Consider the following 288,358-nt stretch of genomic DNA (forward strand, 5'->3'; position numbering starts at 1 on the left):
CAACTTGGGGTATTACATACAGGCCTGATGGCCAAAGAGAGGTGGGAGAATTAAATGGCACCAGATATGCAAGGGCCCTTGAGTTGCTCTTTGGATTCTGTGCAATGAGTCTGAAATTCAACAGAGTCCCCTTTCTGAAATATTGAGAGCTGATTTAAAGCCACACTGATAGAGTGAGACTTCAGGCATATGCTGGCTGAAATCTCTTATGACTCAGTATAATTAAGACCTGATTGCCAGGAAGTTATCTGGAGACCAACTCGATATAGATATTTGCACGTTTTTGTACACATTTGAAACAGGAAGAAAGGTCAGCTTATACAAAATAACACAGTGATACCCTTTTTTATTACAAAAATTATAGATTAAAACAATGTTCATTGTCTTTGGTGGCTCATGCCTTTGGCATTTCTTATAATAAATACGATAAGCCTGCTGCCAGTTGGCAGGGCTACAAAAATTTATGTGCCCATTAATTGTAGATATCTAAAGACAATAATGACCGTTCCCCATATAAAAGGGGTGCGCATAGGTAGGATTTGGAGTCAAACTTTGCCTGTGCTAAATGTAAATAAAGGCTGATATAGTGACAAAGGGTTCACAGCTGCAGCAGTGGCGTGACTCCACTCTTTGACCAAGACATAATCAACTCTGCTAAGGCAGCGACACCAGCCCTCTTTGGGCATTCTGCCCTACATGTGAGCAGGGACGAGCATGCCAAACTCTGCCCTCCATGTCACCATCCTTATTGCCTTTCAATTCATGGAGGGCTGAAGTGGGGAGTTTCACCACACAGGGGCGTAGGAAGAGGGGGGCGATGGGAGTGCGCCACTCCCAGCAGCGCAATCCCGGTAGGGTGCCATCACTGCTGTCCACGCTCCCAGAACCATAGCTGCCAAGTTTTCCCTTTTCTCGCGAGGAAGCCTATTCAGCATAATGGAAAATCCCTTTAAAAAAGGGATAACTTGGCAGCTATGCAGAACACGTGCCACGCCCCTGCAGGCAGTGCACCACGCCCCCAGAACGCATGCCACGCCCATGCGGCGGCGCGCTCTGCCCCTGTGATGCGTGCCAGCCCTGCCCCCGCCTGCTCTCCGCCCCCAGTGCCGGAGCATGAAGTTCCGCCACTGTCACCACATGATTTGGAACCTTTATGATGCATGGTTCTATATCACTGAGGGGAGTTTCTATGAGCAGAGGAAGCTGCCTGCTGTACATACGCAGTCACTCTTTATGAATCAGATGAGGATACTCTCATCAACATTCAACCTGCTTATACATAGAGGTTTGTTTGTTTGCTTGCTTGCTTGCTTGCTTACAAAATGCTAGAATAGGGTACAATGTCTAGATCTTAACACAGGTTTTGGTATCAAAGAGGTCATCATTGAGAACTCATATAACCTGGCCAACCCTTTAGTACATAGATACCTAGCCCACCAGAGATGCAGGGACAGTCAAGACCAGGCATCCCCAAACTGTGGCCCTCCAGATGTTTTGGCCTACAACTCCCATGATCCCTACCTAACAGGACCAGTGGTCAGGGAAGATGGGAATTGTAGTCCAAAACATCTGGAGGGCCAAAGTTTGGGGGTGCCTGGTCAAGACGTTGTCTCTTGCTAAGGAAACTCCAAATACTCATGTGAACTGTCCCAGATAAGAATAGAAATATATTTTCACTTACCAAATATTGTGGGATTATATCACTGCAGTCAGTGTTTGATGGTTAAAATGAGTGTATAACTGGCATATATATGAATAAATCCATTTCACAAGCTTGATGCTGTATGAGAAAGATAATGTGTTTTTTACTGAAATAATTGCAGATCTGCTTATAGAAAAGAGATTACTCTATGTAGCATTTAAATAACTCTCTCTAAATTAAGTTATAAATGTTACAATCTGTTGGTTAACTACTACTGTGTCAGACAACTATTCCATTCCAAGTCAGTACTTTGGCGATTTATAAAGTTTAGAGTTGGTCTCAGTTTAATTTAGCAATTTTTCGTCTACAAAATGAGTTGCGGTGCATGGCTGTCCTTAAATGTTGTTGGTAAGGCATACAATCCAGCCTAGGAAACACTTGTCTCACGGATTTCCTTGGGAGATAATAAAGCCCATGCTTAACCCTTTTATTGACATCAATGGGAATTAAAGATCCTTAACTTTGGCTGCCTAGAGCCCTTACCATTTTTGCAGCCTGATCCTAATCACAGTCCCATCACTTTCAGCAAAATTTGCTCTAAGCTAGTGCCCTATGGGTATAACACAGGCTACCCAGTTTTACTGTGCTGAAGCACACACAGCCTTCCATGGGAAAGAAAACTGAATTGTAAAGAATGACTGATTGTTAGTGTGGAAATATCTGTCAGGGAAGGTGATAAATGCTTCTTTGTAGTATCTGTTGTGCTGCTGCCTCCTTCATTCCTATCACATAATATTGAATCAATGAAGAAAATAATCATTGGGGAGGAAATCGATAAGTTGTTCAGATTCTGGTTAGTTTAAGCCATATTCAGGTATTCTGCTCTATGTGATCACAATTGCATGGAGGAACATGATGCATGGTGGCCTCAGCCCTGCTTACAGAGCCCTCAGTCTTATTGCTTCCCATTGATCCCAACTTGCAAGGTGGGTGGGTGGGAAGCTAGAGTAATTTCTCTTTGAATAACCTCTCTATGAATTGCCCCATGTCAGTTTCTTTCATTACTGATTTTCTCTCACACAAACACATATCTATAGATACATTCTTCTTTTAACTGTAAAGTAGAGCTATTTTAAAAGGGTGAGGATGTAAGAAAATAAGTGATTCAATATGTTCCCATGAGAAAAAGAATCCTACATGGAGCAATTCACACAGGCTATTTAAGAGGAAATGGTTATCCACATGATTGTCCCAGCCAGGATCAATAGGAATCATTAAATCCAGCTGAACATGCTTGTGCTCAATTTAAAGGCTCTGGAGGCTTTCCTTTGGCTCAGGCACCCCCAAACTTCGGCCCTCCAGATGTTTTGGACTACAATTCCCACCTTCCCTGACCACTGGTCCTGTTAGCTAGGGATCATAGGAGTTGTAGTCCCAAAACATCTGGAGGGCCACAGTTTGGGGGTGCCTGCTTTGGCTCCTCCTCCCTTCAGTTCCATGTCTCTATGACCCATTTTTAGATCACTACTTTTCAGCCAACTGTCCTACTTCGTCAGTCCTTCACCAGACTCTCTAGGACAGCCTACCCTAACCTGGTGCTCCCCAGCTCCTTCGGACTACAGGTCCCATCAGCCTCAGCCAACATGATCAATGGCCACAGATGATGGGAGTTGCAGTCCAAATATCTGGGAGGCACAAGGTTGGAGAAGGCTACTTAGTAGTAATGCAGTGCCTTCTGGTGAACAGAGCACATTCTGATAGCTCTGTTCTACAAGAAGGCTGTAGTCTGCAAGAACATTCTGACCTTCCATGACACGTAAGAGGCTTCACTGCCATATAGTAAATTGTACATTGACATGCACATAACAGACAGCTGTTAAGAGGTGATATGCAATCTTCTCACTAGGGGTATCTACCAGTGAAAATTTGTTATTACTTGGATCCTATGTGTCATTCCAGCCCCTTGATTAGAAATCACATCTCTGCACCTTCATTGTCACATTCTGTCACCAACAAGGTAGGCAACAGGAAGTCCCTTGGACTTCCTGTCCCTTGGGCAAGGAGCCATTATCTGTATGTTTAAAAAAACCTAAAAACTAAAATTGAGCACAAAAAGTGGAAATGTCAATGCAATCTGAGTTCATTCGCAAATACATTTAAAAATCCACTGTTGCACCCCAATAGTAATAGTGTTTACTTGTCTCCATGCTTTTAACCACACCATGGTCACACTTAAATTAATATGTACAGGGCTTCTTTTTCCCTTTTCCAGGTGAAATAAAGTGGCATATGATCAAGTTGTTCCTGGATATTCCAAGCTGTTTCAAAAATATAGAAATGTTTTTATATTTAAAAACCTAGAATAGCTGTAGATGAAAAAGCTGCATTTACAGTGTGCTGGAAAAGTAAGGTTTAGTTATAGAGATACAGTAGTACCTTGGGTTAAGAACTTAATTCGTTCTGGAGGTCCATTCTTAACCTGAAACTGTCCTTAACTTGAGGTACCACTTTAGCTAATGGGACCTCCTGCTGCTGCCGCCACACAGCCGCCGCACGATTTCTGTTCTCATCCTGAAGCAAAGTTCTTAACCCGAGGTACTATTTCTGGGTTAGCGGAGTCTGTAACCCGAAGCGTCTGTAACCTGAAGCGTCTGTAACTCAAGGTACCACTGTATAAGAAAATATGCAGTTAAGTGACATCAGTTGCCGTCTCCACTGATGTCCTAAATCTGGGTGAATCGCAATGATGTGAGTAGGATTCTGTGTTGCATGGATAGTAGCCTTAATTTGCAGCTACAATCCAAGTATATTCCTGTTTCTGTGCAAATGATGCAGGCAGCCATGTGAAGAAAAGTTGTCATGCAGGATAATTTGTCCTCCATAAAACAACCTTTATAGTCCGGTGGGAATTTTGCTCAGCCTGCATATGAGCACTGTTGGGTCCACTGAATTTGCCTGGAACTTGCAGTGTCGTTCACTATGACTGATGCAAACAACAGACTTGGTAGATGCTGATGAATGGGATTAGCAGCAGTAGTTCATTAAAATGACTCTTGTCTCTAAATTAGAGGCTTCCAGCTCAAAATCCAACTTATATCTGCCAAACATGAAACTGGGTATGGAAAAACTGCTACTCTACTTAAGTATCACCTTACAGAGAAAGATAAGATGGACCATTGATCAGGTAAATATTTGCCCATCCAGGTAGGCTTGGGAGGTACACTGGAGTGAACACGGACCTGGCAGGACTACTTCTTGCTAAAACAGAGGACTGCAACAGAGGGTGCTAATAAATAAGAATAATACATCAGATAAGCACTGTTCATGCCTCACTTCTTTTTTTCTGCTTCTTTGAATGAGGATGCTTTTATTCTGAGGCTATAGTTCGGTAGAGTGGTCTACCTTAGAAGACAGATGAGGCATTTTTTTTTGTTATATTACTAGCATTAAGTGATACATAGGAAAAAGAAATCTGTTTTCAAAACAAAGCTGTTATATGCGAGATTAGGAGATTAATCAACCACATCAGTTTTGCTGCAGGAAAGAGCCAATTTCTTTTGAAATTAATGATCTAGAACACTTTCTAGTAGATAAAAATAAACCATGGTGAATTGACCAGGCAAATGGGGTTCTGCAAGGCAAGGGAAAACATCTGCAGCCAAATCCTAGGGATATTTACCCATGAATAAGTCTCTGTGAGCTCCCCTGGAACTTATGTCTGAGGAAACATACACAGGATTATAGTCTTCAATAAGCAGCAAGGCCAGCTTAAGTGATTTTGTGGCCTGAAGAAAAGGGTAAGAAGTTGCCCCTTCCTAGTCTCATTTCATGTACAAAAGCTCAATGGTCCATTGTGTCTTATTTCAGCATCCCCCACTGCATGCCAAGGGCAGTGGTTTGGTTTACTTGGTGCAGGACTGGCTTCATAGCACACCCAGAGAGCTTTCTCCACTCACTGTTCCTAAATATTTGCTGCCTAAGGCAGCTGCCTCACTCTGCATCATGTTAGAGCTGGCCCTCATAAGCAACACTTTTGCACAACTGCACTCTTTATTCCAATGATTGGTGAATTCCCACAGGCCTAAATGAGATTGGAACTGGCAGTTCTCTGTGGAACTGAAGTCTGCTTGGTGAAAAGTTCATTGTAATTTTCAACCACGATATGTGAGCACCTAACCTCCTCACCCCTTGAGCTCTATGTGACTTCCTTCTCCTCTGTCTGTTTCCACATATTCTTCTCTTCCCCTTTGCCTTGCTCTTTGTTGGCATTGGTAGCTGTTGTGTAAACATCCCCAGGACTCTTAAAAATGAGAACTGGGCTCAGATTATGCTGCAAGAAGTGAGGTCACAGGGAACCAGGCAGACGGCCTTCTCGGTGGTGGCACCCACCCTGCAAAATTCCCTCCCACCAGATGTCAAGGAAATAAACTACCTGACTTTTGGAAGACATCTGAAGGTAGCCCTGTTTAGGGAAGTTTTTAATGTTTGATGTTTTATTGTGTTTTTAATATTCTGTTGGGAGCTGCCCAGAGTGGCTGAGGAAACCCAGCCAGATGGGTGGGATATAAATTTTATTATTATTATTATTATTAAGAAAAAACCTTTGGCTTTTGCTGAGTGATCAGATGCTATATTTTTATTGCTCCACACACAATAGATAGATACTGTAGATAGATGATAGATAGATATAGATAGATACTTTATTGTCATTGTACATAGTACAACAAAATTGAATGCCATCCCATAAAAACAAAAACAAAAACACAATTACAGCCACACATACACATACATGCACACACATAACCGGCAAAAGCAGTTATGCCTTATCTGTTTGTTTTCTTGAGGAAATCTTCCATGTTTGTTTTCTGTATTGACTTCAGTGACATAAGTAATTCACATGCATCCCATTATGAAACCTAATAATCATTCTTTTTACACGTAATGACGTAATGAATTCAAGAGATTATGGTTATTCGGTAATTATAAGTGCACCTAAGGCTTGAGTGTGCCCAGTGGAATTTCTGACTTTTCTGCATGCACACAAATACAACAAGCAACATCACAATCTGCTTTGAAACTTCCCCATTTTTAAAATGAGGCTTATGCAGCCGGAGGGGCAAGGGGATGCTTGTGTTTGTGAAGCCCAAGTTCAGAGCTCAAACCTTTGCCTTGCGAAACTAGACACACAGTTCTTCAGATATGGGCTTTAATATTTAGCAGTTCACAATATTACTGGAAGATGGCTTTCCTAATCACAGCTGCTGATTCGACACATCACCCTGTCTCTAGAATTCCAAGTAGTTCTTTACACAATGGGTGAGAAGCAATGTTGTTGCTCCACTTGTGGGTGGCATTTGATCTAGCAGTGGTGTCTCCCATGCTGCTGCAACTACTTGCTCCACCTTCCATGCTGCTCTACTGGGTCTAGTGGAGACTGGTCCATTAGGGTGAATGAGGTGCTGCCCCACCAACATCAGTCTTCCCCCAGGTCGTCCCCATCTGCTTGCCTTCTTTCGGGGGTTGGCTCTGGCCTATCATTGACTCTGACTTCGCCTATGCTTGGTCTCCCTGTCTTCTACTCCACCAGTTCCAATAGGCACCAACTCCCGCAAAGGACAAATGTGTCCTTCGGAACACTTTTTTTTTTTGCAATGTGAGGGCTGCAGTGAGAAGAGGAAATTGGGGGAGGGGGCATCATCTCCCTTTGTTTTTCATTAGCAATTGCCTCTGCTGCATACAGAGGTGCCATCTTCTGCCCAAGATTGGGGGGGGGGCGTTGCACGTCACATGTGTGTGACATAATGCGCCTGGCATGTGTCACACACCGGCATCATCAGGAGGAGGCCAAGTGCAGAGCCCAGCATGGGACATCTTCAATGATCTGTAGCTCCTCCTCTCATGTGCTCAAGAGGAGCCTGTGCCATGCTCGGCTCTGTGCTTGGCGTCCTCCACCCCCTCAACATTGAGGGGGCCCAGCCCCCTGCCAACAGATATTGAGGGACCTGAAGACACCTTGGCCCTATAGAGTTGGTGTGCCTAGCTGGATAAAAAGCTGTTTCCTACAAGAGACTGCAGCATTGAATTTTGCCCTTTAGCTCTGTTGATTCCCCATTTCAGTTCAAATTCCGTCTGCTACATCATGCAGCACAATTGCCTGAAACCTTTAAAATCAGCCTTTGGAGGCTTTTGCATAGTGCGTTTTTGTCTGAGCATTGATAAGTGTCCAATGCTTGGGGAGAGTGGAAAATCTGAAGGGCAGCTGAAAAGCTACTGGAAAAGAAAAGGTGCCTTTGCAATAGCAACACTGAAAGCAAAACTAAGACGACTCTACTGTTATTGTGAAGGAGTGCACTCTCAAAGAACTGGAAAGCTTTTTCAAAGAGTTCTTCAATGGAGCTAATAAATATCAAGTTGATTCAGAATCATGGGGCTTTGGCCATCACTAGGTCTCTAGTGTTTCGGCTCAGATACCAGAATAAAAAAATATAAGCACCTCTTATAAATAAAATTTAAATGCACGCACAATGCAAAAGACCTAGAAATGGTGCCTCTATCCTTTCACAAATGCTGGCTTTGAGTATCTGAAAGAGGCATGCACCAAATATTGCACTTGTTTGTACTTCACATTTGATGAAGGCTTGTATATTTTTGTGGTAAAAGTAGCCATATGATACCTGAGTACAACATGCAATGCAATAATTTGTGCTCTTCAGCTGCAATCTCATATACTCTTAACATGGAGTAAAACCCATTTAACTCAAGGGGACTTATATTTCTGAGCAGACATTTATAGAATTCTGCTGTAAGGCTTAATCCTATACCCCTTATCTAGGAATAAACCAAATTGAACTTAATGGGCCTTAGATTTCTGATGAGGCACATAATAGGTTTGCAAATGCCTCTTCTTCCTTTCTAGAAGGTTTTCTTTAAAAAGTGTTGTATAGACGCATACACACATGACCTTGGATATCTACAAACGGAATTTTCTTTGCATGCTTCCTGAGGCATGGCTGCATCTCATGTTCAAAGAGACATGTGCACAAGCAAGGCATATGTGATAAGCAAATTTCCAAGTCTCTTCATGTTGTCTTCTGCTTTGAAAGCTGTTTACTAATTCTGGAAGAAATGCATTTGAGATGCCTCAACCTGGAGGGACACTCAGCTACTCACTTTGGTTTCTCTGTTCCAAAGGATGAGATTGTGGAGGAAATGATTATGGAGAATGCAGGAGATAGAATGTGCGAGCAGAATCCTGTCACCCGGAGTCTGATGTAGGGAGAAGTGACAGCAAATAGTTTTGTTCTCTCACAGCTGGCACAAATCAGCAAGATTGTTGCACCTTTGTTCAAACGGTGTGGTAAGGAAGCCATCTCAGCTCTTGTCCCTGTGTGTTGCTCTCTGAGGAAGGATATAGGTGTCCTTCAGACCGTAAGACATTGGGGTGAGATCTGATGGGGTGCTGGTTACTGCCTAGGAACACCATCACTGTTTTTTTTGTTATGTTTTTGCCATGCTGGGGAAACACCACGACAAAGTGCTGGCCGTGGTGTTAGGGACGTGGGGATTTGCCTTATACCGAACCAGATCACTGGTCCATTCTAGCTCAATATTGTCTACACTGACTGGCAACTGCTGTCCAGAGTTTTAGGCTGAAATACTTTCTCAGCCCTAACTGGAGATGCTGGGGATTGAACCAGGGACCTTCTGCATGCAAAGCAGATGCTCTCACTAAGCTACAGACCTTCCCTAGGCAGTTTGGTAGTGCTCTTGGGCAGTGGGAAGGAAGTGCCTGAAGCCAGAGGGGGTCGTGGTAGGAACAAGGTGAGCAAAGCTGTAGGTAGTTGTGGTAGCAGTGGGAGACTGAAGTGGCTGAATCACAAGGTAGTAGAAGCAGCAGATGTAGCGGTTGTGGGCATCCCTGAGTGCATGTGTCAAGAGAGAGGGAAAGGCTGGGGGCACCAAACCACCCTCAAAATAGTCTCAACCTGGTTATCTGTGATATTTTGGTCCTGGGTATCTGTTTCTTCAGAGTCACACAAGGACCAGTTTCAGACTCTCGAAGATGATGTTTTTGAAACAAAAACAACATAGTGGTCCAGTGATGTGAAAGGATTCCAGACCCTAGAGGCAAGGGCCTCACCAGGCTTTCCCTTGAATCCAGGAGAGATTTTTGGGCTCTGATGATCCTTGGGACGTTAATAGGGAAATCTGGTAGTGATTTACAAAATAAACCAGCACAATTAAATAGCAAACATGTAAGCGGTTTTCCAGAGTTCTGCAGAGCTGGTACTAAGAATCATTGCCTGGGGATACCTGTGTGAACAGGTAGGTTTTTGCCACTAGGCTAAATGCTTGCACTACATTTGTCAAAATAATAATAATAATAATAATAATAATAATAATAATATAATAATAATAATAATTAATAATAATAAATATACTCCACCCATCATCTGGCTGGGTTTGCCCACCCACTCTGGGCGGCTCCCAACAGAATGTTAAAAACACAATAAAACATCAAACATAAAAATTTCTCTGCCTTCAGGTGTCCTCTAAAAGTTAGGTAGTTGTTTATTTCCTTGACATCTGGTGGGTGGGCGTTCCACAGGGCAGGTGCCACCACCGAGAAGGCCCTCTGCCTGGTTCTCTGTAACCTCACTTCTCACTGTAAGGAAACCACCAGAAGACCCTCAGAGCTGGACCTCAGTGTCCAGGCAGAACGATGGGGGTGGAGACACTCCTTCAGGTATACTGGGCCAAGGCAAACATTGTTCCACAGTGGGATGGGGGTGTCTCCTTTGGGTTACTGTGAGCTGAATATGGCATAACTAGAACACCTTAGGTGGTTTTGCTAACACCACATATAAACTCTGAGCTGTGGCTTTAATTCTGAAAATAAAATCCAATGCTACATTTGGGTTTATTCTCTCTCTCCCCCCTTCCTTTTTAATGCCTTGATTCTTTCCCTTCAATTCATAACTGGCATTAATACAACTGTTCCATGTGTGTACTAAGAGGAAGCTGGCTTCCAAAAGATATTTTGGGGGTAAGCATATGTAAATTCAGAAGAATTTGAATGTATGAGGTTTAGAAGAATGCCCCAGGAACTCTCCTGGTTGGCACATGAAGATGTGGGCACTTATCTACTGAGAACCAAAGTGATTTTACTTTAATCTTGTGAAGTCTTATTCATTTCTCAGGAAAATATTCACATTCTATGAAATATGAGAGCCGTTGAGACCCACAAACATACTTGCATGCTGAAGAGCTGCGCAAAATTGATTTTCAAGGTACTGTGGGACATTCTTCCCTTGCTCACCCTCCAGTCTCTGTTCCTTAGAAATATTGAGGCTGGAAACAACGTAACTGTCCAGCTGGTGCTAGCTGTTGATAAACTTAAAACACAGCAACTGCTGTGATGACAGGAACATGGCCACTTCAACTAGGGAGTCATCTGGCTAAGGTGGCATGGCAGCTATGACATACTTGGGAAGCAGGAGTGAGTTGGGAACAAATGGAGAGTGAGGGAGCTGCCGCAAAGGGGTGGAATTCAGTTAGGGGAAGGACTGAGGTTGGGGAAGGCTGTCTATTCTTGCAGTGGTTTAGAGTAACTATGGGGTATCTCCAATGCTTTTTTCCCTAAAAAATATTTAGGGGTACTCTCATTTGGACTCAAGAAAATCAATTCAAATCAGGAAAAATAAATACAGTAAATGGACAAAAGTACAGAGATTCACAAAATGCTTAGGGGTATGTGTACCCCTGTGTCTTCATCGTCCCCCCAAAAAAGCACTGGGTATCTTTCCTCTGAGGCCTCTTCTGCTGCTGTGGCTGATTGTTCCAGTATTTTCCCACAGCACTCCATCACCATCACAGATGCCTTTGTAATTCACACGTCTGAACTTTGCAATGCAGCTCTGCTGCCGAGGAATGTATACGAAAAATAAATATAGTACAGGGTGCACAAAAATGCATATATTACTAAAAGTAAAATGCATTATAATTAGGGGGGAAATGCATTGCAAAATGTGTGTATTAGGCAAAATTGCATTCAAACATGTTAATTAGAAGGCTTTTCCTGATGAATTTCCATGAGGACTTTATTTATTTATTTATGCATTTATATTTTAACCTTACATGCAATAAAGAAATGAAAAAAGCATATTTGCCATACAATTTGTCTTCCGGATCATCATTTACCATGCGCCTTTTATAGGGCAGCACTTTCCTCAACCATTCTACAATAGCAGAAGAGTTTTTTGTTGTTGTTGTTTTTCCACTCTTCAGATATGCAAACTTTAGCAATTCTCCAAAGGCTTGGGAATATTTCTAAATTTCCCATTCATGCAAAAATACCACGGTGCTGTACAATGCAAGCATTAAAACATAACATCATAGAATACAGAACAAATGACCAACACTGGATCAAATTAATTCTCTAATAGCACTCGGTGAAACAGAAATGTTTTCAGTGGGTGGGAAAATATCAGAATTGTGGGTGCCTGCCTGATTTCAATGGGAACATTGTTCTAAAATACTAGTTCCACTGTGTAAATATACTACTTTGCAAAGAAGCTAAACAGATATGAAGTAACTCGGTAATAGTCCATATGATCAAAATGATCTGGCTGGTGTAAAAGGGACAAAGCGGTCATTGGATTATGACCCTTCTCAGTTGTAGCCTCCATGTCTTAGACCATAAAAGGGTTGTATTGCATTTACAGTAAATTACAAAGTAATAGTCCAGTGGGTGGCATCTCCAACGCCGCCTTGTGGCCTCAAAATCTGTGAGCATACAACTGGATTTGGAATCAATTTTTCAGTACACATAAATATGTGTGTGTAGGGGGATGTAATATGGGATTTGGCAAAGCTCCTTACAGAGTGATTTTTCACTGGGATAGGAAAAATACTTCTTTAAGAAGCATGAACTCACAAGATGCTTTCATTGTGTTCACCTCCTAACGCTGGCTAACATGAGGAGCTTTGCTTCCTTCAATACCTGACAGCTGACATTAGCCTTTAAAATCGATTCTTCTGTGAAAGAAGCAAACTGGAGAAGGTTCCTGATGTCAGTTAATAGCCTGTAGGAAAGCTCATTAAGAGCCAAGCTGCTTCACAAGCGCCTTTGAAAGCAGAATGGTTCGCACATTATTAGAATTGTTGTGATGATTTTACAAGAGCCCGTCATGGCAGCAAAATTGTAAATCAGGTTGGTAAGTTATTGGAGAAGCAAGATCAAACAGAAATGTAGTCCAAACAAGCAGTTGTTGGGCCTCGATTGGAACATGGGTGAAAGCACCCAAAATTGGGGGAAAGGAGGATTGAAGACAACAGCCATTTTTGCCCTGGTTTTTTTTTTTTGCTCCCTCTTGCTTCCCTGGTAGGCTGAAGAATCCCCCAAGCAGGGTAGGTGAGTGGCTCTATAAGCAGAGGAAGCTGCTGTACACTAGGTCAGACCAGGACAAATTTAGTCATTTCACCCAGGAGTAGGGAATATTTTTTAGCATCAGAGTCATGTTCCCTTTAAGACAACTTACCAGGGACCACATGGTGGGCAGGGCCAGAGGCAGAAGCAGGCAGAACGGTACCTGTGCATTTGACCTTTGTGCAGTAGGATAGTTCCTTCAAACTCACATATCCCTCTGAATTCCCCACCTGGGCAAAGTAAAAGCATTATCTGAGTTCACAGATACATTCTAGGCAGGTATAAATACTCCAGGATGGTGCAAAGCAGAGTGGGTGCTGAGTATGGCTTGGGAGGGTGTGTGACCTGGAAAGATTTCTAAGGGCCAGATGGAGAGGACTGGAGGGCCACACATGGCCCCCAGGCCTGAGGTTCCCCATCACTGATTCAGTCGTTCGGCTCCCGATTCTGAGACAGAGTTCATTCCCATCTTACCCTTTTTGAAGATGTCAGTGGTTTGAAGCATCCACTTTCAAATCATGTGCTCTGGAGCTGAGACATAGTCCGCCCTTCATTTCATCGGGTTCTCCACCTATAGGTATGAGATTAATACATGTATCCGGCTCTCAAACCATAAGACGTGGGAAGGACATGTAGAGTGCAGTGTTTCTAGACCAACACAAGCTTCTGGATCTTTCTTTTGAGAAAGTTACTACACTCACTCAGCACCATGCATAGCACCATAGCTCATAAGGATCCAGTCCTATTCAAAATCTTGCAAAGCACACCGTAAAATTGGCTGTTAAACTGTGAGTTCAAGTAGTGAATCTTTGAATTTAGCGCACACTGTTCCATTGGCCACAAATTATGGACCCACCAATAAGTTGGTCACTTTGGGACCAGGAAGAGGGCCTTAACTATCATGGCACCCCAGTTATGGAACTTCTTGCCCTTGGAAGCACAAATAACTTAATGAGCTTTCACCCTTTGGTAGGAACACATTTGTTTTCTAAATTCATCTCTAAATCAGGAGGAAAGGGGAAGAGATTGAATCTTTTTGAAGCACTACCGTTGTTTTCATTGTACTTTGTTTTTATTTGATACATCCTTTCACGGAAAGCACATTGAGATCAGTATGACAAAAAGGCAACATATAAAAAACTTCAGATAGATAGATGGATATTTGGATTTCAAGCCCTTCTAATATAATTGTAAAAAGAACACATTATCCCAGTTATCTTTCAACTTCAATTTTGAGAAGTCATGATATTTATTGTTATTTATTGCAATCAAAAAAGGTCCTGTAATATAATAATAATAATAATAATTTATTATTTATACCCCGCCCATCTGGCCGGGTTCCCCCAGCCACTCTGGGCGGCTTCCAAAAAAAACAGAAATTCTAAAATACAGAAATCCATCAAACATTAAAAGCTTCCCTAAACAGGGCTGCCTTGAGATGCCTTCTAAAGGTCTGGTAATTGTTCTCTTTGACCTCTAGTGGGAGGGCATTCCACAGGGTGGGTGCCACTACCGAGAAGGCCCTCTGCCTGGTTCCCTGTAACTTGGCTTCTCGTAATGAGGGAACCGCCAGAAGGCCCTCGGAGCTGGACCTCAGTGTCCGGGCAGAACGATGGGGGTGGAGACGCTCCTTCAGGTATACCGGACCGAGGCCGTTTAGGGCTTTAAAGGTCAACACCAACACTTTGAATTGTGCTCGGAAACGTACTGGGAGCCAATGTAGGTCTTTTAGGACCGGTGTTATGTGATCTCGGCGGCCGCTCCCAGTCACCAGTCTAGCTGCCGCATTCTGGATTAGTTGTAGTTTCCGGGTCACCTTCAAAGGTAGCCCCACGTAGAGCGCATTGCAGTAGTCCAAGCGAGAGATAACTAGAGCATGCACCACTCTGGAGAGACAGTCAGTGGGCAGGTAGGGACTCAGCCTGCGTACCAGATGGAGCTGATAAACAGCTGCCCTGGACACGGAGTTGACCTGTGCCTCCATGGACAGCTGTGAGTCTAAAATGACTCCCAGGCTGCGCACCTGGTCTTTCAGGGGCACAGTTACCCCATTCAGGACCAGGGAGTCCTCCACACCCGCCCGCCTCCTGTCCCCCACAAACAGTACTTCTGTCTTGTCAGGATTCAATCTCAATCTGTTAGCCGCCATCCATCCTCCAACCGCCTCCAAGCACTCACACAGGACCTTCACCGCCTTCACTGGTTCTGATTTAAAAGAGAGGTAGAGCTGGGTATCATCAGCATACTGATGGACACCCAGCCCAAACCCCCTGATGATCTCTCCCAGTGGCTGCATATAGATGTTAAAAAGCATGGGGGAGAGGACAGAACCCTGAGGCACCCCACAAGTGAGCGCCCAGGGGTCTGAACACTCATCCCCCACCACCACTTTCTGAACACGGCCCAGGAGGAAGGAGCGGAACCACTGCATGACAGTGCCCCCAGCTCCCAAGCCCTCTAGACGGTCCAGAAGGATGTTATGGTCGATGGTGTCAAAAGCCGCTGAGAGATCCAGCAGAACAAGGAAACAGCTCTTACCTTTGTCCCTAGCCCGCCGGAGATCATCGACCAGTGCGACCAAGGCAGTTTCAGTCCCATGATGAGGCCTGAATCCTGACTGGAAGGGATCCAAATGGTCCGCTTCTTCCAGGCGTGCCTGGAGTTGTTCTGCAACCACTCGCTCAATCACCTTGCCCAAGAATGGAAGATTTGAGACTGGGCGATAGTTGGCCGTATTGGCCGGATCTAAAGATGGTTTTTTAAGAAGCGGTTTAATAACCGCCTCTTTCAGCGGGTCTGGGAAGGCTCCCTCATGGAGAGAAGCATTTACCAACCCGCGAAGCCCATCGCCCAGCCCTTCCTGGCTAGCTTTTATAAGCCAGGATGGGCAAGGATCAAGGAGACAGGTGGTTGGTTTCATTCGTCTAAGCAGCCTGTCCACATCCTCGGAGGTAACAGATTGAAATTGATCCCACAAAACTTGACTAGACAGGACTCTAGCACTCCCCCGTTCTCACAACCAAAACATTAAAATATGAAAACTTTAAGTCATCAGAAGCCAATCATTCTTATTTCATACCTTAAAAACAGTCACAGGCAGCATAAAAGCATTTAAAGTTCAGCAGAACTAAACTGTTCCCAGGGCAAAATCAACAAAACATAACAAACCCTTATCAGTTTTTTTTATCTGCCAGAACAGTTACAAATAAAATTTCTTTGAAATACTGAATAGGTCTGAATTTTCAAAAGAGAGGATGTTCATCCACCAGATAGCCTTTTCTGTAGGCTTCTCAGTGATTTTCTAGCAACAGTTTCCATGAAGTTCACAACTAGTGCAGTTCCTTGCAATGATCAATTAATCTCTCTCTTTCCCTTTCTTCCCTTCAAACTCTAAAATTGCATTAGCAAGGACTAATGAATAGATCTTGAGGATGATATGTCAATATTATTAAGAGCAGTAACTTTAAGTAATGGCTGCAATATTAACAACTCAGTAATCTGCCCTTCCCTTAGAGCACAGAAACCAAGGACAACGTTTATTGGTAATTCAAAATGAAACCCAACATAACTGAGGTTGGTTAATTTGAAAGGTATGGACGTATTTAATTTGTAAAGTCATAACTGTTCCCATTACAAAAGTCCTACACCCTGTTGTCAGAATTGTCCTGGCATCTAATCAAATGGAGATATGAATGAGGATTATTCTGCATCAGAATTTGCACTGGTTTAAGCTAAATGGTATTCAGTGGGCTGTGATAAGACAAGCATTGCTGTGCAAGTTATTGCTCAGTTTGATTCATGCCCACTGTCATTTAAGATTTTCTATGGTCATGTCCAGCACTATGAGCTGTGCATCTGAGATGTCCCTGGGTTCTGAAATGTGAAAGAGCTCCACCCCCCTATTGAAGCAGGAGACTCCTGCTTCACACAGTTACTTTTCATCAATGGACAATTATGGGGAAGATGGGGAAGCCACATAGCTAACAATCTTATTCCTGCTTTCCCTTTCACATGTTTCTTTATACTTTATGGTAAGGCTTGCTAAGAATCATAGTAATGTAAGAACCTGTGGTATTGTCAAGGACTGGACTGAGGGGGAATGGTGGAGACCGCCCCCCTCCTCCTGAACTTCCCAGAAAAGAGGAAGGCAGTCTTGAGTTACAGCAGTGGTTTGAGGAAGGTCACAGCTCAGAGACAGGTAAGCAGAAGAGTTGGGAGGTGTTGGCAGAAGAGAAGGGGAGACAGAGACAGAGCAGCCAGCTGACACATCGTCACTGGAGAGCATTTCTGACCCCCCCCCCCTTCTCCCAGAACTCGGCATGTATTGAAAGTTGAAGAGCGAAGGACTCAGAGACTATTAGCCCCTGGTGGCCACCGTAAGGGGAAGTGTTGTTGCTAGGAAGGAAGGGGGAAAGAGCTCAGTTGGAGCATCTCCACTTTTAGGAAGGCTGCATTCCTTCATCATACTCTGTGATTTATTGAATAAATGGCTTGGCAAGAACTATTATCATTTCTCTGCTTCTGGGCTGCCCCGTGGGAGGGAGCTGATTTCCCCGAAGTCTGACAGGTATGGTAGAGATGGGGGAGAAATTTGATTCAGTTCTCACTTTAATGCACTCTTTAATCTACACTCTTGCCCCACTATTTCCAGGCACAGGACGCTGCTTTAAAGCTCTTTTTCTGAGCTATTTTATTTTATTTTATATTTTATTTTATTTTTTCCTGGTGCTTTCCCTGTTTTGTTGTTTTTAACACTCTTTAGCACTCAATTGGAGCAAACATCAATTCAGATTGATGTTTCCTCCTATTGAGTGTTAAAGAGCAGGTTTTCATGGGGAAAGCTCTGGGGGAAGACAAAGGGTGCTATGACTTAGAGTTTTAAAGCATGAATCAGGTCTGGAAAGAGTGGAGGAAAGGTAAGTGTGGATGAGCCCTTACCCAATTCACATTTTCTGAAACAATGCATGAACTAAAGCACAGACATTCTTTGAAATCCACACTTCAATGAATTTTTAGGTACAGTTCTTCAGCCATGGGCTTTGTATAAAAATGTATATATCAAGGTAAAGAGTGCCTTGAAAGAGTGAATGAGCCCCACCCACCTACTGAAGCAGGAGCAGCATGACATGGTGTTATGGTTGCTTTGCAAAAAAAAAGTGTACATTAGGAAAATGGCATAGAAAGATGTGTATATGGATAGAAATTCACACTAAAATGATGGTGAATTTTCATGAGGACTAAAAAAACTGCATACTGATATGGAAATGTGGAAAACTGAACTTAAGAGGAAAAAATTAGAAACTGGGGAAAACCAAAAATGACAGCTTCATTCATTCATAAATATATTCGTATGTCACTTTTCCACAGTTAAAGCCATGCTCAAGCTGCTTGCAATGTGGGAAAAATACATATTTTTAAACATAACAGAAATAGTCATAAACAATAAATAAAACATCAAAAAATGAAAAACCAAAGTGAACAATTTCCACATAAATTATAATCAAATCTAAAAATATTAATATCAATAATGTCACCCTTCCCTACCCTGTGGCACTTCACCCTATCCACTTTGCTGTGCAAAGAGACAACAGGAATGTCTGGTTCAGAACTCATTTGCTCTGGAAACAATGTTTCTGCTCAGTGTAAAGCTCTATAGACCTGTGCAGTGAAACATGTGATGCTTGACTACTTTGAAACACAAGCCTTCCTAAAACTTTTATTGAAAGGACTTTTAAATGTACTTTTAAAAAAGCTGTTATTTGTATAGAAATGAAAAATTAATAATGTAACTACAATTAATAACCCACTGCACATAATGTTAAAGTTTAAAGACGAAAGCTGTTATAGTACTTTTATTACTTTGGAAGCTAGCTTCTAAATTTTGAATGTTGGTGATGCAGAGAGGTTCAGTGGGAAAATCCATTTATTTTGAGGGGAAAGGACTATATAAATATTTTAAATTAAACACTAGAAAGGTTGTATTGGACTAACGGCACAGGTCTACTCAGAAGTAAGTTGGATAAGTGGGGTTAGATTTGCAGCCTAAGTCATGCTTGGAGTAGAACCATTGAAACCAATGGCTTTGTACTTAAGGTTCCATTTAGAGCGGAGTTTATTGTATTAGCTTTACTGGTTATAATGCTAGGGCTTCTGTCCTGATTTCTAATGTTCCTTTTATGCTATGATATCTGTTGGGTTATGGAACTGTAGATCTTTGATTTATATACCATGTCATGATGAATTTTAAATGGCAGAAAATACCTGCATTTTATTTTATTTTATTTTGTATACTGCCCTACACCCATAGGTCTCAGGGTGGTTCATAGGATAAAATGTAATATAAAACCACAAAATACATACCGTAATCAAAATTAGAACAAAAACAACCCAATAACACACCCACACCCCACATTTTAAAAGAGCATTGCTGTTTAGTTGTCTTAGTCATGTTCAGCTCTCCATGACCCCATGAACCAGAGCATGCCTTGGAAACTCTCACTTCCTTCTCAAAGCTTCTCCTTTTTTATGTCCATGGAGTTTTCATGGCAAAATACTGGAGTGGGTTGCCAGTTCCTTCTCCATTAAAAGAGCATAAGATCAGCCAAAGGCCTGGTTAAAGAGGAACTTTTTGCCTGGCACCTAAGGATGTATAATGAAGGAGGCAGACGAACCTGCCTGGGGAGAGCATTCCACAGATGGGGAGCCACTGCAGAGAAGGCCCATTTTCATGTTGCCACCTTCCTGACCTCTCGAGGAGGAGGCACACGAATAAGGGCCTCAGAAGAAGATCTCAGGGTCCGGGTAGATTCATATAGAAAGAGGTGGTCCTCAAGGTATTGCAGTCCTGAGCCGTTTAAAACTTTATAGGTTAAAACCAGCACTTTGAATTGGTTCTGGAAACTAATTGGTAGCCAGTGCAGTCAGACAAGGAGCGGTGTAAACTGTATGCTGGGATACGGCCCCAAATTTTGTCACATGAAATTATAAAACAAAACTCCTGCAGTTTTCTGAGTAAATGGGGTTGTAAAATGAATTTGGGGGGGGGGGAAACAACACAGAAATTTCTCCTAGATTTTCAGGAGTGGCTTTTGCATGATGTGAAAAATCACAGAAATCAGCAGGGAAGAAAACATCATGAAAATGAAATAAAGCACTATGAATGCAACTTAGATGTGGGGATTATTGTTCATTTCTGGTTATAAGGTTAGTATTCCTGCTGTATCAGTCTGCCGAGTTATGATAGTTTCACTTTTTCCATACACCACTTCTCATGTCAAAATCCCACCCTGTCCAGTGAAAGAAAGAGTAGTGCCAAAGGCATCTATGCCTTTGGGGAATTTGTTCTTCTTATCTTACATTCTTCTGAATGCAGACCAGAGCTGGCCCTAACATGAGCAGCATTGAGGCAAGTGGTTCAGGTGGCAGATTGAAGGGACGGCAGATCATGCATCCCTTATCTACCACCCAAAGGCCTGCCCACTACAATCCCTGCTGGCTGCATTGTCACCTGACCACTTCTTCTACTGATGCCTCCATTACCCACTAACCGAGTGGCCATTATTGATGCTGAGGCTGTTGCTAGCCACCCCTCAGTATGCTCTTCCATTCCATTCCCATGCCTCACTTTGTGGGAAGGGGTCCTTACTCAGACTGAGGCACGGGGGGTGGGTGGGGCCCCGAAAACACTTGCACCACTGTCGCTTTGCCACAACAACTGGGAAATGTTGTTCAAAGTCAGCTTAAAGTTTAACCATACTAGCACTCTCACACACATATTTGTTTCCCTTTTGCAAAGTAGCAATGCTTAACTCACTTCAGTGTTTAACAAGCATAGTAGTACAAGAAAAGAGGACAAGGCAGCCTCCTTCCATCCATCTCCCCCTAATGTATTCCAAAGTTTGGCATGCCAGCTTGTCTCCGATAGCACTGTCGGTTTTTGAAACCAGAGCTTCTAAGCAATTTGTTAAATAAACAAAAACAAAGTCATGTGGGCTGAGGGTAGATAAAATGCCTTAGGAAACGTCTGTCATTAACGTGAAATATTGCTGTCTGCATGTCAACAGATGCAGCTTGGGTTTCTGCATTACAGCAATATTATGAGTTTGTAAGGAGGACATCAAGGAAATAACTCCCCCCCCCCCAACTGTTTGTCCCAAGCAAGAAGAATTGGGAGGCATATCACCTCCATTTTAGTAATCATGGCTGTTAGCACTGCAATCCTATGTGTGTCTACTCAGAAATAAGTGCCATTTGACAACACACCCCATGGGTAACAGGTTATATTTATTAAAATATAACAACCTTGCTGTCAGGGATTATTGCAGCTACTCCTGAGTAATGACCTTCCACATACTTGTCTTTCAAAAGTCTTTATTAGTGCACATTATTTACAGTGTAGTGAGCTGTCTGTTTCATGTCTTCTCATTCCGAATCAGAATCTGGCACTGTCCCCTTCCGTGATTTGGACCAGCATAAAAGCCTCGGGACAGCGAATCTCCTCCCCTTTCTCCTCCTCCTCCTCAATTCAGGAGACGGGAGGAAGGGTCTACATTCTGCCTGTGTCCTCTCCTCTCTTTCCCTCTCCCTCTCTTCCTGCCTGTGGACCAGGGGCTCCTGGATGTTGCCAGAGGTCTGGCACTCCCTCTCTGTCTCCTGACTTTCCTCATCCGTCCCTTCGCTTTCATGACTGCTTGGAGATGGGCTGCTTCTGATGAGAGGGGGCTGTTCTCTATAAGCCCTTCCCCTTACAATTGCCAACAAAGGTCTGTATAGTTAAAGCTATGGTTTTCCCAGTAGTGATGTGTGGAAGTGAGAGCTGGACCATAAAGAAGGCTGATCGCCGAAGAATTGATGCTTTTGAATTTTGGTGCTGGAGGAGACTCTTGAGAGTTCCATGGACTGCAAGAAGATCAAACCTATCCATTCTGAAGGAAATCAGCCCTGAGTGCTCACTGGAAGGACAGATCCTGAAGCTGAGGCTCCAATACTTTGGCCACCTCATGAGAAGAGAAGACTCACTGGAAAAGACCCTGATGTTGGGAAAGATGGAGGGCACAAGGAGAAGGGGACGACACAGGACGAGATGGTTGGACAGTGTTCTCGAAGCCACCAACATGAGTCTGACCAAACTGCAGGAGGCAATAGAAGACAGGAGTGCCTGGTGTGCTATGGTCCATGGGGTCACGAAGAGTCGGACACGACTAAACGACTAAATAACAACAAAATCAGGCCCAGGTGGATTGATGAGACGATTTCAACTATCCTATCTCATGAAACTCTTCCTTCCTTACTGTGTGCTCCTTGACAGGCCCAAATACCACTCTGGCTCTGATATTAGTCACATATTTTCCAAAATCCACTCACCTACATGGACCAAATGCCAATTAGCCAAATTTAAACAAAGCACCACTCTAGTCACGCAGACAATATGCAACAGTGTGAAAAAACAGTAGGTGAAAAAAGACATGGCATGGGTGAATTCCTGCTTAGAGCCCACACTGGAAAACAGGTGGGAGGGTGGGTATCTCATTGAGAAAAGGGGAGCATGTAATATGCAGGGGGGCTTAAATAGCCCGATCTCCACTTCTCTCCTATAGGGCAGATCACCCTATGTGCTTGCCCACATCACCCCTGTGGGTGATTCCATCTCTCATCTCCTTGCAGAGGAAGAGGTTATGGCAAATGCACCCCCTCCTTCAATATGGGGACAAAATAGAATTAATTCAATGTATGTATAATGTTGAAGCCATATAAGCCACAAAACTATCTGATTTTGAAGCCGTATTATGTGGCCATTATCCATTCCATGTCATGCCATAACTACGCCTAAGTACATTTAAGTGAAACAAACTTCCTCCATCTACCCTTGCCACTGTTTCTCTCCCCTTCCTCTGTTGTTTTTCCTGACTCAAATTTTAGATTGCAAATTCTTTAGGACAGTGAATCTGCCAGCTCGTTTCTATAAACTTCTCTGTGTGCGTTGAAAGCACTGTATGACTAAATAAATAACTAATCTTGTGGCATGGTTTTTTGAAAATATTAATCACGCTTGTGTGAAGAACTACAGGACTGTAATCTCCTGGTTCACTCTTGGATCATTTTCTTAAGAACTCATGTTAGATTGGCTGCCTCTGGTGAGTCCTCTAATAGGGAGGCCAAGTTTAGTGACAAGTTGCATATATTTTGTTAGAAGATCAACTGTGTCACATCTGACTTCTTTGAGAGTTCTCAGGTGTGTGTCACTCAGGTGTGGTGGCCTGTTCATTTTTAATTTGTCAATTAACCCTGGAACTTCATCTTTCCTGTCACCTCAATTTGATTTAGCTTTCCAGATGTCCTTCCTGTAAAAAGAAAGATTCATGTGCATGTATCTGTCCAACTTCTTACAGTGAAAACTGACAAATTCATTCACCACCTTTGCCACTTCTTCTGCCTTCCCATTTCTATATCCCTATCCCACATATCTCCCTGCCATTCCATATCTCGGCTACTTCATCCCTGCTCATCCCATGATTCTTCTGCACCCCAATATTGCACCCTCTGTACCCTGTGACATGCACACTATTTGCACCCTAATCCCACTGTTCTTCCATTCCATTCCATCCACCAGAAACCGGAAAGACTCACAAACCAGGAATTCTCCAATTCTGCTTCTGATCTTCTTCACTGACCCATGCAAAGTGGGACAGAAGCAATGTTAGGGTGAATGCCCAAAGCTTGCCACCCTCTGAATCATAAATTGGAAACTGCAATAAGGATGCAATCCTTGGTCTGCTTCCTTGAAATCAATCAGATGTACTTAGGAGAAAATAGGTTGGGTGTGATAATGTGAAATGTCCCTCTTTTACCAATCCAGTTGAAAAGTGGGGCAAAACACTGTGAGCTTTCTGTGTGTCCCAGCACCACATACCCACATCCCATTTCCCCCTCCCCTAGTGCATCCATTGTCAGTACAACTTTGACCCAACTAGCTGTCCATCAGTGGCATAATAAGCTTCCTGTTTTTCTGCCTGCTGAAGACTGCACATGGAAGTTGTCAAGAACCTAACTCAATTTACCTCTGATGGGCTGTGTTTGGCTTGGTGGGTCACAGAGTGTATTTGCCTGCTCTAGAATTAGCACCAGAGCTTCTTTCTCTGTGTCCATAAAACACTTTAGCATCTTTGTTTCATGATACTTGTGAAGCAGTAGCTGTCATCTTAATTTGTAATCTCCTGCATTCAAACCGGCTGGTTTTGTTTTGTTTTTTAAAGCAGGAGACCTTTTATGTGTTTTGCTCAGTAAGAATGCAGCTTCATCTATTTTATATATATATATATATATATATATTCCTGAAACATACAGTAGAGATGGGTAAAATGTGAACTGAGCAGTCTTCCCTGACTCCTGAGCCGAAGAAGAAGAAGAAGAAGAAGAAGAAGAAGAAGAAGAAGAAGAAGAAGAAGAAGAAGAAGAAGAGGATTTTGGATTTGATATCCTGCTTTATCACTACCCGAAGGAGTCTCAAAGCGGCTAACAATCTCCTTTCCCCTCCTCCCCCACAACAGACACCCTGTGAGGTGAGTGGGGCTGAGAGACTTCAGAGAAGTGTGACTAGCCCAAGGTCCCCCAGCAGTTGCATGTGGAGGAGCGGAGACACGAACCCAGTTCCCCAGATTACGAGTCTACTGCTCTTAACCACTACACCACACTGGCTCCCAAGGAAATATTTCTGTATGTTACACAGGTGGGAAATCTCAGGGCCTAAGCCCTCCCTATCCAGTCCTTGAAACTCTCTCTACAGGCCACACCCTCTCTTCCCAGGTGACATTGCAGGTCTTGCTCCACATCCTCCTCAGGTGTTTTAGTCTGGCTGGAACATGCCTTTGAACTCTGATAATGACTTTTGTTTATCTGTATGGAGGCTAGAGGGAGGGTTGTGAGCATGTATAGAAATGAACCTACTGTACAAAAGTAACATTTACATCCCTTGCTCTGCCCATTTTTGCCTACCGCCCTGCTGATGCCTGAGACTGAAAATGGTTACCAACCCCTGATTTATTTATATATATTTATTCCTGATGCCTCACCCACTCCACTAATGGCTCAAATGCGAGACCTGATTGAAATATTCATGTTCCAGCATGGATGGTTGCTGTCCAAAACATTGCTTCTCCTAACCAGGGCTCCATAAAGCTGGGGAGAATATTTGATCTAGCATCTTACAGAGACTAGCCCTGTGCTGAAAAGTTGCCCTGCAGACAAACGTCTCATCAGTTAATGAGAAAAGCAATTGTATTAGAAAACTGTCAGTGGGGAGGGAGGAAATGGTGAAACACTCATGAGTCTGATGCAGTATATTTTGTTTGGCTTATCTTGAATTTATTTTTTACAAAATTGCATACCACTTGGTGGCACCCATATTAATCAGCAAGCTTCTTTGTGAAATCTATGTGTGTTCCTCTTTGTTGATATTTCAGAGAAGTGTGTGTGTGTGTGTGTGTGTATGTGTGTGTGTGTGTGTGTGTGTGTGTGTGTGTGTATATATATATATATATATATATATATATATATATATATATATATATAATTTCTATTCTGTAAAAAAAATGCACCCCATGTTCCATACAGTAGAACTGACCTTCCATACAGTGGAACTGACCTCATGATGCGATACTAAGTACACCTAGTACTGCTTAAAATATGCTCTTTCTTTTTTAAAAGAAGCAATGTCTCCTTTAAAAATACCTTTTGGTATGCATTTCTATGCATATTTTGCCCTAGAATATGCATCTCTGTGTGCATGACATGGCTGGGGAGCTGCCTCGCAAGCTTTAGAGAACTACAATTTGTATCTTGTTTTGGAACAGCCAAATTGGGAAAGTTTGCATTTAAATGCAGACAGAATCTAATCCCCCCCCCCAGTTCCTAGTCCCATCACACTCCTAGGCACACTCCACAGTGGGAAGGTAGCAGCAGTGGGGAGTTTCCTATAAATATGGCTGGCCCAAGACATTTTGGCACCTCAGGCGAACCACAAAATGGCTCCCTGCTCCATGTCAGAGAAGGGGCGAGTGAAGAGATGCATCAGGAACCAGAGGAGAATAAAGATCTCCACCAGGATCTGCTGCTCTTGTGGATCATAGAATCATAGAATTTTTGGAGTTGGAAAGGACCCTGAGCATCATTTAGTCCAACCCCCTGTAATGCAGGAATCTCAAGTAAAACGTCCAGGACAGGTGGCCATCGAACCTCTGGTTTAAAACTTCCAATGAAGGATAGTCCACAACCACCCAAGGGAGTCTGTTCCACTGTTGAACAGATCTTACCGTCAGAAAGTTCTTCCTGATGTTTAGTTGAAATCTCCTTTCTTGTGACTTGAAGTCATTGGTTCAGGCCCTATCCTCCAGAGCAGGAGGAAACAAGTTTGCTCCAACTTCCATGTGACTGCCCTTGAGTTATTTGAAGATGGCTATCATATCTCCTCTCAGTCTCCTCTTTTCCAGGCTAAACATACCCAGCTCCCTCAACCATTCTTCACAAGACTTTTGTTCCCAGACCCTTAATCACTTTGGTTGCCTGTTGCCTGAGGCAGTTTCTTCACTTTGCCTCATGGTTGGGCCAGCGCTGCCTATAATCATGGCGACTCTCTACATGATGTACATTATCCAGGCATCTGCATCGTGTGTGATACTTGAGTGAGTAGAATCCCTGAAGGAGGCTCCAGAGATGTTCATTAACTTGGATTACCTACCCTTTCTATTTGTACAACCAGCATAGTTCAAGTGAGGAAAGGGGAGAGTGCTAATTTTAATCTGCATATGTGATTAGGATATAGCACTTTATGTTAATTACTTCAGAGAAGAGAGCTCTATTAACATAGAACCGAGAGACAGTGCTCCCATTTACAACCCTGTTTGTTTTCGGCAACAACAACAACAAAAACCCCACTGCAATGTAGTGCAATAAAAATAAGGTAATACTTCCCCCCAAAAAACTTTTCAGGCCTAGGAGAGATGCATTGTAACCCCAAAATGTAACATGGGGCTTTTCTAATTTTAATTTTTCTGAGAAATACAGCCCTCCCCCCGCCCTCCCACATCCCCATAGAGGAAAACTTCCCCAAAGTGCTTGACAATATCTTTAAACATTCAATGTATTTTAAGGCCTTACAGTTCCTCAGGGAACTGTTTTAAAAATATATACAAATCTGTTTTACACCCGTGTAAAGTCCAATCCCATTATTTATTCATTATTCTAAAATGCTATGTGGAAACACTCACATTTAATATTTCAGTTAAAAATGGTGCAGTCATTTGTCAATGGATATCAGTAGAATAAAAAGAGAGGTTTAATCTACCGCATTACAGGGTCAAATGACAAGAGAAGTGCGACCAGATTTCCCAAGGTGTTCTTTTTTTAAAAAAAACCAAACCAACCCGAAAACAAACAAAAACACCTTGCTGTTTCTCCTTCTTTTATCAGTTGGGAGACACTGAATTGCAGCATTAATGCTACCGGTAGTTGTTTCTGAGAGCCTTAATTCTTTCCCTCATACCAAATCTGAATCATCATAGAATCATAGAGTTGGAAGAGACCACAAGGGCCATCCAGTCCAACCCCCTGCCGAGCAGGAAACACCATCAAAGCATTCCTGACAGATGGCTGTCAAGCCTCCGCTTAAAGACCTCCAAAGAAGGAGACTCCACCACACTCCTTGGCAGAAAATTCCACTGTCGAACAGCTCTTACTGTCAGGAAGTTCTTCCTTTATGTTTAGGTGGAATCTTCCTTCTTGTAGGAATATTCTTCTTTCTTCTTCTTTCTTCTTTCCTCCCCCAGGTCCAGTCAGCCCTATGGAGGGATGGGTGTGTGTGTGCAAATATAGGGTTTTTTTTTTTAAGACTTTCCTGTCATTAGTAGTGAGGAGAAGGAGACTCTTTCTTGATGCTTTTTCAAACAAGAGCAGTGATGTGTGCATATCCGTGTGGAGTTCTCAATCCTACCCCTGTGCCATTTGACTTACTGATTACCTCTCCCTTTCCACCAAACCCCCCCCCCCAAAAAAAGCCCTGAAAGAAGGGAACGTAACATTCACCTCAGACACTTGCTTTAGGCAAAAAAAACTGGTGACAACTGTCAATATTAATGTGCACACACAAAGGCCTAGGGATCCTTGAGAAATTCATAATCCTTGTGAACGCCCATACAAGTAGTCTTGATCTGCATCCTTGGGACTAATGTGTACATCTGAACTTAGCTAGCCACTGAATTTTACACTTTTCTGAAGGTGGAAATTCTCACTAGTTTCCATGCACCAGAAATATTTATTTTTGTGGGAAAGGATCACATTTCAAAAACATTTTGAGAGGAAATATATGTTTAAATATGTATCAGGATGTATGGTTAAAGATGCACCTCGGAAAGATCTTTTCAAAAATTACAGAGTAATGCAGAAAGGGAAACAATTATGTGAAAGTGCCACGGACGGAAATTAGAAAGATCCTCGCTAGCTCTTTGTGTGCCTCATATTATGTCATACGTGTGAAAGGCGGAGTTAATGAGTCCCCTGCTACTCTATTCTATGCAGGGCATTTCAAACTGTGCAGGCACCATCCTTAACAAATGCTAAAGGCTGCAATCCTAAGGAAGGGAGGGGAAAATGAATAATAGAAGACTAACAAACTCTCGCCTTCAGAACCCTGCTAGGCTGGTTCCATCAGAGCAGAATTCAGGGCAGAGGAACACGAATGCTCTCCTCCATCCATTTATGGAATTTTGAAAAGTGATCTTGACAAAGGGAGGGAAATGATCTATACCAGCTCCTGGGCTGGTGTTGTTTTCTTCTTGTTTGGGAGATATGTCAGAGACATAGAAAGGCACTTGATACTTGGGATTTAAGCCTTTCCCTTGTCCAGTCCATTGTGCCTCCAGATTTTACCCCTGGCGCATAGGACTGTAAAGCCCAAGAGGTATTTAGCTGGATATTTTATTTTTAAACAATCTTTTTCCTCCCCCCCCCCCCGGCAGCAGCAATGTTTATGCCTAGCTGATTCCCCCACCTCTCTGTTTTCCCAATGAATAATAAATATTTGAGTTCTTTTTACCTCTGAGTCCTATTAGGGCCCCCCACCCTGTTAATACTGGAGCTCTGCTGTTCTGTAAATGCATCTGTAAAACATTCTGTTAATACATATGTATGTTTTCCATTTTAATAATTTAAGAGTTTTACCCTCTTGTTTCTATGCCCCTTGCCATTTCTTTCTTTAACTACCTTAATTTGAATAACTCAATCTAACAGGACTTCTTACATGCAAAACAGTGTGGTGCTCTGTTCTAGACTGCATATGTAATTGAGGGGAGGCTGGGGGGGGGAGCCTCCTTGAAACAGAACAAGCGCACTTGACTCCTCAATTCAATATGATTAGCCTGAACTATGGATTTTAATAAACAGACTTGGTAGTCGGTCTAACAGGGAGAGTTAATGGCTGTTTGCTTCCCTCCTCTATTTCCCCTCATTAGGATTACAAAGAAATTGAAATGTAGTAATAGCCAGATTTTCTTTCCCATGCTTAAATTATCGGTGTGATCTTGCATACATTGTGCATTTGCTCTCATAATGGCGCACGGTGGCGGGCACATTTTGAAGGTCTTGTTATTCTATAAATCACTTGGCAAAATAGCTGGCAGACATGCTAACTATCCCTAAAAATCTTTGGAAATTTCCAATAAGAACTGGCACATGGTTCTGCTCCCCCCCCCACTTCCCTTGGGCTCACTCAGAGCTACAATACAGAAGTTTGTACAAAAATATGTACTAAACCAAACCCTCTTTTTAAGATACACTGAAGTTGCAAGGCATCCTCTGGGAGTTCTACCCCCATCCGCAGGTCTTACAGACCCCCCTTCACCTGACAATATTGCACTTCTGTAGCTACTCTGCCACTGGGTCCATATACTTTAGCGGGCACACCTTCCGTTTAAGCTAACCCTGGCCGTTCAGTTCTAAATAGAGAACACCACGGTTGAGAGGACTTGGGATGCTGAACACACACGTGTGTGAAAAACCATCAAAGGAATGCTGGCATTATTATAAGATTCACTTAAGAGGAATATCTCTTCTAAAAACTAAAGTTAAAAGGTAATACATTGTCTTCAGGAATTTTTTTCTTTGCAAATCTGATACAAGCTGACCTGATCCAAACCTCCTGTACTAATGGGTACATTGGAATAATGCTATTCTTCAGATTTCACACTTTCCCACATTTTGTGGTGCAGTGCCTGGCTGAAAACATCATACCAACTTGTGTTTCAGAATGCATTTTTCCCAACTGTCGTCCTCTCTTTTCCTCCCAACCACGTATCTAGAATGATAGTATGACATACAAAACGTAAATGAACTGTGAAAAGGACTATAAATTAAGAAGGGAGATGCTATATGTACTTTCTCCCCTGTTTACTAGTTGGTTTTGTAACACAAGAAAATCTCTAATAAAAATTGTTGTTGTTTTTTTTATTAAAAAAGCATATTTTGGGATAACGTGCATTTTAGAATGCTCACATACTCTGTGAGCAAATGCACCTTGAAATATGTTGTGCATATTTTAAAATTATTGTACACAGATTTATGCAGAAAATGAAGAAAATTGACTTATGAATGAATGCAGAACTGTTACAGACTAGGAATAGACTGGTCCATCCCAAATTTCATTCTTGTTGGTGCACACTAATGATTAGATCTCATAATCTAACAGGATTGGAAACATTTAACTATCAGCTAGTATCAGAACACTTATGGGTCCCCCTGCCCCCAGAGCTGTAGCTCTACACAATTAGGATGTTGCTGGTTTCTTTTCTACTCATTTATGAAGCAGCTTGTGCCGGCCATTGTGGGAAACAAATTACTGTAATACAGAAGACTAGACTAATTGTCTCTTTCCTTGTGGTGATTCCCAAACCCTTACTAGAAAAGTGACAAAACATTTGAACAATAGCTGCTTGTTGAGCTTGCTGAACGCTACTGACACATTTTAAAAGGGAGGGGGGAAGCAGGTATACTGGGATATGCTAACAGTACAGATGGGTGGTGATGGGGGAAGATGTTGGTATTTAAAAATGTGTCTTTTCAGGCCATGTTAATAGTCAAACCATTGGTCCCTGCTGCTTAGAATTGTCTACGGTGGCTGGATTCCAGGATTCCAGATAGGGGTCTCTTCCAGTCCTACGGAAAGATGCCAAGATTTGAACCAGGGACATTTTGCATGCAAATGAGATCCACTGAACTACAACCCTAAAAATAAATAAATCATTTTCTATGTTGGGGCTTAATTTTGTTGAAAGATTGTGTAAAAGTGTCATTATTGTTTCACTGTACCTTTAAGAGTCAGGAAAGATTTAATGACTGGGGCTCTGCAGCTGTGGAGCAGCTCTACAGGTGTTGCTGTGAAGCTGATGATGCAGGGTATATCAGGGGTGTTGTGTGTTGCCTCTGTGCTGGGCGTTTTCCCAGTGTGCTCTTGGTGGGTGGTTTGGTTGTGTGGGTATTTTGTATAAGCCTGATTTAATTTTTGTTAAATTTACTTTCTCCATTAAACCAAGCATTTGTTTAAGTCTTGGTCTCTATGTGTAAGTTCCTCAACCAGTTTCTGCTGATTTTGCTTTTAACCCCAACATCTTGGTTATGGGCCCAGTGGTTGAGCGTGGAACTGCACATGTTAGTTTTTGGAGAAAGGTTTAGAAAGGTTTTTTCCTTCTTTTTGCTGCAACGGTTTTGTGGGCTGGTGGTTGAAAAGTTCCAGCATGGCAGACCGTGTTGCTGAGGCTGAGAAGGCTTTAACATTCCCGCAACTAACGGCCGAGAACTACAGTCTATGGTCCTTTCGCATGGAAGCACTTCTAACTTCCCGTGATGTGTGGAAGTACGTGACCGAGGACCCTCCTGCTCCTATGACCGATGCCTGGTCGAAAGGTGATGCTAAAGCAAGGGCATTAATTAACTTGTTAGTTAGTGATCAGCAAGTTGTGTATATAAGAAATAAGAAGACTGCCAAAGAAATGTGGGACAGTCTTGCGGCAGTGCACGTTAGAAAGGAGTCAGTGTCTGCCATAGCTAGCCAGATATCTGCTGTACCTCCAGCACAATTAACTGTGGAAGGGGTAACAGCAAGATTGATGGGCGAGCTGGACAGAAGGGAGGCTTGTGGGATTAGCACTCCTATTTCTAAAAATAATGAGGAACGCCGTATGCAAGTCTGTGGTGATTCATCTGCTTTCAAAACTTCCAAGCATTGCTGGTTTTGTAAAAAGCAGGGGCACCTTGCGAGGGACTGCAGATTTAAAAAGCAAAATGCTTCAGGGTCCGTTCCAGTTTGTAAATCACAGACAGCAACCCAGCAGTCGGCAGCACATCGTAAAGATGGACGTGAGCCGCGAGCGTTCCATGCTCGTGAATTAGGTCGTAAAGTAATTAAAGATGACACGTGGAAATCGTTTGTAGTAGATTCCGGGGCGTCAATTCATCTTTGTAACGACCGAAGTCTGTTTGTTTCTTTCGAAGAGGAAATTGGCACCATTCATCTGGCCAACTCCGACGTTCTACAGTCGCTTGGCAGAGGTACTGTGAAACTTGACTCCTTGAACATCACAATAGCAAATTGCACTTACTGCCCATCAGTGGACAATTTATTATCAGTAAGTTGCTTTGCACGCCAAGGAGTAACTGTGTGCTTCACAAAATCACTATGTGAGTTCTACAAAGGGGGAAAGCGTGTATTGTATGCCAGAGAGTCTGAAGGTTTATATAGACTATATTTTAAAAAGCATTCACAGCCACCTGTGAACTGTAGAGTAACCCAGCCAAGTCAAGGGTTGAGAAAAAGTCAGGGGCTGAGAAATGTAAAACCTCACTCCGGATGTATTCATGAGGCGCATAGACTTTTGGGACATTTAAATTTCACAGATGTGATAAAGACAGAGAAGATTGTTGATGGACTAAACTTGAAGCCATGTAAATACTATATGCAATGTGTATCTTGTTGTAAGAATAAGATAAAAGTTGCAAGAAAGGGTAAATGCTCAGGCAGGAAAGTAACAGAGCCATTTGAACGCGTGCATTGTGATTTAGTAGGGCCACTCCCTCCTTCCTTAGGAAATTCAAAATATTGGCTTACTCTTATTGATCAGTACAGCAGATATTGTTTTGTTTACACCATTGCTGAAAAGTCACAAGCACTTGAGAAGTACAAGATTTTTTGCAACTGGGTAAAAACCCACTTTAACAAACCTATAAAGCATTTGTTTTCTGACAGGGGGGGAGAATTTGTTTCTGAGGAATTTTCACATTTCCTGGAAGCGCAGGGGACTGTTCACGAGTTGTCCTGCCCTAGAAGTCCTTGGCAGAATGGGATTGTAGAAGTAGTGCAACGTGATTTGCAGGCAGGTGTTAAAACTTACTTGCATGATGCTAATTTGGGGAAAGAATATTGGGCGGAATCTCTTCATGCCTATCTTTTTGTTAAAAACAGATCCTATCATTCTAGTTTAAATGTTACACCCTATGAAATGTTGTTTAAAAAACGCCCTAATTTAAAATACCTGCGAATTTGGGGTTCAGACGTTATTATTCACTACCCTGCTAGACACAAGTTGGATGAGCGTAGTGTTCAAGGAAAGTTTATGGGCTACCAGCAGGGGGCGTACAGAGTTTATGTACCAGCAACTGGCAAATTTCATATTACCAGAAGCATGATTGAAACTGTAAATTGGAATAGAGTTGCTATTTTTCAAGATAGTGATGGTTTAGATAATGCTGATGAGGAGGAAGTAGAAGTAGAAGAGGAAGAAGCTGGAGCAGGGGATACTAGTGAATCTGAAGACGAAAAACCTGTTGTGTCTGGTGATTTGTTTGAAAATTTAAAGACACAGACACCTAAAGAAAGGTTAAGTTCTTCTGAGTTTTCTGAAAGTAAGAAAAGCCCACAAGAGTCTCATCAGTCTGATGATAGCAATTTACAGTCTGAAGCTAGAAGTCCAAATAGTTCTACTGATTCTGAAGGGCCTAGCTCTTCTTCAGGACTAAGACGTTCAGACAGAAAGAGACAGGAACCAAGACGGTTTTCAAAAGAGCAGTTATATACTGTGTATGCCAATAAAGCAGTTTTTGAGCCAAAATGCTACAACGATGTTCAAAAATTACCTTTGCATGAAGCTGTAAATTGGTACAAAGCTATGGATGATGAAATAGCTTCTTTAAAAGAGCATAACACTTGGTCTCTTGTACCACAAACTCCAGACATGAGAGTTATTGATTCAAAATGGGTTTATAAAGTGAAAATGAATGATAAAAACGAAGTTGTAAGGTACAAGGCTAGGTTAGTAGCCAGAGGTTTCCAGCAAATCCCAGGTGAAGACTATGATTTGTGTTACTCACCGAGCGTAAGGTATGAATCTGTTAAGCTTTTGTTAAAAGATGCATCCCAGCGTGGACATTCTGTCTATCATGTAGATATAAAAACTGCCTATTTGTTTGCAGATTTAGAAGAACAAATTTTTATGCGTGTCCCTGATGGCGTAACCGCCACTAAAGGACTAGTGTGCAAACTAAATAAATCTCTTTATGGTTTGCATCAGAGTGGTAAAAACTGGCATCAGACTTTAGTGAAGGAATTGCTGAATTTTGGTTTTACACAAGGCAAGGCAGATAACTGTGTATTTACAAAAGAAAATGGAAATTCTGTGACCAAATTATGTGTGTTTGTAGATGATATACTAATTTCTACAAGAACTAAACATGAATATACACAGATAGTGTCACTGTTACAAGAAAAATTTGATGTGGTAGAATTAGGCAAAGCTAAAAACTATATATCCATGCAAATTGAAGAAGGCAAAAATGGTTCTTATCTGATTCATCAAACTGCAAAAATAGAAGATCTTGTTGAAATGTTATGTTTAAAGAATGCAAATGGGAAAGAAACGCCTATGGTATGTGGTTTCACTTTTACAGATGGCAATAACACGTTCTCTGACAAAACTTTGTATCGCTCTGCCATAGGCAAGCTCAATTTTATTCAAAGAGTTTCAAGGCCAGATGTGACTTATGCTTTTCATTTTCTGGCAAAATTTGTAGAAAAACCCACTACCCAATGCTTCAAAGCTCTTAAGAGAGTGGTGATGTACCTCAAACACACAAAACATTATAGGTTGGAATTTACACCATCTATTGACAAAGGTTTTGAAATATATTGTGATGCATCTCATGCTGTAGAGCAAAATAATTACAAAGGTACATCTGGTATGGTTTATTTTTATAATGGGTGTCCTTTTGAATGGAAAGCACAGAATCAAAGGATTAATTGTCTTTCTTCAACTGAAAGTGAGTTATATGCCTGTACTCAGGCCATCCGTGATATAGAGTGGTATTTACAAATATTTGAAGACTTAAAGATGCCAGTATCACTCCCAGTAAAAGTTTATCTCGATTCCCAGAGTGGACTTGCTATCCTGTGCTCAGAAACCAACACACAGCGCACTAGAGTGTTGAGATTACGTTTACAATTTGTAAAGAATTTGATTGCTGACAAAACAATTGTTTTTGAATATGTCCCCGGTGACAGACAAGTTGCAGACATCTTTACTAAAGCACTTCCAAAAGTTGCGCATGAAAGACATGTACAAAGTTTGTCTCTGTTTCACAATAATGAACTGCAGGGGATATGTTGAAAGATTGTGTAAAAGTGTCATTATTGTTTCACTGTACCTTTAAGAGTCAGGAAAGATTTAATGACTGGGGCTCTGCAGCTGTGGAGCAGCTCTACAGGTGTTGCTGTGAAGCTGATGATGCAGGGTATATCAGGGGTGTTGTGTGTTGCCTCTGTGCTGGGCGTTTTCCCAGTGTGCTCTTGGTGGGTGGTTTGGTTGTGTGGGTATTTTGTATAAGCCTGATTTAATTTTTGTTAAATTTACTTTCTCCATTAAACCAAGCATTTGTTTAAGTCTTGGTCTCTATGTGTAAGTTCCTCAACCAGTTTCTGCTGATTTTGCTTTTAACCCCAACAAATTTGACACTGAATGACAGGAGTACAGATTGCCCTCTGGTGCAGCTTCATCCACCCTGCACACTTAGGGCATGTTTATTTGGGAAATCCAGTATTTTTGTGTAAGTCTCGAGTTGAGTTCAGTGTGTCGATAAGGTACTCCAGTTGATCCCATTCAGCCGTAGGACTCTCTACTGCTTTGGGAAAACTGAAAGGGAAAGTTCACCTTCTGTCATCCGTAAGTAGTTCCATTTCATCGCACTAAATTGCAGGATATCTACAACCTCTCAGCTTCTTCTGGTTAAAGGCCCCCAGTGATTTCCCTTTTTGCTAAATAGCGAGGAAGAAAAGCAGGTGGTAACATTTAGCTCTTAAATTCCCTGGAAGAAGGAAGGCTACACAAAATGATAGAATAAATGAGAGACAAGTCCCATTCTATCCCTCCATTATTTTGTAGGTCTTGCTGTGTCATACTGTTCTTGAATTCTACTTTAACTAGAAGGAAAATGGCTAAAATTAATTAGACAATTGGAGCATGTGCAGTTGTGATTCCTTATGTTCATTTCTTGTAGCAGGGATGGCTAACCTCTTTGGGACTGTGAGCCACATTCTCCCTTGGTCAACCCTCTGGGGCTCACATGCTCCAGTATACCTGAAGAAGCGTCTCCACCTCCATCGTTCAACCTGGACACTGAGGTCCAGCTCGGAGGGCCTTCTGGCAGTTCCCTCACTGTGAGGTTACAGGGAACCAGGCAGAGGGCCTTCTTGGAAGTGGTGCCCGTCCTGTGGAACACCGTCCCATCAGATGTCAAAGAAATTAACAACTATCTGACATTTAGAAGACATCTGAAGGCAGCCCTGTTTAGGGAAGTTTTTAATGATTGATGTTTTAATGTATTTTTACTCTTGTTGGAAGCCACCCAGAGTGGTTGGGGAAACCCAGCCAGATGGGCAGGGTATAAATTATTTATTTATTTATTTATTTATTTATTTATTATTATTATGCCAGCTGCAGGTGTGGCCAAAAGTGGGTGTGGCCACCTCACATTCTTTCACACAGACTGTTACATGAACACACATGCATACTATACTAGTGGTTCCCATTTGGTAGTCCATGAACCCCATCTGTGGCACTATTCACATAACAAAAGCCACCATAAAGGTAAAGGGGCCCCTGACCATCAGGTCCAGTCGTGTCCGACTCTGGGGTTGTGGCGCTCATCTCTCTCTATAGGCCGAGGGAGCCAGCGTTTGTCCGCAGACAGCTTCCGGGTCATGTGGCCAGCATGACAAAGCTGCTTCTGGCGAACCAGAGCAGCACACGGAAACGCTGTTTACCTTCCCGCCAGAGCGGCCCCTATTTATCTACTTGCACTTTGATGTGCTTTCGAACTGCTAGGTGGGCAAGAGCTGGGACCAAGCAACGGGAGCTCACCCCGTTGCAGGGATTCGAACCGCCGACCTTCTGATCAGCCACCATAGAGCTATCTAAAATTTTCAAAAGTTTCAGCCGAATAGCTTGGCTTTTGAAAAACAGGGGGTCCTCAGTGCTTAGCTAATTGGGAACCACTTCAGTATAAAGAACATGTGCCCCCCCAACACAAAGAACCTTCCAACATCAGCTGATCCATGAAGATCGGATGAAGAAGTGGATATCATCATTTGTTCCCTGCTCACCAAATGATGAATCCATTGAGCAGGTGGGAGCTGATTTATATCCCCATCAGTGTAATGATCTCTGGCAGGTAATCAAGCCCCGATAAGAAGTAATGACTCTCCGGCAGTTTTATGTACGTTTATTTACAAAAAGACACATCCAGAGCACAGCTTCTCACCTGCTCGCATTTACGATAGTTGGTCAAACTGAATTTTCACCCCTCCCACAGCAGGAAGGACGCCAAATTCCCACTTTTCCTCTCTTGCCCTTTTGTTGCCATCTGATCTTATCCAGATGCCTAGATTGGGGACTGAGAGGCTGGCCTGCCCCCTCCCCACTCCCACTCCCACTCGACACAGACTCAGACCTCGGTTTATCTGCTGATTGCCTAGTATCACTCTGGCTGCCTTCCCTCTTCCTCTTCTTGAGAGCTACTGTAACAGTTTCTTCCCCGGGAAGCGGGGTTGAACTGCTCGTTCTCAACTCTTACAGCCAGCTCTCATCTGCAGAGTCAGTCCCTCGTTCACTTCATTCGATTTCTGAGTCTAACTCTTCCACTGTGATCTGGGGGGGGGGGACGTTCCTGACAATCAGGGTGCTTGGCTGGGCAGAGAGGTTTCAACTGTGTCTATGCTTCTGTTTTTTGTTACTGTCTCTAAATTTGATGGGTGACGGGGGGGGGTGCTCAGAAAAAAAATGCATGTGGGCAGGATAGACTGACCACTGAATCAAGAGTTAGTCACCCCATTAGTCTGTACCATTTTAGGTATTGTATTTTTGCAGATATTTATATTGTTTATCATTTAATGATTTAGTGTGACTGATGGAGATGGTTTTTATAGACATTTGGTGATATTTCGTTGATATTATTTTGTAATATTAGTTGTGAAGTGAGTTCTTCAGTTTTGTTAATTGTTTATTTTTAGATACTTTTGAACTGTTGCAGGATGACAACTGTTGAATATTTGAACATTTCTGTGGGTAGTAAGCCATCTTGAGTACAGTAATATAGAAAGGCAGCACGTGAGTTAAAAATGAAAAGGATGAATGAGTTTCTTGCAAATATTTGTGCCAGAAACTGCTTTGTCACTGTTCACTGGGTTCCCCCATATATTTTGTTCACGCCTGAGGTTTATTTAGTTCCACCCTTCCCTGATAATTTATATACAGCTTCACATTGTAAAAAGAAAAATAGAGGTTCACAAAAATTATAAAACAGAAAAAAGCACCATAAATACAATACAATGTTAGAGATAAAAATCAACAACAATAAACACATTAGAGAAATTTCATCGTTTAAAATAATGTAGTTAGTAACAGAAAAGGGCAAGCTTTAGAAAGTCTATTGCTGAGGTCCTCCTGGTGTTGTTGGACTACAACTCCCATCATTCCAGACCGTGGTGTCTGGGGCTAATGGCAACTGGAGTCCAACAGCATCTGGGGAGCCTCAAGTTCTCCATCCATGATGTAGACTTTGGAATTGTCCATGGTGCTGTAATACTGTAAACTGTAAATACCTCATTGGTAATGCCAACAATAGATTTATTTTTTATTTACAAGCTGAACCAATATCTAGGAAGCGGATAACAATGTAACAACAAAGTGAAGAACTTCTAATCACAACATAAGGCAATCTAGGTTCAAGGAATGACTATAAAAAGCTTCTCCATTATGAGTTTACCCTATATTAGAAAACAAAGAAAAGCACACACAGTGGCACCAGGGAATCCCTAATTATGTCTTCCCAGCTGTTTAAAGAACAAGCCAACACTATAGCCCAGTCATATGGCAGCAGCTGGCATATGAAAAACACCTAATTGGAAACCCTATTTTCCCTTGATAGTGAATACCTTGGACCTACAGGGACCCGGGCACTATTATTGATCCATCAATGGCTCACAGACTGCTTCAGATTATAGACTTTAATAACACCAAAAAACATATTGTGTTCACGGGTGGCAGTAGTGTTCCATTAGATTATAATGTGCAAGGAATGTTAGGAAGGTATATGCTAGGAAAGTATATATTCATTTTGGAAAATGAGACAGTAGATTGTGTCCTACCCACCCCATCCATTGTGTCCTACCCACCCCATCTGACGCTAAGCCAGAAATTTTATATCTCACTTAATAGCTGTACAAATCAGTTAGGAAAGCTAATTCTCTGTTCAATTTGGCAGCTTTACATTTCTTAAAAGTAATTAAGAGATACTGTTTCTCTGTGCAGGACTTTTCTGTGCCTTCATTCCAGCCTCTGGAAGGGGGCTTCCTCCCAGTTCTGTTTCATGAGCCTGGAATAGCTTCTCCAAGCAATCTCTCTCTCTCTTCAAGTTTCTTTCTTTCTTTTTTTTCAAAAACCCACCTCTTTGACCCACTGTGGTGGGTTCTGTTTCTTGTCCCTTAACACCTGGCTGCACTCAGACCTGAAGCTGGTTTAACACTTTAACACAAATAATATTGCTGCACGCTACCACAGTCTCTGAGTGGCGCAAGCTTCCAGGGGGTTCCAAGCACTCACCCTGGGTTTGTGTCTCCTTTTGGAAATGAGGCACAGTGGAGAATGTGGTGTCTTTAGGTTATTTGGTTTATTTATACATATCTACAACCTGAGGGGTTCACAACATTGACACCCCAAGAGGTTATTGTTTCTTCCATAGTCACAGCCTTGGATTCAAACAGAAATAAGTCATGACTCTCTGACCCTCTGTTTGCTGCTCCCCCCCCCCAGCTTCTAGCTTTCATCCCACTGAACTCTAAAAACACTGGACTTTCTAATTAAGAGCTGGAGGAGGGGCCCCTCCCATTTTTCCTGTGGCATATAGCCCTCTTCTTAGCTTTCCTAAAGGTTCATCACCTTTATTTTGTTCTCCTGGTCGCCCATCACTCCAGGTGATTACCTCATCAGGAAACTTGCCTGGCTTATATTTTAACATTTGCTAAATCCAAGGGTTAAGTGTCTGGTCTGGCACCCAGAAATTCACAACACAGGAGAGTCTGGTACCCACAAGCTCATCACAATATAAGCACATTTGTGTTTTTACCAATTAATGAATTAATAATGTTATGATGTTAATATTACCCAAGTGAATTGCTTATTTAGATTGCCATATTATGCTTTGAAATGAGCTGGTATTGGAATTAATTTTAATGATGCATTAGTATGGATATTTTTGCTCATTTATGGGCTTTCAGATGACTCCTTTTAGCCATCCCCCTTGTCTCCTGTCATTATATAATGTGCACAACACAGATCCCAACCCTGAAACATTGTGCTGCCTCTAGAGCACTATCGGCAGTAGGTGCTCTAGAAATTTGATTCCATTTAACGCACATACCAAACACAAGGGTAAAGATCATTTTACACATAAATGTGCTACCTCACACGAGCTAAAACTAGTGCTGTGCCAAAATCTGTCCTCCAATTTCTGCAAAGTTTTGATTCCTGTAAAAGAGCCATCTGACTCATTCTCAGGGCACTTCAGAATTTCTTTAGAATGCTAGTTTCTGTGGGGTTTTGAAGTTATCTTATCATTGTGAGGTGGCTGAAAAGTTGTGTTTGTGTTTTTCCTTTAAGCAAACATTTCCCTAGCACTCTGCAACCATGGACAAGGACAAAATATGGTGCCCCCCCCATATTTTCTTTTATTTTCACAATACCTTTTTTTTTGTACAGTTGCTTTTTTAGTGGAGCTTCTCAGTTAGGCACCCATATAAATATAGGGGTTGTTGCTGCTATTTTTGCACCCCTTTCACTAGATGCCCTGTTGGGGGGGGGACTCTCCACACTGCCCTAAATCTTGGCTGCTCAGGAATCCTGATCTGAAAATGTCCCCTGGGAACAGTTGCCGCATGATGCCTTTTCCTGGATTTTAATTGAAAAGTAAGCACCTGGGAAGGCGGCAGAGTGAAGAACACTAGTAAGATGATCTGTAAAAGGGAAGAAATGACACTCACAAACACCCCTGAACCACCTGGGATACACTGCAAAATAGTCCCAGGATAGCTCCAGTATTGAGAGTACAACACAAGGTTTAAGGCATGTTACCAACACCTTTCATATTGTTATACACCACCCCAATCTTCAAGCAGTGAGAGACTCGAGGGGTTTGAAGTGCTTTCCCAGTGCTCTATTTCCTTAGAATGAAGTGATACCCTATACTTTAGGGTGTAAGGTTTTATTTACACACACATATACAACCTGAGTGTATGGAGGGGCTCAGAGCATTAACTGATTTTGCTTCCCATTATGTTTCCAGGGGAGACCTAGAGCCCAGCACAGAGCCAGCATGTCTCTGTGTCAGCATCTTCCCTATGTCATTATCTTAATAAAAGAACTAGTCTGGCAAGCTTGCTCTTATACACTTTCCCTCCACAAATGCAGGATCCCAAAAATTATAAGGAACTCATGGCATCATTCACATTGAGTACCTCAAACTCATAACCATATGTGTCAAGCAGGATCAAGTTGAGCCCCATGTTGAGGAAGCAACCTCATAAAACTGATCTTTCTTGGGTGGGGGCAGGAATAGGCATCCTCTGGTTGCTTGAACAACAGGTTTTATTTTGTGGTAATGATTATCATTAGGTTGCAGAAATCAGCTTCTCCCCCCCCCTCCGCTTCCTTCTGCCTCTTTTCCCCTCCTGCCATCAAGCCATGAGTTAATTTTCTAAAGAAGAACAGGGATCTATCAGATAAAATAAACCCAAACACACACAATTTATCAGTCTTAGAGCACCCTTCACAAATAGAGTGGGGAGGGTGGGAAAACGGTAATTCTCTGAAGTAAAAACATCTCCCTTGGGTATACAAGAGGTGGGGGAAATATGTTCAAAGACAGCTATGGTTCTTTTGTCATAGTTCTTTTACTTTTTTTGCTTGTAATTTTTTTTTTTAAATTTGAGTACAGTCAACAATTCTGCTTGGCTTTAATAAAGAATCAAAATGAAACAACAACAAAAACAACTTGAGGGCCTTGCAATTATCTCATCCTAATTCACCAAGAACAAGTTGGGAAAGACCAAGATGTGAACAGAAAAGTGTGGGGGTATGTGGAGGACACTACATAGGTCCAAATTACTTTCTGAATTTTGTGTATCAACCCCAGTTACTGTGAGAATAAATGGGATTCAATTCAAGCCTTCTAGGCTGGTTGATCCCACAAGGAGCCATAGATTATGGTTGTTGCTTTTCCTGGGTCCTCCTAGGAAGGCCAATTAGTCTGACTTGAACATTCCAGAACCAGGCCTAGGGGCAGGTGCCTATATGATGAGTGCAATCAAATTATTTTGGAGCATTTATACTGAAATACTCAAGGATTGTCTGCCCTAGGACTGTGCTGGCCTTTGTTTTACCCATATAGTTTAACTTGCTTTTTTTCCACGCGGAAAATAAAACCCACTTTTTCTTTTTCCTCTCTCTCTTTTTATTGTGTGCAGTGGTTTTTACCATGTTTAGGATTTCTTTTTAAAATGTTTAGAAAACGTGAAAAATAATTAAGAAGGAAAGAAAAAAGAGATGGGAGCCAAAAGGCAGTGGAGGTGAATAAATGGGGAAATGGTAAGAAATCTGAGAACTCTGGGTCTTGGGGGCAAGTCTCTGCAGCCCTGGAATTTCCATGAGCAAATAAGAGTCTGTTAATCTTTTTGAATTAAAGAATTGCATTCCCTAGGATGGGAGGATGGCTGTAAAGCACATAGCAGCAGTGGATGGAGCCAAATCACACATAAGACCCCACCCACCCACATCCATACATGCACTCACACACAAACATGTACCCCATTCATGCATCAGCAATTCTCTCTCTCTCTCTCTCTCTCTCTCTCTCTCTCTCTCTCTCTCTCTCTCTCTGACACACCATTCATTCATTCCTTTATCCATCATTCATTTTGTTCTCTTCCTTGCATACAGACACATCTGCTCCCTATTCACATACCATCTCTCACACACATCAATTCACTTTTCACATAAACACACACATACAAGCACCATTTCCCTCTTTTGCTGGAAGGGGTGCCGGGATACTGGGACCTGCCACTGTCAGTGGTGGGACTTGCCCCAAGGTAAAAGGATTCTGGACAAAAGTATTTTATGGGATCTCATTGAAAACCAGACAAACAATTCACTTCTCCCCTTTTCTGGCTCCTTAGATTTTGATTCTGATCAAGACCTGAATGACAAGGAACTGTCATCAGAAGCAGCTTGGGCCACAATTGCCAGGTTCTGGAATACTGCTTGTCTCAATAATCCAGATTATAGGATTTGGCAGATCACCTTTTAAAAAAATAAATAAATCGCTTTATATGCATTACTTACCTGTAGCTCAGCACTGGGACATCTGTTTTGTAGGCAGAAGGGCCAGGTTGAAATTTGTGGCATCAGGTAGGGCTGGGAAATGCTCTGGTCTGGAATCTTGGAGAGCCTCCATTGGTTAGTGTGTGCCAAGGATGGACAATTTAGTGCCTTTCATAATCTGTGACCATTGGCTATGTTGGATGTGGCTGATGTTGAAGCCCCAAAGCATTTGCAAGGCACCAAGTTGGCTATCCCTGGTGTAAAACAAACAAACACTGAGGTAGTTGGACTAACGGTCTGCTCAATATGAGGCAGATTCCAATATGCCTATGTAAATAAATAAATGACACAACACATCAGAATAAATGTCACTCAGAGAGCCCATTTAGCTTCAGTTCCTAATTGCTTATTTGGCTACAAAGGACAAATAGTTCTTCTCTCTGTGTGTATATGTTGGGCACCATGGGATGATTTCATAGGCATATAGGAGGGTGATGAGCATTTCTGGCCATTCCCTCCACATTCCCAGAATGAGTCATACAGTGAGGTACTGCAGGAAAGACCCTGCCTATAAGGATCTCATAGCTCTGTCTAACATCAAAAAATATTAACCAATGCAGGTGAGCTGGGTAGGTTGTGCTTTAAAAGAGTGGTCCCAGCATGCACAGAGCTTGTTTTCGTTGCATTCAGCCAGTGCAGCTCAGAACTCCCAAGGTTTCTACAGGTTCAGAACTGGCGTGGGTACTCTTATTCATGACACTGACATTTTTATTTTAGCTTATGAAACTCTGCAATGCACCATGTTTACTTAATAATTCCTTTGCACTGTTTTATAGAAAGCGATCTTAGTCGGGCTCTGGTTGACATCCAGGCCAGACGTCGATTGGCAGGATGCTGCCATATTCCCTTTCTGAAACAGAACAGTTGTGTGGCAATGCCCCAAGCCCTCCCCGGAATAAAATAAAGACACAGGACACATTGGTTAATGGGCGTAAAAGGCCATAACTTTATTGATTACGGATGTAGAGAGGTATTGGCATAGGCATTGGATTTAACCGTCTATATCCAACTCCAGCCCGCTCTGCTGGCAGTCTGTGAAGGGTAAACCACCGTTGGGTGAGCCCTGCGATGCAGATCAACTAGGAACTCACCCTGGGGCCACTGTTAGGGTCGTGCCTTAGGCCCTCACCTACCATGGCTTCGGACATGGCCACGCCCCGGACTCCTTAAGGGAGTACCCCTCAGCATTTTGGGGGGAGGTGATGGCAGAAACCTCCCCCCACACCTGTAACCTTCCATAGATAATCCAATGCCTACTGCCCAAACCCAAGTTGTGACGAGTGGACCGGACAAGAGAGGCTGTTTCCCGGCCGCGGGCTTGCTTAAATCTGCAAGCCGCGCCCCCTTGGAACATCCCGATTGGATGCGCCAAGGGAGCGCCGCCTCCGGGAGCCAGCCAATGGGCAGGGGGGAATGGCATCCATTCCCCCATCACGAGGAGTGCACGTGGCGCCCCACAACCTCCCCTACGGCGGAAGGGACTTTTTCAGCCATAAGCATTCTAGCTGGATTTGTGTCCCTTTTCCTTTGGTCTATCTTATCCACAGTTACAGTACCTAAGCCAATCTGCCTGTGGCTCCTCCTTGCCTTTTGGATGGGCTTCTTGCTTACCATTGGAAGCTGGATGAATCCTACAAGGTGTGATATCACTTAGATATTTAATGACCCACCTAAGTTGCACTAATCAGAGGGAATGCAGGCAGTCATAGATAGCTAGGGCAGTATTTCCAGGTGATTATCACTCCTGGAAATCAGGTGGCACAAGAAATCCAATCTTTATACCATTGTCCACTCTAAGACCTCTTCTTGTCTTGGCAACATGTTACTGCGGGAAGCCTACAGGCTCTCTCCCTCCAGACTGCCTGTCTGCTTGTCTGTTCCAGGTACTTAACAGCCTTTGTATCTGAGCACCTGACAGACATGCATATTTAACATGTACAGAAAATGACAAGGGAACTGGTAGTCGGACCCAACACCACCTTCACGTCCCCCATTTTATAGTTTGTCCCAAGATCAGTCAGAGGTGCAGACTGTTCTAATGCCATGATCTCCCTTAGTTGAACAAACTTGAAAGCAGGAAGTTTGAAGATGTTTATCCAGAACTGAATTCATTAACAATTTGGGTGAAATGAGGGAAGGGGGCACAAGTATTAAGAAGCACAATTTTAAAGAAGTTCAAAGCAGAATGTAAAGTGGAACATCTGAGGTCGTAAATCCAGTGTGATGGAAAATATAATCCCAACCTTCAGTGCAGTGTTCTGAATTAGATATTGTAACTGAGAAGGGGGGAAGTCGTTAGCTAAGTGTCAGGTTAGAGGGTTATGACCTTTCTGAGCTGCCTGCCCACGCTGCTGCTGGAGAAGGCGGGGGAGCGTCACATTGCAATTCCCTGATATGCTGCTGAAAGTCCGAGTGGAGCCCACAGATATGAGTTTAACTGGCAATTAAGTGCATTACTGGATAAAATGCTGCATTTTATGTTCTTACAGCAGAGGAGAGGAGGTGGGCCAGGCATGCTTTCTGTGGGAAGGTGAACTACAGGGGACTGAAAGCATTCACACACGTTGTGATAACTACTGTTCTTGGGCATTGATTAGAGATCAATGAAGAAAGGACTGGGAACAATGCTATGTGAGCCCCACAGAAACGAATGGGAGCACAGAAGTGCTCTTGCCCTCCTCCCACTCATGGCAAGGAGGCTTTTGCTGATTGTCCCTGTAGATTACACATCTAAGCAGACTTATGTGGAAGTAAGTCATGTTAAAATGAATGGTAATTACTTCTACATGAACAGGTTTAAAACGGGATGTCAGGACAGATTGTTTCTCAGCTATAGTGTCTAATTTAGAAAACTACACTGAATCATAGAATTGTGGAGTTGGAAGGAACCTGAAGGACCATCTCTTCCAACCCCCTGTAATGCAGGAATCTCAACTAGACCAGACATGACAGATGACCATTCAAGCTCTGCTTACCACCACCTCCCAAGGGAGAGCAGTCCGCTCTCGAATAGCTCTTACTATCAGAAAGTTATTTCTGATGTTTAGTCAGAATCTCCATTCCAGTAACTTGATGCCATTTGTTTATGTTCTAGCCTCTGGTGCACGAGAAAATAAGCTTGCTCCCTCTTCCATGTGACGGCTGTTTCCTCTGTCTCTTCATTTCCAGGCTAAACATACCCAACTCCATCAACCATTCCTCATAAAGCTTGGTTTCCAGACCTATGATCATCTTGGATGCCCTCCTCTGCACACATCAGCATATTTCTTAAATTGTGGTGCCTAGAACTGGACACAGTACTGCAAGTGTGGTCTGGCCAAAGCTGCATGGGGTACTATTTCCCATCTTATCTTTTCCCTTTGGGAGAACATGCAACTGAATGCAATGTAACAGCATGTGTGATACCATATGTGAAGCACCATTTCTTTTGTCACAAGCATGAGGAAGGGCTACAGCTCAGTGGTAGAGCACATGCTTTCCATACCAAAGGTTCAGTCCTTGGTATCTCCAGGTAAGGCTAGAAAGCTCCCTTATCTGTTACCCTGTAATGCCACTGTCTGTCTAGTGTAGACCAGAGATGGCACACTTGCATCCCTTTAGGTGTTGCTCCCATAACTCCTGGTCATTCTGACTGGTGCTGATCAGACTTGGAGTCCAACACCTCCTGGTGTGTGCACACACATAGATTCTGCATTCTAGGTGCCAACAAAATTGGGGTGGATGTAATTAGCACTGAAATACAAAGTCAGTGTTGGATTTTAAGGAGCAGCAACAAAGGGTTTCATACTTCTAGTGCAACACCTGAAGAGGAATTTATTCATTTTCACCACAAGGAGATGTATAGTATATGAGAGCAATCATCATTAAAATCACTATTGTATTTGTATTGGTTTATTGGTATGTAACATGTCACATTTTGACAACAAAAGTTCTCAAAGTCTGAGAAGGGCACAGCACATGGATTTCAACAGGGGAGTGGTGGGGGTGCTTCCAGAGGTACAATACTCTGGCAGGATTCAAGCTCCCATCTTTAGCTTCAGAAGCTGCTCCAAGACATGCTACTACAACCTCCTCCAAACTCCACTAAGACCCTCTCTTTTCTTCCCATTTGAACTTCCCTCCCTTTCTCACATCTCCTCTTTCAGACCCTCCACAGCTACTCTTTGCCATTCTCACCTCTTTCCCCTTCCCCTTTCTTCATTCCTCCTCTCCCGCCCCCGCAAGACCCCCTTTGAAAAACGCAACACTTCTTAAAAGCGAGAGATGCCAAAGTCTGAATCTCCTGGGAAGCCTTTCCTTAACTCCCGGAAGTGTGCAAGGGCTAGAGGTAGTAGACAGGAGAAATGCACTCTGCATGTGCTCAGAGGCCCCTCAAAACCCTGGTGAGTTCTTCCTGGAGCTCAGATCCCTTCTGCCCTTATGTTTCTCTTACCCCCTTGGCTCTTCTTTCTCTGGCTTCATCCCCCTCTCTCGCCCGCCTCCCGTCTTCGCGTTGCTTCCATCTTCCTTCCCCCTAGTCGTCCTCCTTCCTTTGCTCTTGGATTCCCCCTCCCTTCGTCGCTGCCTACCCCCGCGTCTCTTTGATCTTATCTCCCCTCGCCCATAGCACTCCTCTTTTCTCTGCGGCGCGCCCCGTCTGGTTTGCTGGAGGAGAGAAGTTGGAGGGCACCCGCCCTGTCCAGTCAATTGCAGCAAGGGCTGCGTGCGGCTCTGCCTCCTCATCTTCCTTGTCCCGGGCTCCCTGCAACCTCAGCAGCAGCAGCAGCAGCAGCAGCAGCGAGAGCAGCCGCGGGGGGCGTGGTCAGGCGGGAGGGGCTGCGAAGGGGCGGAGCTCCCGGCAGCGCCACAGAACGAAGTGGAGCCCCAACCGGCTCAGGACTGAGGTGCCGCTGCTGCGACCGCTGCCTCCGCTCTCAGCCTCCACCCAGAGCCGGGGCACTGATGGGCATCCCTCGCCCCCCTGCCCCAGGCGCCGCGGATCTGAACCCCCAGCCGGGATCCCGCTGCCGCTGCTGCTCGCCTTCGCCGGTGGAATCGTACTGTAAGATGTAGAATGCTCCCGGTGTCGAGAGCCAAGCGGCAGCAGCCTCTCCTGTGGCCCGGGAATGCGGAGCCCCCAGCGCCTCCCTGGATTTGGATGGTCCCAAGCGCGGCGGGGCTCTTTCGGGTCGGGGGCGCCGCTGGGGTGGTGCCCCCTCCTCTGCTGCTCTCTTCGCCGCCGCCTCCTCCGCCGCCTGCGCCGCTGATCCAGGGGGTTTCAGGCTGGCAAGTTCCCTGCGATCCTTTCTTGCCTTTGATGGCACCGGAGCATCATTCCGCGGTCCATCAGCTTCCCTTTCTGAACGGGCAGGTAAGGAAGGAAGGAACCTTTGCCTCTTTGCCTGCCTCCCTTCACCACCATCTATCTCCCTCCCCCCGCTCTCTTTATTCGTGCTTCTTTTTCTGGTTGCTTTGACGGAGGGTCCTGTTGGAAGCGCACTTCGCTTTTCCTCACTCCCATCGCGCCGGTTCTTTTCCGTGGTGGGTTCAAAAGCGCCCAGGTGAATGAAAAAGGGGACATTGGGAAACTCGTCACGAGCCTTGGGAAACGGGTAACCTGGCAGTGAAAGAGATGGGAAGCAACTTCTGTCGCTGTCCGACGCGTCGTGGTGCTGAAGTTCGCTCGTAAATTTCCTCGCTGTTGCAGACGTGTGTCCGCGCCTTGCTGTTGAACCGCACTGTGTCTCCACCAGACTTTAAAGACAAGACGAGAGGGAAAGAGAGGGAGAGAGGCCACATTAACTATTAATACGAAGCTATTGCTAATTCTGAGCTCGTTCCTTTTCACTCTCAAACCACACGCTCTGCACATTTCTGAGCTTCATACGTTTGTAAATAACACCCAAAATAGTATGCCTTCCTTACAAGACTGCAGTCCTCTGACATTCAGGGCTCATTCATTGCTCGTTTTTTTTAATAATAATAATAATAATAATAATAATGTCGCTCTCACGATTGCACTGAAACGACACTACCATAAGGTCTATGCCCTTCTACCCTCTTAATACTCATTCCTATTGATACCCTAATAAATCCATAAATAACAGGGCTGTGTATTTTATAGCAGTCATTCAGAATGTAGAATTGTTTACTATGGAAAACTCGATAAAAAGAATGGAGTTACATGAGCCTATTGCAGATGCATCCCAGTCACAAACTGGGCAGTGATTTGAAGGCTGGTTTTGAGCATTTCTTTTCCATAACAAATCATCTACCATACAATCTGGATCATTGCATAAAGCTCATCTAAATAAAAACTACAGAAAGCTTATTCTAATATTGCAAGCAATGTTTCCTAACCATCTTAAACCAAAGTTATCACACTCCTTTAAAAATACCAGCATATTGGACCAGCTGGTGTATTCATTCAATGCACTATGCTGTTTTTACAATATTTGTGCCTGCTCCAGAAGGCTTTCTCAAGGTGTAGAACAGGACTGATTTAAGAGAGGATGTGTTGCAACCCCCACCCCCCCACCCCTGTTGCTATGCCAGGATGCTACCACTAGAGGTATTTAATGTCTAAGAACTTGTGCTTCCCTTCATGTTTAGAAATCTTAAAAATATTTATTTTAATAAAAGAAGAAAGTGGGTGGCTGCTCATGAATCTGCTCATTAGGACTAACCCTCTCATCATCACTTTGAGTTTACTGTGACAGCATAAGCTGGACATATAAAGAAAATGTTAACATAAGCAATTGCTTTCGGTGTCTTCTGCTCTGATGTTCTTTGATGTTATATGGCAGGCATTAGCTGGTCTTGATCACATATTAATTCGAGCAATAAATCTCATCATCACTGCTGGCTGTACACACACACACACACACACGTGTGTGTGTGTGTGTGTGTGTGTGTGTGTGTGTTTGGATTGTAAGGCACATTTGAAAGTAGTGGTGGATGATCAGCTTGGAGATTATCCTTAAGTATTTTTTAATACATGCATTAGATTTCATTGACTATGTTAATTATGGAATTAGTTATATGTGGTGTTTAATGCCTCTGACATAAAATTGATGCTGTTTCACTTAGATGTTTGAACTCCAAATTCTTTGGATAAATTCCAGTTTCCTAATAAAATGTCTAAGCTAGGAATCTGTCCTGGCACTTGATGGTAGTATAGTGGTTGGTGAAAGACACACTCTAGGACCGAATGAAAATTTATGAACTTGGAGAATCATGGAATTGGATTGAAAGCAATAACATTCCTCTAGCTTGGATATATCAAATCCAGGAAGGCCCTGTAGTTGCCTTTGATTTGCTATTGCCTGTGTAAAAGCTGAATGATCACTAATTTTAGCGAGATTTTCTTTTAACATAACAGTTAAATTATGCTGTTTGTCATCCACCTGGCTATGGTTTTAAAACATTTGCTTGATGTCCAACAGCCTTGTCATATGAGCCACTGCTTATAAAAACAGAAGTTTAGGATGTGAAACAACCACTGCTCTACCTGGGCAGGGACATGACTTGTAGCATCATTCTAGCACTGAGAACTGTCTCAAGACACCACACAGGTGCCGTGCTGTGGTTTGTCGTGGCTATATTCACAACAACCCATACCATCAGATGTACTGCAGCATCAAGCAAAGGTGTTGTGCAGCACAGATTGGGGTGGAAATGGGCTATGGAAGAGAGGTCTGCTTGGGCAGTGAATTGGGATGACTCATCTATGAGTAGGATTCCTGCTAGATTGCATCTAAAACAGAATTCAGGGTGAAATGTGGTACTCCATTGAGATAGAATTGTTTCCTGAAATCATACTCATATCTATATAGCTTTAGTCAGATTCCAGCTGGTCTCCACTAATTCTTTACCCTTGCCATATTTAATATTAGATGTGTACTATGATCACAGTCACTCTTCACCATGGTATTGTAGTTCTGAGTTGCTGCATAAGCCCTTAGTAGTACAATGTATAGCTGAACTCAGTACATTTCGATTTGTTTCCCCACCCCAGTGAATTTTTTTCATGTTTTGGAGGAAGCAAAAGCATACATAAGAATCATATAATTTGTGCTAAAAAATACATATGAAATAGAAATGAAAACGTGAATAATTAACAAACAAAAGCTGTATGGACTAATATGTGTATTCTTACCTTTTAAAAACTTTATTTTAGTGGATGTTTGGAGCTCATTCTCCAGTGATTGGATTTTCACCTTCTTCAAGTGTGGAGTTTGTTCCTCTTTTTCCTCAAGTATACACAACTGCTGCCCCACACCATTCTGGGAAAAGTTGGGTAGAAAAGAGGCTTCCAAATTGCAAGGTAAGTTAAAATTTGCCTTCTTCTTCACTTAACAGGCATTGAGATTTTGGAGGTAGAATTACATTACTGTACCAATATATGGGGTACTATTCATTCATTTAAAATATTGATCAGAGTATTAAATTTCCAATGTGGCTTACAAATATTACAATTAAATATATGAATAATAGTGAATTAATAAGGCTGTTTCTAACCATCCTGAATTTCAACCCAAAACTATATTTTCCTCCCTGAGCCACAAACCTGACCAGAACCTGAGTTATTATTTTAAAGTTTCTGATGGACCTCAATTGGAAGACTCCTGAAATAAAATGAAATTGGCAATCACCATTGTTGGTCATACTTAGAGTAGAGCCATTGAAATCAGTGGACAAGTAGTAAGTCTGTTGACTTCAGTTGATGAACTCTTAGTTTGACTTAGTTCATGATGACCCAACAGAGCCAGGTTACCTGTTCATAATAAGGCCTTATGTGGAAATGGTTAAGTTTGGTTTTGTATCTTTAATGTTTCATTTATTGTTTATGAGAACTTTAGTTATGCCCTAGTTATGTATTTTTTTCATGCTGCAAGCCACTGTGAGCACTGTTTGAACTTTGGAAAGGTGGTATACAAATAAAATGTATGCATGCATGTAAATGAAGACACTTGATGTGGTTCATTCACTGGCTCACCAGCCGCAGAATGAGCACATAAACCCTCCCTGATGTTAGTTTTATTTTATACATTTTGGAGTGTGTCCTGGCTTCTGCACCCCACCCACTTCAAGAGGGCTGGGTCTAAAGACCATCAGCAGGGGTTGGACTGGAAGCATTCTTCAAGCTTCAGACAGAAACCACTGATGAAAAGCATCCTGTTGTAGTAAATAAAAGAGGATAGGGTCCCATTGTGTTCATTGCCTCCCTCAGGTTCCAGTGTTGAGCCAGATTGGAGACTAAAGATTCTAAGCTGTTGCTGATTTGATTTGAAACCTAGTCTTTCTAACCTAGATACAAAAAGAATCAAAAAACATACAGGCAGTGTATGTTTGATCAAAATATTGATAGGGGAATCCCAGCCTCGTGATGTGTACTGATGTTAGACAGACCGTGTGAGAGAGGTATTTGTGATTTTATTTATTTAATTTCTATACCACCTTTTAAAAGGGACCCAGGTGGTGCTGTGGGCTAAACCACTGAGCCTAGGGCTTGCTGATCAGAAGGTCGGCGGTTCGAATCCTTGTGACGGGGTGAGCTCCCGTTGCTTGGTCCCAGCTCCTGCCAACCTAGCAGTTCGAAAGCACGTCAAAATGCAAGTAGATAAATAGGAACCGCTACAGCGGGAAGGTAAACGGCGTTTCCATGTGCTGCTCTGGTTTGCCAGAAGCGGCTTTGTCATACTGGCTACATGACCTGGAAGCTACACGCCGGCTCCCTCGGCCAATAATGCGAGATGAGCGTGCAACCCCAGAGTCGGTCACGACTGGACCTAATGGTCAGGGATCCCTTTACCTTTTACCTTATACCACCTTTTATCAAAGTATCACAGGCTGGTTTACAATATAAAAACTCAAAAATATATAACATAGCAACAAACAAAAACAATAACCCCTCCCACACGCACAGTTTAGGTGGTCATAGATTGTTTAATTAGCCAAAGGCCTGGCAGAAGATTAATGTGTTTGCCTGGTGCCTAAAGATACATAACGAAGGCAGCAGGTTAGCCTCTCTGCGGAGAGCATTCTACAAGCTGAGAACCACCACAGAAAAGGCCAGCTCTCATGTTGCCACCCTCTGGACATCTTGTGGAGGAGGCACACAAAGAAGGGCCTCCGATGATGATTGCAGTGCCCAGGTCGGCTCATAAGAAGAAAACGTAAGGTTCAGCCTCACATTCCATTTCCAACATGGTAGGGAACAACATGTGCATTACCCAGATAACTAAATTATGTGGCAATTAATGAATATAATAAAAAATGAAAGAATATAAGAAGATTTTTCAAGTTTGATTCCACACATAAAAAAATCAGTATGTCAACTTGAAGGTCTCATAAAACTTTCCCGGTTACTGATACTTGGTTGTAACTGTCTTAGATTAATGGGCTTGCTCCACCTCACTGTGCAAATGGCCATTACTACGAGCTTCATATTTGTGAACTGAACCAGTTCCTGAGCTTTTATTAGAACCTGAACTTTAACAATCTGGAACAGTATCAGTTTCAGCAGAAATTGAATTGGAGCCAACCAAACAAACAAACAAACAGAATTGTTTGACATAGATTTTCCCAACAAAAACCAATAGCATTGATGACATTTCAGATATTGATAAGAGATCCCAGTCTCGTTAAGCTGTTTGAATCAATCCATATGTATTTGCAAAGTGCTCACACCAGACATCATGGAGTGCCTGTGGGGAATTATTATTTTGAAAAATTCCCAGTCCAAAGCTTATGGAAAGCTCTCATTTGAGGAGAAAGCTTCTTGCCTACCAGTTTAATGATATTACATTTCCATGATATAGGGATGCTTTCAAGGAAGCAACCCACTGTGTACATTCTACGCGTGGCAAAGTTTTAGGAAATTAGTGCCATGAGTCTGCCTGCACATTTGGATTAACTCTTAGGCTTACCAAGATATACTAAGAAAATTAATAATGATTTATATTTATTGTATGTCTGTACCAAGATTCAGATATATGCACAACCCTGTTCTTAAGAAAGAATGTTATGGAGGAAGTGATATACATGCGTCATCTATATCATTTGATATCGTGTGATTTATGCATTGTGGCCAGGGTCAAAAGGACTTGAGCATGCTGAGTGGGATTTATTTATTTAGTTTTTAAATGCTTTTCTTTTTTGAATGTCAGATTCCATGTTATATAATAAACACAAAGCAATTTGCTTTGTGGCCACAAGGTTTGTCATTTGATAAACAGAATCCCAGAGGCTCCTCGGAGACATGTAATTTGGATAGTCTTTTAGGGCTCTGGCATTTATATATGAATCAATAGTCTCAAAAGTGGAAATGCATTCACATTGGTATAGTATTTCTCCTAATGAAATCAATAAGAAACTTCCAATTTTAATGGAGCAGGTTTGAAGCTTATGTAGCTTAAATACTATCTTGCATTAAACAAGGTAAGTACCATGCCTGCCCCAATTAATCACTCTATCAGCTGAATTGTTTAAAACACTTTTGATCCACTAAAAGGTATCCCTGATTAACTGGGAAGCAGATATATAGAGAGATGAGAGAGAGAGAGATGGTTCAAGCCAGAGGAGGTTATATATGCTTTAGCCCATTGAAACCATTGGAACTTGAGTGACAGTTATTAAGTGGGTGGGTGGGTGAAGTGGTCGATTATCTGCAATTTCTAAAGTCCTACCAGCTTGCAGCAGTCAAGGTAGAAGGCAGCGGGATGGACTTACCTTATATTTGTTCATATATGTATCTTTTTTAAATAATAAAAAAAATCCCCCTATTGGTTCCAGTGGAACAAAATTATTTACCTCGGTTCTTGGGTGCATGGGGAGCCAAACCTTGAGACTTTCCAGAGTCTCTGTCCCAGCTTCTCACTGCATTAAAAGGCCTGTTCCAAGGCCTAATGCCAACTGCCATGGATAGAAGTACCTCCAGTGGTAGATCTATGGCTATGGAGATTTTTGTGGGTGTAGCCTCCCCACATCTCCATGACTGGAGAGGAACCTCAACCATATCCTAACCCTCTCTAGCCAGTGGATCTGGGCATTAGGATTGCTCTCTCTCCTACAGGGCTAAATTGTGACTAAGTTATTTTGCATCAAATCCATTATTTTTTATTATAAGTAGATGAAACAGGAGTTTTCTTTGTACTTGAGGGAAGAAATATACCTGTAGTCCAATGATGTTAACTGGCTGCCTCTCATTCTCACACACAAGTCTTATTCATTGATCAGTTGGATTTATCAATGAATAGTGAATGGCACAACTGCACCCACAGCTTTATTTTCCATTCCTCTGCTGGTACAATTATTTTCTATTCCAAATTTGTAAGCTATATATTTGTTCTGGCACTGCTGTTTACAAAGGTTTGACATCAGATCAGTTGGGTAGATACAGAGAATTCAAATAATTAGAAGCTTTTCAGAAAGCCAAGGTTAATCTGATAATGGAGAGTTCCAATGACTGTTAAAGAACCCCAAAGCCATAGAAGTCAATTGAATTATATCATGAGTAATGTTTTTCTCTTTTTCTTTCTCCTCTTCTGGGCAGATTTATTTAAACAATGCGTTTGCTCTGGATTCATCATGGATACATCCTGAGGAGCTACGAATCTACCAGGGACACGATAAACCTCTTGTTATGACAAATCAAGTAGCTGTAGCTTTATCTAGGCCAGCTACTGCCCCTAGGCCTCTTCCTGCAGTGGTGTTAACACCCCAGCCTATTCCAGGTTAGTTAAAAATAAATAACTATGTTCTTGAGCTCCATATTTTCCTTCCTGTTGATCTGTGATTTGCAGCAATGTTCCACTCTGAATTCAAATCTGTTTCTTTTGATGAGGCTGTAATCATTTGGATTGAAGCAGGATGCAGATATATGCAAACTCACTTGAATGCCATCCTAGAGATTATTCAGCAATTGAGATAAATCAGGGAGGACATGAAGGGCAATATAGTGGCTATCATGTTATGCAGTTTAGCCCAGTCATTTGCTCTGCTGATAAACGCTCTGGAAACCAAACCAGAAGCTGATTTGACATCAAGTTATGTCTTTTCCAAACTCATTGAGGAGCATCATAGGAGAAATGAATGTCTTGATGGTGAATGTAGCACAGACCCTTGTCAAGGTCAATCTCTTAAGGCTACCAGAAAGCACAAAGCGCAAATAAAATGTTTTCACTGTGCAAAAATAGGACATCTAAGGAAATATTGCCAGAAGTGGAAGTCTGAGCAGTGCAAGTAAACTCAAAAGAGAATCAATCCCCAAGCAAAGGTTGCAAATGTTGCTTCTGCAGAAATCTGGGACACAAGCCTCAAAGCTATCCACAACAGAATGCCTCATCACTGGTATGTTGTTTCTGGCACAAGCAGTCACATGTCAAATGCCAAATCCTTCATTGCATCACTCAATCCAAACGACCAGATTTACTTTGCTGATGGGAACAGCATCACTGCTGAAGGGAAGGGCCAAGGCTTTCTCAAGTGTGTCCAGCCAAGGGACAAGTTGAAGCTCATTCCCATACTCAACAAGTTGTATGTTCTTGATCTCTGTGGAAGTTTGTTCTCCATGAAGCATGCAACCAATAAGGGTCATCCTGTACCATTTAACAGGAACAACGGCTTCATTAATAAGGGAAAAGATGTACTAACCACTGCAAAGATAGATGATAATCTTTACAAGCTTGTTCTTTCAACAGAAGATGCAAAGGCAAACAAGGAAGAAGTACATGGCGCCTGCTTGTACAAATGGAATTGCAGAATGGGGCACAGATACCCAGATGCAACCAAGGAACTTTTGAAGAAGCAATTGACAAGATGCTTGGAATTGTCAACCTGCAGTACTCAGCAGTACAGCATGCTGCAATACAATTAAGGCAAAAGCAACTCACAAGCTGTCTTCAAAGATCAGTGAGAACAGAACATCTGCTGCTCTGGAGCTTGTGCACAGTGACATGTGCAAACCAATGCCAACTCCCACAGCCAGAGGGAACAAATACTTTCTCACATTCATTGATGATTTCAGTCATTTCTCCATGGCGTACCTTCTTAAGAGTGAAGCAGAATTATTTGAAAAACTGAAGAATTATGTAACATTCACCAGCAAAAAAAAATCCAGAGGAAAGTGCAAGTGCTTCGCACGGACAAAAGTGAATTTACTAGTCATAATATCAAGCAGTTTGTTAAGGAGAATGGCATACAGCATCAAATCACTGCTCTGTACATGCCCTCTCAAAATGGCAACACTGAGAGAAAGCATCACTCTCTAATGGAAATGCCAATAAGCATGCTGATTGATGCTGCTGTCTCAAGGAAGTTCTGGGGTGAAGCCATGAATGCAACCAACCACAGAAGAGAAAGCAATATACACTACACCCTTTGAAAAATGACATGGAAAGAAACCCTGAGTATACTATCTCAGAGTTTTGGGGCTGTAATGCCTATGCCTTAATTCTGCCTGAAAAATGCAACAAACTGCAAAATGTGCCAAACTGTAGCAGGCTTGTTGACAGGTTACAGCAATTCCTGCAAAAGCTACAAAATTCTGGATCCTAGTACAAAGTTGCTGTCTTCAACACAGTCTCCTTTGATGGGACACTATAACCTGATGTATTGAAAGAGCCAAGTGATTATTTCAATTTAAATCACCAAGGTGCAAGGTCTGCTAACAGAACCTTCCACACCACCACTTTACCACTTTATCAGAGGTGAGGCGGCAGTGGAAGTCTCTAGTATACATAGGTTCTGGACACCTCCACACATGTTTGCCTCAGCACGCTGAGATGGGGAATAGCATTCCAATAGTCTGCTCAGAAGGGGGGGGGGAGCATGTATTGAGTTAATCTAACCTTCATGTGGCTGTTTTACCACATGCCCAACTCAGCAAGAGTCTGCCGGAATAGCTTAGTTTGCTGTCAAACAACAAAATTAGCTTTTTAAGAAGCTGAGCCAACTTTCTGTAGAATATTAATTCCAAATGTGTATTTTTAGCACTCAAATTATCCCATGTAGATGGTTATTAACATGGATGGTTAATTGATCCATCAGTTCATTAAAACCAACTTACATACCACAATATGCATGAAATCAATTCCATAAATTTGCATATCTCAGGTACGCTACACAGCTAAGCAAGCTGAAATTGGTTGATTTGTTTGCTGTTTTTGAGTATATGGCTAGAAAGGGCCAGAAGATATATCGTTCAAAAGATAAATCTGAACTTGTATTTTATTGATTCTTCCAAAAGCATACTAATTGGCAGCAATTCTGATTTTTTGTTAAAGCCTCTGAATAATGATAATTAGAGAATGCAATGCATAGCAAACCACTTGAATTTTAAAATATTGTACTGGTCCTTTCTCCATTTGCTAAGATAAAAAAATGTATTTCAAACAATAACCAGATGGTAATTGCCCTGTCTTATTTTTACAGCTTTTCTTCTTAATGGGAAACAGTAAGCTTTAATGCAATTTTCTTCTTTCTTGTATTTTCCCAGAATAGTGCTACACAATGAGAAGAGATAATTTTCTCATACAGCACAGAGTTTCTTTGTTGGCGGAAAAATGTGATTCTTTGCCAGCTAGCAAGACTTATTTATTCCAATTAGCTTAGATTTTTATTTTGCATTGATACATGTCAGACAAGTTAGATAATTCTTGAACTTCAATGGCTTTTCAGATGCTTTACACAAAGCTGCCTTATCTTCTTGCTGCCCTTCACTATTGATCCGCTATTGTGCCTTCCACTGAAGATTATCCAAACCATAAAATACTCTGCGGATGGACAAAATAACAGGGTTGTGTATTTATCTATATCTGGATGAGAAAGTTGTGGTCTATGTCCCAGCAAGGGATCCATTATTAGTAGTCATTCCAGCTAATGGCCAGATATTACAAGAACACCAAACTGAAATCCATTGTTGCATTTGTTGCATTTTGATCTCTCTGTTCATTGGAAGAATAAGAGCAATTGACTTACTGTGAGTTTTTCACATTCTACTCTTTTTAAAAAGGGGGTATAATGTGGAAAATGTAGCTCCTTAGGATAGGCCATTATTTTGGTACTAGCTAGTTTGTTGGTGAACTCTATTCATATAACCAACAGTCCACTTAATTGGGGACTATATTGTAACCTTTCAGAAAGATGGAAGATGCCTTGGAGGATAAGCTCCTTTTGTTGATGAAACTGACATAAGTAGTGAACTGCTGGACTCACATGAACTGCTGGAATACTAGTTGCTGGAAACCACAGAGTGGGAAAGTGCTCTTGTACTTGAATCTAGCTTGCAAGTTTCCCATAGGCATCTGGCTGGCCACAGTGAGAACAGGATGCTGGACTAGATAGGCCATGGGCATGATCCAGCACGCTCTTCTTATGTTCCCATGGAAGGCAAATGGGGAGAGGGAAGGGCCAAGTGAAATATCTGATTGGGAGTAGAGGGTGGGGGTAGTTAAAGCAAAATTTCCACTAGGAAACTACAGTAATCCCTTCCTCCAGGATTCTGCTAACTTTTAATGCTTTGGCGCAGCAGCAGATTTCACCTTTTTCAGATGATTTACCTTCTGTGTAGCAGCTTTAGTTCAGGGAGCTTCTTTTTCATTAAATGATCGTGCTAGTATGCTATATTGGACTTAATTTGATTTCCAGTGGCAGCCATATTACTTTGTTGCAGCAATAAAGTAAAATATAAAGAAATGAATGCCATAATAATGGACTGCAGTCCACTTCATCTGATGCAAGTGGTTTTGAGTGACCTGTGTTAAAGTCAATTTAAAGTTTATAGGAAAGGGTCCCAGAAACTTTCCTGATCATGCATTGGAGATTACACAAACTGGACACTGTACTACTGTTGTTTTTATCAAACTCCTGTTGCTCTGTTACTTTTGCAAGTCTCCCAACTAAACTTATTCCATTAAAGATCAATCCTGTGGGAAAGGTGGAGTTCTGTGAAAGACAACTGTGGGAACAGATGAGTGAGGCATAGAGGCTCATGAAGACTGTACTCCTGTATCACAGAGGGCATTTGTTAGTGGTCCCTTCTGGTGAATGATAACTTGATGCTAGTAATGCAGTACAGAAGATTTCCGTCAACCTGGTGCCAACTAGATGTTGATGGACTGCGAGTCCCATCATGACTGAGCACTGGCTCTGCTGGCTGGGCCTGATGGGAGACGTAGTCTAAAACACTTGAAGCACACTAGGTTGTGGGATGTTATGCAGTGACCAAAAGGAAATAGATTACTAAACTCTGGTTTGCATAGCTTCCTTGGAATACTGAAACATAAAGGCAATCCAGTACACGGAGAACTGTTGATATCTAAAATTATTTCAATTGTTCTTCTGTGGAAGTTGTGATGGGAAGATTGCATTTATGAGATACTTATTTGTCAAATAATGTGTGGGAAGGAATGTAATTTCTTTTAGAACACTTTTAATGTGATTGTCATGGCTGAATATATATAGGGATTCATGGTGAGAAACAGAATATTCATGTAAGGAATTCCACTGTCCATAATTATTAGCATTCCCTCTCTCTCAAGTGGAGTGGCAGCGGAATAAATAAAAACAGACTGCTCATTCATTATGAAATATTGAAGGTTGGCAAGGCTCACATGTCTGATCTGGCAATTGCAAATACCTGGAAGCTGATTTTTTTTCTGTAGGAAAGAGAAATGGGTCAATATACTATGGCAGATAAAATCTGATTTCAGAAACCTGCATAATCTTTTTGTTGACCCAAAGATAGAAAAAATGACACATCATTTTATCACCTAGGAAGTAGAGGTTATTTCCTTGTTCTTCCCCAACTCTGGTCAATATTTGTTGTTTAAACAGTTTGTGAAGGGTCAAAGGACTCAAGTCATTTAATGATAACTTAGCAATGTTCTTATTTTATCTGATGTGCCACCTAAAAAGCAGATGTACCTAATCAACCATTTATTAGATACTACTTCATTTGTCAAGGTCAGCTTGACCTTCAGCCAAGTGACACACAGCCTTTTGATACCCTTGAAGTAGCTTTGATTTCCAATGAAAGCTACTGCATTGAACTTAATATTTCAAGATGTGCAACAAGAGTTAGCATATTTCTTTTATTCCCTGAAAGCCGTACACATTTATTGCGTGGACAGGCGCAGTCCCCCCAGCCCCAGGCGACCCCCGAGCGGAATAATGACTCAAGTTAACGTGCTATGGGATTAAAATTGTCCACAACTTTATTAAGGTTCAGATGTAGGGAGACCTTGGCTCAGGCATTGAGCGTTTATCCTTCCCAGACCCCAGACGGGGACCTGGGTGACTTCATGGTTATCTAGAATGTGTGGCGTTGGGCTAGCACTGGAGAACATATGTTCAAGCAGAGAGCCCGCCCCCCTGTTACGCCGCTGTTGGAGGGGAGAGCAATGACAACCTCTCAGCGTATGGCCAATGCCGCCCCCAAGACCCCTTTAACGGGGAACCCTGGTATCACCGCCACAAAGGGGGCATGGGCCATTGCTTCACGCTCCCCCCTCCCATTTAGGAAGATAGACTAAAGGATTCTGCCCAAGGCCTGTAACCGCCAAAGTTGTGATGTATTGCTACGGGAAAGGCAAAACCTGCCAATGCAGGAAAATTCGTTTCCGGCCCTTCAACAGCGGCCCTGACATAGCAGCGCCTGCATACTTGTGGAAAAGAGGTTAACCTGCAAAAGAGGACTTAATTGAGGGAGGGAAGGTTGGGAGAAGCTCTGGAGCCGACTGCTGCTTCACAGGTAAGCTTCACCTTCAGTTGTGTGGGCTGGGTGGTCCCTGCCCTTACCTAGCCAATCCCCTGGCAATGCCTCCCCAGGTGGGCAGATGACTGGGGTAGGTGGATAGCCTGGGGAGGATGAAGCCAGCCCGAACTACCAAGAGCCACACTAGGGTCCAAGGGGCTGCGTGCGACCATGCAAATATTGCCCCATCCCCACATTTGATGTGGGGAGCGGTCATTATGCTTTCTGCAGTTCTCAGGGGTAAGTAGTAGCATGGCAGAAAGTCAAGGGAAATTGGAAAGCTCAGGGGAAGCTGGAAGTATTTTAAAGGAATGGATTGAAGTTATTGGCTTGTTCAGTAGCCTGATTGCAACCTCTGCATAGTTTCTGTGGGATTTGGAGTCCATGCACTGTACTATTGTGATCTACTGACTGGTGCAGAGCCAGTGTTTTTTAATGGCCAGAGTAGGTGCAGCAGGTCATTCTATCAACTGTTTCCCTATTTGTGCCCTGAGAATAATGATATCTATAAGTTTTTGCCAGCCTGGACTCCATTGTCAGCCAGAGCTTGAGCAGCTAAAAGGAGCTAGCTTCCTCCCCCATTCCCTGCAGAAGTAGCACATGTTTTGCTTGCAAAATGTCCTAGGTTTAGTCCCTGTCATTTCCAGTTAAGACTAGGAACAGCTTATTTTTGAAACCCTGGGGAGTCAGTGTAGGCAATACTGAACAAGATGGAGCATTAGCCAGACTTGGTATTCAGTGGATTCTTGTGCCTGGGAGATCTTTTGATCAAAAGGCAAGGTATTCATTGAAACACAGGCATGCACACCCACATATATGACAAACATGCATATATGTGTTGGCATATATAGGTAAGTGCTACAAACAGTAAACACATCTTTTAATATCCTTTGGTACTAATTAAGACAACAGACTGCCACAGTGTTTTCACACGTTGTAACAGCTGTGGAAATCTTTGGCCTGAAGATCTAATTGAGCTTCCTATATCTCCCCATTTGGCTTGTGAGACTGTTTTGGCCAATCCACATCCACCTGCCCCACATCTTATGTTATATATGGGGCAGGTAAAAATGTGACATCCTATCAGAAACAGAGAATGGTATTCAACTAAGTTTTCCTCAGAACAGACCCTTTTAAATCAATGAACGTGACCGAGTTAGGCCCATTAAGTCCCACATGTCTAGTCTAAGTAACAGTTAGTTGACTACCGCCCAACATTCTCAGGTCCTGTGCCTCTGCAGGCATCTGTGTTTGCAAAGACAACAATCAGCTGATTTTTGGCATTTCAAAGTAATGTGCTTTGTCTGCAGAGTTTAAAATCAAACCGTGCAGGCAAAGGTAAACAAACCACCTGTTTGTGGCATAAGATGACTGAGAGATGGGCAGCCTCACCCACCTGTCAATATTGGCTCAAGGTGGAAGGAGATAGGAATCCAGCCCATTAGCTGGATCCATTCCCTCAACCCTGTTGTCACATGAGCCATGGGGAATGGGAGTACAAGACTAATCTCCAAATACGTTTGGAATGGTCAACAGAAATGTGAGCCTTGGAACATTTGGTAGACACTATCTAGTTGCTATAGATTTTCATAGTTTATGTCATTGCAAATGAAGCAAATCATAATGTTATAAGTGCCAGTAGCTTTAGTGTTTCACTGTGCACCTAGAATAAGAACTTCATGGTCTCTGTCTAGGTCTAGGACAGGCACCCCCAAACTACGGCCCTGCAGATGTTTTGGCCTACAACTCCCATGATTCCTAGCTAGCAGGACCAGTGGTCAGGGAAGATGGGAATTGTAGTCCAAAACATCTGGAGGGCCAAAGTTTGGGGGTGCCTGGTCTAGGACCATGAAACTGTGTGTTCAGGTCTCTGTCACCTTCAGGGATGTGCAACATCAGCCCATATGATTTGCAGGCTGCATGAAACACCTGAATTGGCAATGCCTAATCATGCAAATTTCTGCCAACAGAGTCCTTTCAGCTCTAGTCTCCCCAGTTGAAGCTCTTGGCCTCAGGAATGGCACCTTCCAATTAAGAATATTGATGCAGTCAAATGTACCAGGCAGTCACAGCAGCATTTGCTGTCTTGCAGGGATTTTTCAATGGGTTTATGTGTGGGTTGTGAAGCAGCTATTGAAGACAAGTGGAGAGTCTCGAATCTGGAGCTGAGTCAGGGAACAAGCAGGAACTGAAACTGAGAAGTGCTCCAGAGGTCAAAGCCCATGGTAAAGGGAGTACAAACCAAAGACCAAGCCTGAAGTCGGGACTAAATATTTAGCCAAAGAACACATAGGAATGCTCAGGAGCCAGAAAGACCTGCTGCTCATATATTTTATAGTCCTTAAAGGTAAAGGGACCCCTGGCCATTAGGTCCAGTCGCAGACAACTCTGGGGTTGTGGCGCTCATCTCGCTTTATTGGCCAAGGGAGCCAGCGTACAGCTTCTGGGTCATGTGGCCAGCATGACTAAGCCGCTTCTGGCGAACCAGAGCAGCGCACGGAAACGCTGTTTACCTTCCTGCCAGAGCGGAACCTATTTATCTACTTGCACTTTGACGTGCTTTCTAACTGTTGGCAGGAGCTGGGACCGAGCAATGGGAGTTCACCCCGTTGCGAGGATTCAAACCACCTACCTTCTGATTGGCAAGCCCTAGGCTCTGTGATTTAGACCACAGTGCCACCCGCATCCCTTTTATAGCCCTTAAGAATGTTTTAATTCTCAGAGTGTGTGCAGGCCACAGTCTCTCATTGGTGAGAGAAATAAACTCTTCATAAGCTCAGAGGCACTCACTATTATTACTTCATTGATATTTGTGCCTAGGAATTCTGTGTCATGGATTTACTGAGCTTTTTTATTAATATGAATCAATGTTTCTCCCGTGTATGTGATTGGTGTGCTATGGTCCATGGGGTCACAAAGAGTTGGACACGACTAAACAACAACAACATGTGATTGGTAACCCAGTACATGTGAGCACCAAGGTGTCCACACAGGATTTCCTTGGTGCCTATGGGCACCAGGTTGACAATTCTCTGTTTTTATCTTATTTCTTGATGTGGCAGATCAGTTGCTAGAGCTGGAAGGTCCTGTGCCCTTGCAATCAAACTGGGTTTGAAGGATGTGGAAGGTAGGTGGGAGTACTCTCTCCCCCGCTATCCAGAAGCCCATCCTGTGTACTTGCTTGTGGCATGCTGGCAATGTGAAGTTGGCTGCGGATGCTTGTTTCACCCCATGAAAGGCCTGAGAGTACTTGGACAGACAGAGAGATAGAGATCTGTATATAGCAGGCATAGGCAAACTCGACCCTCCAGGTGTTTTGGGACTACAACTCCCATCATCCCTAGCTAGCAGGACCAGTTGTCAGGGATGATGGGAGTTGTAGTCCCAAAACATCTGGAGGGCTGAGTTTGCCTATGCCTGAGATATAGTGTGCATGTGTGTGTGTGTAGTGTTACTTTTATCTATAGCTGACCAAATTATACATATTTGTCTAGCTGTTGTTGTTTTTAAGTTCTTTATCTGTATTATGAGTATTTTACATTGTTTTATATAAGCTGCTTAGAGGGATTTTTCTGAATAAGCAGTGTGTATACATCTTGCTAAATAAACAAAAATAAACCAGATTGCGGTATGAGTGCTGGCCAACACGAGAGAAGAAGCAAGCAACAGGAGTTTGTGCTAGTGAGATGGGAGCAGCTGTCACTTGCTGCAATCAATGTGAGTCCCTTTGTAAAGGAGGTGACATTACTATGAGGAGTTGGGTTATTTAAGGGACAGAAAATAACCTGATTTATACTACATGCCACTTCTGCTGCAAGAAAACAACAGCAGCAGCAAAAGGCTATTGTTTGGTCCATAGTAGCCTTTTAATTCACCAGGCTCGGCAACAAAGGTCCCCAAAGCCTTGAAGCCAATGTATGCCTGACAACTGGCCTTAACAAATTCAGAGTCAATCACAGTTATGATTAGATGGTGGACTTAGGAGGGAATCTAGCCTAACCCGAAACTTTGTGCAATGTTGAAGCCTGAGTGCCCTTCATTTGAGAGTGGGGATGTGCTAGCTGTTGTTGTTGTTGTTTAGTCGTTTAGTCGTGTCCGACTCTTTGTGACCCCATGGATCAGAGAAGGCAGGCACTCCTGTCTTCCACTGCCTCCCGCAGTTTGGTCAGACTTGCCCCACCTTTAATTACATCCCTATTGTCCTCCACACATTAGAGGGCAAAGTATGTAGTACTCATAGAGACTCCCTGTAAGATAGAGGTCACATTTACACCATACATTGCACATGTCTCCCCGAGAATCCTGGGGATTGTAGTTTATTAAGGGTTCCTGGAATTGTAGCTACAGTTCCTAGGATTTAAAGTCACAACACTTTGGCATGGTTGGAATACAGCATGTGGTAAATTAATATATCTGGTAACACTATGATTTCCAACATAATACAAACAGGTAATAAAAATCAGTATGGTTAAAAACTGAAGGAATGTTTATATCTTGTGAGTCCCTTTAGCATTATAAAAGACTTTACAAGCTTGCATTTATGGATTTGTGAATTTTTAATTGATTATTACTTTGCATATCTCAGGATTACAATATTGTATTCAAAGTGACACACTACTGATTGCCATTTTATAAGTTTCTAATTTAGTGCATCCTAATGTAGCTTTGCCAGGAAACAAGTGAGCAGAGATGCAAAGACATACATCCTATTTGGGTGGTATCACTCATAAGATTATAATTGTTTATAGCCAGAGAGAATAACCATGCCTGCTGGCTCCGAAGCCAGGGAGCAATATTGCTCTTTTTAAACACAGGTGACAAGCGAGTCATTGTTTGCAACCGTAGCATGAAGGATGCTTTTAAATTCATGGTTCTATAAATATTTTTTTCTTAATGCAAAGGTCTAGCTTTCAGTAAACTCCATTGTTACGTGACATTCTCATACTGAACCTTAAAATCATTAAACCACTTTATCAAAATGTGCACACCGTACAGGCCAAGGAAATCATGTGTTTAAAATCCCCTTGACCTTTATGTACAATATTGAAAGCACAGTGAATAATCGTGATAACTTCTGAATGATGTGCCTGTTCCCGTCTGCCCATTTTTAAGGCTAAGCAAACGACTTGATCTAAGCATCTTCCCCCAGATACACCTCACTTCTTTCTCCAAGTCTTTCCTATTCCCCATTGTCGGCCTGGATTTTGCATTCAATCCAAGTATATGCTAGTAAAAGTTCAATGCTCAAATTCTAGGCATGATGCATTCTAGCTTCTTATGGATTGAGAGCATAGTGCCAGTTCCTCTATTCTCTACATTGTTGTTTAGTCGATTAGTTGTGTCTGACTCTTCGTGACCCCATGGACCATAGCACGCCAGGCACTCCTGTCTTCCACTGCTCCTGCAGTTTGGTCAGACTCATGTTCGTAGCTTCAAGAACACTGTCCAACCATCTCGTCCTCTGTCGTCCCCTTCTCCTTGTGCCCTCCATCTTTCCCAACATCAGGGTCTTTTCCAGTGAGTCTTCTCTTCTCATGAGGTGGCCAAAGTATTGGAGCCTCAGCTTCAGGATCTGTCCTTCTAGTGGGCACTCACGGCTGATTTCCTTCAGAGTGGATGATTTGATCTTCTTGCATGCCATGGGACTCTCAAGAGTCTCCTCCAGCACCATAATTCAAAAGCATCAATTATTTGGTGATCAGCCTTCTTTATGGTCCAGCTCTCACTTCCACACATCACTACTGGGAAAACCATAGTTTTAACTATATGGACCTTTGTCGGCAAGGTGATGTCTCTGCTTGAGACAGATGTCTTGCAGACAGATGTGTTGCAAGGTGATGTCTTGCAGAGAAAATACAAACAGCGGAGTTCTATTAAAGCCCTTTCCTTAAAAAACACAGTCAGTTCCCAAAGGTCTTCTGCTAGCAGGACAACAAGATGGAGTCAATCTTCCTTCTCTAGGAGGAGGCCCTCTCCCATGTCCCCACCAAGCATGCCTGTGGGAGTGGTGGAACTGAAAGAAGGGCTTCAGAGCCCAGGCTGCCTCATATGGGAGACCAGATTGTCTGGGCATAAGCCGTATATGGCTTTATAAGTTCAGGTGACACACTTACAAATCCACCTTCAGGACCATCCTGCTCAGAGGGGCAGGGCAAGGGTAGAGGGGTTGGCGTCCCACACATAAGCTAGCACCCCCTCCATGGAAACAATTTAAGAATGCTTAACAGGGCTATACAGTTTCTGCTTAACGCAGAGATGTTCAAGTGCTCTGCGTATGTTGCCTACCCCGAGCTCGGTTTCGTAGGTTTCCCTCAAGCAGTCTCCCAAATGCGTTACAGTACCAACAAGGTTGCCCATGTGATCATTCATGACATGCATATCAGAACATATCCTTGACACAGTGGGAATTTGCCAGCGTTGCTCCAGAAAAGTACTTGGTAGAGTTCTCTCAAGGTTAATGGAAGTTCTTTTAAAAGAAAGTGCAGAGGTGGGGGTGCGTGGTTGTCGCTTCTAACGAAAGATCTCTCTCTCTCTCTCTCTCTCTCTCTCTCTCTCTCTCTCTCTCTCTCTCTCTCATTACTCACTGAAGTTTCTTAGGCTCATTGGTTTCCCAAATATTTCGTTTTTCACATTTGTGAGAGCCTTCTAGCATGTTGGCAGCCAACAACTAGTTGAACTGACAGAGAAACAGCAACAACAATCAATATCCATATGGCAGAAGCCGGCAATAGCGGCAGCAACAATTAAGAAACATGCAGCCAGACTTGTTGTAGCAAAACAAGAAAACATATAATCCTAACAACCATTAACTTCAAATACAGATCTAGCCGGGACTGGCAGCTCTCACTCTATTTTTGCAATCCATCAAATTTTCTGAGCAAGTGGCATGTTTTCTGAGGAATCTGAGACAGAAGAACCTAATCAACACATAGCCATCAGTAATCATGGGAGCTGCCGAATCATTTTTTTGGGGAAAAAACAGGAACAAACTCTATGCTAAATGTCTACCTTTCTGCTTCTCTTTGGTTAGACAGGCTTCCCCCTTTCTCCCCCGAGGCCTTTAATTCACAAACTCCATTTATTCTGTCTTTGATTTCAAGTGCCGGCCATATTTCACTGAAACATAGGAAGCTGCCTTGTACTGACTCAGAACATCAGGCCACCAAGCTCAGTATTATAACACAAAGCAGCAGCTAAGATTTTCAGACAGGAATCTTTCCAAGCCATACCTGTAGATGTCACATCAGGAATGCAATTTGGGATCTTTCACCATTGGGTTGTGCGCTCTACTGCTGAGCAATGTCCTTTCTTCTATGCTATTGTAATTGTGTAGTGTGTGAGTGTGTGAATGTGTGCCCAAAGTAGCAAGATCGCTATTACAGAAACCAGGATAATCCACTGAAATTGGCCTTCCTAATAAAAGAAGAACCTAACAGTCAAATTAGTTACTTTCTGTCACAAGTGCTTCTTCCTAGACCACTCCTGATAAGCTTGGTAGGGTTTTAAGACAACATAGTTATAGCCAGAGATGGTGACTTACATGATATAGTTTTAGGTCCATTGTCCAAGGTAAGAACTTCTAAGAAGAAAAACTATGCCTAGGAGTTCCAACGGTTTCCCCCCAATACAAGCCAGTTCCCCCAGGTAGCTATACAATGTGCCTTATGAAGAAAGTCAACTGAATACCAAATTTCAATAGGTTCATAATCACATGAAGGGTGGTCTTAACTTTTGGCAGTTGCATCACTTCCAGTATGCTAGGTTCAGGTAGGTAGCCGCATTGGTCTGACACAGTTGAAATAAAAATAATAAAAACAATTAAAAAATTGTCGAGTAACACCTTATAGACCAACTAAGTTTGTTCTGGGTATAAGATTTCGTGTGCATGCACACTTCTTCAGATACACTGAAGCAGAAGTTACCAGACCCTTATAGTGGGAGGGTGGGGTGGGGTATTCCTCAGAAGGGTAGTGGGAGATGGGTGGTTGGCTCAATGGGTATGGTAAACCTGTTGATGACTCCCCCCCCTTGACTTTGCAGCCAGTCCTTTGATCTTTGGTTTTTGACCATTTCGGAAGCCGAACGGTCTTCCGGAACGGATTATGTTTGAAAACCGAGGTTCCACTGTATTTCCATCTCTGCAACATCCGGTATGATGACAAGCACTTCTCTAGTTCAATAAAACAACCAACCAATTCTAAAATCCCAAATCGGCATCCAGCAGGGGAATCAGCCTGATTTTGATTAAAACATTTTTATTTATAAAGTGAAATATGCAGAAAGCCACCTGTCCACCTTAGTCCCAAGAGAAAGATGAACAAAGTTCTGAAAGCAGAATAAGGCTGCTTAAAATTAGATTTGGAATGCACTCGAGGAATGGTAGCAAGTCAGGTGGTTGTTTTATTTCTCTTGCATCTTTTCTGGACATATACCCTCTTTTTTTCTTTCTACATTTTATTTGGGGTTTTAAAAGAAAAAGTAGATCAAATGCAGCCTGTGACATCTAGGCCAGTTCATTATTAAACTTTTCACCTCCTTGAGCAGATGGACTATATATTCCCAGCAATCATGTAGGTAATGGCATCAAAAGAAAATCTGTCATATATATATATGTTGCTAGGAAATACCTAAAGTCATGACTCAGATCAAACAGGGCTTTTTCAGAATTACTACTCGCCTTCTATTGCCGGGAGGATTTCCGCCTGAACTGAAAACATTTGCTAAATGATGTAATAAGCTAATGATTGCTTAATTTTTGAATGCAGAGCTCAGTGTAGAGAGGGTAACAGCTGTTGTTTGTCAAATTAACTTTCCTTAAGTTTTTTTACTATCCATTTTCCTGTTGATTTAGCATACTTAGCAGTGATTAAGAACCAAAGGTCTCCTCCTAAACCTGTTTTGTAGAGGTAGAAGTTATGCAGGAAAAGGTTAATTCTTCGTTGTCACAGTACTTCCCAGTCCTTAATGGAATCAACTAGCACATCTCTTCTGCTCTTAGTTAGAAAGTTAGAAACCCCCTGTATTCTTTTGCTTCATTTGAGGAGCAAATATAAGGGTCATTTCACATGCTAAGGCTGTGAACACACCATAAAGCACGCACCCTCTAAATCCTGGGAACTGTAGATTGCTAAGAGTGCTGGGAATTGTAGATCCATGATGGGTACAGTTCCCAAGATTCTTGGATAGGGAAAATATAGTGTATATGTAGCTACACAGAACCAGGAGGTAAAGACCAGACCATTAGGCCAAGCGGGACACTGCCTCACTAACTGCAGTCTGCCCTCTGCCAACCTCCACCTGCCACCAGTTTCCTCCTTAGCCTTAGTGCTGCCCCTTGTACGACTCAGCCAGGAGGAGGATGGGGACAAAACTTGAATTAGTTGGTTCTGCCTGTGATTAGCTCTGGCTCTACTTAATATTGGTCCCCCTGCCCTGCCAGTCTCAATGGACACCGACCACTATGGTGAGTAGGCAATTGTTAGAGTGTGGTCTGGGGGTCTGAGCCCCATGTTTTGTGCAGCAGCCCTCATAAGTGCTGCCTCTTTCCCCATTTTAAAATTGGTCCCCCTTTTAGTTTTAGGGTGCCTTCATATTAATTTCTCAGAGGCAAATATATGCATGCATTAGCATATGCATTTTTATGCAAATGTGTACCATGAGCTTGTGTCCAAGCTCTTTCAGTGCCTAGCAGCAGCAGCCCCTGCACAGAGGCTAGCTTTGGCTTGCTACTGATCATACACTGAAGAGGAGCTGCACCCCATTATAGTTTCTTGGCAAGTGGACCACCGGAATCTAATGTGTGTTTGGAAATGCATTTTATCACTTTAATCGTTTATATTTTCAGATGTACACCTAAATTTGTAACGTCTGGGGAAAAAATCATTGTTGTCAGCTGTTCAGTTGTTCTACTGGATGGTGAATTATTCTGACTTGTTTTTAGGGTTTTTTGTTAATTTTAATTGTTGTTGTTGTTGTTGTTGTTTAGTCGTTTAGTCGTGTCCGACTCTTCGTGACCCCATGGACCATAGCACGCCAGGCACTCCTGTCTTGCACTGCCTCCCGCAGTTTGGTCAAACTCATGTTCGTAGCTTCGAGAACACTTTCCAACCATCTTGTCCTCTGACGTCCCCTTCTCCTAGTGCCCTCCATCTTTCCCAACATCAGGGTCTTTTCCAAGGATTCTTCTCTTCTCATGAGGTGGCCAAAGTATTGGAGCCTCAGCTTCACGATCTGTCCTTCCAGGGAGCACTCAGGGCTGATTTCCTTAAGAATGGATAGGTTTGATCTTCTAGCAGTCCATGGGACTCTCAAGAGTCTCCTCCAGCACCATAATTCAAAAGCATCAATTCTTCGGCGATCAGCCTTCTTTATGGTCCAGCTCTCACTTCCATACATCACTACTGAGAAAACCATAGCTTTAACTATACGGACCTTTGTCGGCAAGGTGATGTCTCTGCTTTTTAAGATGCTGTCTAGGTTTGTCATTGCTTTTCTCCCAAGAAGCAGGCGTCTTTTAATTTCGTGACTGCTGTCACCATCTGCAGTAATCAAGGAGCCCAAGAAAGTAAAATCTCTCACTGCCTCCATTTCTTCCCCTTCTATTTGCCAGGAGGTGATGGGACCAGTGGCCATGATCTTTTTTGATGTTGAGCTTCAAAAAAACCAAGATCATGGCCACTGGTCCCATCTTCCCCTTCTATTTGCCAGGAGGTGAATTTTAATTGTAAACTTCCTCAAAGTCTTCTGATAAGCAATATTTTAATTTTTTTTAATAACCGATCATTTATTATAACAGATTTCTTTATATTTTGTAGAAAGCAAGGTGCAAAGATGTTGCATGCAGTTCCTTTTCTTCCAACTTGTTTCATAGATGAGCAGTGCTTTCAATCTATGTCTTCTATATTCAAACCCAACCCTCTATCCACTCTTCAGCATCTGGTTATTGAACCACATCTCTGATACATTGTGATGAAGATGTGGAAAACATGGTATTTAGGTTGTAAAGGTGTTCCATGAACTACAAAAACGGGAATATCTTAACCATGTCAAAGAGATGGAGAAAGGAATAGCTTTGATAGAATTTTTCCTTTGACTCCTCTGGGATTTTTGCAGGATTAGGTTGCTGAGTGCATGATTTTATGTGAATGTCAAAAAATTTCAATGTTCAATGAATATAATGCAAATCATACTTGGTTATCTCCTAGGTGGGTGCCTTAAACAAGCTGGCAGCAACCAGACCATTGCATTTGCAGCAGCCATGGTATCAGTAGATGCAGATGCCCCTCAGGGACCATCGACAAGTATCCAGCCATGCCGTGTGCTGACTTTGTCACCAATCAGAATACCAGTTTTGACATCACCTTTCCCAGGTATGATCCATTTCCCTTATTTATCATTGTTAAACATTAAAAACAACAACTGTGGTTTGCAAATTGGTAGACCAAGACATACTACTACATTGTAAAGTTCCTGGTGTAGGTTTCCAAAGTAATTGTGGTGGAAGTTGGATACTGTAAACAACATCGGAGCATTTCAACTTTGACGTAGATCCTGACAGAATTTTATTCTTCCTGGTCCAACCTAGAAGCCAATATTGTTCCTGTGCAATTGATTTAGCTTTGTCTTTCCATTTCTCCTATTCCCAATAATGGCCCCACATTTTGAACTCATTTTGGGGGCATCCGTTTTGATATTTCCATTTGTGCCCATTGGTTGCTTGAACTGTATGATCCTTCAGTGATTTCTAGAAAGTTGGTGGTGTTTTGCGCGGTCAGGCGGAGTCCCCTAAAACCCCAGACAGCCCCTGAGCGGAATAATGACACCAGACAATTTTCTATGGGATTAAAATTGGCCACAACTTTATTAAGATTCGGATGTAGGGGGCTCAGGTAAGGGGCCAGAGCAATCTGCTCTGCATGTAGACAGTCCCAGGTTCAGCCTCTGGCATCTCCAGGTAGGGGTGGGACAGAACACCTGCCTGAAACCCCAGAGAGCAGATGCCACACTGTGTTGACAATACTAGACTAGATGGACCAGGGTCTGACTCAGCAAGAGGCAGCCTCTGATTGAAAGCTATAAAATGCCCATCAGCCTTGCAATCTGAATGACAGACACACTCTCCCTCTCCCTCTCCCTCTCCCTCTCCCTCTCCCTCTCCCTCTCCCTCTCCCTCTCCCTCTCCCTCTCCCTCTCATGTATTTATTACTTGAAATAAGCTCTCAGAATGACTTACAACAGTCAATACAAAATATCCTTATTTGGCCTATCACCCTCATTCCGTGTTAACTAATAAACATTTTCTGAGGACTTTCCAAGGGCAAATGAGCTGTTCTTTAATCAGTGCAGGAAAAACAGCAGCCTCAAATCCTATCACGATTTCTGCCTCCATTCTTTTATGCAAGAGGCTCCTTCCATATCAATGGAGAAGCATTCCAGTGAGAAGCAGTTGTCATACTAGATGCATTTTTAATGTACAGCTATTATAGCATGTACTCCATGTGAACTACCTAAGGCTTGATAGAAGATTATCACAGCAGAAGAGCTCTTCCATTTAGATAACTGGCTTGGCTTTGCAATGATAAACATGTCAGGTTTCGACAGCAGTTGTTTTCCTCAGGAAAATAAGGCAGATAGGATATCAAATGGCATGTTAGGAGTGCCTAAGCAATAAAACCATTATCAATCATGCACAAGAAATTGCATTATTCATAGATATCCTCTTCTGCAGAATGCACAATAGGACTTTTAAAAAAAATGAAAACAGATATAGCTTGGATTGTGTAAACACCTCTGACTTCAAGCACCTTGTTTCTTCCTGTCTTCTGGTTCACACTACATTATTGGTGATCTTCTGTAAGAGATAGAAAACTACAGATGTGGGTCGAGGCCAGCTGTCTTGACTACCTGGAGCATGGTGGACCATTGAAAACTTACCTGAAGCCCAGATCCTGTAATACTAAGAGCTAATGGTCTAGGTTGGGGGGTCCCTAAACTGTGGTCTGAGCTTTGTTCAGGTGGTCTAGGATGTGTGTGTCAAAATACAATTAAAAATCATATAGCATCTAGCCTAGTGCATTAGAGTAACTACAACATGCAAAATAATAATAATTAAGTAGTCTGCCAAGACTCTCATCAATTTTCACATGGTCCATGGGGGAAATAATTGGGGAACCACTTTTGGAGGCCATTGGACCCTTGGCAGGAGCTTGAAATGACTGTACATGTGGACTCTCTGCCATTGACCAATTATTTAGTTAGGAGATCTGATCACTACAGTCCATATGGCTTTGGTTAATGACCCAGATTGGCACCCTATCTTACCACATCTCTTGGAACTGCAAAAAGTCCACAATGCAGCCCTGAAAAAGATATACCTGTCCCCATTCCCCTCCCCCTGCCCCCGAGTTTGCTTCCCACAATTCCTATTTGGTGCTACAGGAAGGAACATGGATTATGGGAAGCTTCCTAGTGGGTATTCCTTCTGTCGCTAATTAGGTGACAACGGTTTCATAGAGCAGGAGCGAAATGCTAATTACTTAAGCTTGTAAATAAATCTTCCATAGCAAAGCAAGCATGGGATACAACGATAGCTGTCTAATTGAAAATCATGTTTCCAGGATGCATGATGGCAGTAAATAATTGTAAACTGAGGGTGAGTACATATGACTATTTACCAAGTGGTAATTTACCAAGATATGCTACTTGGTGAAGTGCTCACCTCCGTTGTAGCCACCTTCCTGGCAGGGAAGAGAATTTCAATATTATTATTATTATTATTATTTAATTAAATTTGTATACACCCCTAAACCCACAAGTCTCAGGGTGGTTCACAGGATAAAATCACAATATAAAAACACAAAATACATATGTCTCTTGTACATGATCAGAGATTTGGGTGGGGTGGGGAGCAACACCAGTGTTGGAAAGGCAGCTCAACCTCACTGCATACATGCATTCACATTCACCACAGCCATCTAGGCATGGTGAACTTAATGGTTGGATTATTGCAGTGTGTTTTTTGCATACCTGCCAAGTTGCTGTCAGAGAAATAAGGGACCGGGCCGGAAATAGCAGACCAGAAGTAGCGCTGCCACCATTTTGGAACTGGGCAGAGCAGCATCAAAAGTCGCTCCTGAGCATGCTCCGCCCAGTTCCAAAATGGCTGCCGCACCAGAATAAACCAGGGGAAAACAAAAAAAATCTGTTTTTTTCAGCTAGGAACAGCTGGAAAAATGGAGATTTCCCGGGGAAAACGGGAGACTTGGCAGCTATGGTTTTTTGTGGGGCTGCCCATGTTGATCTGGAGGCTGCAGCTGGTACAGAGCATGGCACCTAGGTTGCTTGTGGGGGCAAACTAGCACCAGCATATGACACCTGCCAATTTGCTACCCGGCCCAAGTTCCAAGGTGTTGGTGTTAAGATATAAGTTCCGCTATACCTCAGGACCAGGTTACTTGAGAGGCTGTTTTATTTCTTATGGTCTGTGGGAGTTCTTCTGTGAGTTTCACTATGGTCTGTGGGAGTTCTTCTGTGAGTTCCAAAGATCTCAGAAGTCCATTCTGCAGTAACCTATAGCAGGGCTTTTAGTGTGACTGTGGAACAGCATTCTTTTTGAAAGATGACAGTCATCTTTGAGAGATGATCAGCACTTTCTGTAAACAGCTGAAGGCATATTTGTTTCAACAAACTTTCCCAAGGGGGGCAAATAGGTCTTCACTATGAGTGTCCAATTCAATTCAATTCAAAGTTTATTGCTGCTATAAGCCCAGATAAATATAAAAACATAAAGCATAAAATCACAGAGCATAAAGCATAAAAGCACAAAATTCACAAGGAACGCAACAGCAGAAGACCGTACCATGGCCATCAAAAATAACCATAAACACAGGAATATTAAGGCAACAGTCGGAAGGATAACAGAAGCCTTTAATAGTCGTGTAATTGACCAATTTGCCTCTTTGGGGACAGAACAAATTTTAAAAACCTTGCCACCTGCAAGTTTGTATGAGGATCATTGTCTTGCAAGATTGTATGAGGATCATTGTGACTCTACTGGTGAACCAACCAATTTCTGAATTATTGATCTTAGTAGGTTTGCCCGAGCATCTCTGTGCAACAGACATGTAAAAATTATATGATGGAGGGATTCCATCAACTTATTGTCACAAGTGCATAAAGCAGGAACTAGACCCTTGGAGAATCTATGTCTCAAAACATTGGAAGGAAACACATTAAACCTCGCTTTAATAAACGCAAATCGGTGGGAAGCAGTGGAAAGGGAGGATAGATATGTTGGAATATGGTGTATTGGAGTAATGCCTATGTTCCGAGGTAAACAGACCCCCCCCCCACCCAGCGTGGAATTACGTTGTAACTCAATGTCGTCCAGTCTTTGGTTGATAAGTCATATGAGTGTCCATTTGCTAGGGTTTTAGTTTTGTTTTAAATGCTGTTTGTTGTTTAACTGTTTTTAATTATTTTATGTTTAAATCGCCTCAAGACGGTAGTTTAGAAGGCAATTAATAAATTAATTGTAATAACACTAACACTGAGAATAATAATAATTCACCAGAACCTTTAGAGTATGTGCAAATAGATTGAAATTTGAGGGAATCCTGAGTTTAAATGGATTAAGCAAGAGCAATACCTGGTAATAATTAATATGTATGCATAATTTTGGCCCTGAAACAAATGTCTAATTGGGACTTAATCCAACTTCAGAGGAAACTCTTCTTATAGTAAAATATGTGGAGTACCCATTTTCTCCTGAAAAACACCTTAGTCATGATATTTCCCCATTGAACTGCGCGGTTGACAAGATATTGAAGTTAAATTAAAGTTCCTTCCCCGAAAGGTAAAAAAAAAAAATGGTCAATTGGTCAAAAAGTAGTACTCTGCTGTCAAGAACAAAATTACATTTCTGTTTCTCTGCAGAACTTAATGATTGGGAAAACATCAAGGAAGCAAATAATCTAATATAGAGCTAATCCCATGTGGAAATTATATTTTACAGCCAGTCTGCCTTTCAGTTAAAAAGATCAGTATGTCGACATTTATAAAGCATGACTTATTGCCCTCAACTCCTACCAAAATAAATCTTTGGAAGAAGAATGCCATCTGTGAACCCCAGAGATTATTGTATTTTCATTATCCAGTTTGCAGAATAATATGATAATGAGCTCTCTTTTCATATTTGCCATCCATAAACTTCAGAGAGGGCAATCTAACCATAATAGAAACAAACAAAATGGAATAATATAAGAACATTTCATTTAACACTACCACGTCCTGTCTTTGCATAGCAGGTTAGATTCTGAGGGAATAGTGTTACAGGAGTATATTGAACAGTGAGAGTTTTGCTCTCCCGTAGTGCCTTAAAAGAAAACAATATTTGTAACATATATATCTGCTTGTAAGTTAATGGCACGACTCCATTGCACATCAAGGTGGCAATGATGATTATAGCATTCCAGTTGCAGTTGTTGGCAGCTAGACATGTATTAATTGTTTTTGGATGTGGATGTGAACTCTCATTTGTATCACAGAGTATATCCAGTCAGTTTAATTGGGCTTGGGTGAGCATTGCAACATCAATTTCATGGAAACAGATGCACATCTGTGTCAACAACTGGCACGAGGGGCTTCCTGCCTGCCTCTCTCTTGCTTAAATGGAGCATGTCATAACAGTTGATAATAATGTTATGCGGAGACCTCTGGCAAAGGCTTTTGGGTCGAGGGGAGGAGGGAGGGTTACAAGGTAGTGAGTCCCCCAACCCTCTAGAGCTAACCCGGGGGGGGGAGCTGCAGGGGACACCATTCTGTTGGAAACTGCTCAGATTGGCTGGACCAACCCAGTCAGATGGGCGGGGTATAAGTAATACATCATTTGCTTGTGATGTTCTGCTAGTGCAGGCATCCCCAAACTGCGGCCCTCCAGATGTTTTGGCCTACAACTCCCATGATCCCTAGCTAACAGGACCAGTGGTCGGGGAAGATGGGAACTGTAGTCTAAAAAAAAAAGGAGGGCCGAAGTTTGGGGATGCCTGTGCTAGTGCAAGTCTCTTGCTCTAATAGAATGGGAACATTAGATACCACCACCACTAATAATAATGTTGTTAGTAACAATTTTTGATTATTACTTAATGATGATGATACACCATCTCCACCCATCAAGAGGAATGTCTGTGTTGAGGTCTGCAGGCAACCTGAATGAGGACGTTTGCAGTGCTGTTCAGACTGGGAGAGGGAGGAAGAGATAAAGGATGCTTTTATCTCCCTCCAGCTTTCTCTACCATACCATATCGTGTTAGAGAAGCACCAGCCCTGCAACAGAACATTTTATAGCTGCGTAAGCATGGAACTCACAGTTCTTGAGAGTGAGAAAGGTATTCTTTACCCAAAGTTTTCCCATTGTTATTAACTTCACAGAATTCTACTCCCTCCCGGCAAATTTAAACCTCTCGTCCAGCTATATAAGCCATCAAAGGCAAGTTTCCACATCTCCATTTTCTATTGGGGGGCTTGTTTTCAGCAGACACCCCTGTGTCTCAGCTGCTCTCATTCATTGTCCACCATAAGGGCTTTGTGGATGGGCAGATGGTCTATTTCTGTTATTGGCTGTTAGCCCTGATGACTGTGTTCTACCTCCAGCTGTTGGATGTCTCTGAATCACAGGCTGGGAATCACAAACAGGGAGGGTGTTGTTGCACTCAGGTGCTTGCAGATTTCCTACAGGGATCTAGTTGGCTACTGTGAGAACAGAATGCTGGATTAGATGGGCCTTTGGCCTGGTCCAGGAAGGTCATTAATATATCAACTCATGCAGTTGGCCTGGTTTCTTTGGGAGCTGGGCCAGTACTTTTGTTCTAATTCCTTTTGGACACTGACAGAGAGTGGGAAGAGCAAGTGAAAAGAAATTGCTTCCCAAAATTCATAGAATCATAGGGTTGGAAGAGACCACAAGGGCCATCCAGTCCAACCCCCTGCCAAGCAGGAAACACCATCAAAGCATTCCTGACAGATGGCTGTCAACCCTCCGCTTAAAGACCCCCAAAGAAGGAGACTCCACCACACTCATTGGCAGCAAATTCCACTGTCGAACAGCTCTTACTGTCAGGAAGTTCTTCCTGATGTTTAGGTGGAATCTTCTTTCTTGTAATTTGAATCCATTGCTCCGTGTCCGCTTCTCTGGCGCAGCAGAAAACAACCTTTCTCCCTCCTCTATATGACATCCTTTTATATATTTGAACATGGCTATCATATCACCCCTTAACCTTCTCTTCTCCAGGCTAAACATGCCCAGCTCCCTAAGCCGTTCCGCATCATTTCCAGGCCTTTGACCATTTTGGTTGCCCTCTTCTGGACATGTTCCAGCTTGTCAGTATCCTTCTTGAACTGTGGTGCCCAGAACTGGACACAGTACTCCAGGTGAGGTCTGACCAGAGCAGAATACAGTGGTACTATTACTTCCCTTGATCTAGATACTATACTCCTATTGATGCAGCCCAGAATTGCATTGGCTTTTTTAGCTGCTGCATCACACTGTTGACTCATGTCAAGTTTGTGGTCTACCAAGACTCCTAGATCCTTTTCACATGTACTGCTCTCAAGCCAAGTGTCTCCCATCCTGTATTTGTGTCTTTCATTTTTTTTGCCCAAGTGTAGTCCTTTACATTTCTCCTTGTTAAAATTCATCTTGTTTGCTTTGGCCCAGTTGTCTAATCTGTTAAGGTCATTTTGAAGTGTGATCCTGTCCTCTGGGGTATTAGCCATCCCTCCCAATTTGGTGTCATCTGCAAACTTGCTCAGGATGGGAAGGAACAGAAGAAAATGCTCAGATACACTTAAATAACAAGATCCAGATTTTAGAAATCAGCCAAAGAAGTAAGTTTTCTTCCATAAACTCTCCCTTATAGAACCAATATAATTACTGATGTAGTATAACAGGAGAGTTTTCACCTTCAACAAGTTTCCCTCTCGAAATACATTAAAAGTTAGTCTTCGCCTTTCATGATAGCCAAAGGCTGCTCCTCCATGGAATCATGTGCTTAACTGGGCTTATGCATGCTTAACATGGAATCACTGGGCTTAGGCATGCTTTGGATTGTGGCCAATATCAATACAAATAGCCCAGAATCAATCACACATGCAAAAACCTCATCCAGTATTGGCTGCTTAAGGTTTGTTCTCTTTCTCCTGTTCCTCCCAGTAGTGAGATGCAGAACAGGCTCCCTAGGACCTATGGTTTGCAAATTAGAAGGCCAGTTTGGGGGACATACATTCTGTTCCCTGTAACATCTCAAGAGAGCAGGCTGAATTGTTCTGGAAGTGGAAAGCTACAATTAATTTGGAAAGGGAAAGAGGGAAAAGGGAAATTGGTCGAAGGGAAAATTTGCATGCACTTCCAAGGCTTTGTGTAGTATCTGTGATTTGAAAATTGCTTTGTCCATGAAACCCTTGGGAAGAATCTGTTGATGCTCCCAGGGTGATTAACGGAGATAATAAATAAAGCAAGCAGGAGGGCTGGGGTGGTGCTGCATGTGAATCAATACAGAGGCAGCTTATTGTAAGGTGTTTTTTTTTTTTTTTGGTCTAGCAAGGAAGCTTGAATTCTTCATCACTTTGACAGCAGTGTAGCTCTATAGATTTCAAATTTTAGTTAGTGCTGAACTCAAAGGAATTGATGTGTGTATGTGTGTGCATTTGGTGAACATTACATAAGTGTGCTTTTATTGCTTTATTTAATGAATATTTTATACCATTTTAAGTAGACCTCTTAAACAAAATATAAATATAAGGCTCTCTCCCCCTTCCACAAATTTTCTCACTAAGGTACACACTTCTTGAAAATGTACAATGCCATCCAAGTATGACCTGAACCACCACAAACTGGTTCCACCCACACCTCAGACAGCCGCTGTAGAAGGAAACCATGGCTGATGGTACTGAAAGCTGCTGAGAAGTCAGGGAGAATTAACATTTTCCCTGTCTCTCTCCCAACATAGGCCATCATACAGGGTGAGCAAAGCAGTTTCTGTGCCAAAACAAGGCCTAAACCCCAACTGAAATGGATCTAGAAATCAGTTTCCACCTAGAGCGCCTGGATCTGCAGTGCAACTGCCCACTCAGGAATCTTGCACAAGAAGGGGTGAATGGCAACTGGCTGGTAATTACTTAAATATTCCGAATCCAGGGAGGGTTTCTTGAGAAATGGTTTTGCCACTGCCTCTTTCAAGCAGCAGGAACCACCCCTTCTCACAAGGAGGAAATTATAGGGCTGCCATATCTTGAAGAGCAAAACAGAGGACAGCCCGAGTCACTGCCAGACCAAGCTGGGGAGAGAGGCATGCAGGCATGCGGGGCTGCTGCCACTGCAGCATCATGCCTTTTTTCCTGGCTCGGGCTGGCAGCAGCCATGGCATGCAGAACAGCCCAAATGAGAGCCAGAGCTGGAGCTGCCCGAGTCCCCCAAAACTGGACATTTCCTTCAAAATGTAAAAATCCAGCCAGATGGGCATGCTGCCCACCCCCAAAGAGGATATGTTTGAGTTTTCCCAGATGTATGGCAACCCTAGGCATTAATCACCTCCCTGGCCCAGCCGACTGTCCCCTCCCTGCCACTTTTTATCAACCAAGAAGGCCAAGGACCAGAGCCCTGGCAGATCCAAGCACCTTGTCAACATCCGCAAGCTTTACTAACTGAAATTCATTCAACATAATAGGACTAGACAGTGCTCTAGACACCTCTTGAGTTTCATCTTCTGTAACAATGGTGTTGAGGTCCCAGCAGATGTAAATAATTTTATCCTCAAAATGCTTTGCAAACAAGTCATAGTGAGCTACCCTTGGCTCCATCACCTCCAGGCTAGACTATAAATGTCCATTCCTACTTCCTTTTTATTTTAGTTAATTATATCCATATTTCTAGGTCACTTTTCTGCCCAAGGGCCTCTACAATGGAATCAAAACAAGCCACACCCAAAGGATACAACACAACACCGCATCCGTGCTGAACAGCACAAGTATTGCAGCATTCCTGCTCTTGCCATTAAGGGTTTGCTCTTCTTAATAATTATATGTTATGTAGCTCAGTGCTCTGCATGCAAAAGGACCTGGGTTCAATCTATGGTGTCTCTTAAATCTTGGAAAGCTGCTGCCTGATGAAAGTATAGACCAGGGATAGCCAATGCGACTACACCTTACCATTGGCCATTCTGGTTGGGGGCAGATGAACAATGCAATTGTCTAACAACATCTGGAACACATCACTTTGGTTTCCCTTGGTGTAGATAATACTGAGCCAGTGTTTCAGGTACAGTACTTTATAAATAATAATTATTATGTAGCACATATTAATGCATAGGTGTTTAATTCAACATGATAGCCTTAGGCAGCAATACCACCATAGCAAGCAGAAGTGGAACTGGGGCAATGAGCTGATATGAGCTCCAGAGAATGCTTCAGAAACAGGTTGGGTTGTTAGATCCAAGTCTCAAAGCGGTTGGGTCTTGGCCAGTACAGATCTTTTCAAAATACTGCCTATACACCTGCGCTGTACTTTACATGTTATAGGTACTGCGCTCATAAGATTATGTGATGCCATGCTTTATAAAACAATTGTTATCCTTATTTATCTTGCATTGTGGATTTAGCAGGTGATGATTTTGCACATCAGATGGTATTTACAATGCCATGATCGTTCCCATTTTAATTTAGAAGGATTGATGTTGCATGGCTTGTTTGCCACAATTCTCTCTGTGTCTCTTTTTAGCTGCTCTGGATTTTGTACTTATTCCTTTGTCTACCTATTCATAAACCAGGCAAAAGGGTGAAATGTGCCATGGAAGCAGGGTTTTCCCATAGAGATCTGACTGGAATTACAATAATAAGAAAGAGGCAACTCTTCAGTGCATCTGCCTATTATAAAATATGCTCTCTTCTAGAAAGCAAAAAAAGAAGGGGATTTATTTGCTTATTATTGACCTACATGGAACTTTCAGAGTTTTTTAAACATAAATTTCAGCTGCATTCCTAGCCCCGCTTACCTGAGAATAAGCCACCTTAAATTCAGCACGATGTAGTTAGGATGGTGTGAAACTGAAATGAGTTTAAGGGTCTAAAATACACAAGCTTTAGAATTTGATTTGCATTTTGGGAACAAAGGACACCTGGAATAGAAATCCATTGTTATACATTTTACATTTGCTTCATCATGCTAGCCAAAGGATAACTTTACCTGTTACAAAGAAGAATTGTGGTATTTATTGCCCTACACCCTCCTACAATTCACCCATTTCTGGAATAAGAAAGGTAAAATACGGCGTGGTTGTTATGGACTCTTGTATTGTAAATTAGCAGTCAGTACAAATATTAAAAAGGCGCCATCTGCCATATAAACCATTTGCCACCTGTTCTCTTGCTTTCAGACTTATTTAATGGTTTACATTTTATGTTGTAGCTTGCCACCGAACAGCTGGGAAGTGACTAAGTATTTTTCCTATCCGTAACTTAACGGCCAAACAACACTACATGTTCAAAAATGCTTCTTAATACCAGGGATGTTTCCACATGGACTTTCGTGCACTTGTCAGCTTGCCTCATTAGCAAATTCTGCTGACAGCAAAACAGGATTTTAATAGCAACCATTATCCAAGTATTATCGGTGGCTGTGTTCTGGGAGAAATGTTCCTCCTCTGCAATAAACAAAGCCAAAGACCCTTTCAAATTGGTCATAATACTTATGACCGTCTCGATAAGTGGCAGGTACAAAATGGTGTCACTAGTTTTATTGCCAGTCTATAAGATAGCTGGAAATTCTCTTTTCTCCATGTTTAATCCACCTGTTGCTGACCACTAGGAGAACTGCTATTCAAGCATGGACAATAGGCTTGTCATTTGAGAGCCAGCATGGTGTAGTAGTTTGAGTACCAGACTTGGACCTGGGAAACCGAGGTTCAAATTCCCACTTGGCCATCCCCACCAGGGAAGATGGGGTGAGTGAAGATATACATTTGGAACAGGGGGGGGGTAGAGAATAATGATTTGTTTTCATTACAAGCAGGGGAATCAAATGAACCTTACCCTATGGTTGAAGTGGGAGTCAAAGGCCATTGTGATGGGGAATGGGGCCCACTCTGAATCACACCAGGCAGGTGCAGGGGCCCTAGAGGGCAGCCTACACCATTTCCTCCCAAGGGGTAGGAGGAGAATAGCAGTGCCTCCTATTTTCTGAGAGGCTGCTGTGAATCCTGCTGCCTGAGGCGGTCTCCTCACCTTGTCCCAAGTGCTTGGCTCTTGATCTGAAAATAGATTCACCACCTTAGCCCCAGGAGTAAGTTTCACGGGATTTAAGAGGACATGCTTTAGGATAGACATGCATATGTTTCAACTCATAAGTCTTCCCCTCAAATATTTCTAATAATTCAATAACGGCAAATGTCGATCATTTGTGGCTAATTTGCTAATAGATGAAGAGGAAAAATCCAGCAGTTCATTTATTCATGGCAGGTTATTTGCCCAGCATTAATGCAATGTAATGGAGCAAGCAAATGAATGTTTATAGTTATTGAGTGATAATTTCCGTCTCAAAATAAAACTGGAACAAGTGTCTTTCAAATTAATATCTGTTATAATATTAAATTGGCATTCCTTTAGACTGCTTGTACACTTCTGTCACAAAACTAGCTTTTGTCTGTGAATAAAAAAAGAACACATTCAAAACTTCCAGCATACAACTGGTTTAGGAATGCAGCCTTTATCCTTTTGAAGTTGAAAAGGATTTCAGCTTCAGCCTTCCCTTTGGTGAAAAGCACTGGAAGAGCTTGCTCAAAGTCTTTTTTCATCTATATTATACGAAGTGACTTCAATCCAAGTTCTTTGGCTTAACTGGACAGTGGATCAAGCTCTTTGAGGGCTTAGAGAGCTGCCATACACCAAATCTGACCAGAAGTCTAACTAGCTCATCATTGGTAGGCTAGCTTTTCATGGAAAGTTCCACAGTAGTCCTAACAACTTTCAAAAGCAGCATGGTAAGGCAACTGAGTAAAATAATGTGAATTCCTCACTTTGACCAATGGATCCCCATTAATCATCAAGTGCTATGGCACCATAGTGGAATAGCTCTTAACAGAGTCGATAGCAGAAACAGTGCTACACAGAGCAGACTTCAGGGGACCGTATTTCATTGATATGACTATCCTTGAAGCAAAATACCTATATTTATTTTATGTATTTATTATAAATGTTTATAGCCCACCCTACATCATATAGTCCCAGAGCAGGGTGTAGAAAGAGGTAATTTGACAATTTTAAAGCATAGTGTAAAAATATCTATTAAAACTGCACTTGAAAAATCCTTTGAATTGCAACATTAAAAAGAAGAAGAAAAAGAAACAGCTGCAGATGGTGGAGAGCTACTCCTTTCATACCCCCCCCTCCTATCAAAGGTCTGAGCAACCTATAGAAGAAGGAAAACTCTGGTCCTAAACCTCCAATGCTTTTCAGGGTATCTTTGGGAGAAGGAAAAGCTAACGAGTGAACCCCACACAAATCCAGAGTGGAGTTCCTAAGATGTTTGGATGGCACCTTCTATGCTGACAACTCCTGCAGCCAAGCTGGTGCGAAACAGATTACTCTGCTTTCCTTTGGACCACATCAGTGGGGCAAAGAGGAGGGTCTTATCATCTGGGCAGCCTAGGACCTCCATACACACTGCCCAGGCTTCCACCCAGGAAGGTCACTTTGGTGCCGCTAATGCAGCAATTTGACTTTACCCCTAGAGGTGCACTCCATTGTCTCTCAAGACAGATGCCAACCAACCAATAAGACTTATTGAACTCAATGGAGTTTAGTTCTGAGTAGGCACAAATAGGCATGCTCCTGTTAATAATCTGCTGGGCCATTTGTCCACCTAGCTCAGGCAATGGTTTTTGTCTGAGACCACCGTTTTTGTCTGAGACCACCGTGGTCTCAGGCAAAGGTTTTTGTCAGTTCTGAAAACCTTTCATTAAAGTTGTTGGGACTGAATCTAGAACTTTATTTGTACAAAGCATAAAATATACTCTACTTTATGAGATGGGCAGAGCCAGGTGTGCCAACGTGGCTCCACAACTATGGGTGCCTGACCCCTTCATGGGGAATTTTGTGGGTGCTTGGGCACCCAGGGCCCCAGGGAGTTGGCAACTATGGGCAGAGCAATCCTAAGTCACCAGCTTCTTGTGTCAGGGCAGAAACAGTTGTTGTTTTTTCGAGGGACCCATATCAGGTCTCTCTCTGAAAGCAGGAGTAGCAGAGGATCCAGTGGTTTATGGCCAGTTCAACTCCTTTTTGGGCAACCTCCCTCCATCAATGATGCTTCTTTCAGCTGTGAGAGGCTGTCAGAGAAGGATGTATGCTTCATTCTAAGCCCATCCCTGCCATCATGTGGAGCGTGGAGTAGAATCACATCTTTTGTTTTACTTGTAACGTGAAGCAAGGCTAAGTGGAGGCTTAAGGTCTCTTAATGGTAGGCAGATCTGCTGCAGTTTACCTTGTATCAACAGCAGGTCATTTCAGATGTTATTCTTTTCAAGAAAAAAATGGGGAGGTTGCCACACAACCTCTGTTTTATACAATCTCCAGGTACAAAATCTGGTTGTATTTCCCCCTCTGAAAATGAGCTTCACATGTCTCAGGAGCTACAGAATGTATTGTTTATTTCCAGAGTCTCAGCATAGTTTACTCTTTGCAGATTGATGACCTTAGGCTGCGGCTATAGCAATCTTAGGGGACTGGGACATGATCGGAGATGCACTCTTCGACTCACTCCATCTCTTTCCAGTGGTGCTTATTGTTGATAAAGTGTTGGTTTCTGCACATGAAATATAATGGCCCAAAACACCCATGTCAGCAAATAGTAGACGTTAAGCCCATTTTCTACAATAAAAAGAGGAACAAATGTCCTGTGAAATGGCTGATATGAAATGCTTTTTGTCCACAGGTCATTGAGACAGTTAAAATCACAAAGGCTAACACAAATGAAATGACAATGGGGAAAATATTTTCTGGGGAAAGATTGACAAAGAGCACAAAAATTGAAGTCTGTTCAAGGTGGTGCCACAGTTAATGGAGGTTTGATCGGCAAGCCTTTTCTGTAGTGGTGTCATTTATGTGGAAACACCACAACCTGCTTCTGAACTTAGGCAGACACTGACAGTATTCTGGTGACGGATTGATTGATTGAGTGCATTTGGATCTCTAAGGAGCTCAAGGTGGTATACATAGTTCTTTCCCTTCCCGTTTTATCCTTACAACAACCTTGTGAGGTAGGTTAGGCTGAGAGTGAATGACTGGCCCAAGGTCACCCAGTGAGCTTCTTGATGAAGAAGTGGGGATGGGGACCCTGGTCTACCTCTGTATCACACTGGCTCTCTTATTGATCAGTTTACTAAGCAGTAGTATCTAAAAGAGAAGTAATCAAGTTGGTGGTGGTGGAGAAAAGTCTGTTTTTGAAACAAAACAATTAAACCTGCACATACAGGACTTTTCTTTTTCCTTTCACATAGAGTGAGAGGCGGTTTTTTTTTTTTTTAGCACTTTGAGATTTTATTATATTATTCTTAAGAAATTGATTTCTGCAGGGTGGCGGATGATCAAATTCCTTGTTAAATATTCAGCTTTGGATAAAAAAAGATGCTGACGTTTTCATTTTTATGGGTTTTGAGTTTTTATAGGTTTTGCTTGTGAAACCTAAGCCTGTGGTTAGCACGAAGCCTCATTGTTTTCACTTTGGCTTATTCCCAGGTAAATGTGTACAGGATTGCAGCCTTCATGATTTTCAGCATCATTTAAATACCCCCATTTACTTCGTCAGTTTCCTATATTGCTTTTTTGAAGGGTTAGAGAAGCAGAAATAATATATGATTACTGAGTGTGGTCTCCACCAACATTATCACATTTGCCAGGAATTAAGAGCTCCCACTTTGAATTACTGTCTCCTGGATCTATTTCCAGGCGGCAATTTTCACAATTATTCCCCATTAATTTGGAATTACTGTGTTTTCCCCTAACAAATGCCACTGCATTTAATTATTTCAACTGCTTTTCCCTATACATTACTAACTCAATGACCCATTGCCCTCGTTGCTGAGTGAAGACAACAAACAATAATTGGAATTAACTTGGACACATTTTATTCAGAATCTGCATGGGGTATTCAACTTAACCTGTTAGTGCCTGAACTCCCAACACACTGCTGTAACATGAAGCTGGCCTATACTTAGTCAGACCACGGGCCTGTCTACGTCAGTACTGTCTGCACTGATCTTGCAGTAGCAGTACAGGATTTTAGGCAAAGGACATTCCCCGACCTACCAGGAGATGCTGAGAATTGAACCTGGGACCTTCTGACAAAGAAGATTGTTGTCACTAGGCTACAGACTTGTTACATGCTGCTGCAGGAAAGGTTGCCTGTCTACAAGCACTATGACAGAGATGAGGGTGGGGCAGGATAGCAGCACAGTGGCAGTGCCTGAAGTCCCAGAGAGCCACTGTCATTCAGTGGACAATACTGAGCTAAGTGTAACAATTTATAGGATTGTGTACATGTACAAGGTAACGCCATATGTTTCTATCATGGTGGACCTCCAGACATTTTTGGTCTGAAGATCCTCATGTGTCCCATCTTTGTTCTATTGGTAACTCCACTCTGACTTGGAGCTGCATAGTGAATGTTACCTCCTAGTCACACCACTGCAGGGGAGGTTCTCAAGACACCCCACTTCTGAGGTGTCTTGAGGACACCCTGCCACCTGTGAAGAAAATAGCCCAGGGTTCTTAGAAGTCATCCATTTCTTCTTCCCCAGTTTGCACTGGTTTTCCCAGTGGTCGAAATGATTCATACAATAAACAAAATATACAAATGCTCTTTCTGTTGCATTGGAATATCAAAGGAGGATTTCCACTCAGTTTCAAGTGTGAGTGTCCAAATCCAATCCATTGCCCCATTTAAAAAAGTATGTAGTCTGGTCTGCTGGTGCGGGGTGTGTGTGTGTGTGTGTGACCCAAAACCATTTATGCCAGCAAGCACATCACCATGACTTTCAAAGGGGTGGAAGTAACAGTAGATGGTCTTTAGTGGTAATAATTTGCTTGGAGTCTGAATTCACCATCTGAACTGGAACTGCCTTCTTCCTTCAATTCTTCCTCCGTTACAGAGATGAGAGTCCTACAGTGCCTGGTCTGTGTCACGTGGATTTATTCACTCCACAGAATTAATATTGTGGCTTCACGCTAGCATTGCCTCCTAGGAATAACATCACAGCAAGTGGGATGGCAAAACTGGTCCTATCCAACAACTATAAAAGCAGCACCTACAGAGTGACTTCCCCCCCCCTTTTTAATGAAAGATGGGTATATATCCCTTAAATAAATAAATAAATGTGCAATTAGCAAAAACACTGTCCTCTATATCGAGGGGGTGGGTCTTAACTAGATTTGTCCTGAGGACCAACCCCCACATGGTCCACATGCACACACACAGGACACCCCAGAACCCCACTCCTCGGATGATCAACTGGGGGGAAGGGAATTATAATCTTTCCCCTCATCAAATCATCTTCTCTCCCCTCATCAGTCTGATTATTGTGAAGCAGAACTGTGCATTCCCATCAGGGTTCTGGGCTTCATCCACCTCAGTGCTGTATTTGGTCCCCCCCCTTTTTTTGCTCTGCTACTGCCCAACTTTGAGAGGTAGGTGTGTGTGTGTGTGTGTGTGTGTGTGTGTGTGTGTGTGTGTGTGAAGTTTGCTGGTTGGGCAGTTCAGGCTCCTAAACTGGTTCTCCCCCCCCCCAGTAAATTGTAAAACTGTGCACTTATGACCTATTTGTGGACAGAGAATTGGGGAGACCCCCTTCATCACACTTCTCTAGGGGAAGGAGACATTCCCTAATGGTTTCTCAGGAGTGGAGCTCACAGTAAATGTTGCATATAAAATGTTGCATACAATGTATTAATATTAGTGGAGCCACTAGAGAAGATTGTGTGATAAAAATAGATATTAGAGATGAGAACAAGATTTAAGTTCCCCTTCTTCCAGCTAACAAAAAGAAAGAGCTCATGCTAGCAACTTATTGGCACTGTCAGAAAGTTAATTAAATGTTTTATATGGTAGTGACTGAATTGACAACTATTTGAATTATCTCATTCAAGCTAAGTACCATTTACGTTAGGGACGCGGGTGGCGATGTGGCCCCCCAGCTGAGCCTAGGGGAGCAGTTAGAGTTCCTGCCCTGTTGATTCCTTCCAAGTGCAGAGAAACAAATAAGCAGAGAAGTAAAATTAAGCTCCCAGACATTATTATTTTTCCATTTCACAGAATTTTTAAATTTGTGTATCCAGGGTTTTGAAGGGGTGGCTGAAGTTTTTAAGATTTGTGGATTCCTATTTCAGATATAGCACCACACCTCCATCATTATATGCAAATTATATTAATGAGTTGCAAATGTGATATGCAAACCAGATGTGGATTTCTATGGCAAGGTGTATTCCTGCTGTGTTTGTGATGTACTAAGTGAGAAATTCAAAATTCATTCTTTTTCATTAAGCACCATGCTTCCTCCTGTTATTAAATCCCCAGTGCAAAAAGTTCAAATGGGTTAAACGTTGACTTGGAAAAACAGGTGAAATGATATCTGGGTTGTTTTTGTTGTTGTTGTTCCCCTCATAAAAATAATGCATTAGAAGCAGCAGTGCTTACAAGCAAATTCCACAGAGCTTTGACACTGGAAATATGTATGAATCACTGAGAGAGAAACACATTTCTGGCCATCGTTCTGCCTTTTTAGATCGATCAGACACAACTCATTTCCTTTTAACCGAGGGGTAACAGATAGTAATGCCCTGATGATGCAATGCATAAAAGAGAATTAAAAGTATATCACCTGGAAAACATTATCTTCCAAGGCATTCCTTCTGGAAATATAAAAATATTCACAGCAGGCCATTCTACTTCAGCATTTGTGAAATGCAAGAAGACAGGGCAGACCAGAATATGTGTTGAATGCTTTGGTGCAGATGTGCTGTGGGGCATCTGTAGCTTGACAGAATGTGCTTTATCAAGCATAGGAAAAACAGGTTCATAGCACATGGTGTAGAAGGACATGTGCATGTATTCATGGTAATTACACTCAAACATGCTTCATTTGCAGAAAGGCTCTTCACAGCATTAACAAACAATATTCAGCTTACTTTCTATCCATAAATTTATTCCTACGCTCAGAATATAATTCGTCAGCACATACACCCCACACATATACCGAGCAGAAGGAGTTTGAAATAATAACTGCATAAGTAGGTTATGTGTTGTTTTTCAATCATAGGAACAAAAAGCAGGCCGACATCTTTCTCTCTAAAATAATGCAGTACTTCTGAAAAGCTGTGAGTGCAAAGTGCACGGCACCAGATTTATATCCTTTTTGCAGACTGGCAAAATAAACCAGAGTTAGTGATGTGCTGGTTAAACACACAGGTCACGAACCAGTGTTCCATGCACATAGCTTCACAATAAGCAAGTGTAGGACTGTTTGCGTTCATCTGGGTGGGTCCAATTGAGTTTTGCTATTTATGTCTTGTGCACATAAATGTATGCTTGGCCTTTTCTATATCTGGAGGCTCGCTTCCTACATCTTGCAAAAGTTTATTTGGGGGTTGTGGGAGTAATTCCAGTGCAAAATCTTCATGCACACATGAATACACATGGAGGAATACAGGATAAAATGTCCCCTTGGCACAAAATGTCATTCTTAAAAAATGTGTTCAGTATTGGAGGAGGGAGCAGGAATTGGCTCATGGATTGTATTGATGAAATGCACACTGGCATTGCATTCTGCCATAATGGTTTTGCACAGATTCTCTGACTCTTCTTCCTGTATCGTTAACTTGAAAAATGTCCATTGATATAAGGAAAAGTAGGCATGTTTGTAGACATTGTAGTCATGGTCTGTATTTTGCAGGGACTTCTGGAAGGATGGGTGACATCCAAATAAGTCATACTCAGGGTAGACCAATTAAAATCAATTCACATTGGTCCACAGATTTAAATGGATCTACTCTTATGACCAATGTTGCATACCACCCAATGATGAACCATGTTGCCAGATCACAACTCCCATCAGCCCTGCCACTTTCAAAGGAAGGGGGGTAGTGCTTGGATGACCTGGAATTGGACAACTGAGGCGTTTTTGGATTAGCTTGTAATGAGAGGTAGTTCAATAAACAGGCCAGAGGTGCTTGCAGAGACAAATACCTCTGCTTGACTTCTGTGGGAAGAATTAGGGCAGACACCACAACCAGCCTTAAGTGGGACACCATCCCTGATTTGCTTATCTTCGAGGCCAGGATGAGGAAGTGGTTGGCCCCAGTGTGGCACTGGGACCATAGAGCTGAACTTCACTGCCCGCCATCTCTGGCCTGTCCATTTCCACCAGGAATGATGGAAGCTGTATGATGGTGCTGGAGCAGCATCTGTTTTCAAAGAAGGATGGGGAAAGGGGAAAGATGGGGAAAGGTGCCATGCTGGACTCACTGCTCGAGCTATCTTGCTGCTGTGTCCTGACCCCCAATGCAAGCTTCTCCCATTGAAGCCTCGGATTGACTGGTGAGTATGTGGGTAACAGGAATCAGGCACCGATTTGACCACTTTGACCTTTGACCACTGAAATGCCCCTCGATGTGTTTGGGTCTCCACAGGGCCACCTTCATTTTTGAGGCAAGCAGATTTCTGCCTGCCTATTCTTCTTGTTCAGGACTCAGGCATCTTGAACTGGGGGACTTGGAGCTGCAACCCTTCCTCCCATTTTGAAATTCATCATTGTCGCTATTCAGAACTCTGGTAACTGGCTTTCGTATCTATGGACGATTATGTGTGGTTTTTGTAAACACTGAGAGCTCGTGTCAAGGAGATATGCCAGTATAGTATGGCAAAGGCTCTGCAGTGCTTGTGAATATTTATTACACATACTGAGCTTGATTCAAGTGCCTTTTCATGTTGGAATGAATCTGCTCCAGTGACCTGAGGGTCTGGAAGGGCTCTGAACCCCATTCCCCAGAGTGTAAGTCATCAAGTCTCTCTAACTAGAAAGATTCATTTTTGCCTTTATAAGACGACATCATATCTCAAAAGTTAAATCAGAAATGATAACTACATGCCAGCTTCTTCTGCCTGCTGAAATTCATTTTTAGCGGTGTTAAAATGTAGCAGAAAGCTAGGCACCTTTTGGATACTGCATTCCCTAAATTCTCCAGCTTTCTTTCACTGGTTGCTGAAATCATTGTTATTGTGGCAGGTTTTTGTCTACTGAGTATTTGGTCATTTATGTAAAGGTTAGGTTTTATCTGATGTTATTTATATTTCGATAAAATTTTATGCCTACTTTTAACATTTGCTTTTATTCATATGTTTTGTTGAAGATTTCAGTGTTCTCTGTAAACCGCTAAGTGGTTTTCTTTCCAGTAGTAAGCGGTATATACACTTTATTAAATAACATAACTCTTAAATTGTTGTAAGCTGTCTTGAGTTAGCAGAGGCAGTAGAAAGGTGGGACTTAAAAACTCTATATCATACAAATAAAGGCCTACAGCTTCAGTTCTTTAGGAAATACTTTACAATGCCTTTTTATTCTGATGGTTGTTGGAGAATGTGCTTTATAAGGGTAACCAAACTGTTGCCCCCCAGCTAGAATGGCCACTGTTTATTGGAATTCTATGGCAGCAACATCTGGAAGGCACCATGTTTACTAGCCTTGGAGTTATTAATTAATACAGAGTACATTCAACCTGTTTTATTAATTTTAATTGACCTTTATGCAAACTGTGCCGCCTTGCTACTGTGTCCTGACTCATAATACTGAAGATGGATGAATACATAGGTGAAGTGTGATTATGTGCATGTTTACTTGGAAAAAAATGTCACTGTGCTCAGTGGGGCTTGCTCCCTGGAAGATGTGTATAGGATTGTGGCCTTAGTTTGAATAAAAATATTGTAAAATCCATTTTAATTCAACAGCAGCCTGATCCTGCCAGCTGCTCTGATGGAAGGTAAGGCTGCAATTGTTCACAGAGTTGGCTTTCATAAATCCCACTTGAAGCAAATGGGAGTTAGTCAATCTAAGTGTGCACGATTGTAACCAATTTTTCTTTTCTTTTCCAGAAGTATGTACCAATAATTTCAGTGGATCCTAAAGTGGGTTTAAGATGTCAGGTTTATTCAGGTTTGGGGGTCTGGATGAGTCGGTAACTGTGTTTGTGTTAAATTTGTGTTAAGATGGCTTTGGATATCATGGTAGTGCAGTACAGTGGTACCTCGGTTTCAGAACTTAATCCATTCCGGAAGTCCGTTCTTAAACCGAAACCATTCTTAAACCGGGGCGTACTTTCCCTAATGAGGCCTCCTGCCACCGGTGCCCTTCTACCGTTCGGATTCCATTCTCAAACCGGGACACTATTCCTGGTTTTGCGGAGTTTGTAAACCGAATCGTTCTTAAACAGGAGTGTTCTTAAACCAAGGTATCACTGTACTGTGGATTGGGTATGGGGTCATGATGGGGATATGATGCAGTATCCAGCAAAAGGTATCTAGCTACCACAGAGTTAGTTATGTCAGTGAAAATCTGAGCACTAAAGATACAGCGAAATGCATTTTCAATGAGACCGAAAGTGATGCACAGTCTATTAGGATAATTTCACCCTAGCTGCAAGGTGTGGTTATGCTGTTGTCATCGTCATTATCATTGGATTGCATTTGCAGGCCCAGCTCTAGGTGTAGTCCCGGTGGCGCAGGGCACCGGGCCGGTGGGGGGGGGCGCTCGCGCCAAAGCCGTGCTGTGCGTTGCGAGGGCGGGGCGCCAGAGCGATCTCTGCGCCTCAGCGCCAGGGCGCCTGACCTGCTTGAGATGGCCCTGTGCATTTGGTTGGTTCCTTCTGCAAACAGAAGAGCTTTTGACCTAGCAGCAGCTTCCACTAATGGAAGAGAAGTGGAGGTGATTTCCCCTGGAGCCCCCACACCATTTTCCACGCTGTTCTGGAAGGTCATCCAACTCTCTGGAGCAAATTTTCATCAGATGCCAAAAGCATTCTTCTCATTTCAGTAAATGTCCGTGTAACACTATAAGAAGGAGGTGAGAATGTTTGCCACACCAACCCCTGCCCTAGCCAATTAACTAGTGCTCTAAAAAGGGAGACGGAAGACTCACACTGTGCATCATGCTGACTTTGTTCTGTCAATCACCTCCTTTAAGCTGGCGAAGCACTTGAAAACTGTGGCTCATGAAGGCGACACAGAACTATATCCAACATGAGCCCTCCTCGTCTCTTGTCAATTTGCAAGTGTTTGCAAATTGGATCACTCATGAGACCTGTCCAGGAAGCACCCTAGTTCTGGTTGTTTGAGCCCTCCATGTCCGCTACCTGCAATCTCCATGCAGAGTAGATGCATGAAAAGGGCTTCTTTGTGCACATGGCTGTATGCACGTAGGTTCTTTCACACATTCGGAAATCCTGTACATGTGTAAGGCCCCTTTCACATGTTCACTGAACACTTGAAGTTTGGGCTCAGGGCCAGCAGGCCTGAACTTGGTCCACCTCCACTCATTCACCATATGCATGGAGTGAAACAGTGACCCAAACTTCAGTTGTCACCACTTTCCCTCAGTGACTTCACCACACGGACTATGGAGCCTCTGACTGGCTGACAACACTCCAACAGAGAGAAGTCAGAGAGAGGAAAAGGCCCTGAAACAACAATATGTCAGCGAAACATCTGTGAACAGGGCTGAAACCAGGGGTTTTCTATTTCTGCACCCATGAAAACATACTATTTGCTTTCCTAAATGTTTGCAGGTGAACATTCAGCACAGCACAGCTCTACTATTTTCATAATTATATCATTTTCCAGATTACATGAATATTGTACCCAGGCATTATTATGTCTATTTCGTCGCCTTAAGTTTTAATACATAGGTGGTTTGGCTCCTGATAGGATAATATCTGCAGGAGGCCCCCACCTACAGATGACAGTGAGCGATTAGGTATATAACAGGTTAGACAATATTTCAGATATCCCACTCCCAAGCTGTATAGGGCTTTGTATACCAGTCCCAACACCTTGATGTTATCTTGTTAGCCAGTGAGTTCTTTCAGCAGTGGTGTAACATGGCAGCTTTATCCTCCCCCAGTGAAGGCTCAGGCAATACACACAGGAGGGAATCGAGCAGGGTCTCACATGCTTACTCTGCCACCACATGGCTCCTCCCCAATACTGTCCATGAGGAGTGGCATATCTGCATCAGGGCAGCCAGCCACGTTTGTGCAGACTACCTCAATGAGATGGAAAGCCTGAGTGCTCAGGGTTCCAGTTAACAAGGACTGACAGTCAGCTTTTAGCAGCCCGTTACTCTGCAGACAGGACTGGAACCTGTTGGCAGTGCTGGGTCAGGATGGTGGCAAAGGATGATGACAGAGGCAGGCTGAGCGAGCGCAGCCTGGCTCTCCTCTTTCACACAATTATCTTTGCTTCTTTTGGAAATGCCTGACTAGTGTTATAGTGTCCTTTCATTTATCATATTCAGCAGTTGCGCTATGTTGACAGTGTGCAAAAAGATTATTTTGCAAGAGAACTGTTGTTGATTTTTCCTCCCAATGAATTTGCATACTGTTTGCTTTCCAGAGGATTGTATTTTCCCGCTTGCTTAGCCTGAGCAGGCGGCAATTCATTATTATTTTTTTGCAAAGGATAAAGATAACAGTCCCATTGAATTGTTATGTAGTGAAAAGCAATAATATTGTGTACTTTAGTTCAGTAAACATTTATTACTGCCGACTGCTCATAGCCGGAGTATTGTGTGAATTAATTTAAATGGCCCTTATGAGCTTGCAGATGTATACAATATTTTAGCATTGGAAATGGACATAATTCCTAAAGCTCCTTAGTTAAAATGAATTGGAGACAGTGCAGCTGAAAAGACAAACGAACCAAATCCTCATTTCTTATCATTAAAGCTAATGAACTTTCACTGATGTATCTTTGCTGAAAAATGTTTGTCGTCTCTTATATTTAAGAAAACACACACACACACACACACACACACACACACACACACACACACACAAGAAACATTAGTTGGATGGCTCCAACACTGCCACAAAGCAATGTTTCTTGTTAAACTCATACACACCAGTTTCTCTGCCCCATTCATTCATAGGTAGCAAAAGCTATAGCAGCCATTGTGTTGTAGTGGCTAGAGTGATTGACTAGAACCTGGGAGACCAGGGTTCAAATCCCTCCTCAGACATGATGCTTGCAGGGTGACCTCTTAGCCTAACTTACTTCACAAGGTTGTGGTGAGGACAGTATGGAGAGTGGGACAACCATGTGCACCACATTGGGCTTTAGGGAAAAATGGGGTATTAAAAAATAGTAATAAAATAGATGAGGGGGGAACTTAGCTGATTTTTATGGGAAGGGAGCAATGGGGGGAAGTGAGGGAGACTCATCTCCCCCCCCTACCAGCATTCCTCTGAAGGACCCCCCAGCTCCTGTGGAATTCGCAGAGAAAAAATGGTGGCCATGAACCTGCAGCTGGTAGGATAAGCTCGGGATAAGAGCAGTAATCTCCCTAAACTTCACTTTTGCGCTTTGAAATTTACTGGGTGTATTTGGTCTCAATTATGCCTCCCAAATGCCCATTTCAAAACTACCCATCTTGTTACAAAATGAATTTGCCATTTTTGAGTTTGAGAATGTTAGGGATGTCTGATTATCTCAATTTAAACTTCATAGGTGTCAGAGGGTCGTTGTGGCTACTCTAGAGTAACTCCACTTGAGTCCAGTTTGTCTTTAAAGACTTTTATTGTGCAAAGTATTTACAGTGCAGAGACAACTTAAAACATGGCCTCTCATTCCGAATCAGAATCCGGCAATGGCGTATGTCTGTTCTTACGCCAGCAAAGTAGTTGGGGCACCCCAAAACGCCTCCCCCTTGACCTGCATCGTGGTGCTCTCCTTAACTCTTGCGCCGGAAGGAGCAATGCCCTCTCAGCCTCCTCCCTCTCAAGGCAGTGGAAGGGCTCTCCAGCATCCTTGAGCCCTTGCCTACATCTCTCCTCCCCTGAGCTTTCCCATCGTTCCGCACGCTGGCTTCTCTCTCCCTCTGAGTCTCTCCCCTCCCCCCAGGCTGCTTCAGACCCACTGCTCCTCCCTGTGCTTGGTAAGGTGGACGTTAGGATGATGGGGGCTGGCTCCCTGTAGGGAGTCACCCTTACAATAGGGTATCCTTCATATACCCAAGATTTCGTACCTTTTCCAGAAGATGTACAATTCTGACTTTCACTCTACCATAGCCTCACTATTTAAGCTTTAGTTCATTGTCAACTAAATCAATTCACTGTTCTTGTATTGCCCAGCTCAGGCTTTCACTTGTCATTGAAAAGCACAGTTGAAAGATGCTGAGCAGCCGTGTTGAGCCTCCATCTTGCCCCTCACCCATGTTTTAATGGGTGCAAAAAAAACAAACAAACAAAAACCCTGTGGGAAGGTTGACACTTCTCAAAAGTGAAAATGCATTGCTTTGCTCAGCTACTTCTAGAGCTCATTGCAAAATGCTGGAAAGCCCCGAGGAAAAACTTTTGGAAGGAAGTCACATGTAACACCACTTGCCTCAATTTAAAGAGTTATGAGAAACTGGATTAGGCCAGGGATTGTTTAGTAATCTGATGGATGGCAGCTTTCTGAAACAGGCTGAGCTCATCCCCTTTAAAAAAAAGTGGTTTATTAACAACTTTATATTAATTTAATGTTATTGTGTAGGCTTGCTAGTGACAGAATCGCCTCAATAATATATTTTAAGACGCTTAATGTAGGCCATTGTGAAACAGATGTATAGCAATAATGAGAGCAGGGCAGGGAACAGCTGAGGCTTCGTTTTTATATACATTTAAATGCTCCACAGATTTCCAGCAAAAAGAGTTGGAGTTCTCTAACAGCCGACATGACAAAAAATGTGGCAGGGCAAACCTGAGACTTATCTCTCAAAGAAAGAAGAGCTAATTGTCTCCATGCCTCATGGTGGGAAAGTAAACGAAATGCATGGCTTTGCATTTTATGCTGTAATGGGATTAATGGGATTTCTGATGTTTGCAGCAGAACAAGTGATCTGTTCTCAGAGGGAGCATCAGGATTTATTTTCATAAATCATAGAACCAGAAATAGAAAGATGTGATTGTCAACTTTCTTTCCCATTTACCATTCTCTAGTGCAGCCTTCACTAAATTGGAGACCCTCAGATGTTGCTGGACTACATCTCCCATAATCCCTGGCCATTGACCAAGCATGGTGCTTATGGGAGTTGTAGTCCAATGTACCTGAAGAACACAAGTTTGGGGGAACGTTGCTCCAGTAAAATTTAGAGCAGGGAAATATCTGCTTTAGATCCATCATTAGCAAAGAATTTACTGTTGTAATATGTGTTAAGTTTTTTTGTTTGGTTGACTCTGGATGCTTAGTTTACAAAGCATTAAGGGGTGTGTGGTTTTTCAGTATGTTGTGCTTTTTTTGGTCCTAAAATGGATGAGCTGCAATTCAAACCGGGTTACAAATGAAGTAATTACAAAATGAAATCAAACTATTTTAAAATCTAGACAAGTATTTGTGAGAAATAGACATGTAACTCATTGCTTGTGTCAATGAAAAGTTAATGAGCAGAACTATTTGCCAAGTGCCTTCAACAGTTATCCTCTACGGATAAGCAAAAAGAGAAAATAAATAAATAGCTGTCTTCCTATGAATGCCCCATGAATCACATTGCTTTCCCCTGTACTAATGTGCAGACTGGCAATTAGAATAGAGCACTTAATCAAGCAATTATAGCACTTTGTATTTGAAACACGTATAATTTGGCTGATTTCTATAAAACAGTAATTTATTTTAAAAATTACGTCTTTTATGTAAGTTTCAGGAGTTGTTTTAATTTGAGTGAATCCAAAGGGCTGCGCAGTGAGCTAGTCTGTACTAAAAGTCTATTCAGGCCCTCCATATGGCCTATGTGGCTCTTTTTATCATGTCCCTAAAGAGTCAACAGACATCATGCTACCTTGATTTAGAATGAAAGAGATGTGCACATTAAGCACATTATTTAAAGCACACCATACAGACACTGGCAGCAGGGCTTTAGGTTGGGGTGGAATTGAATTTCTCAGCATCAGTTTACAGCCAATCAGATCTTCCTCAAAGCTGGTCACATTGGCCAAATGGACACCTCTTGGGGAGGTACCATACGGTCTGAGTTCAGTTCTGAAGATTCAGAGCTGGTACGAAGACCTGACAAAATTCCTTTGGTGCTTTTAGCTCATTAGTGCCATGCCAAAAGCATTCTCTTCCATTTCTTTCCACCATTCTCCAGAAAACAGAGGAGAAATTGTGGTTGGAAATGATCAAAAGAAAAAGACAATTTTGCTGAAATTTGCATTGGTGCAGTACTTGGGAGATGTTTCTGAGTCTCCTTTCATTCATTCAAAAGCTGGCTGTACTCAACAGCCCTCCATGTTCCCCAAGCTTCAATCAAAGACCCAGGGAAGATATTCATTTATTATTTTATTCATTTGTTGGCTTTATACCCCACCTTTTTCTCTAAGGAGTTCATGGTGGCATACATGGTTCTCTCCCTCCTCCTTAATCCCCACAATAACCCCTCTGAGGTAGGCTAAGAGGCAGTGACTGTCTTAGGTCACCCAGTTAAGCAAGGATTCATAGTTAAGCAAGGATTTGAACCCTGGGCTCCAAGGTCTAACACTCTAACCATTACACCATGCTGGCTCTGTGGTAACTCCACCCATGGAGCTTTTTCAGGTCAGGAAGGGCAGGCAACTTCCCACCAGGGCCAACTTGCAGCAACAAAGCAAGTCTGCACTAACTGAAATTTGAAAGACACTCTGCAATCAACTATTTAAGTATCTCATTCTGCCAGTGCAATGACTTTTGGATGCACAACATAACATCTCATTTCTTCTCCTCCTGAGCCCATGCAGACCCCCTAAATATGTTCTGGGATTTCCCCCAAAACCTCCAGAGCAGATTTGGGGAGGGCGCAGGGTGCACAGAGGGAGGTGAGGAACTAAAGCAGGCACCCCCAAACTGCGGCCCTCCAGATGTTTTGGCCTACAACTCCCATGATCCCTAGCTAACAGGACCAGTGGTCAGGCATGATGGGAACTCTAGTCCAAAACATCTGGAGGGCCGAAGTTTGGGGATGCCTGAGCTAAAGGAACAAGTGTATTGGATACTGCCCATTCTGGATAAATTATCAAATTCAGGAGGAATGAGGCACATATCTTTCCCCAGAGGAATAAAACTTTCAGGAAATTGGGGGGGGGGTCTATTTCTGCACAACACTATTCAGTACATTCGTTTGAATGGTTGATTTTTGCCTATATTTATTTAACTCTTCTCGGCAACAGCTCTAACTAGCCATAAACCAAAAGAAAGGTTAAACCTCTACTTCTAGATAGGAAGGTAGTATTGACCCTTTCGTTATTCTGACTCCCTGTTCTTGGCACAAAATCTTTCAACCGGCCATTGTGAACATATGCAGGGTGGCCTTATAACAAATCAGTTCCATAACCTAGCTCTGTTGCTTGAATAACAGTGCATGGAATTAAGAGGCTAGTTTGGGTGTGTTTTTAATCCCACTCTCTGGGTTTGTTATGCTTCTCTTTCCCCCGCCTTTTAAAAACCATTGTAATTACATATAGCCTTGGAGGCTTCTGTGGGCTGAAAGGAGATTCATAAATACGTGTAATAAATGAATAAATAACCACGTGCATGGTTTGGCTAATAAAGGACATGGTCCATTATTAGGGGCTAGTATCTTCTGCGGTGGCTGAAGCTGCTCAGAGGCATGAACATGGCACCTGAATATGTTATCTAATAAGACTCATATCTCTGCCTTTCCCAGCCCCAGTATCATATTTCAACCAAAGCCCAAGAATCCTCAGCAGGAGCAACCAGTATGGTGGGATGATATTATGCTCTCCTTCCAACAGTTCATTGCTTCAAGGGCAGAGAAGGATGGCGGTGAGGTTGGAACTGCATGGGGGTATCAGTAGGAGCCCAAGATTGACTCTGATGCTGTATCTGCACAACATCTATGTCACTACTGTCCTGACCCCACATTTTCCGAGTACGCTGCAGCTGACTGCTCTGCCGCATAGGCTGTTCTTGGTAATTGGACATTTGTTATTCAATTCATGGCCAACCTATGAAGTACCTGGCATTATTCCTTGGGGACTAATATATATCCTAAACTGTGGCCTTTGCTATCTGTGTAGCTTTATGTGGTTGGGTCTGAACAATAAAGCACAAATAACATTTCTGCAGCTCTGATGCAGGTTAGGCAACCTTTCTGAAATTCATACAGGGGCTATTGGACTTTAATACCATTTGAATCAATAACATGTCAGGATTAAATTAGTCTGTGCTGCCTAAGATGGATGTGGGAAGAATGTAGCATTGTTGCACGTGCAATTTACCATGGACGGGCTGCATGACTGCGTGTCTAATCTTCAAAGGTCCTCTGCTAACTTGAGCACCAGCGAAACAAATAGAGTTTGAACCAGCTGAATGCTTAAAGGATTAGAACCAAGAACCTAGTTGCAATTCATCATTAATGACCTTCCTATGGAGTCGGAATGTGTGAGACAAAAACAAGTTGAACTTCTAGGTTCTTTAATCTTTTAACAATTCACAACACATATCACACAACACAAATCTATGGTGCCAATCCTTTGTTTTGAAGTTCATTATTAAAACAGTTCATTTTCTATCTGGAGTATGGGTTTTTTGTGTGTGTTTTTTACAGCAAAGAGCCCTTGAATTGGAATGTTGTAACAAGAACATTGCTCAAACAACTGGAGCAAAAGGGCCTATGCAGTGGTGTCTATCTCCTGATGAAAGGCGCTTTAAGACAATCAAGGATTCTCCCAGCAAAATGGGGAGGGAACCAAGTGTGCCTATTTCCCATTCCTCTGGAGTTCCTCTGTGTTCCCCAAATCCACACCAGAGAATCTGAGAAGCAATAAAATATGGTGTGTTGGCTGGAGGCGGCAAGGAGGGCATCTAAAAAAAAAATCACACTCTCCCTGTTCTGCTGAAAGAAACTTCCACTGGACCAGAATATTCTGTCTGTGAAGGAATACCGCTAGATACAACCCAAATGATAAAAGTGTGAGTTTCAACTTAAGCAAATAAATAAAAAACCCTTACATTTTTAGTTTTTTGGATGAGATGAAATATACTTGAGGAGGTCACAGTTTTTTGAGAAATTGTATTGTATCATGGTTGGACAGAAATTATTTGACTAAATCAGAGTAGTGGAGTTCCCATTTGCCTTTCAGCCTCTTCAGACATCCTTTGTTATTGCACATCCATGAATATTTGTGCTCATGATGCTGCTAGAGTATCTGTGCACAATTCTACTTTCAGCATTATTTGCACCCACAAAATTTGAAGGACACTTACACTTTCATTTCCATTCGGTGAATATCCTGTTGATTCTTTCTGAAATTTCAATACTTCGAAAAAAAATCAGGAAATCCCAAAACCTTTTACAGTGGGACCTTGGGTTACAAATGCTTCAGGTTACAAACACTTCAGGTTACAGACTCTGCTATCCCAGAAATAGTACCTTGGGTTAAGAACTTTACCTCAGGATGAGAACAGAAATTGCACAGCGCGGCGGCAGCAGAAGGCCCTATTAGCTAAAGTGGTGCCTCAGGTTAAGAACAGTTTCAGGTTAAGAAAGGACCTCTGGAACGAATTAATTGTATACTGCAAATGTTCTGGCTTATTTTTGTACCACTTTTCTTTTTTTATAGCACTTCTGGACAGCAATAATTTGATAGCATTGGTGAAACATTGCAGAATGCATTATTATATTGTATCTAGAACATGTTGCGGAATACACCCACAATAGAACACCCATCTGGAAGGGGTTTTAGTCCAGTAAAAAATAAGAAATGAGCATTGGTGTCAAGGTCATCCCTAGCTAAGAAGTTTCTTCAGCACCCTTCCCACTTTTAGTTCTTAGGAATGACACAAGTATGCTTTTCACATGATATGTTTGGCTAATAAAGAACAATGCTGAGAGCTTTGGGGAAAATGTAATTTTAACATTCTGGAAGGTTCTACAAAATTCTACAAAGTTCCAGAACACTCTAAATTAATGAAAACTGAATCCACATTTGGAACACTTGAAATATTACACTTAAAGCATTCTGTTTTTACTTTATGGTAAAATGAGAGTGCTTACTAATCTCATGACTTTTAAAGTACCTCATGGTAACATGGTGCCTGATTTTGCCTATGATATTGCAATCACTTCATTGCATATGGTGTGTTGAATGGGTGTTAGAAGTGATATGAACTATATGTTCTGCTGGTTTCAAGGCATTGAAAAGATGAGCCTGTGTCAGGTGCCCCCAAGTGTGGCACACTGGACCCTAAATTCATCAGTGTTTGAAAATGGGAATTGGATATGCTCATGTCTCATCAGCCCATAGTCACTTGTTGTTGTTGTTGTTGTTGCAAAGCTGCATTTTGCTTTGGTAATATGGCCCTGCTAGTCACAGAATCTGAGTCATCAGGACTCAATCCCACTTTTCAAGATTGTGTTGCCTCAGGCACTTTGATTCAGGGTGGAATGAAGCCTAATTGGATAAATGGTTCGCTGAGTATAGTAACAGATATTTGGGCAGAATGCCTCACTGAGAGCCAGTGTGGTGTAGTGGTTAAGAGCGGTAGACTTGTAATCTGGGGAACTGGGTTCGCATCTCCGCTCCTCCACATGCAGCTGCTGGGTGACCTTGGGCTAGTCACACTTCTCTGAAGTCTCTCAGCCCCACCCACTTCACAGGGTGTCTGTTGTGGGGGAGGAGGGGAAAGGAGATTGTTAGCCGCTTTGAGACTGCTTCGGGTAGTGATAAAGCGGGATATCAAATCCAAACTCTTCTTCTTCTTCAGATGGAGAAGGGCAATAGCTCATTGGTAGAGCATTTCCTTTGATTGTCAAAGGTCCCGGGCTCAATCCCTGGCATCTCCTTGTAGGTTTGAAAGCCAGTTTTGACAGTACTGAGCTACATGGACCAATGGCCTGACTTGTTATAAGGCAAATTCCATTGCAGGCACTGTGAGTTTTGTTTGTATGTGATATTCCAGTTGCCACAAATCCATTAAAGCTTTAAGTGTTGTGTGCCCTCCATACATATTGGAGGCAGTTCCCACACTACAGAGAACAGGAAGCCATAGACTCCAAAGATTGTGGCACATGATAATAAAAGGTGGAGGGGAGGAACTATTGCTTTATCGGACTTCATAACAAATTGTAACCTGACACAGTTCTAATGGCTATGTTTAGTTTCAAGGATTTCATCCAAGTGAAAATTGAGCAATTGGAAGGAAAGTGGGAGAAACTCAAGCCTGACAAAACTTGCGGGAGGGATATTACTTGAAGGCAGCACCGTGCCCTTTATTACGGAACAACAATACTTCAAAAGAAAGAAAGCATAACAATCTTCTGGAAGGAAACTCTTAAAAGCATCTTTGAAATAATGTCTTTCAGCTTTACAAAATATAACATCTAAGCTGTTTTTCCAAAAGCATCGAGACTTTATAACTGTCAGCAAATATTTTTGACTGTCTTTAAAGTGGAAGCAAATCTTCAGGACACTTATTGACCAAACACTTAGCTTTGTAAATACTCTGCTATGGTTCATCCTCCCCAAAATAGACAAGAATAACAAATCAACTTATCACTTCCCACAGTATTTAGTTAATGCCTTGGACCCAACATACTTAAGAAAATGTCTCAATCAGGCCAGACGTCCCTATCAACTATATCAGGCAAAAAGGACATGTGAAGAGGCATTCCAGTGCCTTTTCTCCCTGGATTGGCTTTTGGATACATTTTTAGGTCTATCTGTAGAGCAGGAGTAGCTAACCCTTTCTGGGTGGAAGGCCCCACTGGCCCATGGTCAACTCTCAGGGCACACGCAGCGAGTGTGACCAAAGTGCCAATGTCCGTGTGGTGAGAATTGCACTTCTCAAGGCTGACTCAAGGCTTTTCCATCAGCCATCCTAGACTATTCTAAGTCATTGTTTTAAGTGACCCATTGTTCATTAAAAAAGAAAATATGGGTAAGATATTGGGGCCTGCAGAAAACACCTTTTGGCATCACAGTGAGGGGCCTATGGAAACATTAATTAAAAACAAAATAAAAATATACAGTCAGCCCCATCCCTGGTGGGTAGAATGGGGAACTTTAAGTCTGTGATGCCGGCATTATTACATTGCAGGCTGGCAGGGCCAGGCAGAGGGATAATGCCACCAAATCAAAACCATCCCCCAGCCCAGTGCAAAGGATTGCTCTGTAAATACTGATAAAGTGTAGCTCTCATTTACACCAGTGTCTCAGTTCCCATCAGTGACATGCCTTTGGGCATGAATTTACTCTTCCCCATAGCTTTTATTTTAAAAGAGGGGAATTTAAGTTAAAAATAATAATAATACAAAATGATGGGGGTTATCTTTTTTTGTGTAACACCATCATTTTGAAGCCATGCACCACACCAGTTCCTTGTTCTGAACTTAATGCCCTCTCATTATTTTTTATCTGCAGTATTTAATGAGACAGGTAATAAGAGTACTCCCTATAACATGAAAAATTCAGTGGGAGAGTTAAACATTTAAAGGCTTACTATTTTGTTTCAGCCTGCTTGTCCACACCTTTTCTTTTCTCCTAGAGTGTCTGCCAACATCTGCAGAAAGCTTTGTTAGATAATGAAGAAACACAGATAACAGGGTTTTTTTTATTATCCAATATCTATTCATACGCAGCTGATTAGATAGGCATTGACATTTTATTTTTAGTGTGTACATTTACAGATAATGGTTGCCAGAAGAAGTTTCTTTTTGCTCCTTCTGTGTGTCTTCAGTGAGCAATTTTGATGTCTTGTGTGTTTGGACCTATGCTCTAGCAGAAAGGAACATTTAAGTGAAAATTTAAAACAATATTTCAGAAATCCAGGTTCTGATACACATAAACACACAAAATGAGTGGCATACTTTAGAATGAGGGGGGGGCACCTGAAGAAAAGGCCCAATGGGATATTTAACAGCACGGATAGGTATATAAGTAGGGTCTAAGGCCTATGCGGGTAGTAGGTAGTAGGTAGCAGGGTATAAGGCCAATGCAGGGATACAGGTGGTGCTGTGGGTTAAACTACAGAGCCTAGGGCTTGCTGATCAGAAGGCTGGCGGTTTGAATCCCTGCGATGGGGTGAGCTCCCGTTGCTCAGTCCCAGCTCCTGCCAGCCTATTAGTTCAAAAGCACGTCAAAGTGCAAGTAGATAAATAGGTACCACTCCAGCAGGAAAGTAAACGGTGTTTCCGTGTGCTGCTCTGGTTCACCAGGAGCGGCTTTGTCATGCTGGCCACATGACCCAGAAGGTGTACACTGGCTCCTTCAGCCAATAACGCAAGATGAGCGCAACCCCAGAGTCGTTCACGACTTGACCTAATGGTCAGGGGTCCCTTTACCTTTACAGCAATGTCGTGAGGGGAATGAAGTATTTGTTTGTTTATTATATTCAGTTGAGATAAGGAATAGCAAAGTTAGGTTTAATTATTAAGTGAAGTGATATACAAATGGTTGGAAGTCATTTTAAAATTTTCTTTCTCATTTTTCTTTTCTTTTCTTTTCTCCCCCCCCCCCATGGGTATTTATGATTTGTATTTGTATTTGTATAAGAATTATAATATTTGTTTTATATGTTTTTTATGTTTGTATTTTACAAAATCTTAATCAAGTTTATTTTAAATAATAAAATTATATAAAAGGGTACAATAAAATCACAGCCCAATTAATTGAAAATCACATGACATACACATAGCCAGAAGAAATGATGTAGCATCAGCATCCAAAATAATCATCCATGCTCTCCCCAACGCCTTGCGTGGACAGGCGTGTCTTCTGTTTTTGACCTGTGACAATGCTTCTTGCACAAAGGTAGGAGTTATGCTATTGCTCCATCCACTTTTTGCCACATCCCTTGGGATTCTGCTGCATCCCAACCCCTGTAGTATAGAGTCAAGAAGAAAGAAAGAAACCATTAAAGTTGCTTATTTTGTCACATATTTAAGAATGTTTCTTATTATCTTTCTTTTCCCCTACTCTTGAAAATAATTGCCATTTATTGTTGTTTCTTTCAGCAATAAATTACCCAAGATCTCTAGCTTCTTCTTCTTGTTTTAATGAATAAGGAGCAAAGCCAGTCAGCAACACGATTAATGTATTGGTTTGAAGCCTATGCAAGCCCTACAAATGTAAAGCCTTGAGCTACACTTTTGGCATCTGACGCAATTCACTTCACACATGCTTTTAACACTGAAGTTAATTATCCAGCAATGGGAGGCAAAGCCTTTGTAATATTGGATAAAAGCTCTACTAATCTTTCAACTATTATACTTTGCTGTAAGCTTCCATTTTTCGCATTTCATTGAAGAGTTTTTTTTTTAACATGCACTTTAAGATGTAAAGCAAAATCTTAATGGGGGACTCATGCTACCATGGGGAGATGACACACTGACAATGACTATGATGATTATGTTGTCTCACATTGGCTGTGCTCTGTACAACACAAAGTAGAATAATTTAAACACACACACACACACTGCAGCCTTACCACTTGCCAACGGTTTGAAATTGCAGTTTGCTTTTGATTCAGCCTTACCTGACAATGAGATAACGGTCCACAAAGTAAAAAGCAGGAACTCACTATTCTCTCTGTGTGTTTTCTATCTAGCTTCCAATTGATTCCCTTCCCTTTCTTTTTTCATGTGCTTTTTTATCGAAGTTACCAACTGTGATACAGATTAGTTTTTAAGCCAGTGTTTCTTAGGCAGCAAAGTGTGGCAGGGAAATATAAGAAAGCTCCAAGGGTTTTTTAATATATATATATTGAACGTGTATAATAGGTGTGCCAGAGTTTTCCTTTATACATTATTAGACACAAGATAGGCTTAAAATCATTATGCTACTCCTCTCATAATGAAAGTTAAAGTCCTGTCTCCTCAGATGCTGATTAGTATTAATTGGACCGGTTGCAGAATGTTTTATTACTCAGGATCATATCCAAACCACTATCCAACTTATCCCATCCCATCACTTCTAGTTCATAGTAACAGTTCATGTTTACTTTACATTCTAGGTCTTTGGGGAAAACAAAAAACAAAAAACAAAAACAAAAACGAATCTACAGTACAGTACTATATATTTTGGAAAGTTGTCTATCCCAGGCATCCCCAACCTTTGGCCCTCCAGATGTTTTGGACTACAGTTCCCATCATCCCTGACCACTGGTCATGTTAGCTAGGGATCATGGGAGTTGTAGGCCAAAACATCTGGAGGGCTGCAGGTTGGGGGTGCCTGGTCTATCCCCTATGCCAGGCATCCCCAAACTGCGGCCCTCCAGATGTTTTGGCCTACAACTCCCATGATCCCTAGCTAACAGGACCAGTGGTCGGGGAAGATGGGAATTGTACTCCAAAACATCTGGAGGGCCGAAGTCTGGGGATGCCTGCCCTATGCATTTGGACACTGAAGTTTGCAAGATGGTTTCTTAGATCAAAGAGCAGTTTTTGTCTGTGCTTGGATATGATTTGACACCACCATGAAGAATTTAGATGGTAGACCAAATCATTCAAAATGGCACTGATTTTAACCAAATTGTGTATGATTATTCCTGAGATCAAGGAGCCTGTTTCCAACTATGTTTGGAGACAATTGGATGCAATTTTGAATCAAGATGGCAGACTGGAAATTTCAAAACTGCACTAATCTAACCACGGATTTTAACCACTGATTTCAAAACAGAACTTTTTAAAAAAGAATTCCTGATTAGTGCCATTATAAGGCTGTTAGTTTAATATACTTTAAAAACATGATTTCATAACTGAAAGATCAGAGTAGCAGTCTGCAGGAAGTAGACATATGGTTCTTACCCTTGGGGCATTCAGTTGACAAAGATCAGTATCTTTCAGGGAGTTGTTGATATAGAATACAGCAGGCATACTCTTTGGGCCTTGGGAATTAAAGTAAGAGCAAAATAAGGGCAAGTATTATAGCTAAGAATGAAAAATTTAACAGAACGTGTACAATTTTATATGATTTTAATGCTGACAATGCCATTAGGCATTCAACAGTTGCTAGAGAAATTAATTGTATAACAGATTGATCTTGGTGATTCAGATTGGTTCTGGTGTGAGTTTTGAAGATGTATGCAATATGGTATTTAAATTTATAGATTTTAATTAATCTTAATGATAAGGAAAGTGAGAAGGAATGTTTTGCATAAAGCATACTCCCAATTACGGAAAAGGTGATGCTTGCTTATTAATATGTTTAAAATATTTGTATAAGGCCCTTCACTGAAATGCATTTACAGGATGATTTACAATGAAATATAAAAAGAGCACATAATTAAAATAAATCCACAACAAAAATAGCATGTACAACCATTTTTAAAAGCAGGTAAAAGCCAAAAGAACAGCACCTAAAATGCCTCAGTGATCAGTCCTGTCCCTGGGAGGGCATTTAAGAGTCCATCAGATTTTGTGGATCTCCTATGTGGAGAAGGAGGTCCACCTCTGGAAAGGATGAACTAACCTGAGACACCTCACCCCATCTCCTGAGGAAAGATCTGCTACTGTTGTCCCACTCCTTTTCTCTGTCATTAACTGGCAGGACACCAAGGAAGGGAAATAGAACCCCTGCGAGTACCTTGATACACACGGGGGCAAGATAAAGATGAGGAAGGGGAGGTTGGGGACTTAGGTTGGGGACATCAGAGGACATCAATGGCAAAGCCGTCGGTTCATGGGAGCCAGGGGAAGTGGACACCAGAACCAGAGATTCCCCAGTCTCTGTGGTAGACTCTGAAGCATTAGGAACAACGGAAAGTACACTTTAAGAGATTGAGGCAGGCAAGATAACACAGCCCAACTTACTAGTTGATCAAGTGAAGATCATGGGACTTTCTAGGGCTGGGAGGAGGTGATTAAGCTCAGGGCAGGTGAGAATCACATACCTCATTAAGAGGAGAGCCACAGCTACTCAGCTAGAGCAAGCTCAGGTGCATCAAGTATGTTTGGGAGGAATAAAATAGAAGCAAGGCAGTGACATGTCTGTTCAGCTTTCACCATTGATGGACCATGGCTTGGCTGTCTTGGGAACTCTGCTGGGCCATGCTTTTGGAACTGGCTGTAGGATTACAATCCTGGATCTTCTTCGGAGGTAGGAACCTGGATTTATTGTTTTACTTTGAAGCTTTCTCGCTGCATTGGACCTGAAACCGTATTTGACCATTGGACTGTTTGATTCCCCTCTAGCATTACTTTGGGGGCTGTGTGCCCTTTGGGGACTTACACCAGGGTTCGGGACATTCTGTGTTGGTGGAGTGAACCAAAAAAGGAGCATGATGATGGGATGGATTGAGATTAAGAGATTTTTTGATCCACTGGATCCAAAGCCCTTCCATTTCCTCAACATATTCCCAGAATTGGGGTGGGGTGGGGTGGAATATGCTGATCCTGGGACCAATGGGAGGAATTTTTTTAAAGGAAGGTGGAAATGGCACATGCAACCCATATTGTCTCTGTTGCTGCTGTGAGCCCAGCAGGACTTTGGGTTTGCAGTACATGCCACCACAACTACTTGCTCCTGTAGGATTGCTCTACCTATAAATAAAGTTTATTTTGCCTGGTGCCAAAAAGATAGCAATATGGGTGGCAGATGAGATGAGTATCCTTGGGAAGGGTTATTATGTAACTGGGCCACCAAAGCTGAAACCGCTCTTTCCTTGCTTGATCCGATTCATTCTTGATGCTGGAGACACTTCCAGAATAACACAAGCAGGTGGAAAGGTAAGAAAGGATGTAGGTAATTAGGGTCTCAAGCCACTTGGGGCTTAGAAAATAAGATCCAGCTCTTTTAAACAACCCAATTTTCATTTTCTAAAGAGACATTGTCACACAGTCAAAATGATTTGTTGAGATGCTCCAAGGTACAAACAATGATCTCATGTTCAGAGATCACTTCCACCTGGCATCTCCTTCAGAAGTAGTGGCGTAGTAATGGGGGTGGCAAGGACGTGCCGCCCTGGGCAGCAGGCTGGACGGGGGTGACCCCCTCCGACAGCCGGGGTGCGCTGCGGATAGAGCTCCGGCAGCTTCCGAGCCCAGTTCCTCCACAGTGTCTCCTCCCTGCCGGAGGAGCCACTCTCCGCCGGGAGCACAGCCCTTGCCCGCCTCCACGATGGCCCTGAAGAAAGCCAGGCAGCAGGCGAGCAGGACCAGCCCCTGTGGAGCCAGCACAAACTGGCCTTGAGTGTGGTAAAGATGGGCGGAGGGAGGGCCAGAGGGGGAGGCCTGCCGGACGCCGTCCACTGCTGCCTGCTGTTTCACCACGCACTACAGCGCATCTCTCCTGTGCATGCATGCGTTGCGACAGACACCCCGTCCCCCTGGCCTTTAGGTTTGGCACCGTGGACAGCCAGGCGGCTACCTATGCCGCTGTTCAGAATAGGTTGTTTGCTAAATGGCAGTCAAAAGCATAGCTTTCAGAGCCAATGACATACTAGAAGGAAAGCGCTCCTCGAGTGTTCCGAAAATTATCAACACAGGTATCAAATTCTGACTACCCTATAAAAGAAAAAATGTAATTAATATCAGCAGGATAGAGAATTCTTCACAAAGAAGTTTCCAGTGGCCTAAAATTATAGTTACAGTAGGATCCCTACCAATAGCTGAGTGATACAGTCACTTTCAGATGATGGATGTTAGTCGGTGGGAAATAAGCAGCAAGGTGTTGGAGGATAGAGCTGGATGTGCCCTACAGGTTATCCTGTACCTGTAAGGTAGCCTGTTCACTTAGGAACTTTGGTACTTTGGACAATGCTCTAGTAAGAGTTAACCATCAGTCTAGTTGACTTTTGTACATGGACTGGGTGTAGGGACACTTTGCTTTTGTCCAGGTTAAGAAATATATTGGCACACTGGTTTTGGTCTGTCACAGGATAGATCTGTTCATAGTGCACATCTCTGTAGCGTGTGCGATCTCTACTTCTGGCAAATTGCATTGTGGATTATAGAGGGTGGATGGATGGTTTTGTCATTTGGGCAAGGTGTTGGAATAACAACTATTTGGCCCCTCTAGAACCATAGCATTCTTATTGACGCATACATCCCCATTTGACTACAATGATCTCCCTGAGGATCCCTATTCAATCACCATTTGTTTGAATTTACTTCACATATTACCTGAGCCAGAAGGAGACTAAAAACTATTTTTCCTAACAGAATCTCATTTTGACATGCCTTTTCTGATTTTGGAAGCAAATAAAGATTTATGGATGAACTTGCTTTCAAATAACAGCCTGCAGGAAAATGGTGGGTTTTTTTAAAAGAATTACGGTACTGCTGGTTTATTTTTAAAATGAAATTAATATAAAATGCCCGGTCAATTAGAATCAATGTGAGTTTTGCCCTTGACTTCAGTAGGATATGGGCTGCACCCAGACGGAATAATTTCCTATACACATAAATGGCTAATTCACCCTGAATATATTGTTCATGAATTTAAGTTCCATCGATCCTTTTTTCCCTTCCTATGGTTGTTTGCTTAATAAGACTATGGGTCTGTGCTTCAGTCGCAGAGCAGAAAATCTGTTTTTTTTCCCTCCTTGTAATACTGATCTTTATGGCTATAATTCCAATTTTTATGGTTCTGCAAGAAAGCCTGAAAAGCTTAGCTGTGCCCAGATTCACAATTGCCCTTGGAACAGAAATTGTCAGGCTTTGGAAGCTCCTTTGTTGTCTTTAAGGGCACAAATTCATAAGTATTTTGTCCCACTAAGCAGAATGAGAGTCAACATGATTTGGCCTCTTTTTCCTATTGTAATTAGCATTTCATAATTACATTCCCTCCCTGCATAATTTCATTGATACTGAATTAAAATGCTCATCTTACAACAATTGTATATGTGTTCTTATGCTTAAAATCAGCATGCTGACAATAAGCAACCTTCCATCTCCCCCCAAATCCCAATTTGGCATTATGCAAAAGATGGGAAGGCAAAACTGTCCTGGACTAAGAGGTAACATTACAGCTGCACATCCTGTCCCAAGCCTCATATGTAGGGGCAGACAGACAGACATACTGACCAAGGCACCATTTGAATTGTTCACCAGAACTTCCAGACCCATTCTGAAATTGGTGTTTGATTACAGGAGTCCTAGTCAGTGGTGGTCAGTGTTCATTGGGACTCTTAAAAGCAGGGAGCCCCAACTTTAGGTGAAGCCAGAGCCAGCTAATTCTGGTTTCTTCCATATTCTTCTCCCTGCTGAATTCTGCATGGGCAACACTGAGTCTGAGGAGGAAGCTGACAGCCAGAGACTGGTGCTAAGTATAAAGACAGGCAGGAGGGGACTAGTTGAGGGAAACCTGAGGTTGGTGGGGCAATGCCTTTGAACTGCCTGCAGTGCCTGCGAAAGACTTATGGTCACAGTAGTTATCACTGCACATTGCTCAGAGAAGCCTCCTGGTCTGTTTCTCCTGTGTAGGGAACCTTAAGTTCATTGCTTAAAATTTGTATAATGCACATCGCATAATCCAGCAGCAACTCATCAAGCTGTTATCCTTACCCCATCCCCACCCCTGATATTATAATCTAATTTTCTTTGCTCCCACCTTTCTAAACTGCTGAGGACAATTAACTGGAGAGAGAGAACAGGAGGAGAAGAAAGCAGAGCCATGGTTCTTCCTTCCCATTGTTACAACGTCACCCCCTCCTGTTTGCCAGGAAGAGAGCCTTCAAAGTTCTGAATCGGCAGGCCCAGACTGGTTTTCATGTAAGATTAGTGTCCGGTTTATCTCTCAGTAATAAATTCTCCCAGTAGCCTTAGGCAAGTTACTGTTTTCTCAGACTCATAGCCTCATCTCCAGTACTGGAATTTAAATGCTCACCTACCCTGGAGCGACAGACAGAGGGTTTGTAAGGATTACTACAGGCTTCTTCACACATGCGTATACATCCCTTGTTGACAGTAGCATCAACTGATGACCTATATGTGTGATTAAGCCATCACAGATCACTCACCACAGAGTCAGACAGAGGTTTTTTTCCATGCCAATCAAACGCATTTCCCCCCACAGGAGCCACATCACACAATCAGATAACTGCTGCACATTCATGTGTGAATCTGTGTGATGGGGGGATTGTTTCTCAGTCCCACGTGGTAACAACATGACCAATTATCAACATGTATTGGAATTCTTGTTCCCTCCCCACTTCAACCTTGGACCACTTTTTTCATCCTTCATCCTCACAACTTGGATGCACACCGGCCTTATCTGTAGCCACAGATTTGGCCTCCATGGTACTAATAGCATCACACATACAAAAGTGTATGCAAAATGTAGGGATCCAGGTAACTTACAGGGACATGCTGAAAAATAACATGTCTTTCTATTTTTGTGGCATGTTACTTTTCACAAGACTATTTGAAGTATCGAGATGCATGTGTCCTGCTATGGTGCCAAAGCAGTTCACTGTGTTAAGAATCCTAATATGTTTCTAATGAATCATTAGGAGGACAATTTTAAACATATGCTTTGCATAATTTAATAATGAGCAATCTTCAGCTCATATGCACATCAGTCAGCTCTTTCACATCTGGTAGCAAGTAAATAACTATTCAAAGCTCAGCTTTTTTCTTTTCTTCCCACACTGCCATTGATTTATGACTAGTGTTTTTCAACCTTGGTCCCCCAGATCTTGTTGGACTTCGACTCCCATCATCCATAACCAACTTAGCCAATGGTCAGAGATGGTGGGAGTTGTAGTCCAACAATGTCAGGGAACCTGAAGTTGAAGAACACTGGTTTTTGGGGATAACTGGACCGCAATCCTCTATCCCAAGGGAAAGAGGGATTGATGATGAAGGAATTCCATAACTGTAGCAGCAGATATCTAGTCAGGCCTCTTTTCTGATAGATATTGATTGCAAGGAACTCAAACTTCCCTCAGCTTCTTGTGAACGCAGACAGGGTAGTCTCTACATGGAAATGTTTTCCTCTGCATGCACCAGCCATTGCTGGATTAGGACCATCGCATGGAAGCCACCGAAAACATGACTTGAATAAAAACTACAAGCTACAAGTGAAGCCTGAAAAATGGATTCCATCATTAAACATTCATTGCACTGGTGATTTTCCATAAACTTACATGACAAGCTGTTGTGGAATAAGCTTCATTGTGATGTAAAATGCATGGACTTCCCTACACTGTTTGTCAGCACATCCATCGCACATATATGAGTATATATTGCTCCATCTAATATGCCTTCTAAGATTCTGCAAGCCAGAAAATGTTCACTTTTTGAAGTAAGAGAACAGAGACTGAAGCTGCAACTCTATACTTATCTGGAAATAAGCCTTATTGAACTTAATGGGGCTTGCTTCTTTATAGATACCCATATGATTGCACTGTAAATGTTACTGTTATTGACTGAATTATTTCACATGAATATATGGATTCAACTAAAAGTTTTAGTGGCAAATTTTTATTTCAAAATCAGCTAGCAAATTATCCAGATCAATCAACTTAATTATTATCGTCAATTGTGGTTAATTAAATATTTTGTGCTAATCTACCCACAGAATGCTTATTGACAGGTGGCTATACAGTTCCAATAAATGAGTAAGCAAATAAGGAGCAGTAAAAAATCATTACCGCTGACCCATTTATACGAATGTGTAGGGAGAATCCAAAGATGTAGCTTTGATCAAAGTGGTGGCTTCTGTCTGCTACATAATGATCAGCAGAGCAATGCTACTCAGAAATAATTCTCATTCTGTTCATTGGAGCTTTCTCCCAAGTTAATGATCTTAAGACTGTGACCAAGGGTTGTTTCAGCAAGAACCTCTTAACAACCCTACCACATTTTACAGATTGAGAACAGTTCCAGTTTCCTGTTCTGGGTTGTCTCTATTCCATTTATGAATCACTTCCCAGGGTGCATCTCAAAACAATTTACAATATAATGGTGTATATTAAAGTTACATATAAGAAGACAGTTAAATATAAAAACAATTTTAAAAACAACAGCTTTAAATATAAAAACAGTTTAAAATAACATAAACTCAATCCAGATCCAGGACAGACACCAACTGGTATAAAGATGTTAGAAGGCTGGTTGGTTGAAGGAGGAGCATTAGAATTGGAGATTTGGCAGTTACCCCGAGAGTCATCTCATCCAAACTCTTGCAGTGCAGGAAGAAGAGCCTATTGGAGCAGGCCAATTGCCCATCTAGTCCAGCACCCTGTTCTCCCAGTGGCCAGCCAGATGCCTATTGGAAGCCTACAAACAGGACCCAAGCACTCCCCTCCTGCAGTTACCAACAACTGATTTTCAAGCTTTGGAGCCAAAATATAGCCATCATGGCTAGAAGTGTTCTATTGCTCTCTCCTCCATGAATTTGAATCATGTTTAGCAGCTATCGAAACAATGGGACGAAGTTCCAAAGGCCCAATTCTGATAAGGAACAGATTCATGATGGGATGGGATGCAGGATGCCATCTCCTGCAAAAATTCAGTGATTGATGTATGGGATGGGACGATCCTTTAGGTATTCTGGTCCTAAGCTGTATAGAGCTTTGTACACCAGTACCAATTAGGTGTTAGAAAATACATTTTTAAAATCACATTTCCATGGTCATCGTCTTCTTATTTTATTTTATTTTATTTTATACTCCACCCATCTGGCTGGGTTTTCCCAGCCACTCTGAGTGTCTCCCAACAGAATATTAAAAATGTGATAAAAACATCAAACATTAAAAACTTCTAAAAGTCAGATAGTTGTCTGTTTCCTTGACATCTGATGGGAGGGTGTCGTACAGGATGGGTGCCACTATCAAGAAGGCCCTCTGCCTGGTTATTTGTTTTTAAATTTTATTTTTATTTTTTATACTAACCAGAAATACAACAAATCAAACAGTTGTAAACTGCATCAGGAAAGCAATGTAGACTTCATATTTTCAATATTAGATGAATCAGAGGTACAAAGTGAATGTACCACAAAGAAAACAAGAACCAGGGATTCACAGAGGTGTAAATCAGGGGGAGTAAAGGAGATAAGACGCTTAAGGAGCCCTCAAAGGGGAACATAGTAAATAAGTAACTAATAAATGTCTCTGAATAAAATCATGTTTGGCAGGCACGAGATCCCCAAAGTTAGATAATCCCACCAAATAGCAGTGAAATCTTCTGAATCTGCATCTCTATGCAAAATCTTGAAATGATGAGTTAATTTCTGTAATATAGCTATGTTGTTTAGTCGTTTAGTCGTGTCCGACTCTTCGTGACCCCATGGACCATAGCACGCCAGGCACTCCTGTCTTGCACTGCCTCCCGCAGTTTGGTCAAACTCATGTTGGTAGCTTCGAGAACACTGTCCAACCATCTTGTCCTCTGACGTCCCCTTCTCCTAGTGCCCTCAATCTTTCCCAACATCAGGGTCTTTTCCAAGGATTCTTCTCTTCTCATGAGGTGGCCAAAGTATTGGAGCCTCAGCTTCACGATCTGTCCTTCCAGGGAGCACTCAGGGCTGATTTCCTTAAGAATGGATAGGTTTGATCTTCTTGCAGTCCATGGGACTCTCAAAAGTCTCCTCCAGCACCATAATTCAAATATAGCTATATATAGCACTTTAAAAAACCATTTGTCTAGGTGGTAGCGGCATCTTTCTATCCCTGGGCAATTACCAAATGAGCTGCAGCTAATAAATGACAAGGAGTTTCAGGGCAATATCAGTGTTATTTTCCTTGAAGGGGGTGAGGCGCAGAGTGCTCCTATTTCTGTAAGTACCTCCATTCAAAAGGAATTAATGACTGGGCAGGACCACCCAAGAAGACAATGCGTTCCTATTGCTCCAGAATGCCACCAACATAGCGTATTTCCACTTTCCTTTGCTCTTCCTTATCTCATCATATACCTTTCCCTGTGGCTGTTCTTTTTTCTTCTTCTTCTTCTTCAAATAATTTTCATTAGTTTTTCATACATAAATATTTATACAAAATTATACACTATTATTCATAATATACAATACAACAAAATACAACCCCTCACCCCTTAATTATCTTAACATCTCTTTTTGTCTTCTACTTCTGTTAGTTCTGCTGAACCCGACTTCCTCCTCCTTTCACATTTGGTTCTCTATCCTCTTTTCCTCTCATCTGCTCTTTTTCCTTTATTTCCATATATATCCTCTTTTGTCTATATCTCCATTACTTTCTGTTATTACAATTGTAGGTATTATATTCAAGCCAGTTAGTGTTATTGTTGGTTTACAATATGTTTTCAGATATTCTGTAAATTTATTTCATTCTTTATAGGATTTCTGATCTTTTTGCTCTCTTGCTTTTCCAGTCAATTTCGCCAACTCCATGTACTCTACCATTTTTACCCTCCATTCCTCTCCCCGTGGCTATTCATTGAATATGACCAGGTCAAACTATACAGTGGTACCTCGGGTTACAGACTCCGCTAACCCGGAAGTAGTACCTCGGGTTAAGAACTTTACCTCAGGATGAGAACAGAAATCGCGCACTGGTGGTGCGGCAGCAGCAGGAGGCCCCATTAGCTAAAGTGGTACTTTAGTCAGACGACTTGGGGCTTACACTTTTCTTCACTCACCGATAAGAGGTGTAAGCAAAAGCTCTAATTCAACGGAAAAGGCTTGAGTGAATCTTGAAATAATCTTTATTGGATTAACTATTGCATAAACTATTTATGGGCAGCAAGTAAAGAGTGGACTGTCCGGCGAGTCACTTGTTGCTTCCTGGTGGAAGAGGTAGTTAATTGTTCCTTCTGTACAAACACACACAAAATAATAATGATGGTGATGATGTCTCACTAATAAATCTTGACATGATTTGTCCAGAAGCCACTGGGTTGGCTTGCTTTGGCAGTCAGGCCAACAATAGTAGATTAAATTTAATTAAAAGTTGTGTTGTTGTTGCTGCTGCTGTTGTTTTTAAAAAATATAGACTTCAGAACTTTTGTTGGATGGAATCAGAAGCTGTTCATCCAAAATATTCAGACACACTGTTCAAACATCTGGATGAGTCATTTTAAAACTTGTTTTTGAACTCCTGGAGCTCCGAGCACAGCTTTATTCCTGCAAGGAATTATTATTCCTGCAGAAATCTTTATGAGCTGATTTCATATTCATGGTGGAAATGGAGGATCTGAAGGGGTGGTAAGGACCCCTCCCCTCCCAACAGCTAGTACATATGGTGAGCATGAAAAATATATATTTAGCTGTGGGTTTCCACATTCTTTTTTATTTAGTTTCCAGGGTATGCCCTGGAGAAACTGGCTCAGAATCTGCACACTTAATTCCTTGGAGGCTAAATGTACTATAAAGGCATTCAGTATGGCTGAGAAAAGGCAACAAGTGATTTGCAACCCACCCAGCCACAGAAAGTTGCACAGTCCTGGAGGACAAAAAATACATCTGTCACCAGATGGCATGATAGCAGGATATTTATTTCCAATGTAGCTAAAACATTCCAATCACCACTCTCATAATTAGATATGTGTATTCTGAAAAGAGAAAAGCAATGACAAACCTAGACAGCATCTTAAAAAGCAGAGACATCACCTTGCCGACAAAGGTCCGTATTGTTAACGCTATGGTTTTCCCAGTAGTGATGTATGGAAGTGAGAGCTGGACCATAAAGAAGGCTGATCGCCGAAGAATTGATGCTTTTGAATTATGGTGCTGGAGGAGACTCTTGAGAGTCCCATGGACTGCAAGAAGATCAAACCTATCCATTCTGAAGGAAATCAGCCCTGAGTGCTCCCTGGAAGGACAGATCGTGAAGCTGAGGCTCCAATACTTTGGCCACCTCATGAGAAGAGAAGAATCCTTGGAAAAGACCCTGATGTTGGGAAAGATTGAGGGCACTAGGAGAAGGGGACGTCAGAGGACAAGATGGTTGGACAGTGTTCTCGAAGCTACGAACATGAGTTTGACCAAACTGCGGGAGGCAGTGCAAGACAGGAGTGCCTGGCGTGCTATGGTCCATGGGGTCACGAAGAGTCGGACACGACTAAACGACTAAACAACAACAATTCTGAAAAGAGAGGAAACTTCCAGATTTTCTCAGAGTTGAGCAACAGAATTTGACTAATATTTAGCCATTGATTAGTAACTTTCAAGTATAAATAAAAAGGCAGATATTTGGCAGTGGTGGGGCATGGAGTGGAAGGGCAGGGCTCACCTGGCCAGTTGCCCTACTACTGTTTACTTGGAAGTAGAGGGGAAGGAGAGGTAATGATAAGGTCAGTGCAGGGCAAATGCACCAGGGGAATATTAATTTGACTCTACTAGTGTGTTTGCCCTGTACCAACCTTGCTGCTACCCTTCTCTAAGCAGCAGCAACATGTCAGGATATCAGGTGAGTGTCACTACTGAGCAACACTACCTGCTACTGATATTCAGGACTGAACCTGGGTCCTTCTGTGTACAAAACATATGTTCTGCTACTGAGCTATCACCCCTTTCCAGGGTTCAGAGCATACGAACTTAAGCTCTTCCTGGATGAGGCCAGTGGCCCATCTAGTCCAGTCTTCTGTTCTCACAGTGGCCACCTGGATGCCTGGGGAAAACTCTCAAGAAGGGTCTGAGTGCAAGAGCACTCTCCCTCCTGTGGTAGCATGTATTCAGAAGCATTGCTGCCTCCAGCTGTCTATACAATGGCTGGAACATATGATAGTTATTTTCTGCTTGGTACTACTTTCTGCTGAGAATTTCTTTTCATCTGAATCTCCACATTTTATCACAGGCCTTAACCCGCTTTTGCGATGGCTGCCTGTATTCTCATAGCAGCAATCCCAGTTTGTTTTTTCAGAGGTTTGTCCCCAGAGGGCCTTGACAGAAAGAGCAAGAGAGGAGGGGAATGGAGAGGGAAGAGGGCAGTGGAGGGAAGGAGAAAAGAGACGATCTGTAAGAAACGAGGTGAACGAGCAAACAAACATTTGTTTGCATCTGGGCAACATCTGCTGTGTCCTCCTTACAAAGCAAGCAAGAAAGAAAAACCGATACAAAACTGCTGTTTTAGCTTTATATTAGAGGGGAGAAAATGATGATTTGTAGAATCCTTGAGAGATTTATTCTCTCATTGAACTTTTGTATTTACAGTGCGTAGCTGTTTGCTTTGTACTCAGCTATGGTCGATTAAAATACCTTTTGCGCGTGTGAAAGATACACACACCTACACACTGAGAGACTAGTTCTGTAGTGATTGGCAGTCAATCAAAGACGAGTCCTCAAAAGTGCTGAAAATACTCAATAATCAGACTGATTCACATGCTACCGTTCTTCTGAATGGTGCAGAAAAATGATTGGGGCATAAGAAGCTCCTTTCAGACTTCTTTTTTATGTGCAGATATATTTAAATTTGCAACCTTGAATTCAGAGCAGTTCCTTCTTGGCTGTTGTTATCTACTATAGTAGTAATCATACTTGGAGGTCACCCATTGAAACCAACAGACTTAAGTTATGCAGGTTCATTGAGTTCAGTAGGTGTGCCCTAAGTATGACTAAAATTGCACCTTATGTTTTGATATTATATTACTCCAAAGAGTGATTTGCTCACTGTGCTTTTGGGATTTTGTTTTGTTTTGCTTGCTTCTTTGTTTTGATTTTGTTCCCCACTGTTCCTAAAATGAAGCTTTCTCTGAGCTGTTAGCAGCAAAACTAATGAAAAGCACATGTAAGCCTGTGCAATCTTCATTTAATGAATTTCCTTTACAGCAGTCTTTTGTAACCTAACTTTATGATCCTCTCGAGCGAAGACTGCTAATAATAAAAAAATTGCACTAAATTGCAGTACTTTATAAGACACAAAACATATCTTCCAAGAATTGGATTGATGGATCAGATTTAATTTTTTACAAGAAAAATCTTTTTAATACGATTCAAAGCTGAAGTTGAGTTCTGATGGGGTGACAAGCAACGTCAGTTTTAAGCTTTTTATTGCTGCTGAATGGTAAAGAATTCATTTCTTCTTGGGGAAGTGGAGGAACAGCACCCTGAAATATGATTGAAACGATGTAAGAGGTGTTGGTTTTAGCTCTGCACATCATTCATCTAGCTCTCTCCTCCCCTAACCCACAACAGGATTTTATTAGACTGGTACTCCACCATCTATTAATTCCTAACCTTGTTGATGAAACTCTCGATGAGAAAGCGCCATAGCTTCATGATAGGCCATCTGCTTCTCATGCCGAAGGTCCCAGGTTCATCCCCCCAGTATCTCCAAGGCTGGGTATGACCTCTCTCTAAAATCATGGAGAGCTGCTGCTTGTCAGTATTGACCATACTAGAGGGACCAGTGGTCCGACTCGGTATAATAAAGCAGCTTCCCAAGTTTCTATGTAAAGCAGGCATACCCAAACTGCGGCCCTCCAGATGTTTTGGCCTACAACTCCCATGATCCCTAGCTAACAGGACCAGTGGTCAGGGAAGATGGGAATTGTAGTCCAAAACATCTGGAGGGCTGACAGGGGCGTAGCCAGGATCAAAACTAGGGGGGGCAAGCCATGGTCGTTCAGGGGCGGGGCCAAGGCATGGAAGGGGAGGGGCCACGAAGTGGGCGGGGCTAAAGGGCCAGCGGGCCTGATGACATCGTGGCGGTGGCAGCAGCGGCCACCTTGTGCTTCTGGGGCTGGTAGCGTTGGCGGCTACCCTGCTTGGCTGGAGAGGACGGGAGGGTCGGGCAGGCGAGAGGGGGTGGCAGGGCGGGCAAGGGCGAGGCAAGACACGGCTGCAGCCACGATGGCTCCGAGGCGTTGCTGCATATCAGCATAATATTTCAACCATGGTTCAAGCCCCACCTTAGGAAAAAAATCCTGCATTGCAGGGGGTTGGACTAGATGACCCTTGTGGTCCCTTCCAACTACAATTCTATGATTCTATTGATATATTACCATAGCATATGCATCATTCTGCTTTCTTGAATTGTCCTACTCCTAGGCATAGCATCCAACTCCTAGAGGCCTAGGTGCCCCCCCCCCAATTACTGGTAAATACCGTATTTGAAAGAGTCATCCCCCCATGTTGATGGGCTTTCTATGTGGGGCTTATCTGCCTCCCCCCGTATTTTATTAAGGATGGAAGAGGGAGGGAAGGAAGGAAGGAAGAAATAGAGAGAGAGATAACTCATATTTGTGGGTGTCTCTGGATGACGCTGTGATGCTGGAACTCTGCAGCAAGAGGACGGGAGGGTCGGGCAGGCGAGAGGGGGTGGCAGGGCGGGCGAGGGCGAGGCAAGGCATGGCCGCAGCCACGACGGCTCCGAGGCGTTGCTGCATATCAGCATAATATTTCAACCATGGTTCAAGCCCCACCTTAGGAAAAAAATCCTGCATTGCAGCGGGTTGGACTAGATGACCCTCGTGGTCCCTTCCGACTACAATTCTACGATTCTATTGATATATTACCATACCATATGCATCGTTCTGCTTTCTTGAATTCTCCTACTCCTAGGCATAGCAGCCAACTCCTAGAGGCCTAGGTGCCTCTCCCCCCCCCCAATTACTGGTAAATACCGTATTTGAAAGAGTCATCCCCCCATGTTGATGGGCTTTCTATGTGGGGCTTATCTGCCCCCCCCCCGTATAGAGAGAGGGATAACTCATATTTGTGGGTGCCTCTGGGTGACGCTGTGATGCTGGAACTCTGCATGTACAGGAGCCTTGTAAGCAGCTTTCTCTCTGCTTGATTTACAGCAGGCACGTCCAACAGGTAGATCGTGATCTACCAGTAGATCACTGGATGTCTGTGGTAGATCACTGGTAGGTCACTGGCACCCCTAAAAAAAGCTCACCCAAAATTTTCCTCCTCCCTCAAAAAAGTTGAACTATGACCTGAAGCCCTAAACAAAAATGGGCCTCCCTCCTTCCTAAAAGAAGCTCAACAAGTTTGACCTAAACCCCAAAAAACAGGGCTTCCCTTCCTTTAAAAAAACTCAACAGCTTTGACCTGAACCCCCCAAAAGGGGGTAGATCACCCCCAGTTTTAAACTCTGAGTAGATCAGAGTCTCTTGGGAGGTGGCCACCCCTGATTTACAGTATACAGATGCAGGAGGAGGGGCAGACTGGAACACCAATGCTTTTTATAAACATCACTGTGTCTGTCAAAGCTACAGCACCCCCTTTCTTATTCACTTCCTTTTAGCCTTGCAGAGGCACCTAAGTCAAATTGAATCCTCTGAGTCTGCACCCTCATTAAATCGCCAATAGAACTCTTAATGCTCCTGAATGCTCATTAACAACTCCCACTTAAGAACAATAGGGTGAAATGGTCAGCTATCGAATCTTGCCTGGGGATATATGCTCCATTGTCTTAACTGCTTAACTACTGGTAGCCACTTTGCTTTATTTATTTGATGTGTTTTTGTTACTGCTGTGTCCCCCCCCCCCCAGCAAGCGGAGACTTAGCTGCTCTTGCTAAAGCAAAGCCCTTTCCACTTCAGTTTTTGGAGGGGAAAAGTGCTGGTTATGGTCTGTAAAATACATTATTATTTTTGCTTCTAGGGGGGGGCAGCTGCCCCCTCCTGCCTACACCCATGAGGGCTGAAGTTTGGGGATGCCTCATGTAAAGGATAATCCCCTAATATGAAATATCAATGTATTATTTCCCTGCAACAGTGGTCTTCAGCCAGTCCAGGTCTGTGACACACCTTTGATCCCCAAGCTGAAACATGGTGGGACCTACTTTCTGATATATACTTTAAAATGCTAATAAAGCATGTTATTCATCCAAAAAAATTGTCAATTCACAGAACAATATGCATAACATTACTTCAGCATGAAAAATGAAAGCCAGTCCTGCAATATGGCTAGAGAAAGGAATGAGCATCTAGTTGGACAGAAATATGTATCGTATTAAAAAATGGCTTATTTATGCCTTTCTCCTGCGTTCATGGAAATTGATGAAATGAGCATCTCAGAAGAAGTCCTAGTCCAGGCACGCATGGAGTGCTCCTTTGGTCTGGCCAGCCTAAGCTGCAGTCGGACAAGGCAGCAACAGCTTTGCTGCAACCATCTGGTTAAGGACCTATGCCTCACAGCTTGCCAGGTTCTCTAGGGAATGCTTTGACTCCGAACTAGTTTAAAACAACACATATTTCATCTGAGGCTTTCCAAAATCTGGAAATTACAATCCTGTAGAAAGACTCATTGGATGTATTATTACATAGATCTGGGGAGGTCCTGAACTTATCCAACTTTTGCCTGATGCAGTGCAGCATCAGTCAAGGTTGGAGGGACAGGGAGGGGGCATGGTATTGGGGTGCACTGGCAATGGGAGGGTGTGGTGGAGGTGGGGTTTGCCTCAAATGGCAAAGCATACCAGGCCAGCCCTGATTGGTCGCCCTGATTGATGACCTTGATCAGGAGAGAGACAAGGGTAACACAACCTGTCGGGTTCTCCTTGATCTGCCAGTGTCCGTTGGCATCATTGCCTGTGGTGTTCTTGAGTAGCACTCAAGGAGCTGGGAGCTGGAAGTACAGTGTCAGTGGTTCAACTCCTACCTTCACTGTTGTTACAGGAAAGTATTACTAAGAGATTGTTTATTGGCTTTTCAGCAGTCAAGGTCCACAAGGGTCCATTCTGTCTCCTATGCTATTTAACATCTACAGTGGTACCTTGGTTCTCAAACTTAATCCATTCCAGAAGTCCGTTCCAAAACCAAGGCACACTTTCCCATAGAAAGTAATACAAAATGGATTAATCCGTTCCAGACTTTAAAAAACAACCCCTAAAACAGCAAGCAACATGAATTTTACTATCTAACAAGACCATGGATCCATAAAATGAAAGCAATAAACAATGTACTACAGCCACACAATCAATCAATCAATCAATCAGTAGCTGAACTGGGTTCCACACAGTCACAAGAACAAAACAAAGAAGAGCCTCAAAAACAAACACAAAATAAATAGCAAAAACAGACAGACCTCAGCATAACACTCAAAACGGAAGTGTGGCACTCAAATCGGAAGCATAACACTCAAAATGGAGCATGTTTGGCTTCCAAAAAATGTTCGCAAACCGGAACACTTACTTCTGGGTTTGCAGTTTTTGGGTTCCAAGTTGTTTGAGTACCAAGGCGTTTGAGAACCAAGGTACTACTGTATATGAAACTGTTGGGAACATTCAGGGATTTGGAGCACTGTGACATGGCGTGCTCTGGTCCATGGGGTCATGAAGAGTCGGACACGACTAAACAACAACAACATCAGCATACTGGTGACATGCCTCCATAGCTGTCAACCCTCCCTTTTTTTGCGGGAAACTTCCTTATTCCAAGCCACAGCTATCAACCTTCCCCTTTTTTGCTGGAAATTCCCTTATTCCAGCACCGTTTCCCACTGCTATCCTGCATTGTTAGATATACCGTAGACTGTCCCCGGGAAGGTGAGGCTGCTGATCCCTTATTTTCAAATCTGAAGTTGACAGCTATGTGTGCCTCCCCCCCTCCTCTCTCTCCCCCCCCTCTCCCTCTCCCTCTCCCCCCCCCATTCCATCAGAATACATAGAGGGTGTGAAGGGGTTGGACAGATGTCTGGAAGCAGCTGGCTGGCAGCTGTAGTCCAAAGCATCTGGAGTATGGCAGGTTGGAAATGGCTAGTATACTCAGTGGGGTTATGAAAGCGTGCTTTATTTTGATGGGTAATGAAAGTATGTTGAGAGTAACAGAGAGGGGTTTGGGAGTCTCTGCATTCATTTCAAGCTGTGCTGCGCTGCACTGGGTTGACCAATATTGTTACCCAGGATTTTAAAGAACTCTGGAGCTTCACGTCCTCCTAATTTTCCCTGCCCATTCTGAACAAGTAGCTTTGTATAAATTTTCCCTACTGTCACTGCAACTTTTTTGAAGATTTTCTATTAAAAATGAAAAGGATATTAATATGTGCCAGGCCAATAAACACGGCAAAATATTGCAGAGCTATATGCCATACATCATTGTTATTTTTTATGTAATTGCTTTCATAATAGACATAAAATGTAATTAGAAAAAATAATTGCCAAGATTTAATTCAGCCTAGGAGTTGTTCGAATGAGTTGGAGTCTTATATAGGGCTTCTAGAAATTCTATCCTGCTCCCCACCCCCACCGCAAAAGGAGATATCCTGATTTAACAACTAGAAAAGTTTGTATAACCTACTTTTTGAAGTATTTTTCATATTACTGATCTAAGATACTGCAGTAAGAAGAATGCCCCTAAAACATATATCAGTGTTAGGCTTGAGTACAGCTTCCACATTCTAGTACACAACTGTACTACAGAATCAGGTCAGAGCAAATTTCCAACCTATACAAATCCTATCATAAGAACATAGAGATACAAAAGTAATATGAAGGTAGAATGCAATTCTAACCCCCAGAGGAACTTCACCGGAAGAAGGGACATGCCTGCTGTAGGGGGCCCCAGTACTCCTTTGGAAAATTCCATTGGTAGATCTACCATCGGTGTGGTGTTTCTAGCAGTGATAATTGGTGTTAGGATGACAAGTGCGGCATTTCAGAGTCAGGTCAATATAGCCTTGATTTTGTTGAATCCAAAGCTTCTTCATCTTCCTGAGGAGCACTTACCACCCTTTCCAACCTGCAGGAAAGATAGAGGTGGTTAGGGAGCTCTGCCTGCCAGGTTCTGTTTCCGAGGAGTATCTCAGTCCTTGGAGATTGGGGTGCATGCAAAAATATGATATTACCTTAACATTTTGTCTACTTATTTTCCAACATCTGGACACAAATTGCTAAGGATAATACTAGTGGTGGCCTGCAGTGATTTAAAATACTGATTTGGAAAGATTGTAAAGCAGGCCAATATTCTGAGTTAAAAAGTCCTACCCCACTCCAGTAGTGCTTATGTAGCTCAGATTTTAAATCAAGCCAAAGAACTCTTCCCTTCTTCCATCTGCTCACTGGCTGTGAAACAGCAAGAATTGAGGTCTTCCTGCCTCCTCTTTCCTTCCCTCCATTGCAGACAGAGCACTGTTACATCTGCTTCACATGTGCCAATAATTCTGTGGGATGTCATTTTCCATGTGGAGAAATCTACATTTCCCATCATTCCTGAAGCTGCCACAACAGCTTGGATAGATGAAGTTGGCAATATACAGATATAGAAGTCCAATCAAAATGTACGGGGAAAGGCAAGAATGGCATTTGCGGCACTATGTGACATCTCACACAATTCATCATTATGTGATTGCACATTCAATTCTATCAAGCAAGTAGCTCGTGGGTGGCAGACAAGTGACTTGGAAGTAGTTTTATCACTTTGCTGCAATAATGACCTTAGTTAATAAACTGGAAATGAATTCTAGCCTGCCATTTAAATGTTCTAATAAAAATAATGTAAAGGTACTTTGGAATTTCATGCCAACACATTTCACGTCCAATGATGGGTGAACACGCTCGTCTTCATTTTGATTTGGAACTGGGCTCAGCACACTAAAGAATGCCAAAATAAGATAAAAATAACTTAGTTCTGAGCCCTATTTGAACCCTGTTGCATTACTAATGAAAAAATCAGGAGCACACACTCTGACTCCTCTCCAATTGGATTTAAAAAGCCCTCTTACCTGGCTCATGTAAATGGGGGAATTGATCGTGTCTGCCACATTTCTTTTTCCTCCTTTCACCTTTTCCTTCCTAACTCACCTCCTCCTCTGGTGCTTGGCATGCTACCAAGGCAGTATCCCGGGTACCTAGACCATTGGATTTTTTTCTGAAGGCATAGCATTCAACAGGGATGCCAACATGAATAAAATATTGTGGCGGCCCACCCTGCAAAATCAATCACACGATGCAGTGCACACAGACACCATTTGCATGTGAATGCCCATCAACTTTGTGGGGGCCTGGCCCCCTAAAATATTATATCGTGGGGCCAAAGCCCCCACAGCCCCTAGGGATTGGATCCTATGGGATTAAATTACTAAACACCAGAGAGGAAGAGAGTAAACTCTGTCCTTAAGTAAGGGGAGGCAGTTCTTTTCCAGTTCAGTTTATATAATCCAAACCAGAGAAGAATTAATCTAGTACTGAATGCTGACATTTATATTTATATTACTATACTGACTTTTTTGTTGCATCAGTGACAGGTGTCATAAATTGTGAACCAAACTTTGTATTTCTGAGAAGTTCCTCTCAGACGTAGGAGGAGTTAGTGCCTTCATTTTCATACATGCTACAGCAATGAGTAGATATCTTGTAAAAAATGAAACAAACAACTAATTAGATTAATGCATGGACATTTTGAACTGTTGATTTCAATGGCATACTGTGTTGAGCCCTACATACAAAGTTCATTATTTATGACAAGTTTAGTATGCATGTATGGTGATCTCAACAAAAGTTAATTAGCCAGGAATGCTAGAACAATTTCAGATGACTTCTGAACTTCTTGTTTATTTAAGGCTAAACTATAAGAGCAGTTGTAGCTGTACTGTGTGTTCAACGCCTGCATATGAGAAGCTCGTTTTCCCCCCTTGATGCATGAACACATAGCACAGCAGATCATCATGAAGCCTGGGAAATAATGTGTGCTATCACATACTCCCACCCAGCATTCTGAAGTTAACATTTTGACACTGCATTTTCTTGCAGGTCTGTTGCTACGCTTGTCCAGAAAACTATGCTTACTTGGCAGTAGCTATTCTGGCAAAAGTGCCAGGGAAATGCAGCATCTGACAGCACATTCAGTACTTTACTGATGTTCTTTAAAGTCACACACCTGTTTGTAGACTTCTTTACATTTCCATTCTATGCACTAGTTTCTTTAAACTTATTTCAAAGATAATATAAAGGCAAATCAAAACCGAGTTTGCAATCCAAAGCTAACATACTGCTAGGGAATAAACCTTGCTGAACTCAGTGTGATTTGCTTCCAAGTAAACCTTTTTAGGATTACACGGTTTATAATATATGGAACAAGACAGCCAAGGGCACGTATCCCAAGTTCCCTCCTGCCAATGATGGCTTAGGCATTCAATCTATATTTGCTTTTTGTGAAGGGACAATATAATCAATTCCACTGGCAATTACCTGGTATCTCTGGACAAGCCTTTTATTTTATTTATTTAAAAAAATCCTTGCTTCATTGCTTTTGGAAAAATAGCGTGCACACACAGTGGAGTTTTTCAAAGTTCAGAAACATGTGACTTCTGTAAGTCAGCTTTGGAATAAATGCATCATTAGAGTTGTGGACATCAAGTTCTTTTTCCTTCTGCCTTGTGTACACAGAGACTTAGTTCTGCCGTAATTATGAGATTTGCTCGTTCGCTCTGTTTCAGTAGAGACAACTACAAAGAAGCCATTTATGGTTTTTCATGCAATCTAGACAGTGTGTTCCTATTAAATATGAATGAAAGTAATTTTTGAATTTGTTATGCTTTGCCATTTCTTTCTTTCAAACTTATGAACTAATTAAAATAGGCATTTTTAAATATAATAAAAGCAAACAAACTTTGTGGCCTGCTTCAACTCCATTGTAGTTGTTGTATTAGAGAACACACAGTGAAAGTAGTCCATAGATGTTACCTTCCTCCATAGTCTTCCAGCAGTAAATGAGTCCGGTGTGTTGGAGAGACTGTGGAGAAACTGGGTCATATATACATGTGCTGGATATGTAGGGCTATACAGGTGTTCTGGAGAGAGAGATTCAAAACTGTGAGAGGCAGCAAACTAATAAATAGTGATCTAAAATTGCTTTACTATCAATCTTTGAAGAACATGCTAGGGATTCCATGATTTACTCTGCAAGTTGATATGACCACAGTGGTGAGGATAAATGTGGCAAAACCCAAAAGAGTCTGAGCAAGCAAATGATTGTGGCCTGAATTGATCAACTATGGCAAATTGGTCTCATGTAAAATATTACAGCTCAACTAAAAGCACTAAGGGGCTAAAAAAAAAGATACATTTCATGAACAATGGTACTGTTTTCTCACTTTGCAAACAAGTGAAACTCGGTTGTTGCTACCAGATACTCTATGGAGAGAATTTGAGGGACAGCACTGGGGGGGGGGGAGACGACCCAAGGATCTCATTCCTGCACTTGCCCCCATTTCTGAACTCCAGTTTTGCACACCACGCAGGGACCGATCCTTCAGTTTACAAAGGCAGGAAAATGAGATCCCACCATGGAGAGGGCCCTGTCCCTGGTAGCCACTAGACTTACCTAAAGTGAGTTTCAGAGGTGAATTTGGAGTTTCCTGCTTATGAGGAATACCTGAGGAACATTGAGAAGAAAGGCTCAATGACAGTAGGTAAGGAGACAGGTCTTACACATCCCAAATAGAAATCTGTTCACTGATGTTGACTGATGATTTTATTGAATGTTTATTTCCTGAAGATGAGACAGGGCTGGACTACCTGCACAGCCCCAAATTATGTTTCATATGTCTTTGTCGGATTATAGCATATCTTGTGTTTAGTCAAAGACAAAGGAAAACTTTCTACTTCAGTACTGATAAAGTAGATAAAGGGGGCCATGTTGATGCATTACTAGTGAATCAAAGTCCTTCATACCATAATTATTTTACTTTCCACTTCCCACCTTTTCCCTAAATACACTTCTTGGTTGAATGCAATTAATCCATAATGACTTTCTTGCAGCACACCATAATTAGCTCCTGCTCTTTGATTTTTCTTCCAATTGTATATTTCACATTTAATCAACATTTATTTATGTTTAAAGGCACCTAACTAAATCTCCAGGGTGCTAATGTATTTGAATTAAAAATATACTTATTTGATTATTTATATTTGTTTCCATTTTACCATGCAGCTGCTTCTGTGAGATATGTAGGGTCGGGGTAATGAATTTAGGAGTGGAACGGTATTGTATTCGCTTGTTATGCTGACTGTTGCAAACAACAAGCAAAATGACCCTCACTATTGGATTAATTGCTCTGCAATGACATTCTGTCACATTGGATATGGCAAACGGGGTCTACTGTTTTTCTTCTGCATTTACAAACTCATTCACCCTAGGAAGATATATTGTTACTTCCTTTAGTACCAGTATAAGATAAGAAATGGTCAAAGTGGCTTGGGGAATTATCCTAGATTTGAGACAGTTTAATATTCTACTATTATGTTCTCTTCAGCCTGGGCAAGCAAAAGTTCACATTTGCTTGCTACTTGGGATCCTCTGGACATAAGGTCTAATAAAGCGGGGGGGGAGGTCCCCTAGTTTGGCATATGAAGCTGTTTTCTGTTGACCCTGATGACCTGCCAATCAGATGGTGCTATTAGATGTCACATGTCAATCATTTGTATCACGGAATTGTAAAGTTGGAAGGGACATCAGGGTCATCTAGTCAAACTCTAGATCTTACTCTGGCTTCCCCAATGTCTGCTAACATGTTATATTTAAGCTGCATCTGGATGAGTGATGGTCTTGAGTCAAGCTTGGTTTGTTTAGCAATTTCCTCCGGACCAGAAAAAAACTCAATCACTTCACAATCATGCTCCAAATCTCTTTCCATTTTAATGACTCTGGAGGCCTTGAAAATGGTTTGCCAGGTTTATGGGATGCAGGGCTGCCTGTAGGCATCCAAAAATCACAATTCCTGGGAGGTACAGATTTCCTCGAGCATCTTCAAATTCAATGACTTCATGCTTTTCCAACATTTACATGCAACATTTACTTCAGAAGAAGAAGAAGAAGAAGAAGAAGAAGCCTTTTGCAACAGCCAAACACCTGACATTTTCTTTTTTTTCCTCTTTGCTGTCCATCTATTCATCATAACTTTGTTTTCTTTACAGAGCGGGGTGGGGTGGGGGTGGAACTGGTTTCAAATTCACAAGCATTGTCTTGGAAGAAGTGGACATAAGCATTGTGCCTTGCACCCTGCCTGTGAAAAATCAATAGTGTTTAGGTTCCTTTTATGAAATAAATGGCACTCTCCAGAAGAGTAGCAGCAAGCTCTTCAAGAGTAGAACCACTTTAAAGACAAGCACATTTCGCACAACCTAGACATTTAAAGACGGTTGCTATAGCTGCAAGTATATGAGTTCATCTTCCCCCTTCCCATAATAAAAACCATTAGGGATGTTGCTCAGGAACTACAATTTCCCCTGAAATACTTCCACATGTGGCTTCTCACACAGCTCTTCCCAAATCATCTACTTTTGGAGAAGGCTTTCAATTTTAGACTGCCTGCTCAGGAAGTATTAGCCTAGGAACCTCTGTGCTTGGGAGAGAATTTTGGGTTATATTTTGGTCTGTGCGCTCCATGGACAAGTTCATTTCTGCCCCATGTGAACTGAAGGTACAGGTACTATATCCAGTGCCAAATATAAGAAGTTTTAAAACTAATTTGAATGGGTTCAGAAGAGGGCAATAAAGAGCAATATGGAAAAGAAGCTGGAGAAGGTGGAGCTGGTGGTGGTCTTGATAATGCTCTTCAAGTACCTGATGGGCTGTCACATAGAAGAGGGGACAAATTTCTCTGTTGGTGCCCCAGAGAAAAGGACTAGATTCTAGCATGCTTCAGTTACAGGAGGGATTGTTTCAGTTCAACATCAGCAGAAACTTAAAGGTTAAAGCAATTGGACAGTGGAACCAATGAGGTGGTAGGATCTTCTTCACTAGTGGTCTAGAGCATATGTTGGACAGAAATAGGTTAGTTCTTGATTGAGCAGGAGGTTGGACTAGATACCTAGAAGTACCCATCCAATGCTATGATTATATGATTATATGACACTCAACAGTCCATTCATTGAAAAACATTGATTATGGTGAACTGGCTGCCATATCTCATATTCTTACTAAGTAATCCAAGGAACCTCAGGATTCCCAGAATGCATTTAGAAAACCAGTTCACTGTTTTATCTCAGAGGAATGAAGGGATAGTGTATATAATAACTGGCATTAGGGTAATGTTCAGGTAGGTAGCCGTGTTGGTCTGACGCAGTCAGAATAATAATAATAATAATAATAATAATTAATAATAATAATTAATTGTCCAGTAGCACCTTATAGACCAACTAAGTTTGTTCTGGTATAAGCTTTCGTGTGTACCTGAAGAAGTGTGCATGCACACGAAAGCTTATACCAGAACAAACTTGAATAGTGCTACTGAAGGAAGTAGAGTTATTCCAGTTTGAGAATTGTGGTCTCTGTATGTCCTGGTTAAAGGGGGGGGGGCGGACAGAATGGGCCTTTACTACAATGGCATCAAACTCATTATACGTTTCATGTGTCATCTAAATGAGCTGTGAAAATAACTTGTGTCCTGGGTTATCAGAACCCCAAACGAGAAGCATCAGTAAGATATTAAAAGTAATGAAAGGAGACTTCCACCCACACATTCTCCAGCAAATTTACTTCATTTAACTCAGACAGATGTAAAGATAGTAAAGAACCCACCATTACAACGCAAAGTACTCCAAAGCAAGATGACAATGTTTTCTTTCCCCTTTTCTTTTCTTAATTAACATATTTATTGGTTTGGTGGTAGGGCTGTGCTAAAATTTGAAGTCTGCTCATTTCCCAGAAAGTTAAATGACAGTGAGCCTTAATGAGTGTTCACAAACACTACGCTTCATAAAGACAGTCAGGATGCAGAAAGACAGTTGTTCATGCTGCCACGTGTGAAGAGAACTTTAGAAGACTCGTACTTCATTTCGTCAGGGGGGACGTGGAATCGATAGATAAAATTTTTATAAGCTGCAACTAGCACATAGAACTAGCACATGCTGAGATAACAAAATTCCAGAATCTTGGGACCCTGAGGGCCATCTAGTCCAACCCCTTGCAATGCAGGAATCTCAACTAAAGCATCCATGACAGATGGCCAGCCAACCTCTGCTTAAAAGCCTCCAAGGAAGGAGAGTCCACAACCTCATGAGGGACTCTCTTCCACTGTCAAACATCTCTTACTGTCAGAAAACTCCTCTTGATGTTTAGTCAGAATCTCCTTTCTTGTCCATTGGTTAGGGTCCTACTCTCTGGAGCAGGAGGAGAAAAAGCTTGCTCCATCTTCCATGTGAGCACACTTTAGATGTTTGAATATGGTTATCATAGCTCTTCTCAGTCTCCACTTATCCAGGTCACACATACCCAACTGCCTCAACCATTCCTCATAAGGCTTGGTTTCCAGACCCTTGATCATCTTGGTCTCTCTCCTTTGCACAAGGTGTTACTGTGGGTACATACATGTGCAATTGTGCATGTATACCTGACTGACTGGGAACTTAAACTAAGAGTCATAGTGCACGATAGGGAATTTCATTCTTACATGGGGATGGGATAGCAATGATGGGATGAGCAACAAGATGGCGCTTAAGCTAAAACAATAGGCAGTTTGTTCCAAAATAACAAAATAAAAAATAGGAACATTAATTAGATGAGCTGGGGGGGGCATAGGTCCTTTGTCTACATGTTTCAGGGGTGCAAATTTGACAACTAAACTATATTTAATTTAAAAGAGTATTATTTCATTCTTCCAATCAAGAGTTGTATTCTTATAACCAAGCCTTGCTTCTCAGTTGCACTATGTCCATTTTGCATGCTTATTGCAGTCCTGGTTCACATGTAATGTCCAACTATGGTTTAAAATTATGAGGAAGTTGACTTTTCACTAACCATAGTTATGACTAATGGCAGTTTTTCTGGGAATGAAGATCACAGCAAGCTATGGCTGCTCTAGAATAGAAACAAAAGCCTCCAAATTCTTCCTCATTGAAGGAGCAAGTGGGATGGGATGGTCAGGAAGTCTGAGACTTGTTGCAGCTCAACCTTGCAATGCCAAACCATGGTTTACCTATACATCAATATGCAGCCATAAACTTGTCTACTACTACTAGAAATTTCCAGATAAGCCTTAAGGAAGGACAGAACTCAGTATCCTCATACAAATTCATATACGAAGGGTATATTTGAATGTGCAAGGAACAATAGAACTGTATTCAGATTGTTGAGCTTTAGCTTATGTTGTGTTTCTCCCTCTAACCCAAAATAATAAGTGGTTCATTTATACCCTGAAGCATAAGATCATTTCTACTAGAAGAAAAGATGAATGAGAATATTCTTGAGCACAGCAAGAGGGGATTTATGCTCTTGGTTTCATTTAAAAGTGGTGGGAGTTTTGTGAATAACTCACTACATGTGTCTTGTTAAATTCTCTTCTCTGTCTCATAACAGTAGAAAATCATTTTAAGTTATTAATCTGCTTGTTACAGATAAATGTAACAATCTAATAAGCACTAAGAAGGAGTTTGTCCTGTTATAATAAAGGGCAAATATGTAGACAATCAGATAAAAATGTCCCCGTTTTTCTGAAATTGCATTTTCAGATTTGTGTGCAGGATGATAAACCTATGCACTGAAACAAAAATAGTTCCTATCTGAGATCCACTGCTGCTATTTGAAGCCAGTATTCCTACAAAGGGTCTTTAAACCTGTATCATTTTCAGCCATCAATCTGTAGCATTTCCTCTCTAACACATTATTTTGTTTTTCTTTTTTAGAAAAGATACACACACACCCCAAGACAAAAAAGACGTAGTTCTAAGGAACTATACATAGTACATGCATATTAACTAAATATAGGAAATACTTAAAAGGTGGTTATTAAAGCTGTGGAGAATTATAAATTTTAAAAGCAGGGAATATTTTATTTGAACTGTTTTAAGTGTGGCGTAGCTGGATTTGTCATACTAACTTCATAGAGTTTCCAATGAGTTTCTAAAGGTTCCTATACTCTGGCTTCATTTTAAAATGGTTACCTTAACTAATACTTTACCAAGCAATATACTCATATAAACCAAGGTGCTTTTCAGAGCTGGATGATTGATTGGTAACATAGGAAGGAGATGCAGGTCCTGGTCCAGTTCTCGAATCCAAGTTCAGCCATTCATTCATTAGCTTTGGGCAAATTACTAGTATTCTACCATTGCTGTAATGACCAGAAATGGAAGCTTCCAAACAAGGGTTCAATCCAACATGGAATTAAGGGTGCTTAAGTCTCTTGATTTCAGTAGGCTTCATTAAGCATGATCTGTGTTTATAAGTAGCCAAAATCATTATTTGTTGTTTGCTTAGTCGTTTAGTCATGTCCGACTCTTCGTGACCCCATGGACCATAGCACGCCAGGCACTCCTGTCTTGCACTGCCTCCCGCAGTTTGGTCAAACTCATGTCCGTAGCTTCGAGAACACTGTCCAACTATCTCATCCTCTGTCATCCCCTTCTCCCAGTGCCCTCAATCTTTCCCAAAACTCCATGGACAAAGACAACAGGCATACAAAATCATTATGCAGTTGATTAAAAAAAAATAAAGATCGCAGATCACTCATGATTTGTGCATATTTTGTGAGGCTGATATTGTGCTTTTCTGGGAAACAGGGAGATCTCTAATCTGTGGTATCTATGACTTCTTTCCAGCATGCTGCTTCATTTTGTTTTGTGAAATGCCATTTTACTATGAGATATGAAATATCCCGGGAGCTTCAAATGTCTTCATGCATATAGGTTCTTCCAGTCAAGAAAAGGAGAAAAAATGTGTCCCTTTATATTTCAATATTCCCTTGCACTGGTATTGCATTTAAGGGCCAAACTATGTTAAGCACAATAGTTAAAAATAGGAGAGGCTAACCTTTGGCCTTCTAGATGTTGCTGGGCTACAAGTCCTGCCACCACTGACTGTTAGCCATGTTGACTGATGGGAGCTAGAGGTCAACAACATCATGCATACTTTTGAAAAACAAGAAATCTTTAATAAAAATATGTTTAATGGGGGGGGCAAAATCTATAGGGCCATAGGTCTGCGACTCCACCCCTGTGTTGTTGTTTTTTTTAATGACTAGAACCTGCTCTATCTCTTTCATGACAAAGAGCTGTTTTTGGATTGTGCTCACGGTGTAAAGAGAAAGGGTTTAGCTCTATACCCTTTTCTCACTTAGCTCCAGAATCTCTATTTGCAGCAGATAGTATCTTTTGGGGACAAAACAGCAGCTTTCAAGATGGGGAAATTGAATGGGGCTCTGCTCAAGTTCCAATCTCCCTATGGATTATACCCCCATCACTGCTTTACGATAAAAACAAAAGCAATACTTGGATTCACCTGGGTAGATTAAATAACTCAGTGATTACTTGTCACTCTGTATTACTGTGTGCATGACCAAATTAGAATATAAGGTTGAATATATATTCATATTGATTGCCTTGTTGTGTGCAACTATTATAGGATACATATGAGCACGGGTATATTGTTAATTCATACGGCAAATACATAAAATTGTTGTTGGTGTTTTTCTTTTTAAAAACCCTTTGTTCTGCATCGTATTTCTAACTTTCCAACGTTTTTGAGCATGTTGTATTCCCAACATCCACACAAATGCCATGGTAGGTTGTGCATAACAGTAATAATTTATGCCACAATCTCAATAATAGCCTTAATTTTGCATATTGTGTAATGGGCAGAAATGATGCAGTTGAATACTCAACATCTTGCACACTTGGAGAGTTATGAGCAAGTTTTTTTTTAACAAGCAGAGGCAACACTGACAATCTTTCTCCTCACCTCTGCAAGGTCTACTGTTGATGTGAAATTGACAATAAGAAAGTATGATCACTTTTGAGTACCTATGGCGGGGGGGGGGCATAGATGCTTAAAAGAATAAACTAATAAATGCTGAGAGGACATATAGATACTAATCCCCAACCCCCATGAATCAGATTATAATAGTCTCAGACCTGGTTTACCCTTGCAGGGCCCTTATAGCAAAGATGTGGTTTTTGCTTCTGCAGTAGAAAATCACAGGTATTTGCAGCAATCTCAATCTAGTCTGTGTACTCTTGAATCACAATTGATTAGTTGGAGCTTTGTCCTTTTATCTAGCTTCGTGGTAGCACCATCATTCTGATAAAAACGGATGCTTGTACAAGGCTGGGGTAAGCCAGCGGTTCTGGTAGGTGAGTTGACAGATTGATGCTGGATTTGGAAAGGTGGGGACATAAACTTTACAAAATGAAGTGTGTAATCCAGCTGTGAGAGTACAGAACAGGTGCTAAATAATAATGATGAAAAATAAATAAATGTCCTAGCTTTGTATTTTACAGTGGGAAGTTGGGCGGTGGAGTGTGGGGAGGAGGGGTGCCTGATTCCTTTTTTTGTGTGTGTGTGCTGCAAGGCAGCTGATTTTATTTAAAAGACTGTGGTGGCTAGAACACTATCTCATTTTTATTTGCTTTTAAATTGCCTGATTTGAAAACCAATTACTCCACTTTTGACAGAATAATTGGAAATAGAGAACTCTTGACTCTTTCCTTAGGTAGGTAAACAAAGCAACAAAATATAAGCTAATTGGTTGAGAGGAAGCTCTATCTTTTATCCTCTTTTGAAATTTGAAAGTTGCCTCTGATGTGTTTTTGAACAAGGGGCTCCTATATAAGTAGTCACCCCCCCCCCCAATGTTCCATTGTTTGGGCAGCACTTTAATCCTATACCATCCCAGCTTCTGAAACGGAGCATCAATGAAACTAAAACATAAATAAAAGCACCAATTAGCCATTACTACCATAAAACACTCTCCATCTTCTTGTCACACAGGGTGTAAAAAGTACCTCTAATTGCAACCGAAGAATGGGGGGGGGATCTATTGTGCTCTTCAAGGAGGGGACAAATGGAGGAAGCTCCAGGTCGGTGTTTTGAGTGGTTTATTCCTCATGATACTGCTCCAAAAGTAGTACATTAATTCTTATTTCTATTTAAATTAAAAGTTATCTTAGGTGAGCTGAGGTTCTTGTGGGTAGTAATGATATAATTCATTACGAGGTCTTCTTCTTCTTCTTCCTTGGCGATTACTCGTAGCCGAGTAAGATTGTCTTCCGTAAACACGGTTTTAACAATGAGTCCGTAAGTGACTGTGGAGGCTAATTCTGGATCCGCACAGCCTTCCACAGTGGGGACATTGATTTCCGGGTGGGAGTTGATCACAGTGTGGATTTGTGAAGTGTGCCTTCCTCTTAGAATGTTTCTCCCTTGCGTCCTGAGTTCAAGTGTCTTCAAAGCCCATGATACCTTTGGTAAAGGCTGTTCTCCAACTGGAGTGCTCGCAGGCAGTGTTTCCCAGTTGTCGGTGTTTATACTACATTTTTTTAGATTTGCCTTGAGACAGTCTTTAAACCTCTTTTGTTGACCACCAGCATTACACTTTCCATTTTTAAGTTCAGAGTAGAATAGTTGCTTTGGAAGGCGATCATCAGGCATCCGCACAACATGGCCAGTCCAACAAAGTTGAAGAATAATTGCTTCAACACTGGTGATCTTTGCTTCTTCCAGGACACTGATATTAGTTCACCTGTCTTCCCAAGCGATGTGTAAAATTCCGCAAAAACAAGTTACAGATGAGCTTGCGGTATCTCCAAATCTCGGAGAGTTGTGTACCAACTTTTTCATTAACCAAATGAAAAACAACAAAGCCAGTGGACCTGATGGGATACCTGCTGAAATCTTCAAAGTGGGCGGAATTGAACTTACACAACAACTTCAGAAGCTCTGGGAAAGAGAAGAAATCCCAGCAGACTTTAGGGATGCCAAAATCTCTTTTAAAAAGGTGACAGAACTAATTGTGGAAACTATCAAGGCATCTCTTTATTAGCTGCGGCTGGCAAAATTCTTGGAAGGATCATACAAACCGTCTCGTAACAATATCCGAGGTGACCCTTCCTGAATCCCAAAATGGTTTTTGGCCCTCTAGGGGGACAGTGGACATGATTTTCACCACTCGACAGCTTCAAGAAAAATGCAGAGAGCAAAACCAACCCCTGTATATGGCATTTATTGACCTGACTAAGGCTTTCGACACTGTAAATCGTAATGCCCTGTGAACTGTCCTTCTGAAAATTGGCTGCCCAGATAACAATATGACAGCAACAATTACGAGGTATGCACAAAGCCACAAAGGAGTACTGCGATGGGCTGGGTCCAAGACTACACTCTGCAGGGAACACAAGGTTGCATAATTGTACGACACCACTAGCTGTCGCATTTGTGAAGGCCAATGGCAAAACAACTACCTACATAAAAACAACTTGGATGCTAAACCCAAAAGGGCAAGCATTAAGGCAGAAGGAGGAATCAGATCTTCTGATCGTTCCCTTGGCTCAAGCATTTCTGCTGGCCAGACAGAAAGATCCGGCCCCCCCTCGTGCAATGTTCAGGGGGGGGGGGTTTCCTGACACTCCAAGTGGATTTGGGAGATTAGAGGGGGGGAAAGCTTCTTTGCGCCAGCAGGAGTCCTGCCACTAGCATGCCAGATTCACTGAATTTGTGCCTAATAATATTACTATATGGGTCATCATCTGTGAAAAAAGCATTAATGTGCAATTACATATCATCTATGAAAAAAGCAATGCACAATTACACAGTCATTTATATAGGGTATCAGGCTTTTATATTATAAGGCAAAGGTAAAGGGACCCCTGACCATTAGGTCCAGTTGTGACCGACTCTGGGGTTGCGGCGCTCATCTCGCGTTATTGGCCAAGGGAGCCGGCGTACAGCTTCCAGGTCACGTGGACAGCATGACTAAGCCACTTTCTGGCAAACCAGAGCAGGACACGGAAACACCATTTACCTTCCTGCTGTAGCGGTACCTATTTATCTACTTGCACTTTGACATGCTTTCGAACTGCTAGGTTTGCAGTTATTATATTATTATAGTATATGCTAAAATCTCACTTGCCCAAATAATGCCACTGAAAGCAGAAGAACAGGAAGACAATTGAAGGTTCAGGGTTGAAATTCATCCCTCAAAAGTTTGCCATCTGGAACATATGAACATATAAAACTAGTAGGGCCAGATCATTGATCTGCCAGCCTGGTGTCTGAGTGGCAGCAGCTCTCCAGAGTCTTACACAGAGGACCACATCACCTGGTTCCTTCTACCTTTTACTGGAGACACCAACTAATAGATCCAGAGAACTTCTGAATGCAAAGCGTGTGCTTCACCACTGAGCTAAATATAACTTCTAGTCCCAAAGTCCCCCACCCAATACACTAGGGCACAGCTCAAGACACTGTTCCCCCTAGCTGTGACATATAAGCAAAAGGCTCTTTCAATGCCTGTCCTGAGTTGTGAATGGCTGAAACATAGCTGTCAAGTTTTCCCTTTTCTCGTGAGGAAGCCTATTCAGCATAAGGGAATTTCCCTTAAAAAAAGAGAGAGAGAAGAAGAACTTGACAGCTATGGGCAGAAACCAACACTGACAGAGCCATCCTGCGATTATTAAGTGGATTTTGAAAACACACCTGTTTACACAGGCAAACCCCCTGGTCTTTTGACCCTGAGTCTCCTGCTTTAATTGTTTTGCTTTTCTGTTTGAATGGAATTGTTTCCTTGGGTATTTTAATTACGGTTTATATTTTAATGTCTGTGGTAATTGGTTTTTGTATCTGTAAACTGCTTTAGAAGCCTATTTAGGCACTAAACCGTACACAAATGGAATAATAATAAAGAATAACAGTTACTATGCTGGGGTGAGGAAAGTTATATGTTGTGGGGGGTAAAGACAGTAGCAGCGAATGTGATGGGCAGAGATGGTGCTTCTCTGACCCTCCTGATTGCTGAGTTCCTGCTACTTGCCAGGAGGGTCAGTGGTGAGATGGAGGGGAGGATGGCACAGTGGAGATGCCCCAGTGGAGACGATCCATTGTTCATGCTGATGCACTTGCAACCTCTCCACTGCCTCCTCACTCAGCTGTCAGAAGCTCAAGGAAGTGACACTGCCCGCCCCTGCTGGGTAAAGAAGTCCATTGCCCATGTCTTCTCTGCTGCTAGAAAGAAGCCCTGGTTAGAACCAACATAGCCTCAGCCAGCGCTCAGTTGAAAAGGTGGTTGCTGTTAAATCTTAGTTTTATAAAAGAGAACATACAATGCTGGTTACATTTTAGCACAGACTGCAACTCATGTAACAAAGCACATATTGAAATATTGTCAAAGGAGATGGGAGTTAGTTCTTAAAAGGCTATGCTGTAGTTATCAAGCAGTCTCCTTTTACATTCAACAATACGAAATGGCAGGGAAGTAATCACAACAAGAAAATTGGCCTAAAGTTTATAATAATAAAAAAGCACCCTGATTGCTTGGTTTATAGTTAGGACTTTTATGGATTATGCTTAGATATAATTTCAGCCCTCCGGGTTATATTCACTTCATTCTGAATGCTTCTCTTACATTATGACATTAAGCCAAATCCTTAGTGCTTATTTAGCATTTGAATTCTGAAGCAATCTATTGTAGAGATTGCTTTTTTATGTTTGTGTAGTGCTAAAGTGTGCAAATATTTATTCCTGGAAGGTTATGATTGCTCTAAATCAAGCAAGCATATTGGGTGAGCATAAGGTATACTTAAATCATGCAGTTGGACTTTATCCATACATGGAAAATTTCAAAATATATACTTAAATGGGCTGTAGATGCAAAACTGTAAGTTAATTTTCACACACAATGAGAATGGCAAGGCTTATGATAATATATCCAGCTGTAAAAAAGAAGAAAAGAAAAGAACAGAAGGCTTTACAGAAATGAAGCAAGATGTGGCAGAGTTTGTCTGAATAAGAGAAACTGTTTGACATAACTTGAAAAGACAGTGTAACTCTTTCAGAAGCATAAAGTAGTGCTATAAAATTTCCAGTATGTTATCTGCTCCTAAGCTCAGAACAGTACATTAGTATAATGAATAGGGAGAGTGCCCTTTCAACCCATATAAACAATGGGTGGCGCCATTACCTTCCAGCCCACCCTCTCACAGAAGAACTGAAAACCATTTACCGTAGTCATTTACCTATTCAAAAGCATCCCTGAAATTCTCTATAAAAACAATATCCATTAAAACAAAAATCCAAAACCTATAACTGATGAAACAACAGTATAAAAACATAAAAGCAAATAAAACAAAAATTTGGATCATGTTTTATGTGTGTGAATTTTGCAATCTTGTATGTGTTTATAAGGTGTCTGAAGCAACTGCTGGTTGTAGCCTTGCATTTGGCTCTTGCCTCCCTCCCCAGGGGATGGCAGTTCTCTGACTGCCAGTTGCTGGAAACCAAAGGAAGGGAGAGGAGTCTTTTGATTGGATCCTGCTTGCAGGTTTCCCATAGGCATCCGGTTGGCCAATGTGAGACCCTGATGCTGGACTAGATGGGCCATTGACCTGATCCAGCAGACTGTCTTCATCTTACATGTTTCTGGATTTGGGATAGTGCAAGCCGATTCATCCAATGGTTTCCATTATCCTTTTGGGGTCAGTTCAAGCTACTGGTGCTTCTCTGTAAAGCCCTTCTCTGCCTTGGGTCCTACATATTGTTCCTTCAACTGTCTCCCATGCCACCGTTGTCCTTCTCAGGCCCTGCTCTGAATTCTAACATCACATGAAGTAAAAACTGCTGCAGTGAGAGGCAGGATCATTATATTAATCACCCTGAGACTGTGGGATCAAGTTCCTGACATTTCCAGCCTAGGTTTCATGCTGTTTTGATGAGTGGTGAATAAAGCATGAACTCTCCTTGCCTCCAGTGTCCCAGTCAGTGTTACATGTGCACCTCTGTGACTCTCCATTGCTAACACTACTAAGAGGCAGCCTCCTCTTTGGGGCAAATCGTTTTTCCTTCCATGGATTTGTCTTCTACAACCTTTTATCCATGCCACGGGCATGGATTTGTCCGCTCAAAATGAGTTTTGAAAACCTTTGGCTTAGATCGTCTACAGGCAATAATTAAAACTCTTCTGGGGAACACAATGTTATTAAGGAGTGAGCAAGAAATCGTCATTTAGGCCTATCTGTAATATCATTGGTGGTGCTTATGAAATTATCTTATTAGTGTTTTTTGTAGCAAGTGGAAATATACACCTTGCTTGTTAATACCAAGGCTTGTAGACACATTACCAGCTTTAAACGCAACTAGGTTGTTCTTTCCTTCAATTTGAATTAAAGTTGGCTTGAGGGAAATGTACCATAAGAAATGACCATATAGATACAAGGTAGATGAACTGTGGATAATGACATGTCTACATTGTTTCCCAAACAAGTGGTAGGATACTTGGTGCAGAGCTGGAATGTGTCCAGAGGAGGGCAGCCAAAATGGTCAAAGGCCTGGAAACAATGCCTTATGAGGTACAGTTTAGGGAGCTGGGTATGTTTAGCCTGGAGAAGAGAAGCTTAAGGGGTGATATGATAGCCATGTTCAAATATATAAAAGGATGTCATATAGAAGAGGGTGAAAGGTTGTTTTCTGCTGCTCCAGAGAAGTGGACACGGAGCAATGGATTCAAGCTACAAGAAAGAAGATTCCACCTAAACATTAGGAAGAACTTCCTGACAGTAAGAGCTGTTCGACAGTGGAATTTGCTGCCAATGAGTGTGGTGGAGTCTCCTTCTTTGGACGTCTTTAAGTGGATGCTTGGCAGCCATCTGTCAGGAATGCTTTGATGGTGTTTCCTGCTTGGCAGGGGGTTGGACTGGATGGCCCTTGTGGTCTCTTCCAACTCTATGATTCTATGTACGCAAACTAACCATAGTTGTGACTAAGAGCATTAGTATTCACCTGTGCCACAACCCACTAGGGCAGGGGTCAGCAAACTTTTTCAGCAGGGGGCTGGTCCACTGTCCCTCAGACCTTGTGAGGGGCTGGACTATATTTTGAGGAAAAAAATATGAACGAATTCCTATGCCCCACAAATAACCCAGAGATGCATTTTAAATAAAAGGACACATTCTACTCATGTAAAAACATGCTGATTCCTAGACTGTCCGCAGGCCGGATTTAGAAGGTGATTGGGCCGCATCCAGCCCCTGGGCCTTAGTTTGGGGACCCCTGCACTAGTGTTGGAGGGGGGGGGGGTTGCTACTTCTCATCAAATGATGCTCATGGTATCCATAGAACAAAGGCAGATTCAGGGAGCACAACTGGCTCGGTCGCACATAACAGCCACTTAGATTAGTCTACAGTTCTCTGTCCCTTTATCTGTTATTTCTGGTTAGCCCTATGCATCTTTCTTGCATTTGTTGCATTTCTGGGCTTTACATATGCTTTCCCATTTCTACTGCCCTAAATGATGGAGCCTTAACAAAAAATCCTAAGCAGTAGTAAAATTATTTATGATATATATCCCTCCCCTTTCTAAACCTGCCTTCATCTCATAAGAGGCTAGGTGCAGTGCTGGTTTATAGCCTGAATTCCAGGCTTGTGCTGTGAAAACGTAATTGATCCTATAAGAAGCAATGCATTTAAAAGGCATGATAAAAACATACAAAAATGGGGAAAGCAGTGAATACTGGACTGTTGGTGCCAGGTATGTGTGTGTTTTAAAGCTGACCAGTGCTCAAATTAATGGGGTGGAAATTGGGGAGAAGGAAGCAGATTGATTTATTTTTATTCCAAAATGCCCAAGAAGAGATGGGAGAGTGAGTTTTCCCTCCTCCAATTTCCCCTCATTCAGAACTGATTTGGAAGTTGCTCACTTCCAGTGGAGGCTGGAAAAAAATGTTTCTGTGTGCCAGCTAGGATTGCTAGCTCCCTATCCCTGGTTGCTGTTCCTGACACTCAGTAATTGAGATGAAATTCTCCCCCCTGCCTCCTGTAGCAGGATAAGCTTCACCTGTTTTATTTCTTCATGTGGATGTCCTTGAGAAATAGGAGTAAACTTCCACTCCCCTCAATCCTTAGCAAGGTAGCAGTCCTCACAGCAGACCATAATATCTGGATTGGATTTACCATCTAAAATACTGTAGCCCAATTGCATGAAATGTTTTTTCTCCAGTAGCAGCTGCCGGTATGTTTGAAGTGATCCTTAGAAGACTGTGGTGTATTGGTGCATGTTATTAGAAACCATCAAAAGCCCCGTGAAATTCATTCAGGTCTGCACTGCTTTCTCCCCCATCCCTCCTCTCTGCCTCTAAAACTGGCTTCTAGATTTGGGGGGAAGAGAAAGGGAATAAGAAACTTATTGCTCTCATCACCGCAACACTGAAGTTGCTGACAGGAAGAGGAAGAAGGCACTGCGCTCTCCCCCCCCCCTTTTGGGGTATCTGTTGGTGGAAAACTGTGCAATCCAATGCCAGAGAATGTGGGCAGGTTTTTAACCAATGCAATGCTGGTCTCTAGCTAGAACACTAACCTAGAGCAGCAACATGGGAGGGGGGTTTCCAGCTGCCCTACCCTTTCCTTTTGGAAGCCTGATAAAAAGCTTTTGCAGAAGGACGGCGAGCAACATCATGGGAGGGGTGTTTCTAGGACTAAAGTGAAACTGTGAAGTTGCCTTGTTATTTTTGCTATTGGATGCTGTGTGTTGTTATATGTATAGTACTGAACAGTGGTTTTTATGTTACTCAATTTTTTTTAAGGAAATTGTTACTGCATTGTGGATTTGCTATGTTATTAGGAAATTGTTTTTGTAGTATTGGTTTGAAATGCTGTATGCAACTTTTGACATGATTTTTGTGTGTGGAAAAGTGGCATACAAACAGAATGAATGAACGAACCCGTCCCCCCACCCCACTGTCCATGAAAATTAATGCAGCCATTCACCCATAAAAGGATAGTGGGTAATCTGCCACTATAATATACAGCGGCTTGCACAACTACTTTTTTAATTGATTAAAAACAAGAAATTTAGAGCATTTAGAGCAGTTGATTTACACAGGCCAAGATACGTGAAACCCTGCAATGAATTTCAATAGATAGCTAAGATAAGGGGCTATTTTGTTGATTTTTGGTCTTTAATTGTGTTTTTATACATTTATCTTTGTTTTGTTTTGAATTGAATTATGATGGTTCTAGGGTATTTTAGTGGAATGCGGATTTCAGCTTTGTTTTATTTTCAATTGTATTTGTACATTGGTTGATTTTTTTTTAATCGAGCATTTTATCCTTGTTCTAAATGAATGAATGAATGTTTGAATGAATGACTATTTTGTGCACCCATGGGTGTGCAAAGATAAAGAAAGAGGATTCATATACTAAATGGCAACATTGGTTTGAGGGTTCAACTAGTTCCTTGCCTGTTGCTATGCTACCCACTGAATATCAAGCCTTCCCAGTCTGGATCCTGGATCTTCATTCTTTGCCACACTGGAAAGAGTGTTAGAAATGGATTTATTTGCACAGATAGGATTCTATATTCTGGCATGTGGATTATTCTGGAGGGTATGCCATTTTCAATCTGCCTTCAAGCACAAAAGAAAAACAGCTGCTGAGGGTGGAGTAAGCACACATCTATAACCAAGCTGAGTCATGAAATGCCTGTATTAAAAACTTGAGCAGCATTGACGATGATTGGACATGAAGATTGGTCCTGTCTTTTGGCCCCATTGGTGGTGACTGTGATGGCGTTGGTAAGAGCAAAACTGACAAAGATGAGAGGGCTGGTGCCAAACCATTATTAGCTAAACGGCCTCAGCCCAGTATACCTGAAAGAGCGTCTCCACCCCCATTGTTCAGCCCGGACACTGAGGTCCAGCTCTGAGGGCCTTCTGGAAAGTTCCTTCACTGCGAGAAGTGAGGTTACAGGGAGCCAGACAGAGGGCCTCCTCGGTAGTGGCGCCCACCTTGTAGAACACCCTCCCATCAGATGTCAAGGAAATAAACAACTTTCTGACTCTTAGAAGACATCTGAAGGCAGCCCTGTTTAGGAAAGTTTTTAAAGTTTGAAGTTTTATTCTGTTTTTAATGTTCTGTTGAAAGCCACCCAAGAGTGGCTGAGGAAACCCAGTCAGATGGGCGGGATAGAAATAATAATAAATTATTGTTCTTGTTCTTGTTACTAAGATGAAATTCAAAGGTGGGCTAGATTTGGGAGTTCTAAACTGGAGAATGTCCCTTCTAAACCCCCTCATCTATTTCTGAAACTTTTCTGCATCCCTTCCACTGGCTCCTTTTTCTGCTCTTCAGTAAGGACTCCTCAGATTGGATGTATATATATTTTTATAGCAAGATGGGAGTAAAATGAAGTGGGTTTATTTATTTTTCTAGAAATGTATTCATGTAAAAATTATAATTGTGTTGTAAAATATTTGCCAAGAAATAGTCATTGCTAACAGCATCTGATGATGCCCAAAGTTAAAAAAAAAATAGAAAAAGAAAAGGTTTAGTAATGTGCTCATTATGGGTTTGCATGCAGGTGCTGCTTCTAGGATGGATACGCGAATGACTCCTCTGATGCCAACTCAAGTCACCAGGGTAGCGGCTATCTCTTCACCAGCTGTGACATTCATGGCAACCAATTTGGTGGATCAGACATTAACAGGTGTGTTTCTGTTTCGCTCTCCTGGTTATACTGCTACAGCATATGTTGCATATTTGCATATTTTTCAACCAGATACTTTCCCACAGCAATAAATGCCACAGTCATGAATTGAAAAGCCCTTTTAACAGAAATATTTGGAAATGTTACTGAATCTATCATGGTTAAACACAACAAGGGATCCAAAATATATACATTTTTACAGATACATTTTTACATATTCTGTTCCAGACCATTGCATCAGGGGGTGATATTGCCTTATGAAACACTAAAGGTAAAGGTAAAGGGACCCCTGACCATTAGGTCCAGTCGTGACCGACTCTGGGGTTGCGCGCTCATCTCGCATTATTGGCCGAGGGAGCCGGCGTATAGCTTCCAGGTCATGTGGCCAGCATGACAAAGCTGCTTCTGGCAAACCAGGGCAGCACATGGAAATGCCGTTTACCTTCCCGCTGTAGCGGTTCCTATTTATCTACTTGCATTTTGACGTGCTTTCGAACACTAGCATATTTTTATTTATTTATTTGGCAAGATTTCTATACCACTTCATTAAAAAAAACAATAAGTGGTTTTCAATGTAGTGATTTGTTGTTGTTTAGTCGTGTCTGACTCTTCGTGACCCCATGGACCAAAGCATGCCAGACACTCCTGTCTTCATGTGCGATAGAGTACCTTAATTCAATAGTCCTCTTCAGGCATCTATCGCAACCCATGGGGGTTAAATTTTGGTGCTCCTCAATTGGCTGCAGCGCCGCCCCTAAGGCAAGGCTGGGTGGCGCAGTGCGCCAGGGTGCCAGGCCGCTGTGGGCGCCTCACTGTGCCCGCCGTGCTGGGAAACGGGGGGGGGGCGCTGGAGGGATCTTTGCACCACGGCGCCAGGGCACCAGGTATGCTTAAGACGGCCCTGATTGGTTGTTGTTGTTGTTGTTGTTGTTGTTACCCTGCCCATCTGGCTGGGTTTCCCCAGGTTGATGTAACTGACTTTTGGGTTAGCATGTTTGTAGGAAGGGTCAGTGTTTGAGCTTTTATTTTTTTCTACAGGTTAGTAGGTGGGAACATAATTTGATTTGATTTGTGTTCTGGTGCTGCCAATGTTGTCAGTATATTGTTTGATTACATATTGAGTTGTATTTAAGCGACGTATTGTTTCATTGCGATTCAATGTTGTTCCTTGAGCTGGGATTGTGTGAACAATGAAGAGTGGGCTACTAGTAATTTAAATGAATAAAGGGGTGGAGACATTCACATTAATTAAGTTCCTGTGGGAAAAAGTGGTTAGTGTAGGGTTGCCATATTTCAAAAAGTGAAAATTCGGACACAAAAGTTGTTGACGAAATTTGCACTTCCAACATGGGCTGCCATATGTCCACATTTTCCCAGAAAGTTCAGAGATTTCCACCCAAATGATTTTTTTATGAGAGCCAAATACAGGCTATGTCTGGGAAATTCCGGATGTTTGGCAACCTTGTTTGGCTCCTCAACAGTAGTTTTTTTCAATTCCACAGGTTTATTGCTGGAATTTGTTGGTATGGAATTAGCCATATTTCTTATTGCTGCAGTGTTCATTGGTACTACAAGCATCTAGGTTTCATTATATATCAGCTGGTTCATACACGGAATACAGTTGCAGCGGTATTGGCCACTTCTCCCAGTTTGGTGTCATCCACAAATTGGATGAGCCCTCAATACCTTCATCCAAGTCAATTATAAACATGTTGAACAACAACAGGCCCAGGACAGAACCCTGCATCCCTTCCTCTTGTTAAAGAGAGGCAACTGTTTCAGGCATTGCATTATGACTGCAAAGGATGTCGAGAAAGTAGAAGTGTATGTGTGGACAGCTGACTGCTTACAATACTCTCTAGCTGCACCAATTTAACACATGCAGTGTCTGTCTTCTCCTTGCATATGTTTTGATCGATATTTAGTCTTTCCCCAGTTGCTGGAGATTACCCATCAGTTGGACTGCCACTCTGTCACAATAGTGTGTATTTCACTGGAGAAATTAATGCCACAACATCGTCAATGTGTTCTGAATTTTGAAATGCTAAAAACATTCGTCTTTTAGGAGTGGTGTTATTTGCAGCAATGAAATGGAGCAAATTTAAGGAAGTTATATTCAAAAGGTTATTTTGAATATTTTGAAGAGAGGCTTTTTTTGATGACTTCACACAAGCGTTTCTTTTATTGGACATCCTTCCATTGCAGTGTTCTTAAACCATTGTTTATTTTCTCTGCCATTGTTCAGAGGGCATGGCTTTGGATTTCAGTACATTCCGTAGAGCCTGTGATGGACATCTTTAAATAATTTCCTGGATCCATGTAGAGCAAGGCATTTCTTGGTCACATATAACTTAAATTTTACATTAAATGAATGCTACCAAGAAATGTATCAAGATGGATGGCATCATGCCTAGGAGACAGTATATATTATTTGAGTTTCGGGGTCCAGATATCAGTTATTCAAGTCTGAAAGGTGGCATTGTTATCAGGAAGCAATTGAAACAGAGATGTAATCTGGACAGATTTCAGAGCATCTTGCCAAGAACAGACACATGTTAGCATTTCTCCCACTCCTGTTTTTCCTTATCTGTCACATAGGTCATATCCTCTATTCCTTCCCACACAGACCCAACACATCCCACTCTGATGTCATTTTCCTAACTGCCTCTAGCTATTCTGTCTTCTCTTTGCTTGGGGTGGGGGAGACCTTTGGTTCAGTTCACATTTTGTTTGAACTTTTGTAATTCATTCTTCAATACACACATGGAAATCCAGCTCTCCTTCAAAATTTGCACTTCTCCAAATGTTGTGATTTATTTCTCCAACCAAAAAACTGGCCTAAAAATATATGTGATGGGGGAAATGTCATAAAAATGCATATATTGCTGAAAATAAAAACTCATTATATTGAGGGAAATGGCAAAAAAGTATTTTTTGGGGGGGAAGTATTTTAGGCAACATTGGGGGGGAAACGTTGGAGAAATGTGTGTTAAAATGCTGGCAAATGTTTGTGATTTTTTTTAAGTTCCAGCCTATTGCAAAAACATGAAAAACCAAAACAGATAGATTCCTACCTTTTGTTTTCCCCTATCATGTTGAGTTTTCCATCTTAATGTCTTCTTCCATATTGGTCTGATTATTATTATTATTATTTTAAAAAAATGCTTTATAAAGCAATATTTGTATCAAAGAAAAGAAAGAACTCTGCAGATCCTGAATCAAGGGGCAGGAACTGCCAATGCAGCTCACCAGCCACGTATTACAACCTGGTTTTCTGTGTGTTTGGCCTCAAATTTAAAAAACAGGGGGTTGTCAATCACCTGACTGATGAACTGTATCAGACATGATGGATCATAAGATGTACAAACCTGCTGTAAATCAAGAAAATGATTGTTTGAGCCCCACTCCTTGAAACAGCAGTTTCCCAGCACCGTGGCTGTTCATTGTAGTAGCTATGAATCAGGGGTGAGGAACATTTTTTAGCCCAAGGCCTACATCTTCTTGTGGGCATCCTTCTGCTAGTACAAAAAGTGGACACAGCAACAGATGTGGTTCTAATCTTTGTGTAGTAAGCTACATTTCAGCAACACAAAAAATAAAGTGCGCTCTTTCTCCCTCTCTGAGACACACTCTTCTCCATCCTCCATCTAGGCAAGTGAAAGGCAAGGACACATTCCAAATAGCCAAAAACACTCAAGGAAGATGCAGAGCAGGGCTAGTAAGGTGTGTCATCTAGGAAGAGGGCATGTGGTCTAGGCAGACTCCCAAGTGTCAGCTAGGCCTGGAAAGCCACTTTTGCCCTTCTGGACCTGACATTCCTGTTATAAAATATAGCTGCAATAGCTAACAATAGCTATTAATTGTGTGGCAATGCCCCGATCACACACCCCACCCCCCGGGAATAAATAAAGACACATGACACATTGCATATGGTTAATGGGCGTAGAAGGCCACAACTTTATTGATTACGGATGTAGAGAGGTCTTGGCTTAGGCATTGGATCTAACAGTCTATATCCGACTCCAGCCCACTCTGCTGACAGTCTGTGAAGGGTTAACCACCGTTGGGTGAGCCCTGCGATGCAGATCAACTAGGAACTCACCTGGGGCCACCACCAAGGGGCGTGCCTTAGACCCTCACCTACCACGGCTTTGGACATGGCCATGCCCCAGACTCCTTAAGGGAGTACCCTTCAGCATTTTGGGGGAGGTGATGGCAGCAACCTCCTAACGGTCAGGAGAAGAGAGGCTGTTTCCTGGCCGTGGGCTTGCTTAAATCAGCAAGCCGTGCCCCCTTGGAACGTCCTGATTGGACGTACCAAGGGAGCGCCATGACCGGGAGCCGGCCAATGGGCTGGGGGAAATGGCATCCATTCCCCCATCACATGGAGTGCTCATAGCGCCCACAATCTCCCATCCTCCTCTGGCGGAAGGGACTTTGCTCCAATTTCCTCTGTTGGGCTCACCACTTGGATTCCAGATCCTCTTTCTCCCTCTTGGCTCAGAGGGCAGATAAACAAGCCTGTTGAGCCCTGTTCCTGTGTGTAATGTGCAGGGCATTCACAATTTGAATCAAGCTGAACTACTGCCCCCACTTCTGAGATTGCATCTGTAGGCTAATCCTGCTCCTGACTTCCATGCCTTGCATGCAGTGCAAATGGGATCCTATGTGTGAGCCACTGCTTCTATGCAGTGGCTCCACGTAACTGGGTCAACTGGTTGCACAAGTGCCATAATCACATGGCACCTCTATGCGCACATAGAATTGTTCACATATTGAGGGTCCTTTGACAGATGATGCTGGAGGACAGTGCTAACCCAGCGATGTGACATCAGGGCTAGGACACTGGTCATGCTTCAAACTGTGAGTATCTCATGAATAGGTGGTTGGGGGAGGAGGATTCACCATCACATGCAGTTATCTAACCAGCCAGCTACCAACATCTGTGAATGTCCAGTGGTGGGAGGTGGTTCCACTGAGGTTCAATTGACCAAGACCCACTAAAACCAATAGGCAGCTGCATCACTAAGACACAGCTGTTCTCCAGTAGTGGATTATTGTGATCTGGAATCTATCGGCTGCATATTATGGAATGGATTGTGCTCCATTTTGTCCCAGGAGGATTGTAATGGCTTGGAGAACATTATTTGCACTCAGTGGATAATTACTGTGTGTACACATTGTGGCATGGTGTACACATTGTGTACACCACTCCAAAGTGTCTCTATTTTTGGAGGAGATGTTTATGTCGTAAATGATGCCTAAACAGAGCTAGCAAATGAAATGTCTCCACTGCTTTGCCAGAATGAAGATGAACAGCAAGGACTAAAAACGTAGTGCAGTTTCAATAGCATTGTGTTGTCATGCAGAAATCCATTAATGGATATATGGGCATCCCTGGTTTCTCTGTATGTGGCATCTCTTCAAAAGTAGGCTCTTTTGATTTATTGTTTGTAATCTGTATATCATTGTCTCTTGCACACATGATTGCTCCCTGCATTCTGCCATTAATCACACTGTTTTTTAGCAGAGGCATCAACAGAAATGCTTGCAGTGATGTGCTTCACTTTTCAAGAGGAAGGAAGCTTTTCAATCATTAGCTATTCATTTCTCAGACATTTGGCTATGTTTGTCACCTGAGAAGTTATGTGCTTTGGGGTTCTACAAATCTATCCCCATGAATAACTAAAATGTACATTTGCTTGTTTCCTCAGTGGAAAGAGCTTCTTTTTGAAAACATTACAAAAACATGACCATCAGCATACAAAAGCTTCATAAAGATCATCGGTGTGATAAAGAGCAAGCTATCAACTCTATTACTCGTTCTGTTAATTCACATTATGATGACTTTCAGTTGATGGATTACCGATATTTTATTCATCATGGCATGGAATACTTTGGCTGCATTAAGCCTTTTGGTCAGAATCATTTCTTGTAAATACTGCCATGAAGTTTGATCAATAGTTCCCTTAAATCAAACCAGCAGCTTTGTAACAAGCTGTTTGGAAATCATCATTGTTCAATACAATGTATGTTTGCTTGTTAGATTTTATTTAGTGCCTAACTTCCCTAATATGCCTTCCTTAAGATTTATGGTTATGTCTGGTAATGACACCAAACTTGGCAAAGTCCTGAATACTTGGAGTCTAAATTGGCACATTCACAAAACTCGGCAAACTGCCATGAAGCACCTCCATGGCTGGTAGTTCTTGTCTGGCTTAGATCTCAGTCTGAGCCACAGATGAAATCGTTGCTTCTGTCCAAACAAAATGCAGGGAACCAGACTGGAATGGATTCAAATAACCATCACACAACTTGAGTTGAGAAGCCATTGTGTACTATATAAAAGTTAAAAAAGCAGGCAAGGGAAATCTCAGGCCCAGGAGCCAAATGTTGTCCTTTTGGTCTCTTTATCTGGCTCCAAGACTTTTTGCAAGCCACACATCCTCATAAGCCACACCCTTCACTGCCATTGCTTTGAACTCTTCTTGAGTGTTTTGGTCTGGCCGGAATGTGTCCCTGATCTCCGATAATGCTTCTTGGCTGTCTGTATGGAAGATAGAGAGAGACTAGCTTTCACTACAAAGGAAAATTTGTACATTTGTTGCTCCGCCCACTTTTGCATCTAATCCCTCACATCACTGGCACGTGACACCCACCCCCAGAAAATAGCCCTGAAGGGAATGTGGCTCTTGAACTGAAAAAAGGTTCTCCATCCCAGAGCTACAGTTTTACCTGTTGCTGAAGCATTGGTTTGGTTTGAAATGGAATGTTTTATGCTACTGTTTTAGTCATTTCTGCTTTATTTTTATGGCTTTGTTCATGTGGAATCTTTACCTTCAAATGTGGCATTCAAATATTATAAACAAATAATGTTTTGTGGTTATTATCCACATCTGTCCAGCACAAGGTACCATGTTAAGACATATATGCTTGTATAAGCAGATAATAGATTAAGAAATGATTGCTTTGAATTACTCTCAGTTGAATTTGAGAATTGTTTCCACTGAAGAGCATTGTGTTGGAACTATTAGGAAAGTTTGGGTGGAGTGTCTGATACCTGGATAACCCTGCCAAGTGAAATGAAGGAAGGAGAGGGCCTTTTAAATGTTGGCACCCTGCCTATAGAATATTGTTCCCAGATATGTGCACCCAGAGCCTTTTGTAGAGCCAGGTGAAGACCTTTCTAATTCAGCCAGGATTTTAATTGCATTGTAAATCAGCCTTGGACTTGTTGCAGTTTAATGTGGTTCTTAATCTGTTCTGCTAATTGTTTATGCTGTCTCAGAAGAAAGGATTTATTCATTAATTTATTCATTCATTTACTGTATCTTTTTAATACTGTTTTGTAAGCTTTCCCAATGGGCGGCCATATACATTGAATAACTGAACTCATAAGCCACCACTTGATGCTATAGTGATAAAAGCTCTAACAATAGTAGCTGTTGCTCATTGCAACAGGTGAGGCGGAAGACAGGGAGCCCAACTGTAGGTGAAGGAAGAGCCAACTGATTTGACCCCATCTTTTTCCTTGCTGAGTTCTAGAAGGGCAGCACTGCGTAGGATTGGCCATGTTTTGTAGAATAAAATCCCTAAACATCCACAGCACATGTTTGAAAGGCATGGGTTCTTGAAAAAGATTACATTTGTTGATCTATTCTACTAGTAAATTGCTGCCTGTCCACCTTCACTCCAGCTGCACAGACCAGCTATGAATATAATAAGCTACAAGCCATATCTGCCATATCAAGCCATATCTGCACAGTGGAAACTAAAGTGATAAATGATCATAAAAATACTCACCTCAGTCCATGCAACTGTGCAAAGGTCTGTGGGGAGCATTTAGCCTTTCCTACTGTACTACTGACAGTAAACCAAACCTGGAGTTCTGCCACTCATTGCTGAAGAACAAGTCATTGTGTTGAAAACATGGGATGGCACCATGCTCATCTTGGTGTGGAACATCTACCATGCTAGAAACTTAAAATCTAATGGCTTGTCTGCCAGAAGCAGAGTAAATAAATATGCCAGACAAAATGAGTGCACTTTTTTCCACTATGTTTTCTTCTACCGGCAGGTGTAAATATTCTTCTAGGGGAAAGCTCCCTTCCCTGCTGCAAGCAATGGGGTTTTTTAAAATAAAAAACAACCCACCAACAACCTATTTTCCTGTCTAGTAGCATGGCTGCATTGTTAGATTTCAGCTTCCCTTTGTTTCTGCTACACTGTAGTTAGACAATCATTTTTCCATAAGATAACAGCTGAATTTCTTTTCATCTTCAGCAAAAGATTATGACATAATATAAAATACACCTTTTTTCAGTTTCAAAACCAGACAATGGTTGAGAATAGCTTGATAGGTGGGAAGACATCATTGAAACTTCCACATGGCAAGAATCCAGCTAGGAGGCAGAGTTTGAATACTGTTACCCAGTTAAATAGAAGTCTTTTTTTAAAATGTCAAAGTCTTCATATGTAACCAAATAGGATGAATTGAGTTGCTGGGAGGCAGTTTCTGCTTATGTAATAGAGCTTTAGAAGTCCACTTCAAACAGAACAAGTTAGGCCATTTGGCCAGAGATGCTTGAGGAATTCAGTCTTCGTAAATTTCAGTACAAAATGACCTGATTCGCACCTCTTGGATGAATGTGCAAATTGGAATGTAGCTACCCACTGGATTTCAAATTTATCCAATGTTGTGATGCAGTTCTTGGAACTTTTTTAACATTTCCTGTGCAGAGCACAGGAAACAGCCTTTCACTATGTTAGAACATTAGTCCAAATACCTCCAGGTTTTCAGGCAGGAGTTTTTCCAAGCTCTACCTGGAGAATTTAATATCTTCTGTATGTGAAACAATATGCTCTCTTTCTGAGGGGGAGAGAAAGAGAATACACATTTAAATAAGCATTAAACATAAGATATGCATTAAAATACATTTTCAGATTATTTTTAAAAAGGAACCCACAGATTAATTGTAGGTTCATACTTGGCACTGACTAGACATAGACAAATTTCCCTGCACTTATATTTGGCAAGCTTCTCCTTTAACATCAGATATTGACACAGTAGTTAGAAGTAGAGTCAGAAGTGAAATAATGGCCATTTACACCACAAAGACCTCACAACCCACCTACTTTTAGCAGCTAGAAACATCATAACCAGACACTGGAGAGACCTGTCAGGAGTAAGCATGGGCCAATGGTACCAAATAGTACGGGAAACAGACTTACTAGAAGAATTAGCCAATAAACTGAAACTGACACGGGGACAAATAGAAGATGCCTTCACCCCATTCTGGCACCCCTTTATCACAGCCCAACAAGACAACAACAAAGTCCACCAACAGCATACAAATCAATATGACTAACCTGATCCAAACACCCACCCACCCCCCACACACATGAAAACAAAGCTCACCACAGCCAATCACAAATGAACAACCACACCATAGGCCAACCCCAACCTCTCTCACCCCAAAGGAACACAAGTGAATAGCAGAGAACCTGCACAGGCTGACACAAAACCCCACATATAGAAACATCACCACCCAACCCCACCTGCACTCATCTCCCCCCCTCCACCTCTTTCCCCCTTTTCTTTCTAATGTCTCAACAAATGAAATTGATCTGTTAAAAAATGTTACTTGGAAAAAAAGAGACATTGCACATACTTTTGTAAACAAAGAAAATGTATAATAAAAATACACTAAAAAAGAAGTGAAATCTGAGAAGCCCAGTGCACACATAGAAGCCATTGTACGTCTCCACAAATGTCTTTTGGTTGAATCTTGTTGTTTGATCATGCAAATCAATACTTCTTCAGATAGCGTTAGGGCTTGATGCTCTGTGTTTCTCTTGCTGAGCTTGACATCACAGCACAGTTATGGTAGAGACACATATTTCTTTTGGTTTTGGTTTTTTTTAAAAAAAAATGGTAATAGGACTGAACTGGAAAAGTTTCTCTCCTTTTGCGGATTCTTTAGCAGCACTGCAAAAGGAGGAGAAAATACCTCTTCCTTTGTGAACACTTTGCAAGTTTAAAGGAGGCAGTTGCAGAGCAATCCCTCTCTCATGTGACTAATCTTCAAATGCTTTGCTGAAAGGTGGGGGGGGGGTCATGCCACTCCTTTAAACTTACGGAAGTTTTGCAAACTGGTAATTTGAAGCAGACAATCCACAGTGCAGTGGACTGCATGATTCTTCCCCCTCTCTAAGCATGAACTGCTATGTGGCTGGTCCAAGACACTTTTCTCACTTCACAGTTACTTCCAGTCAGTAACATCATTGTGCTTCCTTGGTGGTCCGAGAAGGTGATATTCTTGGAGAAGGTGATGGAGAGAGTTGTGGTGGAGTACCTGAAAGTATTCTTGGATGACACAGATTCATTTGTTGTTGTTGTTGTTGCTGCTGCTATCATCATCATCATCATCATCATCATCTCCATCTCACTCAGGTTGAGGACTCAAGTTGGCTTACACAAATTAAAGCAACATAGATAAAACACAAAAAGGTAAAAATATGTAAAGGATAATCATTATAAAGCAACTAAACTCTAATAAGATTAAATCAATATGAAAACAAATTTCTTAAAATGTGGCAGCTACAGCCATACCTTGGCCTGGAGAGCTTCTCCACAGTAGTTCAGGCACTGATGACTTGAAGTCTGGACTACTGTAATGCACTTGATGTGGGGCTTCCCTTGGGCTTGATCCAGAAGCTGCAGTTAATGCAGAATGCTACTGCATGGCTGATGACAGGAGTGGGACCCTGTTAGCATAGAACATCTCTGCTCAGAGAGTTCTCCTCTCAGCAAAGGTATTGTAGAGCTGGGAAAGGTTCAGAAAAGGGGATGGAGAAACTCCCCTCTGAGGAAAGATTTTCTAGTTTAGAGGGAAAAAAGCAAGAGGGAACATGGTAGAGGTTTATAAAATTGTGCATGGTGTGAAGAAAAGCTTTCCTTCCTATCTCTCAATACCAGAAGTTGGGGCTTCAAATGAAGCTGAACGTTGGAAGACTCATGTCAGGCAAAAGGCAGTGCTCCTTCACACTGCATATAGTTAATGGAATTTGGCTCCCACAAGAAGTAGTGACGGGCACCAATTTGGGTGGTTTTAAGAAAAGCTTAGACAAACTCATGGAAGTTACTAGTGATGATGGCTAATTCTGCCTCCACTGTTGGAGGCAATTGCTGGGAAAAGCAGGTGGGGGAAGGGCTGTTATGCTTAGGTTCTGTTTATTGGCTTTCCATGGGCATGTGGTTGGCCACTGTGAGAACAGAGTGTTGTCACTTGCACCAAATGGGCCTTTTGGCCTAATCCTGCAGGTTCTTCATGGATTCTTATGGGAATAAAATGGAGAGGGAGGAGAACTGTGCATGTCACTTTGAGCTCCTCAAAGGAAAGGTGGAATATAAATGTAAGAATAAATACAGAACAAAATATGTGAAAAATCTATTCTGTGTATGTTGTATTATTCCTATTCAATTAATCTGGACTTTATAAATACTCAAGTGTTGCAAAATTCTAGCTGCTTGTATTACCACGATATACAGCTTTCGAGCTGGAGATTATTTGTGGAAGAGCACAAAGCAAGGAATACTGAGACGTGTCATAGAGCTTTGCAGTTTGAGCACTCCGAGAGCAAATTGAGTAGGCTCAGCTCAGCTAGAACAGGCAAAGCACCAGAGCCAATTATGTGTATAAAAAGCCTTGGGTATGCAGGTTTATTTGCACATCTCTGTAGCCGTTGCCGAATCAATGACTGTTAAAGGAGTATTTCTTTCAAATGAAAGCGGCTCCAGCTTTCCTATCCTCTCGCATACTATCTTTCCAGCAGGCACATTAGGCACATATTGTTCCAAAAAAATTCATCAATCGCCTTGCAGTCTGTAAACAACACGTTGATTTGTTAGCTGCTCCTGCATTTTTGGAGAAGAAAAGGAATGGATATCAGAGGCTTTAACCAAGCTGAAAATGCATACCTTGCTGTGTATAAGCAAACCAGGAACGGTTCATTTGCAGTGCACATAACCATGGTTGTGAAGCTGACAATACCAAGTATTTGACATCATAACCTAAATCAGGGGTGGGGAGTACCTTTTTCATTCTAAGACAGATTACTGGCAGGGACATTCCATCAGTGAGTGGAGCCAGAACCCCAAAGGGCGTGGTGCCATACCAGCACAAACACAAATGCAAAGATGCACACATGTAGCGTCAAAAATATCTTTCTGACCACCTCTCATCGGCTAGTATTTTGCTGTAAGCATCAGAAATACTGCAAATAAAGTAAAGAGGCTGCTTTGTGGCTCTCTCGACCTGATCTGGGGGGGGGGGAGTATTTAAGAAAAACCTGCTAGATCCGGTCCATGGCCCATCTAGTTGAGCATCCTGTTCTCACAGTAGCCAACCAGAAGCCCCACAGCAGGACCTGAATGTGACACCAACTCTTTCCACTTGCCACCATGCCTAGTAGCCATTGATAGCCGTATCCTCCATGAATTTGGAATCCCTTCCCTTTGAACATGAGGTAGGTGGTGCCTCTGTTAAATTTTTGGCACCTACCTTCCTCTTTCAATGTGCCTTTTCAAGCTTTCCCTGTCTGGAAGTGTTTTGGAGATGGTTTTAGTGTTTGTTTTGCTGCCTTGGGCTGCTTTCAGAGAAAAGGCAGGGTAGGAATTGAATTAATGATTTATAATAATAATTTTTCTAAACCTCTTTTAAAGCTATCCATGCTGGTGGCCATTATTATGTCCTGTGGGAGTCTATTCCATAGTTTAACGATGTGTGCAATATATATATGTACATAAGCAGCCATTCTTGTCATAAGATGCATATACAGTGAATTGAGCCCAGGAAATCCTGGGCATCCCTGTGTGTGTGTGTGTGTGTGTGTGTGTTGCTTTTCTGCTGAAGCAAGAAAGGGGGGCAGATTCGGTCCCTTGCCAGCAAATGCACTGGCTTAGGATCCAGTGGATCATCAGATGACTCTCCTACTTCCCAACCCAATAATCCAATTTAAAGCTACTGTTGATAGCAGCACTACTGGTGGTGGTTCCAAAACAGGCCACATCTTTTGTTGCTGCAGGCTTTTTGCCGTGATGGAGCTTCCCTCACCCTCTTCTGAATCCAACCTTAGTCAGACAGATCAGTAGGATTGCTCCCTAGGTGCCCCTTTTTGATGTCAGCCTCAACCTGCTATGTATCCAGGTTTGAAGGTAGCGGGCTTTTCTGCATATCAATCAGTAAGAGAGGCCTGTTGCTTTCAAGTCTTGCTTGAAGCTTTCCCAGACGTATCTGGTTAGCCACTGTTGGAAACAGGGTGACGGATTATGTGGCCCCTTAGATCCACAAGACTGCTTTTACATTCTTATTATAGGAAGCTGCGGAAGAGACGAGCACTACTCTTTCTGTTCCAGAGTCAGATCTAATCCGAAAGTCAGTGCTGGTGAAAGCATGATTTCCTCGTTCTCACTGCATTTATGCCGTGATGAATTTTGAGTGCTGATTAGCAGCTGTCTCTTGTCAAAATATGAATGGGAATATTTGGATGACTGATTGTGTCTGCCCTCACTTGCCAGCTTTATGGATTGTGAGATTTTTCTTCTTTTACCCATTTGGACCATGGTCAGAGGTTCAAAATCAGAAGTAAAGACTTCACATTTCAGTCACATAGGAATGTACAGTGGTACCTCAGGTTATAGATGCCTCAGGTTACAGATGCTTCAGGTTACAGACTCCACTAACTCAGGAATAGTACCTCAGGTTAAGAACTTTGCTTCAGGATGAGAACAGAAATCGCGCGACAGCAGCGATAATGGAGGCCCTATTAGCTAAAGTGGTACCTCAGGTTAAGAATGGTTTCAAGTTAAGAACGGACCTCCAGAACAAATTAAGTTCTTAACCCGAGGTACCACTGTATCACTTTTTAGACATGAACAGGACCAGCTCACACATGAGGCAAGGTGAGGTGATCACCTCAGGTGGCAGGATCTACAGGGGCAGTGAATCCCAATGTAGAACTTTATTCCTTCCTTGTTCCCAGTGTACTCACTTGTTCTTCCCTGGCAGGGAGTGAAGCACTTTTTTTGTGGTTCACCTCAGGTGCCAAAATGTCTCAGGGTGGTCCTGCTTCAGCCCTTCATATCCTCACAGCTCTTTAAAGTCCCACAATATCCTCACAGTTCCTTCAAGCTCCCCCCGCTCCATATTAGCAGCTCGTTCAAGCTCTCCCCCATCTCCTCTGTGTCCTATCACCCCTACTTTATTCAAATCACTGCCACTGTTTAAAACCACCATTTTAAAATCTGTATACCATTTTGCTCCTGCCTCCCTCCCTCCCTGACTTCATACAAATCAAGGATTGCCATTCAGCACTGCAAATCCTTGAAGTTTTATGTATATAAAAATGTATTTGGTGGGATAAATGTTTAAAACTGACGATGACCCTTAATTCCCTGGCTGATTCACTTATTTTTGGAAAGTTTAGGGAGAAAGGCAACTCTATTGTTTTCTACTACCAAGGGAAACGGCCATAGTTCTGTAAAACAGTGAGCCTGCCAACATCCTGTCAGTAGTTCTGTTTTGTCCCAGCACTAATCTCAATTTGCAGAGTTAAAGTAAGATTAAGTAGCCTAAAAGCCCATCTCTGGTACCCTGTTTCTCATATTTTAAGGCATACCCATAAAATAAGCCATAGCAGGATTTTTAAGCATTCAAGGAATATAAGCCATACCCCGAAAATAAGACATAGTGATAGGCACAGCAGCAATGCCGGCCGCGGCAGGAGGAGGAGGAAAAAAATAAGACATCCCTTGAAAATAAGACATAGTGTGTTTTTTTGAGGAAAAAATAAATATAAGACGTGTCTTATAATATGAGAAACACGGTATCTCTTTATCTTTGCACCAGCAGTTTCCAAATTGTGAATGAGATTTCTATGTTGTGTGCACAGCTGATGCACCACACTAGCAGCAATGCCCACAGCCCTTCTCTCTGTGAAATGAGAATCTGCCAGCAGGCCACTGGTGAGGAAGAGAGATGGGATTTAATTTGCTGGCTTCTTTTGAAGCAGACCACCAAAGTCAAGTTGTTTTAGAGATGCCTTGATAAGTCGAGTTGTCAGAGATATGGTTTCAATTGGGACTCAACTCAGAGCATAAGAGCTGTCTCTTTCATGCCTTTATTTTCTATTACTTACTTATTTACCCCCAGATTTTGTGTAATATTCCAGCCATTTCTATACAATAGGTACCAATAAGGCAGGCACCTGCTACTGTTTTGTTTTCAGCATCTACTAAAGCCCCCCCTTTTGCTTTTTTATCCAGATTTTGACCATGTTTATGCCTGTCTGTCTTTTATTGGTGTTTTATTTTGAATACTTTTATATTGTACTATGTAAACTGCTTAGAGGTTTTTGTTAATTAATTGGTGCATAATATTGTTAAATAAATAAAAATAAAGGAAATAATAAGCAACTATATTTTATTCTGTAAGCATGAAAGCTGTAGTTGCATGTTCAGACCCAGAGACCTCCCCCCTAAATAAATTCACACTTGATTCAAATTTTAGTTTGGTTTTTGGCAGAATTTAGGCCACAACTTTATTTTTCTTTTTATTAAAAAAAAATTTCTTGAAACAAATTTACCAAAACAATTTAGCAATCAATGTACCCAATTCGCATTTCCCCCCCTTTATTCCCTCCCCCCTCCCTATCCCACCCTTCATGGACTTCCCTCAGCTCCCCTTTCTGGTTTGTTTATACATATTGTTCTCTGCATGTTGTAAATTTGTACATATCATCACCTTATCTATCATCTGTTTTAGGCCTACTAATAAAGTTGTGAATGTTTATTCAAAACCTGCCAATGAGTCTAAATCTTTCTGTTCTCTTTTTAAATAATTTGTATAAAGTTCCCATTCTTCCTTGAAGTCACAGTTGTCCTTCTTCCATTGTTTGTATGTTAACTTTGCCAGTTCCACATAACTCATCAGTCTTGCTTGCCATTGTTCTCTCATTGGGACTTCCTCATTCTTCCATCCTTGTGCTAACAAGACTCTTGCCACTGTTGTAGCATACATAAATAAGTTCTTTGCTTTCCTTGGCAGGTCTTGTACTAAAATCCCTAATGAAAATGCTTCTGTTTTTTGTTTTTTGTTTTTTAACAAATGTAGCTTTAAACATATTTTCAATACATTGTAGATCATCTCCCAAAACGTTTTGACTTCTCTACATTCCCATAGTAGGGACCCAGGTGGCGCTGTGGGATAATCCACAGAGTCTAGGACTTGCTGATCAGAAGGTCGGCGGTTCGAATCCCTGCAACGGGGTGAGCTCCCGTTGCTCGGTCCCAGCTCCTGCCAACCTAGCAGTTCGAAAGCACATCAAAGTGCAAGTAGATAAATAGGGACCGCTCTGGCAGGAAGGTAAACAGCGTTTCCGTGCGCTGCTCTGGTTCGCCAGAAGCAGCTTTGTCATGCTGGCCACATGACCCGGAAGCTGTCTGCGGACAAACGCCGGCTCCCTCGGCCTATAGAGCGAGATGAGCGCCGCAACCCCAGAGTCGGACACGACTGGACCTGATGGTCAGGGGCCCCTTTACCTTTACCTTTACATTCCCATCACATATTATACAAAGTCCCTTCTTTTTCCTTGCATTTCCAACGTATATTTGACCCAGTTTTGTACATTTTCGCCATTTTTACTGGTGTAATGTACCATCTGTACATCATTTCCTTTCTTATAGAATTTTGAGAAGTATTTCACAAATGCTTCTCTTATTTCCTTCATCTTATCTGTAATTTTCCCATTTATATTGATTTTATTTATAAAATTTCTTTCACTTTTTTTTGATTGGCAAGCTAGCAATTTTCCTGATTTATTGGCATGTTCAAAATATCTCTGCTTCATTCTTTTTACTTTCCAACTAATTTCTTGATTGACTATCATAGAGTATTGGGTTTGTAATATTCTAATTGCCTGCTTTACTGACTCTTTATTAACTTTTTTTTGCAATTCCTTCTCCTTTTTCATAATTTCATCTAAAATTTCCTTTTTCCTTTTTCCTTTCAATTTCTTTTTAATAGAATTTTGTAGTATAAACAGTCCCCTCATTACTGCCTTACTTGCATCCCAGACCATTTGTATTTTAATCTGGCCCTGGAGGTTTATTTCAAAATAATCCCCTAAAGTCTTCTTTGCTTTTTCCAAAAAAAAAAATGTCTTCTAATAAATCTTCAATCAATCTCCATCTAAATGTAGTTTGGTTTACCTTTCGTATTTCCATTATCATGGAATTGTGATCTGACAATGTTCTGGGATTATATTTCATTTTTTCCGCTTTGGGTTCCAACTCTTTGGAAATCCATAAAGCATCTATCCTTGAACTGCTATCATGAACATGAGAATAAAAAGTGAACTGTTTATCAAACAAATGTTTTACTCTCCAGATGTCTATCAAATTTAACATTTGAGCCAGGTCAAAAAAATGTCTTTGGTAATCTGCCTTCTTTTGTATCTTTTTCCCTAGCTGATCTATCTTTTTCTAATGATGGAACTCCATTTAAATCTCCCATTAAGATGATTTTTTGATCTGCATATTCAAGTAATTCTGTTTCCAATTTTTTTAAAGAAAGCTGCATTTTTCTCATTTGGGGCATATATTCCAACCAAAATTATCTTCTCTCCTTGAATTTTTATTTGTACTATTAAAATTCTGCCTTTCTCATCTTTTTGAATCAATTTGGGTTCTAGTGCAGGATTGATATAAAAGACGACTCTCTTTTTTGCATTATCTGCTGAGATAAAATCCATTCCTAATCTTTTGTTAATTAAAACTCTTTTATTATTTTTTCAATATGTGTTTCCTGAAGACAAATTATAATTTTTGTTTTACAATTACATGTTGAATTCGGTTGCGTTTAGCTTTGTCGTTCAAACATTCACAATCCAACTTAATATTTTAAGATTGGCCATTTTCAAAGTCACTTACAGTATCCATTTTTCCACCTACTGCTCCTTCCAAAGACAGCCACTCCAAAGCATCTCTTTGTTCTGCTAGTGAGTTGTCATGTCCAGTTTCTAAGTCTCTTCTGTGTTTTTCAAAAATTTCCCTGGCCTGATTTTCTGTTGTCAACCTGTGTCTCTTTTTCATAAATGTAAATGAGATCCCTTCTGCATATTCCCATTTGTATTTTATGTCTGCTCTTCTCAGAGCTATTGTCAAAAACTTGTATTTCTGTCTTCTAATTCTGAGTTTAAAAGGGATTTCCCTAAAAATGTCCACCTTCCTGTCCAGCAACCAGAAGATTGTCCTCAAAGGTGTTTTTTTTTGGGGGGGGGGAATTGTATCCCTTACTTTCTTTGTAAGATGACATCTCCTGGTTGCTTTCTCTGTCTCATTTCCCTCGTGCGAACTCTAAAACAGCTTTCAGTCATTTCTGCCACCCATTCTTGACTCTCCCCCATCCAATCTGCAATTGTCTTTGCAACGTATGTTTCTAAATTCTGTTCTTCCTCTGAAATTGGTAATCCTCTTATTCTCAATGTTTCCCCCCCTCTCTCTTAACTGCAAAAGAAGGATTTGATCTTCCAGATCATTTTGTCTTTCTTGGAGGCCTCCCACAGTTCCCACAATAGCTTTCTGCTCCTCTTTGAGATGGCCCAGTTCCTCACTGGTTTTTCCCCCCAACTTTTCCGCTTTAGTTTCTAAATTATTAACTTTTTCACCTGACTTCCCAAACTGTTCCATCAACAAGTTAGTAGATTTTTCCAAGTCTGAGTGCACTTGTTGTGCCAGGCTTTTCATTGACTGGGCCATCTCCTTAAATTCAACAAATTGCTGTGTGAGAAAGTCAGTGTAATCTGCCTTCCCTGCTTTTTCCATTGTTGTCTCTCCCTGTACACTCGCACACCTTCTCTCAATAATGGAGGCCTTCCTGGTAACAGCTCCTTTTCCCATCTCTGCGCTAGAGGACCTTCCCGCAGTTGACATCTTTGATATGATCTGTTCAAGGCCACACCTGTGTTCCCTTGTTCTGTCCAGAAGTGAAAATATTCTCTCACTCCCAAGGTGAACCGTAATATCTTCCCTTTACACTTTTGCCCCCCCCCCAAAACAAATCCTTATAAAAGAACAAAAAGGAAGAAAAGAAAAAGGAAGACCACCATAATAAAAATAAAAATAAAAAAGTGTGAATGATATCAATCTGTTTCAATACCTCTGTCACCCAGAAATTAGTTAGCACAGCCAAACCCTACTTGTCAAAATTGAGAGGCCCAATATCCAACAGGACAATTCAGACATAGAAATAACCAAAAAATTAGCAAAACCTGTAAAAACAATCAATACGAAATAGTATACTTCTCTTCAGCAGTTCTTTTCCTTTTCCAGAAAGTGGCAATGAATGGAGAGTAGACAACTTTTAATTTAACTTAATTATAATCCAAAATGTTATAATCCAGTTCTTTATTTGTAATCCAATGTATTATGGTCCAAATCTTGAAATTTCCAGCTTTAAGCGATATGCTTCCAAAGATGTTAAAGGTGTTAAAAGTTGCTTGCTGGCAGGTAGTGTTGCACTAAAGTTCCCTGGTCTCAGTGAGCACTTATATTCTAATCCAACTCCAGCTGTTCCAGGTTCTCTTTTCTTTCTGGGGGATTTCTCCCCCAGTGCAAATAGAGAGCTTTCCTGCTTAGCCTCGGTTGGTGCCTCCAAGTTCCAGCCTGCATATCCAGTCTCTTCATGTAAAGGTCTTTTTGCCTTCTACTCTGCCAAATATCAGTCTGTCAAATTGTATCTCCACCAGCTGTCAACTTATATCCAAAAGTTACCCTCTAAGAGGTAACCTGACATTACTGTAACCAATATGTATCCAAAAGAAAGATAGTGTCTTAAAACATCCAGTTGCTAAAAGAAAGTTTCCATTAGCTGCTACTTATACTCCTCTCCTCTCTACTTCTGCTTCATTGACTATGCAAAAGCCTTTGACTGTGTCGACCACAGCAAACTATGGCAAGTTCTTGAAGAAATGGGAGTGCCTGATCACCTCATCTGTCTCCTGAGAAATCTCTATGTGGGACAAGAAGCTACAGTTAGAACTGGATATGGAACAACTGATTGGTTCAAAATTGGGAAAGGAGTACGACAAGGTTGTATATTGTCTCCCTGCTTATTTAACTTATATGCAGAATTCATCATGCGAAAGGCTGGACTAGATGAATCCCAAGCCGGAATTAAGATTGCTGGAAGAAATATCAACAACCTCAGATATGCAGATGACACAACCTTGATGGCAGAAAGCGAGGAGGAATTAAAGAACCTTTTAATGAGGGTGAAAGAGGAGAGCGCAAAATATGGTCTGAAGCTCAACATCAAAAAAACCAAGATCATGGCCACTGGTCCCATCACCTCCTGGCAAATAGAAGGGGAAGAAATGGAGGCAGTGAGAGATTTTACTTTCTTGGGCTCCTTGATCACTGCAGATGGTGACAGCAGTCACGAAATTAAAAGACGCCTGCTTCTTGGGAGAAAAGCAATGACAAACCTAGACAGCATCTTAAAAAGCAGAGACATCACCTTGCCGACAAAGGTCCGTATAGTTAAAGCTATGGTTTTCCCAGTAGTGATGTATGGAAGTGAGAGTTGGACCATAAAGAAGGCTGATCGCCGAAGAATTGATGCTTTTGAATTATGGTGCTGGAGGAGACTCTTGAGAGTCCCATGGACTGCAAGAAAATCAAACCTATCCATTCTTAAGGAAATCAGCCCTGAGTGCTCCCTGGAAGGACAGATCGTGAAGCTGAGGCTCCAATACTTTGGCCACCTCATGAGAAGAGAAGAATCCTTGGAAAAGACCCTGATGTTGGGAAAGATTGAGGGCACTAGGAGAAGGGGACGACAGAGGACAAGATGGTTGGACAGTGTTCTCGAAGCTACGAACATGAGTTTGACCACACTGCGGGAGGCAGTGCGAGACAGGAGTGCCTGGCGTGCTATGGTCCATGGGGTCACGAAGAGTCGGACACGACTAAACGACTAAACAACAACAACAACATACTCCTCTCCCATTCACTAAAAGCTCCTTGCAGAGCCACTCCACAGAAATCAGGAGCTGACTTCCTTTTTAGCTTCCGTTTTTGTCAAATCAATTAATTTATGCCTAATTTCTTGTTTTTTATATTTTTGCTTTTACCTCTAATCGGAAGATCCACTGCTTTTGGTGACGGTATGTGGCTTTGGCTGTAGGGTGCGATGGAGCCGTGAGCGGACTCAAGCCCCTTCCTCTCCCCCCTTGCAGCACTCATGACGGGAAGATTGGGGTTAGGGTGAGATCCCACGCTCTGCTGGACCCCTGGAGTCCCCACTAATCTGTGGGGGTTTTTTCAGGGGGGGGCACCTAGCCCTGGCGCTCATCCCCGGTGCCCTATTAACCAGGACAGTGTCGTCTTTAATCGGACGACAGTGAGCGCAATGCCATTCCGCTCTGCATCAGACCAGAATTCCTACCACAACTTACAGAAAGTGAGTGGTTTCATAGGCTCTGGTTCGACTAGCTCCCTGCACCCTTGCAGGTAGCGCAGACCCAGGGCACCAGCATAGGTCAGCCAAGGGTGAACACCTGGATAGGTGGAAAGTCGGGAACAGGCTATGTCCACCACCCAGATGTCCCCCTGGACTCAGGCACAGGCACAAGGGGTTTGCCAAGCCATTTGAGTCCCTGGATTCCTTTAATGGAATACCTTTCACATAAGGATGACAAGAGCATTCTCCCATCCCTATCACCTGAACCAGTGCCTATCCGCAACCTTACAAGTTGTGACGATTTGCTACGCGGCAGGCGAAACCCAAATGGCAACAGCCAATCAGCCAAGTGGGGGAAATTCCTGCCATGCCCCTGTCCCAACGACTGACGACACACAACGGCATAGCAAGGTCGAGCGCAACAAAGCCCAAAAAGTAGGGAGAGGTGGGCAGGTGTTCCGAATGCACGCACCGAAAGAGGAAGCTCTGGGTCACGGATATATAGGTCCCTCAATCTGTTTGGACTGCACCCCATTGGCCAGATTGAACCCAACATCGAGCGACTTACCAATCGGGTGTTGTGGCTAACCAATCTTACCCACCCACAATATGTGCCCTCTTTGAGGGAGGCCCCGATTACACACACACATGCACTAGTTCCATTGAAATCAACAAGGCAAATTGGTTATGGTTTCAACTTAATGTGTATGAAAACCATTATGTGCTACAGTAGAGGAGCAAAGCTCAAATCATGCACCTTCTCACTGTGCTTGCGGAAATAAATTTATATGGTTAGGAAAAAAATGGATATCATTTATGTAACATCTGAATAAGCAAACCTGCTCAATATTGACAACTCTACATGCAATATGGGCAAGTGCATGAGCCTAAGGTCTGCCCTGACACCTCACCATGACTGTGAGGTTTGGGTAGGACACACGAGCCACAAATTTCCTTCTTTGACTTGGAATATGTAACACCTGATGACCTAAGAACCATGCTAGACATATCTGGATTAGCTCTACAGAGACACATTATTCAAGTGCTATGTGAATGTTATGAGGTTCCAATCCATTATAACTCAAGTTTTCTTGATTGTATAGTTTTACTTCAGCAATTTCAATAAGCAATGGCTAATGTTCTGTGGCACATTTTATTATGACTGGTTTTGTACCTCCAAGAGGAAAACCCTATTTTGACAACAAAGCACTGGGTATTGCAGAGATGCACATTTTCTAACTGCAACATAATTTACTCATGGGTGGGTGGGTGGGTGAGTGGGGGCAACTTTTTTGTATGACTGCCTAACAAGCCTTTTCAGTTAAACCGCAAAACCCCAAAATAATGGGGGAAATATATGTCGTTGACAGCTCAGTGGGATATAGTCACTTATTGGATCCAATTACAGTACTTTTGTGTTTCAGTTTCGGATAAAGGCAAAGAATCAAATAGGACCTCCTGCCCGCCAACCCTGATTCTACATACTGAAATGAAAAATAAGCCAACAGAGAGTGAAGATGAGAAGGTTTGTTTCACATTATATTATTCATATTGGGGGTAGATATTGATCTGCAGAAATCAAACAGTTAGCAAGGGTTTGTTCCATAGATTTCACTTTTCAATGTACCAAATTCCTTTGTGTAAGTTTCAAGAATGCATTGTACCATTCATCTGTTTCAGAAGCCCTGGTCATACATGGGAAGCAGGGGGAAGATTCAGATAGATCACATGCTTCAAAATTCACGAGAATATACCATTTAAAACTACACATTGGTGACTGAATATTTACTGAAGCCTAAACTGTTCTGCTCATGAATAGCTACCAGATCAGGAAGAGTTTTCTAGCTTATATTCCTGCCTGACATACTGCTCTTCTCCATGCAAGGAGTTTCTAAATGTTTGCTTCTTTTTGTTTTACTTAAAACACACACACACACACACAATTTAATTATTTATTCGTGGTTTATAAATTAAAAGTAAAAACAATATGAACAAAACAACGAGTGGATAAGAACACAATTAAAAGTTAGATAGTTTTCACTACTTCAGATCTAATAATTTAAATATTTTAAATGCCTGCGTGACTTTTTTTAAAAAAAAGTCTCTAAAAGATAGCAAAGTTGGTCCCAGGCATACCTCCTTGAGGAAGGCAATTGATAGATGGAACTTAAAAGTCCTCTTATTGTAACAAACCTCACTTCTGATCCAGTTGGTATTTGGAGAAAGTCATTGCTCTTACTGTGTGGGCAGGTTGATATGGGAGGAAGGGCTTAGATCCCCCCAAAAACTGAGGGGTTTCAGGTCCTGCCACCTTAAATTCAGCTTGAACATGAATAGGCAGCTAATGGAGTTCTTTTAAAACCGGCATTATATGACCTGGGCAAGTAATGTCAGTCAGAACTCCAGATACTGCATTCTGCACCAAATGACACTTTTGAATGGATTTCAGGGGCAGCCTTTCCCCTCAAAAATTACATTTCTAAATGTATTTTTCTCACAGAATGCAGTCCTGAATGCACACAAGGTCTGTCATCACAATCTGCTACACTTCCATAAGTCAGTGAACCTGCAATTGTTGCCCAAAACTTCCTCTTGTTTCCAGCGGAAAGATACTGGCTCTGCCATTTTCTCTAACTAAGGAGGATCCCTGCTGGAATTTCCTCAGCCTTTCCACATATTTCAGCCTCCACTGTTTTTGTTTTAAGAGAAGGTTGAACAGAGGTACTTGATCAATACATTCCCCCTCATTTTCTTGGTTTTGCCTCTCCATGGGCCTTGCAGAGTCCTTGTGGATTTACGGAAGTACATGTTTCACATCAACATTGCTCTGTGTCTTCATCTCTCCATTGGCCTGCAGAGGCACTCTTAAACGCTACAAAAATCCATGAAGTAATTTTGAAGAGCACTCTCTAAGTGTCCTACAGTGCTTAAAGAAAAAAGCACTGCCAAGCTGTAGCCCTTTATGGACCTGCCTTCTCCTCCTATGCACTCACCCATTCTTTAAGCCACTAGCATAAATGAACAGGCTGTGACCTTCATAAAAGTTGTGACAGTGGAACTGGATAGATAAATGCCGTGGTGCATTTTGTACAACCGTGTGAGGTGCTTAGCATGTGAAAAAGTCAAATCCTATAAAGGATGGAGGGGGGGGGGGAGATGTCCTTTTTATTGGGCAATCATGATGATTTGTGCTCATATTGGGGCAGTTATATATGAGTCCACTTTCAGGGCTGTTTAACATTTCAGGGTGGCCGTACTGCTTCATTTCCAAAATGTTCTGCTGAAACCCTGTAATTTTTTTATACCACATACATTCCGGTTTATTTATTGTCTTTTGTTGCCCCTCAGGAAAGTAATAATATGGTGACATTGAAGAAGCATCACAGAGCAATTTATAAATTAATGTGTGGCGCAGTGAATAAGGTTTCTGGAATTTGATGGAACTTTTTCTCACCTAAAACCTAGCATAATGTGATTGGATTTATTATTTTTCTGTGCCGCTTTTCATTCAAATGACTCCCAAAGTGGCTTACAAACAATCAATAACAATAACATCCCCCACCCTGCTCCACCCCACCCAAAATGGAAATGGAACTAGTTGTGATGGTTGCAAATAAATGAATGGTAAAATAATAATTTAATTGAAATGCACAATAGGATTAGTCATAACATCTGTTGAAAGTGGTTCTTTTCTGTAAAAATCTTGACAATCGTTGCCTTATCTATACACACATTTTTTTGTATTTTGTACATAAGTATGTTATTGTCAAGATTAAGTAAAGGACTACAATTACGTTTCTATTCATCTCTTTCTAGTTCTTTTATATTGTTTATTGCTCCCTGCTAAGTTCCCTATAGGTTGATGTTTGCATGAGTGCAAAATAGCATATGCTTAATTTCATTAGTGACTGCAAGTTGAAGTGAAGCACTTAGTATAATGATGATTGCAGATATTAATATTGTGAAGCATGAAGTGAGTGGATCCATAATAAACGACTCCTTTTGGAAATAAACATTGTCAAGACCCATAAAAATATTATTCAAAGTTTTCCTTGAAGAACTCTTCAAAACAGAACAAACAAAAAATCAAAGATACAGCCAAATTATCCATAAGGCATATGCTTGACCAAGCATCATCAGTTCAGTATCTTACAAAATATGAAATATCCAAACAGACCTTTAAGCAAAGGTGTGTGTGTCTGTCTGTCTGTCTGTCTGTCTGTCTGTCTGTCTGTCTCTCTGTCTCTCTGTCTGTCTGTCTCTCTGTCTGTCTGTCTCTCTGTCTCTCTCAGCATCCATTTCACCTGAAGCTGTTTTCATTGAGAGCTTCATTTACATCAGGGGTCCTCCTGATGTATATGGCCCGAAGGCCATATTTTCTCTGGCCTGTGGCGACCCCCGGCTGCCCACTTCCAGATCGGATGTGCACCAGAAATAGCTTGCGCACATGCGCAGGCGCCATTTCTGGTGCACTTCCGGGTCGGAGGAGGCCCGTGCGCATGCACACAAGCTATTTCCAGCGCTCTTCTGACCTGGAAGTGTGCCGGAAATAGTGTGTGCACACGCATATGGGCACACACTCGCGTGCGCTCCCCCACCCTCTGCTGTGCGATCGGTGCAGCGGGCACCAGCTTTAAGCTGGGTAAGTTTGAGGACCCCTGATTTACATCTTCACTCCACAGTGTTTTGAGACAAAAAACTAAAGGCAACACCATCTGAAATGGCTATTTGCAACTCAGTAACTTTGTCACGTGAACTAAGGTTAAAACACTCACATGTTAGCTAGCAGAAAACAACAAGTAGTTAATTATCAACTCAACAAGAGCTCAGAGTGCTCTTCTTGCTTTTCTAAAGTTTGAATGTTAAACCTTCATTAATGCAGAGGCATTTCCCATTTTTGTGTCAATTAAACCACTTATACAACAACTATGTCTTTTGTTGATCAATCTCTCTATTTTTCCATATGAAGATTCACCCTTTAAAACTGCTCCCAGACGATGAGAATTCTTCAAATGGCAACAAGCCTGTGGCATCCACTCCTGTGCCAGGATCTCCATGGTAAGCATATTTACCCCAGAAAGTTTCACTCATCCTATCAGCACTATTGCCACCCAAGTGGAGGATCTGTTTGCCATGGTCAATGAAACAAAGGAGAAAGAAATATCTTGGACATAATGACATCTTTCCAAAACTATCACTGTGAATTTTTGCTACTGGTTTTATAAATCATGTCGTCCCTCAAAGAGGGACCATGTTGCGGTTCAACCTGGCAACCAAACCCTGTGTTGTGGGTGGGTATGATTGGATAGCCACAACACCCTATTGGTAGGTCCCTTGATGCTGGGTTGAATCAGGCAAATGGGACGCTAGCCAAACCGATCAAGGGACCTATATATGCCCATGCACTCTTTTGGTCAGTGCATCAGAACACCCACCCACCTCTCCCTACTTTTAGGGCTTGTGCCCTTGACCTTGCTATGTCGTCATGTGTCATCTGTCGTTGGGACAGGGGCATGTCAGGAATTTTACCCACTTGGCTGATTGGCTGGTGCCACTTGGGTTTCGCCTGCCATGTAGCAAATCGTCACAACTTGTAAGGTTGCGGATAGGCACTGGTTCAGGTGATAGGGATGGGGGAGCACTCTCTCCATCCCTATGTGAAGGGTATTCTGTTAAAGGAATCCACGGACTCTATGGTTTGGTCAACCCTGTAAGGGGTATGTGTCCATGCCTGAGTCCAGGGAGACATCTGGGTGGTGGACATAGCATGTCCCCAGCTTTCTACCATTCCAGGTGTTCACCCTAGGCTGACCTATGCTGGTGCCCTGGGTCAGCGCTACCTGCAACGGTGCAGGAAGCTAGTCCAACCAGAGCATATGCAGGGCCGTCTTAAGTGTAGCTGGCGCCGTGGTGCGAACTATCCCTCCAGCGCCCCCCGTTTCCGAGCACGCGGCTGTCTGGCGGGCGCAGCGTGGCACCCCCTGGTGGCCCTGTGCCACCCAGCCTTGCCTTAGGGCCGGCCCTGAGCATATGCAACCACTCACTTGATTTGTAATCAATAAAGTTGTGACCTAAATTCTGCCAAAAACCAAACCAAAAATTGAGTCTTGTCTGAATTTATTTAAAGTGGGAAGTTCAAAGGTCTAAACACGCAACTGTACAAAAAATGAAATCAATACATTTTCATATTTAAACCTGCTCTATTCCTAAAATTCCGAATGGATGCCTAGTTAAAAGTCCACAAAAAGTACTGGAGAAAATAAGATTTAATATACCAAAATCTCAAATCTCACGTACCTAGAAGTATGTCTCCTTGAACTCAGTGACACTTATTTCCAGGTAAACTTGCACAGGATTGTGCTGTCAGTTATACAGCAGCCAAGGTAAAAAATATAGGGACATCTGAGACCTGTTTTGTTTCTTGATAAATGATATTTCCAGGTTGTACAGTATCTAATACTGCAACAGAACTCCCCCTTCCTCTTTCATTCATTGTATCAGGTTCTGAAGGTGCTTGGGAGCTGCAGGAGAGTAGGGGAAGTTCCATTGTACAAGAGGAAGTCTGTTGCATGAGCAGAATGGCAGGATACAACCCTATCTTGGTGTTAAGACAAAAACACTTCCATTTGTGCATCATGCTGTTTCCCTTTTTTAGCTGTTGTTATCATGACAACTTCCATGCTTCCATAAATACTACTACTACTAATTTATTATTTATACCCCAGCCACTCTAAAGTTACATGTCACTCCAATCTCCAAGTGGTATGAAATTCCAGGGGTACCAGGCAAGCTAACCAGGGTCTGTGTTCCCTTTTGGACAGTTAGGCACAGCAGCAGAGTCTGTGGTGCCTTTATGATTTATGGTTTATTTGCACATATATACAATCTGAATCCAGTGGAGGGATATCCAGCATTACTTTCCAAGAGATTCTGGCCTCTCCCATAGCCACAACATTGGATTCAAAACAGGTCACTCTAAACTCTCAACTGTTATCCCCTAAAGAAGTGAAGAAGCCTATTCAATTTGTGCTTTTCACACCTAGCCCCTTGGATGCTCTGAACTTCCCAATTGTTTATCCCATGTTCCCTACCAGGCTATCATCTCAAGGAAACTTGCCTCACTCAATTAGTGCCTGACTCATGTTAATTTCCTAGGATTAAGGAGGGGTCATGGCTTAAGATGTCTGCCTGATTTAATTAGCTGTCATATATGGTTATAACAGAGGCTTATCTGTGGGTCTATGACAACTCTTACTACGGACTTGGTTCCCTCTTAATTACACATTAGTCTGGCTATTTCCCAGTTCTAACATCCCAACCTTAATTCAGAACTCTGATTCATAACTGTAATGGTGCTGTTGCGGCTACTCTTGAGTAAAGACGCCCAAGTCTGCTCTGTCTTTAAGAGTTTTATTGTGCATAGTATTTACAGTGCAGAGATAGCAGAACACATAACCTCTCAGTCACTTGCAGAATCCGGGAGTGGACGTTTCTGGCTGTGGAACCAGCATAAGAGCTTGGGCACCCTGAAACACCTCTTCCCGACCTTATGTTTGGTGGCACGCCTTAATTCGGGCACCGGAAGAGGCTGCATGTTCCCCTCCACCTGTTGGTCAGGGCATTGCAAAGGCTCTCCAACATCGCTGAGCCCTGACACCTCCGTCCCGCTAACTTCCTGATTCCCCTCACCTGACCCGCTGCCGCTGCTCTCACTGGGCGAAGTGCTGGTGAACAGGAGAGGGGGAGGTTCCCTGTAGGAAGGCCCCCGGACAATAACAATATTGTAAAAATCCATAATATTACAAAGGAATAACATTAGTCATGGCAGAATACCCAATAGAACCATAGAGACTCAATCTGGTAATAATAATAATTATTATTATTATTAATAATAAACATGATGCTTAACATCAAGCTGATTCCACCTGATAATCTATCACAGAATCACACTGAAACATGGAGCAATCCTTTAAGGAGCATCTTATTAATTCATGCCTATTTAGATAGAAAATCAAAATATTTATGAAATATTACTACACCCAGTAAAAACCTGGAATTGATCCTCAACCCTCTCCACTCATAGGTTGGCTTCATGCTTCTGTGATTGATGTGACATTACCAGGCATAGGCTGGGATGTCATTCAGAAACAATAGCAGGAATTCTGAGAGGGACTCCAGGTTGTATAGCTTAAAGCAAATTAAAAGGTGAGCTACTGATTGCTTCTGTGCAGCCTGCCCATCCCATATTTGCTCCCCTTAGTGGTGCAGCAACACAACTGCTAGCACAGTTGCAAAGCTACGCAGTCTTGCAAGTGTAAAGACATGTCTGTATTTTTGGATAATAAGTTTGTGCAAATATGGAGCCATAGAATCAAAGTTGGAAGTTGGGAAATGAGCGTACCAGGGGCAAAATTTCTTAATAGTGGATAACCCAAGTTAAACTCAAGCTATAAACAAGGAGTTAAATGTTTTTTAAAAGCTATTTTTTACTATCGAGGAAGGAGCCCTGTGACATCTTGAAGACAACTAACTGTGGTGTCTGTTTTTGTCGACTAAACCCCACTTTCTCAGATGAAGATGTTTTTAAAAGAAACAGAAGTTTGTCACATCAAATAATTAGTACTTTTAGAACTACTTTCTGCAGTTTATACCTTTGCACTGTGATCCTAAACATGTCAGTCCCACACCCACTGAACACCATGGTACTTAAATCTGATTGAGTATGCTTAGTATTGTAGCCTTAGTTTTCAGAAGATTTTATATATAAAATTCTTCTATCGCCACCTTTTTAATTAGTGTCCTGTGAGTGAAACAAATTACCATACTTTTGCATTTGGATAATTGAAACCTTTATTATGCCAAATAGGGACAAGCAGTGTGCGGTTCTGGGAGATGAGACCGATAATGGTTAAATTAAATGTCAAATTGGGTTAGAAGGGAGAAAGTGAAGGCATTTCTAGAGGGAGCTGCCATTTGGATCCATTTCTAAGCACCTCTCCAGGGGGGCTTGCTGGGTTTTTCAGTTAAATATAGAAAAGGACCATTTCTATTTTAGCTATTACCATACCTTGCTTTTATTAAATAAATACCTAGACTTCAGCCAGCCCTGCGGTAACGGTCCACACAATGAATATGCGTTTGTAGGTGAATCAATTCTCTTATCATCCATGGTACTGGAAACGCAGACCAGAGAAGGGAATTTAGAAACAGAGGAGAGAATAAATTGTGGACTGATCAAAATTTCCAGGACAGGGAAATGATCAAGAATTTTATTGGGGAAAAGGTTTCAGAAGATTTTACTCCTGTGCATCTCTTAACATCCCACCACTTAAAAGACTGAGGGTTTCCCTCTTTGAGTTCTCTAAGGCAAACATTGTGTATTGTATGTATATTACATTGAGCGCCTTGACAGTGAATTGATAAATGCCTGCTGTCTTCTACTTTCATGTGTATTCCTCCATTGCAAAGACAAAATAGCAAAGTAGAATGTGCAAAATGGTCACCCTTAAAGATGGCTAAGTTTGCCATCATGCTTGAGATGAGATACTGCTGCTCTCCCTTCCCAAACATCGGCTTGCTATTCAAGTAGCTCATGAAAGTATTATCTCTTCTTTCCCATACTGTGCATGTGATGTCACATCATCGGGAGGAAGCCAAGTGCAGAGCCTAGTGCTGCACGGCTTCAAAGGCCAGTGGCTCCTCCTCTCTTGTGCTCAGCCTCCTTCCATGGGAGGAGGAGGAGGAGGAGGAGGAGGAGGAGGAAGCCATTGAAAATGTGCTGTGCTCGGCTTCCTTTGCCCCCTCAATGTTGGGGAGGGGAGAGCCCCTTCCCAAAAAATTTGGGGGACAAAGCAGTTTGGGCCCCATGAGTTGGCACCTCTGAACACTTTCGCCTGGGGAAGGCAAAAAGAAATGGCCATCAATTTATCTCCCAAAGTCAATATAGATAGATATACAAGAATAAATGTTTAATAAATAAATTACCACAGTACAAACACAATAATAAATCTTAAAACAAAGCTAAGAAGTCATGCATGGGTGGAGGGAAGTCTTTGAGTCACGAGAGGGAAAAGCATGGAATAATTAAGTAAAAACCAAATGTGGATTTACAATGTAATAGAAAATGTGAATGTATAAATATGAGAAATACGAAATCCTATGTAAATATTATGTACATGCATTGAAACATCAAAAAAAATGGATCAAAAAGAGAAAAAAGAAAAGAAATGGCCATGATGAAAATGGGAAGTGGGACATGACGGCAAGTTGGGTAGGCAGGTAGTGGCACATTCCCATTGTGCCTTAGGTGGCAAAACAGGATGGGCCACCCCTGGCGATAATCTTCTTGCCTCATCATTCTGCAGAAATTGGGAAGCCCTCTTCCCACCTTCTGTTTTAGTGGATGCAGATCAGGGGTAAAATTTGGCTTGGCTTGGAAATGAATTAGACTGTTCCTTGATTGTTTGGAACATGGCTCAGCTTATTTCCAATGCCATCCACAGGGGGCTCGCCCACCCTTATCTCTAACTGTTTAGAAATTGTGTCTTATTTGGGACACTTATCTACAGCTCTGAATATTTATTAGCTTTTATTTTATGTATTTAGTTCATATCCTTATATTCCTTCTAAGGGGCTGCTACGGTAGTTCACCATAAAATACAATGAACAATACAAGGCAAGCAATAAAATCAGCATAATAAATACAGTTGCAAGCCTTCCCACCCCCACTACAAAATAGAAAGCCCAACTATTTCTTGCATTCGTAGATCTGATAGGCTGTGCCACTTAATAGTTCTAGGGATAGGTGTATCAACCTATTTCAAGCACTTTTGTCTCTGTTCACCCATAAGTTCATTAATACACCCATTTCTGCACTAATCTGTGCATTTAGAAAAGAATGATCTGCACAAAAAAATCATATTTATTTAAGTCCTACTTTTAAATGCCTGCTTTTTTCTGCAAAATATGCATTTCTAAATATATTTTCTCTTTAAAGCTGCATTCTTACATGCATCTTGATTTAGTCCCTGTGGAACACCCTCCCATCAGATGTCAAAGAAATAAACAACTATCTGACTTTTAGAAGACATCTGAAGGCAGCCCTGTTTAGGGAAGCTTTTAATATTTAATTACACACACACACACACACACACAAAATATAAATACACACACACACACACACATATATATATACATATACATATACATATACATATATACATATACATATACATATACATACATATACATATATATATATACATATACATATACATATACATACATACATATATATATATATATATATATATATATATATATATATATATATATATTGTATCCCACCCTCCCCAGCCGAGGTCGGGCTCAGAGTGGCTAACATCATAAAAACAACACAATATGCATAAAAAGAGACATCAATAAATTAAAATACATCTTAAAATTAATTCAGACAAGTAAAAATCTGGGCATGTGGCAATTATCAGGTTGGAATTGAGAGTGGTTAATACTTGCCAGGAGCAATTATTGTATTTTAGTATTTTACTGGAAGCTGCCCTGAGTGGCTGGGGAAACCCAGCCATTATGGGTGGGGTATAAATAATAAATTGTTGTTGTTGTTGTTGTTGTTGTTGTTGTTGTTTGTTGTTGTGTTTTTAAGCCAAGAATTGCAGCTGAACATTCTGGAAGTGCAAAAGCCAGGTTTATGTGCACATTAGTCCATTTGGGAGGTGTGGATCAGCCCAGTTCTTACTGAAATGTGCCAATATTTAGTTCCTCAAGCATTCTTTTGAGTTTCTCCAGTTTTAGCCCTTTGCTTTGAGCTGAATGAAGGGCTTATCTTGAGATGATTTGGAAGATCTGTGATCAGGATCCCCTGCAGTTATTTGTTAATTCAAAGCAGTTTGTAAGCCCAGCTCATTTGTCTGAGGCTGCCAAAACTGAAGCTGCTCTTAGTCTCATTGGTTGTGAAGAGACAGGCAGGATGCTGTGCCAGTCTGCAGACCGGCCACATTCAAGGTTAATAGCAGCTCTATGGTTTAGATTGTGGGACACAGGTGGCACAGTGGGTTAAACCACAGAGCCTAGGGCTCTTAGCAATCCTGCTGAAAGCATTAGCTGCACTTTCCTCACTCTCTACTGCCCCCCAGAGGTTTAGTGCTGTGGTAACGTAGAATGCCGGTGGCGCTGTGGGTTAAACCACAGTGCCTAGGGATTGCCAATCAGAAGTTGGCGGTTCAAATTCCCGCAATGGGGTGAGCTCCCATTGCTCAGTCCCAGCTCCTGCCCACCTAGCAGTTCGAAAGCATGTCAAAGTGCAAGTAGATAAATAGGTACTGCTACAGCGGGAAGGTAAACGGCGTTTCCGTGTGCTGCTCTGGTTCGTCAGAAGCGGCTTAGTCATGCTGGCCACATGACCCGGAAACTGTACGCTGGCTCCCTCAGCCAGTAAAGCGAGATAAGCGCCGCAACCCCAGAGTCGGTCACGACTGGACCTAATGGTCAGGGGTCCCCTTTACCTTTATGGTTTAGATTAGCTATAGGGCATAGGAGGAAAGGCTCACAAATTCTTAACTAGTATATGAGAACATCCATAGAAAGCCATATGCAGAGGTCTCTGCCCCTGATTGTTACTGTCACTAATAATATGAGTGTTTATGCATTCATTGGTGGCGCTCAATATTATTCTTCATATAATCCAGATATTTATTTTACTGAGAAAGTACGTTTAATCTTATGTTAAATCAATTAAGTACTTATTTATCCTCCTGTTCTCACATCACATGCTAGCTCCTTAATGTGCATGCTTCCATGGCCAAGATATTTATCGTACTTTAGCTTTCTGCTCCTTAAGCTTTCTATCAACTTTGGCGCGATCTACTGTGAGCTAAAAACCTGGTCAATGATGTGCTTACAGTTTCTGAGCTGATTAACATGGTTGGTAGTGGAATTAAGAACCATGCCTCCGAAACGTGCACAAAAACAACCATAACATTTCCCTTGAACATTACTACAAAAATCACAAGAAAAAATTGCTTATCCAATTCATAGTTCAACAAGAGCAATAATTTTAAACTGAGTCTTTTCTTCTTTAATCTGGAGATGAAGAAATCCTTTATCGCCCAGTAGATTTCTTTCCAAAGCCATTTGGGTATTACCAATAATTTCACTAACATTTTGCTGTAATTTAATTACTCCCAATTTATTATGTGAAAACTAATTCCATCTTCCTACTGCTTAATCTTTATTAATCTTTCATTTATATGCAAGCTTTCATTCTGAAATCTAGCTTCCTTCCTCCATCTGACACCTACCAAACATATAAGAGCTTAAGGGTTTTTTTGTGCCCCTGTAGAGTTTTTATGATTGGTAATAAAATAACATTTTGTGAAAGTTTATTATACATTTTTCCAATGACACTTATATTCATACTCTGAAGTTCAAATCTTAGAAATCTGCTTTAATCCCAAAATTAGCTTTGTTATCTAAATTCTGCTGGTTTTCTATTAGATTTTAGATTCATTTCAGTTGTTAGTAAAATGAATCTAGTGGTGCCTACCCTTATAAACCCTTATAAATGTTTTTACATTATATATCTGGTTATTGTTTGTTCCACCCCTGGCATGGATTGATAAATATAGCTGGTAGATGGATGGCATACATCATACAAAACATCTGAGACTCCTTTGTCCCACCAGCCTGCATCAATTTAGAAACGAACCATGGCCTTTATAAAAAAAAAAGTATTTCTTTACCAAATTGTGTTGCAGTAGTAACCTATCATTATGGAAATTACAATTACTAGTTTTGAAAATGTGCTGATAATTGTGAGTGATGATTTCTTAACATATACCGGGACCATGAAACAATGGAATTTATTTGAACAGCTCAGCTGGGGAGTTAGCTTTTGCAAGGTTTGCATCCTATTATTACATGACATGCTTGTATAAAAATACATTATTGGGTATATGAATTTTTTTAAAAGGACCAAACTATACATGACAAATCCATGACTGATCTTCTAAAATGTAGTCATGGTGGGCAGCTTGCCTATTTTTTTCAACAGTGGCAGCAGTGGTGTTCACCTTTTGCCACCCTGTACCATTACCCTTCCTTTGTGTCCATATTGCCCAACTGGGCTCCCCTACACACATTGGAGGGCGAAGGTCTGAAGTGGGGAGCTATTTTTTTTACACATGAAAGCTCTGTGTGCAATCATTATTCCAAATTGCAAGGAGAATCTACACAGCCTGGCCATATAATGGGAATGCAATGCAGAAGGTAGGGTCCACCATGCATAGACCTACTTTCTTTAGAACCATGGCTGGGAACGCCAGCATAGGACTGGAAATAGCACTGCAAGAAATATCTTTCTTCCCACACTGTATTTGAGATTATCTAAGCCTAGTTTGTTGATTGAAATAGGTGTATAGTCTGGACTGGAGATGACCGAGTCTTCTTCTTCAACCCTACAATGCAGTTGTCAGTATGGGAGAAGCCTGTGGATCTAAAGAATCGTGGTGATATTAACAGAATCATTGAAGACCCACCTCATAAACGCAAACTGGAAACTTCAGCAAGTAACTAATGCTGTGATTATTTTTCTCTATTTAAATTTAAAAGATGTCTATTTAGATCTGAGATGATGGCTATTAAATATGCAAAGTTGAATGTTAAATGATCATAACTTGAATGTTGATCTTGTGTTGGATGATCTCTTCATCAGTTCTGATTTACACTAAAAGGTCTAATATTCAAAGTGTTGGTTATTACTGGAGTGCCCCAAATGGTTTGGGACTAGGTTAAATGAAAAATTTCCTCCTCCTACGTGGACCTTCTTATCAGTTATGATAATCTATGGAGACCTTACTACCACCAAGAGAAGGGTGGTTGAAGGGAAACATGAGATAGAGCCTCGCCGGTGGTTAGAATGGCATTCATGATTTCTAGCTAGGTGGTTAAGACAGTTTTATTCCTCTAAGCTTTTAATGTATTTTCATTCAACCAGATGTCCCTCCTCTATAATATATGTATTATTCTGGATTTTTAAAAAATCAAAGTTTATTTTATTAAAATATTTATTTCTGTAAACTCCTTTGTGGACCAAAAGGCAACATAGAAATGTTTCAATAGGTAAATTATGTTAAGATGGGCATCCACCTGTTGTGATCAGGGAGCCAATAATTCTTTATGTCAACCTATTTTTAAAACCTGCCCCTAAACATGTTTAAATGGAAGCAGGCCTGGCGGATTTCACTTCTGCCAAAATGCAATTAGACTTGGGATGTTAGCTCAAATCTTCCTTTTTTTGCCTTCCATGCAGTTATATTTCATTTGTTCTTATCAGAAATGCCCCAGCGTAGCTTGTTTTATCCAAATGTTTTATTGACTATGCTGCCCAGGGGAGCTGTCCTGTAATAAATGATTATTTAACCCAGCTGTAGGAAACAAATCTCAAAGATCTATCTCGCTGGAATGATGGAAGATTTGGCAGAAACGTAGGTACTTCCGTCCAAAACATGGTATTGTTAGTCAATCTTCAGACACCGGAGACTTCTTAAAGACATTCTTGGCACTAAGAAAGAATTATTGCTGCTGAGCTCAGATATATTTTAAATTGTATGTGTTCCATATATGTACGTGTCTTTGTGTGTATTGATGCAATATTTTTAAAGTCTAGTACTGGTGGGCAAATCAGCAGTGCTCGCTCATCTTTTGCTAGGAAGGAAATACCTTCAAGCATACACATTTTCCTTGTTGCGCTTATGCAACCAAGACCAAACTTTCTTTTAGAGCTTATACCAGGATTTTCAGGGACCCAGGTGGCGCTGTGGTTAAACCACTGAGCCTAGGGCTTGCTGATCAGAAGGTCGGCGGTTCGAATCCCTGTGACGGGGTGAGCTCCCGTTGCTTGGTCCCAGCTCCTGCCAACCTAGCAGTTCGAAAGCACGGCAAAATGCAAGTAGATAAATAGGAATCGCTGCAGCGGAAAGGTAAACGGCGTTTCCATGTGCTGCTCTGGTTTGCCAGAAGCGGCTTTGTCATGCTGGCCACATGACCTGGAAGCTATACGCCGGCTCCCTCGGCCAATAATGCGAGATGAGCGTGCAACCCCAGAGTCGGTCACGACTGGACCTAATGGTCAGGGGTCCCTTTACCTTTACCTGGATGATCAAGCAGCCTGCACAACATGTCAGTCACCAAGTCAAACACAGCCCGTGTGTGAGCTACAAGTCCCAGGCAGGCAGAAAATCCTATGAATGCATAGGAAGTTGCCTCATTGTGATCCATCTGAACTGACTGGCAGCAGCACTTTGGGGTTTCAGACAGGGATCTTGCCCAAAGTTCCCTGGGGATCTTCTGGCAGCAAGGCATGTACTCTGCTATACTTCCATGATTATTTATTAAATTTCTATACAGGCGGCAACCATTTTAGGTGCATCCAATTGATGTGCAATCGTTGACGTGTGGGTCCTTTTGGACCCGGAAGGAGGCAGAACTGGGGTGGTTCAGAGGTGGGGCGGGGTAGAATGGGGCAAGGCATGCTTATACGTGTTCTGCCGGTGCAAGCGGGAGCAGAGGAACGGAACTCCCATGCAAAACGGTTGCCGCCTGTACAGTCCTTCATCCGTGGAGCTCAGGGCAGTTTACAATATAAGCAGAGAAACGCGTAACATAGTAACAAATGACAAGAATACTTCCCCCAAAGCTTAAAAGGCCATATATTGTTTAATTAGCCAAAGACTACTAATGAGCTAAAGCTTTCCCCAAAGACACTATCTATAGATCAGAAGAAGAAAAATCATTTTATATTAAGTTCTTATATATCTATTTGCTATTTTTATTATTTCTTATGATGATTGATATGAAATCACTCATATTAATCCCACACAGAGATGCTATAATAAAATGGGGTCATTTATGTGCAGCTATGCTGGCTTAAGTGAGGTATACCCACAGTGACATTAGAAAAATATATTTCAATCCCCTTTTGAACATTAATTGAAATCATGAAAATATGTCCTTTCTGAAGGGTATTTGAAACAGCAATAACCAGGATTGATACTGTTTCTAGTATGAATATTTTATTGAAGACATGGTATGAAATAACCGTAAGTAACCTTATTGTAGATATATAGAATATTTAATGTAACAGCAATGCTCATGCAAAATCTCTGATCATTTATGCTTCAACAGTTGTTTCAAGAACAAAGTTCTTAATTTGTTGTGTCTGATCATCATATAAGTGGTGAACTCAAATTGATACTTATTACTAATTATGCTCATAATGAAACTCAATATAGTAACAGAGTTCTGTCAAACATGGGCTTCCCCATTTTCTTAAACATCGGCGTAAAAAATATCCCCACTGCACCGCCCTCCGAGAATGCAAACTCCCCCCCCCCAAAAAAAAACCCATACTCAATATAACCTTTATGGAGCTGTTTGTTTGCATGGGTGGACTGCCGCGGTGAACAAAAGTGAGACCAACCATAGTTATCAGAACATTATAGGTTAATAGCATCTCTTCCTGCATGAAATCAAATGTGCTCGGAATGAATGCATGAATGAAAATAATTAAAAAAGATTGCACATTTGTGTAACAATTTATGCTCACTGATATTCATGAAGGTGTCATAAGCTCATTTCATGGGTGTGCATTGTGCTTTTCAATGCAATGCATCTCACATTCTGTTCCTTCTAAAAAGAAGGGTTAAGGATCAGAAATGAAATGCAATAACTCTGCCTGAGATCCTGAAGAACTGCTGCCAATCAAAACAGACAATACTGGGAAAGGTGGGAGGGAGTCTACTTTAGACTTGTCTTCCTGCTTGCTTATGTGCTACTCATTCATAGAATTGTAGTGTTGGATGGGGCCATGTAAGCCATCTAGTTCAACCCTCTGATTCAGGAGATACAGAGCTAGAGATCCCTTGGCCCTGCTAGATCCTCTAATTCCCCTCAAGAATTTGCTAATTCCCAATAATCCAATCCAGTCCAAATAAATTTATTGTACTAGCCATTGGCCATGACAAATTTGAATCAACAATAAATACCGTACAAGCAAAAGGGGTGTCACACCACAAATAATGGTGTTTAGATCTCTGCATCTCCCTTACAGTTCACTGCTATATTGTCCAGGGTTGTCTTTCTGATCTTTTGGGCCACCAAAACAAAAAGGTCGACTTTTATGAGTCTTAATTCCTGATTATATTATTTTGAAGTGGCATCCAGTGGAAACTCCCAACTTCCTGGTCTACCTGATGGTTTACCTTCATTGGCTAAGGAGTGGTGACCTCATACTAGCATAACCTTCTGTAATTGACATTTCAAAGTCTTGCCTTCAGATTTTGCCTGGTTCATGTCTCTAGGGTTAGGCGGACACCCTTTCCCAATCATGATGGATTTTGATTGCCCCCCTCCCCCTTTGAGAGGCAGGCCTAGGAGGTGCCTTTAATACTTTTTACCTGTTGGTTGAATAGGGGCAATAGGAGTGGTGTCTCCAGAACTGGGAAGCCTACTGACCATGCCACCACAGCCATGGGGAACTTTGTGAAATGGGCTTGAACAAAAGCTCTTTGAATTCTGTGTAGTTTTTGCACTAGATGTTTTCCAAACAGCATATGGTCTGAAGGCACATGAGGCACTGCTTATGTTAAGCAGGCACTGCTTATGTTAAGCAGAACATGTGCATGTTCTGTGAATTCCATAAAGGGGGGGGGAGATGTAAGTGTAAGAAAGAAAGTTATCTGGCTGGGCAATCTTGTCTTTTGTTGCAGGGTTTTCCTTGTAAATTGTTGACTATGTCTCCATTATAAGAAGCCACCTTTTTAAAGAAATGCTGTGTCTAATCAAGCATTAGTATTTCCCCCACGTTTTAAGAAAGAGGCTGTCTGAGATTGCTTGCTTACATGCTTTTCTGAAAAGGCTCCACTTTTTTTTTTTGGAACTCTCTGTCCAAGGCTGCCTATATATCCCTGACAGAATTAAAGATAGACAGGTGGCAGCTGTTGAGAAAGAGCCCTTGCTAACAGATTAAAAAGCTGATTGGGTTTGGGCTGAGTGATTTGTTCCTGGGAATTTAACAGCAGAAACAAGCAGAAGTGGTATAATAATGCCATTGATAGAATACTGGGTAGGGAGGAATCAGTGTGCTGAGGCAATTATCCTCATGGTCAAATTGACCTTTTACCTTAACCACATCTGAAGCATTTTTACTTGGATGTTGAAGTGTCATTGATTCCACATGATTCCAGGGAAAAATCAATACACAAAACCCTCCCCCAAAAATCATGTTCCCAGTGTCCTGTTTGCAATACCCGAATGACCCATTTGCGATGTTACGGTTCCATCTGGAAGCACCCTTGGACTTGTTCTGGGGTAGTAAGAAATGTAATTTTGTTCAGTTTGGTTTTATGTGGGCATGTGTGTTCCTTGATTCATTTCTTTAGCAGCCTGCTTCGAAAAATTGATATATATGATGTGACCAAGACTCTGAACTAAAATAGAACAATTCACTTCCTATTTTCTGACAGAAGGGGTTGGACCTGTAAGAGTGAGTTTAACATAGTACAGAATACAGCATTAAGGGCAAAATGACTGAAATAAAGTGTGAGCGTAGACCTTTAGAGTCACATTCTCTGATTCTGATTTAATAGATCACATGTGTAGCAGCTGGGGCTGAGGGTAAAAAACAAACTTGGAGTCCTGCCAGTCAGCTGAATAGTCCACCCAAACAGCTGATTGCCAGTATTTCAATGTTTAAAGGAGGCTTGTGTGTATGTGTGGACCTGACTGCTAGATCAGGTCGGGGAATTATTGCAGTCTAAGCAGGAATAGTCATATGGAAGCCTGTTTTCTTGCCTATAAAAGAGATTACTTAGAGGTGATATGATAGCAATCTTCAAATACTTGAATGGCTGCCATGTAGATGAGGGTGCAAATTCATCATTTATTTAAAAGCATTTCTGAAATATTTTGCTTTTAAAAATCTCTAAGCAGTATATAGAAATGCAACATGAAAAGAAGGAAGCACTACCATAAAGACAGAGATGCAACCTAAAAACTAGTATCATAAAAGCAGGTAAAAATGGGAATCCAGTAAAAACAGGGTCCAATATTATAGCTCAGGGAAAACTTAGGCCAAAAGATGTCTCCTCAGGATGAGAGTAGCAACTGTTGGCTGATGCTTCATGTTTGACAGGAGGAAGGGCATTCTATAATGCAGGGGCAATGGTGGAAAACACCCATTTTTGAGTCACCATCCTGTGGTATTGTGTAGGGTGTGGTGCCATGAATAAAAATTCACCATAACTGTTCTAAACTCTCTACAGGGACAGACAGTCTTTCAGCTAACCTGGTCCCAAGTTGCTCCAGGCTTTAGAGCAGGCACCCCCAGACTTCAGCCCTCCAGATGTTTTTGACCACTGGTCCTGTTAGCTAGGGATCATGGGAGTTGTAGGCCAAAACATCTGGAGGGCCACAGTTTGGGGATGTCTGCTTTAGAGTAACAAGACCTTGAACATGGCCTGATAGCTGCATTGAACCAGCGCAGTTGGGATATGTGATGTCTGTATGTTTTACTCAACAACCTGACCTTTTCTGCTGCTCCAGAGAGTTGAAACCATTTGGGTTCAGAGTTGCAAGAAATTGGACTTTATGTTGAAACAATGAAGAAGAACTTCCTGGTGGTACTATCTGTTTGTTGGTAGAACTGTCTGCCTCTAAAGATGGTAGGCTATTATTTGTTAGAGGTTTTTAAGAAGCGGCTAGAGTCTCCACCTGTTAGGGACAGTGTCACAATGTTTTCCAAAGGGTACATGACCTTTGAGGGCCCTTGCGACTATAGATACAGTCCCTAGCTGGATTGGGGAGAACACTTTTAAAGTTCTCTTACACACTTAATTGTAGTAACTCCATGACTTCCTCTCTCATCATAGACCATCCTCATATTTAAATATTCAAAATGGAGAGCAAATAGGGAGTATTTCACCCTTCCCCTCAATAAAAGTATTGTGCTGCTTATCAGAAATCATGTTGACTTTAGAAGACACACTAGAAATCGCAAGCCACACTGAACTGTGCTGGAGTTTGTTTCCAGTTCATTTTTATTCAGAGTGTGGTGCTCTATATGCAGAAAAGATAAAGTGCTTCAGAATTGCAGAAATAGATAATGGGATCATAAACATCACACTTCCTCTGAAAAACAGCCACATCCCACTGTAATTTGTTAGACAATATCTATGCCAAAACAGGAATCGATCATTTCTTTGGGCTATCCTCTAAATTTGAGAGACAGTAATGTCTGCATGTTTTTGATTGCAAGACAGAGTGTCAAGTTTAATGACAGAGAAACTTTATAGTTGCCCTACATTTGAGTAAGAATACCACAATACTTCTGGCAGAAAGGAGCTTCTATCAAATTTTTCAACTTGTCAGCAATAAAATGAACATATTTTTCATTTTATTTATTCTCCAAATGTGAAATGACAACCTTTCATTTTAAAAAAGTAATAATAAAATGTGTGAGGATCAAAACAAGAAATTCTAGTGTTCTAAGGTAACTCCAAATTGCCAGATAAATTCACACATCTTTAGAAACTGAATAGACTTCAGGAAAAGCTAAAGAAATATTAGCTGATTAGTCTAATGTAAAGTTTTTAATTTGTCTACTTTTCTCTTTTTAATTTTACTTTTAGCAGATAAAAGTGATGGCTCTTTTGCAGAAGATTTAAATGATGATCACAGTACCAAAACAAAGAGAAATAAGTAAGTAATATTTTTTCTGCACATGGGATCCATGAAGTAACCTTTGCTGAAGATGCCAAAATGGACTTTGACTATATGAAGAATTTCAAGTCCTTATTTTAAATTTAAATTATTTTAATTAAAATTAAACCCAACCATAGCAGAGGTGTTTATCTGCATGGATTAAGGGAGGAATTCAGAGTAAAGCTGCTGAAATTATTAGAGCTAACTTAGTCATGTTCATTAATTTCAGTGGGGCTACTCTGCAAAGAACTTAATTGAAAGCCATCCTAAACTTTCCTCCACAGCTTGGTTTGTAAACTGTGCCCACAGAATATCTGACTAGTAAAATTTTTAATGGGCTTTTGTATTTTATTTGTTTGCTTATTAAATTTTTTATGCCACCCTTCATCCAAGGCAGTTTACAATATAAAAGCAATTTGCTGAAACAGTATCCTGGCCAAATCAGGAATGGAACTTGTTATTTGGGGGTGACACATTTTTGAGAAAAATAATAGCTGTATGAATCATAGTACATTTTGATATACAGCATGTCTGGTTGAATAAGAGAAAGGTTTTACATTTCCCTTAAATCAGAACTGGTGTTCTGCCAAAAAAAGAAGAAGAGGAAGTTTGACATTACACTTTATGGTTATTCTGGGTTACACTTTTGGTTATTTTGACTATGGTACTTTTGTTCCTGAGAGGAGTTGTGGGATACAGTGGATCACCCTCCCTGCAGACAGAGAAGGAGCCGCCTCCCTTGGAAACCTCCATGTTTAGGTCACAAAAGAAACTTCATTTCTCCCAAATAGAATTTCATAGGATTTCCCCCAGTTCAAAAAAGTTGTGCCTTTAGCCTGGGCAAAAATACCATTGACCTCAATGAGGCTTAGCAGACATGTAGGAGATTGCACTTGTCACCTATAATATGCACAGTGGCATATTTTTCCCTACTTAGTTGTTTTATTTTATTATAAGAAATGGAGAAACCATTGAATTATTATTATTATTATTATTATTATTATTATTATTTGTATCCCGCCCTCCCCAGCCAAAGCCAAGCTCAGAGCAGCTAACATATAAATAAGATGATATGCATAATACAAACAATCAATCAGTTAAGATATATCCCACAATTAATTCAAACAATTAAAATTAAAATTAAAACTGGACAAGTGGCAATCTTCAGGTTAAAACTGGAAGTAGTTAATACTCCCCCAGACCAGCTGTTTCCACTCATATTATATGACCTAAGAGCAGGCTGAGAACTTCCTTTGTGTTTGTTCTCATACAAAGAGAAAGGAATCAGGCTGAACCCTGACCAAAGGCCTGGCGGAACAGCTCTGTCTTGCAGGCCCTGCGGAAAGATGTCAAATCTCGCAGGGCCCATGTCTCTTAATAATAAACTTTTATTTGTATCCCGCTCTCCCCGGCCGAAACTGGGCTCAGGGCAGCTAACATCAAATATATAACATTGGTATAAAATCAAACTATAGTTAAATTACCTCCTAAAAACAAGTCAGGATCAAATTAGAATATAATTCAATGGTTTCCCACAGCATTAGGGTTGGGAACAGTAATGCTCATCATCATTTGCGTCATTTTTAATTAACTGTACTTAAAAGAGGCAGCCAGAGAGCATCTTTGTTGATGAAGTAGCTTTCTGGATTTCCACCCATTTCTCTGGAAATAAAAATTATTTTTGGTTACCAGAAATTGGACTGGAAGCTTTATAGATCATATTACAGAATAGGATAATTTCAGGAGAATGAGAATGGCTAATACAATATCTAAGTCACTATTATATAGAGTGACAATTTGATGCCTTTGGAGCTGCTAACACCATGCAATACCCATTTTTAGTATAATTTAATAGTGAAATTGTATAATGCAATTATTGATGGCAAGAAAATAATGTTAGGACACATATTGCTTTACTGGGTAATGGAATTTATTAGCTGAAAGATTTTAACATTTCCCATTTTGGCTGAACCATTTAGAACCTTTCGAGAATAAAATCATGTTTATGTCCAATGGCTAAAAGTTTCTAATCAGGTGCAAATGTAGTTAGTTGACTTCAGCTTGGTTTTGTCAGAGAGAATCATCTCTTTTCTGAAAGTTTCTAAAACAGATATTATTGGCACTACAATATATTTAAACCGCTGATTGTGTAGCAAGAATGCCAAAATAATTTTAACCCACATCCCTTATAGTTTTGTTCCCCATGCTAGAGACAATAAGATGCAGTCAGCTGAATAGGTAAAGGTAACGTGAAGGACCCCTGGACAGTTAAGTCCAGTCCAATTCGACTATGAGGTGCAGCGCTCATCTCCACTTTTCGGCCGAGAGAGCTGGCGTTTGTCCATAGACAGCTTTTCCAGGTCATGTGGCTGACATGACTAAACCGGTTCTAGCACACAGAACACCATAACAAGTGCTAGAGCACACGGAAATGCCATTTACCTTCCTGCCGCAGTGGTACCTATTTATCTACTTGCACTGGTGTCCTTTGAACTACCAACCTTATGATCGGCAAGCCCAAGGGGCTCAGCGGTTTAGACCATAGCGCCACCCGCGTCAGGGGAATAATGTATCCCTTGAGCATTTTGAGCATCTCCATTTATTTCACTGGAAGAATCTCTGTAGGGGCTTCTTCAATGCTGAGATAGTAGAGTTCCAATCTGCCCGCAGAACTAGCCCTTATAATTTACATAGCACACATATAATAAAACTAACAACCATTTTAGTCACCCTGTAAACAAATCTTGCACATTGTAGATGGCATGAAATGCAATGGGTTGCCTGTTGCCTCTGGTTAGCACTGAACAAGCCAAGCCCGAATGGGGCCCCAGCGCTGCCACAGCCGTTTAAATGGCTAACCCCCACCCCCAAGCTTAAACAGCTAAACCCCACCCCAAGCCAGCCCTATTGGCTCGCTGAAGGGCTTGGCGCGGCAGCTGGGGGAAGGCTGACGAAGGGGGCCAAATACGCCCCCCTGCTGATGCAGGAGCCATCTCCCGCTCACAACCCCCCCCCCCTGGAAGGAGGAGAGGTCTTGTGAGTCGAGGACCTGCCACCCACATAGAGATAAATAAGACACAAGGACACATGTATTTTAGGTTAATGGGTTAATTAAGGCCACAACTTTATTGGTTACTGGTTACAGCATGTGAGAGGTATTGGCTTAGGCATTGGATCAAACAATCTAAATGACCCCACCCCGCTCAGCAGGGAGTCATTCAAGGGTTAACAGCCAGTGGGCAGAGCTTGTTGATGCAAATACAACTGGAAGCTCCCCCAGACGTCACCAGGGGTTGTGCCATGCCCCTAGCCACCAGCAGGGCATCGGACAGGATCCACAACCGCCGGATTCCTTTAACAGAAAACCTAAACAAAGGGAGGGGTAGGTGATGGCCACAACCTGCCCTCCAACACACCACACATATTCCAATACCTAACCGCCACCCGAGCCAAAGAGGCTCGCTGCCAAATACCCTCACAGCTGCAACCAATCCCTAATGCTTCTGATGATATCGGCCAACCACACATCATTTCCTGGTTCAGAAAGATGAATGCCATCGTCTCGAAACAGAGCAACCTCGCTGAACCTGATGTCAGCATGCTCAATCACATGGCCATTCATATAACACAGTTTGTAAGCCACCACACGATTCACGAGTTTCCTGGATTTGTCAATGGCCACAGGGCCACACCAAACTCTCACCAAACTGCCACACCAAACTCTCCTCTTCAGAAAGGAGGACCAAAACAAGGTTGTCTCAGGAAATAAAGCTGCAAGTTCATCCAAATCCTTCATGAGTTAAAACACTGTTTCAGGACAAATCTTTCCTTTATTTATTACAGACTTAGCTACCTCTCCTCATCCTTTCCTGACTAAGCTTATAGTAAGCACAGTGGGTAATAGGGGGAACTGTTTGTAAAAAGAGATAACAAATATTTATCACTTCACTGCCTTTAAAGCCCTATCACATCTAAGTAGGAAATGTATAAGTGTAGATATCTTGAGAAGACACATCGTTCAAAAGGCCCTCAGAATAAGACATCTTCCCCACAAATCAAAATCTGGTGCCACAGCTTTCCCTTAGTCTAGAAGTTGAGAATGCACTCTATCCTAAATAGAGCAGGGAAGGAGTTTTCCTCCAGATAAAGCTTTCTCAGTCAATAGAGACTGAACATCCAAGTAAGGACTATCCCCCAGAAAACAGTCTTAGCAGTCTACCACCTGAACTCTCAGCTCCAATTAAAGCATCCTCTCTCAGCCTTGTGCCCTCAATATGTTTTGGACTATAACTTCACTCAGCCCCTTCCAGCATGGTTGATGAGTGCTGTAGCTCAAAATGTATGGAGGGCACCAGGTTGGGAAAGTCTGTTTTTAATGCCTCTAAAGAATGGGGTTAAGAACATGCTAGCTGCAAATATCTTTAAACTTAGGCAAAAATAAGTTAATACAAGAACACTATGTGCAACAAGTTACTGCTTTTATTTATCTAGTTCCTGCTGAGTTGTTAAAGATAATTGAGCGTTAAAAATTTATTCCATCCTGCATATTACTTGCATTATTTAAGACTGGAAGATCCTGAGAACACCGGGCTAGACAAGGTCGAAGAGAAAAATGTGAAAGCATCAGAAGATCAGATTATACTTCCATTGGAAGAACGTATTACCCATTTCAGAGATATGCTTCTGGAAAGAGGGGTAAGAAATAAAGTTGGACTGGCTTGATTCCAGCAGATTATGAGAACACGATATAAACTCAAGATTTCTAACAGTATGTTGCAACCATCTCATGATCCTACAGCTTCTATAAATGCTTTTAAATATTGCTTTCCTATCAACATTTATCACTGTTGAATGATGTTATGTTGCTTCCATTTGTTTTACAAAAGGCTAGGTGATGTAAAGGACACAATATAAATGTAATCTGTGCCCAGAGAGTTTATAATCTTTCTTATTGCCTGATTTTAGGCATGTTCTCTGTCTTTGAGTAACAGTTCAGATACCCAATGGAAACATGTTTAATTACATTCCGTTACACACAAAACCATCTCTGATTTAGACTTGATCTAACTACCGTAATTCTACATCCCATGGTTGACATGTTTCTAATGATATGATTCTAAGAGTATGTTCTATTCATTATGAAGAAGCACAGTGAATAGGACTGGTTAGAACAGAATAATCCAATCCATTATGGGACATAAATATCTGAAAATTGTTCTTAATTCTACCAACTTTTGTGTTTCAGTGGAAATGAGAAAGTTTTATTAGGTTTAACATTTTGGGTGACATCCAGTCATGGTGTCCTGCCTATGCAACAGACTTATGGTTATCTAAACAACATTCTCCTTTCTCTACTACAGAGGGCTGGGGAAGCCTCTGGAGAGAAATTGGGGACACAAGGGGCAGGGAGGAAAGGGAATATTGTTGTATCTGCTGGCACAATCATGGATCTTGCCCTTTGAGTAACATTTTTTACACAAGCCTTCAGCCTAAAGAACGACAATCTCCTATAGGAGATTCCCAACATGTTTGACCTAAGTTTCTCCCCTGATTGGAAGGCTACTTAGAGCAAGATTCAACATCAACATATTCTATTTGGCTTCCCTAAGACTGCCCCAGTATCTGTTATTTCTGATGTTGGCAGATAGGTACAGATATGGAGACAGACAAAAGGAGACCATTATTACAGAGTGAGGACCTAGCCATGAAAGAGCTACATGTGTCTCATAACTATACAAACAAAATCCAGTGAAGCATCTAGCCCGATGAAGAGTTCTGGAGAACTCTGAAGCTTATTCACTGTTTTATGACACTTGGGTTTTATTAAGGTTTTGCCCTACTGTAGATTTGGTTTGTGTTTTGTTTTTATGGACCCCAACTGCTAAAGAAGAAGCAAAGCAGGATGGATTACATGCTTGAATTACCTAATGAGGAACAATTACTTTCTATAGTAATTTTATACTGGTTTATGTGAACCAATAAGTTTTGGGTGATTAATCAGTATATAAATCCTGTTAAATAAAAATAGTGAGCTAGCCCATCCCAGTTTCTACTCAGCCTAAGCCTGATCTGAAAGCTGATTCAAATGGATCTATCATCATCATCATCATGATTTGCATCTGCATTTATTAGTCACTTCTGGAAAACTGACCCAAAGCAACTTACAAAACCTATCACTAACAAGTATTTAGAGGACCATTACAAAAAGAATAAAACTTTGAAGGATGAAAGCTGAGTGAAGTGCATTTGAGGAATAAGATAATTTCTGAATAAAAAATCCTGGTTATAAGAGTGGGTGAGGGACATAATGAAATAGTTATAGGTGTGTGAGCAAAAAGGATGTGTCATATTGATTTCTGATCTGTTTCCTATTGTATTGCTCTTTCCTTCAAAAATGTTGGGTTTTTTTTTTTTTTGCTGTTTTTTATTCCTGCATCATACATTTTCCATTCTGTTCTCACAGTCATTCTCCTCTTAAGCCCAGTTCCCCTGATTAAGATTTTTTCTGCTTCTTGAATAAGTTAGGTCATAGTTAACACTGTAGCTTGTGGCATTCTTGCAGTGTACTGTTTTCTCACTCAGAAATTGAATTTACAGCCAGGTTAGTTCCAAAACCTTCAGAAAATTGTTTATATATCTTCCATTCATATCTTCCTTCAGGTCTCTGCATTTTCCACATGGGAAAAAGAGTTACACAAAATAGTATTTGATCCACGTTATCTCCTACTCAACTCAGAAGAACGTAAACAGGTGAGTTTGAAGTTTTATAACAATGCATGCCTCCCCCAACAGTTCAGAGTGCTTGAGCCAATTCACGTTACATTTTTTAAAGTACATGAAATACCTGAAATAAATATGGCATAAAAATGGGAATCAGAAATCAGTCCTTGCTTCCATGCTGTAAACATAAACTGAGGGAAATGAGCCATGAATATATTTCAGAAAGAGGCAAACTGAAAATATAAGCAGATATGCAAAGGAAAGTTGAAACAGGGAAGTCCATCCATTTCTGTGGAATTCATGGTGGACAAAAGATAAGCAGTTGGTTAGTTTCAATCTTTGATCTTCTGAATTAGTGTATTGTTCCTCATACTTTACCAGCCATGTGACAATCTACATATCCTTCAACTGTCCCAGGAAAACTAGGACATCCCTTTTTTGTGTGACAGCATGGCAGCCGTTATGGGTGCTGCAATCTTGCCCCGAAAAAGCACTTTTTTGTGGGGGCCACGATCTTGCATGGTCACATGACTCATGTGAGAACATGGTGCTGGAAGACAGTCTCCTGATTTTTCAACTTGGGTATAAATTCTACTCTTTTCTACTAAATAAATTCTGAGTATACTGATTCACACTAGCTTCTATAAGTCCAGGCCTGTATAGGCCTTGTTCTGAGCCAACAAGGAAAATAATGAGGGTATCACACTATTTCCTTATGAGACTTTTGCAATGTTTAAGGTTAGCAAAGCAGCCACATTTTGCACTTTAGGTCACTATTATAGCCAAAAAAATTAGATAAGCAGTCCTATGAATTATATCACTTACTGGTGATCAGAATCTCCAGTTTACAAATGATGTGAACTGCCCTGAGATTTGTGGATGAAGGGCAGTATACAAATTTAATAAATAATAATAATCTTTCTCCAAGCTTTTAGTTTGAATCACCAACAATAATCTCAATATTTTGTAGTCTGGTGACTATCTGATATATTCTAACAGTTTAAAACATCATGTTTGGATGGAAAGAAAGCCTTTCTCCTGTAGATGAAATATCAAACACAACAAATAGGTTAATGTAAACTTACTGCAAACTGATGTTTGTGGGAGTTGCTCAACATTCCAGGTTGGATACAAAGATGCCTTTCCATTCAGAAAAGGAATTGTTTTCTTCTCTGTTATTAAACACTGTAATTCTATTTGGGCATTCAGTCTCCTTGCCTGTAAACAAACACGAGGAAGCAGGAGCACACTGCAAACCCCCACTTCTTCCTGCACACTATCTCTACACAGTTTAGAAGGTCTAAAGTAGGGGCGGTGGTGTAGCATAGGGGAGAGCACAGGGGTGATTGCCCCAGGTGCAAAATTGTTAGGGGTGCAAAATTGCAACACTTGGTGCTGCCTCAATAGAGCTGTGTGCTTCTGTTGCTGGGCTCCATTGAAAATGGCTTCTCCATGAGAACCAGGAAGTGACCTCTCTAGGCAACAGAATGAATCTTCTTTTCTCATCTGTGCGGCGGGTGCAATCTCCTGGGTGATGCAGACACCATTAGGCAGTTGAATGTGCATGTGTACTCCATCCATTTCCTTCCCACGCAGCCCCGGATGCTGGCAACCCATGCTATGCCACTGAGTGGAGAGCCCCATCTACCTTTGAAGCTCGCAGTGTAATTAAAAATCCTGATTGTACAGAAGCTCAAAATCCTAAAAGGAACCCCCAGAATTTAGGAGGCTTCCCCCTTCAGACCTTTGCCCTCAAACTCATGAGGAGACTGAGCACCTTGCATAGTGATCATGTTGGGGTGAGCCATATCTAAATTGTGTTTGCTTTTAGCAAAGAATGGTTACCATTTTTAGGGTAAAACTATAATTGGGAATTTGAAACTGTAACCTAACAATGCACTTAGAAGGCGGTTTTATACAGCAAGGGGGACACTGTATTCTGTTTCAGTGATTTAAGCAAGGGCACAGTCTAGACCGTGCCTAGTCAATCAAGCTTTATTGCGCCTTTCATTTATCAAGCATGTACATGATATAGTAAAATTGCTTAATGAACAGTCGATAAAGCTTATACTATAGATATTAGCTTTGAAACATTGGTGACATGGGTCTCATTTGCGAAATATATTACGTACTCAAGGAAAATGACTATGAAAAGCAATTTTCAGTTCTTCTTTATATAGAAGATTAAAATTGTGTTCCTACTAGTAAAAGAGGGTAATCTAATTGCAGAGAAGGAAATTTTATGTAGTGTTAAAAATGTCCTCCTTTTGGTCAACTGGAAAGATTAACATTTATTGCAGGATTGATCATCTCACCTTTAGCAACTCTTCATACAAATAAGCACTACACAAATTAAAATTAGTGACAGGTGAAAGGCAGAACACTAGATTTTGTGGCTAAACCTTCATGCCTGAATTAGGATGCAAAATAGTTGTGGGTTCTTCAGAGCCATAGTTATGTTCCATTAGAATGTGGGTGAGAGGTGGCCTCCTACCAACTAAGTCAAGTGACACATTTTGCAGAATTATGCATAATGCACATTATATATTAGAATTCTGACATTCTAATTGATGCTCTGGATTGCAAGTAGAGGAGATTATTTTTCAAATGTATCTTGAGCTACAAGGGAACACAGAGCTGCAGTTATTTTTGCTTATGGTGATTCTCTGGGTCCCTTATCTGATGAAAGTGAATCTCTGCAGTGGGAGCCTTTTGTATCAGGGCTCCAAATCATGCAAGGAGACTCCACAGATACAACAGACTCCCTGTTGAAGTAGTTCACTGTCTTACAACATGCAAGGGGCCTAGAGAATCTGTGCAACCTCAGCATGGGGCTAGACTAAACCCTGCTACACCCAGGCTCCCACTTAGCTCAATAATACTTGATTAATCCAATTATATTTTTAAAAAACGAAAGACTATTTGGCAAATTGTGTGTTGTATTATTGATGTGGCCTCTTCCCCTACATAGATAAGGGCTTTGAAAAGGGCAAATTTACCACTTTGTCTATTGGAAGGGCCTGTCGATGAACAGAGAAAGGTCTGTTCTCATATTATCTCTCCGTTGTATGAAAGGCCAGCAAGTCAGATGTTGAACTTTCGTAAAAATTTGTTTGCTAACGGAGCAAATAACTAGGCGCCGTTCCCTTGAGACTATCTGAGGAATGAGCTTCTTTTGATTAAATACAAATCCCCATGCTGCAATGCCATTTCACATTTATTTATTTATTTATTTATTGTTATGTCCCAACAGATGGCTTTCCTCTCTGCCCACAATGAAGCTACATTCCTGACAGCAAAATAATCAACAAATGAGTGGATTTTGGGTCTAGAAATAGCATTGCATTTAGGGGCTCGGGTGCTGGGATAATGAGCCACTTATCAATTTTAACTTAATGTGGTCATCTATTTTTGACTGCATGGAAAGCTCTTTCCTGTAACTATTAAAGTGAGCACCTTATCATATTATTCTTTGGCAGTCGCAATAACAGTAGAAAGGAAAGTACATTGGTGTGGTGGTGGTGTTTTTAAAAAAGAACCTGAGATGGGTTCAGTAAAAATAATTAAAATAATCCTTGTTCTACTAGCAGAAAATAGTTCGTTTATTGCTGTTCTCAGAACAGAATGGCTATGATCCAGCTGTGCATGCATGGCCCTGGCAAAGAAGCATAGATATGCCAATAAGGCAGTTTGAAGGGAGAGCTGACTCGGGGAAATCCAAACTTTACCCCCACCCCATTCCTAAAGTGCTAATCAATACAGGTGCAATTTATTTGCCAGGCTAAATATGCATCATAGCTGCTGGATTGGGAAATCACATATGCAGCACGTGTTTCCATGTGCGGTTTCCATGTGTGGATAGGGATACTTGGACTGAAGCCTGCTTCCATGTGCCCATTGCCCCTAGTTGGATGGGGGGGAGGACCTCATTTGTTGGTATGAAATATAAAAATGGGCTATTCTAAATCAGTTGCGTTGAGCTACATTTTTGTAATTCCCATTCCGCACATGCTCTTTTCTCCCTAAAATATGCATCATATGATGAGCACATGTGCCTGCTTTATACCAAGTCAGATCATTGGTCCATGTGGCTCAGCATTGTCTACAGTGGCTGGCAGCAGGTTTCCAACTTTTCAGGCAGAAACCTTTCTCAGCCTTACCTGGATGCCGGGGATTGAACCCGGGACCTTCTGCATGGAAAATATGGTACCTCCCAGTCAAGTTAGAATCTAAGTGCCAGCCCTCAAATTACTCCACTTGCAATTGTGCTCACTTGAGTCACTTCAGTGAATCTTGCAGTGAGCCTTCTAGACCAATGTTTTTTTCAATTTGTTATGCCAGTGCATGAATCAAGCAAGTCATGAATCATGGTGCTGCAATTAGCCAGAAAACTACTTCGTTAGCCTTCAGCCCGTGGTTCAGACCCAACAGTCTACTGTTATTTAACCTCTAATTAGCCACAACATCCAGCTACATGCCATACCATATATAGATGGCGACTCCAATCCTGCCCAAACAGCCTCGGGTTTACATTTGTTAGAACAACCATCAAACTACTTCCTCTCCAATCTTTCCGCAGAAAGCCAGTTACCCTGGAACTAAGTGGATCAGAATTGGATTGTGGATTGAACTTTCTCTTGTTTTATTGGTATTTCATCTCATCTCACAGATCAATTACTGTGAAAAGGTCACAGCAGATTAACAATGATTACTCTACAGATGTAAAAGAAATGATATTGTGAGCCTCGGGGAACATACACTAGGAGTACTAAGGCACACAGAAGTAAAAGTGTCTTTGTGAAGCAATTTCCCTTTGCAGGCAGATATTACCTGTCAAATCAATTACTATTAGGTGTCATCAAAAAGTATAGCATTGCTTCATTTGCATGCCTACCAGCAATTTGCCAAAGTCCCTTTATGAACTTATGAAACAGAGCCAAACATTAGTTCATTGAGCCCAGTGCTGTATGATCCAACCAGCAACAGTTATTTAAGGTCTCCTGCAGAGTTCCCCCCCAAAAAAGTCTGGCACCTAGATTCTCTTGATTAGAACTACTGGGAACTGAACTAGGGGTGTGTGATGTCAGCAACAGTTTTGTTGCTCTATTCATTTTCATGATTGAAAACTTCCTTCCTTTTGGTTTTTCATGGTGTTGGTTCTTTTTTGCCATTCCAATTTCTGTTGATTCCCATTGATTCCAACAAGAGAACCAAATTCTCTTCCACTGTCAATAACTTCCGTATTTTATATCATTATGCCCCAAAACACAGGCTAAGAAAATAACATCAGATTATCGGAGTGTAATGAGGGGAGCATGTTGGGCCCTCCTTGTGGGCTTCCCATAGGCAACTAATTAGGCATGGTGAGAACAGGATGCCAGGCTAGATGAGCCACTGACCTAATCCAGCAGTCAGTTCCCCCTTGCTTTCCCCTAGCACCCCATCCATTGAAACAAGAAGAAAATAGCAAAGACGACACCAAATGACACCAAATCCATAGCTCCAGATTTGGAGTTGCTTGCACTTTGGGGTTCAGCTTGTAACAAATGGACTAAAAAGATCTCATTCATCCCATTAAAAAAATGTTCCAAATGCACACCCTAAACTGAACTCAGGACCTTGTCCAACCTGAATTCAACTGCTGACCCACAATCTTTGTCTTGAAACCTTCCCTGATTAAACTCCTATTAGGTGTTGTGAAATCCCTGGAGTTAGAACAAGCAATTTCAAGAGTTGATTCAGATGTTACTGATCAGTGGTGTAGTGGAGGGGGAATGTAAATGAGTGCAGCTTTGGGACATTTTCCAGAGCAAAAGCAAATATAACATCTGGGGTTCCTACAACACACCAACAGCTAGTGCCTTGCAAGATTCTTTGCATTTCTAATCAAAAGTTAAAGGTTGTGTTTCAGGCAACTAGATGAAGATGTTTTGTTAGAGCTCAATGTGAGTTACAGGTTGAGCTAATGAAGTCAAAAGTAAGCTGCACTGAGGCTAGCTCACTCCCAGGACACTGCATAGGATTGTAGTCATGCTAATAACAATACATTGGTTATTATGCTATATACTGCTGCTTTTTGGTCTAGGTGTATGGGTGGGTGTAGATTAAAACAACTCTCCATAGACAAAACTGAATGAGGTTCTCATGCAATGGTTTCTATTTGAAACGCTTTCATGTCAGTCCCCATTCTCCAATGATTGAAAGGAGATGGGTTTCAGAACCATGCTATGTTTGTAGAACAGGGATGGTTAAGCTGTGCACTCTGACTTCCATCAGGCTAGTGGTCAGCAGTGACAGGAGTTGTTGTCCTGCAACATCTGAAGGACCACCCTTGTTCTAAAAGCCAATATGAACTTCACCAACCAATTTAGCAAATTTAATAATGTGTGACTCCCCCCCTTATTCTCCACCTAAGATATTTGAACAGTTTGTCAAGACCAGAATAAGAGAAGAATACAAGGAAAAGAAAAACAAGTTATTGCTAGCCAAAGAAGAGTTTAAGAAGCTTCTGGAGGAATCTAAATTATCACCACGGTATGGAACTATTTTCTGGCACTGATCTTATTTAAGAATCTTAGACACTGCCTAGAATTGGGTTGTGCTTGTTTTGCCTAGAAATCTATGCAATGTTGAATGTGAATACAGTCATACCTCGGTTTAAGTATGCCTCGGTTTGAGTATTTTCAGGTTGAGTACTCCACGGTCCCATCTGGAACAGATTGATCCATTTCCATTATTTTCAATGGGAAAGTTCACTTCAGGTTAAGTACGCTTCAGGTTAAGTACAGACTTCCGGAACCAATTGTGTTTGTAAACTGTATGTTGTTTCAGATTTGAAGCACTAGATACAATGCAGCAAACCCTGCAGCTCCAGGCAGATTTGAGGAAGCCCCATTATGGTTTAAAGCTTTTGCACAGTAGCTGTGCTTAGTGCACCTTAAAGTGCACCTAAAGTGTGGTTATGAATGAGGAGAAGTTTGATTCAATTCACATTTATAGGCAAACTTCAAAACTTTTATGGCGAACTGCATATGAAACCTCAAAATCCTGTAATACGGTGTCCACTATGGCCCCTCTGGACTAGGTCACATGTCCTGAGCCATTTCACAAGGAAAGGCCATAGCTCAGTGGTAGAGCATCTGTCTTGCACGCAGAATGTCCTAAATTCAATCCCCAACATCTCCAAGTAGGAGTGGGGAGACTTCCTGTCTGAGACCCTGGAGAGCTCCTTCCAGGCAGTGAAAACAAGCTAGGTGGACCAATGAGCCTGATTCAGTCTTAGGCAGCTTCCTATGTTCCTTCCCACAACTTCATTCATCGGCCATTACATTCTGCTGGTGGGTGCCATTTTGTGGTAGCCATCTTTTCCCCCAGAATACATCCCAGATGTTCACCCACCAACTGGAACTGTGTGGGTGTTCCAGTAAGCTGTACCTCTCCCCCAATTCAGGCTGAACTTTTGACAATCTTGAAATGTCAGCTCAGTGCTAGTCTTCACCAACTCTCCTTTCCTTCAGTTCTCAACTCAACCATGCAGGAAGATCTAAACTTTATAGCCAGGAGCATCTCTATAAATTGTGTACATAAGGTGTATATTAGATGTAGTGTTTTACGTCCATAGTCACAAAATGTTCATATATTGGTGCACTAAGTATCAGAGCCAATATGCTGATTGAGATCTAGTTCATAGTCATATGTTAAATTTGATGATTTGATCCGTAGCTTTTATCATATTGTACTAAACAACTTGAACAGTTAAAAATCCATTGCAGTAGTTCATTATGCTTTTGACTAAGGAACCCAATTGCAGATGTGATTAGTGCTTGCAGTATGTATAAGTACAAGTGTGTTTATAATGCAAAATCAGTAAAGCGTTTCCTTTGCCGGCCTTTTGAGAAAACCCAAATTATTTCCACATAAGAATTTATCGTCAGTACTGTACAATAAATGTAAGATTTTGAATGGTTGCTTGCTTGCTTCTCCTAAGCTGTTTTCCATAAAAGCTGTTGAGAATCCCTTCGTGAAAAAAATGTGATTCTCATAACGAAATTTGCAAATCAAGATAGATTATGATAATGAAGTTTCATGTTACAAATATAAAGAATAAAACATGAACATTGTCTCTTAACTAGCATTTTGAAGAATTATGCATGCCGTCAGATACCGATATAAACAATATCGCTGCAGCTTCTGTTGATAGTATGAGTAAAAGTATTCCTTTGGCAATCTAACAGAAAACATTCCAGAATAATGTGATAGCTAGACAAGAATGGCAGGAGCAGATTTGTGTTCATTTTATAAGAACAAAACTCTCTGGGAGCTGCTGCAGTATTTATGGTCACTGCACCTACTCCAGGATTAAAGTGATAAGGGCTAACTAGGGGCTCAACTTCATGAAAAGCAACATAGGGGATCTGCACAAACACAATCACCTCTGTGGGTTCTGTCTCTGTGTGAACCTATTCTGCCCTGAGCCTGAAGCAATGTATTAGCTTCAGTCCCATATAGCACAGCTTTTGCAGCCCCAGGCACAGTGAAGCCACAAGCAGGTGGAGGCTGAACATAACAGCAATTGCAGTAAAACAGGACAGCAGTATTGGGATGTAAACAGGCCACAGTTTTAATGATTACAGATGAAAACAGGTTTTGGTGTAGGCGTTGGGTATGTATCCTGAAATCAACCAGTCCAACTGCTGGTTGATGGTTAGCCCAAGGTTAAGGGCTGTCCTACATGCATCAAACCAGGGCAACTTCCCACGCTCACTGTTTGGGGTGCTATGGCCTATCAGCCCCCGACAAGGACAAAGAGCCCCTCCCCCAGGATCCCACTAATGGAATATTCATAGTGTGGAGCAGGGTAGGGCCACCCCCTGTCCAGTGAGCCAACCCAATGCCTTATCTACCAGTAAGTTGTGACAATAGCTATGAAGGAGGCAAAGCCTTCAGGCAGACCCAATTAGTCTGCTGGCTCTGAATATGGCAGCCAAAGAACTTCCATAGCAAGGTCTCCCATACAGGTCTGCCCGCTTACACTCCCTCAGACAACACACAGACACATAAAATAAAAGAGGGTGGGGAATCCAAAAGAGAACTGAGACTGAAGCTCAGGCGTGGCTAGCTTTCATAGCCAGGGAACAGACCAGAGGAAAGACGTTAATACAAAATCAAACCTTTTGGAACACAAATATAAGCCAATATTTCAGTTTCCATATATTAAAATCACACTAATGTATATTTAATTGAGCAAATTCCCCATTCATCTAAGCTAGATTTATGTCTCTGATTTGTTCCTTCTAGGGGTCCATGGCAAAAAAATAAAAAAATAAATCCAATCCCCATTTCTCAGTTTGGAGTCAAAAGGCATTTCATTAAATGGAGTCTGACAAAAGTCTTCGCCTTGTAAATTTTTATAGTGTTGTTAACTCCAGCTAAAATTATGTGGGTCACATCCTTTCGATTGGCAGGCTTAAGCTAAAGAAGAATTTACATTCTTAATTTTCGAGAATCCTATCCAATTACTGTGGATGGTCCACAGTGAAATATTAATCAAGCTTCCTGCAATCGATAAGTATGTCTACATTCTGCAGAATGAAAATAATGGCTCGGGATGAGAAGTTGGGTAGATCAATGAGATTTCAAGATTTTGGCTTTAGTGTTTCTACTTCCAACATTACTGACAATGACAAGACACATTCAGAATAATTTCAATGTAGAAAGGGTGGACGTAGAATGAAGGGCCAAAGAATTAGAATATATATATATTGACAAATGAAGAGCTTTGTGAAAATGTCGCTTATGTTGATTCCCCCCTTCCCCCGCTCCCCAGGACAACATTTAAGGAGTTCGCAGAGAAATATGGCACAGATCAACGGTTTCGGCTTGTTCAGAAGAAGAAAGACCAGGAGCATTTTTTCAACCAATTCATACTTATCCTTAAAAAGAGAGACAAAGAGAATAGGATACGGCTACGGAAAATGAGATAAAAAGGAGACACGCAGAAAAGAACGCAAGTCAAATACTGTGACATCTACAGCAGAAGAAATGAATGGCATGCATTTTATGTCACCGTTTTGAGTTTTGGATCCCAGCAATTTAGAGGAAAGCCAGACAACCCAAATTGCCATCTGTGCACACAGGAAAGTTCGGTGCAAGTATGTCCAAGACTGTTGTGCAAGAATCTGTAGGATACTTCATTCTCAGAGACTTAATGTTTCATATTGAAGCTCTCTTTTGTACAACATTCAAGTTTGATGCATTTCTAATTACCATGATATGTCAGTCCCTTAATTGTTTTAATTATGCAAATTACTTGTAATATACACAAATTCTAAATCCGATGTGATTTGTAATTAAGCAGAAGCAGATGCCATCCATAATGATCTCAATACTTTTTTTTCCTTTAACCATTTAAGAAAAAATATCTGCGGCTGTATTCCTATGCACCCTTACTTGGAAGTATGGAACCCTTGAGATCCCTGGACCTTACTTCCTAGTAAAGGCGCTTAGGAATCTGCTGCACAGCAATGTTTGGGCAGCTTTGTACATTAAACATCAATGGTCCCAAGGTCCAGTGGTATTGAGGATATCATTACTCAATGTTCATAGGTCTAAGTCTAGTTTTATGGGTAGTAGTAGTAATAAGGTATTAACTGTTAACCATAGTGAAGAGTGTGAAAATCTTGGCACCTTTCCCCATAGAACAATGTATAAATCTTTTTTAAAAAAGAAAGAAAATAATGGCTTTGTAAGTAAATTATTCTGGATAGTGCTCTAAGCACACTGAACAGCGCAGCACTTCTCTATTAAAAGCTACTATAAAGAAGTTATTTTGTAAATCCATCCTACTAATATTTGAGTTATTTTTACTGTATGCGAAGAGTTTGCATGAGATTAGTCTCATCTTTGTATAAACAAATATTTTAACTTTTTTTTAATTAATAAATATTTTAAGACTACCACCGGGTGATTTTATTTTATCTACGTACCACAGTCACGTTTGCACTACAAATGAATTGCAAACAAGATATGGAGCCTTTTCAAGTTTCACTGCTGTAAACATTCCCAAATAGGAAGGAGAAGGAAAGCTTGTAAGTATTGTGGGTAAATAATATACTAATGAGCTCCATAGCATATTGTGAAGAAAGCAATCTTTTGCCTGTGAACTGAAGCATCATTCTGTAACCATGTGCTTAGATCTCGTTTCACCAGCCAAAGCAAAACAGCTTCTGTAGTTGTTCCTTCCTCTTTCTTTGAAGAAATAAGCTTTTCTCTGTCACAAAAGGACAGAGCTGTTTTCTCTGCTCAAAACAAGCACCACATGAGGAGCGAGAATATACTTAGCTTTAAAGAGCATTAGCAGAAAAGGTGGTTGTACATCCAAGGAAGATCTGACTGTAAAGACTGGTGTTTCAGGTGGTGTTTTGTTTTTATCAAAATTTCCCATAAACTGTTCCTTTCCTCCCCAAAGAAGGGGGTATTGATTTAATAATGGTGGGTGAACATTATAAAGCCGCTGGAGGCTGAACATCAAAATCTGTGTAGCTCTTGTGCATGTTTATGTTGTTGTGGAAAGGCGGTACGTGTGTGTTTTTTCTGAGCTAAAGAACTCTCTCCTCCAAAAAAGAAAATCCTAGGCATGTTCCTGTCAGTCCTCAATTGTACTTAAAATATAGATTTTACTAGGTATGGTAATTGCTGGCAGGCACAAATTCTTATAGAAGCTTTATCTTTTTGGTAGCACTGTTGCAGTGTGACTGCGTGGAAGTGCTGATCTCATTAATAAAAGAGAAAGGAAAATCCATTTTTCCCATAGATGAAATCGGCTGATTAAAGAAAATTATTAGGAGGAAAAATGCCAGAGGGACAGGTCTCTCATCTACATTTATAATACAAGCCCATTTGTCTTTACTTAGAAGTAAGTCCAATTGTGTTCGATAAATATTACTCCTAGGTAACAGTGCATAGGACTGCAGCCTCAGCTGGGATCCCAAGCTTCATGACCACCATTGTTCCTTCAAGACTTTGTATTTTTATCAGGGTGGCTTAAGGCTGAATCCCTCATTCAAACCTCAGCTATCTCCTAAACCTCAGACCTGCACATGCCATATAGAAATAACAACACTAATAACAAGTTTTGAGTATTAATTAGATTGTGCATGTGCAAAAGCTCTGGGAACATTAGTATTCTTGTTTTGAATTCATCCACCATCTATGGTAGATTATTTGTCCTATCAGTCTGCTGTTATTTCATTTCTAATGGCTGCTGATTTCTTCCTTCACACTGAAATGCAAATCTTTTTGAGTAGGTGGACATTTTCCATTAGGCGTTTGGGTGTAATGCAAAGCCCACCGAGATTGCTTCCATAAGTGGTTCAATATCTGAATGTGCTTGTTGCTCTGAGTAAAATTATTAGAAATGACAACTGAAGCCACTTTCCGGCATGATCCTTTTATGTGCTTTCATTGGGCCACAGATGCTGTATTATTATTATTTTAGTACTTGCATCCTGTTGATGTGTTTAGTTGAGTTATGATAGTGTTGGAAAATTTTCGCTGTTAAATATGCGTACTAAAAAGTCAGACAACTCCTTTACAAACTTTGGCTGCAGATAGGTGATGATCCAACCAAAAGTAATGCACTTTTAAGTACAATTTATGTGAATGGGAGTAATTTAAGTGCATGTGCATTCACCCATTGAGGATGATGGCACTTTAATGTGCTTAGCTGTGCCTGTACTGTGCTCATTATTTCTACGCATATCACAGACATGTGCCAAGCCACATTATGTACTCACAGTTGTACTATCACGCCCTCCAGGTGTCCTTATTTTCCAGGGACGTCCCTGATTTAGAGAAGCCGCCCCAGTTTCTGATTTGATCCCAGAATGTCCTACTTTTCCTTTTGTTATTGTTGTTGTTTAGTCATGTCCAGGTGTCCCTATTTTCACTGGAGAAATGTTGAAGGGTATGGAGTTATCCGACCCCCAAGCCATCTGAAGGCAATCCTGTATAGGGAAGTTTTTTTGATGTTTAATGACATTTTTATATATGTTGGAAGCTGCCCAGAGTGGCTGGGGCAACCCAGTAAGATGTGTGTGGTGTAAATAGTAAAATTATCATTATAGAATGGGACGTCCCTATTTTCAGAGAAATGTTGTAGGATATGTACTATATGTAAAGCCATGTGGACCTTGAATAATGGTTGGTGAGTATTCCTCTTGCATCAACAAGTATTTCACCCAGTTAAGGCAGTGCAAATTATTTAAAAGTCTAAATCTAGTTCTAGCATTCTTTACACTTTGGAACAATGATAATACAAACCAAGCATTTTAATGGTTTAATTTGTTTTCCCATTTCTGTCTGATGCTGCCAGCATATTAGGTTGGGCTAGAAAAGTACTGGTTTCATTTCTATTTTTTAATGAAAGCAGAAAGACTCACACTTCTAATAAACACCCACAGGTCACTCAAACCTGTATTGGCAGTCAATACTAAAATGGATGATTGACATAGCCCTTTGCTTTGGTTCCCCCCCCCTCTATGATTATTCTGGTGTGTGACCAAAAATTGCAAGAAAGGAATCATATTACAGTACGAAACAAATTATACCTTTTCCACTATAAGCCAAGGGGCTGAAACCCCCAGTAAATCTGTTTGGCCAGGGTGGGGCTGAGTAAACATGCATATGACTCTACTGCACAGCCAGCAAAACACTGTCCTCTGATCTGATCCATAGGCAACCTGATCCAGATCTGAGCCCCAACTCATTTAGTGAATGGAGAGTTCAATCCTTCTAGGTTCAATTCTCTGCAAGGAATGTCCTGGTGAAGCAGACCCTGCAGAGGCTGTCGGCGACTTCCCCCACTCTAGTCCCCTGGCTGCCACACCTTTTGACAGCCCAATTGGTCAGGCTGGGGTGATCCAGGGGTGTCTCAACCTGATCCAGCCGAAGCCCAGAGACACCCAAATCGGCCCAGATTGGTTTGTGAGCTGGGCTGCTGAAGCTAGATACAGTGCACATTGCTAATGTTTATTCTTTTAAGATTGATTTTATACTTGAAAGCCGCTTAGAAGCCTTCTTGACAATTGTGGTATATATGTAAATTAATTGTCATCATCATAATGAGACATTGGAGGGACCAATCAGGAGTGAACATAGACCACTTGGTACCAGTGTACCAAACTGAATGGGAAACGGCCCTACTAGAAAAGTTAACTAACATATTTAAACTAGCATGGGGGAGAAACAAAAGGATGGCTTCACCCCAGTGTGGCTCACCTTTATGACACATACAGCCCAACAGGATAATGACCTATTCCCCCCCGACAGCATACAAATAAATACAGTATGGTTAAGTTGACCCTCCATACTTAAAAACCAAACACACTGCAACCAACCAAATGCAACAAACCATGCTCTGGGGCTCCAATCCCTTACACTGCCAACAATAAATAAATAACCTATTTGCTTGACACAAAAGCTGTGTATCACACAGAATGGAACTGACCTGTAGAAAGGACTTTATGAATTGAAAACAGAACGCTGTACGTACTTTTGTCACCTAAGAAAATCCTTTAATAAAAACAATTTTTAAAAAAAACAAATTCCTGCAATCTCCTAACATGACTCACACAATATGCTGTAACCTGAGCCCTTTGATACACAAAGTTACTTGCCCAATCTGCCCAGTAACACAGATAAGAGTCACAAGATGCCTTTGAATGTGTGGCTATCTGGGCCATCAGGCAAAACCCCAACCATCCTCCATGGATGTGTTTCATTTATATCCCTCTTTTCCCCCAATATGGAACTGGACGCTGCATACACAGTATGACTGGGTAATCTTCCATCCAGACACTGAACAATTCTATCAAGGTTTTGCCTCAACAAGTGCCATCAAGACGAGCTTTGATGATATAGCAGTGCATATATGAAAACCATGCTTAAGAGAGAGAAGAATTGCTCCTGCTTGAAGTCCTTCATTGTGCTAACATTTCCAAATGAGAATCATTTATGACGGGGACTTAACAGCCTTGTTGAAATACCTTCAAGGGTATTCAGTATAAAATATGTAGGAGCTCTAGCCCAGTACTGAATTTGTTCAATGACATTTTTAATATTATATATATATATATATATATATATATATATATATATATATATATATATATAACCTATTGAAATCTGGATATATTACTCTAGTTCACCTAGCATGTGGTGTGCCTTATCTGCACTGATCTACTGTCATTGACTGTGCTGAATGTTATAATTTTAGGATTGCTCCCTTATGCTCTTAAGTAAGATATTGATACTTCTATTGAGGTGGCCAATACTTTGGTGGCCACCTCATGAGAAGAGAAGACTCCCTGCAAAAGTCCCTGGAAAAGACCCTGATGTTAGGAAAGATTGAGGGCATAAGGAGAAGGGGACGACAGAGGATGAGATGATTGGACAGTGTTCTCGAAGCTACGAACATGAGTTTGACCAAACTGCAGGAGGCAGTGCAAGACAGGAGTGCCTGGCATGCTATGGTCCATGGGGTCACGAAGAGTTGGACACGACTAAACAACTAAACAACAAGAAGATCTTGATTAATTTCTTAATTGTGGTTTAAATTGCTTAACCATTTCCAATGCATTCACACATCACGATGACCTTCACACCTGCTTTTTTGTTATTTTATCTTCAGTTCCAACTTCCATCACATGACCAGAGGGCCCATCAATTAGAACACTCCTCAGAAATAGGGACATCCATGATAAACAAAGGCTTTTTGCATCATAGCTCAACACCCTTGTTCTATGCTATATTTCAGAAGAACTGTGTTCATTTGCACTGACAGCACCCACTATTCTTTCATTAGTGTAACTTTTGACAGTTCCCAACTTCAAATCAAGAAGATTATTATAAATTAAGAATATTATTTCATATTATTATTTCATAAACCAGCTCAAGACTGGTAGAGGGGAAGTTTTTCAGTTCTGGTATGTTCACTCTACCTTTAAGATATAGCCATTCATTTTGGGGCAGTTGTTTCAAGCAAACGAATTATGTCAAAGCAGGCAACAATTTCCTTATTATTTTATAATTAAAGGCTATAACTTCAGGATAAACCTCAAGGAAATGTTATCAGGAACTATGAATGTGGTGTTAGCAGAACCGATTCAGGTTGCAAAGAAATAATTCCTTGTTAAAGAGTAAGAGGGCTCTGGAAGTAGTTTTGTGTTGTTTCAATTCCGAATTATCTGCTCTCCCATTGCTCCTATCTATTAGCCACTCTCGAAGGCTGTTCTCTTTCTAGTACATTGCTTTTCCAATGCTGTTCTACTGAAAAAGGAAACCCTTTATTTTTCTGCTTACAAACACGCATTGCAAGAACTGCCCACACTGCTTTCAGGGGTCATTTTTATTAGCAGCATCGGCTCAGAGATCAAGAGGGGGCATCATCTATTGGCTTCCATGACTCTGAATAAGTTTCTGATTGTCTCCTAGCTTGTAGCCAATGTAATGACCCGCTTGACACTAATGACCTAAGCAAGCTGCTGGGCAGAGGTGGTGGGAGGCAGGAAAGAAAGAGCAACAGGGGATGTGAAAGAAGCAAGCAATCCCCGCAAGGCTACAAGAATGGATGTTTAGGGAAACAATTCTTCCAAAACTAAGGAAGCTGTTTTGATAGGTTCTGGATCAACGATGAGATATTAGCAATGGCAAAGATAATAGCAATTACAAAGACTAGGAACTTTGAACTGACCTCCTTCCTTCCCTTTCTCTGTGCTGAGAGTGAGGATACATGCAAAACTGTTTCAAATGTTTGCAAAAGCTGAGGCTTGCTTATGTATGTATGTATGTATGTATGTATGTATGTATGTATGTATGTATGTATGTTGCAAGGTTGAGGAGCATGAAGGCGAATCAAGCCTCTCCACCCTCATTGCTCCACCTGCATAGAATTTATTGAACCATGAAAGGCAGGGGGGGGGTAAGTAAGTTCTTAAGGCATGAAAAAATTGGACTACTACTGTCTCATCTTATTCATACATCCAAAGGTACCCAAAATTAGGATCAAACAAGGTAGTCATTAAATCTGCATACACACACACACACACACACACACACACACACACCACACCAGCCACAATATTTGCATGGAGTTAACTGTTTCTCCTGCACCACCTCCCAGTGAACCCCCCCATCCTTAAATTCTATTTGCCCTGGGATAAGTAGCTTCTTAAGTAAGGTTACCAGACGTCTCCATTTCCCGGGGACAGTCCCCAGATTTACAAATCAGTCCCCATACAAAATCTATTGAAGTTGAAAAGTGTTCCCGGATTCATTGGAAAAAATATATATGGTAACCTTATTCTTAAGGCATGAAAAGCAGAATTCTACCCTGGAATGCAAGCTGTTATAGGCAGAGAGAACATCATCCCTTCCTTGGGCAAAAGAGGAGGATATTTTGAGGAGGGTGGTTTTCATTGGGAAAATTGTGCAGAGTGAAAGGATTAGACCATCTCTCCTAATATACATATATTTGCCAATCCATTTTCCATAATAATGATTTTTTTGTATGCGGTTTTCATTAATATATGCATTTTTAAACATGTGACTCTGCTGGCAAACTGTACTGAAAAATTCAAAGAAAGACAAATTTCAGAAAGCGTGAATTTGGTAAAATTCCCTTTAAATGCAAACCGAATCAAAGTTATCCCCCATCACTACACAGGATGGCCAGTCAAGTAATACAGATCATATGTTTTTCTTGCATCAAATCTTAGTAACAATCTTAAATGTCTGAAGTTAAAAAGTCCCAGCATAGCAGGTCAAGAACAAACTCCATGGAATCAAGCTGTCAGGCAGAATAGATATTACTTGGTCAGGTGGCTCAATATAGCAACTCCAAAACAATGCAAATTTGTAGATCTGGTATTTCATTGCCACCACACTTACGGCAGCTTCAGTTGCCCTCATGCCAGTGCTGGAGTAGAAGCCTTGAATCCACAAGACTCAGTGCTGCATAGGGATACTAATGCTGAACTGCTGTTCAAAAGAGTGAAAAGAATGGTCCAAAAGGTAAAAGGATCAAAGGGGAAGTGCCACATGCCTGTACAGTAAGTTTATTATTATTAGCAAGTGGACTTTCTTTTGGTGGAGGGTCACAGACTGCCCTTGTTGACAGACAATCCATGCAATTTGCCATACGTTGGTGTGTCATTGGTGTTCATGGCTGTGTTTCTGCTGTAGAAGCTTATACCCCACATAAGAGTCAATAACAGTGTGATCATATGCATGTTTTTATCTGTACTGTCAACAGTACCATGAGCAGGATTATTGTCCAAGAGATATAGGATTGCAGCCTATATGTGTTTACTTTAGTAACAACCTCTTTGCATATAAGGTTCTCTCCTTCCATAAAAATTAAGATCTCAGATTCTGGTTGTCACTTGAAAACATTTTGTTTGAATTATATTCTCCTACAACCTTTCAAATCTGCTGTTCCCTGCAAATTAGAATAAACCTGAGTAAATGTTAACATCTGATCACATCAGAATATATGCATTTAAGTGGTCTTGTACATCCGTTAAGTGCCAAATGAGTGAGACAATGAAATGGCTGCAATCTAATATGTGCTTACTGCCTATTAATATTGCCGCTGAATTATGATAAAGATAAGCACCGGTTTCATGCCATCCTAAACTGCAATATAATTCACAGTAGCTATTTTTGTCCCACTCACTTTGGTGAGGCTATATTGTGTGTTGGCTTGAGTATTCCTCCTTTTCTTAATTAAAATACAATGGAGAGGTAAAATGAGAGGATAATAGCCACAACACAGCAAATAGTAAGGTCTGATTAAGCCCATTGATTTTAGTGAACCGAGTGCCTAATTCTGTGTTGAATTGTGACCTATATATTTCTGGGCACATGGTGGATATGTTACAGGTAATCAACTAAGCTCTCTCAGCTAAATGGGCTGAAATGATTAGCAGCTCAAAATATGTTTCTTCTTCCTAACGAGTACAAAACTCTCAAATACCAAATAAACTTGCAAATGACTATTTGTTTTGCTCTTCAGGTAGCAGTAGCTAGATTACATCTTACTTATGAAATTCAAGTGTTTTATAAGGACTGCAGCTGTTGAAGAGTCAGGTATGCCTTTTGAGAGGCTTCATCCACCTGTATCCAATTAAGATGCTACAAACTCACCCAGAAAGGTGAAATCTATAGTCAGATTCAGCATTGTTAATCAGCAACTCAGATGTTGGGCAAAACTACCATGGGAAAACAAATATTCCCAAATGTCAGTGATTCTGTATTCCAGAAGGGTGGATTAAACTCTTCCAGTCACAGCAGAGATATATGCACAATGGTGAGCTGATCTCAAATCCTATGGCATCATGGGCTACATCTGCAATATGTCAGAATGCACATTTGTCTAAATTAAAACTGAAAATGAGCACTGATAAACTGGAGATAATCTGGTTTTATCTAGAGGAGGTGGAAAATTACATTGCATTTCTCCAAGAAAATAATCCTAAATTGGGCAATAAATTATAACTACACTGGCACAACATATGTTAAAAAGAAAATGCATGGTGTTCTGCTTATTTCACACACACACTAGAGAAGTCAAACTTTGCATTTTTCTAACCATCTTATGGAAATGACCTCATTCTTCAGGATAATAAACCAAACAGAATTCTAAAGTATGCTTCTACAATTTACTTAGTGCTAGAGGAAAGATCTGGAATGGGATGATATAGGCATCTGTCTGCAACAAGCCAAGGAGCTTAACACCAGATCCTATGGCATCAGCCAGGAGGTAGGACAAAGGAGCAAGCTAGATGTCGGTACCAAAGAGCAAGTTAGGATCCAAGGAAAAACAAGAGGCAGAGCCAAGAAGCAAAATTGGGACCAAATAAAAACCAATAACAGAAGATGCTCAGGAAGACCACATTCACCATCCTTGGATTAACTAGTCAACTGTTAGGAACCTGAGTAGGGTTTGTAGGGGGGTGGATCCTGCAATAAGTTGCATAAAACCGCTTGTTATTATTACTTGGTCCATAATATCCAGCTAAAGGGAGTGATTCTGATTTAGCTGACAAGCTGCCGTTTATGAACTGGTACCAACCGGCAGGTAGTGTGGTCATGTAAATAGCACTGGCAATACAACAGTGTTCAGATACAATACTTCAGCATAGTTGCTGGTGGGAGTGAGACCCTGTCAGCATTTAACCCCCCCCCCTCAGGGATTTGTACTGGTTGACTATGTTCAAGGTGTTACTATCCCTTAACAGCTTGGGACCAGTTTATTGCAGGATCAACTTACCCCATATATGCCCACTTGACAGCTTTGATCCACAGACCTGGCACTGATAGAGGTGCACCATAATACTTGCTCCACAGCAAAGAAAGATTTTTTTTTAGTTTTAGTTTTTTTTAGTATGGCAGCACCTACGCTTTGGAACGCCCTGCTTATTGAATTCAAGCAATCGCCTTTGCTGTACTCTTCAGAACATTTTGACACATTCTCATTTAGGCAAGCTTATCCAGGCACGTAGAAGTTAGAGGTGTTTGATTTCTTTTTAGCACCACAATTTAAGAAGGATATTGACAGGCTGGAACGTGTGCAGAGAAGGGTGACCAAGATGCTCAAGGGTCTGGAAACCAAGGAACAGTTGAAGGAGTTGGGTATGTTTAGCCTGGATAAGAGGACACTGATATATGGTAGCCATCTTCAAAGATCTAAAGGGCTGTCACACATGGAAGATGGAGCAATGGCTTCAATATAAAAGAAAAGAGATCAGGAGGAATTTTCTGACAGTAAGAGCTGTTTGACAGTGAAAAGACGTTTATGTAATGTGGTGGATGCTTCTTCATTGGAGGTGTTAAAGCAGAGGTTGGGTGGCTACCTAGCGCGGTTGCTTTATTTGAGATTCCTGCATTGCAGGAGATTGGACAAGATGACCCTCATGTTTCTTTCCAACTCTAATTCTATGATGCTATAAAACAAGGTTTAATTGCCCGCCACACCCCCCTGCCTCCTCAAAGAGCTCTTTTGCCATTTTAAAAAGGAATTGTCCCTTAAAAAAGGAATTTACAACTCCCTCCAATCATCAAAGAAGTAATTGCTGTCAACTGGCAATCTCCTCAACCTTTATATTTAAAAAGTAATGATATGAGATTATTATTATTTTTATTCCATTTTCTTTTTCTATTGTTACATACATCACATATCCATAACATTCATATTACATTCCCTCTTCCCTCCCCTCCTGGGCTTCTCCCAAATTCAACTTCTGATTTATTTCCCCCTTATTTCATACTGCTGTTTCTAAAAACAAACAAACACTATATTATTTCTTTCTCTTCTACATATTTTTGCTAATAAAGGTGTGAGTGTTTATTTAAATCCTGCCATCAAGTCAGTAGTCTTCCTTTATTTCTGCAAATATACTATAAATGGTTCCATGATAGGAGAAGGTTTGAGAGACAGCTCTAATGACCAAATTTATTTATTTAAAAAGAGAAAGGTGGTGCCCTTAATCATTTCTTCTTAAAAATAGTATTTATAAATCACTGGAATTCAAAATAATGTACAACATTGTCAGATGTTTTATTCCTAGTTGTTCTTGATAGATATCTTGGTAGATATTCTTGATATCTAGAGGATATTTTCATTCCCCCTCTTTTCTCCTTTTTCATTTCTTCCTTTCTTAATCCCCCCCTCTCTGTTTCTCTGTGGATTTGTTTAGATTTTGAGTCTTACAGATACTTGCTGATTCTGCAACTAAAAGGAGAAACAGCCAATCCCAAGGCCTTCTTCCTCCCCTCTAGAGGCTATACAAATACAATTCCCTAATACTAACCCATAAAATGGGGCAGCAGGTAGCACCCCTGTGGTTTTAAGAAGAGCAAAACATAAAGCCTTCAGGAGGACAGACAGCAGTTGATCCCCCAAAGCCCAGCTCTCCCCATGACCTTTTCTCAGATAAGCTATGTGTGGAATCCCCCAAAGTGACAACTAAGGTTGGCTTAAACAAACTTGATAATAAGGATGAGTGAATCTGTCAGTTTTGGTTTATCTCCATTTCTCCAGTCTTAAATACAGTTCTGCACATCAGTTTCCTTTTTTAAAAAATCCTCACAGAAACCCATCAGCATTTCAGCAACGTTCGTCGACCCATTTTCGTAGGCAATTTTGCCGAATACACACATTTTTGCTAGGCAATTTTCTGTAATGTAAAGCCTTTTTCTATGTTATTTTCACCAACGTATGCATGTTGACGAAACTTTGCATTTGCATTTTTGCATTGGCTGGAGAACTGCATCGACTGTGTTTTAAGATTGTGTTAAAGAAAGCGTGGATTCGGTTGGATTCGCCTTCAAATGCAAAATGAATCCAATTTATCCCCCAACCATACCTCGCAGTGTTAATGCAAGAATAGACCTGGCTGAGGAACTTTTTCCTGGCTCCCTCTCCACCCCAATGGGATGCAAGGACTGAAGGGGGAATGGAGCGTACAAGGGAGAACAGGTAGGTGGGTAGGATACTTAACTTCTCCCACAACCTCTGATTCTCTTCCCACAAAAGCTTCTCAAGGTTTTTGTTTGTTTGTTATAGCCAGGGTTTGGAAGCTATCTGGGGAAATAAATTCATAAAATTGCCTAGAGATCACTTGTTGGGGGAAAGGAGTGGCTGGGGAAAGGGTTAAGCACTTCCTCTCACCTTCCAATTTTCCTCTGCTTGTTCTTCCCATCCCTGCATTGGATGGGCATCCCCCTATCTTGGATCATAACAATATGACTGTGGATTCTCCTAGCTCGCAGTTCCACCTTCAGTCTCTTTAGCTGAAAGAAGAATGGATTGTTTCCCTCTGCTGGCATGGCAAATTTATTATCCTGTGAAAGCCTAGCCTTTCAGCCTCACTACAGGGAGAAAGAAAAGTGACACAAATGCTTTCAGAGATTACATTTTGATGCATTTGTCCACTAATTTGAATAGCAAAGAAGCAAAAGAAAAGAAAAGTAGCTGTGGGTGCTCAGCAAACCAAACAGCCATGGTGCATTAAAAAAAAGTGTTTGCGAAACAAAACTCCTTGTAACACAGAATGTTTCCAAAGATCACACACTCAGTGGGTAGAAACATGTGGCGGAATGCATAGAAAGATGTCATAACCCTGATCCCGATACGTTTTAGCACAGCAGATGGCTGCACACCTTCTGCCGTAGTCAGATCTGCACAGTACAATATCCCCCACTGTACTCTACAATTAGTGCTCTTGCTGTCTGCTGCGACAATGTGAGTCACTGCTGCCAGGGGGGGGGGAGGAAGATGGAGTTTAAGCATAGGCCAAAGATCCCGTCCCTGAAATGATCAGCACTGTCAGAGCCTGACAGCACTAATCATTTGCTTGGCAATTTGCCTTGCAGTTAGCAGGCACACGGGAGTTGTCTTTTGCACACCCAGCAGCAGAGGGCTCAAGAGCAGAAACCTGCTTCTGGGTTTCCCTGAATGGATTCAGAAGGCTGCTGCAAATGCCAAGTGCCTCTGCCTCTCAGAAGTGAGTTTGGAAGTGGCCACTGAAAGGGCCTGTTCTGTGGTGGCACCCCAACACTTGAAAGCTGCTTTCTTAGTGGCTGGTGTGACAAACGTAAGGCTGAAATCTAATACACTGGAGGGAGGGAAACCTTTTTCAGCCAGAGACCATGTGAGTGGGGCCAGAGGCAAACAGTGGGTGGGACAGTAGATGTGACTTACTTTCCATAGTAGGCAATACTCAATCTACAAAATAAAATTAAAAACAAGAGGTTTCTACAAACCTTTCCATTCTCCCGCCGCGTGCAAGAAGGATACATCGACATATTCAGCCAGGTGAGATAACTTGGAGGTGAATGTACAGCAAGCCAGTGGGAGATGTGGTCTGCAGAGAGCCCCAAAGACCAGGTAGAGCCCATTTGGATCCTGGGCTGAGATTTGCCATCAGAAGCAGCTTAGTGGGTGGAGTTGGATCAGTAGGCTAGCTTCCCAGCAGGTGGGTTGCTGTTGCTAATTGGGAGGGAGGGCAAGAGGCATCATGGCGGCTACTGCATGTCCTGATCCCCTGACCTACCTGGCAGACAGACAGTGGGCCAATGCAAAGTTCCAAGTCCAGAGATCAATCCACACAAGCAAAGTCCAAATATCAGGAAACACAGTCCGGGGTCTGTTCAAGCAAGCCAAGACTTGGACAGTCAGGATACATTCCAGAGTCAATCCCAAAGTAGAAACCCTTGGCGGTGCAAGGAGAATCCAAGGCGAGGTCCCTCAGCATGGGCAGTTGAGCAGACACAGCACCTCAGCTCTGTTGCCTTCTTCTGCTGTGTCTGCTGATTGCAGCACCTGGGCTCGATGAGGCATGTAACCCTCACCTGCTCTCAGTTTGCCTCAGCTGAGGAATCACATGCCTCCTTCCCCACCTGGGCAGCTAGTGAATTAGGCTGCAGGCCCTGGCCTACCTCTGCTTCCTGGAGTGCCCATCCTGCTGTTCTCTACGTCTCAGGGCCTGCTGTGTTTGTGAGGACGGGGGCCGCCCTGGCGAGGGTCCCATTACTCGGCTTCCTGTGCACTGTCCCCTGTCCTCTCATCACCCTGTCACCCTGTGAGTACTACCCAAACTCGGCCCTCCAGCTGTTTTGGGACTACATCGCCCATCACCCCTAGCTAACAGGACCACTGGTCAGGGATGATGGGAATTGTAGTCCCCAAACTGCTGGCGGGCCAAGTTTGGGGATGCCTGCTATACACCTTCCCTATCCCTAGCTGGCTCCTGTGTGACTCACTCCAAGCTGTACCCTTCACTGGGATCCTCTTCCTCATTTTCCTCCTCCCGGAAGTCCTGCCAGTTCATGACACTGCAGTGCAAACAAAGCAGCGGAGCCAATCGGGTTCTTCTGGTGGTGCACTGGCACTGTGCCAACCTCCTTGCCCTTCCAACCTCCCCTTCATGGTAAGCAATAGTGACCAACCAGCTGGGAAGCAAACATCATGGCTCCACCCCACTTGGTAAGTCGTTTCTGTCTGCTTAATCTGGATGTAAACTTCATTGAACTCCGTGAGGCTTGCTTCTGAGTAGATAATGTATGGGATTGCACTGTTAGGTACAAGGGCTTTTGTTGTTGTTACTTTTCCAGGCTTTAATGCTTAATGTTACTTTATTATATTGAATAACCTTTTTATATGATATTGTTGATGTTGGTGTCCAAGATCCAAGTTATCCCCCAAAAAACCTTACCTCAGCAAGTTGAGGAATGGCTTCTTGATAAGAGGTTTATTATTATTATTATTTAAAAAGGCCATGCTTAAAAAGTGTGAGCTCCTCAAAGGAAGAGGTACAGTTCAAAACACATTGGAGATTAATAAAATCATAAGAAGTAGTCATTTCGGATCTTTGCATTTACACCATATTGCTGTGTTGTTTTAATGGGATTGTTTTATTGTGCATTTTAATTATAGATGTTTATATTTTAATGGCCATGTAACAGGTTTTTATACTCAGTAAACTGCTTAGAAGCCTATTTTGACGTTAAGCAGTACATAAATTAACCACAGGATCAAGATATTCTAATTCTGAACGGTTGCAAACAGTTATGACAGGGGGTGAGAACATGTTTCACTCCAAGGGCCACATTCCCTTCTGGGTAACCTTTTGAGGGCCACATGCCAGTATTGGCTGGAGCCAAAGGCAAAAGTGAGTGGAACCATGCATGCAAAAACTTACTTTTGCGTGGTAAACTAGTTTCTACATGTGCATACATATACCTCTATCCTCCATCCAGGGAAGCAAGAGGGATCAAAATTCTGTGGTGCATTCTAGCCAGGCAAAAGCACTCGGGTAGGGTGCTCTGGCAGGGGGAGCACCCCTGAGCACAGATGGAAAAGTCTTTCCCAGCTCGGCAACCTCAGCTGCTGTAAGTGGCGGTGCTAGGGTGCATGGGGGCGAGGTCTGGGTGAAGGAACATACCTGCACAGAGACAGTGCCTCAAAGCAACTTAAAAGTTGAAAAAGCAAAAAATTCAAACCAATAACTGAACAAAGTCTACCGGCTTTCAGTTGCTCCAGCCTATTAATCCTTTTCTGTATACCTAGGGACGTTTCCACTTGCAAAACAACTGGTTTTGTCAGGATTCCACTGCTAAAGGAAAAATCACATACTCCAGTTATTATGTACCAAAACCAATACAAGATCGAATGGTGTGCAGGCAACAAAGCAGTATACAGTTGCACATGCAGACACAGATACGATGGTGGTAGGAATAATGAGCTGTATTTCTGGATTTTGCATCTGCGTTGTAATGCTATTCTGCATCTGAATATTACACATGGCATTTACGTATTTTGAATAACATCCATTTTCAGATACATCTGGATTGAGCCTGATTCCCTCCCTCCCTCACAGACAGAGAGAGGGAGGGAGGGAGGGAGGGAGGGAGGGAGAGGGAGGGAGGGAGGGAGGGAGAGGGAGGGAGGGAGAGAGAGAGAGAGAGAGAGAGAGAGAGAGAGAGAGAGAGAGAGAGTGAGTTCCTTATTAGCTACAATGATGTCCCCCTTTATATAGTTCCCCAAACATTTTACTTGTCCTGTGTCCAGGAAATTTATGGGCAGAAAATGCCACAAAGCTCGGAAACCAAATTTTGAAACCAAGCGCATAAGACAAATACCATTTTTGACATTTTATGACACACCTCAAATCAAGAAAAAGAAAATAAGCTAATGCTGACCTGTTTGATGTTTGGTGAAATGAGATATTTACTAAGATGGCAATGCTTTTTTCATGGTCTAATTAAATGAGCACAGATTTTGTGAAGGAAGTTATTTTCTGGCAATTTACGGTAGAGTAGACAAATTAATCAAGCTGAAATTAAAAGTCTTGTCTAGGGGGCAATTTCAATGTAATATATTCCTCCACGGGAATAATTTGGGATGGATTCCCATGAAGAACAACCTTACGTTAGATATGACAATTCTTATGTATTCATTTTTCTTTTCTTTCCTACTGGTAGGGGTGGAGAGAAAAGAATATGATACTAAATTCCTGTTAGTTTTGTTTCTCTTTTCTTTTCTTTTCTCTTTATTGCAGACTCTTCAAGGATTTTCAGTTATGGTACAACTTTACCCCTTCTTGTACCTCTACAAAAGGGATCCCCACCGCCACCCCACCCCTCCTCTCTCTCTCTCTCTCTCTCTCTCTCTCTCTCTCTCTCTCCTCTCTCTCTTTCTCTCTCTCTCTCTCTCTCTCTCTCTCTCTCTCACACACACACACACACACACACACACACCATATTGGAATTGGCTGTAAGTCAAAGAACAAGCTACCCCAGAGAATATATTACTGCTAGAGTCCTGCTATTGATCCACAGGTAACACTAGCAAAATGAACAGCTGCCAGCAAAAGCCAGAATTATAACTACTCTCTTAAGAATAGTTACCAAAAACTTGGCAGTAGATTATTTGACTAGCTACAATGAGTACAGCAACACTGATAGCTCAAATAAGGAAAGAGGGGACACCGAAACATAAATTGAATTGAATGTAGGCCATTTATTCCAGCACCTCCCCTGCTCAGAAGAAAATTCAGTCAAGGAGAGTCCACCAATCCTCTGGGTTCCTGGGCTTAGTTCAAAGTGCTGGTTTTGATGGATAAAACTTTATAGGGCTGGGGACTTTGCTTTTCCCCATGCCTGAACCCTACAATAGTTATTGGAGGTCCTTATCCATGTGCCTCCTATGAGGCAAGCTTGAAGGAGGGCAACAAGAAAACTGGACTCTTCAATGGTTGTATCCCCTTACCCCAAATATGAAAATTTCTCCCCAGATCGGTTCACCATCAGCCTGCTCCAACATTGTCAGCTTTTAGACATCAGGTGAGGGCATTCTTAATTCTCCCATATATATTGGGCCTCAATGTGATTTGATTTCTCTGGACTTTGTCCTTGTCCTTCTTTTGGTTGTGAGGGGAAGGGTATTTCCCTTGTTAGCCGATCATTGCAGATAAACACTTTTGGCATTAATTGTGGTTTTATTGGTTTTAGCAACTCCCAGAATTTTGTTCTTCTTTGACAGTGTAGCTGTTAGGGTGTTGGTCTAGGACCGTGAGACCAAGGTTTAGCTGCCCATTTAAGTGTGTGGCACTTGAATTGGGCCAGTTAAAATTGCTCAGTCTAACCTGCTTCACAGGGTTAGTGTAAAAATGAAACACGGAGGGAAGAGAACCATGTACTCTGGCATGAGTTCCCTGGTGGAAAGGTGAGTTAGAAATCAAATAACACAAGCAAGCAAGCAAGCAAACAGACAAGGGAACATAGGTTCCTTTCAATTCTCTACACCCCTGCCGCACCCCCACTCATGGTGATCACCAAAGAAAATCAACTGCAAAGACTGTAGTGAGAGAATAGCTTGTATAGAAACTCAATATATAAAAATATATTTATAGAAACTAAAATATTGTATAGAAACTAAAAATATATAAATATATTTTGCCATCATCATTACATTAACAGCATTGAACTGTGGGCATGAACATGGCCTTGGATTGCAACCTACACTGAAGGTTTATGAAATTAACTTCAATGTGAAAAGCAAGCAAGAAGCTGTTTATAATCTCTTGTTCAAGCTATATGTTGTTGTTGTTGTTGTTTTTAAAAAATGCTTATATTACAGGATTATAGTAACCTTTCTCCTTATTCAGTTATGCTAGAAATAGGACATAATTTACTAAACACAAAATAATCATTTTTCAGCCTAGGATACAATTATTTACATCACAATTTCACACAGGTTTACTGAAAAGTAGTGGAGGCTGCGCCATTGGGGCAGTGCCACATCAACCTCAATCTTCCTTCATCCAGGCCCCAGTTGGATGAAGTGCACCTCAATAGGTTCAATAAGAGTTACTGTCATGTGATTGAAGCCCTAATTTCTTGATAGATACTGTTTTTCTCCCCAGCTGACCTTTGTGTGCTTATTTTCCCCCCCCTGTATGTGCATTCATGGATATATGTGTACATGTGTGTATGTGCACTGACATGGTCTAGTGTGCACTGACATGATCTGTGTGGTTTGAAAAGGCTGGTAGGATTATGATGCAGCTGTTGTCTTTGCCAAAATAGACAATTTGAGTTCAAGCAGTTTCTAGACAGCCCGGGAACTCCATGTTTACTACTCTGAGTTCTGTTATGGAAAAAAGGAAGCATTTGAATTTGGTAAATGATAAAATGACTGTAAAATAATGTCCGTGGGACATTTGTCCTTTCTATGTGATACTTTTGGTTGTATGACTTTAAACTTCAAAACCTTATCTGATTACCACATCGCCCTTTCATCTCATGACAGGTCACAATGCAAACTGATTAAAATTCTTTTGTTCTAGTAAGCAGTATATGAATAAAATAAATAAAAACTGGCCCTAAATAGACTAGGATTGAATGTTGCATCACTTTACTTTGATATGCTAAAAATGATCAGAAACCAAACTTAACTGTATCAGTGCTTGAATAAAAGGGGGAAACACATAAACTGCCTTAACACCAGTAAAGCAAACTATTATTCCTTTAAATAAAGAATTAAGTAAACAATGTCAATAAGAAATGCAAACAGATTCCACAATGGCAGATGGGAAAATGTACTCCCAGGACTGGCACATACTCTGCAGCCTTTTTCAGAAGTCCCGATCAATCTGGTCTAATATCCCCTTTTATTGACATCATGCCACCGAGTAACTCAATCATTTCATTAATGGCTATATGTCTCCAGTCAAATGTTCTTTTCTCCAATTCAGCCTACTCTCCGGAGCCTTTTATTTTGGAATTAATTTTGCCAAATGGATGCTTATCTCCCTTAGCCGTGCTTTTTAAAGTGTGTATTAATGAACTTGCTGTTTGCCCTGCTTATATGGCTACCCAGCTACAGTCTCTCAAGCAATTTGTGCAAAATCTAGATACTCTTCATAATGTGTGTTTAATTTACCTTGACAATGTGTATGTTCTCGGAGAGAAACATAGAGTAGAGCTATGAAAATGTGGCAATTTGCCATCTATAGAGTTTTTTAAAAAAACACTCACCCTTTAACTTCTGTCTATGTTTAATGTCAAAAGAGACAGAAAGAGGAAAGCACACTTTTACCAATTACTCTATTAATCCAACCATCCAACCATTTTTCATGTGTCAAAAACATGTAGATAGGCAGATGAGGGGCACACAACCCTACAGGGCTCTAGCTAGGCCATACCTAGGCTCCTCTGCTCTACTTTGCACTCTGTTAAAATTGATTTTGCTGACTGGAATAGGTTCTTGATCTATGATAATGCCTGCTGCTTGCCTAGATAGAAAATTACTTGGGTAAGGGGTTGTTAGAAAATTCAGTTAGAAAGAGGAATTAGAGTGGCAGAAATGAGAGTGGAAACTCCTGCAATTTGCATGTTTGTCAGAGGTCAGGAATGGAAATTACGCAAGCAAATATAAGCAGCATTCAACCACCCCTGGCATTCCTCTGCTCCTCCCCAAGATCCTACAACTCTTGTGCCATCACCCCAAAATGCTCCTCCCATGGGCGATACCATCTGAATCTTATAAGGAGGGGAGTGGGGTGTGGTAAATTCACCCCCACACTAAAACAGCATTGTTTTGCAAAATCCAACAATTCCCTTTTGTTTTTTTTTCAAACCCAGGCTCCAGCTTCAGCACATCAGCTCTAATCCAATTGTTAAAGGTAAAGATAAAGGGCCCCCTGGCCATTAGGTCCAGTTGCAGACGACTCTGGGGTTGCGGCGCTCATCTCACTCTATAGGCCGAGAGAGCTGACGTTTGTCCACAGACAGCTTCTGGGTCATGTGGCCAGCATGACTAAGCTGCTTCTGATGAACCAGAGCAGCGCACTGAAACGCCGTTTACCTTCCCGCCGGAGCGGTACCCATTTATCTGCTTGCACTTGACATGCTTTTGAACTGCTAGGTGGGCAGGAGCTGGGACCGAGCAACTGGAGTTCACCCCGTCGCAGGGATTCAAACTGCCAACCTTCTCATTGGCAAGCCCTAGGCTCAGTGGTTTAGACCACAGCGCCACCCGCATCCCTGTGTGTCAATTGTTAGTTTACATTAAATGCAAATACAAGTTGTAATTACTGATATCTCTTTAGTTCAACTAAGGATGAATATTTATTCTTACCAGTGTGCCCAAACAAATCATTTAGTAGAATAAAAGTGTTACAAATTATCTTAATTTCATGGATAAAATTGTGATATATATTAGCATCTTTAACTTTAAAACCATTATTCTATCAATAATAAACCTTCTATTACTATTATTAAACCTCCATGAGGTAAATCAGAGGGGTCTCACACACTAGGAACAAGCCCTATGAATTCTAACGACATTGTCTTGGTTTTTATCTATCTGATGATTTGCATAAATATTGCAATCCTGTCAAGACAAATCCAGAATATAAGAATAAATTGCATTTCAAAGTAGAGAGTTCCAACTTGTTTGGCAGACTTCATGCTGCTTTCTATTGTGAATGCTGTGAAAACATTCACTAGATTGACTTCATTCAGTATGGATATTCCAAATAAATAATACTCGGATCCAGAAAGAAGGAAATGTATATGTCGAGAAGCAGCCCAGGTTGTATCTGGAATATAATAATAATAATAATAATAATAATAATAATAATAATAATAATAATATTTATACCCCACCCATCTGGCTGGGCCTCCGCAGCCGCTCTGGGCGACTCCCAACCAAATATTAAAACAGAAGGGCCAGTTGCCTGTCCTGGATGAGGTTACCTTTTCTCTGAAAGAAGAGATAGGTTTGGGGTGCTTCTGGATCCACCCAGGGCCGGTGCGTCCATTTAGGCGAACTAGGCAGTTGCCTAGAGCGCATAAATGGAGGGGGCGCTGGGCAGCCTGCCCCGCAAAACCCCCGGGCCACCACCGCCCTCCCACGGCATGCACTCATGCTCCTCCTGCCTATGGAGAGGACGCTGTGAGCTCCTCAGCGGTTCAACGAGTGAGCGGTGGCGGCAGCGCCCGTAGCTGAAGCCTTCAGTTATGGGCACTGCTGCTGCTGCCGCCGCTCACTCGCTACAGCCGCCGCTGAGACGCTCACAGCCTGCCCTCCATAGGCGGGAGGAGCGCGAGCTAAAAGCAGAGCTCAGCGCCCTCCCGCCTATGGAGGGGACGCTGTGAGCTCCTCAGCAGCGGCTGCAATGGGCGATTGGTGGCGGCAGCTCCCGTAGCTGAAGCCTTCAGCTATGGGCGCTGCTGCCGCTGCCGCTGCTGCCGCCGCTCGCTCCGAACTGCCGCCACCGCTGAGGAGCTCACAGCCTGCCCTCCATAGACGGGAGGAGCGCGAGCCAAAAGCAGAGCTCAGTGCCCTCGCGCCTATGGAGGGCAGGCTGTGAGCGCCTCAGCGGCGGCTGCAGCAAGTGAGCGGCGGCGGCAGCGGCAGCGCCCATAACTGAAGGCTTCAGCTACGGGGGCTGCTGGAGGGGACGCAGTGGCGTTGTGCGTGGGCCATGACGCATGTGCCGGGGCGCCAGAAGCTGATTTTGCCTAGGGCGCAAAAAGCCCTAGCACCGGCCGTGGATCCACCTTTGTCACCTGAGGTTCAGGTGGCAGCTTTCCACAGTTCAAACCATGCTCAAGGTGGATTGCAACTTGAAAAACAAAACAAAACACATAGTTACAGCATAACAAAAGTAGTAATAAATAATAAATAATACATTAAAAATACACAAACAAACTGAATAATTTCCACAAAATTCACAACAAAATCTATAATAGAGATACAGAAAACCAACAGCAACAGCAAAGGCGAAAAAACACCCCAGCCCAAGAGTCCGTTCGGCAGCCTCAGCTTGTGTAGCTGGAGTCAGTCAGGGCCTCACTCTCCCAGGCCAGGTGGGAAAAGGCCTGCAAGGCAGGGAACAGCTTGCCTTGCAAGTGTCTCACATGCACTTGGCCTTTTCAAATAAGTGCTTTTGTTCACTGGTATCATTTGGCAGTTGGGAGGGGGAAAGATTTTATCAGGATTCTCGTTTTTCACTAAAAGCTTTCTTGTCACCAGAAGGTGAAATTCAGCACTCATTAGAGCAACTGATTCAGATAAGTTGATTAATATGTGGTTTCTATTGTACAAGGCAGTTAATGAAGTAGAACAGATTCCTGTTGGGGGGGGGGAGGCTTGATGATGATGTTCCTACATAAATATTTTCTGAATTATCTTAGGATAAAGCATTGACCAAGTTAAGCACACTGTATTGTTTAAGAACTGCAACCTGGAAAGGAGTGGGACCCACTGTGGCGAGTTACACCGTAAAGGGTCCCCGGATGTTTGACGGTCTGTTGACCCAATACCTCCCTCGCCTATTTCTTCCCTTTGCTGCCACCAGCCAGTATATCTGTGTACTGGTACACGATTGATTTGAACTCAGCCAGATGAACAGTGAACAAAACAATTAAGTTTATTTAATGCAAAGATCTTACAAGCATATCAATTCTTATTGGTTTCTCAATTATGTTTACTTTAAGCTTAAACTTTTGTCTAGTTCCCCCCTTGTCCTCCCTGACTGAAATTCTCTTCTTAACTCTTAAAGATTCTGCCCCACCGCTCACCTCACTAACTTCTCTAACCCTCTATTTCAAAATCCTCTCTACCTCCCTCATCAAACCCACCTCAACTCAACTCTTTTATCTCCCCCTCCTGTCTGCCTGCTTCTTCTTATATACCCTGCTTCTGCCTGGAGAGCTCCCATTGGCCATTTACCTCCCTTGCAACTTAACTCTTTCTAGACCCCTAGAGGTGAAACGCCACACCCACTATCCCAATTATATATTGAGGTCATTCTTTGATTCAAATGACATGCTATTTCAGTGTCTCTTTGAACTGCATAACTGGAATTTCCTGCATCTATTTTTATTTTATTTTTAGCATTAGCGTTATTAGTATTGTTGTGATTGGGGATGGGGGAGTGTAGGCTGTATGTCTTAGACTTTTCTAATTCCTAGATCTGGCAAGGGTTAAAATCCAATAGAGGATTCCATTGCTGGAATAGCCAGGTCAGCTTCTTGATAATGGCCTCAGCTTGTGTGTCCTTAAGGGAAGAAAGGATGGCAAATAGGTGGGCCCCCCACTCCCTCAACCGGTTGTAAGTTACAAAGACAAAAAAGCCTGAGGTCAGGTGCGTGAGAGCTAGAAGCTAGAAGGAGGCAGCATGATGAAGTGTGTGACTCAGAGCCCTGCAAGACCTTCTTGGGATGTTAATGCTGTGAGCCCTTCCATCACAGGCTCAGGTTGTATATTTGTGTAAACAAACCTTATGTCCTAAAGACTCCACAGTTTCCTCTGTCCCTCATTTGAACCTTGGGTGCCTGGAAACCCTGGAATCTCACACCACTTGGAGATTGTGGTGACGTATTATTGACACCCAGCTAGATGGGCAGGGTAATAATAATAATAATAATAATAATAATAATAATAATAATAATAACAATAATAGGTTTATTTATCCCTGAAATTGCTAATAGCAGAAATTAGCAGCTTCATAGACTAATTGCTGATAAACACTGTGGCAATTTTAAATTCTGGACTTCATAGTCTTATTTCCCACCATGGTTGGTATACGTAGCAATTTTACAAGGACCCAATCTTTTTATGGCAATGCAGGCTACTTCTGACTTCAAATGGCCTTACGAGAGTCCCCTCTTTAGATGGGATTTCACTTACTTGAAAACGTGATATAGTCCAGGCCTGCTGTGTTACAGGATTTCAGGAGGAAGTTATTGGCACATACACTGACTGTATGTGTGAATGAGTATCTCCACCCCAAAGCTTTTGCAGGCATAAACCGTACTGAAAGTGAGATCATATATATTCAGCCCATGACTGCACAATAAAAATGTTGTAGCCCTGGGGAAAGAAAGGGGTCTAACAAAACTTCGCTGAGGAGAGGATCTTTATCTGATGTAAGGCAGATGTTTAACCAGCATAGAAGAAATCTCGCCCAGGCGACAGTCTCTACCTTGTGTTGACCTCCCTCTAGACACAAGGCTGCATAGGGTACACAGTGTGGGACAGTAAAAATCTTGAAGAGGAAAGCTGCCTGCACTTGTTCTACCAAATGGGTAAACCCTGGCAGCCATACTGGAATACCATAGAGCAATTGAGCTATAATTTTGGCGTTGAAGACCTTAAGGGCAGAAGGGATATGCGAATTACCTCTTGTTATGAAAAAACACATTATGGCCTGCATAGACATCTTACTGGCATTCACCGCCGTTGCACGGTGCATGGACCAGAGAAGCCCATGATGGAATGTAATTCCCAGATAGTTGAATTCAAATACCTGCTGGATGGGTTTTCCACCAAATACCCAGCTATAGCTCTTGCGTGAATTCCCAAAAACCATTATTTTGCTTTTATCAAAATTCATGCACAATTTCATTCTGGACAGGTAGTCAATGAAGGAATTTAACAATCGCTTTGAACCAATTCTTGTCCGTGAAAGCAAAATCATATCCTCATAGGAGGATGGGAATGCTTAATGGATTGAGTTTTGGGCTGTGGGCTTCCACCTGTTTTAGTGAAGAAGCGAGGTCATTAAGAAAAAGGTTAAAAAGAGAGAGAGCGAGTACACAGCCCTGCTTTACTCCTCGGTTTATGATGACAGGATCTGTCATTTCATTCCCTGGTGTTGTTCATTCCCTGGTGTTAAGCTATTTTTTCTTTCCACAATAAATGGACACCAAACATTTTAGAGCTGTAACCTACTTTCTGAAGCTCAGCATCACAGTGGAGAGAACCGATGAGTCCTTGCGCATTTCCTGTTATTTTCAAAATGACAAACCAATAATCAAGGCTATTTTATGGAGCATAGCAAGGACTGGGTCAATCAATCAAGGATAATGGAGTGTTAAGCAACACTCACCTCTCCTCACAGCAGACCTTGCCTCCTTGCTTTTGTAATGCAGACATTATTCTTCAGTCTATGCAACTTTTGTGGCAGTCATGTTTTTACAGTTCTGCTTGGATCTGAAATCAGAACCAGCCAGTGACCATTGGAATACTAAATAAAAACTGAGTGGGCATGGAAGTTGCTGAGCCTTTGAGAGATAATTTATTTTAATGTTGATTTCTTTGTTACATTATATATACATACCCTCCCTATACAGCCAAAACACACAACTTGGCTAGCAGCAATAATGTCCATAACAGAAAATAATAATTAATCCACATGAAATATAATCTGTATCAGAATAAAATCATATGGAAATCAGTTTTAAAAATCTGACAGCTACCTAAATACATGAGATTTTGCAGGAGGATGATATATAGCAAGGATGGAGAACTTGTGTCTCTCTCTTGCTATCATTGCACTCCAACTCTCATCAGCCCTAGCCAGCAGGCCCAGCAGTCAAGGATGATGGAAGTTGTAGTCCACCAATATTAGTTCACTGCGCTGTGGTAGTGAGACACAAGGAGGACTGCACATAGTCATACAATCAAAAGATGATAATATTAATCTTATCCCTCTTTCAGTGAATGATTTGGTATTGCTGAAGGTTCTTGTTATTCTTAAGGTGAGACAGAGATACACCGATAGATCTGGAGAGTCAGAGCAAATGAGCAGATTCTGCCTGGAGCTTTTCGAGGACATTGTTCACCAGCTATTTAACAAGAAATAGTGAGGAACTGAGGACTTAACATTTTGGGAACATAATCATAGGTCAGTACAGAGGCTGCCACCATTAGGACAGGGTTGTCCATCAAATGAAGCTAGCAATAAAATTGATTTCATTTATTTATTTCATAAAATTTATATGCCGCTTGATGGGAAAAAAAACCTCAAAAGCAGTTTGCAAAAGTTAAAATAAGAAAATAAAGAGAAAAAATCCTACTACCATAATTCAAAACATGCAAAAGTTAAACTACTGAAATAGATTAAAATTGACCATTGAACCTCTTTTGGCCCTTTTCCCTCGTAATACATCCTTAGACAGAACTAAGTCAGTGAGACTTGGGGTCAAGTCCTATATATTTAGCTGAGTTGCAAATCATATGGCTCATTAAGAGGGAAGCACGATTTAGCTGCTTAAATAATTATTGGATCTTGACTGATAAATATATAATTACTGTGTTTTGTGTCTCCATTTACACCTTCGACCAAAGACCAAGTAAAAAATAATAATTCTTTTTTCTAATAAAAACGATGGCAAGGAATAGATAAGGACTCTGAGCACAGAAGGGGTTGTGTTGAAATTCAGCACACGAATGATTTATTCACAGGGCTAATTTTCTTTGTATCATAGAATTTGGGAATTCTGAGAAGTGGGTTTTGACATCAAGACGTGCTATTTACTTTAATTTTCTCTGGTAGCTAACCTGCAGAAAGAAACCAAGTCAAAGAAAATTGGATTTTGCTATCTTATATATATATATATTATTTTCACTCTCACAATGAACTATCCTCCTAAATTTCTTCTTAACAGCAAAGAAAAATGCTTTTCCAACTAGCCTGTCTGACGAGGCTAAATTCCAGACAGAGTAACAGATTATGCTTGATGTAAGTAATTTTCTTAATCTCATGAAGCCACTTGTGGGCTTAAATATTTGTCACGAGGATCAGGGAGCAAGATTGCGTTACCTCTGTCGGCTGTTGCTGATCTGGTTAGGCTATAGCCACCTTAACACAAATCCTGACATCCAAGAGAATGAGCAGACTTGTTGACCAGATTGCTCTTATTTCTGAATTTTGAACAGTTCATCTTTAAAGAAGGAACATAGAACTTTTCCCTCTTTAATTATCAAACCTTAATACAGTATATTTAGAACCAATTGAATCAACTCATTACTTGTAGATGTGCATGATATCTTCAGAAGCAGCTTCAAAACAAGAGCATAAGACATTGACTCCTTTTTGTATCTTTACCCATTATAAACCTATGAGAACCAAACTTTATTTAGGGTGCCCAACTACACAGACTGAGCTTACATGTGCAGAGTTTGTCTGGTATAGACTCTTTCCCAAACCTTGCCCCAAACAGGGGCCAGTAAGTGCTAGAATGTGCATTCCCATTCCTTTGTGCATTGGCATGAGTGCAATCCTTTGATGTTGCAATCATTCCATATGTTTCTGAAGAAAGGGCAACCAGAAGAAAAGTAGTACAAGACAAAATTAATTCATTCCACGAGTCAATTCGTTTTGCGAAAAAATTATCTTGCGAATCACGGTTTCCCATAGGAATGCATTGAAATTTCTTTTTTTTGCCCATAGGAACACATTAATTACATTTCAATGCATTCCTATGGGAAACCGCGATTTGCAAGACAAATTTTTCACAAAACGAATTCGTCTTGCGAGTCACCATCAGATCGCAAGACGCATTCGTCTTCCAGGGCATTCGTCCCCACTCTGTATTCATGTGTGGGGAAAACCATCACTGCAAACAGAAATTCCATCACCCCGCACCACCTCAGTCCTTACAAAGCAAATCCACACATTCAGATGAGAGTTATTGGGTGTTTAGCAAGAAGGCGATAAGAGCCAATCCTGTTTTATGTGTTTGTGAATCCGCTGAACCTGCTTTTTATCTGCTTTTATGCTTTTATTTCAACCCCACTTGAAGCACAACCTTTCAGGAACTTTATTGCACAAGCCTTAACAAAAAGTGTACACAGGCTCTCGCACAACTCCTGTTCAGAGGCAAATGCAGGTAAATCTTTTGGTGGATGATGCCATGTTGGCATGAAAACGTATTACACAAAGAGCTTTACAGAGCCACAGCCTTAACTCTTTGCTGACTCCTTTGCAGCTCATATCTTTAGCTTCTCAGTTCTTTTTGGAGAAGAAAAATCTGACAACTTTTTTAAAAAGGTGTACCTGAGAACTAAAAACTAGAGAAGTTGAGCAAAGATCACTTCGGTCAGAACGGGTCGGTGACCTTTTACCAGTTAATCTTCTATTGCTAAGAGCTGTATTGTGTGCTAAGGAATTCCTAAAGGATCTTCATCTTTGATTGCTTTGCTACCGGACCTTATTTGTCTGTACACGAGAGCGCTCAGAAAGTTATTTTCTAAGTTTCTCATTCTGTTTGAAGAGGTCTGCAAAATTCTGGGTTGCTCTACTGCCCTTACCAAGAAAAATTGGTCTGACATGGGAATTTCATTACCTGTTTTCTGCCATTGAACAAGTCTATCCCACAGCATTAGTGCAACAGTTTGTACAGTCTGATATGCTAAGCTGCTTTTGTAGCCACTCAGTGAGTAGCTACGTGAATAATATACAGAGATTTCAATTCCTCTTGGGAAAGAGACCAGTGTGCCAGGAACCCCTAGAAACCAAAGGCAAAGTGGGAGGTAATTTCACAGTGGGTGGAGAAAAAAGAGCTTCTACCCAGGCTCAAAGCCAGGATCTCTCCCTAGTGGCTTGTTTGATTTAAAAATGCAGAAAATATAGCAATAAAAAGAAAATCCTCACAAATTGCAGGAAGAGAACAGTGCAGGGCATATGTGATTTTAAACAGAAATATAAACACCAAACTATTTGGAATGATGAGCTTGACTTATACATACATATAAAGTGGATTTGTGGTGCAGGCCTTTTATTCAGATAAAATAAAAGTGCCTAAAGCTAGTACAGTACTTGAAGTGTATCTAAATGTCAAGGATCTTGCCATGCTCTGTAATCCCAGTGATAACACAAGAAGAGACAACATCATGTCCTAAAGATCCCTTGTGAAGGGATACTTTAGTGATACTTTACGTGTCATAGAGGAAGTATTAAGGCTACTGAAAGGACTCCAAAATGAACCCCTACTTCAAAGGAGGTGAATCTTTCTGAGCCTGAGGGCCACATTCCCTAGTTGGCAGCCTTCCAGGGGCCACACCCCAGTAGTGAGCAAAGCCAGATACAGAAACAGGCACACCAATGAATGTGGTTCCCACTTTTGTATGGGAGGTTATGTTTCAGCATCACAAAAGTCAGAGGAACACACACACACACACACACACACACACACACACACACACACACACCATGCATCTCTCCATTTTCCATTCAGGCAGGCAAGGAGTACTATCACAGTTCCATACCCATGAACAGCCCCGAGGGAAAATGGGACAACCTTACTCGGCTACGAGTGATCGCCAAAGAAGAGCCTTCAAAGAAAGCTGGGCTGTCCTGCTTAAAACAGGGCAGTTGGAAAGTATGCTCAAAGTGGCCAACTAGTTGCCTATGGGAAGCCCACAAAAGAACTTGAACATAAACACACTGGTATTCTGAAGCATCCTGCAGCAGCCTGGCTCTGACTGTTATTCTTACTGCTTCCTCACTAAGAACCAGCACAATCTGGAAGTAGGTGTGCCATTATTTTTTAAAAAAGTAAAAAGAGTCCTGCTGAACCAGACCAAGGGCCCCTATTTTTCCAGCATTCTTTTTCCCACAGTGACTGAGCAAAGCGGGCAATAAGGCTCTCCCACTGCTGTTTCTCAGCAACTGGAAAACAGCATGCTTCTATTGATTTGATTTGAAGGCTTTCCACCTCACTCTGCAGCTGAAAAGTTTCCCAGATCAGCTTACAGGTTAATAAAGCACAAGGAAGCATCAGTCCTCAGGCCTACAGTCTAAAAGACACAGCACAAAGGGGATGGGGGGGAGAGGAGGGAAGCAAGCAAGCAAGCTAGTTTATAAAGCTACATAATGACCACTTGTGGGGGAAACAGTTCAGGGAGAGAAAGAGCCAAAAGGAGCTTGTTTCCCAGCAGGCCTCCTTCGCATCTCTCCTCTGCTGCAGCTTGATGGACTATCTGCTGTGAGTAGAGAGAGAGAGCCAAAGGCAGTCGATCTCTCAGCAGAGCTGATGGAGTAGCCCTGCTGCCCTCTGCTGCAGTCTGATGGGCTGTGACAACTGAGTAAGAGGAAGAGCCAAGGGCAGCTGGTCAGTGATGGAGCGGCCCTGTTTTCCTATTTAGAGGCATGTCGTGTCTCATCCTAGAGGTAGTATATTGGCCTCATGACTGATAGCCATTGATAGCTTTATCAAGACATGCTTCTCATTTGCTGGAAACTTGTGCTCAGGTCCTGCTTTCAGGTTTCCCACATGCATTTGGCTGAGATTGTGAGAACAGGATGTTGGACTAGATGGGCCATTGGCTTGATGCAGCAGGCTTTTCTTTTGTACTTTAATCCCCCTTTAAAGCCATCTGGGTTGGTAGCCACAGCCACATTTCATGCTGGCACATTCCATAGCTTAACTAGACAGCGTGTGAAGAAGTGTTTCTTTTTGTCCCACCTGCATCTTCCAGCATTCAGCTGCATTTTATTCCAGGTTCTAGCATTATGAAGAGAGAAGCATCTTTCTATCCACACCATGTGCAATTCAATGGATCTGCATAATGTCCTTTACTTTTTTAAAACGACAACAACAACAACACTAAATCATGTAACCTTTCCTCATGGTGGCCCTTTTAAAATAGTTGTATATGAATCAGAGTGTGTGAATCGGCTACTGGCTTGCACCAGACTTTAGCGAGTTAAAATTTAAAGGGGGATATAGGTCAGTTGTGCTCCCTTAGAATGGTGGGTTTTATGTAGGGAGTAGGCAAAAAGGAGCGATTAAAGGGAAGATTTGGACAATTCCATACTCAATGAGAATGGAATGGTTTGACAAGTTTATACCTACTCTAAGTGGCCTTAGGACAGGGGTGTCAAACTCAAATTCATCGGGGGCCGCATCAGCAGTTTGGTCACCCTCAAAGGGCCGGTTGTGTCTGTAGGACTATGTGTCCACTCTTTATTATCATAAATTATTGTCACTGCATTCAATTATTACTGTTTTTTGTAATAATGTAAGCTCATTCCCACCCCCACGCGGATCACATTCCTGTGTCGTGGCGCGTGTGTGGGAGGGGATGTAAACGAGGGAAATTTGAACAAAAGGTGGGGATTGACAGCTTGGGGGGGGGCTCAACTAAACCTTCGGCAGGAAGGAGAAAGCCACTGCTGGGATTGAAAACCTGCAGATGGAAAGACGGCTTCCCTCTCCCGCCCTGCGCACACCCAAACCCCGCTAGGCAGGATGCCACATGCTGCAACCCACCCCATGCTTTGGAGAGGGGCAGAAACATGCGGTGCAGCGCCAACTCCCTGTTTTGCTTTTGCATCCTCCCTCCTCAGCGCCAGAGTCCCTTCGCCTCGCGCTGAGGGAGGGCAGCGGATTTCCCGAGGAGGAAGGTGGCGGCAGCCCCAGCGGACGTGCATCTTCGCCTCAGAGCTGCTCTTCCCCCCACCCGCGCTGTTGTCATCTTCGCCGCCGCCTCTCCCTACCGGGACTGCAGGCAGAGGAGGCTTGGAAACCTCCCCCCCCAAAAAAATTCCCCTCCCACCTACTCAAACCGCGAGGCAACTCCATCTGGAGCCCTACATCACGAGGGGCTGAGAGGAGGCGGCGGCAGAGCGGGAAGAGCAGGAACCCGTGCCGTCGTCGTCGTCGCCTCCCTCCCGGCCGCCCCCCGGGGAGCAGCTCCGCCGGAACTGAGAAGCCAAAGGGCGGCTCGGGGGTGGGGGGCAGAGCAAAAGCCAGGCACCCTCCCGAGTGTCTATGAGGAGAAAACGGGGGAAGAGGGAAGAGAAACCCGGCTCTATCAAGAGAGCGACTGTTGCGCTTCGCCTACTTCCCCCTCAGGCTCACTCCATGTCCCTTTCGCCCGCTCGCTCACCCACCTCCCGGATGCAGCCGAGGAGAGGAAGGGAAGCAGCGGGCGGCGGCTCCCCAGTGCCGCCTCACTCGCTCTCAGAGACAACAGCAAAGCCCGCCCAAAAAAAAAAAAAAATCCAGCGCTGCTCTGTCCCGGCACCAACTTTGCCAGCGGTGCCTGTAGGGCTTTCCTACCTCCTCGGCGGGCTTCCTCCTCCTCCTCCTCCTGCATCTCACTTCCCCGTCTGGCCGCTGTGCCACCGCCTCCCTCAGCCTCATTCGAAATTGAAATTCCCTGGCCAAGGCCGTCAGCGCGGCTCCGGCGCCCCAGCCTCCACCTGCAGCCCCGCCCCCGGTTTTGACCCTCGGCCAATCGCAGGCTCCAGAACTACTGTCAACGGCTACTGTCGGCAGCGGCTACGCGGGCCACATGATGAGGTCTGGCGGGCTGGATTAAGCCCCCGGGCCTTGTGTTTGACATCCGTGCCTTAGGATGAAGGACAGTATACAAATGTGAAGAAGAAGGGAGGAGGAGGAGGAGGAGGAGGAGGAGGAGGAGGAGGAGGAGGAGGAAGAAGAAGAAGAAGAAGATCAGTGATATGCAAGAACGGTACTCCAAATGCCAGGAACCAAGCATGAGACTTTCTGCATGCAAAGAAGGTATGGTCATAAATTCTAGCATTTGCAAATGTTTCATGGGCCCATGAGCTGAAGTCAAAACCTCAGGTTTGGCCAGGATCTCCATCCCTGAATGATGTCATTAGGTGCAAAATGGTGTCAGGAATCCATGCTAATTTTCTCCACAGGGAGTCTAAAGGTTTGTCTCCTAATGCTACCACCACCGTCAATAACCATTGAAAAGGCTGTTCTCATTCTCTCGCCCTTTAGAAAGATGCAAGTGGCTTGTGTTGATCTCATGTTCTGCAAGAAACAATTCTCCCATGATAAAAGTAAATATGCACTATCTGTGGTTTGTTTTATAGCTGTGCTTCAGTTGTAATTTGAGAATATAATAGACCAACAGAAACCAGGAACACTGCCTTGTAGGTGCATGCACCTTGCTTTTCTGCATAAGTTTCTCACATTTCATTGGAAAATAATCTTATATCTTGGGAGCAGGAGAGGGTGAGCACATTATCGGTGGACTGCAGCAAGCATATATTTGCTGGAAAGGCAACCTTTAAAAAGCTTATGTTCCACAGTAAAATAATCTTATGGACATCTGTGACCCTTTCTCTGCAAAACATATCTCATGAAATCACCCCACACCGTGTTGTTAATTATCCTATAAAGACAGCATAATTGCACTTTTAATTTTTAATTGTAAAATGCATCCCAGTCTGTCACATTCTCAGCCTTGCAAGCCTAAGGTCCAAGCTGTGCAAAACCAGGGTAAGCAACAACTATTTTAGGAATATATTCTTCTTTTTGCACATGTCGGAACACTGCGTCTTCTGCAGTGAAATGGAACGTCACATTTAGGATTGAGGTCTCTGAAGGAGTTCTCTGGGGTGGATTTGCTGTGATATAGCTCTTCTCTAGAAGGAGCTATGGTGCTGGTATAGATTTTCACTCCTGCTCTGCAGCCTGAGGGAAAGAATTCCATCAGCATCGATATGTTACAAAAAATCCCTGTGTACAGCCCATTTATTCTGACTGTGTGCAGAGACTCGGATTTGGACCAGAAGTAATAACGTATGACAAGATGCTCATTCATCAAGAATACAGGGTGTGCTATATTTTATCAGATCTTGGCTGCCTGCTTTTTGCAAAATAGTGTATTATAATGGTATTCTCTTCCTAAAAAATGTGGAAATCTCAGACAGCAATTTTTTTCTGGCCCAATGTCTTTCACAAGTGATGGCACTTAGGCTGTCCATACAAAACTTTGTTTATCTCAACAGGACTCCTTAGAATGCAATGTGCTTTGCTAAGTTGTCATATCACTGATGCCTTTGGTGACACGATGTCACTGGGTGAACAACTAAGGCCACAATGCTATGCATACTCACTATGGCCTCAGGATGTAACCTTGCAACTCATTGGAGAGTACTTTTGAATAAATACATTTAGTCTCATGCTGTACCTGTTTGCACAAAGTATAACGTGACAAAGTTTATATTCTTTTATATTATTTATTTCATTAAATGTATACACCACTTTATTGTTAAAAGCCTCAACACGGTTTACAGAAAGAGATGAAATAATGAAATTATCACTGAGAAGATTAACAACAATAATTAAATACATCCAAAAGTTAAAATGACAATAGACTAAAAACAAATTAAAACTTGCATCAGTTGATGCTGTGTTGGCACAAATAAAGCATGCACATATACCATAGTCAGAACTTGGCCTTCAAGGTAGAAACTAGTAGAAACTAACAATGCATCTTAGAGTGCTCAGGGACACAAAGACTGCCTGTGATTTTGAAACATGTTTATTCAGTACACTGGAAAGCTGAATTGTCCCCTCACCATGACTCACTCTGGGACAATCTGCTAAGACGGAGAGTACAAAACACCTAAATGATGCAATCAGTTCTAAACTATTTACAAGCTTACTGAATATTCAACTGCATTATTTACATTGTATATGAATGGAATGTTTCTTGTGAGGTGGAGGTATATGGGGAGCATTTGTTATATGTATTTTTGGAAACTGAAAAATAAAGAAGGGGGGGGGTTACAAACCAGTAACATTTGGATGAAATAGCGTGCAAATTGGACCCACTGAATTGCCCTTACTCCTCTTCCATTTGTGTAGGTGTTTGTAGATCAAAAGCCCTTCTGCCAGTGCACTAATTGGATCCCACCCACTGATTTCACTAAACTGAAATGTGCATAATTATTTTATGGCTTATAACCAACACATGTTTCTTATAGCTATTAAAAGAAATCCAGAATTGGAATCTGAGTCCTGCAAATTCTCTCCTAATCTCTAACCCTTTTGCCATGGCCTCTCTGGATGAGCGCCAGCCATCGTCTACAGCTTTCTTTGGCAGCAATTGGCACAGTGGGGCCATTGCTGAGGGCCCACTGCCACCTTCTAAATGCTGCCCTTCCTCCTCCTCAGCCATGATGTGACTTTTGCTTTCTTCCTACCCACTGCTGCCAGGGTCATCCTATCATCCTGTCTTTCCCTGCTGTGCATTTGATATCATTCAAAAAAGCCTTGTGAATCTTCTATAATAGCGAGAAATAAATGTGGCAGGTGGTAGCTTGAGACTAACTTTTTAGAATGCCCCCCTTTTTTACATTAAAATGGCATGAACTACTGTAGGTGATAGTGTACTTCATCAGTAGGTTGTCACCAATGAACAGTTTGTGCCATTTTTGTTTTAAACTGCACCTAAAAAGTTAGTCTCAAGGTACCATCAGACACATTCCTTTCCCCACCATTTGTGCTGGTAGTGGACTTTACAGACTGGAAGACAAGGAGAGGAGCTTCTTTGCTCATCGTCTGTTGCAAAAGCAAAGTTCACCATCTCTCCAGGCAGTCTGCTCCACCTTGTACCATTTAAACATCCTCCACCCTAATGGTTAGCCACAATCTGCTTCTCTGCAATTTCCATGCGCTGGTTCTAATTCTTCCCTCCGGAGCAACAAAGTACAATCTTCTACTCTGCATGACAGCCCTTCAGATCCTTGAAGACAGTTATCTCGTATCCCCTTAATCTTCTCTTCTGCAGGCTAATAATGCATAAACCAATTTCCCGTGCATTGAGAAATGCTTTTGGAATGGCAAGGTAAAATATTGATAGAAATTACAGCTGCAATCCTATGCAGAGCTTGAGTGGTACAGATCCAAAGACCCATTACTATTTCTGCAGCCACGTCCCAGTTATCAGGGTCCTAAGAGCAAGCCAATCAGCATGAACTGAGAAGCCTTCTGACCCTGTCTGCTGATTGGAGCCAGTCAGAGGGAAGGAAGGCGAGTCAGCCACTGAGGACAGGCTCCTAAGGTTCCTCTGGAGAAGGTGCATGGGAAGAACACCGAGACATTGTTCTTTATGCTCCAAAGCTAAGCATTTAGGAACACCAGAAAAATGAAGTGCTTCTGTGATGTGGGGGTATGGTTGTGATTATCATAAAGGGACTTCAGGATTTCCCACTACACTACTGCCCACATACCTGGAGCAAATTACACTGGTCTCAATGTACATCTTCCTTGTGGAGGTGCACAGTGAGTGCTGTATTGTAAATATTAGTGGTGATGACCAAAGCTGATCAGTTGAAGCCAATTCAGATCTGCAGAAGAAAGCCATAATCCAGCACACTGAACTCAACAGGACTGTGTTGAGTGCTGTGCCAGGAGACATACCATTTTAAAGACCAGTATACCTGAAAGAGCTTCTCCACCCCCATTGTTCAGCCTGGACATGGAGGTCCTCCTCCAAGGGCCTTCGGGCAGTTCCCTCACTGTGAGAATTGAAGCTACAGGGAACCAGGCAGAGGGCCTTCTCTGTAGTGGCGCCTGCCTTGTGGGAAGCCCTCCCATCAGATGTCAAGGAAATAAACAACTATCTGACTTTTAGAAGCCATCTGAAGGCAGCCCTGTTTGGGGAAGTTTTTAATGTTTGATATCTTATCACTTTTTTATTTTGTTGGGAGTCGCCCAGAGTGGCTGGGGAAAGCCAGCCAGATGGGAGGGGTATAAATAAATTATTATTATTATTATTAGTAGTAGTAGTAGTATTTACTTTTCCCCTAGCACTCTCTCTCTCTCTCTCTCTCTCTCTCTCTCTCTCTCTCTCTCTCTCTCTCTCTCTCTCACACACACACACACACACACACACACACACACACACACACACAAACATTTTATACAGATTACAGCAGTTTCCATCTCAGACACCATTTTAGTTGTTGAAGTCAGATCCTTCTGATGAGCCTACTTTTGTTCTTCCACTTTAGGCGATCAATATTCATGTGTTCCTCTCTCTCCCCCCGCCCCGCAAGTACCTCTCCTTGGCTAGGAATGTTTAATTTGTGCTTCTCAGGTAATTATGGCTCTGGCATGCTTTCCGTGGCATCAGGTGGCTATTTTGTGCTCAGCTCGCTGAATGACATCTCGCAAATGCCTGGCAGCCTTTTTGATCAGCTCCAACTAGCTGCATCTCCTGCAGTAAAGGGCCCCTGATCCTGAAGGAAGTTGGCTTTGCTTCCTTTTTGCTGGAGTCTGTTCTTTATAGGATGTAGGGGATAGACTAAGAAGTCTGTGTTCAAGCCAAGGAAAGAAATATGGCACTGATACAGTTGCAGAGGGAACATTTAGGATATGCTGTGGATGTAGAACACAAAATAGTTTTTCAGTAATTAAACCGGGATAAACATAGCACCTTCAACCATCTCCCACTTCCTGAAAGCCCAGTTGATTATCTCAGGGAAGAGCAGAGATGCTGGCTGCAAATACAAAATCCTAGTGGAGCATCTTTTCCCAGTGAGGAGTGACTGCGGCTTTTAGTTCCAGAATCCACCCAGAAGGCAGTGGTCATGGAACTAACAGGATGAAGATGAGCATGGGCCATGTGGACACTGCTTGGAGGTTGTAGGCAGGGTCTTGCTCACCTCCAGATGCACGCAACATTCCTATCTGGACCCAGATGTTGTTCAGGTTCCTCCATGTATAGGTTCCTCCTTCAGTTCTCCATGTATAGCTATTGCTGATAATGGCTAGACACCACAAAGCATGAGCACCCTGTCGGCAAACGATCTTGGGGAGACGGCGACCCCCCCCAGGACCTCTGAGCGTCTCCTGGTAGGCACGTCTCTGGAATTGCATGTCCCTTCACTCCAGAGTGCCTCTCTGTGACACTTTTCATGTGAAAAGTGCACACAAGTCTTCTAGCATCACACAGCAAGAAGAAACATCCATAGATCTAAACTACGTTTTATTTACATTCTATAACAGACAATCCATAATCACGTCTGTGTTCTCCAAGCTCTGGCAGAACAACTGTTGTATACTACAAAAGTACAACAACAGATGGAAGTCTTCTGTTCCCACACTCTTCTCAGACATCTCATGTGATTTATACTAATCACACTAGCCAGCATTGGCTGCATAAAATCCCAGCACACCCATTGACTCTACACACACAACTTATACAGATAATATATTTTTTAAAGAAAAAACAATGGGCACCTGAAATTGAACCACATTAGGGTGGGGATCGCAAATGAACTTTTCAATTTCAATTAAATGGAAGGACATTTTGTGAAACCCAGTATTACTTATTGCGTGGTCATGGTGCTCAGTTATAAAGCTGAACAAGAGCTCTTTTCGTGGCTAGGATTTAATTAAAATGGAATCGTTCTCTCCCCCCCCCCCAAATTCTCCAGTTCTGGTTGGAGGCCTGCAGTGCCTCTTTTTTTTCCTTTCAAATTTCATTTAGTTTGTTATTGCCTCCTTGCATTGTTTTAAAAGTGAATGGCCTCTCCTAGGAGGGTGCAAGCACTTCACATAATTGATTCCTAAAGCTCAAAGTATCAGCGAGTGTGAATCAACTTGGCCTTTTATTAGCAAACTGTGTTTCACCTGTGATCAAGGGCTTGCTCCCGAAATGCCCTCACATACTTTGCTCATCTTTTACAGCAATCTTTCCCCTGCAAAATGGGTAATCGCAAACGACAACGCAAAACAGATGTATATAATTAATAATGGCAGAGGCAGCAACTGTGCTGATTACCGTACAGACTGTATCACGGCCAAGAGCTATAGCTTATCTGCAGTGGCAGTCTGCAGAAATTAACTCATCTATTCCTGGAGCAGTAATAGATTTTTAAAAGCAACGCTAGAAGTAAAATAAGCCCTGCTACATTGTTCAAGGGATGTTTAGCTTTTAAACACACAAGATAATGATTCTTTTTAATAGCTTAATGCTTTATCTGGTCCTGTTCCAGGTCTTCCAATATGCTATGCATTGTGTACATTAGAGACAATGAATGTGAAATGAATTGATAGGCCAAAACCCCTGAGAGGACAGCATATGAACTTTTTAAAAAAAGACTGGTGCAACAATTGCATATCCCTGTTCCAGTAAACTACGGCATGCAGACTTGTTAAATCTTCAAACTCACAAATAAATGGGAATGGTTATGGCTTCTGCACATTTTGACTGATTTGGCTCTCCTTTTAAAAATATATATCACCCCCCCCCAAGGATTTAGGAGTGGGCAGTAGCAGGAATGGTTTCTGCCCCACCATAAGCGCCAGTACTGGAATCTAGACATTAAAATTAATCTATGTGCACTTGTTACTGGTTTCTCCAATAATCAGCACTTCAAAAATGACTCCTTTTGCTGATTTTTTTTTAAAAAAAGAATCCTTGTGATATTTCCCCCTTCAGCCTCTACACATAAGTCACAAATTAACTCTTGTGTATTTATGCTACTTATGCCCCATTTGGTCTCTTAGTTTAAACTGCATGATTTGAAAGTATTGGATGATGTGCTTGGGAGGCGGTGCTCTCTTGACCACTGGTCAGTCACGTCAGTGCTGCTTAATATAATAATAATAATAATAATAATAATAATAATAATAATAATAATAATTTATTTATACTCCACCCATCTGGCTGAGTCTCCCCAGCCACTCTGGGTGGCTCCCAATTGAATATTAAAACAATATTCCCTAAACAGGGCTGCCTTCAGGTGTCTTTTAAAATTAGGATAGCTGCTTATTTCCATGGTCTGTAGTGAAGACACTCTAAATGACTGTAGTTCTGAGGGAGTTTTCCTCTGCATCTTTCACTGAATGTCTCCCTTCCATGTACAAGGCCTGACTTAAGAAAGACAACACCTCTCAGTTCCTTTCTCCTCAAATTGTTGACTGTTCTTATTCAATCTTGCCCTATGAGATTTGTTTGGCTCTCTCCATTACTGTTTTTCTCCTTTTCTTTTTTCTTTTGCCAAACGGTTAAAACATTTCCATTCTGGCAACCATTTATATTTCTGGCCAGAAGAGTTACTTTATTTTATTTTTTTAATGTGGTAGACCCTCTTTTTAGAATCCTCTTGTCTGCTAAGCCTTTTGCTGCTTTTAGCATGCTCCTTGATGGGATTGTTTTGTTCTCAATTGTTTTAAGCCACCCTGATCGATGCAAATACATGGAATATACATATTCTAATTGAAGAAATAAACAAAGCAGTCTGCTTCAGGAAGCACCAAGAAGTGAGGGTGGGGGAGAGGAATTGAGTGTCTCCATTGAGTGCGCTGAAGCATGTGAGCATTTGGGCTACATTTCAGACAGCAACATTTGTTGAGTTGGCACTGCACTTCTTCTGGGTTTTTAAAATCCCCATGCCAAACATGAAACATCAATAACAGGTAATGTACTAACCATTTCTATTCAGGAAGGATAGTCCTGTATCTATTTAGTGCCAGTTTGTGTTTCTATTTTACCCCACCACCGGATTTGTCTTATTTCATTTCCTGTTTAGTCTTTGCATACCGAGCTCCAATGTTCAGGTTCCAATTTTTTAACCCAGTTGGAAACATGGCTCACCAATCCCAGTGAGAGCTGAGGCAGATAATGAGGGAGCTTGGTTGACCTCTCCTAAGAATTGGCATAGGCAAGTGGTGTTTGTGCAGATCATTCCATCCAATTTCCTTTCTTCCGTGATGGGAAATTGAATTGCCACCGTGCTGCTAAATGAGCTTCCTGTGCTCTGTGCCTCTGAAATTCTGCATCACCTGTCCAGGTTTTTAACTTGACTGTCCTATTCTGGCTTCAGAGGTCCTCCAGATTAATAAGGCAAGTTGTGTACATTTAGATGCAGTTTCTTTTCCAAATTTGAGTCAGAGTGCACATTTTAATTTGACCAGGGAGTGACTTTCCTGGCCATTTCTTTTCGTACAGACAAAGAAAAGAAACACTGCACTGAAGCCTTAGAATGGAGAGGTGCCACATTTAACTTCAAGCATGTTCTCCTAACAAAGCTGTCCTCTCTGAATTACTGTACATTTCATCTCCTGTATAACAAGCCCCTTTAGTCCTTTCTTTTCTGAAATTATGGGGACCTGATCAGGCTGAAGAAGTGCCCTACCACCACCTCACACATTAGTATTACGGATTCTACTGTGCATCCACAGAGCTCTGCACAAGCAGGCTTCCACACATATTTCAAATGAAGAGACATCATTTTCTGTGTATCGGGTTGTCTCTTCATTTGAAATATGTGTGGAAGCCTGACTCTGCAGAACTCTGTGGATGCACGTAGCACATGGGCTCCTTCTTATAAGCCAACAAGAAAAGATATACAGACATAGTCCTTGGGTCCACAGTAAACTTTTATCTATGAAATCTAAACACATGGATAAAGAGGTGAGCCTCACATCCATGATAATAATGTGGTGTAGACCTTTGGAAGTTCCAATTTCAATACAACAGTGAAGCATGGTTATCAGTAAGTGTGTCCAAACGAAGGTGCCCAACCTTCATACCCATCCTTATTCAGTTGGGGGGGTGGTCATTTTGATTCCTTTTTGGGGGACACGGGTGGCGCTGTGGTGTAAACCACTGAGCCTTGGGCTTGCCGAGCGGATGGTTGGTGGTTCGAATCCCTGCGATGGGGTGAACTCTTGTTGTTCAGTCCCAGCTCCTGCCAACCTAGCAGTTTGAAAGCGCATCAAAGTGCAAGTAGATAAATAGGTACTGCTCCGGTGGGAAGGTAAGTGGTGTTTCCGTGCGCTGCTCTGGTTTGCCAGAAGCAGCTTAGTCATGCTGGCCACATGACCCAGAAGCTGTCTGCAGACAAACACCAGCTCCCTCAGCCTGTAAAGTGAGATGAGCACCGCAACCCCAGAGTCATTTGCTACTGGGCATAACTGTCAGGGGTCCTTTACCTTTACCTTTGATTCCTTTCACTACTGGATATCCATGTGAAGTACTTCCCCATAGCACCAGGCTCTCTCTTGCTACTGAGCCAGTGTGGCATAGTGGTTAGAGTGTCAGACTAGGCCCTGGGAGACAAGGGTTCAAATCCCCACTCAGCCATGAAGCACCCTGGACGACCTTGAATCAGTCACTGCCTCTCAACCTAACCTACCTCACAGGGTTGTTGTGGGGATCAAATGAGGAGAGGAGAGCCACACATGCCACACTGAACTCCTTGGAGAAAAAAGGTAGAATATGAAGACAAAATGAATAAATAAGTTTTAAGAATGTGATTCCAATGGGAAGGGGGTGGTCTTTCTAAATATTCCAAAGCTGTGGTATACTGAAATGACTACTGATCCATCTAGTTTAGAACTCATACTGGCTCTGCAAGGTCTCAGGCTGAGCTCATTCCCACCACTCCTTTTTAAAACTGAAGATACTGTGGTTGAAATCTCAGATCATCTGCTTGGCAGGCATGTGCTCTACCCTTGATCTATCACGCTCCAATTTTGCTTTGCAGTAATAGTGATGCCTTACACAAAGTACCTTCCTAGGCAAGGTAGCCTTGTGATTGAGCTAGAGACAAACTGTCCTGTGAAATAGATCCATAACGCCTGCCATACTTTCTAATGAACTTGCAGACTCTAAGCCTCATTAAAATGGAGCAGATAGCAGTCGATTTGCTGTCGATATACGTAACAGCTGCTACAGAATCTTTAATCATCCTCTATTAGACACTGTTCCGAACATCAGACTCAAAAGTCACACCTTGTTGTTTTTTCCCCATTGTAGATTCACATAGAATGAAAAAATAGTTTTCTAGATGTATTGAAATTGAAATTAGGGAAAATCCTAGTAGACTTGTGTGAATGATGAAAGACAAAATTGTGAAGCGTTTCATAAGGTCCCAGTATGTATGCTCCAGAGTTAGACGGATACTGACAAAGAAAAAAGAAAAAAAGACACATGATCCCCCCCCTCCCTTTAAAGGAATTTCCTTTTAGCAATGTTCACAAGCGGGTGCCTTATGATGAACAGCATTTCAAAAAGTTGGGTTGTTCTAACCATTTTTCAGTATTGAAGAAAACCTCAGACTGGTCAGATCTTCTTTGAGATACTATGGTGTATCAATGGAACATCAACGGATCTGCACCGTTGCCTGCTTTAACACTTGGGACCTATTTCTTCTTCTCTATGGTCTTTTTGTATCTGTGAGGAAAAGAGGCAGAATTGTTCTCTGCCTCAGCTCTTTGTTTTTTAACCAGCATGTTAATATTTATTTATTTAAGTATTTTTACGCTGATCATAATCAATAAAAAAGCTCCCTTATAGCATAGTGGCTTATAGCATAGTAACAACAACAGCCCCTGACCTCATAGTTACCATCTAACAGACATGACACAAAAGGGGGAAAAATTGATAGGGGAGGGAGGAATCAGAATCAAACTATATCAAGTTGTTGTGGAATCTTTTGAATTGTTATGAAATGTGCACTATCTAGCACACTTTGAACATTAATGTTAGTCAAATGAAGTGAGGCTTTTGGTTTAAATTGCCAGTGTCCCTGTCTCCCATGGATGTGGATTGCTATGGGCACAACTTCTCATATAGATTTTCAGGATACAATTCTAAATTTCAGGTTTGTACACCAGCACAGTGACTTCCCCAGTTTTCATAGAGGGCTGGGAAAAAAGTTAGACAAAATAGCTGTTTGGAGCTGAAGAATCTTGAGAAAACTTGTCATTTATGCTTAGCAGTGTTCAATCAATTATTTGTCCAAACATCAGTTTGAGCCTGACACTCATTTTCAGAGTGATAGCAAGGATGCAAAAATGTTGTAATGTGATAGCAAAAAACAAATCACCCCAAACATTGTGTGTTGATGGTAGTTATTTCCCCACCCCATACTGCCACATAAGCAAAAGGACATATGAAGCACACTCAGGGTGAACTTATTGAAATTTTACTTAAACTAGTCATGTGCATTAATTTAAATGGGTCTACTTTGAGTAGCACTAGCATTGATTATCACCCACTGAGTTAAACTATTAGTCCATCTTTCTCAGTATTGTCTATTCCAGGGGTGGGCAACAATTTCCCCCCTGACAGATTGCCATGGGGGTAATCTTTCAGAGGCAGAATGCTCAATTGTTGGCAGAGTCAAAGGCAGTGGTGAGCAAGGGCACCACTTTTCTCCCACTCACTTTCTGACCTCCCCCCTCTCTCTCTTACTTCGTCCTACCTAGCACACTGCAGAGGATGGAGGGATCACTCTTGCCAAATATCTGCACTGACCACTTATAGGGAGCTTTTAAAATGAAACTGAGGGCCACATGCAATTGAGGCCAGGGCCACACATGGCCCTAGGCCTGCAGGTTTCCAACTCTAGTTTACATTGGCTAGACGTAGCCCCAAGGTTATTTCTCCCCAGCCCCACCTGAAGATCAAAGCCAAGATCTTTGGCATCCAAAGCATGTTTTCTACCACTGAGCAACAACCCTTCAACTGAAGGATGATTCATTAACAGCTGAAACACTTACCTAATAATTGATCTGCTTGTAATGAGCTGGAAGGAAATTGCGGGCAATTTAAAGCATTGAATAAGTACTATGGTGCAGATCTAGTGCTCATATTCATTCATTCAATTTATAGACTACTAATTATACTAACATTCCAAAATACTGTAAATATTTTAAATACATAAAATCCACTCAACAGTTACAATTTAAACAATATGGTGTATCCAATATGCAGAAGAACATGCTGAAAAAAAATAAATCCAGCTGTAGCATAATCCTAACATGATATTAATTCATCACACCTCTTTCAAAGACCTTCAGGAAGAGATGCATCTTCAGCTTACATCTAAACATCATCAGTAAGAGAGACAGTTTAATCTCCCCAGGGAAGGAGCTTTATGAATGAGAAGCCACCATCAAAAAGGCTCTGTTCTCTACCCCCACATATGCCTTAAATTGGGCTCTGAAGGCAGCCAGTGCAGTTCGTGTAGGATTGGTGTTATATAGACTTTTTTTTCTTTTTGCCAGACCACTCTCAACACATGCTGCCACGTTCTGTGCCACTATACGTCCATAGCTGCCAAGTTTTCGCTTTTCTCGCGAGGAAGCCTATTCAGCATAAGGGAAAATCCCTGTAAAAAAGGGATAACTTGGCAGCTATGTATACGTCTGGAGTGACACACATCCCGCTATGATAAGCAGCTTACATGAACTGGTCCTTGAACTCCTGGAGCTTGAGGATGATCATTTCAAACCATGGTTAAAGTAGGATTGGAGATTTTAATCTCAACATTCCTTTTGAAATAAATGTGTTCCAAAATGTCTAAAGACCAATCACTTTTGTACTCTCTTTTGCCCCTCATATTTTGGAGTGAATTCTTCATCAGTCACTTGATGAGTTAGCTTTGATTTTTTTTTAAAACGTTTTGGAATTGTACTTTGATCTCTCTTCAAAAGCCCACAATTAGGAATTTACACTTATTACACTCGGTTAGATCAGTGGTACATAGAGCTACAGAATCCCCATCTCCGATTTCTGGTGCTGAATATGATAAATTCAGTCCTTTGAACCACTTTCTTCCTTGATTAGTTAATGTTATTCATTGCGGGTGGGAAGGTTGAGAAGATAATGAAATCATCACAGTGAGTAGAAGTGTACAATCTCGTAAACAAAGATTAATAAAATACACAATGGGAATATCCATTAGCTGATATCATGATCAGTTTATGATTCTGTTGAGTCACCCAAAGTGGTTGGGGCAACCCAGTCAGATGGGCGGCTTACAAATAACAACGTTGTTGTTGTTGTTGTTGTTGTTGTTTGAATCAATCCGTTGACTGTTATAGTGAAGTTGACAGGGGTTGTCTCTGGGATCCAAAATTAGTTCACATCCTTTACTATTGTGGAATATAGACGTTGAAACTTCAAAGGTTATTGTTCCTCTTACTGTCATAGTTTTTGAGATTTTATTGTAATTCTCTTGAAACTTAAAGGCAAGATAGATAGTGCTAATTAATTAAGTTCCAAGTGGATTACAATAGCATGCACATAAAGCCTCCAAATCCATCAAAATGAATGTAGAATCAAATTAATATTCGGACCAATTATATACTACTGTAGGGATTTATAAATGCATAAATAAACGGAATTATAGCATTTTTTAACTATTTGCCAGAGCAAGCTTGAGATGAATGTCACCTGGCAGTCAATTTTGGAAAAAGGGTAGAACAAGTGCTGTCTACCCACCTCATCCCCCAATTTGAGTGAAGTTTGAACTGACTTTCTTCCATCGATTACTAAGAATTTATTTATTTATTTTTAAAGAAAGGTCCATCTTTATGTGTGCAAAGCCTGGGACATTTAGGACCTCAGTCACTACTGAACATACTGTATGTCTCCTAAAGATATGTGTGAATTTTGCAGCAAGATTTTAAATTTTTCAGCCCTAATGATAATCCCTGTTGGGAAATACCAACATTCCTCTTTCTTAGAGGAATTCTAGAAAAAAACAATGATAGATCAATGAGATTAACCTTGTAAAGTTTCCTCGTTCTCAGTTCTCCACCTCTGGGACACTCTTTCTTGCCTTCCATCCATTGCCATTAAAATCCAGAGTAACAAAGAATAAATCATAAAGCAATGCAATGTCTTATATGAAGATTTATATTCTTCTTTTCAAAAAGAGGACCATGGCCTTGTGCAGCAGAACAGCCATGAATCATATTGTTGTCACTGCTGGGACATTGACATACTTTTTTTAAAGAAAAGAAATACTCTTAAAACTTTCTTTACATGTTCTTTTGCAGATAATCCCATGCTACATAGCCTTCTCACTGTACAGATGTATTGAAAGTAGCCCTTGGTATTAGGAATGTGTGCTGGTTTGCACCATAATTTGATGCATTGGGAAAGAGCATGATTCGGGGTGAAGTGTTTACAAGACTCTCCAGTTGACTCTCCTTTGGGGTTTGAATCCAAAGACTCTCCTTTGGGGTTTGAATCCAAATCCTGATTTGAAAATGTTTGACATCTCCAATTCACTATTGTGGGAAAATAAAATAAAAATAGCTACAGTCTTTCCCCCCTTTTTGCCAGAACTGGATATTGAAATCAGGTGAGTGCCTTCACATGTAGAAGTTACATGCATTCTTTTCTTGTTAGGTATAAAAGATCTAATCATCTTTTAAATATCTGTTTTAATCATTTTTTATTAATAATTTTATGATGGATTTTATATATTTGGTTTTCTGTTGTTGTTGTTTTAACAATCAAGTTGTATATAAATTTTGTTAGATAAAATCAAGCATTTTCAGGCCCCTCCTGACTGGTTAACATCAACCAAATTATAGAGAAATAAGTGTATGGGCTTTTGAAGTGGGTATATTTTAAAAAAATAAAAAAGGAACTATCTATAACCTTTTTCATAGAATCATAGGATTGTAGCATTTGAAAGGGCTACAATGGTCATCTAGTCCAACCCCCTGCAATGCAGGAAACTCAACTAAAGCATCCATGACAGAAAGCCATCCAACCTCTGCTTAAAAACCTCCAAGGAAGGAGAGTCCATCACCTCCCAGGGAGTTCATTCCACTGTTGAACAACCCTTACCATCAAAAAGTTATTCTTTCTGAATCTCCTTTTTATTTTTATTTTTGGAACATAGGAAACTGCCTTATTTATCTGTTTTATTTATTAAATTTGTCAGTTTTAATTAATCTTGCCCAAGGCAATCCAAAGCGACTCACAACCAAGTTATGTGCAACTCACGCTGAGGTGGACCATTGTTCCATCCAGTTCAATATTCTCAACACTGACTGTCAGCATTTTTTCAGGGCTTCAGAAAGAGGCCTTTCCCTACCTAGAGATGTCTGGAATAGAACCTATGATGATCTGCATGCAAAGCAGATGCTTTACCACTAAGCTGCAGCCTGATTGGCAGAAATGGATGAAATTTACAGACATAGTCATCCTTTCTGATGTGATGAATCCTTACACATTTATGAAGGATTTACCTACAAGGGTAGCCTTTACCATTTTGGTATGATTAAGGAAGGGTCTTCTCTATTGTTTTATGGGGAATATGTGTACAAATAATACACAATATTCCCAGTGGGGTGAATAGGTCTCTGGTATTATTTTTCAATTTATTTGCAGTTATTTTCTGTGTTGTTTTTAACACTTTTATTATGTTGTGTTTGTAGCCTTGAGACATATATGTGGAAGGCAATCAATAAATAATAATAAACAACAACGACATAGAGGTATGAAACCTGTCAAATTACAGACAGATAGGTGCAGGGATTATTCTGGTAGGGACCTTTAAAGTTGATTTGGGGAGAAGTAAAAAAGATCTGCTTCCTCCTCTCTAGTTTTATGGGCAAGGGTTTTATTATGGAAATCACATACATAATAGAAGTGCCCGTAGGAAAGCAACCTGAATAATCTCAGAAACATGGGTATAGGGGCCTGGATTTATGATGGATGAATGAATAAACAGGTTCAGGGTTATGTTCTGCTCAACAGTCACCAGAATGCTGGGATTAAGGTTCCATTTCTTGATCCTCATCTAGTCCACTACTGACTCCAGGCACCAGTTATGTAAATTTAGGCAAAATGTGTGCCTCACATGCGTCACACTGATCCATTTTTCCTTTGATACCTCAGCACATACAGCGGCTTTTGAATGAACTCAATGAGATCAAGTGACACTTAAGATATCTTCGCAGTGCAATTTTTTACAGGATCGAAGTTCTTCAATTTAGCAATTTAACAATGTCCAGGGCGTTATTTTAATATCTTGATATGATGGAAGCCCATTAACTTTTCCAGTGATCAAATTTCTAGACCAGCTGTAGTTACTACTATCTTTATTGTTGTGATCCATCTTAGAATAACTACTTTGTCTTCCAGAGTCATAGGTAAAACCATAAGTGCCATTGATGCTTCAAGTATTCACCTGTATCCAGATGACAGAGATTGTTATGCCTTCAGGTAAACCTTGAATAGAGATTCATCTGCTTTTGAAAAGGAAAACACCACACACACACTCACACACACACACACACAAACACCACTTCCATTGGATGTATAAAAGAACATGAACAGTAGCTTGAAGTTGTTTACTTTTCCTTTTCATGTGGCTTTTCAGGATCCCTCTGCTTTGCTGAAATGGTAAGTCTCCTGCATTTCTGGGAGAAAGGTTTTCTCATTTTTATCTCTGGCAAACTATAGATGAGACAGTAAGCCATGGATACTCCTGAGGGATGTATGAATCAGTGCACTCCAGTCCCCACCCCCATCTTAAATTCAGTTCTCCCCAGCAATTTGTGATTTTTTTCCCAACCCTCATAAAAATTCATCAGCATAAACACATTTCAAACAAGATAAACACATTTTTGTATGTAATTGTGATTAATGACACATTTCTGTGAGCAATTTTCCCTAATGGATGCTATTTTCACAAATTTATACACACTTTCCCCCAATATGTGAATTTTTAAACACATTATATGGTTGGAGAAATGCACTGCAAAACCTGGACAATAGTTGTGTTTCGGTTTCCATATTGGGTTCAGGAAGCATGTATTAGATCAGGCATCCCCAAACTTCAGCCCTCCAGATGTTTTGGACTACAATTCCCATCATCCCTGACCACTGGTCCTGTTAGCTAGGGATCATGGGAGTTGTAGGCCAAAACATCTGGCGGGCAGCAGTTTGGGGATGCCTGGATTAGATAGTTTCTCATTAAAATACAAACAAAACACATGCTAGAGCTTTTTGTTCAACTTCCTGTCAAGCAGCTCCTGTGCAAAACCCCAAGATTAAATGGCCCAAGATTGAAAGGCAGTCAGTTGCTGAGAAACAGCTTCAGCACGCACATCCTTTCATTTCTACAGAGTTGGGAGCTGAGGTGTTTGCAAGCTAGAAGCTAGAAGCAGGCAAGGCTGCAGGCTGGAGAGGTGAGAGACAGAACCATGCCTGATTTCTGTTGGAATCCAAGCTGTGGGAAAAGCAAAACGTCTTGGAGTGTTAATGCTGTGAACCCCTCCATTGTAGGCTCAGGTTCCTATATGTGTAAATAAGCCATATATCATAAAAAACACCACAGTCCCTGCTGTACCTCCTTCCAAAAGATACACGAAGTCTGGGCAAGTACTTGGAATCCCTGGAATCTCACATTGCTCAGAGATTGGGGTGGCGTGCAACAGTGTGTTAAGTGCTATGCTCTTCAAACACTTTCTTTGCAGTAGAGCCGCTGATTCTGTGAGCACTCTAGAGCAAGTGGGTACAACTACAGCCTATCTCAATGTGTCTAGGCACCGAGCAGCAAAGGTTCACTCGCTGCCACCCCAGTTGGCTGCAGTTAGGAAGCTGCAGCCATTGCTTAGCTCCGGCTGTATTGCCTGAACAGCTGGTCTCTGGATAAAGTTGGAAAAGATGTATAATGAGCTGGCCTTCTCTGGTGCTTTGGAGGGAGAGAGAGATGTATTTCTGTCCTTTTTATATATCAATAGAAATGGCACAAATCTGTCACCAGAAAACAGGTTGTTGGCTGATATTTACATTTTTGATGTGTCCAGAATAAATTGGCTTCAATATATTCTGGCATGCTGAAGCCTTGTTGGATGCTGTAAAAGTCAGGAGAATTCAGCCTAACTTGTTCCCATCTTCTCTTGCATTCATTGATAATGCATCAGGTGTTCTTCAGAGCTGCTCTGAATCTTACAAAAAGGGATGAAACAGGAACTCCAAGTAAGACATAAAGTTTATGGGGAAATTTGGTAAGCCTGTCCCTGCATTCCAGGGCACAAAAGAGTGACCGCCTTACCATTTGCAAAATACAATAGATATCTAATCACAGAGGTGGATTTAAGGGAACGCAACCAGTTTGCCTCCATTGAGTGCCAGGATGAAAAGGTGCTGCAACAGCGACAAATAACAGAAGACAGGAGTAGGGAGCACCAAATTTTGGCATTGCAGGGGACATTTTAAAGCCCAAAGTCTGCCACTGCTAACTGTAGATCAGACTGGGTAGATTTTCAAATTCACATTCCACCATGAATCTCATAAGGTTCAGATGCTAGTTCGCAGGCTAACTTATCTGAAAAGCTGATGTAGGCATGAAATGGAATAAGCTCATATATGCTGAATTAGGGTGAGATATGGGCTCCATCTACATTATATATCTAAAATATTATCATATCACTTTCAGCAGTCATGTTTTCTCCCAAAGATTCCTGGGGAGCGTAGTTTGTTCGGGGTGCTGAGTGTTGTTAGGAGACTCGTATTCCCCTCACAGAGCTACAACTCACAGTGAAGAGGAACTGATAAGTTAAACCACTCTGGAAATTGTAGCTATGTGAGGGGAATACAAGTCTCCTAACAACACTCAGCACCTTTAACAAACAAAACTTCCTAGGAATTTTTGGGGAAGACGCGACTGTTGGTATAGTAGTGGTATAGTAGTGCCATAAACATTTAGTGTTGATGGGCCCCTCACAACAACAAGCAAATGAGCTTTGTTGGAAGGCTGGCGAAAGGTCTAAAGGAGGCCTTGGCAAAATGGCCACTGATGGGCTCTCTCCCATCTCAGTGGCTCCCTGGTCCGTTTTACTTGGTGGTGGCAACATCAGCACTGCAAAGAAGTAACCATTTGAATTTTGCACAATGTTCTGAAGAGGCATTAGTTTAAGGAATTGTGGGAAGGGGGAGAAATTTGATCCAGTTTGCATGTAAACATGAACCTACCTAATTCACACTTTCTGAAACAACACAGTAACCGAAACACAGCCATCATTCAAAACTTGCAATTCTCTATATTTTGCATTACTTCTTCAATCAAGTAATATACATACAAAAATGCCTATATTAGGGTAAAGTGTGCTAATAAATGCATATATTAGCATAAAATACATACAGAAATTAATTAGGGAAAATTAATACAAATATGTGTATATTAGGATAAATTCATACTAAAATGCTGATATATGAGGATTTTTCTTTTTTAAAAAAAAAGTGGAAAACTGAGCTGAAAATGCAGAGAACTGAGCTGAAAATTGGAAAAATAAGAAACAAAGAGAAACCGAAACTGCAAGATTTGCCTGTCCATAGCAGTAAGTTCCTCTTCATGGCTGCAAGCAGTGATGCAGAAACTTTGTACATAATGGCTCCAACTCATATAGTAGTTCAACTAAATGAGATGGGAAATGTTTTACAGAGATACTAATCCCCCAAAGTAAACACAGTCTCTAGCCCAGCTGTATCCTGACTGGTAAAAATCAAAAGATAAAGTTGCTTGTCTTTGAAGAAAACAGCATCCGCTCCCTACATCTTCATAATCTTTCCTGACAACTATCGGTGTGTTTACAAACATTTTAATTAAGAAAGCTTAGAAAAATGTGCCACATTAGTGAGTTCTCCATATTAGCGACCATGACAGGAATTATAAGGGTACTGGAACTAATGTAAAATGCCTAATCGCATGATTAGCTCTAGGTTCACAGACACATTATGAGGAGGCGTTATTGAACAAAAGCAAGTGCAGATCTATAAATATTGGCAGTGTTTTAAGTTTTTCATTCTTAACAGCAAGATGCCAGAGAGGAAGGTTTGGGGCGGGAGGAGACACAAGTTTAAAAGGGATTGTGCTGCAAAGTACATGCCTTTCATGAATTAACCACAGATGCTCTGGTTGTCATGCAACACCTGTGATCAAAATAGAGCATTTGGTTGGTCAAGAACATCACGTGTCCATTTTTTTTTGGTAGATTTATTGTTTAGATACAGGTCCTTCTGGCGGCATGGGGTGGAGAGTTGACAACACAGCAGGGATTGGGAAGCCCTAGCCCAGAGGCTGCATACCACCCTTCACACCTCTCTAGTTGGCCTTCTGAATTCTCCCAGAGCATACGCACCAGCCACACTCCTTCATCTACAGCCGAAAATATTCTTCAAGGTCTCTGATCAAACATCAGCAAGGCATACCTCACCGGGACGGATGGCTGTTAGTCTGACTTGGCTTCCAGTATTCTTCCTCGTCTACACCAGCCCTTTTCCAATCAGAGACAGTAATGCTTCTGAATACCGAGAGCTAGAAATCAAATGAGGAGGGAGTGCCCTTGTGCTTGGTTTCTGCTTGACTTTCCCTCACTGGCCACTGTGAGAACAGGATGCTATATTAGATGGGCCATCTGCTTGATCCAGGAAGCTCTTACCTTCTTAGAGTTACCTGGTACTCCACCAGTACTTAAGTTAGCAGTTAAAACAGAGCATTGTTCCATTACATTATCTTCATTTATGTGCTCTAATGACTTAATTCCATCTTCTGATGTATGCTAACAACTTTTGCTGCCTTCACAGCAGTCCATCGAGTATATATGAAAGCAGGGTTTTGCTCTAATTAGGGAGAATGGCCTTGGATAATGGAATTTCATTTGTCAGTGAAAAGTTTCCCATTGATTTTAATTGGCTTTGAATAAAAGAGAAGGGGGAATGCGCCACAACGGCTGGAATTATTTTCTCTGGATGGAGTAGTCTAGCTATAATAATCCAGCATACTGTTGCAAGTTAGTTTATTAGTCTGAAGAGACTGCAGTGGCTTGGATCTACAATTACTTTTCTGCTAGCACAGGGCTTGCCAGCCCTAAACTCATGGGCACCTTGCAATTTTAGAGGTAGTGCTGTGTGCACCACCCTCACTGGTCACTTTTCACCCCACCCCAAATCAGCCCCTCTTCCCTAAGAGACAGAAAGATAGAGCAATACTTCACTTTTCCAAGGGATTTTGGTAAATTTGAAGGACCTCATAATCCCATATATCCCTGCCCAGTCTACCAAAGTTAGACTGTTGATAGGAAGGCCGGTCCACTTCTGGGTGGGGCGGTGTTGTGAGCAGGCTGTGTGGCCTCCGCACCCACCGGGGGCTAGGCTAAGCCCCCTCCTCGTCAGGAAGTCCCTGAGGTTTGCCTGTATTTGAAGATGGCTATTGTATCCCCTCTCAGCCTTCTCTTCTCCAAGCTAAACATATCTAACTATCAAGCATGCAACGTGCTGATTTCTAAAATAGCATCAGCTCATACAAGCAACCCTCCCCCACCCTGTATTATATTTTGCCACTCAGATACACAAAGCTACAATTTTGCTCTTCACCAGTTGAATACAAATTCTCTTCTCTCACCCTCATTTTTCTTTTCCTGGTCCATTCCTTCCCAGCTCGCACATTGGTTTCAGGCCCCCACCCTGGCATGTAGGTGAAAACTGCCTTTCTAGATGACTTTGATTATCCCTCCATCAGCTTTCATTGTTGACGGCTGAGCCACTAAAGCAGAATAGTCTGGCTCATAACAATATCTACATATGGCCAATAAAAACTTTAAATTCTACCAAGTAGCTCCTCTGTGTCCTATATGTTGGCTGCCTTTTTCTTTCTGAGTTACGATTGCAGCAGTGCATTCAATTTGCCGCCATTCCTTATAATGAGGGTTTAATAGCAGCAAGGGACTTCATTTAGAAAGGCAAAATGAATCATTGATTCGATCAGTGCTTTTCTACTACATGAATCCCAGCAATTTGTATGTGACACCCCATGTCTAAATATCAAACATGTAACATTTGAAATATCTAGGAGTCATTGGATGATTCCTTTTCAAACAGCTATCTTTACAAGTTCCAGTAAAATTTGGAAAATTACCCCCCCCCCTTCTATAGACAGGGCGTGAAAACATGCTAAGAAATTCACTTTCTGACATAACTTGCATGTGAAAATAAAAACAACAAATGAATTCTCAAATTAGAAAGTTTAGTTCAGGCTTTGACCAAGCCGAGGCAAGTTCTGTTGTTCTAAATTGTCGATTGGCATAATGGAATGTAGAAGATTGAGTCTTTCCTCATTTAGAGCATGGTATAAATTCACAGCATCTCTGCTAAAGGCATTTGCTGTGATCAAATGGCCTTACTGAAAACTCATGCCTTGGGGGCTTTGATATTAAACTAGAGCATTTGCTACAAACCAGTGGCTCCAGTACACACACCAGCTACTTTCATTTTGAAGGTTTATCATGCCTTGGGCTGTGATCCAAAACACTCTGACTTCGACATATATCCCACTGAAATCAATGGGTTTCATTCCAAAGAAATGTGTTTTAAGGTTTGCCACAAGGGACATGCAGAACCCTCCTGAGAAGCTTCACTTGTCATATATTGAAACTCTTTTGTCTGCTTTGGAAATTCCAACTTTCTCATAAGGAAGAATCCTCAGTGTTACTTTGAATTACACTTTAGGCAAAGATGCTCTCTGACATTAACATCTGCTTAATGTCAAGGATTTAAGAGATGCGGAGAGCATTTTGCGGAGCCATGGTGCAGCGGGCCAGAGGCCACTGAGGAGAAGGGGGTTGGAAGTATAAAAGCAGTAATGAAAGCAAGATACTGGCTTGGGATTGAAATGGCCACAACTTTATTGATTATAGATGTAATTTGGCTTTGGCTTAGGCATTGGATATGTTTCCTGAATCAGCTAAACATGACTGTTGGCTGACAACTCCATCAAGGTCGATCCTGAGGTTAACGATCCCTCCATGAAGCCAATCAAATTGGGAGATCCCGCCAGGTCCATCAGCCCCCCATCTTGGCTTTCAGACAGAACCCTACCCTTGGGCCCCTATACCAGATACCCTGAATTTTGGTTGTAGATCTGGGAGTGGGACACCAACCCCATCTCACTTTTGACTAAGGATCCAACCCAATGCCTTTCCCCCAAAAAAGTTGTGACAGTTGCTATGAGGAAGGAAAATCCCTCAAACTGGCCCAATTCATTTGCAGGCATATCCTTCCCTGGCCTGGAATATGGTGACTGAGTAATTCCACAGCAAGGCTAGACACATGCTCTGCCCATTTACCAATGGACAGAGCCACACATGCAGGGGGTGAGTGGGATGACTGATTTTAACTGTGCTGCCCCATTCACAGCGCAGCCAACTTTTATGCCCCACAGCACCCAAACAGGAGACCAGGACCATCAGATCTGCTGCTGGGGCACCACCTCCCCACCTCCACCCTAGGGTTTTATTAGCCCTTAAATGTTATGATCAATAAATAAATGATCCAGTCTTGTACCTGCAGCTCAGGATAAAACTTCATGCACCTGATGAAATGGACTGTAGTCCACAAAGGCGTAAAGGTAAAGGGACCCCTGACCATTAGGTCCAGTCGTGACCAACTCTGGGGTTGCGCGCTCATCTCGCATTATTGGCCGAGGGAGCCGGCGTATAGCTTCTAGGTCATGTGGCCAGCATGACAAAGCCGCTTCTGGCGAACCAGAGCAGCACACAGAAATGCCGTTTACCTTCCCGCTGTAGCGGTTCCTATTTATCTACTTGCACTTTGATGTGCTTTCGAACTGCTAGGTTGGCAGGAGCTGGGACCAAGCAACGGGAGCTCACCCCGTCACAGGGATTCGAACCGCCAACCTTCTGATCAGCAAGCCCTAGGCTCAGTGGTTTAACCACAGCGCCACCTGGGTCCACAAAGGCTTATGTCAAAATAAATTTGTTTGGTGGCACAAGACTGTTTCTTGGGCTGCAAGTGACTACTCCCCAGGACACTGGAAGATAGCTTATGATGTTGCTCTGATACTGTCAACTAGAAGGTACAAAAGCTCACAGTCAATGCTCAGGCTTAGTGTATTATCAAATGAGACCTCAGTAAAAAGTTCAGTAAAAAATTGAACTATTTTACTGCCTCAAAACAAAAACCCAGATAAATAAATGAAACATATTGGCCCACTGTCTGCAAACGAAAGGTGTGAGGTATGCTGAAATATGCTGATGGTGCAAGATGATCTGGGTTAGTCAAGACTATTCTTATCTATTATTTATATAACACACTGTGTGTGCAGATCCCTCTTCTGCTTCACAGAGTAAAAAAAATATGGATGTAAGTTCTAACTTACTGTATACAGACAATAATGGCAGGGTAGAGACATTCTACTCAGAACTCCCGCTGTGTTGACTTGCAGCTACCAGGGGACCAGGGAGGCGGGATACTTGACATAAATGAAGAGCCAGAATCCACAGTAATGCCAGTCACTCAACCCTTTCTGAATAGCAGGGGATGGATAGTTTGTGTATTTTATTTATAGAACTTCCTGCTGTGTTGCTCTCACTGCAATACTGTAGTGACCCACACGTGCTAATACACCAACTGTTTAAGGCTTGAACATCTTGAGAAGCAGGTGGGGACTTAGGCAAGGCATTAGCAGGATACTCCCAGGGCAATAAAAGTGCTACTGTGGGGTAAGGATGGGGGCAAGGGGAATTCACACTTTCCAAAACAACACATGAACCTAAACACAGTCATCCAAAAGTCTCGCTTCTTCAAATTCGGCACTGCAGCTCTTCAGTCTGATAATGTGTACCAAAAATGCCTATATAATTGGGTAAACTGTGTGGAAGGGTGCCTACACCAGTGAAAATAACATACAAAAATTATATTAGGTGCCTTTGCTTTGCCAGGATGAATATATTAGGAGAAATTCACACTGAAATGCTGATGAATTTTCACAATGACAAATCTCAAACAGATGTGGATGTATAGAGAAAGAAACTGGAAAAATTAGAAAGGGAGAGAAACCAACATTGACAAATTTGTCCCCATCATTATAGTCATTGAGAACAAGTGGAAGCCGGAAAGTGCTCTCTTCTTTCAGGCACTTGTTCAGCCTCATGTAGGGGCACTGTGATGACAGTGCCCCTTTCTAGGTTGATTGTGCAAGGTCAGGTATCCCCTTGTTTCCACCTGGTTGGCAATATGCCTCTGAATACAAGTTGGTGGGGAACAACAGTTGGGTGATGGCTATTGCCTGTGGTCTTCTCATGGGCCTCTGGTTGGCCACCGTGAGAGCAGCATGCTGGATTAGATAGACCCTTCGTTTTATCCAGCAGGGCTGCTACGTTGTCCATTACTTCCTTCTGATACCCACCAGTAAAGGCACCAGAGAGCCTACCTCATCAATCCTAGCTCAGCAACCGCAACCTCATATGGCCTTCATCTCCACTTCATTGACTGGCTGCTAAGGGATGTCCTTCCGCATGGTTGCTGTTCCACATGTCGATCATGCCAAACAAGCAGAGAGAGCTTATGCCTTCGGTCTGATTTCACAACTCCTGAAAAGGGTGCTTATTCTCACTTCTCGTAACAACACAAATGGGCAATGGCTTTTCCATTTTGGGAGCGGCTTTATTTGTTGAGGTTGTTGTTGTTGTTGTTGGTTAGACTGAAATTGGCTCTCCAGCTTAGGAAGCTATTTACAAATTAAACAAAGTTGCTTGTTTGTCCAGCTGGTTTTCTGAGAGGTGGGGAAATGGTATAGCAAACACAGTTCAGCTGCACTCTGTTGACCCACAAGAGAACAAATTCACTTTTTATGGCATCAGGAATTATAGTGTGAGGATCAGTGTGATGCTTCAGGGTCCTGTCAAGAATCAATCTGACGATCAGCAATCATATCATGTAGTGAAAGTTTTTTGCCCCCTAATCTGTGGAAAATATGTTTGCAGTCATGCGGAGCAAAAGATTTTAAACCTTGAGACTGAACATTGGACAGTGTGTTTGATATATATTCTTGACTGAAAAATGTGTGTTTGTTAGATATTTCTAGCTATTATATTGTGATATATTTTTCAGATGAACTACCACGATAAATAAGTAAGCACATGTTCTCACACTCTTTCTCTCTTATATTACAATACTTGATGCTAAACAAACAACAAATATTAAAATCTTATGATTCAGTGTCTTGGGTTTGTGCTATGGGAATTGTAAATGCCCCAGTCCAGTTTTCCAGGAGGAATCTTGCATTCACTCCTCTCCTCCCTAGGATAATTATGCCCAGCTGTATGGCTATTACTCATATATGAACAGCCAAGGATCGTACCAGGGTGAGCTGAATCCATAAGGTGTGATGCACAGGGAAAATATCAAGGATTGGAAGTAAAAGAGAGAAATTGGAAATGGTTTTAGATGCAGAGTTACCCACAAGGTGCCTCATAAAGTTATTCTGTGTAATTATATGGTGTCAGGGTCTTCAGAAATTCAAGTGTTTGGTTGGGAATTTATAGATCAACCTTCCTCAAGTTGGTGCCCTCAAGATATGGTTGGAGTGATCATTTTGAGATATTATGGCAGAGGACAAAGCTGTATTGTAACTTTCGAATAAATGTTAAAAAATAAGAAAAAGATATGGTTGGACTCCAGTTCCCATCAGTCCCAACTATCATGGCCAATGATCAAGGGTGATGGAAATTGCAGTCCAGCAACATCTAGAGGCACTGGGTTGAGAGAAACTGTTATAAACAATCTTTTATTTTCAGTAAAATCTTCATGTCTTTAGGTGTTTCCCCATCTTATCTTTTTTTCTTCCAGAAAAGTTGCCACTGCAACCATGTAATCAAGCCAAAGTTCAGTGTGATTTCAGGGGTGTTGAAATGAAATGGTACCTCTCCTAAATAAATACATGAAATGATAAGAGAGTGATAGGTTCCTTAGGTCACAAAACAGGGAACTTGGAAATATTGTCTTTTTCCAGAGCATCTGAAATTAATACCAGCACTTCCCATATTGAAATGTACTGAAAAGACAGAAAGACTGCAAGGAAGCTAGAATTGTATAGATTTTTCTCCCCCTCCATTAAAATAGGTTAAAAGGCCTAATTGCTTTCCTTTGAAGAGAAATGAGTTCCTGTGGGTTACTTAGCAACTAGTGACAATTTGCCGTTCTGTTTTAGTAGAAGAGAATACAATGCAAATTTTACTAGAATGCTTTTCACTTAATATTTATGCTTTTCATAAAGCAAACTCCTCAGCATGGTATTGTTAGCTTTATAACAAAAACGTGTGCAACTTTGCTAAGAGGACTGCTAATAACTAGCTACACTGCAGGTTTATTTAAACAATGATGGTACACACAGAATTGTGGGAACAGAAAAATAAAATGAAATAAAACTTCCTTGTCGTTTGTTCTTTTTTTACTAACAGAGGAAACGGCGGGGCTGGGCTAGAATTAGAAAGGCACCTAGTTTGACTCGATATCTTTCCAGACACTCTAAATATTTCAGAGTCTTCAGGTCTGCTATTATGCTGTGGAAGTGGATCATAAAAAGCTTCACCTGCTGATAGCATAGCCAGCCCATCGAACAATTCTCATTCTGCCCTGTGGAAGCATCACTGATATCATCCCCTACAGTCTGCATGAAGTCTAGCTGAGGTTTAGAGTTCCTCATACTTTATGACCCCTTGAAAGCAGTAAGCATTTTAGAGTATCTTAATTTCTGATCTGAATATGTTCTTCTTTGTGTGGTTGAAGAACAGCTGTCAAGGAAAGCAATTAAAAAATGGATGAGATCCAGCCAAAGGAATTCTGCAAGAACCAGACCATGTGGCTCAATTTTTTTCATTGAGGACAACCAGGACATCATCTCACTGGATTTGCTCCTGAACTAATTGAGTTAAACGTTTTGACGTGAAGTGGGAGAGATTAAACCTGGGGTGTCTACCGGTATATGATCATATTTTTGAGCACCTCTATGGCACATTATACTTTGCTGCCCTTGAACCATAAAACTCTTATGACATCTCTCTCCTGTTGGGTTCAGCTTTTTTTGTATCTGAAATAATGAGATATTAACATTAACGCATTGGCATGGAGTGCAACAGTAGTAGCTTATTTATCAATCTACAGGGCACAGTCATTTCTGCTTCAGAGGGTGAATTCAGATGAGGATTTGTAGCTCCAGCTGCTGTGTTAATAGGAGGGCATCTGTCTGAACATAAATATTGAATTCCATGCCTTAAATTACATAAGTTTACCCATGATATATGAAGGTGTTTGACAAACTAAGGACAATCTCTAACATGCAAGTTGGGAGGCCATTTTGCCATTAAATTTCTTAAACATCCTTATACACTGGTTTTTAAAAAATTCTTTTTTGGCTGCATGTATTGGTATTATTTACACTACTAAATTGTTTGTTTGTGTGTGAGTGTGTGTGTGTGTGAACTTGCACAGTTCCCAAAGTTAATGTGAATTACATCCTGATCTTTATGATAATATAAATCCATCATGTTTTTATTTTCTTTCTTTATATCACAGATGTGTTTTTTGACTTTCCTTCAGAATTCAGATATGAGAAGTGATCCCTTTCCCCACAACCACCATTTAGGAGCCATTGGACAATGAATATGAAGTATCTGTATATAAGTGGCTTTTATCATTCATATCTGTAGTGCACTGAATTTGGTTGAGGCCCAAGATGAGTCAGACATATTCAATGGTGCTTGGATGAATCAGGTACAGATAGACATGGATAGCTGTGAGCCATGTTAGCAGTGCAGCAGCAGCAGCAGGACCACAGGAAAAGCAAAGCAGCCATGATATTTTCTCTGGGAACCTGCCCATTCATGCTCAACCATTGCATGATGTGTGAACTGGGTCAATGAATGTTATTTGGTTAGCTATTTAGCAATAGGAACTGGTGTAGCTATTGGAGCAATGCAGATACATTGGTACCTTGGGTTACGAACTTAATTCGTTCTGGAGGTCCATTCTTAACCTGAAACTGTTCTTAACCTGAGGGACCACTTTAACTAATGGGGCCTCCCGCTGCTGCCATGCCTCTGCCGCACAATTTCTGTTCTGAGGCACTGCTTCCGGGTTAGCGGAGTTTGTAACCCGAAGTGTTTGTAAACCAAGGTGTTTGAAACCCAAGGTACCAATGTATGGGAGTTTTGAGAGTGGTGAGTGAGCTGTAGGGTTTACAAAGTATTTTGAGAATGCTGTTAGCCATTGACCTATCTACCTGTGTCCGCAGAACATAAGGCTAAATCCAATGTGATCCTATCCTCTTCCTGTTCCACTTGTCTAGGTTGCTGATGGATTCTGATTTGCTGACATTTTCTGGGCTGAGTTCAACAGGAGGCTTTGATCCATATCAAATGGCAGGTATTGGGGGTGGGGACATGATCTGGATTGGGACCTCAGTGAGAGGATGAACTGCTAATTGTGTGAATGTCATTTTGTCTGGTCTGGTCTTCACTCAGACACATCTGTGGAATTTCTGACGCAATGGCAAAATGGTGTAACTTCATGAAACTTGATGGTCAGGCAGTTCCAGATTTCTTAATTTGAAAATGGTTCCCTTCCCCCAAATTTCTATCCCTGTTCAAAACGGAAACCAGGCCAGCTGTAATCTGCTAGGCAGTCATGATGTTTGAGCCCGGCAGTTCCCGCTTCTCTTTTATTAAAATGCATTTGCATAAAGATAGAAAAAGTGAAGGTACTGTCTACTAAGATGACAATAAAAGGCAAATATAACTCAACTTGTTTTTTTTTTATGTAAAAGATAGCATCTGAAAATGGCTTGCATCTTGGATGAAACACTCACCACATGGCAATCTGGAAATTAAATGTTAATGAACTGTTTTTTTTTCTTTCTTTCCCCCCTTTTCGGTAGATTTCTTTTGACTTGATGATTTTGTTCCGACTTAGCTGTGTTCTTTTACATCTTAGCTGCAGCTCCCTAGGTTTCTTTTTGATGTGAATCTTGGGAAGCCTACTGTAGATGTCAGAGCCTTGAAAGAGCAAAAAATTGCTTTCTGAAATGCATGCAATGTATGCTATGTTTGTAAAAGACACCAAAGTACTGCGGAGTCAGGCAAACGCTTCAAGATCAATGCCGGCTTTTTCTTCTTCATCAAAAATACCACCTAATTACATGGACTTCCCAACTTGTTTAGTTGATCTCCCCAGATAAGTGCATTTATTATGCTGAAATCAAGTTCCAAACCCTCCATGACAATTTGAGGAGAGCAGTGGACCTGTTCTACGTTTCTGTTAGACTGATGAAGGAATTGCAAGCACGCAGTAATATATTGGGGAAAGGGGGAAAACACTGCTGGGAAAATTGAAGGAGATTAGTGGCTATGTAGTGACATCAAGGCCATTAATATGCTTTTGGACATTTCAATATTATAAATAAAGGAACCGAGAGCCCTGGTGGGAAATGCATTTGTTGCAGCCAGAAATCTGTTGGCAAAATATTGTAAAAGCAATTCATTGCCCACAATTATTTAGGTGCTTATGGGACAAGACATCACATTCTGGAGAATAATTGCTGGAATACTGACTTCTTTTTATTTATTTTGTTTTGGGAAGTTACACAATCAATGTTAGAGAAAGGTTAGAGAGTGTTGTCAGTGGCTGAAGTTTTTGTAATAGAATGAATGGTTTTATGTGTAGAGCAAACACATAAAAGCACCCCATAAACCAAACTCTCTCTGAAAATGGAGAACTACAGTAGGTATGTAGACTAGATTTCACTATGACAAGTTAGCTCTCTGCCTGCAATGAGGTTCTTGTGTTGTGTGTGTATACCCTTTAACCACCCCCAAATAAATTCAGACAAGACTCAAGTTTTTGGTTTGGTTTTTGGCAGAATTTAGGCCACAACTTTATTGATTACAATCAAGGGAGTGGTTGCATAGGCTCTGGTTCGACTAGCTCCCTGCACCATTGTAGGTAGTGCTGACCCAGAGCAGACCATAGGTCAGCCCTGTGTGAACACCTGGCACAATAGAAAGTGGGGTCAAGCCAGTCCACCTGCCAGATGTCCCCTGGACTCAGGCTCAGGACACAACCCCTCTCAGGGTTGACCAACTAATGAGTCCCTGGATTCCTTTAATGGAATATCCATCACATAGGGCTGGCCAGAGCATTCTGCTACCCCATCACCTGAACCAGAGCTTATCCTTAAAAGTTGTGATGATTTGCTACGTGGCAGGCAAAACCCAAATGGCTCCAGCCAATCAGCCAAGTGGGGAAAATTCCTGCCATGCCCCTGTCCCAACGACAGATGACACACAATGGCATAGCAAGGTCATGTGTGCAAGCCCTAAATATAGGGAGAGGTGGGCGGGTGTTCCAATGCACTGGCTCAAAAGAGGAAGATCAGGGACATATGCATGGGCTTAAATAGAGGTCCCTCGATAGAGTTTAGCTGGCATCCCATTGGTCTAATTGCACCCAGCATTGAGGGAACGCCAATAGGGTGTTGTGGCCATCCAAACATTCCCACCCACAACACAGGGTTGGGTTGCCAGGTTGGGTTGCCCTCTTGTTAGGGAGGACCCGATTTGTGGTGGGATGGTGGAAGCAAGCTATGTTTCCTAGGGACTAGAAGCCAAACTGAAGAAACTGAATACAGAAGATAATACAGAAACATGGAATGTTTACGTAATCTAAGTGATGTAACTTTCTGCATGGGAGAGGTGGGTGCAAAGTGTATTGGGGGAAAAGACACCCTCATCATAATGCTGGAGCAACAGTATTGTAATTGCTGTGCCTGATAATTGTAGAACATGACCTGGTGCTTATTCCTCCTCCTTCTTCACTCTCTTTCCTTTCCCTTTTCATCTTTCTCTCCTTTAATCCCTCCACTCCCTTACATGTAAGCTATGCTTGTGTAATATGTGGGCGAGAGGGAATTTGGAGATAAGGCTGCTTGGATTCGCTTGATATTCGTATTGGGTTGAGGTGCTTTATTTGAATTTGTCTTGAACAAGATGGCATACTGTGATTTAACTGTGCTGCTGTAATTTTGTACAACTTATATAACCAGGGCCCCAGGGGAGGGGTTAAAAGAAACAATGGATTTTGTGTATCAGCCCTGATTTCAAACTCCGCATGCAGTTCTGGCATGAGGAGGGGAGGGGAGGCAATTTATGCCTTCCCTTTGCTAAAATGTTGTCGATTAAGTGAACTGTGTGATAAAACAGAAGAGAGAGAAATTTATCTGACATCGTCAAAGTAGCAGGCTTCACTCTGAAGACAAAAAAAAGCTATGGGGAGTCAGAAACATTTGCTCAAAATGAAAACATCTAAATTAATGGATAAGTGCATGAAACATTGATAAAAATGATGATTCCCGAGAGCATTTGTATTTAATAGAATGGTGCTTGATGAGAGGGTCCCTATTCAACATGAAAAGTATCTGCCTATTCAGCAGCTGAGAACCATAAATCATTTCAATCATATCTCTTAATTGAGAGCTTGTGCTCCAAGACATACGAGTGAATATTGTGAAGCCCAGTGAATAATTTAATCCTTCTTCATCAAGTCTAGAGGATGAATCAACTGCAGAAATCAGCCCTGCATTTTACACACGGAGAACTTGGGAGGAGGGGGCTTGGTGGAGAAGGGGATCGGATTGGATTAGTTAAGCAGAGATATTTCCCAATATATTTGGGGTCTGGGGGGAAAGTAGCTTGGTTTATTGTGATCAATCCAATTCAAGTTAATGCCCTGCAATGTGATTTTTTTCAGAGTTCTCCAGCACCACCACCCAGCCTAAATAGATGGCAGAATTCAACTTTTTATTCTAATTTAAAGTATTACACAAACAAGTGGAATTCTGCAGGGGAGATGCTTCTTTGAAAGTAGCCCTTAAACCAAACTCTCTCTGAAAATGGAGAGTCTAGGTATGTAGCCTAGACTTCACTATGCTAAGTTAGCTCTCTGCCTGCAAGTAGGTTCTGAAATGAAGGCACTGTGAAACAGGCAACCCCAAATTCTAAGGAAGAAATGGCTGGTGAAGAGATTGCACCACAGTCATCTCTCTGAATTCTGCTGCATTTGATGACTGTTCTCATAGCCTACTAGAGCAGATTTAACAGTTCCCAGAATATGCATCTGCACAGTCCCTGTGATGTATATCTCTGCAAATTGAACTCAGAAATTCTAGCTAAGAGTGAGCATATATCTTCCAGTTCAGGGCTGTCTAATGACCGCCAAAGGATTATCAGTTTAATTTAATAATAATAACCCATAGCTGGATTAAACACTTTCAGCTCGTCATCACTTAACTATCATCCCTCCCCATCTACAATCCATTCCATTCCATATATCATTTTGGCTGCCTTTATGAAACGGCACATGAATGGCTTGCCAGAGTAGTCCCAGTTAGATATTAAATTGCAAGGGTGGAGCCATAATCAGATATTGTAAATGTGTAGCACACATCCTCTGGATTAGAAAAACATACAGCTGCTGGCATAGAAACTGGAATCCATTTTTAAAACCGGTGAATATTGGCCTGAAAATTAAAATATTTCTTAGCATAATGGACCCCCTCTCACTTTCACGCACACAGAAAAACTATAATCTACTCCGTGTTAAGGGGAGTGTGCCTGAAGAAGAGTGTGTTCAAAGGTGACATCAAAGGTAAAATGTTATTCTTTGTTTTTAACCACATTGCATTCTAAATAAAATGAAATTACAAAATGTGTCCTAAGGGAAGAAGCATAATCCCCACCCACCCGCCAATCCTTCAGCCAGAACAAGGATGGAGGAACTACTTGCTGAGGGACTGCAACTTCCATAATCCCTGATCATTGGCCATTCTGGTTGGTACTTATGCGAGTTGGGTGTCGAACAACAAACTGGCTGTCTGCAGAGTCGCAGGCTCCCTATCCCACAGCTAGAAGGCAAATCATCTGTTGTGGAAAAGACTCACTTATCTGCTGACTTGTTTTTATATCAAACCCATGAAGTTGCCTTATATGGAGCATTGGTCCATCAAGTCCAGTGTTACCTACTTTGATTGGTGGCAGCTCTTTGTGGCATTGGGTATGTGTCCTACTACTTGGGATGGATCCTGCTGTCTGGGAGACTGGCAGAAGCTCTCCATGGCCCCAGTCTCCCCCTCTGGCATCCTTTTCACCCAGTATTGCTGTTAGATAATTTTAGGTCCTGGACTTATGATCTTACTGGGTGGGTGGGTGGTAGGGGAGAGAGCTTTTGACATGGCACTGTCTATTTCTTCACTTATTTCAACATGCAGTAAGCCAGCCCTGGTTCAGTTAGAAGACCTCCTGATTATTTCGCTGAGTGGTGCCCCAAATACCTACCCAGATGTCGCCACCATTTTAACTACAGAATGAGCTTTGGGCCTTCTGCTTGGGAAAGATGTGTTCTGCCACTGTGCTCCCTACACTGTGCTGCTGCTCCACCAAACATTAAAGTAATGGCGTTCTCTACTGCTACCTCTAACCTGCTGTACTCCATCAGCAGATGTACTCCATCAGCAGGTATCTGAAGAAGTGTGCATGCACACGAAAGCTCATACCAAAATAAAAACTTAGTTGGTCTTTAAGGTGCTACTGAAGGAATTTTTTTATTTTCCATCAGCAGAGTCATCGTTAACCAAATTATCAGCAATTGTTCTTTAAAGCAATCTCTCCATATACTTGGGACAACTGATGAGGATATCTTGCTAATATATAATTAACTTGCCACCATGCACACTTGCTTGCAGATGGAACGCAGTAAAGAAAAGCAGTCGGCGAGTGAGAGAACAAGGAAGAGAAACAGCCAGGAGCAAGTGCCTTGTTCTTTTCTGCCAGGAAAAGTGAAGCATTGACAGACAAGTGCTGTGGGTCTCTCCTTGCCTGGGGTATGGGGCAAGTAGAAAGCTGAAGGAGAACTCTCCAGCCAGGGGGTTCTGTAGCAGCTGTTAGTACTATTAGCTGCTACATCCACTCAGAGACATTGTGTGTGGGGGGGGGGGGGAGAGGGGAGAGTCCCATGGACTGCAAGAAGATTAAACCTATCTATTTTTAAGGAAATCAGCCCTGAGTGCTCACTGGAAGGAGCCACCTAATGAGAAGAGAAGACTCCCTGGAAAAGACCCTGATGTTGGGAAAGATGGGGGTCACTAGGAGAAGGGGACAACAGAGGACGAGATGGTTGGACAGTGTTCTCGAAGTCACCAACATCAGTTTGACCAAACTGCGGGAGGCAGTGGAAGACAGGAGTGCCTGGCGTGCTCTGGTCCATAGGATCACAAAGAGTTGGACTAAACAACAACAATATATTGGAAGATGGTTGAGGAACCTATCAGTGTCCAGCATTTCAGTAATTTAGAATTAGACACTATATTAAATAGTTGACCTGTTTTATATGTTCCTTTTTTCTGATCAGCCTGAGCAGTTATTTTTTATCCTGCAGTGTCCCACCTTTATATTTTTAGTTCAAATAAGAAACCTATGCCAGATCACTCCTTTTAGTGTTAGGAACCTGTGCTTTAGCTATCTTTCATGCAGCACAATCTAGAGCCTCCCGATACATTCCTATGGGGTTGTTTAGCATCGGATCAGAGACTGCTAATGATCCCTTGATTTTTTTATTTTCTTCCTATACTTTATTTTCTTCCTATTATTTTTCACATGGAATGAATGGATTGGATGCTGGCCTAAGTAAAAGCTCTAATAGGAGGGGAGATCTATAGTAAAGTGAAGGTATATTGCTTGCTTGCTGCGACGTAAGTTGTCCCCACCTTACGCCTTTAGTTTCCAAACCTCTCAATTTATAAAAAGCACTAATAGGGATTTCTGAGGTAACACTAAACCCCTCCACTCTTCCCTATAGCCTTATTGTAATCCCTCTATCCCTTGTGGGTTTTACAAATAAAATGAGAGTACTTTTCCAGCCTGCACGTGGCCCGGTATCTTCTTAAGCTCTGGTGTGAATATGAGACTATTCTTAGTGTACACACCAGTAAGGGGTTCTCCTCACTTGAGCTTTCCCCACTGTGAAGCTTTCCTCCCTCCCGAGGAAACTTTGTGTCACCCTTGAAACAGTCTCCCTCTTCCTCCCCCTCTCGGTGCACTCAAGGGACAACAAACTATCCTTTCTGCCTTGGATAGGGGTTTTGTTCTTTTAATGAGTATCCCCACGAGATGAGCAATAGATACCTCTGCTGGAAAGATCACACCGACGGTAGTTTAAATGGCACTTCAACTTAACCTTTAATGTCTTAAAATCTTAATGGTTGCGTTCAAGTTTCATGTGTACAAGCATGTGGTTTCAATAGAACTGTTCTTGTTAAACATAAAATTACAAACCTAACCAATTCCTCATCTAAACCTGCTCTAGTAACCTACTCCACAACCTCCCACACGCTCACGCTCCCAAAACCTTCTCTCTCCTCGAATTAATGGCTACCCATCCTCTTTAAACCCGTGGCTGTCCCGCCCCTCATGGAATGGAATGCTGTCAATCAACTAAGAGGCTGGGTTTAACACTTAACACCCTGGAGTTCTACTCAAGCCAGCCCAATCCGTCACACTTGCCTCTAAGGATGAAATACCACTTGAAGCAAGGAAATTAAAAAGTAGCCAAAAGAAAGCTCTCATCAACCAAGGGGTGGGGGGGATAATATAAGGCACCAATCCAAATGAGCTGTTAAAATGTCAGGACACCTGTCAGTTCCAGGATGTTTTCTAACAAATCACTTTCCCTGCTGTATACCTGTACAATTAATGAGCTCATCAGAGGAGACTGACCATGCCATAATCTGAAAACTGCAATCTAGTGAAACTATAGGTGAACCTTGTCCATGGTGGGGGTCTTCTCTGAAATGGTCTCACCACCCTCGCTCATCAGTAACATGTTTCAGATGCTCACTGAAAATGCTACTTATTGTTTTAAAATTTTTATAGTCTCAGTATTTGATTTGATTTGCTGATTATTTTTAGTATTTGTATTTGTGCTTTGTATTCATTAGAGTTTTTCACTCCACATTGTAAACTGCTTCAAGATATTTGCTAGTGGTCTTAAAAGGTGACTGGATGACACTTCTGCAATAAAGCAAGAAAAAGTAGAGATTCTTTGTAATGTTGACCTAGTTTGTACCTGACCTTTTTATGTTGTTAACTTCCCTATGATCTTCAGATGAAGGGTGGTATACAACTTTTAATATAATAATAATAATAATAATAATAATAATAATAATAATAATAATAATAATGGCACCTAGATTATATCACCATTTTCACCATGTAATCATCATCATCTGGGCAGTTTACAGCACATATAAAAACATAGTAAAATGTCAAACATTAAAAAATTCCCCAAGCAGGGCTGCCTTCATATGTCTTCTAAAAGTTGTGTAGTTCTTTATCTCCTTGACATCTGATGGGAGTGTGTTCCACAGGGACCACTGCCGAGAAGGCCCTGTGCCTGGTTTCCTGTAACTTCATTTATCGCAGTGAGGGAACCACCAGAAGGCCCTTGGAGCTGGACCTCAGTGTCTGGGCTGAGCGATGGGGGTGGAGACGCTCCTTCAGGTATACTGGGCCAGCACCGTATAGGGCTTTAAAGGTCAGCACCAGCACTTTGAATTGTGCTTCGAAATGTACTGGGAGCCAGTGAAGATGTTTTAGGACAGGTATTATATGGCCCTGGTGGCTGCCCCCCGTCACCAGTCTAGCTACCACATTCTGTATTAGTTGTACAGTAGTTTCCAAGTCACCTTTAAAAGTACCTCCAAATAAAGTGCATTGCAGTAGTCCAAGCGGGAGATAACCAGAGCATGCATATCAGATGGAGCTGGTAACTGCCCCGGACACGAACTGACCCGCACTTCCATGGACAGCTGTGAGTCCAAAATGACTCCCAGGCTGCTATAACATTCACTTCTTTACATACAGGAATGTGTACCTCTTTCCTTTGAGGGGCAGATCCCAGCCCCCATTACTTGTTCCAGGCAATCAGAGGTCCACTATCTAGCTCAGCTCAGAGATGATAATGTGCTATCTAATCCTGCTTGCTTTAGAAATCCATTAGAAGACTTACCATATCACAATTACCATAATAAGTCTTATTGCCATTGTCGAGGCACATCATCTGCAGATGGATTCCATTTATAGCCTCTTCTCATAGCTTTTATTATTATTTTGGAATGAGTTGCATCATCATCTGCTTGATACCATGGACCAAACCTACCACTGCAGAGTATGGATGGGAAATAGGATTGCAGTCAATTTCATTAATGTAGGAACATAAGAAGAGCCAGCTGGATCAGGCCAATGGCCACCTAGTCCAGCATCCTGTCTTAATGACCAGCCACATGCCTGTTGGGAAGCCCATAAGCAGGATTTGAGCACAAGAGCCCTCTCCCCTCTTATGTTTTCCAGCCACTGGTATTTGGAAGCATTCCTGCCTCTGCACATGAAGTCAAAGCATTGTAGCCATTATCTAAATAATAATCAATGGCTTGGTACATTAAACATTTTTCTTTCGTATATGGGCTTAATACTGTTTGAATAACATCCCAGAAAAATTTGATAATTGGCAACTTAAAAAAAAACACACACACACAACCCAGCAGATAAAGTGCCCAAAGTGAAGTTCTAATTTCTGCTGACTAATGACCCAGCACATGCATGACACTCTTTGTAGTGTGATCATGCTCTCATCTAATTAACGCTTTGCTATCTGTCATCTAACATCCTTCTTTTGCCTGTGTCTTTGAATTAAGTAGGTCACTGGCCACACAGGCTGTGCAAAGACAATATCAAATGTAGAGTCTGGTGGCACAGAGCCTCAACCTCTTTCCTATTTCATTGACAATTTAAATCACATAGAGGTTTTTTTTTTAAATCCCCAATTTGGGTATCAAGCCTAATGCATTTCCGAAGCATAAGCTTTCATCTGTCCAATGTCAGGGCAATTCTGTTGTTATGGCCAATTGCCCAGTTCCATAGCACACAAAACACCAGGCTGCACTGACTCATAGGAAATACAGAAGGGCATCGTAAGTGACTATATCCTACACCTGTCCTTGGCTGCTCTTATTTTACAGTTCATCAAGTACTCATTTATTTTATGGGGTTTTTCCTCCATTATTTACGCCTTCTCCTTTGCACAATCCTAGCACCTGTATTCTCCGTTATCCTATCTGGAAGGTGAAGATGGATGGATAAATATCAGTCCCCTTTGCAGCATAAAATAATGTGACTGATGAAGTGACCTGTTAATGAGTTTGAACTTCTAATATTTCATAAGGCTGTCAGCAAACTCAGACAAAATATGCATGATGAAAGTATGTCTTCATAAAGGTTGACACTCTATTCTATTTCATGGAGAAAGAAAATGACTGTTGCCTTTTAACACATAATAACCATCACTGCAATCTGCATATAGATTGTATGAGACACCTCTGTGTTTGAAACATACACAAGCTATAATCATTGTTATTCATTTCAAAAATCCAAGGCGGCTTTAAGATGGAACAGATTCACAAATGCATTAATCTGTATGAATGCACCACTTAGTGACCCAAATCCAGCTCTAGATGCAGGCAGCTGGTTGTATGTAAGACCACTAGCAGCCCAGGATGGGAATCAATCACACGAGTTGCATCAAAAGCCACATCCATACAACTCGGTGGGAATCAGATCAATGTCATAATGCAATTGGACGCGTCAGCCGCACATGCAAAAGACTGTTTCCATGCACATATCTCCCTTGCAGGAGCTGATTAACTTGGTAGTTAACAAATGAGCATCTGAACTGCTCCCATCAGCACATATCAGGTGATATCCAATTAAGTCATACGCTGTGTACACACCATAAATTTACAACACACTTAAAGCAAAGATACCCAAAGAATCCTGGAAACTGTAGTTTGCACCTCCCTGGCATCCATTTGTCTCAAGAGACAATGGAGTGCACCTCTAGGGGTGAAGTCAAACAGTTGCATTAGAAGCACCATAATGACCTTCCTAGGATGCAAGCCTGGGCAGTATGTGTGGAGGTCCTGGGCTGCCCATATGACAAGACCCGTTTTGAACCACCCTTTGAAACTCTGGGTATCACATGATTTATAGGGATTCCTAAACGAAAGATAAGAAAAGTTTGTCAGGATGGTGAATGGACTTTTAAAGACTTTTAGTATCCAAAACAGATGTTGTATGGAGATTTTTCTTTTTAATGATTCCAGAACAAATCTGAGTGTGCCTCTTTACTAAAAGTTTTATTGGAATGTAGCATGCATGCTAGTAAAATGTCAAGGTTAACCTCACCTTTAAATTATGCAATAGTTAGTACAAAAATTGCTATTTATAATGTTCTCATTAATCTTAATTGTGCAACCCGCTATGATATGAGACACATCCACCCTTTGCAGACTAGCACTCTGAGTCAGTGTCAGTACAGTGAGGATTTAGAAGAAGAAGAAGAAGAAGAAGAAGAAGAAGAAGAAGAAGAAGAAGAAGAAGAAGATCATCCTTCTGAAATTCTCCTAAGCCATGGTTGTTGTTGTTGTTTAGTCGTTTAGTCGTGTCTGACTCTTCATGACCCCATGGACCAGAGCACGCCAGGCACTCCTGTCTTCCACTCCCTCCCGCAGTTTGGTCAAACTCATGTTTGTAGCTTCGAGAACACTGTCTAACCATCTCGTCCTCTGTCGTTCCCCTTCTCCAATTTGTATTTAGTCTACATAATGCAAAAGTGAAGCATTATGAAACAGTAGCAAAGGTTGCTTCTCACAGCCTGCTCTTCCATAATTTTAGGATGTACAACTGCCAGGTAGGAGAGATGGCAGACCATATCATTGACTGATGATGACAAAAACCAAAAGCTATGAATGAGGCACTGGGTAGGTTGGTCTGCAGTGTCTGCTGCAACTAGGATGATGTCAGTGTAGCTGGGCTGGTTCTTGGGGCCCATCTATGCACCCACAATGCCCAATAAGTGAACAAGGCACTCCCATCCTTTCTGATGGGTAAAAGGAACCCACAGAGCTCCCTTCCCACAGCATTTAGGATAGCTGGGTTATGCTTTGAGGAGGAATAGGTGGCCGATGGGGCAGGAACAACTGTCAGCCAATGCTGAGATGAAGGCAAGAGGCAAGAGAAAAACAAGCCCTTCCCATAAGTGGTCAGATGGAGGCAGGAGGCATCTCCATGGTGGTCACAGAGGTAATTCACTGGACAAATTTACCAGTGACTGAGAAGAGGGGGCTTCCTTTTCCACACTGGGAGGTGGCAGCGGAGGCAGAGTCAACACTGTGTCGGATGAATGCGTGGCCATCTTTTCTGACATGAGTATCTGTATCTGTGCCAGGCTGTTTAAATCATGGTCTTGTAGACCATCAGAACTCAGTAAAACAAATAAAGCCATTGCTGATTGCTGCTGACATTTTAAGTCTCAGAGCTGATATAACTCCTTCTCGGTGGAGATGCAGGAAAGTTAAAAGAGTTTTTGAAACAAGTTAGATGGAATTATATCTAAGACAATTGACCGTGATGACTCCCACGTAACTTCAGTTTATTGTCTTTTTTCTGATGGATATTAAAAGACTTTGTCACACTCAACTAATCTAGAATTAATTGAGAAATTATTAGCCACCACAATGGTCAGTATGTTCCAGAACAGAAAGTGAAGTTAAGAACATTAGGTTAAAGGCCCATCTAGTCTGGCATCTAGTTCTCATAGTGACTAACCAGATGACTATGGGAAGCCTGCGAGCGGGATGTGATTGCAAGAGCACTCACTATCCCCCATGACTCCCAGCAACAGGGCTACAAACGTATGCTGCCATCAACAATGAAGACAGAACACGGCCATCATGCCTACTTGCCACTGATAGCCTTTTCCTTCATGAATTTGCCTGATCCACCCAAGTTGGTGGCCATCACTCACTTATTGCATCCCAAAGTTGCAACTGATAGATAGCCAGGGCTTTTTTTTTCAGGGGGAACTCAATGGAACTCAGTTCCAGCACCTCTCAGGTGAGTTCCGGCAGTTCTCAGGTGGGTGCCATTGCCCTTCTAAGAGAAAGAGGCGGTTGTTCATGGTGAGTTCCAGCACCTCTTTTTCTAGAAAAATAGCACTGGAGATAGCCCAGCTAATACTGCGCCCACACAGAGCATCCCTCCCTCCACTTTGTGATAATGTTTCCAGGGCAATTACTTCAAGGATTCCCTGTGCCTGTGTTGAGTGCTGTACTAGTTGTGGCAGGAAATCCTAAAGTATCCATTGCTTCTTGAGAACTTCTGCACAAAAAGGTGGAGTGAGTTCCGATACACAGGGGCTTCCTACACCAGGGGGCATAGATTCATGGAAACATCAAACATCACACACACACACACACACACACACACACACAGAGAGAGAGAGAGAGAGAGAGAGAGAGAGAGAGAGAGAGAGAGAGAGCTTTTTCTGGGGGTACTCATGGGTACTTAGTACTAGCACATTTTTCTAGAATAAAAGCACAGTACACACACACACACACACACACATACACACACACACACACACAAATGGATAGCATTTGTAATATGCTTCACAAGAATGTTCCCCATGCCCCACCTCTCCCTTTGTTTCTTTTTAAAAATCCTTCTAGGTGCCAATTGCTGGGAAATGACTATGGAAAGGGGCTCGAGCACCCATACTCTGCTTGTAGGTTTGCATTTCCACTCTGATTGGCTGTGGTGGAAAATGGAATGCTGAACTCGATAAGCTTGCAATCTCATCCATAAGGGCTCTTCTTTTAAAAAAAAATGAAAATGGAAGATTATTGA

General features: G+C 41.8%; 1 protein-coding gene across 1 annotated transcript; it reads left to right on the forward strand.

Annotated features, from left to right (window-relative positions):
- The first annotated feature begins 49,046 nt into the window (after window positions 1-49,046).
- On the forward strand, window positions 49,047-213,266 carry TCERG1L (transcription elongation regulator 1 like). Its single transcript, XM_035138259.3, has 13 exons — window positions 49,047-49,439; window positions 52,248-52,394; window positions 56,625-56,805; window positions 74,030-74,194; window positions 152,175-152,300; window positions 175,246-175,346; window positions 178,791-178,879; window positions 188,246-188,400; window positions 195,520-195,589; window positions 200,158-200,287; window positions 202,253-202,342; window positions 208,728-208,846; window positions 212,139-213,266. The coding sequence occupies exons 1-13, from the start codon at window positions 49,143-49,145 to the stop codon at window positions 212,293-212,295; spliced, it is 1,827 nt and encodes a 608-aa protein (XP_034994150.3). The 5' UTR covers window positions 49,047-49,142; the 3' UTR covers window positions 212,296-213,266.
- Window positions 213,267-288,358: the final 75,092 nt, after the last annotated feature.

This window comes from Zootoca vivipara, chromosome 5 (assembly GCF_965207765.1).
Source record: "Zootoca vivipara chromosome 5, rZooViv2.hap1.1, whole genome shotgun sequence".
Classification (NCBI taxonomy): Eukaryota; Metazoa; Chordata; class Lepidosauria; order Squamata; family Lacertidae; genus Zootoca; species Zootoca vivipara.

Coding starts and splice junctions, on each gene's coding strand:
- TCERG1L (XM_035138259.3), top strand. CDS start 49,143: ATGCTCCCGGTGTCGAGAGCCAAGCGGCAGCAGCCTCTCCTGTGGCCC. Junction 52,395..56,624: donor AGAGGCTTCCAAATTGCAAG/GTAAGTTAAAAT, acceptor TCTTCTGGGCAG/ATTTATTTAAACAATGCGTT. Junction 56,806..74,029: donor AACACCCCAGCCTATTCCAG/GTTAGTTAAAAA, acceptor GTTATCTCCTAG/GTGGGTGCCTTAAACAAGCT.